Source organism: Camelus dromedarius, chromosome 17 (genome assembly GCF_036321535.1).
Source record: "Camelus dromedarius isolate mCamDro1 chromosome 17, mCamDro1.pat, whole genome shotgun sequence".
In the NCBI taxonomy this organism is placed as follows: domain Eukaryota; kingdom Metazoa; phylum Chordata; class Mammalia; order Artiodactyla; family Camelidae; genus Camelus; species Camelus dromedarius.
The window spans coordinates 14799316-15087673 of NC_087452.1; the positions used below are offsets into that span (position 1 = coordinate 14799316).

At 44.1% G+C, this 288358-nt stretch overlaps 1 protein-coding gene and 1 long non-coding RNA gene across 4 annotated transcripts; one reads left to right on the top strand and one right to left on the bottom strand.

Annotated features, from left to right (window-relative positions):
• The first annotated feature begins 21234 nt into the window (after positions 1 to 21234).
• PDZRN3 (PDZ domain containing ring finger 3) lies at positions 21235 to 238463 on the top strand. 3 transcript variants are annotated; one of them, XM_031470739.2, is made up of 10 exons: positions 21235 to 22075; positions 35515 to 35601; positions 41285 to 41392; positions 219587 to 219834; positions 222617 to 222704; positions 231486 to 231584; positions 232634 to 232696; positions 234324 to 234425; positions 235306 to 235422; positions 236061 to 238463. In XM_031470739.2, the coding sequence occupies exons 1-10, from the start codon at positions 21353 to 21355 to the stop codon at positions 237618 to 237620; spliced, it is 3195 nt and encodes a 1064-aa protein (XP_031326599.2). In that variant the 5' UTR covers positions 21235 to 21352; the 3' UTR covers positions 237621 to 238463. The 3 variants fall into 3 exon arrangements, with proteins under 3 accessions (XP_031326599.2, XP_064352380.1, XP_064352379.1); XM_064496310.1 differs by lacking the exons at positions 21235 to 22075; positions 35515 to 35601; positions 41285 to 41392 and adding an exon at positions 77235 to 77274; XM_064496309.1 differs by lacking the exons at positions 21235 to 22075; positions 35515 to 35601; positions 41285 to 41392 and adding an exon at positions 218941 to 219063.
• On the bottom strand, positions 220162 to 227239 carry LOC105095274 (uncharacterized). Its single transcript, XR_837737.3, has 3 exons — positions 227175 to 227239; positions 226087 to 226270; positions 220162 to 220383 (listed from the first exon to the last, which is right to left on the bottom strand). It is a non-coding gene; the product is annotated as an uncharacterized LOC105095274 (long non-coding RNA).
• Positions 238464 to 288358: the final 49895 nt, after the last annotated feature.

Here is a 288358-nt window from a genome sequence, read left to right on the forward strand (position 1 = left end):
TTTTTTTCCTCTTTCATTTCTTTCCCCAGCTTTGCCAACTCACTTTTGTCGTCTTCAATTGCCTTATAGCCTCTTCTTTGAATCTTTGTATCTTTTATGTAAAATATTTTCTTAGTGAGATGGTATTGTATATAATTCCTTTGAGATGGTTTCTGTCATATTTTGTGTATTTCTTCTTGTTACCTTGAGAAAGAGAGAGAGAGATAATATATAACTTTGTTGCCTGTATTTTTATACATAAGCTTCATGTTGATGCTTTTCTTATTCATATCTTTGAATAAGTCCCACCACCTGCCGAAGGCAGTGGGGAGGGATGTAATTGCATTAGTGCTGAAACATCCCATAGCCTCCACTCAGGTTTATGGCCTATCATACTCTTACATCGAATCTATATATTTTTTTTAATTTCCCAAGGATACATCTCCCTCATTTTTGTAAAATCCAAAATTAGAATTTCTCAGCCTGAAGACCCTAATAAGGACCAATTTTTAACATTAAAAGAGGGGTAGGGGGAATACTAGGGGATAGGCCTGAACAAATTACCAGTGCCTGGTAGTCAGGAGGTGGAACTGGGGGAAATACCATGTAAAGAAAGCCTGGATTAAGAAAATACCTAAAGACAAAAAGAAAACATGAATTCATTAATGTTGTAAACGAACTTGTGTTTTGGTACACACGATAGCATCTGCAAACATTTTACAAAGAGCCTGTGTATGGGCAACATATGTTATTTATTCTGTCCGTGGAAAATGCCTTGTCTGCACATGGACTCACAGAACTCCTTTTCCTTCAATTCTGTTTATCAGGTGCTCACCACGTGCCCCCATGGAGTTTGGTCTAGTGGCGAGACAGATAGTAAACAGGTAAACCAATAAATATGTGGCTTCACGATGTGGAAGTATGTGAAGGAAATGAAAGGAGTTTCAGATGGAGAATGACCTGCACAGAGAGTCTCCTGAAGGACAAAAAGTCACATTCAGGGGAAGAGCTGGCAGCGAAGGGCGAGCATGCTTAGTAGAGGGGACAACACCTGGAGCTGACCCTGCAGATGTCCTCATCAGTGAGAAGAGCCTTGCGGGGCTGGTACATGGTAAACGAGTTGGTACAAAATGATGTCAGAGCTGCAGGTGGAGTCAGAGTACACAGAGCTGCTTTAGGCCATGGTGAGAAGTTAATCCTACCTGCACCGTGAAGTACCGTGCTTTAGGCAGGGGTACGCCATGATACAATGAAATCTATTTTGAATGACTGTCATGTGGAGAATGGATTTGAAAGTGACTGTACAAGAATCTGAAAACAGACTTAGGCTGTAACCCTGGGGAGAGCTGGTGATCCTTGAACTGGAGCGGAGATAGTAAGGATGGAGCGAAGTCTGCAGACTGGAGATAGATTCAGGAGGTAGATCACACAGGACATGCTGATGGCTTGCAGGTGGGAGATGATGGAGAGGGAGGAATCAAAGCTGTGTCTCCAGTTTCTGCCCTGGACAACTGAATAGACGGCGATGGCCCTTACTGATGTGAGAGCCACCAAGGGAAGAGTGTGTCTGGGAGGAGAAATCAAGAGTTCAGAAACGTAACATTTGAGGGGATTCTGAGTGTCCTGGTAAACACATTAAAAAACAATTTAGATAAACTGGGGCACCAAGGAGAAATGTGGGCAGCACATATAAATGTTGGAGTCAGTACAGTATGAAAGATACTTCAAGTCAAGTGAGCAAGTGAGGCAACATAGAAAGACTTGAGAAAGGAGACTTAGCAATTTGAAGTCTCTCCATAGCCACATGTTGACACTTATTGAATATAGTTACATTGGCTTTATAATAATCAACTCTTTTGGTGACCCGTGACAGAAACGCCCATCAAGTCATATTAAGCAAGAAAGGTTCAAATTTGTTCAACCCTAGTATTCCAGTTTGCCTTCAGGCACAGTTGGATCCAGGAGATCATATACATCACCAAGACTTAGTCACTTATTATTTCTTGGCTCTCTTTTTCTCTGTGTTGGCTTCATTCCAGGCCAGATCTCTCTTCATGGTGTGCCACGGGGCCAGACTTGAGTTCTTCTATTAGCAAACCAAAGTTAAAGAGAGCTTTCTATTCTAATAGTTCTAGAAAAATGTGTGGATTTCTTCTGATTGTACTACCTTGATGTCTTAGTCCATTTGGGTTGCTACAACAAAATACCACAAACTGTGTGGCTTATAAACAACAAACATTTACTTCTCACAGTTCCGGAGGCTGAGAAGTCCTAGATCATGGCACTGGCAGATTTGGCGTCTGATGAAGGCCAGCTTCCTAGGCAGCCATCTTTTTGCTATAACCTCATATGGCACAAGGGACAAGGGTGCTCTCTTGGGCCTTTTTACTAATCCCATTCATGAGGGCTCTGCCCTTCTGACCTCTTCACCTTCCAAAGGCCCCAGCTCCTAATTCTGTCACACTGGATATAAGTATTTAACATGGATTTAGTGGGGGACACGAACATTTGGTCTGTGGTATTTGGGTCATGTGTCCAATCTCATGGCGAATCACTGTGCCCAGAAGATGCTGTTTGGCCAAACTAGGTCCCCTGCCCACATCTAGATCCAAGAGATGTGGGCAACAACCTGGCCTGAAAACAGGAGGTGTAGGTGTAATACCTCAAAGGAAAACTCAGAGTGTCACTTCCAGAAGAAAAGAATACTGATTCTGGGCCAGGAAAAACAGCCATGCTTAGAGATCACTTCTGTCTCTCAAATACACTGACGACATGGAAGCATCTGAAAATTTCTGTTTGTTCCAACAGGCAATTGACATAAAAGTCGCCTGACCTTTAGTGCGTGGCCGTTATGTGCCAAACTCTGGAGGTAGCTGGGGGTAGGTTTGGGATGGGCTGTTACAAGATGATTCCAAAATTAAGAGGTCAAAATAAAAAGGTCACATTCCTACCCTCAAAAATAAGAATCCAAATGGACAGATACAGGGGAAGTCACAGAAATGAAGGTGGCTGTTTGTGGAAGTGGCCAGATTCAGGAGTCCAACAGGAACTGGGTGACATCATGTTAGGTAAAGCCACCTTTCCGTGTTTCCCTTACCCCGAGGCTGATAGCTGGGAATTCTATCAGGGTCAGGGGCCAGGGACCTAATAAGAAACTTTTGTATGTGAGGAAGGTACCTTAGGGGTAAGGTTACAAGACAAAGCTTCCAGACCCATTTCTAAACTTGGCGGGAGAGGGTGTGAAGCCAGGTGAAATATTTGTAGCTCTTAGACGTGGAGCCTGACCCGAGCTTTCTGCGTGGGTGTGTGACAGCTTGGAAACCACAAAGGCGGTGATGAGCCTGAGCCGTCCCCTCAGTGTTCTATTCAGAAACTCTAAATCAGACCCAGGTCCCGACTGCAGCTTGCAAGTTGCGCACACAAAGTAATTAGGCTTATGAACCAGCTATTGTCTCTGTTCCGAGCCTGTCGTCTAAAAGCAGAAAGCCAGACCACAGGGGGTTGTAACTGGGGACCACGTCTGCCTTTTAATTCCAGGCGCTTTCCCTTTTTCCATGAAAGCACCAAGTACAGAGCAGAGAGAAAAGCGGAGAGTTGGTCTCCAATTGTCTGGGAATATCCATCAGGCACCAACGTCAGCAAAGATAGTTCTAAATTTTTATGGTTTCCAGATTTGGCATCTCAAATATGACTTCCCAAACATAAAATGCACTGGTTTAGAAATGGTAAGTAGGTAAGTTCATTTTAAGGTGAAAAGAGGCTTTTATGGCCCTTTCTTAAGAAAAGCAACTCATTTCTGTTTGGTTTTGGGCATGGAGATGGGAAGAAAGATGCCGAGGAGGGTTGCTAGAGGTGAGGGAAGCAGGCTACAGATCTGACAGCTCTTTGTAACCTTGCAGAAGTCACTTAATTACTCAAGGTTTCAAAGCACCTGGAAAATTCATAAAAGACAAGCTGGCTCAGAAAGCCAGACACTCAACTGAATCAAGTGTGACTGAAGAAAATGAGGAGAGACAATTCCAGGCCAAAGGAAAAAGAAGCTAATACTTAAAAAAGAAAAAAAAAAGAAAGAAAGAAAGAAATTGCTTTCTCCTTTATTCTCTTCTCCTGTTATTAATTTGAAATAATTTAATAGTCAGAACACTTTTCAGAGTGTGAAATATTATTAGCATTGCCTTTTCCCATTTTGTCTATCAAACTGCTGTCTTGCTTTACTTGAAAGGGAGGAGATAGGATATAAACAGTTTTAAATAATAATTATGTCAAATAAGTCATGTTTGAATTAATTTTGTCTCCAAATTATGGAGATGTTTATTTTATGGAGTTGCAATTCATTTTCCACTTGTGCTGTTGGGGGCGGGGGTGGTGGGGGCGTCCTTTTAGCTGGCTAGACAAGTAAGGCACCATTTTTGTTCCTTAAAGCAGAGAGGGAAGTTGTATCAGTTAGGGTAGCCTGATGGCTGTAACAGAGAAGACCTAAAAATGATGATGGCATCATCCCAATCACAGTTCATGTCTTCCTCGTGCAAGTGTCCCCACAGAGTGTTGCTAATGAGCCTTACTCACTTCTGCACATTAATTCAGAGACCCAGGTTCCTTTCATCTCCAAGTTCAATTGTAGTTTAGTTCTTGGTGGTCTTGTGAATCCAGCCAGTGGAAAGGGAAAACCAACTTGGGAGAGGCCTGCCTGCCTCTTAAAAGCATCGGGTCTGCAGTGGCACCTGCTCCATGCTCCATCAGTGAATGTGAGTTACAGGGTACACCTCCCTGCAAGGAGGGGGACACGTGCTGTCCCTGCCCAGGCAGCTGTGGCAAAGGAGCATCATCATGCTGTAGGTGGGGAGAATGGACTTGGGGTGGCCACCTGCATCCTCCACCCCAGAAATCTTCATCCTTCCCACTATGTGGAATCCCAGGGACCCCACTCTGTGGCACAGTGAGTTAAGGTCTGGCATCAAGCACCCAGGAGCTTGAAATTCTGGCTGGGTCACTCGCAAGTCTGCAGGAATTCTTGGCAAATCAGGGCCTCATTTTCCTCATCTGTCAAATGCAGGTGAGAGTAGCTACCACAGTAGGATGCTTGTGAGCATTAAATGAAGTCATTCATATCTTCTTTGTTAAGCTTTTGTCCTAGAGTAAGTGCAAAGTGAGTGACAGCTCTTATTATTATGATCCAAGTGAGGAGAAAATTTCTGGATGCTTAGTTCTACTTAGCTTGATAACTTAAGTTTGATCTGTCTTGACACTGTCTTCTTCTTCTTGTCTTCCCAGACCATCCTCACTCATGGGACATCATACTCTGTCCTGCCCTCTTCTTATTCAAGGCTCTCCTAAGCAATTATGGACACCTTGCAACCACAGATCCATGATGCTACACACCTTAGGGGAGGGATGAGGAGCGGGGGGTGGGGAGAGGGAGAGAAAGAGGAGCCCAAATGTGAAGCTGGGCAGATCTTTTAAAAACTGATAGAGCTTAGCACAGTGTTTTCCCCAGAAAAGTCACAAGGTAAAGGTTAGTTGAGTAGGACACGAAGGTTCTGGGGTGGGATGGTGCAGGTGGTATTTTGTGTGCACACAAGCATGGACATGAGCTTGCCCACATGTACTTGTGGACACACACATGCGTCCAGTGAAGCTCTGCCCCAGTGCAAGTGTCAGGACAGGAGGGTCTTGCTCACCTCATGTGTCCTGGAATTAAAATGAGAAAGATATTCTGTCCTTTGTAATGTCTTCCAGAAGCTATGTCACAGGTCGGGCTGGGTCAAAGAGAATTGGTGAAGTCCCCTTTGGATGATTAGCAGAACATGGTCACTGTCTGTCCCGTGCATCCGCTGGTCATCTCAGGAAGGTCTGTGACCTGTCGTGGGGGTCCTAGGAAAGACTAGGTAAATGGATCACAGAAACATTCATCAAATGGCTGTTATCTGCAAGGTTTTGTGTTTGTATTACTCAGTCCACACAACGTCACCCTGAGTAAGCGTTATTAGTCCTTTTATAAAGGGGAACAAACTAAGGCTCAGAGAGATGATGCAGTTGCTCACAGTCATCACAGCATCCTAGTAATTGGTTGAACTAAGTCTTAACACCGTATCTGACAGCAGAGTACATGCTCTTGGTCTGTTAGTAAAATATCTCTTGCAGCCATTACGCACGTGCACACGCGTGCACACACCTCGTGTATGATTGACTATGGGAGGGTATGAAGGGTGCCTTTATCAGAAACATACCTAGGTTCACTTGCTGAATGCTATGAATCTTGAGGAGATTTTGGCTTTCAAGGTATAGAAATGTAAAGAGAGGGACTGAAGAGAAGACAGACTCATCAGAGAGAAAACTAGAGGAATTAAGTAGACCACACACATCTCCCTTTATGGCCTTGCACGAAGGAAGCATCTAGACGGGTCTGAATGTTTAGCCTCTTAGTTCAGATCATGGTGGGGCTGGACAGCGGAGGGAGCACAGAGTTATGTGTGTATGAATTTAAAATGTGATCCGAGGGATTATTTTTACCTTTACTTCAAAGAGGGTAGTGCAGGGTTAGTAAATCCTATCACATCCAACTTAGCCTGAAAAGTACAGAGTTAAAATGCAACCAATTTCAAAACCAAAGACAAAGTACAAATCCATATGTTGCTCTGAAGTACAGAAAAGCGCCCACTTTAGCAGATGTTTTGGCTGCTGTGGAAGGAAGGTAGGTTTCTTGGTTTACAGGAATTGGTTACGAGGTCGGGAGGTAAGGAGTCCTCAATTCTTGCTGGCTGCTTCTCCATCCTTCTATAATCAGCCATATGGACCCCTCTGCCCCATCAGGACCATAGCAAGACCCATGTTTGCCTTCTTTAGCATCACAAGTCTCTTGCTTTCCCCTCAAAATTCCAACGTCACATTACTAAGCCAGTCAGGAACTATTTTTTGAGTCTCTGAATGGTGAACAACGATCAATAATCACACTATTGCTGCTCAGGAAAACTACAGGTGACTATCAGAGCATTTATTTTGCAGGAGGATTAGTGGAGGTTTCCTTGCGGAGGTGGTGCAGAAGTTGGCACGTGAAAGTTAAATACGGGTAACAAAGTGAGGACGGGTAAGAGCAAGAAGAAACAGCACGTGCATGTCCCTAGCAATGAGGGAGAGGTCCTGACACATTGAAGAGGAGAGAAATGCTTAGCGTAGATGCGTAAGCTGCCCAAACACAGTGGTTCTCAACCGGGAGTAATTCTGTCCCCCAGGAGATAGTTGGCAATGTCCACAGATATTTTTACCCATCACTGCTTGGCGGGTGGAGGCTACTGACATCTAATGAGCAGATTGCCAGGGATACGGTTTACCATCCTCCGATGCACAGCACAGCCCCCACGAACAAAAACTTAACTCACCCCAAACGTCATAAATGTCAAGGTTGAGAAACCATTCAATGGAAGGTCCAAACACAGGTTTAAACCAGATAGGTTTATTTTTTAATATTTAACAGCCCGAATGGACCAGGGCGGCTGATCTCAGCAGCTCTAGAGTGCCATGAACCCAGGCTCCTTCTCCCTTGTTGTCCTGTGTCCTCTAGGGCACAAGTTGGCAAACTTCTCCATGAAGGACCAGACTGGCAATATGTTGGCTTTGCAGGTCCCGTGGTGTCTGTTACAACTTTTCAACTCTGACACTGTATAAAAGCAGCCACAGATAATGCCTTAGTGAATGGGTGGCCGTGCTCCGGTCAAACTTTATTGACATAAACGTGATGAACTGTGTTTAGCCTGTGGTATGGAGCTTTGGCCCCTGCCTGGTCACTTGTGTTTGGTCTGCATGCTGACCAGGGGGAAGGGGGGTGTTTATTTCCTTTCGAGGGACTGCATGACTTCTGATCACATCCTATTGTCCAGAACTCGAAAGGCTAGAAGTGCAGTTCTTGGCTGTGTAATCATGGACCTGGGGGAGCCTCAGGGTTTTTTTGTAAACTCAAGGGAGAATGGATACCGGAGGACAATTGGCAGTTCTTCCATTGCTGAAGCAGAGAGCTAAGAGAGAAGCACAAAGTGAGGCTGGCAAGAGAGTCAGAGCGAGCTCACGCCAGCCGTAGAGGTTAAGTGAAGTGTAAGATTACCGTTCTTCTCTGAAGAGAAACAGGAAGCTATTGAATGTTTTTAAGTAGCAGTGGTTCAGCACCTTCTTTCTATTTTAAAAAGATCATTCTGGCAGCATTGTGGAAATGGAAGCGGTACGCAGGGATGTGGGGAAAGGACTGTGGAAAATATTGCTATCATCCGGGTCAGAGAGATGGTGGCTTGAATGTGGATGGTGATGAAGACGTGAAGTAAATGGATGGGAGAGAGTTTAGAGAAGAGAGATTAAACCTAGAGATTAAACTCCCTTTTTAGGAATTAAGAAAAAGCAGTTTCATTGTTAATAAGTTTTTAAAACAGAAAAGAAGACTCGGTCACCATTGTGCACTGTGGGCATCTGACCCAGCCCCAGCTGGTCCTTGTCTGCTACTTTCCTTTTTCCTTTGGGACCCTCATGCCCATTGTTCATCATCTTTTCTGGAAAAAAGCCATCCTGGTTCTCCCAAGTATGAGACTCTGGGCTGAAATCACTCAGGATGTGGACACAGCGTTCACAAGCCCCAAATACAGTGAGTGGGCAACCCGAGAGCTTGACATAAGCAAAGCAAGGAAACAGCATGTCTTTTGAGACTGGCTGGCACCAAAGGAGACAAAAGCCCACAGTATAATTATGCCAAGCATATAATATGATGCAATCAGTTTCTGTCTCCAGTGCCCTGCGGTGCAGTGCAAGGGCTTTGAATAGGAGAATGTTCCAGACCTGTGAACCTTTGCCATCGGAAGCCTGAGAAAGCCATGGTACACTTCTTCCAGTCAGCAATGCTATGGGCATCTACTTAGCACCTACTGTATGCCAAGGACCATGCTCAATCCTGGGGAAATAGAGGTGAATACGAAATAACCTTGTGACTTCCTCAACTCAACAACTCTCCAGTTTCTGCTTCCAGTCCCTGTAAACAAAGGATGAGTAAATATTTCCCTCATTTGTTTAAAATGGGTTTCCAGTGATGAAGGCATCTTTACTGGCCATCTAAACTATAGAACTCCTGAAAAAAATCCTTTGGTTTTTACACTTAGCTTGGTGGACACATTTGACTTCAAATGACAGAGTCACTCAGTAGTTCACTTTCAAGGAATTCTGTGAATGACTGCCAGCATCATTTTTTTTTCCCCTAAATAGACAGGACATCCCATTCTTCCTGTCTTGCTTTGCGTTTTTGATTTGTCAGCATTGTTACGGTGACTAACCAGCTAATTCGCAGAATAATAAATAACTTCAAAAGAAGGAGATGATTCATGGGTGGTTCCAGTGCAGTCTCTTCTTCCTCTAACTCCTTTCTGATGATGTTGGCTGGCAAATTGCTTCTTAGTGTCACTTCATCTGTCGCCCTATATCCATAGTCTGTCTACAAATGCATTAGGATCCTGGAATTCCAGGGCTCTAGGGCGGAGAGCCTGGGCTCCGTCCATAGGTGATAACTTCAAGCATAAGCCACGCCAGGCCACTACAGCGCTCACCCCGCTTGTGGCCATTAATTCAGATGGAATGTCGTTTGGTTCACTGTACACCTGGCCCTGTGCCAAGCACTTCACTTCATGTGGGTTTCCTAATTTAAATGTTATCCTATTTAATCTACATCAATTATGAAGTAGGCACTAATAACCTCTCCCTTTTACAGGTGAGGGAACTTGCAAATGTCATACAGCCAATACGTGGGAGACCCAGGATTTGAAATTGGTTTCTCTGACTCCCAAGTTCATGATACTCCACTATCTCCTTTGTTCACATTATTATTCATCGAGCAGGTGTGTATCATAACCTCCACATCACTCTGAGGATATGGGTGTCTCACCACAATGGTCTTGATGGTCTCCAGTTCAGCTGATTTTGTCTCATCAAAAAGGAAGTGTATTCGTATACGACAGCGGTCGGCAAACGAAGGCCCATGGGCCCAGTCCAGCCCCTTTGAAAGCACAGCTGTATCAAAACACAGCTGTAGTCATTCATTCACATGTTGTCTAGGGCTGCTTTTGTGCCCCAGTGTTAGAGATGAATAGTTGTGACAGAGATAATGTGGCCCACAAAGCTGAAATATTTACTATGTGGTTCTTGACAAAAAAAATTTTGCCAAACCCTGATTCAGAGCACAATCACGGATATTGTTTCTTTGAATAAATTCTTTCTAACAGACTGGTGGTATTCAATGGCTTAGGGTCAGTTTAACTGGTAAATTCGCATGTATATATTATTTGTTCAATTCAGTACATTTTTATCAAATGCCCTCCCCCGCAACAAAAAAGATCAGAAGTCCCATTCATGGAGGACTTCTGTATGGAGAAGAAAATGCACCATTCCCAATTAGGCTGTGAAATGTGGAACATCTTTTGATTTTTCCCAAAAGGCACTCCTAAGTTTTTGCTGCTGTCTGGAATGGTGTGCACTTCTGAGACCATCACCCCACGATTCCATTGACAAACTGGGTAGCGCCCATCCTGGCTGATCGATTGCCGCCCTTCTGGAAAACAAAAATAAAAACAAAGCACGTCATACAGAAGTTAGAAGCACATTTTGACTTGTCTGCTACAATTTACAGAACAATCAGACACCCAGCAGTTCTGGAATAGAAAGAAAACCAGTATGAGCTCTTTGCCTCCAGCTTTATCTTCATCTTCAAGCTTGCACAACCCACAGAGAAATTATACATTATGACAAAGATTCCCACCAATGGCAAACTGACTCACTGTCCTCCAAGTCCTTTCATCTGTCTGGATTCCACTTCTAAGCCTCTTTATATTCTGTCAAAACGGAGCGTGCTGTTTGCCAACATGACAGAGAGTCCGCCAGGATTGGGACATATTTTCCATTTTACCTGTATCAAAAAATGTTACCATTGCTGAGGTTTTTTCCATGATTGCTTTTTGCCCCTGTAAAAAGCAGCCCAGGGCCAGCTTTGTGAAATGCTTCGTGTCTATTCCTGTGCAGTGACAAAAAAATGAAATGAAAGGTTAACGTGACTTTTGATTGTTAAAATATAAGAAATGATTATCCTAGAAACACCATACTATCATAGGACTACTTTCCTTCTTGTTTTGTTTTAGCTTTTTCATTGCCAAGTGCCCGCTTGATCTGGGTACCAAAACCACAGTTTCAGGACAAGAGTTCAAAGAACAGTGATGTCATATTTCTCTTGGTTGACTGACATCTCAGAAATGTTTTGCGTGAAGCCCTCCCAGAAGAAAAGAAGTTATTCTTTGGTTGTAAAAATTATAAAAAGAAAAGACAAGGAAAAAAAAAATCCCCAAACCATGGGCAAGCCTCTTTGTTAATGTAATCGAATGGTATTTAAATGAAAGCGATTGCTTGTTACACGTTATGGGGGAGAGGGGACTAGTAGATTTCTAATCTACTAGTTTGAGAGCTGCTTCTCTGCATCATTTGAGCTCAGACCTCTGTTGATTGCTGCCATTCCCAAAGTGGTTTATATTTTGCTGCAAAGAGGCCCCCACTAATGAAACACCAAGCACAGCTCTGGCTATTTGAGGTCCTCTGTGACGAGAGAAAGGAATATCAGGCGGCAGGGTTTTGCTTGTCAAATTCATCAGCCACGGACGACACATGGAAGCAGCTGATGGTAGTCCACCCCTGCGGGGTGGACAGCCTTCTTGACAACAGAAAGCCCTGTCTTCTCCCTCAGCCTAAAATAATAATGCTTAACACCTGTATAAATTCTTCACAGGTTTCTATATATAAAAATTAGTTAATTAGCAATTATTACCGCATGTTAGGTAAGCATGGATTATTATTATCATAATTTTACAGACAGTGTAGGTGAGATTATTGGAGGTGCCAGGAGAAAAATTAAAATTAATGAGTTCCTAGATCACAGGCCTGAGCTGCAAGGACTATAAAGAGCCTGCTCATTTTAAAGAACACTCCTTAAAGTGAAACTTAAATCATTGGAGAAGATTGTCCACATTTTTTAAGCAGTCCTATTTCTCAATAAAACCAGTGCTGGGGTTCTGTTTTTTTTTCCTGGGTATTTCTTTTATGATTTTATATCTCCCCATACATTGGTTCGTGATCTTATTTTTGATGGGGGATTCCATGTAATTGTAGGTCTCATTCTTCAAATTGCATTCCTTGATTTTTCACTCTTTAGGAATAATCAAGATTTTAGAAACCAGAAAAAAATGTTTGGACCAGTAAATATCTGAGCAAGTTACAGAGGCAATCAACATGTGAAGAGAGTGTCGACTGTGAGCTGAACGCCGCCCCGGAGCCCAGGGATCCAGCACTGGCTGATGAGACAGGTAGCTTTTAAACTTTAAGAGTTTAAATTTGACTGTAGAAACTCGGTCTTCATGTGATTTTAGCTGAAGGAAAGGGTTTACTGTTGAAAAAAAAAAAACACCTCATTTTGAATGTACTTGAATGTATTAAAAAGAACATGACGTTGCCTTATTACGTGTATCAGCCTTCCCTTCCCAGATGATTGCTTCAAATCAGGGTGTTAGGGAGGCCGATGGTGTTTTTAAATTTCATTCCTAGACAACAGGTATACATATATTTTACAGGAAATGCTTCTTGCCCCTTTAGGGCTGGTGATGACTTCTGTAATAAGACTGTAGTGTACATACATTTTTTGCCTTTCCAGCATCTCTCTGGGAAACCACTCCCTCTCCTACCTTCATTTCTTGTGGTCTGAGTATGATTCTCCCCACTCACTGATTCAGGAATGAGCACGTGTCCTGAGGCAGGCCAAGAATCATGCCTAGGACATTTACTGGAACTATTAGGAAAAGGATGCTCCTTCTGCTGGGGTTGATAAGCTTGTGAGATGCAAACCTGGACTGCAGGGGCTGTCTGTATAACCACGTGGGAAGAGCCTGCCTGAAAAGCAAGCCAACCCAGAGGAATGCAGGGCAGATTCGTCATGTGTTCATGTGAACACCTGGATTCAGCCATGCCTGAAGCCATTTTTACCTCCTGGACTTTTCAGTGATGTGGCCTAATGGTTTTTTTTATTATTGTCTTTTTGTTTTTGTTTTTCCAAATGCCAGAGTCACTTTAAATTTGATGTCAGAAACTTGCAGGCAAAAAGAGTTCTAATGCAATTCAAATCAATTATTTTTTAAAATATAGCCTTTGGCATGAACAAGAAAAGAAACCCTAGTTTAATAGATGTAATTTTGAAAAAGAGAGCTCATATGTTTGATGGATACAAGCAGAATGCTATCTGTGTATCTAATACCCATCATTCCCTTCCCCCTTATTAACAGAACTCTATTAATATTTTTGTGTTTTTATAATAGCTTTATTGAGATATTATTCAGATACCTGAAATTCAGCCTTCTAAATTATACAACTCAGTACCTTTTAGTATAGTCATAGTTACATAACCATCAGCATGATTAATTTTAGAACATTTTCATCACCTCAAAGAGAAATCCCGTATCTATTACAGAAACTCCCCCTTCTTCCTCTGGCTTATGACAAGCACTAATCTAATTTCTGTCTTCATAGATATCATATAAATGGAATCATACAATATGTGGCCTTTTGTGTTTGGCTTCTTTCACTTAGAATAATGTTTTCATTGTCAATCCATATGATAGCATGAATCAATACTTCATTCCTCTGCCTGGCAAAGGATATTCTATCGTATGGATATACCATAGTTTGTTTATATGTTTATCAGTTGATGGATATTTGGGTTGTTTAAACATTTTGCCTATCACAGGATGCTGCTGTGAACATTCGTGTGTAAGTTTTTGTGTTGACATATGTTTTCAGTTCTCTTGGGTATATACCTAGGAGTGGAATTGCTAGGTCACATGGTCACTCAATGTTTGACATTTTCAGAAACTGTCCAACTTTTCCAAAGTGGCTGTCCCATTTTACAATCGCACTAGCAATATATGAGGGTTGCACTTTCTCCATATCCTTGCAAACCCTTGTTATGATCTGTCTTTTTGACATTAGCCATCCTACTGAGTGTGACTTGATATCTTGTGGTAGAACCTGATTAACATTCCATGATTAAAAATTCCAATGTGCCCTCATAAAACACTCTCACAAATTCCCTTCCTTGCATTTAGGGGTTGCTGTTAAGCTGTAAGAGAAAGTAGTTGGATGGGGCTTCCAGAAAAGCTCTTAAAGAAGGCTAAGTTTAGAGCCAGTAAGTTTTGGCCTTTCCTTCCTTCCTCCATTTTCTGCCTTGAATTGTTGGCTCTGCCGCAGGTATCCTGGTCCATGAAGTCAGTGTAGAGACCAGGTCCTATAGATGGCAGAGCAGGAAGATAAATGAGTCCTGAGTCCTTGTGCCTTCGAAGCCACTGTATCAGCCTTGAGCTGCTAACTATGAACCATATGTTTTTACTTAAGAGAGAAATCCATTTCTAGCTGTTTATTCCATGGTTATTTAGATGTTCTGTTATATTAGCTAAACATTATCTTTTTTCACATACGTATGTATGTGTGTACGTACATATGTGTATATGTACACACGTAACTACATATGTACATACATGGGCGTGCACACATACATACACACACATACAGATATATTGGCTAGATGCTCACCAAGTCTACTTCTTCTTTGTCCTGAGAACAAAGCTAGACCACATCTCCCAGATTCCCTTCTATCAGTGGGGCTCTGTGACTGGACTATAGCCAGAAGAATGTACTGGAAGTAATGTAGGCCATTCCCAGGCCTGGTCAGTGGAACTGTCTTTCATTCTTTTTCCCCATCCACTAACTAAATTGAGATGACTTGAGGAGAGGACTTGAGGAGGGCAGAGCCAGGAGGCAGAAGGAGCCCAGGGCTTGGGGTGACCCCATGGATACCCACACCAGGGGACAAGAGTGAAAAAAACATTCCTTATGGTTAGGTCTCTGCGAAGTTGGAGTTTGCTTCCCCTAATTAAGTTGCATATACATACTCATTCATATTTACATACAATCACATAATTTACCCAAGTTCACTCAGCGAACAGTGTCACACACACCTCCTGACATTTAGTCCAGTCCTTTCTCTACTGTACTGAGTTGCAGGGTATCTGGGTGTACCAATATTATAGGATTTTTCATCATAACTATTTCAAAGGTCATCTCTCTTCTTTGAGCTTCCATTTCCTGATAAGATACTTAACACGTTTGTTTTTGTATTATAACTATTTGTACTTTCACTCAGTCGGCAACTTTGGGAGCCCTGTAAGCTCTCTAAAGGTTAAGAGTTAGGTCTTGTGTCTTTTTTCATATTCTTACTTTCTAAGATGATAGTGGTTCCGTAAGTATTTGTAGAATAAAAGAGAAGTCCTCTGTCAGCTCCAAATGTCTACAATGCTATGAGTCTTCAGAAGCACATTTGTCACAAACACACTTTTTTCTGCACAAAGTCTGCCAATTCACAACCAGTGATCTAGCTTTTCCTAAGGGAGTTGGTTGTTTCCAATTCAGAATATATTTTGTTCTGGCAACCATGTTCTAAATGATGGCTTGTACTCCAAATAGGTCGCAGAGGCCTGGTTAACCCCTACTGTGACATAGATAAGCCATGCTCTAAGCATTTGACCTGTGCTTAGGATCCTAGAAGCAGGAACTTCCCTGGAGCAGAGAGAGGGAACACTTTTTTGTCCAACATGCATTAGGTCTCTACCAAGTTCAACATAAATTAGGTCTCTACCAAGTGTTACACTTGAGATATAATGTGGACATGAGGCCCTGACTCTCTAATAGATTGTTGGGTGAGAACTAGACACTGATTCCCCTTCACTGCCCAAAACCCTTCAGTGCCATCCATTCAGCACTCGCAAAAGCAGTTCACACTCCTTACAATCTATGTCCTGCAAGGCCCTGGATGTCTCACTGCTGCATATTTTTCTACTCTTGTTTGATTCTGTTCTCCTCATTTTTCACCCAGCTGTAAGTTCTAGGCATACTCTGTCCAACTGACATAAACCAAGCACTGGACTGCCTCCAGCCCGCTGCACTGTCTGCTGCTTCTCTGCCTGGAATCCTCTCCTGCTGACTATTGCTGGCCCATTCTCATCCTTCCAGCAACCACTCATTTCTTCTCATCTAACTCCCCTCTGTGGTATGGGCTCCTCTAATTTCTCTGCAGCACATCAGCTTGGTTTATAGTCTTTATAGCAGTGCTTATCAGGCTTTAACTGCACACCAATCCCTTGGGGATATTGTTAAAATGCAGGTCCTGACTCAGTCGGTCCAGGGTGAGGCCTGAGGTTGTGTATTTCCAACAAGCTCCCAGGTTATACCCGTGACTCTGACTATACTTGGAGCAGCCCTGCTTTAGAGAACTTATCCCATGCCACATTGTCTCCTGACTGTTTGTTTCTGGATGCTTGTCTCTCCTCACCCTGGAAGGAGGGCTCAGTAAGGCAGCATCGCCCATCGTGTTCCCCTCTGTAGTCCCAGTGCTAGAATGGCACCTTCCTAGCATACATGTCTACTCTATAAATACTTACTGGGTAAATGTAGACATCTCAAGTGCGATGAGTGTTACACAAGGGTCCATGCGTGGTGCAGTAGAAGCTAATCCCACCTGGAGAGACAGGGATGGAGGCCTTGCCCACATGGAACACCACACTTTTGCATAAACTTGTAAGAAGCATTTTCCCACCTCTTGCTGTTCTCATCCAGTGCTCCCACTGGGGGAGCTCCTCCTGACTTACCCAAGTCTTCCAGGGTGAAAAAGGCCCTATTCTTCTCCCCATCCAAGGCCAAATGGATCTCCCTGGCCCCAGGACAGCTGACACGAGTTATGGTAGGAGGCAAGCAATCTGACTGAGACATTTCACACTTGTTTGTGGATGACAGCTATGCCTTATTACTCTCTGGCACTATTTCTTTCTTTTTTATTGAACTATAGTTGATTTACAGTGTTGTGTTAGTTGTAGGTGTATAGCAAAGTGATTCAGTGATATGTATACAAAGCAATTCAATTACACATATTATTTTTCAGATTCTTTTCCATTATAGGTTATTACAAGATACTGCATATAGTTCCCTGTGCTATACAGTAGGTCTTTGTTGGTTTTATGTATAGTAGTGTATATATATTTATCCCAAACTGCTAGTTTATCCCTCCCCCACCCCGTTCCCCTTTGGTAACCAGTTTATTCTCTATGTCTGTGAGTCTATTTCTAGTTTATAAATAAGTTTATTTGTATCATTTTTTTAGATTCCACATATAAGAGATATCAAATGATACTTATCTTTGTCTCTGACTTAGTTCACTTAATATGATAATCTCTAGGGCCATCCATGTGGCTTCAAATGGCATTATTTCATTCTTTTTTATGGCGAAGTAATATTCCATTGTATATGTATATCACAACCTCTTTATCCAGTCATCTGTCAATGGACATTTAGGTTGCTTCCATGTCTTGGCTATTGTAAATAGTGCTGCTATGAACATTGGGGTGCATGTATCTTTTCGAGTTAGCATTTCCTTTGGATATATGCCCAGGGGTGGGATTGCTGCATCATATAGTAACTCTTAAGGAACCTCCATATTGTTCTCCTTAGGGGCTGTACCAACTCACATTCCTACCAACAGTGTAGGAGGATTCCCTTTTCTCCACATCCTTGCCAACATTTATAGACTTTTTAATGATGGCCATTCTGACTGCTGTGAGGTGATATTTCTATTTGGTTTTAAAAAAAAAAAAAAGCTTGTTAATCTTACTGTCTGGGGCTATTTCAGCTAGCAAAGTACAAATATTTAAGGGAAGCCACCAAAAACAAGAAAAATCTTGGTTTTGTTTGTTTGTTTTGCTTTCTCCAGTACAAAACCCACAGATTATCTAAAGCCTAGGGGAAGCTGAGGACTGATAGAGGGAAAGCAATGTTGGAGGTGTGGAGTGATGACAGCATTTGTAAGGTCATAACTCCTGAGTTAGGGGTTGTGGAGGAGGAAGTATATGCTCATAGAGGTTAAGAGTGGGTGTTGTGGAATCCTCCTATCTACATTCTTGACTGCCATCTTGATAACTGATATAACCTCTGTAAACCTCGGTTTCTTCATCTGTAAAATGGGGCTAACAACATATCTACATTTTGATGTGCTTTGAGGATTCATGAAATAATGAAAATCAACTGGTGAACACAATGCTTGGCACTGAGTAGCAGCTCAAAAGCGGTAGATAATTATTGTCATCCTCATCTGATTAAACATGTTGATGGAAAGGACAATAAGAACAGAATCTAAATCAAAGTGATGGTGAATATCGCATTTCTCTTAGGCTTCGATTAGAAATGCAGAATCAGATTCTTAGGTTTCGATTAGAAAGTGCAAAATCAGACTGTAAAAGGAAGGAGTGATGGCAGAGATGGTGGAAGCCGTAAGAATTGTTTGCAAAGTGACCAGTGTTCCTGTCTACAAGGAATCCACCCTTCAAACATTCAGATGCTTCCAAGATGCTTAAGTATCTAATCCATGTTGGAACAACCAGAGACTTTTCTCAGATGACTTGTCTGCCAAACATTCACCTTCCTAGTTTGTACTCGTGTTTACTAACGTGGTACCTCAGCTTTTCAACTGAATACCTTTCTCTCGCTCGGCTGCATTCTCTAGGTCATTCCACAGCCAGCATTGGATGCGGGCTGCCAGCACTGCCTGATGTTAGCAATGAATGAAAGGTTGCCCTAAACCAGTGTCTCTCAATCTCCTCCCCCATCCCACCAGGACACTTGCAATGTCTGGTTGTCACAACTGGGTGGGGAGAGTCCCACTGGCATCTAGTGGGTAGTAACCAGAGATGCTGCTATAAACCCCACAACGCACAGGGCAAGCTCCCACAACAAAAAAATTATTTGACTGGAAATAGAAATTGAGAAACCCTGCCCTAAACTCTTTTCTTTTTTTAACCTTTCTGGTTCTCAACGCCCCTGTCTGTTAAATTCAGTTGCTAAATAATATGCATGATCCGTCAACTGTGACATTCTAGGAGGGTTTTTTGTTTTTTTCCTGACCTCCAAGAATTTTGATTGTAAAATTAAGCTAGGAATGGCTCAAACTTTTCTTTTGCCTACAGAGACTGACCCACGGTCGGCTAGAGCTTCTGTGTGGCCTCAGCTGTAGCATTTCATCAGCAATTTCTCAGTCGGCAGTGGGGTGGGGGTGGGACAGCTTTTGAGAGAAGCATACACCCAAAGTAAGCCCTCCTTTCCCGTTTATGGCATATGACGAGCTCTATTTCTCAAAACCAGTTTGGTTTGAAGATTATCATCACCCTGTTGACACTAGCCCACCCTGTGAAACTGACAAGCCTACACACCTTTGTTGAAAGACTGTGTTTCTTGCCCATTATCTGAGAACCTGTGAGCAGCTTAATATACTGATGGAGGATTTCTGGCACATGCTTATCTGAACAAAGGCCAATTATATTCCACCCCACGTACTAGGAAAGAAATGCATTAATTGATTAAAGCAATTAAAAGAAAGTCCCTACCACAAACAGACAACAAATGCCACCAACACTGATGAAAGAACACTGTCCAGTGACCCCAACAAGGCACTGAAAAATCTAGGCAGTGACAGCTTTCTAAAGGTCAGTTCAAAACAAGTAATCCTTGTGGACATCAAGGCAACCCTTTCACTGGTGAAGCAGTTAAGCACTGAAGGTCACAGGGCTTTCGCAGCCACAAAAAGGAGAGAAGTAAAAGCAATTAGACAAAATGGATGTTGTAATCCCAATTTCCAGGCCTCAGAGCCACACTCAACACAGAGATCCAACTTTTCCTCTTTACTATTCAGGAACCGGCAGCATATTCCAAAGGAGAATTCCATAGCTTGGGTTGTTGTTGTTGTTGTTGTTTTTCCTACCAATACTGGCTATTGTGTTTCTTAGCAATGTCTATAGTTTGGGGAGAAAAAAAGAGAAATAATCACCAAATCCATGGATGATGCTATGAATTGATCACTTAGACTGGAATCTCAAAGTACTCCTTCAACAATCAGAAGTTTTGCTGAAAAGTGCCCTACTTGAAAATCTGCCCCTCAGCAGAAGAAAAAAGTCCAGATTCATGGATGGCCACTTCCGAGTCAAGTGGAAACTCATGGACCAGTGGCATCAGCAGGCACCACTCGGAGGCTCTTTCAACATGGAGATTCTCAGGTTCCACCCTAGACCTACCGGATTAGAATCTGCACCCACATGAAAATTTGAGAAAAATTGCTCTACAGGGCCTTGCAAGAGTATTTTATTTCATTTTTTGTCTCCTCTCAGCCTGAGTTTCCTCAATTGGAAAATGGAAATATAACAGAGTGCACACATATGGAAAAACAAAACTGAAGGATCGCAATTCACATGATTGCAGGGGATTATGGGGAACTTCTCCAACGTCTATACCTGTGCAGTTTTTTTTTTTTTTATGTAACACTGTACGACCAGCGTTACTTCTTTTGTAATGGGGGCAAATAATTTTAAAATACAGCTAACACTCTCTCACAATATCTTACTGATGGTTTTTAAAGGGACCGATTTGGCAGGGCCCAGCACAACGTATGCCACACCGCACTGCAGCCACTTCAGAGGTGTTAGGTGAAGTGGACGGAGCCAGCCCGGCAGTCTCCCGCCTCGGCAGCCAGCGAGCAGTTCTTGTCCCCGCAAATTCTCCCCCGGGACCTGGAAACCTTGTCCTGGCAAACCTCGGGGTCCGCGGAACCTCTGGTCGGAACTGTAGTTGCAGGAGAGTCCCGAAGGCTCTGTAACTTTCCCTGCAAAATTAAATAAATAAACGAAGGCCGTAAGTGCTGAGATAGCGGACCCCAAGATATTTTTCGCTCTCAACAATCTGCCAGGAAAAGAGGTGGCAGAATTGGAGAGTGAAAACTGTAACAGGCTCCAGGAAAACCCGTTTGGGCGACAGCAGCAGCTTCAGCTCCTAATTTAGCTTTTCTCGGCTGGCGTTTATCTCTTACAGCGAAAACTGCAAGGGAGCGGAGAGGAGTTTCCGGAGTGCAAGACTCAGGCTGCCATCCTGGGCGAGCCAGTCCCCTCGGCGAGCCTCTGGGTCTCCCCACCCGCCTCTGCCTCTCGACCTCCTCTTTTTGGCAGGGGACCAGCGGGAAGCAACCGAGTTAGGATGTTGGTGCGCACGCGCTCGCGCAAATACGGCAGGAGGAGTTCTGTTCCTCGGGCTTTTTCCGAGGAAGTCTGGAGCAATTAGGCTCAGTCCGGGGAGAGCCAGCCAGCGAGCGAGCGGGCGGCGCAGCCGGCGCGTCTGGGCAGCCTCGCTGGGAGGGAGGGGGCGGCCGGCCGCCCGGCGGCGACTCCGGGCCCCGGCCGCCACCATGGGCTTCGAGCTGGACCGCTTCGACGGGGACGTGGACCCGGACCTGAAGTGCGCGCTGTGCCACAAGGTCCTGGAGGACCCTCTGACCACGCCGTGCGGCCACGTCTTCTGCGCCGGCTGCGTGCTGCCCTGGGTGGTACAGGAGGGCAGTTGCCCCGCGCGTTGCCGCGGTCGCCTCTCGGCCAAGGAGCTCAACCACGTCCTGCCGCTCAAACGCCTGATTCTCAAGCTGGACATCAAGTGCGCTCACGCGGCGCGCGGCTGCGGCCAGGTGGTCAAGCTGCAGCAGCTGCCCGAGCATCTCGAGCGCTGCGAGTTCGCGCCCGCGCGCTGCCGCCACGCGGGCTGCGGCCAGGTGCTGCTGCGGCGCGACGTGGAGGCGCACATGCGCGATGCGTGCGATGCGCGGCCGGTGGGCCGCTGCCAGGAAGGCTGCGGGCTGCCCCTGACGCACGGCGAGCAGCGGGCGGGCGGCCACAGCTGCGCGCGAGCCCTGCGGGCGCACAACGGCGCGCTGCAGGCCCGCCTGGGCGCGCTGCACAAGGCGCTCAAGAAGGAGGCGCTGCGCGCGGGCAAGCGCGAAAAGTCGCTGGTGGCGCAGCTGGCCGCCGCACAGCTAGAGCTGCAGATGACCGCTCTGCGCTACCAGAAGAAGTTCACCGAGTACAGCGCGCGCCTCGACTCGCTCAGCCGCTGCGTGGCCACGCCGCCCGGCGGCAAGGTAGGCGCCCGTCGCCCGCCCCGACCCCCTGCCGGGCCCCAGGGTACCCAGGGCACCTCCCAGTCCCATGGGGCCCAGGGATACCGGGAGCTTGCCAGGAGCATCCCTGCCTCTTTCTTCTGACACTGCTTTCCAGATATATCACCGTGAGCAGGTCGGGGAATCAGTCTAAACTTGGAAAACGTGATCCCTACAGATTAGACTCAGGGTGGAATATAGCTCTAGCAGCCTCAGGGGTTCTGGAAAGGCTAAAGGGAATCTGCGATCCACTGAGTAAAAATGAGTGTGACTGTGGAGTCAGAACTACCGAGGCTTTGCTGCAGACCAGCTGTGTGATCTTGGGGAATCGCTTAACCTCTCTGAAGGTTGGGAAACATGGTCCCTATACACGTGACACAGGAGCAGATACTAACACACGTTGTGGACTAGAGCCACGCACCCTCAGGAGCTCCAGAAAGAATAAAAAGAACCCACAGTCAGTGTAGAGTAAGCGAAGACAGTTGCCAGAGGAGAGGCCTCTGGAGTAAAAACTGGATTCAAATGTGGGCTTTGCTGCCAACTATCTTGCTGACCTTGAGCAAGCCGCTTAAGCTCTAAAGTTGGAAAGTATGGCCCTGGAGACGTGACACAGGGGATAGAACACAGGAGGCCCCCTCTGTGGTATTCCACCCGGGATTGAAAGAATTCCAGAAAGAATTCAAGGAACCGCCATCAAATATAACAATAACTGAAAGAGAGTTCTCTGGAATTAGAACTGTTCGAGAATCTGGGCTTTTGGCTCACCACTTCGTGGCTTAACTGACCTCCAGGTGCCTTGGTTTCCCTCAATGTAAAATAGGTTATCACCCTTCAGGGAGAGAATATGTGAAAATCACCTGGCACGGTGCCTGGTGGAGAGTAGATGCTCGTTGGCTGCAGTTATCTTTAACATCCTCCCCTTGTAAGCCAGCCCCTGGTCCTGATTGTTTATGTCATTCTAACAGCTACTTCAGGAGGCTTCCTTTGCTCTAGGCCCTATTCTCAGCACTTCTCAGTTGTTTCCCTTTTAATCTAGTAAGGGAGGTGTGATGCTTCTCATTTTGTAGATGAAGAAAACAGGCCCAGCAAGGGGCAGTCATGTGCCTGAATCACGGCTTTTAGTGCCTGAGTTGGTTCACATGTGTTGGTCTCTCCAGCCCAAGCTCTTAACCACTGTTGTGTTGCCGCTCAGTGTAACCGCAAGTGCCACTTACTGAGGGTTTATTAGGTGCCAGCAACTGTGGCAAGCACTACAGATGCAGTATCTATTTGATCCTCCGAGATGAGGAAGCGGGCTCAGGTCACAGAACTTGTCCCAAGTCAAACAGTGACTTGGGACAGAGCTGGGATTCAGGGTCTGCCTCAGTTGTCCACCTTGGGATGTTGTGACATTTTGGGCCCCCAAATTCTTGGTTATGGGAGGCTATCGTGTGCATTGGACGATGTTCAGCAACATCTCTGGCCTCTCCCCCTGGATGCCCGTAGCAAGCACTCCCCCAGTGACTTCACATTTTGTCAAGTGTTCCCTGAGTGGGCAAAATCACTCTCAGGGAACCAGGGTTTCCCTGGTTGCAAAGGCCACATTTTCAACAACTGGGGAGGGCACTGGCCACGCTACCACCGCTCTGTGGTTCAGCACTGCGCAGCAGAGGCGCATATGTGTGCCTGAGGGGCCCCCAGGGGCCTGTGTCTGCTTGCCTGCCTTGCCGCTCCCTGCCCTCTCCCAGCCCCCTCTTCCACAGTGCACGCCAGACCTGCAAGTTTTCCGACTCCCCCTCCCCGCCTCCACCCCATCCTGGCCTCCCGGCCTGTCTGTCAGCTGCAGCCTCAGCAGCTGGCCGGCTCTGGGCGAAGGGCAAATATTTACAGCTCTGAGGCTCACCCGGGACCGCACAGGCGTACAAAAGCCTGGCGTGAGCCTGCGAGTCACCAGAGTAGAAAGAGGGCAGAGCTTGGTCTGCTAGCAGGCGCCGGGATTGGGGGCAAAGGAGTTCCCGGCGCTTCTCCCATGTATGCTGTCATCTGGACTTCCTGCGTAGTTTTAAGTGATGCTTATTTATAAATAAGCCACTCAGTCCCCCAGAGTTTATATATCATTCATTGTTAAGCTAGTTTATTATTTCTTCTTGCCTTTCTGTTTTCTTTCTGGAGTGTTTGGGTAAACTCTCTCTCAGAATCAAAAATATGATACTTGAATCAAAACTGTGGATGTTTTTGAAGCTCTTTTGGGTGAGTCAGTAGGATAATCAGGGGTATTAAGCTTAGGAACAAGATGTTGCTTTTTGAGCTTACAGAAAAAGTTTCCTTCTGGAGTTGGAGCCCTGCTCGGGACTTTTATGGACCTCAGAGCTGAGCTTGAGGACAGCCAAGAATGGCCTGGCCTGAAAGCTGCACTAGTTCATTTCTCTGGCCTCAGACCCTGGCTGGCCTCAGCGCAGGCCTTAGGGAAGCTCCCTACTTTTTTCTCGAATTTAACCCTCAGTTGCCCTTGCAGAAAGCTTTTGCTGCTCCTGCATCTGCCAGACAGGCCCCTCCCACTGCAAGCTGTTTAAGAACTTGTTTATTTCATTGGATGGACTCTCTGCTCCCGCTGGGTACTGTTTATTCTACAAGGCAGAAGGATTTACATTGCTTGGAAACTCATAGGCACAACACTTTTATTACTTTTTAAAAAAAAACCCTAACGTTTACCTCTCTGTTACTGGCTAAAGTAGATAGGAAACATTCAGGAGATTTTCGATACCCCGTCTTCAAGTCCTAGACCTTGTTCCATACAGTGATGTGGCCTTATTTAAATAATCTTGGAATTTGACACAACATTGTAGAATGGCTATAACTCAATAAAAAACTGTTTAAAATAGAAAAAAATTAAAATTAAAAAAAAAATCTTAGGTTTCGGGTTTTTGATACCAACTGAGCATTCAGGGCTTGTACCTACACAGGCATTGTTAATCTTGTTCTAAAATGGGAGCTGGAACAGGTCTTTTCACACATGATTGGAATCACCTGGAGAGCTTGTTAAACCACGGATTCCTGACTCTTACCCTTACGGATTCTGACCTTTTGGGGGCTGGTGTGGGGCGTGAGAGTCTGCATTTCTAACAAGCTCCAGGTGATGCTGGGCCGCCTGTCACATTTTGGGTAGCTCCTCAGCTAGACAAAGAGTTTAGGCTCAAGCACAGACGTAGACAAACACGTGTTGGTCTTCTCCACACAGTTACGATTTTACTGACTGTTGTCTAAACATCCCTTCCTGAACATTTTAGGAAAGCCCAGGGCAAAGTTCTAAAACCAGCCTGCCCAGCAGTCATGTTATAGGTAACTACAGCCCAGAAAGGCCATCTTTAACCCATCTGAAGCCCCACCCAGGCTACAGCACACTTGGTGACGCTATTTTGAATATGTTAAAGAGTTTTCCTTCCAGCCTCAGTTTCCCATCCTGACTTTTCCACCTGATTCTGAGAACAAAAGCATTTCATAGCAAAAAACTTACCTGGCTTTCTGGGAAAGGGAAAGTTCTGGGCAGAACTTTCCTTGGAATTGTTGAGAAATTTGCGACCCAGCCTTGATCGCTTCTGCTCTTTTATCCCTACATCTAGTCTGTCATTAAATCTTGTTGATTTTACCTCCTGAACACTTCCTGAATCTGTTCACTGCTTGCTCTCCAGCCCCATCAGATGATCACCTTGGTCCAAACCAGGGTTTCCTGACCACAGCACTGTTAACATTTTGGACTGGGTAATTCTTGGTTGTGTATGTGTGTGTTGTGGGGAGGATGTTGTGTGCATTATGGGATGTTTGGCAGCATCCCTAACCTCTACCTATTGGATGCCAGAAGCGCCTCCCATGATGTGACAGTCACAGAAATCTCCACACTGCCACTGTCACCTGCAGGACGAAATCAGCCTTGATCCAAACCTCCGTCATCTCTTGCCTAGACCACAGCTGCTCCCTCCACATATTTTCTTGCTCCCCTCCAATTACTTAGTGCTGGGAATAACCTCTTAGAAATGTAAATCTGATACCACTCTTCCTTAAACCCTGCTATGCCTTGAATTTCTCTTGGGTGGATATAAGGTCACTCTGGATCCTGCTGGCCTCCACCTGCCTATACTCTTCCCCTCTTTAGTCTCTATTCCCAGGGTCTCTGATCTCTGGCAGTTCTGTGTCTATGCCTCTGAGCTCCTTCCTGCCCCTGGGCCTTTGCACTTGTTCTTTTTTCTAGTTGGAGTAGTCTTTCTGGTTACTCATAGCTAAGTAACCAACAAGTTTTCCAGTTCTCCCCTACTTCCTCCTGCCTTTCTGTCAGCACTTAGGGTTTGCTCATTACTAGATAACCTTTCTATCCTTTCCACCCCAGCTCTCTAGCATCACTGCCTCCAGGAAGCCCTCTCTGACCTCGACTAGGTCTGATGTCCAGGACACTCACTTTGGTGCTCGGCCTGCATGGCCTTCATCACAGCTGTAACTGAATCATGGGAAGGGCTGTTTTTTGTCTGTCTCCCCAGGAGGGACCATGTGTGTTCTTCCAGGCTGTGTCCCAGCACCAGTGTGATTATCAGGTGCCCTATAAACTCTTCGATGTGTATTTGTTCAGTGAATAAATTCAGAATTGAAAGGGCTGTCTTGTCAGCCATGGAAACTTTTCAGATTGCTAACCAAGAGTGAGTTCGTTAGTTCACTCTTTAAAAAGAATGAATTTTTCCTTGACCTGCAAGTTAACAAAATTGTTCCCAGGTTTGTGGGGAGGTGGTTTTTTGGTCCAGGAGATCCACCCGATCAAATTGTATAAAACTCCAAATCCCAGAAATGATTTCGTCTGTTTTAGAACTCCTGGAAATGAGTGAATCTAATAGACAGTTGTATCAAAAGATGCTGCAGATGTCCAGGCACTTTGAGATGTGTCTGTCAGTGTTCACTGTTCCATGTATTCTGTTTCTGAAAAGCTTCGACAGATAGCCTTTCCATAGTGTATTTAACAGAACAGCCCAGTTCAGCTAAAGGAAATTTGGGCTGCTAACACCCATTTCATTTCAGTAATTTGTAAAGAAAATTAGGATTTGTCTTAAAAAGATGTTACCCAGCTACACTGGCTTAAATGATCATAAGTGAATAGCTTGAATTGGGAATTCAGTTGCCATTTATGTGTAAGTGGTTCTTTTCTGAGTTCAGAAATGATGCTAGCCTCTCTGTAAAAATATTTAATAAGAGGGAGCCTATTCATAAGGTGGTTGTGTGTTGGTTGTGGACCAAGGAGCTTGAAAGGAAATAATACTGAGTTTTACTGGGTGGTGTATACTTAGGGCACATTATGTGTGTGCACACATTAGCTTCTGCATCCTTTTCATTAGGAAGACCCTCTTTTTTTGGTAAGAGAGGCAGATTCTGAAAAAAAAATTGTAAAACAGCTTGGTTAAGGCCAAAAGTTACATGGATTCTAAGTGTAGAGCTGAGATTTGAACCCAGCACCTGACTCCAGGCTGTTACCAAAATAAAAGTATTTTCTCCTGAGGCAGTGTCCCCTCCAAAGTCTTACACAGGTTTCCAATGGATGATTACTATACCTGGAAGCACTATGTGGATTAGAGACGTAGGTGCATCTTCAGAAAGATCCTGGGAGGTAGGTACCCACAACCCATTACCCTTCCTGTTACAGATGGGAAAACAGAGACTTGGAAGGTTAAATAACTTCCCCAGCATCATCTTCTGGCTCCATGTAGTCAATGTGATGGCTTCTGGTCCATGGCAGTGAGGTCTGTTCATCCCATGCTGTAATGCCCAGTTTCAGAGGTCTGGCGTGGGGCACATGGCATATAAAACAGAACGGGTCCTGGTTGTAAAAGAGAGTTACACAAAATAAATATAAAGAAAAGAAAGAGATGGTGTCCTGGATGGAATGGTGCCTTCTCCCCCGATTCTGTATGTCTGTTTACAGGGACTTGGGTAGAGCCATGGTGCAGACTGTGTGTGCCTGAGCCCTGTAGCAGCCCTTTCTCTGGGAGTGGATTGGGGGATAAGCTTTTCCCCTGGCAGAGGGCAGCAGGCATGCAGAAATGAGTCCTGGACAGAGAGGTCACCCGCAGAATTTTGCTAGAAGCTGTTTTCAAGTGCCCCGTGTCTTTGCTGTACATTGATCAGGAAAGGGTACAGTGTCTTTCATGTTGTGGGTCAAGGTTGGATGCAGGACTATGTCACCAGCATCTCCAGGGTACCCTGAATTGAGCTGTTGTATGATGTGTATCAGACCCTGGAATCGGAGGTACCCAGGGTCATGTGCTCCTTCTGCCTCATTGCTGAGGGTCTCTGGGAAGGTTTTCTAACCTCCTCTAAGCCTTAGTAGCCTCATCTCCACAATGAGATAATGATATGCTTGCTGATAGGATGGGCATTAGGATTAAAGGATGTGATGTACATAAAGGGCACAGGAAGGCTTACCAAGCATTTACTGAACATATGTTAAGTGAACATTTATTAAGTGCCTGTAGGTTTTAAGATCTTTTTCAAATCAACGGCTGGAGAAGCACTAGAAATTCGAAATGGTTTAATGGAGAAGAAGGAAACGATTTTTACTCAAAAGGGTCACAGGTGTATTGTGAGCCTGGGGCTGCCCCTGAGTGACACGGTCTCTGGATTTCTGTTCTCTGCTTGTCAGGGGTGGAAACTTTGTGAAATAGGGATGTTCAAGTCAGTTTCACTGCATCTGGGTGGCAGCTCTGGGCTGCGATGTAAATGACGAGGCTAAAGCTGTGAATGAGAGGAGGTTACTGGGTTGTGGGGTATATTTGTATCTGGCCCACTGAAATTAACAAAGCCAGGCAAAGCTCCTCCCCTCCTATAAGTGAGAATTTAGGGACTTACAGCAGGGTAGCCTTTGCTTTCTTTCTGATTTGGAGAGGGAAATTCTCCAGACTGGGTAATTGGATGTGCACATTTCAAAAACCTTGTAATCCAACAAGTGGAAATGTAAAAACACTGTAGAAGTTTAAATAAGTTTGTTGTTGTTTGTTGGTGAAAGCGTTGCTTGTGGATGTTCACCAGAAAAGCAGATGGCTGTATGATAAAAATTAGAGGTACAGACTTGAAATCAAACTCACGAAAATACAGACGTAGACATTTAGGGATTTCGTGTGTTATTTAAATATAGCAACAGACTAAATATATATAAATATTTTGGCTTAGGGTAACACTGACAGTCTTTACCTAATTCATTATGTTATGTCATTTTTCAGAAGCATCTTATTTGGCTAATGGATGAATATATACTACCCTCTGGATATTATGGGTCTGGAAATGCTACATCTTTGCTTCTTTCCACCTGTTTTCCCATGCCCTTTGTCTCTTTTCATCCTCTCTACATCTGTTTTGGTGACAGATACACGCTGCTAATACTTCCGTTGACGGTCTCATCCATTTCCAATCCATGTTCAAGCATCACCCCCACAACTGTCTTCAGTCTTTGCCTTGATCAGTTTCCCCTTCCGTTCTTCCTCCAAGAATCCCTTCTTTAGAACTGAAGGGGGAATTACAGGAAGGGGTTGATCCAAGCTGCCTCTCCATTAAAAACATAGTTTGACTGACGAAAAGGACAGAAACATCTTGGTGCAGGGAGTGAAGACATCCTCATGTCTTTACTACATGATTTCTGGCAGCCAGCTCTGCCTCCTGGCCCCCTCCCCCGCAGCCCCCACCCCTCCACATTTTTTTTGCGCTTTCTTGTCACTAGTCAACAGACAGAGCTGTTTCCCAGCTGTGTGAGTCTCTGGGAGCTTTGCATAATCTGAGGCTGAGAGGTGTTGTGTCACCCCAGACTAGCGGTCAGTCAATTACAGTTCTCAAAACCCACTGGGCAGCTTGCCAGTCTAGCCAGTTCTCGGCTGCCAGTCCCACAACAGCGATAATCAAGGAACACCCGTCATTGAGCGGAAAGGGGTTTGTAGAAAGAATCCACATTGACAGTGGTATGGATGGACTTCGGGGGCCGTCACGGTGATTAAGAGATGGCCGGCATCCAAGCTTCTGAGGCCAGACTGTTTGGAGGAGAACAATTACAGAGTAATGCTACGAGGAAGAGGGACTCTGTCCGAAGAGGACAGTTTGCATTCTTTCCTAGACACTCACACCATGAGGTGTCTTTTTGAAAAAGTACATTTGACTTTTGGTTTTTCGCTGTGACTTTTATTTCCTCCCCCAGATTCTTGTCCAGTTAGCCCTTGAGTTGAACAGATGATGAGTCGAGGCGGGGGATGATGGTAACATTGATCCTGTAGTTACACATTCGAATACGGATGCCAAGCCTATTTTAGGCAGAACGGACTGTCTGTTCCTGAACACAGAGCTTCCATTGCTGATGATGACTTCCTGGCTGTGGATGGCTCATGCCTGCTCCCTCCTCCAGGGTTACTGTATCTCTGCCCTTCCTCAATCCTAAAGACCTAAGCACCTCCCGAGTAGACCCTCCACTGCACTAGGGGCCAAGCTCCCCACCTGAGGTGGGTTCCAGGGGGGAGAAAGGGTGCTGAGCATCTGATAGTGCTTCACGCCCCACCCCCAGGGAGTCAGTGCCATCCCTAAGTCCCGAAGCTGCAGGCGTCTTCCTCCTCCATCCCCCACCCCAGCTCTTGGTGAGAGCTCCTCCCCTCCTGAGTCCTGGCTGGGGAAGGTAGGGGACCCTGCCATTGAGAAAGAGTGACAGAATGGGGGCAGCTCGAGGTAAGGCTGTCAGGGAGGTATCATCTCATTTCCACTTTTGTTGTTGGTTTTCCCGCTCTTCTTCACCTTTCTTTTCTTCCCAGGCGGTCACTACTCACTCCTCTGACAGAAGTTGGAACGGTCCCAGGTCTCAGCAATCCCCAAGCAGCCTGTATGCCCAGCTCCTCCCTCCACTGTCTGTATCCAACTCAAGTCCACACTTACTTGGACTTGCCGTTTCTCCCATCCTGTTGTGAGCCAACATATGCTCCCTGCTCCCCCGTCTCCCGCCAAGCCTGGGATGTCATATGTCTGATTTCTCCTCCTCGTGCCTCGCAGCCCCCTAGTCGGTACCATTTGCCCATCCCATCTCTGGGATGCTGCAGGTCCAGGCCAAGCTTCTCCCCTTGTTTCTTTCGTGTCTCTCCCACCACCTCCAGGATCAGAACTGTCTCCTGGGACTTCAGCAGTCCTTCCAGAAAATGCCAGTCTTTCTCTAGACTTGGGAAGAGGAGAAACATGCACGCAGAAGTAGCTCCCATCAGATGGCCAGGTGTCATGATGAACACGTCACGATCTTTCTGTGCTTAGTAACTGCAGGCCTCTGCTCTCCCAAACTTGCTTTAGATTGAGGATTCGACATTCTCCATTTCTTGGATTTTGCAGCAGAGTCATTTACGTGGTGGAAGAGTTCCATGGCCTCCATGCTGAGCTGTGCTGGTGTCCATCGCACCCTGTGCTCTGCTTGTATTGGGAGCCCTTGCTCTTGGCCAGGCACAGTGTGGAGACGCAGGGCAGTGATTGTTCATCTCATTCATGCTTCATAGTAACTGTGACGTAAGAGGAACCCAGTGTTATCCCTGTTCTACAAACGAGGAGACTGAACTCAGGTTCTGACTCTGAAGTCCCAGATCTTCGCCATTACCCTACTCCTATCAAGGTCATAGTATCCTTATGACATTCTTCGGGATACAACAGACAGGATTAATCTTTGCCACTATTGCTACATAGTCTAAAAAGCCTTGCTTAAAACTCTAATTACAAAACTAATTAGATGTCTAATCCCTCATGACATTTTCATGTGGAGGCTCCTCTTTTGAGGCAGAGGGGTGTAGGGTAGGGTGCACGAGTTTACCAGTGTAGCACAAAGAGCATGGGTGTTGGAGTCCCGTGGACCTGGGTTCCAGTCCTGCCCCCCCCACCCTCGCAGCTATGTGATCTTAAGCCAGTGGAAGAATTTCTCAGAGCCTCGGTTTCTCAGGTATAAGGATTGATAGCATACCTGCTTCAAAAGGCTGATGTTTTGGTTATTCACTTGTTTATGTGAAACAGAGCTCTTTCCCTTCTTTGTTTTATTATACCAAGCCATTGAGAAAACTTCCATCCATGAGTTATGATAAACTACCAAACAGACCGATATTGGTTAAGTTTTTCTTAAGATGAACAACGTCGCTTGTTAACACTGTCTGTGAACAGCCAGGATTGCAGCACTAATGGGAGCCTTTGCCTTTATTCCATTCATATATCTCTTCACCTGGTGGAAAATGATTGAATGAGAATCATTTAAATGACCTCTATCCAGATGAATTTTAAGACCAGAAACAAGTTACATGGTTAAGCAGAAATTAGGGTGGTTAACATGTTAGACGTGCTGTGTGAAGGTGAAGCCGAGTGTTTAAATTCTGTATTAGTATTTCTCCTGAGAATGAAAAATTAAAGGAAAGAGTTAAGTTTGCTTGAGGGGAGGAGAGTGGAAAGGAAAAATCAGAATCAAGCTCAGGGTGTCAGAGAAAAAGAGATGACCCTTGGTAGTTAGATGGGGAAATGAAAGGAATTCAGCCTAGAAAGAGCTTTTGTCTTCTCTTACACCATCACTCCCAGTGTTTTGTGTTGAATCTTCCATCTGGTGTCTCAGTCCTGTAAATAGTCCTAAAATAGGCACTGCCACCTGAAGCCAACATCTAGACCTTCTGGATAAGACTAGGTCCCAGTGCTTCCAGAAAATGAGAACACCCTTTCTTTCTCCCCTGTGATTGAGTGCATCTGGCAAGGAGGTGTAGACAGTCAACTTGATTGTTCCAAAGCGTTCTTTGTAAATTGCTCTTTGGCTGAGGAATGTTGTTTCGGGTGTTGGCCCAGTTTGTCTCATTGTCACTTGAAGGAGATCGCTGAGTTTGGGACCAGACCTACGTGTCTTTGGGCATCTCAGGTTGGGTCTTTTGGAGATAAGTAGTTCAGTAAACAGTTTGGAGTTTTGTTCTAACACTGGTTTCCTGGGTAAGACCTCCTATGATAAGTTCCTTTATGGAACTTTTTGCAGCTCTAGCAAGTGAACCATCTTCGGAGGGACCTAAGATTCTGGGCTACACAGCACCCGTTTCTACGTTCCACACTGAAAAAGAGGAGTAATAGAGAGTCATTAAGGTCTAGAATTGGAGATCACGGGTTTAAATCCCAGCTTGAGCTCTTACTAGCTCCTTGAAATGGGACAACTTTCTTAAACATTCTCTCCCAGTCTTCCCACCTGTGTCTTGAGGATGGTAATAGTGCCAGTTGATAAGATTGGTTGGATTGTCGTATCAAATAAAGCACTTAAATGCTCAGTATAATTTCTGGCACGATAAATGTTAGCTGTCATCATTGTTAATGCAGTAAGAGTTCTTTATTTTTCTTTCATTTTTGAAAGAATAAATGGTTATCACACAGTAGATTTAAAACTAGTCTATTTTAATCATTTGGCTGTGCATTCTCCTTTACGCATCATTTGAGATTGTCAAACCAGAGCCATCTGCCTTGGATGTCTATGTAAGTGTGCAGTTTCCAACACTGATAAGTTATGAAAGCCAGAAATGTAAGACATGTGTGATGACTTGCTCCAATTCCCATGTATCTCTAATTTTTTCACCTTTCTAAGATAACAAAGCAAGAAATGGACTTAACCAGTGTTTCCCATTTCCAAGGCAGAAAGATATACACTGTTTCAGTTTGCACATCATTGTGTTTATATCTCAAAACAATGTGGTAAATTCTGAATTTTTATTCTCTTACATCCGTGAAAGCTGTTGCCTGTTAGTTTCTTGCAGGTGAGATTAATGATAAAGGTTGATAGCATGGATAGATGCTATGAATTGGACATTATTTTTTTAATGTTGATAAATTGTCATTCACCAGAGTCTACTGTTTTTTGTTAAGCACAGTAGCTTGATAGAGATTTGCTTCCCGTTTATATTTAAATACTCTGTCTTCTGTATCAAGTAAGTGACCCTGTAGGAATGAAGACTTTGATGTGGTGTTCTTAGAGGATGCCTAATTCTTTCATCAGAAACTGCTTTCTTCTAATGACAGATTATCATTTTTGCTTTTCTAGGGTCTTAGTAATTGATACTAAGGATTACATGAAATTTTTGAAAGTATTTTGAATTCTACTGTATACTAACTGGTCAAGAGAAACAGCTGTGGTTACTAAGAACTTTAAGCATGGAGATAATTTTATACATTGAGACCTATTAGTCTTTAACATATGTGTGTGTGTGTGACTCTGTTCCTGGCCAAATATGAAACAGCATTTTACATCAACAACACTAGCCGTAAATGAAAGCAGTGCTTCCAAAAAACCACTGGGCACTGCAGGTCCGAAAGATTGGTTTTCTTTGCCAGTGTGGTCCAGTCAGATAATTTGCATTTGTATCAGTGAAATGTTGCCATTTATTTCCCCAGAAAAAGTAGAAGGTGTCAATGCTTTTTTTGAGAAAGCTGGTAATGAAGTATTTCATATTTTTTAAAAATACCACATTAGGATGATACCATGTTTGAACGGAAAACGTGAGTAAAGCACTAGCAAATTTGTGGCCAGAACACGTGAGGTGGTGCATACCATCCCTGTAGTTGGAACCATTTCAGAGATGCATCAGCAAGTTTCATATTTATGTCAGAGCCTATTAAGTGATAGTTTGCACATAAGGTTAAAGCTATTTTTATTCATTGTCTGTTACTTGAGAGTGTTACTTGAGGTGCCCTGGCACCCGCAGCCCGTTTGACTGTTGAACATCACGCCTCTCAGTCCTGCCTGGGTGACTTCTACTTGTTTAATTTAAAGGAATTCACAGGGACCCACCTACCTTAGACAGAGTGTTTTCTGTGGAACAGCTCTGCATCTCCTCAAGACTGGACAGTAATTACTTTGTGAAAATGCCCCCGCCGCCTCCTGTCAGTAAAATTCAGGATTTTTCTTTTTCCCACCCGTGTTTGCATCTGACTTTTCAAGTGCTGCTTTTCCCCGAGTCTCACAAACACAGATGACCACTGACAGACCGTACGGCATCCATTCAGACTTCCGACAGTTTTGCTGTTTGAACTTTCCTTGACATAACGTGAAGTCTGCTGTTTGGAATGGTTGAGAAACAGACAGAGAGTAGCTGTCTAGACAGCCGGCCTTCGATGGGTTGGGCAGAGGAAAGATGCATTTGCAGACCACATTATCACTGAGAGAAAATGTTCATTAAGCCTGTCTGGACATCTCTGAACATTCTTATGTGGTCACTCCAGGGTAAGATGGTATCTTGAAACATCTGTAACCTCCTCAACACATGACAGAGTTTCCTGGGTTAAACTTCCCCGAGAGACATGGAATTTTTAATGTTCAGCTCAGCAGGCCAGGAGTCCACAGAAAGAAAATTTCTCCCATCTTTTTTCGTGTTTATAAATAAAATTTCGAACTCATTTGTTCCCTACAGGGTGAAGAAACAAAAAGCTTGACTCTTGTCCTGCACCGAGACTCTGGCTCACTGGGATTCAATATTATTGGTGGCCGGCCATGTGTGGTACGTTCATTGCTGAAATGTGTTTTTTTGTCCCTAATAGAGCCAGAAGAGGGGTCAGGGTTTGGGGGGTGAAGGGTAGGAACCCTTGTTCACCTTATCCTGCTCTGATTAAAGAGTTTGTTGTGTGTCTAATGTCTTCACACTGGGATTTTTATTTAGCTGTGGTCTCCTAATACATTATTGCCTAGTAATACAACAGCTAATCCAAGCCATTTCACTTTGAGGGTGCATGTCTGGCTGTGGAGCAGCTGAGCTGAAGAGAGTCACGTAAGATGTGTGCATCTTACGTGAGCTGAGTGATTGTGCAGTCACATGGGCTCCGAGACTGGCGGTCTGATCTAGAGTTCTGCCCCGTACGCCGTGCATCAGTCAGGGGCGAGTCCCTTATTCGTGGGGCTGGTGCAGCCTTTGCTTTTTCCTCCCACTGCAGCTCTTGGTCCACCCCATTCATCATGATCCCCCACCTCCAGAAAAGAAAGGCCGACTTCACATCTGTCAGTTTAACTGCGAGGAAACAGTCTGCTGATAGGGCTCTGGGGATCTGGCAGAAGATGGTGGTGGGGTCTCACCTTTCAAGCAGGATTACCTGAATATGTATCATCTCTTGCTGTTTTCTTCTGCTGACTCTTTCCTTATCTGTTAGCTTAAAAGGAAAATCGTCAAAGAAAAAGGAGAATCAAATTCACTCATTCAACAAATAAGTGCTGAACACAGGCTGTTGGCTGGGGGTCGGGAGATATGGTGTAGGCCAGGGAGACTGAGTCCTTGTGGTCACTGAGTTTATGTCCTGGGGACCATCAGACAAGAAACAAGAGAGTGTAATAATTACAGGTTGGGAGAACTGTGACGAAGGAAAAAAAGTGGGAGGATGGCATATGGTAGGACCAAGAAGCAAGGGTCATCATTGGCTAGCATAATCAGGAAAGAGAGAAGGAGCTATTGAGCTGAATCCCAAAGGATAAGATGTCAGCCATCCAGATGTGGCTAATGTTTGCCCTGCATCCATGGAGCTCACGGAGTGATGGGGAGACGCACAGGTTAGGAGAGGAAAGCCCTGTTCTCATTGATATTCTGTGCCTGGGTCCAGCTGAAGATGCTTTGGGAGGCAGTTAACCCTAGGGAAAGAGGCGTCCTGGGGGCAGGTACATTGGAGTTGGGTTATGAAGGATGTGTAGGAGTTTGCTAGATCAGAGGCCCATATAGAACATATTTAGTTGAGCACTCTTAACTGGAAAAAAACAATTGAGCATTTTTAGATATAAATTATAATGTATATATACTACTGAACTAATGTTACCTGTCTTACAAAAGTTACATGCAAAGAGACATTTTAAATGATGAAATTAAAATATGAGTAAGTGTCTAATGTGCTCTTTCATAATTCCAGTGCATTGCATTGCGTGTACCCATCTGTGAAGACCTCTGAGCTAAAAGAAAGTGGACAGGCCCAGGAAAGCCCAGATAAGGCCAAGGACAGGGACAGAATTGGGTATTGGGGAACTGCAAGTTGCAGACTATGGCTTAAGTTGAGAGGTGGGCAGGAAGTGGCCAGAAAGAGGTTGGAGAAGAAGACAGGGACGTAACGTGAGGAGGGTTATGATTAAAATTCCCTTTGCTTTTGGCCAAAGCTGCAGTTTCCAAAACAGATGAACATGGTTTATTGCAAGAAGTGACAGCTTAGTTGTAGGTGATACGTCGTCATGAAAATGATGAACTAGTGCATTATCTGCCTTACAAAACATACATAAAAAAGAGCACTTGGAGACGATGAGGTGAAAGTAGGAGAGTGAAGGTGAGTGGGGGCAAGGGGCCCGCCCGCCTGGCCGAGCTGCGGGGATGTGCTGTGTTTCTCCCGTTGCCCCAGTGGGATTCTCAAGAAACTCAGATTAGGTCAGGTTGGTACTTTTTTTTTGCTTTTCCTGGAGATCCTGGACTGCATGTCATCGTGCTGCTCTGATTTAGTCCTTGCCGCCGGAGTCAGTGCTCTCCAGCTCTGGGAGGGAGCCAGCTAGGGCTTGACGGTCTCAGTCATTGTCCCAGGAAACACCAGGACTGGACCGACCCAAATTCTCTAATTTCCCTTGGAGAACGCGTTTTGCCGTTCGTCACAAATAATGGAGTTAGCCGCACTTGGTTTACAGTCATGATTATTATTCCTCCCCTCCCTACCCATCCTTACCAGTTTCAAGCAACAGCTACAGTAAAGGAAGACACACTTTGCTGTTAGATGTTCTAGAAGCTTCTACAGCCCATAGAGCCCAAACTGGGAAGATCTGTTCTCTGCACACCTACGCGTACATAGGAAAAGGGAACCTAATGTTTGAAAAAGGCCTGAAACAGAGAGGCGTGCTATGGCTTAGCAGTTGTTGGGCCACCAGCAAAGATGGTGTTTAGATTCTGTAGCCCCCCAGGGCTGAAAGGATACTTGCAGCCTCACTAGAATACAGTTTTGTTCTTATACTTATCAAAGAACTTGTTTTAGGTTATTTTCTTTTTCCTTAAAAAAAAAATGGCTTAAGCACAAACTGGACTGAATTTTGTAGCGTTCACAGGCATTCTCAGTGCATGTGGTCTTTTTGCAAGAACTACATGCATGTCCCTGGGGAGGAAACTTAAATTCCATATGCCTGTGTTTGCTATGGTGTTTTCAAAGCCTTGTCCTGCTGAGCAGAAGTAGCATAATGAAACCTAAAGATTCTACACTGTTGCCTGGAAATTTGGCAGGTCGTTGAGAACACACTAAAAAGCCAAGATGAGCAACAGTGCACACTCATTGTTAGTTACTGAAAGTGGAGCGCAGTGCAAATGACGTGTGTGTTTCCCACGGAGTTCCTGTGTTGGTTGCTTGCTTGGGTTATGACATAAGCCCAGCCAGGGGCCTCTGACATAAGGCCTTTCATTGCATGATGCAGTTCGTAATGCTCTCAGCAGAATCACATCTCCCATTCATCAGTGCTCATCAACTTAAAGAAACAGCAGCCAGTTTCGTGTATCAGACCTTTCACTTCAGCCTTTGGCAAGTGTAGTTCATTGTCAGGCACCCCTGGGATGAAAATAATCCCTTTCATTTTTCTGTTTCTTAAGCTGGCAAAACAAGACAAATCCTAAGTCATGTTGGTTCACCTTGATTAATAGCTCTACCTTAAAATGTGTTAGGAGATGAGCCAGCAAAGAAGAAAGAGATGTCTTTTAAGAGAAGAGTCTAGCTATCAGAGATGGACTTGATTTGGGTTTCTTTGACCTTGTGCTGTCGTTTTGGCATTCTGTTCCCATCACCTACCACTGTCCTCAGGTAACCTAAACAGTGGTATTTGCTCTTGCCTTCTCCTCTCTGATTTTTGCTTGGACTGTCTGATGTTCCTTAAGAAAAACTACTTGCATACGATGTGTTATTCTGAAACATGAACCAAAATCCAAATCCCAGCCCTCATTTACCCCTTCCTCCCCAGCCAAGAAATGCAAAGCAATTAAGTCAGAGTAAACACAGATTTCTTTTCATTCAATATGTTGACATCACCTTTTAGGGAACTCAGGCCTGTCCATAAATGCTTTATGGTCCATTGAGAGTCTTTAAGTTAATATTCTATAGAATGGAATGTTCGATTTATAAATTATTGTATATTTTTGAGATTGTTTCAGTGGGAGACAACATTGCACTAGAGCTTGTATAAGAGACAACCTATCCTTAGTTTGAAACTGACCTATGCCACTTTTTGGCTGTGTGACCTTGAGTAAGGTACTTAACCTCTCTGTCTCAGGTTTTTCATCAACGAAATGGATACTAATAGTACTTACCACTTGTGGTTATTTGAAGATTAAATGGTGGGCAAAGAGCACTTGCTGCATACGTGGTACCCAGTATGTGTTCAGTACGTGGAAGCTGTCACACTGCTTTGTACTTACACCTGGGATAAGGGAACTACACGGATGCGCTGGGGTTAGTGCATTATTAGTATGGTGGCCGGGAGAGAGAAAGGAGGCATAGAGACATTCAGGCGGGAAAGGATTGGTGTGCAGTCGGCCTGAGCAGAGTGCTGGGGAGCTGGGCAGAGGTGCCTTTGGGGGACAGCTGATGTAGCCCAGCACCCACAGCCCTGCTGACCATTTTCTCTTGGAAGAGTGTTGATAGAATCCAGATGACATTTAGAGACCCAGCTTTGTCATGTGGTGATAAACGTTGGGAAGAACACTTAATGCTTGTTTTAGATTATGATCTTGGTTTCTTTTGAATCATACTTACAACGCTACATAGTGTGGGTGTGTCTTTGTGAGAAGGGGCGGGGGGAGAGAGGGAGAAGTGATGGGGAGTGTGCATTGTCCCCCGACCATGGTCACTGCAGTTGTGCTTCAAGGGATAGGTTGAACCGCGTTCAATCATGTTTCCCTCTTTAGAATTCGGAGGGAGGGTGGTTGCAGTTTAAAGAGGAAAATGTTTTTTTCCTAGTTATTTTTTAACAAGTGGAACTCTGATGTATTTGTATGTAGAAAAATTATTATTGAAACAGATCTTACGGCATTATGGCAGGGTAATTACCACGATGGTAGATTCTGGAGTTTTTGTGGAACATCCTGAACCTACTTTTCAAATGCTTTTGTTTAGAAACAACACATGCTTTTGCCATTTCATTTATAAATCCATCTGTTAATCACGAGAAATTTAATCCACACACTTGGAAAGCATTCATCCCAGCGCTGTTTGGAAAGAAGTTCATGAACAAGCAGTGAGGGTTTTTTATGAGCTTGTTGGAGCCTTTTGATTTTAAATAAAGGAAGGAGTTTGAGCAGTGAGCTGCCTTCCTTTCTAGAAAGTTTCAGTCTAGACTTTGAAAGATCTGAAGGGATTCAAGGAGATTGGAGATCAGAATTTATTAGGATTGTGGTGGGGGCGGTCATGGTGGGCTTTTCTGATGCAAATCAGAACAAAAATAAAATGCCTATTTTTATCATCAGATTATGGCATGTTTAAAAGTTTGATAATACTCTGTGCTTCTGAGGATGTGAGAAAACACTCTGTCTAAAGAGCTGTTAGTGGAAACTCTCTGAAGGGTAATTTGGCAATACCAATCAATTATGTGTACCCTTTGACCCAACAGTTTCATTGCTAGGGATTTGCCCCCATATATACTAGCAAAGATACTTCAAAATATAGATAGGAAGGTATTAGAAGCAACACCATTTCTAGTAAAAACAGCTGGAAACAGTGCTGATTATCCCTTTGCGGGGATGCCATCCAGGCACTTAAGGAAGTGAAGCAGGCAGTGGGCTGGGTGGTAAAACATCTCCACAATTGTTAAAGTTAAGTGAAAGGGGCAAGGTACCCAAGAACGCGGGAAGCATAATTTCACTTCTGTGTGTAAAAAGGAAGAGATACATGCTTAGGAAGGGGATGCACTAAAACGTTTTGGAAAGGATGCCTGTGCGGCAGATAAGTGCTACCAAGGGGTGGAAGGAGAGTGGATTAGAGGTGGCAGGGGCTTAGCATTGTATACCTTTTGACAGGCCTTGCATTATTTTACCACATGTTAATTTTAGTTTAAAACAGAAATTAGGGGAAGCAGCTGGCTTTTAGCCTGTTGCCACTTGTGACCCCAGCAAGAGTCCATTACTGTTTTAAGAGTGTGGGCTTTATTTTCATGACCAACTTAATGCCTAGCATTCACGCATGTGTTTTTTTAACCCAAAGGACAACCAAGATGGATCGTCCAGTGAAGGAATCTTTGTGTCCAAAATAGTTGACAGTGGGCCGGCAGCCAAGGATGGAGGCCTGCAGATTCATGACAGGATTATTGAGGTATGTGAACACTGCCAGTGTCTTGTGCGGGCTGAATGCCGTCCCGTTTTCATCCGGCTCAAGGCAAGATGCTTGGTGGGGGAGGGAGGCCTCAACTGGTGGGTATTTGGGCAGGAGGCAGAATTCGCCGACTGTATGCGACCAGATTGGATGTTGATTGACTTGGTGTTAAGTTTTTGTTTATATTAAATATAGAGAAGCCAAATTATGAGTGATTTGTTCACGATTTGGCTCTTTCCATGCGGCCCTGCATCTGTTTTGTATGCTTTAGTCATAGCTTTGTGTGAGAACCATTGGTGAGTTGTACACTAGTTAGAACCAGATGAGTGGTCCCTGGTGTGCAAATGGTGAGTCTGTTCAGACTGGGGACCAGTGTAGAAGTGTGTCAGCCTTGGAAGCATTCTAATGTCCTTGGAGCTCACAGCACACAATTATTTCTGCAAATGTGTTGTTCCCTCTTTTATGTCTGTCTTCGCCTGTGGTCAGTAGGACCAGTGGACTGTCCAGGGATGTGCTGGCAAAGGTCGATATTCAGGATGGTCACTCATCTCATCGCCGACTTCAGTTTCAGTTCTTCACTCGTCATTTAAAATTTCCATCTAGGAGGTTTACTGATTTCCGCTGGGGGAGGTAGCGCCCTCAGCCTCACCCTAGGACTCTTTGGGACAGGGTCACACAGTGTCCTAGCAGGCTCCCAGATGCTGAAAGAGAAAGAATTGTTCCTGACTTCCTTGTATGGGCTCTTGTTGCAAAGTTTGATACAAATGACTCTTTTTTGCTGGCCGTCTTGACCATTTTAATGGCTTTTAATGGGTAAATACATGGGCTCAATTTGTTAGATCTCTTAGGAGGAAAAACATTAAACGTGATATCCAATGTGATATGTTGAATCCCACAGGAAACAGCCATGGGCTGTTACCATGATAGAGCACGTTAAATGGGAAACTGGAAAAATGGCGCTGTTACCTCTGGATGTTTTTTGCTCCAAACGCATTTGCAATAGCGTCTGTATTTCTTGAGTATATTCATGGCCTATTTCAAACCCTGGACCAAGGGGGAACTCTGACCGTGAGATGAGCCACGAGGAAGTTCGCATAACCCACTCGAATGTGGCCATGTGCTTCTGGGGAAAGGAGCTTTGGGAAGACGGAGGACAAAATCTTGCTTTTCTAGTCTCGTTTGGATGAATTCTGCAATGTGCAAAGCAGTACACTTCAGGTTAATTTACATCCTCGGGAAGATAGACGGTTCTGTCTCCCCAGGAAAACACACTGAGCGAGTTAGGGTGTCAGAGTGACTTTCCTGAAGAAATGGGGGCAGGATGGCTACTTACCTATGAAAAGGATGCTTGATTTTGTTTTAAGGACATTATTAATGTTGTTACATTCCCCCTTCAGTTTTTGAAGGGTTCTTAAACTGGGAGCTCTTTTTTGCTTCATATTTTAGGGTCACTCTTTGTACTTCCCAGGTCAGGGGAGTGGATTTTCCCTACCAGGAATTTGCTTGGGCAAGAGCACATTTTCAAGGGCTCAAATGCATACTTGCCTTTTTTTTAAGAGAGGGAGAAGACACTTTCTGAGACTATTGTTCAAAAAGATAAGTAGAGCTTCCGTTGCCAAGGGTTTGGTGGAACAGCCAGTTTCTCTCAGTAATGGAATTTCATCGCTCTTATGTTTTGCAAATGAGAAATGTACAGCTGGGCAGGATTTTCTCTTGGCAAAGAGTGATCTGTATTTGAAACATTCAGTACGGTTTCTGGTAAGTCACATTCCCCTTTGGACAGTGTGTAAAATATTAATCATGTCCCAGGGTTGAGATGGAATGAAGGATGCTCAGAATAGAAAACAATACATGTGTGATTACAATTGACACCCCGTGCCCTTCTCAGTCAAATTCTAATCTCTTTTGACATAATACAGTGATTCCCTCGACTGGGAACTGTATTCTCCAGTTCACCTCGTCTGTGTCTGAGTTTATTACCAGGCATGAATTTGATTATTTTAAGTGGCGTGTGGGTTTCATCACCAAGAGGAGTCAGGGGCTTTCTAGTTTTCCCCCAGATTTCTCCCTTTCCAGAGGAGTGGGCCAACTACCCCCAGACTTTCACCAGAAGAACTTGAATTCTGGCAGAAGGATGCTTCTGTTAAATCCATAGCAGCTGAGCAAGTCCTGTCCTCAGTGCAGAATCTGCATCAGTAACTCAGTTCCTACTGCTCTTTGTTCCCTGAGACCTGAGCCGTAGCTCCCACCAATATCAGAATCAGGCCCCCTTGCCTCGTTTTTGTAACAGATATTTTGAAATGTCATCAATAGTGTCGTGAAACGAAATTCATAAATATTTATGTATGTACACCCCTAATTGTAAGATCTATATACTAGAAAGTAGTAGAAAGATAAAAGGAAGAGAATTTGGAATAAACTATCGGTATGTAAATGCTTGGGCACAGGGACATTAGAAGATGCCTTGGTGCCTTGATGTTTATTGCCAGGTACTTGTACCTCCCTGTGGACCAGCTGCAGGTGCTGCCAGGCACAGGAGGGTGGTGCTGTGGACTCAGGCACTGTGAATAGCATCATCGTCCATGATTGGATTTTCCGCGGTGGTGAACAGATTGTGATTAAGCTATGACACAGCAGAGTCCAGTCTTCCTTTGATTTACACATGTCTGTGTGCGTGTGTATTTTTAATTGTGGTGAAACATACATAGCATAAGATTTACCATTTTAACCATTTTGAGTGTACTTTTTTTGTGGCGTGAAGTCCACGTACATTGCTGTGCAACCATCCCCACTATCTGTCTACAAACACTGTTCATCTTCCCAAACTGAAACTGAAGCCATTAAACAAGCTCCCTTCCTGCTCCCCCTCCTCCTCTTCCAGCTCCTGGCTGTCACTCTTCTACTTTCTGTCTCTGTGAGTTTGACTACTCCAGGTACCCCATCTAAGTGATATTTACCTTTTTTTGTCTGGCTCATTTCATTTAACGCGCCATCCTCCGGGATCATATGTTGTAGCATGTGTCAGAATTCCTTCCTTTTTATTTTTTATTTTGGGGGAAGGTAATTATGTTCATTTACTTATTACTGTTTTTATTTTTTAATGGAGGTACCGGGGATTGAACCCAGGACCTTGTGCATGCTAAGCACTGCACTCTACCACTGAGCTGTGCCCTCTCTGCAGAATTCCTTCCTTTTTAAAGCTGAATACTAGTCCCATGTATGTATAGAGGTATGTACCACACTTTGTTTATCCATTCATCCATTGATGAATGCTTGAGTTACTTCCACTTTTAGGCTGTGGTGAATAATGCTGCTGTGAACATGGGTGTGTAATCTGTATAAATTTAAACCGCCCCCTCAAATCCTTAGTGTTTATATATAAAATAGAATTAGGGTCTATAGTTAGGTAATTATAAAAAAAAAAGTTTGTTATTTCACCTTTACTCATGTCTGGCAGTGTCTATGAAAGTTGTGCTGGGTGCAGAATAATTCTTTTTTTTCTTGGAGGGGTGCATAATTAGATTTATTTATTTTTAGGGGAGGTACTAGGGATTGAACCCAGGACCTCATGCATGCTAAGCATGTGCTCTACCACTGAGCTACACCCTCCTCCCAGAATAATTCTTTATTGCATGGGACTCTGCATTGCAGGACTTCTGGCACCCCTGGTCCCCACCACAGCCCTTGTGACAATGAAGAATGCTCCTGTAGATTTCCAGCACTACCTCGGCATGTAACAGGGACCCCAGGGAGAACTACTGGGGTCGAGATTGGTCTTATTCCCAAACCGATGCTGCAGGGTGGCTGGTTCAGAAACGGAGTTGTCAACACTTCCCCTTCCAGCTTGACTGGAAGAGAGAGAGCTGGCTTCCCGGCCACGGGCTCCAAGGGCTTGATAAGAAGCCCGAGCGGCCCCTCCTGGCGCTGGGCCTGGGAGTCCTGGACCCTCCTAGGTCACGTGCCCTGCCAGCCCACGTGGCTGCAGCTTTGCTGCCCAGCTGACCCTGGAGGCCACGCTCTCCTCTGGCCTCTCGTGTCCCCCACCTGCCCGGATTGGGACATAAAGACTGTCTTGCCCGTCCTCCCTCATCTGGTGCTGAGACGTAGTGTCCACCCCTGAGTTTTCCTGTCTCCTCCCTGCCCTTTCTTACAGGCATCCCCAGGCTCTTTGCTCTGATCCCACCTCTGGCTGATTAGACTCAGCTCCTTTGTAGAAAACAAAATTCGATTTCTCTCCCCAGTACCTTTTCTATTCATTCTAAACCATAAATACCCCAGCGGTTTTAGTTTTTCTGCCTCAGAACCTGCTTTCTAATCTCCCTCGTGAACAGAGCACAAGGCTCCTAGACCTTCACACTCACCACCAGATTTTTAAAGGAACTGTGCTGTGTTCTTCCTGACAGTTTGAAATCTTTGGAAAGATCTTCCCAGTGTCCCCAGGGTGTGGAGTCACCCACAGAAGCAGGTTTCATCACAAATATAACACCTTTTCCTGTGAACTTTAGAGTCTCTTTTGGACAAATCACATTCTGCTCTGTTCTACTGTAAGTCATTTAAGAGAGAACCAAAGGTGAAAAATCACATACGGTCACTATTACCCTGAAAGATCCCTTTGGGAGGTGCCATGTGGGGACCATAGCATCTCTCCTCCTGTCCAGCCAGCTGGCTCCCCAGCACTGGAGCCCCTCACTGGCGCCTCTGCTCACTGCCCCAGGAGCTATAGGACTTGTCATGCAAATACCTCACTTGGCAAAATACAAGGAGAGCACAGGGAAACCAAGGCCTACTAAGAAACCAAAATCCTGTTGAGACATGTGCTAACCGTATGTTAATTTCTCTCTTGAACCTTGGTTTTTTTTTTTTTTTTTTTTAACTCACATGGCTTGCATATAACTTGAACGACCATGTGATACCACTGCACTGAGGTTCGTTGTCAAAGACTTCTAGAGGCCATCCACACTTACGTTTTTGCCAGGCTTCAAGTTTCCTGGGTTGGTGTTGAGCTCTGTAGTGCTTTGTGTCTCCTGCTTGGCGGTAAGGGAATTTCTGTAACAGTCGCCTGAGTTAAATGCAACATCCTGTTCTGCTTTGAGGTAGTAAACGTGATTCTCCAAGTGCAGTGAGAGTGGGGGACTTAAGCCCTCTGTTGGCAATCACTGTTATTTTGGGCAGTCTTCTGTAAATACGTGTTCATCTTGGGAGTGTTAGGATTTGAAGACCCAAGGATGTGGTCACAGAAGCTGTGTAACCTCGGCGGCTTTTGTGTAAATCATTCTCTGTTTTGTTTGCTCTAGGTTTAGTTGATCTGTCATTGCTGAAAAGACTGAGTTACAGGGTTGGCTAGAGTAGATTAACAGTGCCTTCCCTTCCAGAGCCAGGCTGCCTGGTCAAGTGAGATTTCACTATTTCTTAGTGTTAGGCAGGAAGAGAAATGTTCTCAGACCAATTAAAATCGCAGAATAGCATGTGAATTCTCCTGGAAAAGGATTTATTTTTTAGAAAAAAGAAGGCTCTTTTTTCCTAACTTTTCATTTTGACACAATTTCAGAGTTAATGAATTTCTGCAGTCTTTACCTAGATTCCCCCAATATTAACATCTACTTTGTTTACTTTATTCTTGCCTCTCTGTACTCCCTTTTCCCAAATCTATCAGGGTTTTTTTTTAAGAATAAGACATTCTTCCATAACTACAGTCCAGTTGATCTAAACCAGGATATTAACATCAGTAGGGCACCATTATCTCATGTACAGAAATTATTCAGATTTCTAATAATCCCTGTAATATCTTTGATAGCAAGGGAAAATCCCAGACCATAGGTTTTATTTAGTTGTCATATTTCTTTAGTTTCCTTTCCTTTAGAGCAAGTCTTCAGGTTTTGTCTCACAGGCTCCTGAAATTTTTGAAGAGTACAAACCAAGTCTTTTGTATCACATCTTTCAATTTGAGTTTGTCTGATGTTTCCTCGAGTGTGGGTTCAGGTCCCACATTTTGGGCAGGAATACCAGAGGAAAGATAGTGTGTCCTTCTCAGTGTACCCTGTTGGGCGTCACATGATGTCCCTTTGTCCCCTTATTGATGATTTGGACCCCTTGGTCGAAGTCCTGTCTGCCAGGTTTCTCTGCTATAATAAAGTGACTGTTTTCTTCTTTGTCTTGTATCTTGTAGGGGACATGCTTTGAGGCTGTGTAAATATCCTACTGGGACTCAAACTTTCATCCACTGGTTTTAGCGTCCACTTACAGATTTTACTTGAATTGATTATTATGGTGAGGGTTGACAAATGGTGATTTACTAACTACATTCCTTCTCTGTTTATTAGTTGCCTATAAGGAAAAGTGTTCCTTTCCTTCCTGTTTTTTCTACTTAGCAGTCTGTCTGTCCCTTTCAGTAGGGACTCTTGGATTCTTATAATTTGGTGGTCACACTGGCCAGTGTTCACCAGAAGCAGCTCTTGCAAACTGGTGCCTCTGTCTTTTTTACATGTTTCCATCACTTTTTGAGCACTTTCTTTCTGGCAACACAATATGGTCCAGGCTCATCTTGTTCATTCCTTGCCCCCAGGCCTAGAATCAGCTGTTTTTCCAAGTAGCTCTAACTCCATTTAGTGAAGCACAGAGCACCTCCCTTCTGTTCTCTGCCCATCTTAGCAGAGTTCACTTCTGTTGACACTGTGTACTTTTGTGGGCGTTCTGGCTCCACAGAGGTTTTTAAACTATCCCTTGTGGTCATCCCTTCATAAAAAGGGTTAATTAGATCATCCACAGAGAGTTTTAAAATCAAGAATAAATCAGAAGGGACTCGTGTCCCCATTAATTTTTTTCAAATAAAGATTAGGGCCAAAAAATGTAATCTTTGGCAATTTCCTGAGAACAACAAAACTGCAAATCCTGGACAACAGTACAGAAAAGATGCATTTTATATTGAGTTATCTTCTTTATACGTCTTATCTAGACATTTATCTTTGAGTATGGAGGTTTTGAGAACCATAACCCATAGCAACTTATTTTAAAAATTGTTTTTGTCTTTCAGTCTATTAGGAGAAGACACAAAGCTAGGTGCACTTTTAGCGAATTTGGAAGGTGCATTTGTGATGGACTGGCTTAAGTGATCTACCCTGAAGTGTATGTGGAATCAGCTTTGTGGGAAGGGCCCTGGGGGAAGCCTTCAAAGCAGTATGTCAACATCATTTTGGAAACAAAAACTCAGCCCAGGGCATGTGGCTGAGGGTGCTGTGAGCAGGGGGAGGGGAATGAGGAATTTCAGTGCACGCTGCCCATGGAAGACTCAGGGCAGATTGGTGGCTGCAAGCACTGATTTGCAGTTATGCCACTTTGACTGAAAACTCTGAGTCCCCCCAGGTGAGCAGGTGTAGCAGCAAGACTTCGTGTAAGTACGATGCCCTCCCAGGAGGGCAGCGGGAATGGAGTTCCCTGCCACACCCAGCACCACGCTCCTCCAGGAAGACCTTGAGCTTTTCTCTTTGTTGGTCTTTGCAGGTCAAATGACTATCAACATAGAGAGTCTGGGTCCTGCCCCTTTTCTCCTGTAGGGGGCACTCCCCACTTCCTTTTTGGCTCTTTTGATTCTCTTAATTTCCATGTTTCATCACTTCCTGTTCTCCTGCTAGTCCGTGGGTCATTTGACAGCTCTTGGGGAACGAAAGAACCAGAAGCCTAGCAGTGTTTGGTTTCTTAGCCACTCCCCCACTTCCCAAAAGAGACATGCCAGACGGTTTTTTTTTAAAATGAGGTGAATATATTTATTTTTTAAATATCTGTAGAAACTCTGGGGTTGAATGGAAGATACTAGCAGTCAGTAATCAAAGGAGACAGGTTTTGTTCTTGACCTGGAATGACTGTTGCTAAGACATTCATGTTTCCAGACACGTGCAACTCATTATTAGGTGTTGATTTTAAAAATTGGGAGGGGGGTGAATTACAGAGAATGATCTCCGGTCATGGCTTGTTGAAAATCTTTGCATTGTGTGAGTTTTTAGACCAGCAGTGGAAGAGAGACCATCAGCAGGCATATGTTCACTTGTTGGAGGTGCGCTATGTAGCCCCTCATGTGGGATAGATAGCTCAGGTTGCTTAGCTAACACGTGGTCCCAGCTCTGGGGAGTTTCCATGTAAGATCTATGTACAGAGGCACGTAACTGATCCTGGGGTCCTCAGAAAGGCAGTCAGAGTATAGAGTTGTTGAGAGTCATGGACTCTGGAGTCAGACCAGATATTGAAGTCTGATTCTGTCATTGCTAGCCTTGCGACCTTGGAGAAGCCTCTTCTCATCTCTGAGCATTGCTTTCTTCTGTAAAATATGGTCCCCATTTAGACATACCTTGGAGATAACTGCGGGTCCAGTTTCAGACCACTGCAGTAAAGCAAATATTGCAATAAAGCGAGCCACGTGAATTTTTTTGATTTCCCAGTGCATATGAATGTTATGTTTATCCTGTACTGTAGTCTATTAAGTGTGCAATAGCATTATGTCTAAAAAACCAGTGGACATACCTTAATCAAAAAATACTTCATTACTAAAATAAATGCCAAACATCACTGATTACAGATCACCATGACAAATACAATATTCATGAAAAAATTCGAAAAATTGAGAGGATTATCAAAATGTGACACAGAAACACAAAGCTAGCAAATGCTGTTGAAGATGGGGCTGATAGACTTCCCCGACACGGGGTTGCCACGAACCTTCCATTTGTGAAAAAATGCAATAGTCCTCAAAGCGCAATAGAGCGAGGCCTGCCTGTACGGATACCATGAGGTTGCTGCAATAAACAGTATAATGCATGTGTCTGAAAACTGTAACTTTGGCTCCAGAATAAACACTCCCCCGGTGGTTAGCTTTGCTGTGTTGTTTCCTGTAGTTCTGTAGAGGATGGGCAGGAGGGACCTTCCAGCAAGCCAGTGCTTTGATAACGTTTGTATGACTCAGCTTCATAAACCTGAAATTACAGTTCTGAATAGATCATTTTAATTTGGTTTAGTTTTTTTTTTAATTAGTGACCCTTTGAATCTGGATTAAGAAAGAACTGTCCCTTCCTAATGCCATATAAATCACAGTAATTGATCAATCAGGAATAATTATTAGTTTACATCTTAGTGTGAACAGCCTGGTAATTCATTGCATATGTGCTGACTTCCGTGTTCTAAAAATAAAGTAAAACAATTGCATGTTCACTATCAGCTATTTTGAAAGTGCCTGAACAGATGAAGATTTCCCTTTTTTTTATTGACTCATGAGGAGTGTTGGGATTTTCTTTAAATTGTGGAGTTTGTATTTCTTTGAACAAAATCTTCCCTTAAGATTGCAAGTTACATTGAATTCTTTGCAAGGTAACATTTTTATATCTAGATATGCATGCAGTACACCAATGTAGAAAAATTGGAAAAAAATCCAAAAAGGAGTAAAGATGAAAATAGAAAACCTTACTGATCGTAAACATTATTTTGCCAAAAAAATTTAATCAGTTTGCTCAGTCACTGGGTACAGTGGCCTGTGTGCTGGAATCTGATGAGGTGTGGAAATTGCATGTGGAAGACGTCGTCTTTTCATCACTTGTTCTAAACTCTAGCTGAAATGAAATGGGAGGAGCACAAGAGAAATAGGATGAAGTATGATTTTTGCAACCATGTTACTGGGTTCTAATACTTTGTATCACTCTCTGAAATATCTGAGAGTCAGATACGCTTATAGGAACCATGGGTGAGGTGATACTAACATATGTCAGAGAGTTGGAATCGAACTGCTCATGATAAAGGAATTTTAGATGAGAGGGAATCAAGAAAAAAATATGTCATGTTTTTATTGAAAGCTCGACACTTATACTATCAGTGGAGCAACGTCCTAATTTTCTTTGGTGGCTAAAAGGTAAGATTGAAAAACCAGAATAGAGAACTACTTTCCCCTTTCTTTTTAAAGGACTAATGATAATGGTAACAAAGTTGGTGAGGTTTACAATTTCTTCGTTCAGCTGTCCACATCAGCATCTTGGTATCTGAAGGGCTAATTGCCTTTGGTGTAGGAAACAGCAGAGGGAAACATGATCAGAGGCAGGACATTAAATGCCACATTTGGCTGAATCCTTTACAGAGAAATGTTCCCTTGACCTTGGTATCTGCATTTTAATCAAGTTTTAAACCACATTTTAACTTTTATTAGCCACAGACCTTTCATTTTCTGTGTTTTGACATACAAGATTTTTTTTAGGATTGCCTAAAGAGCTTGTAAAAACTACATATATGTATGACTCAATGTATAAATATACCTATATATGAACATGAGAGTGAATGTATATGCCTGAATGCATAAGCCCCTCAATGACTGCACATTAGTAACTTGTGAGATTTTGCTTTTATTTTGTATGAGTTGCTCATTGGAAACTGAAGACAAATTAGATGAAGTGTTAAGCTGTTTTGAACATAGTCCCTGTTTAATAACCTCTATTTATAAGTTGTGAGAGATGAAAGGAGACTCCTTTGGGCAGGTGGTGTTATGTAAAGTGCAGGCAGGGAAATCTTTGTTTTGACAAGGTTACTTAATTGCCTGCAAAGCCTATTCATAGGTGAGTTTAGATAATTTGCTTGTTATGTTAAGTACATCTTAGAAGTGAAATGTGGAGTCTCATCTGCTAAACTTCCTAGATTTAACAGACCATACAGGGAATTACACTAATTCAGAGAGAGTAAGACAAGGAAGGAAGTTACTAATTCTATTGAAGTGATATTTTTCTTTCTCCTTCAGTTTGATTGAAAGTTAAGGCCAAGTAAGGGTTTGTTGTTTTTTTGCCACAGTTAGAACATTAAAGGCATTCAGTATGATCTGTTTGTAACCTTCTGTTAAAATTGATCCCAGTTCTAAGTGATCTTTTAAAACTTAAAATAGTAGAGATTTAAGAAGAGAAAGAGGGATGTGTTTTTCATTCGGAATCAGCTTGTTCCAATCTTTTTATTTTTTAATGTATATATATTTTTATTGAAGTATAGTCCGTTTACAACATTGTGTCAATTTCTGGTGTACAGCATAATGCTTCAGTCATCATGAACATACATATATTCATTTTCATATTCTTTTTCACCATAGGTCACTACAAGATATTGACTATAGTTCCTTGTGCTATACAGTAGAAAGTTGTTTATCTATTTTATATAGATTAGTTAGTATCTGCAAATTTCTCGGACTCCCAGTGTATCCCTTCCCACCCCCTTCCCCCATAACCACAAGTTTGTTTTCTATGTCTGTGAATCTGTTTCTGTTTTGTAAGTAAGTTCATCTGTCTTTTTTTAGATTCCACATATAAGTGATATCATATGATATTTTTCTTTCTCTTTCTGGCTTGCTTCACTTAGAATGACATTCTCCGGGTCCATCCATGTTGCTGCAAATGGGACTATTTTATTCTTTTTTTTTTTTTTACAGCTGAGTAGTATTCCACTGTATAAATATACCATAGCTTCTTTATCCAGTCATCTGTTGGTGGACATTTAGGTAGTTTCCATGTGTTGGCTACTGTAAATAGTGCTTCTGTGAACATTGGGGTGCAGGTGTCTTTTGTTGTTGAAGCATGATGCCTGTGAGAATTATCAGCCAGAAAGACATGAAAATAGCAAGAGAGGAAATGAGTCCTTCTGACACACACTGGGGCAGGAGAGAGGGTCCACCATCATCCTTGGAAAATCAGAGTGCAGGATAGTCAGTTAAGCCAGTTTAGCATTTCAGGCTGATGTGCCAACATAAACACGCGCTTCTCAAACCAGTCCGTCGTATGCGACCTGCTCAGTTTCTGCCTTATGTACACCACCTGTTTGGTTAAACAGTTAACATTTTTTTCTTGAAGCAGCAGTGTTTTGTTTCACCTAGATTTACTTTAGAAGGAAATTGTATGCCATGCTTGCAAGTAGAAAGCCATTTTCACTTGCTGTAAGTGGAAAGTAACAGTGAAAATCAACACAGTGGAAGTATAGAGTTGGCAAAAACCATCCAGATGCTGTTGCTCGCTGAAGACTCCCATCCTGAGCCTTGTTTTCTCTTTGTTTAAGAGCAAAATTATTCTGCAGGATTAGAAGTAAGGATGGTGACTGGGAGCCCTAGGCCCTTGGAGAGCTTCTGGAATGCTGGTCCCCTTCTGTTCTTAATGGCCAGCCAGTGTGCTGCTGCTGTGAAAATGCATCAAGATGCATGCTGAAGATTTAGTCCCTTCCTATACATATGTTACATGTAGACAGCATTTCTCTTACAAAACCATGTTGCACACTCTTAGGCCTGAATTGACTCTGCCCCCCAGATGCAGTCAGACAGGTTGGAGAGTCACAGTGGAGTGACTTGCTCATCATGTCATCCAGGTCCTTTGCCAGCATAGCCCAGAACCACCGCCAGTAAGTCACGTGCCCGGACTTCATCTTGCCCGCTGCTGCCCTGTGCCAGTCTGAACTAAGCATTTTGTGAGGGCACTTGAGTTGGGTTGATGGAGGAATGAATGTGCTTTTAGAGAGTAGAATCCACCAAAGAGAGGAAAGATTCCATCACTGTTAACGAATTTCAGAGACAAAAAGGTGACTCTTAGCGTAATAGGCGAGACATCAGAGAATCCATCTTTGATAAGGTTTTGTTTTCATAAATTTTTGAAAAACTCTGCTATCTTTATGCATGCCAGTTGTAGCTGTTTATAGTGTGCGTATTTGCTAATTGATGCAGCCCAAACATAGATATGTAAGTGCCATTCCAATAGCTCCTCCTGCTACACTGCCCTTTGAAACAGCACTTTGCAAACTTTTTTTGGTAAGAAATATGTTTTATATGCAGCCCAGTGCAGCACTCACTGATGTGAGCGGGCCCTGGTATATATATATAAAACTTGAAAAAAAAATGGTTCATGAGAGATATTTTCTTACTACATGCAGAGCATTCTAGTCTTTCTGTTTTATTCATTTTCTTTCAATGCTGTTTGCCACCCACTGAGTTGACTTCATGGCTCACTAAAAGGCGGTGGCCAACAGTTTGGAAACATTCTGCTTTGAAGGAAAGAGCTGTACCTTCCCATGTTGACAGCAGATGTCTGTTTCTGATATTACACCACGGAGTCTGTTGGATCTGCTGATGGTACACCGAAGTCCCAGCCTCTTGCCAAAGAATCAAGTCAGATGCATCAGAATATATGAGCGTATTTACAAAAACTGAGCTCCACTACCTGTCACCTTTCCACTTAGGAACTTCTTGCCTGAGGTGAAGTTCATGGACTCTGCAGGCCACCAGCAGATGGGAGGGCATTAGTTAGCAGTCATGTGTATCATAACGGACTAGCTACAGAGGGAAACTGTGTCCAGCCTTTGGAAGCTGAACTTGTTTCTATGCGTAAAACTTTGGTGTGCAGGAAGAGCTCTTCTCTCGTTGAGGAAATGTGTGTCTGCCTGATGTTTGGTGTGGGTGCTGTGTGCGCCCTGTGTTGTGACTGACTTCCAGAGTCTTTGGGAGAGCTTGTGAGTTAGATCCACACAGGCTTCTGAGTTCAACATCTGTTGGACCCTGCAGGGGAGGAGGTCTCCCTGTGGAATTGGCAGTTCGCTAAGGCAGGACTAATGAGGGGCCTGCTTGAGCGTAAGCTCCTGAGAGCAGGGGTGCCTTGGCTGAGCTCTGTATTTGCAGTGTTCTCAGGACCTGGCATGGCGCCCGATGACTGGGGGAAAGATGTTCAAATCACATGACCAGCTTCTGAGTGTGAAACGGCAGGAAGTCTAACATTAGAAGTCGTACAGGCAGGTGACAGTGTGTCATGAGGTCTTGGGGACATTTGATCCTTTGACAACACCTCCTGGAGACAGGTGGAATCTGCCAGCTGTCCATACAGGAATAGCATCGGCTTAAAATAGACCTGTCTCCCAGTGCCGAGGGATTCAGGAGTGGAGTTCCTTTATTTGGAAGCAAGGGAGTAAATGGGTCTATCAGAAATCACTGTGTGAGGAAGCCTCATTTTTGCTTTTTTTTGCTTTTTAAAAAAAGATAAATATAATAGTTTCATAAGAAAATCTGGAGCTCAGTTTTTGGTATACCACTTTGGGTGTTATGAACTAAACTTTAAAAAGGAACAAAAAGTCTGCTACATTTATAAATTCCAGGCTTTATATTTTAAGTAAATATTATTCTTAGTCATGTTTAGCAATACTATATAGGAAATTGTGTGCTCTCTGGTTAACTCTGTTTATGGGAGATAGAGTATGAATTTCCTTTCGCAGTTGTGTTCTTTGCTCAGGAAGCTACAGGCTTTGCCACCATATTTGGAAAATATTTAGCATTGGTCACCTCTGTCCTCCCACTGACTTCAATCTTAGCACCTGTAGGCCCAGTTTTAGCAACGTTAAATCAATGACAGCTGAGTTCTGGGAGATGCCTTCACTCCTTTTTATTTTGAACATGTCATTTTTTTAGATGTAAGTTTAGCCACTGTTGTTGCCATGGAGCTTTTATACATGTTCCAGGAAAGAATTCTGTTGCCTCCATTGCTTTATCAAACCCAGTTGTCAGTGAAGCCATAAACCTTGGTAGAACTTTCTGAGGGCTTCTTTGGAGAGGGGACGCAAATTAGAGCATTAAACAGTGGCCTTGGGGAAAGGTCTTCACTGCCTCCTGCCCCCCAGATCACACCCCAGATGATGCGTGGGATGATGTTTACAGCCTAACATAGTAAACAGATTCATTTTACCTTTTTACTGTTAACTTTCTGCTCAGATGTTTGAGAGTCTCTGCTGTCTTAGAAAAGGTGACAAGCTGAAAAGAGATGAATGTCGTCATAGAATTAATATTAAGCTAAAAGCAATGCAGATGTGAATAAAAAGGAAGCAGTCAGGTAGAAATAACCCCACAGGCAATTCCTGCTCTGTTTTCTAATACCGTTTGCTAACACAAACTTTGAAACTAGAATTCCTAAGCTCTCAAATGGGAAGACTGATAAACAACCAGTATCTTGATTTTTCCTTTAAACACTTGAGCCAAGAAAGGAAAAGAAAATGATTCAGAGTTGGGCATTGGCTTCTGTGTTCTCTGTGGCAGCCCGCTCCAAACTGGAGTGTTTCTTTCTTTAAAAGAAGTTTCTTTTGAAAAAAAAAAAATTATTTTGTTTAAGTTGTCAAAAGGATGAGATAAAACAAAAACAGTGCATTTTCTCTCGCCTTTCAATTTGTGGGATAGCGGAATTCATTCAGTGGACATTTGAAAAAATCAGTGCTCTTTCTGTTACAGAAGTTGAAAGGATGGTGGGAAGCTTAAGCATAATTCGCTGCTTTTGTTAACATGTGTCAGTGATTTTGAATGCGGTTAGTGTGACATTCTGCTTAGCTCAGTACCCAGACAAGAATAAACAATATTAATAAAAATGCAATACAATGTTTGCATTTACTTTAAAGAAATGGCGGTGACATGCTTTTCTTCAAAAGGACATCCCATAAGTAACACTAGAATCCAAACCAAAATAACTCTAGTGGAACCAAAATAGGTGTTTCAAGGAACTGTAAGAAGATATTTTTTAAAACGAGGTTGTTTTCTTAGTAATAGTTTTTTCTATTCCTAAACCAATTTTCATTTATTTCCTTACAAATACACACACACACAACAGACACACACTATTCAATGGAGCATCCAAGTAAGAAATCAAAATTGGTAACTTCTGCTGCTAAAAGTGTAGCTGTTGTCTTAATAGAGCAAAACATGTTGTTAGCACTCAAGTTCAACTCCAAACTGGAAAGAGTCTGTCTGCCATTATCTTGTTCCCTGGGCAGAAGTGGCTCTTTTTCTCTGTTCCTTCTTTTTTCCCTCCTTCCTCGCTTCACCCCACAGCATGTGAGGATCAGTAGCCATCACAGAAGATGCTTCTGTATCAAGGATGCGGATTCTGCCCATTAACAGCTTTGAAGCAAACTCTTGGGTTATAAATGGCCTGCTCTTTTCTTTTTCTTTCTTTCTTCTCTCATTTGCCACATCAGACAGAGGGAATGTCCCGGCCTTGTCAGAGAGAGAAAAGAGCTACTGTGGCATTGGAAGTGAAAGCATAAAGCTAATTGTTAATGGTCGTAATGTTGCAGACCACCTTTGAGACGAAGCTCGAGCTTTTGAAGGCTTTTTGACCTTTAAGGAGCAGAAATGCCATTTTGATTTAATTTAGGAGAGTACTAGAAGTGGTAGACACACTGCTAAATGTCTCTGGTTTCTGTAAATTGGGAATAAGTTATTTCTGCATGACATTAGGGTCACCTGTGTGTTTAATAAGCCAACCATGGGATTCCCCTGATTAGAGCCTCGCGGGACCCTTCACTCCATCATCAGCTGATGAGATAGATGTTCACAGTCCTGGGCTGCCTGCTTGAGGTGCAGGCTTCTGGGGTGACCCAGTGAAGGACCACGTTTTGGGTGGGTGCAGACTTGAGGCCACTTTGTCCTTTTTACCATGTGCCATTTTTCCCTTCCTTTGGTTAAATTTCTTTGGGGTGCTGGAGTACCAGTGGGGGAGAGAGAATCTCCTGGGTGATGAGTTTCCTTTGCAGAGTGTAACCGGACAGACACATGGCAGGGAGAGACAGGGAGAGGGTGCTAAACATCTTAGGTGGGCTACTTTGGGATGTCAGGGTGAGTGTGCACATATGTCCCCAAATGGGAAAGTCGGGGAAGCAGTGCTGAGGAAATCACCTGCAAGCCTGAGGCTGTTTTAGCTTGTATGTTTCATCTGTTGTGACATGGTCCACAAACATGCTCCCAGAGAAGAACTAACTTCCATCAGCTCCCGCCACGGTCACAGTACTGAGCAGCAGTGTGTGGAGTGAATAAGAGGAAGCCAGCTGCTGGGGTTGGAATCCCAGCTCTGATACTGTTAGCTGTGCAGCCTTGGGCTAGTTACCTAGCTTCTCTGGACCTTTGTTTTCTCGTCTGAACAATGAGGATGATAGCATCTCTCATAAGTCGTGTGCAGATTAAATGAGTTAATATGTCTCAAGATTTTAGAAGCTATTAGGAGAGTTTTTAGTGCATAGCAAGTATTCAGTGACATTTTTAATACTGCATCATTCTTAGTGGTGATTTCTATTTGTTGAGTAGCTACTGTGTGTCAAGCAGGGACCTACATTATCCAGATGTGTTATTTCATAAAATTCTTGCCACAACCCTGCAATAGCTGGTAGCTTTGTTCCCCCTGGAGAACTGACACCATTGAGACTCGGGTTAAGGGCCTGGTCTGGGGTCTCACAGCTGGAAATTGAGGATGACATGGTACAAGTCCCTATCTGCCTCTCTGCGTGCTCTCCTTCATACCAGGTCACGTTTCTATCCAGCCAGACCCGTGCCCCTGGAAAGAGGGTAGAAGCCTTAAGATGTGAACAAGCACACTACGAAACTGTTTGTGTGTGTGTGTGTGTGTGTGTGTGTGTGTGTGTGTGTTATATATACATGTACAATACTTATATTTTACTTTGAAAAGTTATTTTAGGTAATGTAGGTATAGGAAATAATAGGAATTTGCACACAGCAAGTTGCCAACAGTGACCTTACTTGAAGGGTGGGAGGGATTGTGTTCTGAGACCTTTAAATTTATTATAACATACAGTTATCTCTCTCTCTTTTTTTTTTTTAAGCATCTTTTGTTTCTTGTACCGCCGCCCAGGTTGTAAAGTTCTGTGTAGTTGCCACAATCATTGAAACAGAAGTTTTAAAACAAAAAAGGCAGATTTCCACCTACTATCCTCCCCGTTCCCTCCTGTGTTTGGAGGTAAGCAGTGTTTCCGCCTAGAATGCATCCTTCAGAATGTGAGTAGTTGGACGTAGAAACACATGCACACGTGTGGGACGTCAGACGTGTTGTCTTTACACAGTGGGACGATACTGGAGTCATTCTCTGACTTGCTTTCTTTAACTGTGTGTTATACGTGTGCTTCTGGCAGGTAAAGATACAACTCACCGGTTTTAGTAAGTGCATACTAGTTCCATCACATGGGTGTGACCCCAGCTTATTTGATGCCACAGCCTCCAGTCATTTTGCATTTTTGACATTGCTGTCGTAACATCCCTGTGAAGATTCCCTTTGGACCTGATCCTTGGACTCCAAGAAGCTGAGTGTGTATTGTCCGTTCATACAATTTTTCAAATTTTATTTTCCACAATGAGCAAATGTTTCTCTGTAATCAGAGGTAAAATTTCACATGAAGTATGTGGAACCAGCTGTGACACATTCACACACTTCATGGCTGGTGTGGGAAGATGTAGCTTCCAAAAGCCGAGTCACATTAATTCAAAGACTGATGTAACGTAGTTGGGTGTTCACTGGTGATATTGTGGGGTCCTGTAGTAAAAGATAATATTTAAGGACATGGTCCTGGCACGGGGAGTTTTTTTTTTTAATTTAAAATAGGGGGAAAACAGTAAACACACTGAGCAAACCATCAGTTCTCTTTGCCTCCTCCACTGCCTGGGAGACAGTCTCAGTCTCTCTCTCTCTCTCTCTCTCTCTCTCTCTCTCTCTCTCACTCACTCACTCATACTCAGGAGCATATACATGTGGTTCTTTCTATGAAGAAGAACCCAGAAGGAACGTTGCTTATGTTTTTGCATAGGTCTGTTCTTCTGTAGACATTGAACCTTGACATTTTATACTTGAGTAAACCTCAACTGCAGAATTCATCACCTTTCCACACACACAAAAAAAGGCATTTTACTAAAATCAAAACAGTCACTGGTTGTTTCTGGTGGATTACGTGGAAGTTGTTGACTGGATGCTGTAAAGGTGGATGTATTGTATTTCAGAATTCATTTGAGGTAAATTTTACTGTTATGAGGCAGAGTATAATTCAAGCCAGTCTCTGGAAAAATAACAACCGTAACAGAACATAGTCATTTATGGAGAATTACCAAACCACAGAGATGGGATTCGAGGAGGTCCATGTGCATTTTTGGTCATCAGACTGAGGTCTGGATGAAAGAAAAGCCCTATTTGGAGTCTCAGGCTGAATGTCAAGAAACTGCCTCCCAGGTGAACAGCCACAGGAGAGACCTCGGTGTTACTTGAGTCACTCCACCCTCTGGATGGGGTCCAGTCCAGCCATCTCCTCTTTGCTCGAATTGCACTCCGCAGGAACTGGTGACGTCAGAGGCTCCCGCTGAGCCACGGTCAGGAAGGCCGAGTCCACAGCGATGGACAGCGGCGCCGTAGGCTCCGAGGAGAGGAACAAGCTGATGCTGCCCCGCCTGCCTCTGCCTGAGCCCCTGTGGCTGTGAGAGCCAAGGGCGTGAAGAGGAGGGGCCCGCCTTAGTCCTCATCTCCGCGGTTCTTTGTGGTTTGGGGAGATGAGCCCCGCTCTCCGCAAGGATCTGATGAGAATTCTGGGTCTTGCCAAAAAACCCATCCTCTCATCTTCTCTCATTCCCTCTCCCTCCCCTACATGTGCACACATGCAGTTTCACGGGACGGGACGCAGAGGCTCCTTGGGACCCGTACACGGACCTCCTGTTGGGGATTCTTAAGTTTGCAGGATTCAAGACAGGCTCTGAAAATCATTCTCCATCAACCAAAATCACCTCAATCCTCAAAAGATCTTTCCATTTTCCAGCTGGAGAAATGAACATGCACAAGAGCCCTTCCCAAAATGTGGGCTTGGGGGTATTGAGGGGCCACTTCGCATGCAGTGTGGTAGATGGTGACTTAGAGCGAAGGAAAAGACCTTCCTTTCTTGGAATGAGTTCATCATTGCTCCTCTGGTGGGGTCTGACACGTAACATTTTTTGTGTGGGTCCGAAGGAACTTAGTCTAATATGATGATGTAAACATGCCCACCCCCACACACACACTTTCCACCTAATAGCATAGATCCCATGAGCCAAACATCCTACCTGTCCATTTAGGGCTGAGACCACAGTAATAGTTTCAAAACACCAGGAGCACCAAGAGCAGTGGTGCAGCGATTGATGAAATAACATTTGAGTTGTGCTCTGATTGGAGTCAGAACGTCAGTGGCAGGTAGCTTATTTCTGAGGAGTGACAGTTACTCTCATGCTGCCCTGGGGCAGTCTTCTGCGTGCCTCATTCAGGAAGGCGGGTGAGAGTTTAGGCTCTGTATAAATTTGGGGCAGTTTTCAATCCCTGTTCACCTTCATTTTCTCATCCAAAAAAATAAAGTTACAGTAGTGCTTTTAAAAATAAGTTTGTTGGAGTCAGTAAATAGGGAGAAAAAAAAAAGAACCAAAATTCTTGGCATAGATCTTGGCACATCTAACTGACAACTGGAATTGATGATCATTTTATTATTATCTGGTAGTAGCTGTTGATTGGTCTCAGACCCCACAGAATGGGACCTTACAGAATCAGTGTGCCTCGGAGGATTTTGGTCTTCAGAGGTGACTCAGATATTCCTCAGTTAATTTGCAAGATCCAGGAAGCAGAGACTGGCTAAGAGGAACTGTGTTTAACTGTGCGTTCTCTGTTTGCCCTGCAGCTGTTTCCCACCGTTCATGGGTGAAGGCAGAATTCTGAGCAGACTCTTCCCTTTTCCTCGCTGCAGTGCTCACAGTTCTCTCCAAGTAGAAAGCGCAAAAGATGGCAGGGGAGGCGGGCTTCTCATCAGTCGCCACAGCAGCTTGGATTCTTGGCTACTATTATGTTGTCTTTTAAATAAGAGAGAAAAATCCTCCAGATCCTTAAAGAATTGACATCTTTTTCCCACTTTACCAATCAGTCAGTCACTCTCTCTCTCTCTGTGAACTTCTTTTTGGCTTGCTTTGTTTGTTTGTTCGTTCATTTTTGTCTTTTTTTGGCAAGTCATTCTCTCTTTTCACCTAGATATTCCCTCCTAAGGGAATCTTACGTTCCCTTGTCCTCTCTGAAATGGGAATGATGGTAGTGACCAAAGGTACTTCCTAGGAGCAGTTGAGGACTGTGTCATTCAGGGTCCCAGAAGTGAACAGTGGCACACCTGCAGGAGGATTAATAGGAGAGGTTAGTAAAAGAAATCTTTTCAAGGGTTTGGGAAGAGTGTAGGGCAGGGGTGAGCAAACTTTTTCCATAAAGGGCCAGGTAGTATGTATTTTCAGCTTTGGGGCCACTTGGCCTCTGTTTTAGGTGCTTAACTCTGCTGTGCTAGTGTGAAAGCAGCCGTGGAGATCACATACATGAACAGACGTGGCTTCCAATAAAACTTTATTAACAGAAACAGGCTTTGGGCTGGGTCTGGCTCATGGGCTATGGTTCGTCCACCCCTAGTGTAGTGCTGGGGTGGTAACCTGGACTAGGAGCAGTGCTATGACCGCTTTTGGCTTGAAGGGTAAGAAGGAGTTACCAGGAGGGGGCGCTGTGGAGCGGAGTGCCCAGACTGGAGCCATGGTTTCTGGAAGGACTCTGGTGTCACTAAGCCAGTGCACAAGGAGGGAGCTGGGGGAGAAATATCCAGGTCTCGTTTCTCCTCTGTCTTTTGCTTCTCCTCTGGTGTACCCCTGTGACTGAAACCAGCTAGAAGCCAGCCAAGTAAGGGAGCCCATTGGCCTGTTCGGTAAAGCGTGTCCTCTCTGGGAGCAAAGAGCAGGGTGGGAAAAGGCAGCTCTGGCAGGTGGAGTTAATGGAATATGGCACCCACCGCACTTGGCCTGGATGCCTCCAGCACCAAGGGCTCTGTAAACATTGTTTTCCTGTTGTTGTTTATCAATCCAGGTCATCATAGACATCGGCATCTCTGATGACATGTAGGGTTTACATGAATCCTTTCACTTGACAGTCTAAAGAGTGAGTAAAGAGAGAATGAGCAAAATGCTCCACAGAGACCTACTCAGTGCAGAGGTTTGTCATGTAATGGCTTCTAACCCCTTGGGCCCACCACGTGTTCCTCCAGAATTTTCTTTCGGCAAGGATGTTTTTGGAAAGATGTTATACTAAGCTCTCAGTTGGGATTTGAAAGCAGGGAAACCGTGTTTGCCAGAATGAATGAATGAAAATTGGCCTTTTATAGAATGAAGCCTCACCAGCGCGTGAGCAAGTACTTCCATTTAAGGGATGTGTTGAGTCACGTCCCAAAGCATCACATCATACTTTAAAGTGAGGCCAGCAAAATGAATGTCTTGATAACCTTGCAATCCTCACACATAGATGCATTGAATATAGGTGCCTTGAGAATGTATGTTGTGTTTGGTTCTCTTTTTAACATTTTTAATTTATTTTTATTGAGGTATAGTTGATGTACAATATTATATAAATTACAGGTATACAAGTGATTCATAATTTTAAAGGTTATACTCCATTTATAGTTATTATAAAACTTTGGGTCTGTTCCCTGGGTTGTACAATATATCCTTTTAGCTTATTTTATACATAACAGTTTGTACCTTTTCCCCCACTACTCTTATATTGCCCCTCTCCCTCCTGATTTTTGTTTTTATTCACAATTCAGTTCCATGATTGCTTCTCTAGAAATTTTACTTATCTCTAGGACCTTGACTTCTTTATTTATGGTGCTGAAAGCTATCACTCTAAATGCATAGTAACCCGCACCAACAAGATGGCAATTTTGTTAAGTCCCCTTTTGCAGGAACCAGAATAAACAGGTATTGGTTTCTATTAACAAGTCATTGAGTTTAATCAAGCAAAACAGTAAAATGCTAAAGGTTGATGATTTCAGCAGGCTTTTCAGGGAACCTGTGTTTGGTGTCAGTGCTTGTCTTCTGACAAATCATCTTCAAAAAATTAATTTTCTTAGTGTTTGGTGGGGGGAGCCTTAGAATTCTCCTTGTATCACCCTGAAAACTTGTTTCTCTGCATTTTTGTAGTTTAGATCATTTATTCATTTTTACATCCAGAGAAAGGCACATGAGAAGTCTGCACCAGAAGTCGGGGCTGTGGCATCCTTGTTGGGCTCACTGCAGCTGGAAAAAAAAATGCAGCTGTCTTTTCTGGCTGCGGTGGGATGGGGGCAGAATGCAGCTCAGATCTTGAGTTTGGTTCAGCCTCTGTCGCTTACTTAGGCAGGTGACTGTCTTTTTAGATTGGCTTTATTTTTCATTGGCTCTGGTAACACCTCTTGTCAGGCATGTTAACTGCATTATTTTAATCATTTTGTTTGGACTCTGTTCACCCATCCATATCACCCAATAAAGCTCAGTGCCTAGTTTGGAGTGGAGAAGGCTAGAGGAAAGATTTTGGCAGGAAATAGGCAGCCCCCTACTTCAATGTATATCCTTGTGTTTATGTGTATGCGGTTGTGCACACACGCATTTTCTCTCCTTTTCTTCCCTCCCTTCTTTTCTTCCTCCTCCTGCTGCCCCTCTTGGCAGTCAAATGTAGATTTGCTTAACAGGGTTACTGCTGAATTATAATACAAAAATTGATTTTGATCAACATAAGTGGAGAATTGTGGAAGCAGTTGCATGATCTTTAGAGATCAGTTCGCTCTGTCTCCTGCTGATGTGGTGAGAAAGCAGGGACACGTCGCGCTGGAGACCTGTTCCCGCCCTGTCATCTGATGGCTGGCAGAGCTGGGACAGAATCAGGCTTCACGGCCAAGGTGCACACCTACGACACAGTGTGTATTTTGTCAAGAGCTTATGTGTTTCTTCTTTCTGAACTTCTTATGAAGTTCTTATGCTTCTCTAGGCATTTTGTCTTTTAAACGCACGTCCCATTTTTGGTTCCACTGTCAACATTGTCAAGTTTGAGCATTAGTTTTCCATTTGACCTGACTGCCATTTCTCAGGTTTCTGCTTGAGAAAGTCACTCGGTTAGATTTCTGGGAGAAAAAGGTAAGATGAACATTCTAGGAGCCACTTTCTCTTGCGTGGCATTTCCCTGAGCTTGTCACAGATGTTAGTTTGGAAAGACAGCTTGCCTTAGAGATGGGATCTCCAAGCTGTCTTAGAACTGTAAGGTCTTGCAGGGATGGCTTTTCCAGAAGGTTCCAGGCACCTTTGTGATCTGTGAGCAGCAGACATGTTGTGTTTGCCCTGTAGTGGTTTGTGAGCTAGCTCAAGAATTAGCTGCGTAATTATAAACCCCTGTTCTTCCTTGTAAGTAGAGTGCAGTGCTGTTGGTGATCATTGTTTTTAGAGGCGATCATGTTGAATTGCAGGAGTACTAGTTTGTGCAAACAAGATGAAATCCTCCAGAGCTTGGAGATTTTCTGTATTAACTTAATAATGTTTTCTCTTTTAAAAACCGTCACTTTGCTTTTGTGTACCCCACTTCAAAGGAGTGAGAACTTATCACAGCTTTTTGGGAAGCTGAGAGGTGGGAAACTCAGTTGTGTTTGACAGTCTGCCCTAGTCGGACTTGTGTTGTAGATGAAGCGACTGTTCAGCCCAGGACAGAACTGCCAGAGATAGAAACGGGCTCCATGAGGAGGAAAAACCTGAATTTGTTTTAAAAATCACCTTCCTGTCTTTCATGTTGAGTTGATGTTGGTTTTTCCCTTTTGGCTGTTTTGCAGCAATAAGTGTGCTTTTTTAACTGAAACCACTGATTTCATTTCTGTTCTTAGAGAAGTGCTGGGGAAGGAGGCTGAGCTAAGAAGGATTTGTCAGCTCCCCAGGCTCCCACTGCCTCATTCTCACGGTCAAGTACATGCTCAGTTGGGTTTTAGAAGCAGCTTTATGCAGCCTTGGCCGAGAAGGCGCTTCTCCCCTGGGGCGGGTTTTCTTGATGGTGAGATTAGCAGTCAAGAGGCTCCGAGTGCAGGGGGTTAGAATGTACTTAGAGGGCAGCCCCTAAGCCCAGAACGTAATTAATGTTGGACATTTTTTCCTTTACGGGCTGAGTGTCAAGTATCGGACAGGGTTAGGGCCAGCCCATTAATCCTGACAACTGTTACTTCTCTGTGATATTAGAGTAAAGGGTATTCGCCCTTTTAATTTCAGGCCTTCCTGCCTGTCATTGCACCCTCATGTCTGGAGGATGTGCTAAGAGTCCAGCTACATACTCTTCTGGGCAGCTGAAAATTTGCATTTGTGGCAAAGCAGAAGTGAACAGCTTGTCTTGAGTGGGGTGGAAACACCCTTCGATGTTTCCCGTGATGTTCTGAACGTGTTACAGCACAGGTTAATTTTAGGACCTACTGTGGTAACAGCCCTCAGGGGAGGAAGGGGTAAATTAGACATATATTTTTGGCTCTTTTTAAAGCCTTATAAAAGGTGTTTTTGGAGGGCTTATGTAGATTTGGAAGTGAAAATGGCCAATAACACTGACATTTCACCATTGAACAGGGGTTTACACTCTGTGAAGGGCCAGATAGTAAATATTTTCAGCTTTGGGGGCTATCTAGTGTCTGTTGCAACTAATCAGTACTGCCATTGTAGTGTTTAAACAGCCATCAACAGTATGTAAACCAATGAGCATGGCTATGTTTCAATAAAACTTTATTTATAAAAAAACGAAACAGATGATGGGCCAAATTTGGCTTGCAGGCTGTGGTTTGCCAAACTCTGCTAGAAAGTACTTCTGATTTATAGGTCTGGCTTAGGGGCTCAATTTCATCTCAGAAGCCAGTCTGTCCCTTAAATGCTCTCCGGTCCTCCAGGGCACCGACTTTCCAGATTGTCATTTGCTGCACCTTGTAATAAAAGCAGTCAGTCCTGGGGTGCATGGTACACACTCTGTCCTTCCCTGGCAACTGAAGGCCGTGGAGATCATGCCTAGTTGTCTGCTCTGGGCCCTTGTACTGCCAGAGGTGGTCACCTTTGAACCTCAGAGAGGCCTTTGGGGCAAGTGAGACAGCTCAGCGTTTGTACAAGCCACCGCTGGTTTCCAGCCAACTATCAGCAAGCCCCGTATCTTACTGCAGGCTTTGAGATAAGCCACAGTCCCAGGGCACACTGTGGGATGCCAAAGGAGAGCTGAAACATCTCCCTTTTGCTTGGTTGATACAAGGTCTCCAGGATGACCAGTATCTGTCTTTCTAAAACTCCAGAAGTTTTTTCCAAGTTTCTCCTTAAACTATTGAAATCCAGTAGTGAAATATCCATATTGTTTCCTCAAATGCAGGGAGGAAAGTGTGTTTTGTATTAGAAAGCTGGGGAGGGGGTCTTTTGCAAAATCAAGCTTCTCCCTCTTTGCCCAGCCCCCTCGGATTGGTGTGATTGTTTTCATTACACCCGGCTAGTGGTTCCATTTAGTACTGGTGTCCCACCGCTTACAGTGACTCAGGTGTGCCTGTAACTGGGACTTAGCCAGCTGTGGTTGAGTTAAATGCACTGTGACAGCTGGAATGTACAGCATGATTTATAGGGGTTGTTCACACAGAGATCACCAGATAGCTTGATTCCCTGACATCCATGCAAAGTCTTGAGGCCCTGGAAGAGGAACACACTCCAAGGAACAGAGGAACGCTTGTGGTATTTCTCCCTATTGTGATGAATTGATCCAGGGCTTCATTTCTTTTCTCTAATAACCAGTCTCCTAGAATAGAACATAGCATTGGATTCCCACCCAGCAGAGTTAGGAGTTAGCAAAACTAGCAGTTTGACCACGTGAACTTTGATTCCTGGGAAGAACTGATTAAAATCTTTGAAGGTGGGGTAAGAGGTCGAGGAAGGTAAGCCACGTGACCCTTTAAACTGGGTCACAACAGTTAGAAGACGCACAGCTGTGAGCAAACAGATTTGGTGTTTCGTTTATTTATTTTATTATTGGGTTTGGAAAGAATGACTTGAGAGGCCCAAACCCTAGCTCAGCACCCCAGCTCGCTTCCCTGCAGAAGGAAGACACTAAATGAGGTGATTTTCGAGATCACTTTTTGGTATGAGTCCAAATTCTGTTGACAGAAACCTGATTAATTTTCTGAAAGCCATCTGGCTGTCCCTTGCTCACTTTAGGCACCATACTGCCTGGGACACTTTCCTCCAGCCTAACGCCCTGTGCTGTTCTTTGTCTCAGTCCAGGACGGTCCATTACTGTCTTTCTGGGAAGCCTGTGTGACCCTCTCAGCTTTCCCAGCGCTCCCCCTGCTCTCTGGGTCCTGAGCAGAGATGAACTCTGGGGGCAGAGTCTTTGATGAGGTGAGGCCCGCCTGCTCGTGGAGAGAGGCTTCTCGGGGCCCTTCTCCCAGGGCAGGGCTCTCGCTCCGGCACCTGTGGCTTTGATTGAAAAGGTATGCAGCCCTCCAGAGCTGACTTCAGCCAAATGGCAGTGGTCTTTGAAAAATGCACTTGGGCACAGCCCCTGCGGAACGTGTTTACTCAGGGATCCTGCCCTCGCTCAGAAGTGAGAAGGCTGCTTCAGCTGGCTTGCCCCTCACCGAAGGCATTTGCTCCGAGTGAGTCTTCTACTAATATGTTTAAGGCTTTAGAAGGAAAACAGAGTTGTTCTTAAATATAAGGACATTGACACCGAAAGCAGTAATGGTTGATGCTATCTGTTTTTGAAGATAAGGGTTTTGTCCCAAAGGTACAATTTATGGTGGGAATGCTGAATAGTTACCGTGGCAGGTGATAAATCACTTTTCTCACCATTGGATATTAAGAAAGGGATACAGAGACCTTTTAAAAATGGGAGAAGTAAAAGCACTCCAGAGTATTTTAGTTTACACATGATGTAGTGTAGAAAGTTTGCGGGAGAACTGAGATTGTGTGTATGCACGTTGTTAAGTGAAACGTGAGGAAAGGGATAGTTAGGATCCACTTTTATCACATGGTATCTTGGAGAACTCAGTGCTGGATGGAGGCAATGATGCTTTTTAATTTAGGGCTTTCGTGCAAGTTGAACAGGTAACTGTGATGATGATAAAAATCAGGACCTTTGTCTTGATCTTCTGCATAAGTTTTCTGACTGCCCACAGCCACACGGATCTGGAAAAACAGGCACGTGGGCATTTATAAGATGTTGAAGGTGAGAATGAAGCAAAGATCTTGAAAGACTTTTTAGGAACGTCTTGGCAGGTGTGAGTCTAGAGAGGGGTTCTGGAGCTTGCGGTCCTCTTTCCTGGGCATCCTCAGCCCCTGTCCTTCCTCTTGCTCATCCTCCTCCATTCTCGGTGCTGGTGGAGCCTGATCCCATGGCCCCTGGGGTGGAGGGAGGCTCCTGCTGGGCCCCAGTGGTGCTTCCTTGTGGGCAGAAAGGATCTGGTCATTCAAAGACTAGCCTCTGAGGAAACCTGAGTGTAAGCAGGTGGCCTCCCGGAGCGGGAGGTTTTCTGACAGAGGACTCATTCTTTCCCGAGTGCTTTGTTAAAGCATCATTCTGTTGGAAATGAGTGTGTGGGTTCATGCAGCATTCGTTATATAATGGAGAGTCCAGGACAGGTGAGGTACAGGTGTGAGGTCTCCTGTGCCACGTCACATAAAATCAACCATCGGTTCATTTCTAAGAATTTAATGCGTGTGCAGCCTTTACTTTGTGACTAACACAAAGGCGGAAATAGCCCTGTAATTATTGCCATAAAATATCGCTTCAGTCTCTTCCCATTGTGTTAACGTTCCTCGTCTCTTTTAGACAGTATATGCTCCATGAGCTGGTTAGTTAGTATTTGTCTAGTCTTTCATTCAGCTGTTCATTTGCTCATTCATTCAAGAAATACTTGAGTCCTTCTACCTGTCTCTCCTGTCCTTGGTGCCCAGTGGAGAAGACAACCGGAGTCCTGTCCTCCAGGGGCTTCCATCCTCGTCAGGCGGAGCCTGGCAGTGGGCAGAGCCAGACAAATAACATGTCCGCTGGGTCTTAAGTGCCTGGAAGTAAATGAAGCAAGGTGGGTAGGGGGACAGAAAGTGACAGGAGGCTAAGATAGTGTCCGTTATATCCTCAGCCCCTCCAGGAGACAGTGACTCCCAACCTTCTCTGCTTGTCACCCTGACTGCAGCTCTGTCATCCCTTTTCCAGATGAGGAAACCAGGGCACAGTGTTGAAGAGATGAGTGAGGTGACCCAGAGGGTAGATGTCAGTTCACCCAGAGACACTTCTCTCAATCTCTCAGAGTCCCTCATCTGCATCACTGCCACCCCCAGCCGTCTCTGGGCCCACTTGGCAGGTGACGGCTCAATGAGTATCAGTTGGAACTTGGTGCTCAAGGGCACCATGCTCAGTGGTAGGCAGGAAAAGAAAGGGAAACTCAGGTCTTGCCTGGAGACGTCCCAGCCCAGTGAGGATGGCCGCTGGGACACTGCCACCATGCTGTGAGGGTCCTAGCCTGAGCACTGCGGGCCCCAGGCTGCAGTGCTGGGTGGGGTCTGTTCCCGAGTATGGTGGCCCCTGGGGGAGCGGGGGCACTTAGAAGGCTTCACTGAAGAGGGACCAGTCTTGGTAGAAAGCAGAGAAGAGAAGAGTAAATCGCCCAAGGTGTAAAGCCAGCAAGTAGCACTAGGGGAAAACCTTGCGAACTTGTCTTTAGAAGACCCGCACTTGAAACACCAGAGGCAGGAAGCCATGGATCTCTGACATGGATAAGGTCAAGTGGTTACCTGTTCAGTACAACTATAACTGTTTGGCATCTGTTTTGGTTAATAGGCACATGCTCATAAAATTTCTCTGCTGTCTTCCAAAAAGTTGTATTTACAAAGCACTGTATTTTGAGCAGCAGGACTTGTCAGGGTAGAAGCCAAGAGGCTTGAAAAAGTGTGACATCCAAGAGGCAGGCATATGTCCCATCAGACAGGTATGAGGTGCTCACACAGCCCCTCCCTCTGCACGAAGAACCACTAACCTGCTTGTTCTGATGTTAACCAGAGGCTGTTTTGAGAGAAACTCAGCCTTCATAAAACGTTCTCCAGGTTCCTCTTGTTCATCTTGAGGGACTGAAATTTTTATGAAGGACCTGCAAAAAAACTTCTTACTCCTGATTAATCAAGGAATAAAGAAAACTTGAACACAATTTACCAGGTGAGGAAACGTGACAGTGAAAAATGGCCCGTGATTTGGAATCAGAAATGAGCTTGACTCAGCCACAGCACATACCTTGGGCAAATTCTTTTACTTCGCAGGATCTCACGTTTTCATCTGGAAGTGGGAATAATGATACCTACATCCTCAGGGATCTGGGGGCTGAACAGGAATTCCAGCAGTGCTCTCTAATTGCCGTTACCTTTCCCCCGTGGCAGTGCAAATCTCTTTTTCTTTGTTTTGTTTTATTGGAGTATAGTCAGTTACAGTGTGTCAGTTTCTGGTGTACAGCATAATGCTTCAGTGATACATATATATACATATATTCCTTTTCCTATTCTTTTCCATTATAGATTAAAATCTTTTAAAAACTGCAGGTCTAGCTTACCCTAATCAAATAGGAACAGTCTCAGCATAATGCTCTGTGCTTGTTAATAGTTTTGTCACTCATTTTAATCATAGGATTTTACTTCCACTCAGCGCTGTGGCTGATGATTTAATTTTTATGTAATTGCATGGCAAACATCATGCGTTAGGAGGCAGGGCTATAAAGAGAGTACGCCGCACACAGGGTCTGGTCTTCCGCCAGCAAATTCCAAGCTGCCTTTGCTGCCACATGTTACTACATCCAGTGAGTTGCCCAGGGACGCACCGCCTGCCGTTGATGGCTCTCGCTCACTTGGGTGACTGTGTGGAAGGCAGCTCTGCAGTGTAATGGTGTTGCTCATTATAGTAATGATGTGCATTTACCAGAGTTCTGTAGGAGAGTGATTCGTATCTCAGCATGCAGGGAGCCCTGTGGATGCTTGGGTATCTCAGAAGCTATAAAACTTCTCAGGTCAAAACTGGTTTAAATGTGATGCTTTCAGAGATGCACTGTGAAACTTAAGACAGCAATGAGTGTATTTTAGAGCAAAAAAAACCTCATGCCTTTCCAGGGAAAGATTAATATTAAGGATGCTTTATTGCTTGTAAGACTTTTAACCCAGAATTTAAAAGGAAGACTTTTTTTTTTCCAGTACTCACAATCAGCTCCCAGGAGATAGGCAGGTTACTGATGATCTGTACCATTTTACAGATGAGATCACTGAGGTCTGTGGCTTTAGGACCAGCGTCCATTTCTCTTGGATGCCTGGCTTCGCTTGGCTCTTTCCTTGGATGGTTTCTTCTCTCTAAGATCTCAGCCTGGATGTTGCCTGTCCAAGAGACCTTGTTTAATTCTCATTGCAAGTAATATTGCCTTCCCACTCCTTGTCTCCTTTCGCCTCTTCTTCCTTCACTGGCATCAGTCACGAGCATGAATTTTATTTCTTTCTTTTAGTTTGTTTTTAGCGTTTATGATTTAATTGAGTTTATTAGTCTGTCTCCACCATAAAAACATGCATTCTGTAAAGGCCAGGCTTCCATCTTTGTACTTGCTGCCCCAGTCCAGTGCCTGACACCTGTGAGGGAGGCCCTTTGTTAATATTTAATTGAGGAGGGAAATAGCTGAGGTTTTTAAAGGCTAAGCTGTTCGTTGAATGTTTATGTTCAAAAGGCAGAAAGCAGACTGATGGAAGGTTGAGTGAAGTGTGAAAATTGTTATGAAAGCATATTTTCACAAATGAACCAGGTTTAGATTTTAATATGTGTAGGTTTCTGAATAATGTCTGGTAGATACATAAGACTTGCTTCGGGGGATTTTTTTTTTTTTTAATACAACGGACTTCAAGTTAGAAGAAGTTGCAATGCTTGCTATACTTGAGTAGAATTGATAAAATCTGTTAATCATCAGTTTTGCTTTAAACACCTGAGGAATTTTTAAACGTTGGAAACCCAGGCCATGATCTTGAACTTATATTTCTAATAGCAATTGTACCTGGCAATTTTTTACAGATTATATAGTTACTGATTGGTTTTTGACCCTTAGCATATCTGCATGTAGTTTAGAAGGCTTATTCATAAATATTTGTCTTAAAGATCGAAGAGTCCAGCACATGATTCAGGCATTGTTCATCCGATATGGAAGGATCCAGGTAAGCTGAGGAAAACTCCCTCCTCAATGATAGGTGTCCACGTTGTTCTAACTACCTGATTCTTAAAACTTGTTCCTTTTACATCTTGCCATTTGGGTGAGGCAGAACAATCCAGTTCTGGATGACTGGTGGAGAATGTGTCTAATGAACAACTAGATTTTTGTCTCATATTTTTCCACTAGTCCAACTGTATTACTTTAGGTATTTTCAGCTATAGCTGAACTTTGTGGAACTTTCAAATCAAAACAGCTTAAACATATCGTCTTAGATATGAGGACTGGGTAATTCCCAGGCCAGTGAGTTGAGCAGCTCAGTGATCTTGTCAAGGTCCTGGGTTCTTCTTGGCCATCCTTAGCATGTTAGCCTGGTCTCTTCATGGTCACAAGATGGCTGCCAAAGATCCTGGCATCACATCTAGACATGACAGCCTCCAGAGACAGCAGCAAGACAAAATTTCCTTGTCTCTCTGTATAAGTGTGAAAGATGCTTTCCTCGAAGCTCAAGAGGAGACTGCACCTTGACAGTGGCTTGTTGGACAAAATGGGTCACACCCCTAACCCAGTTCTGAGACTTGAATTAGGTGTGATCTATTCACTTTCTCTGAGGGTGATTAAAACATGGACTGTTTTGTCAAAGAAAAGGTGAGAAAGAGATGAACAGGCAGTGAGTGGTCACTGCCATTCCAGATTTATCCTGGAAGCTCCCTGCATGGGTGTGTTTATTGCTCTCTGATAATAAACATTTTACAGATGGGAAACAAAGTGGCAGTTCTTTGGGTGGAGCATTCCTACCTTCACATTGGAGTTTCCTCCTGGGAATTCTGCAGTGAAAGCTACTCTTGCATTATTTTCTCTTGTGAGATGAATGCTGTGCTCACAGGTCATGTGACTCTTCCAGTGAGATTTTAAAATAGCATTTTCATCCAGATGTGTTCGGTGAGCATGCTGTTTACCAACGGAGGTTTTACTGCATTCCTTGTCCTAGAAAAGATTTCATTTTGTGTAAACCAGAAAAGGAAGTTGGATCGAGTAAGTCTGACTGCAGAGTTGCAGAGTTAAACCCTCCCTTCGTCTCTCTCTTACAATAAAAAATTATAATACAGCTCACAGTTGTCGAACAGTCATCATGTGGTCTCTGGAAATTTCAGGCTTGTACTCCCTTCCTTGCCTTTTCCCCTAATTGTGTTAATACTTGGAACATTTAGGCTTTCAAATGTTTGACTATTCTGAAGTTGAGGAAAGGTATCGAGTTTATTTTTCATTTTCTCAGATGTCGCTTACTTCTTTGACATAAAAATCCTTATCTCACAGGGTAAGCTTCAGGAAATGGGTTGAGGAGTGAAGACAAACCTGGCTTTTATGAGAACAGGGATGCTTTTCACTGGAAACATAGTTTTCAACAAACAGCGCCAGTTCGGAAACCTGTGGGATTGGTCCTGTCTTCATGGGGCATTGTGGGAGTTGAAATCAGCATACAGGTTTATCAGCCTTATTCTTAGAGACACCATTCACAAACATGAACTGTCAGTGCATCCAGCTTTTCTCCTTTCCAGTTGAGGAAATAAGGCTTAACGAGATTAACTGACTTGTTCACCCCTGTTAATTTTGAGGGATACATTATTTCCTTCTAGCCCCAGAGAACACAGAGCACATACGATACTGTATCAGGCTGTATATACAGTTACTTTAACAATTCTTTACTTGGGTAACTTTGATATTTGTTGTAAAATGAGCAATTGGGAGTGGCAGTAGTAGTGATGATGAGAATAATAAAACCAAGGTGGCACCTACTTAATGGTTATTGAGCACTTACTGTGTACTAGGCAGCGTGCATACAGCTCTACTGGTGTGATCTCAGTCCAGTCTCACAATAAGCATGTTATTCCCATTTACAAATGAAAAGCATGCAGTTTGTAGGTTAGACTAGCCCAGTGTCACACAGCTGGTAAGTAGCAGAGGTAGGAGTCCAGCCCATATTTGGCTGGTTTTAGAGTGTGGGTTCTTAATGAAGAGGTTTACCATGAATCATGGCAGGGAACGGGGTGATGGTTATGACTCTGAGAAAGGTTCTGCATGACTTCAGGCATGACCAGCCCTAGGAAAGACCAGATCACCCAGTGGGCACAGGGTGCTGTTCAGATCAGGTTGAAACTAGAACTCCTTTTCACCCCACCAGAGGAAGGGCAGGGTAGAGGGGAAACTTCAACCAGGGGTTCAAGCTTTGACATGAGAAGTCGGCTGCAGGGGCTCGGGGGAGCTGATGGAGTGTAGACGGGGCTGGGGTTGGGGTCCAGCTCCCTGTGGCACACACCCCATAGTCTGTGTAAATGTGATAGAAAGCATGTTCTTTCTGCAGGTCTCTTCAGCTTTCTCCTAAACACTGCTTTTGGTTTATCCGGCTCATCTACCTTTTTTAAATAGAAATATAATTTGGCACATTGCTGCCTTTGGCTAAGTAAGGATAAGCATAAAAGTCTAAAAACATGTTTTCCATTTATAGAAAAAGGAATTCAGCTTCCTTGGAAATGTTGTATGCTAACAGTGCCACTTAAAGGAGATGACACTTCATTCTGAAGGTGAGAGGTGTATCTAGCAACCTTTGCCAAAGAATTTTCTTCCCCTCTTCAAGTTAAAAAGAGGAGAAAAGTTTTTTAAAAAGCACAAAAAGCTGTTTCATGGTGCTGTCTATTTGAGCTCTGATTTGGGGGAGGGAAAAAAAGGCCCATGTGTATCCATTCTGCCCCCAGATGGATTTTGTACATTTTAGTTGCTATTGCACTAAATGGAGGCCAGAAAAGGTACACAGAGCACCTGGGATGGGGCTGACCTGGGTGCACACGGGCTTGTGGGGCTGGAGGATGGTTTTGTAACATGGTTCTCCAAAAGCAAATTGAGGTCTGAGTAATGACACGTTTTGTCTGTAGTTGACAAGGAATGGGGCCTTTTTTGTTTACTTTTTCAAAGAGACTCTGGAAACCATGGCTAATTTCAATCTAATGAAACACCTCCTAACATCAGGGCTTTCTGGGGTCGGTGTTTTATAAGAATCGCATCTCATAATCTTCCTGTAACAGGGTGTCCTATGTTCACATACACCCTGCATTACATCACCTGTTAGACTTATTTTATTAGTTTAACCCTGAGTGTTATAATGAAGTTCTCTTGCCATTTTGTGTCAGTTTGACATTAATTTATTAAGTGTCAGTCAGCTCCTACTCTGCGCACCGTCCAGAGACAGGAGGGACCGTGTATCACTGTGATTGTTCGAGTCACAAGGATGCAGGCTTTCCTGTGCTGCTTTGGGATTAGAGATCCACTCAGATCAGAAGGGTTGTTTTGTTTGTTTGTTTGTTTGTTTTTTACCAAAATTTATAATTCTCCCAGAGGATATTGGCAGTGGAGTTGGGCAAGCAGAGTATATCTTCTAGAAATCCAGCAGGCTCAGATGGATTCCTAATGAGAAAAAAAAAAAAAGAGTTTTTCTGTTTTTCCAACATAAAAGATAATTTGGGTTGCTGTGAGCTATTAACTGTACCAAGTTATGGTTATTTGTTTACAATCACACCAAGAAATGAGGAAAGAGAACTCTTTTTAAAAGTTTGTCTAGGAATGGAGACACAGGCCTTGAGTTCGGGGTGACATTTCCCAAACGCAGCCCTCCCACGTGGTAGCTAACATGTGCACCAGGCTCTGCGTGTGAAGACTGACCACAGCTGCCTCCCCCGGGTCCGGGATGGGAACAGCAGTGGTTTTCAGCACCCGTTCAATTCAGTGCTTCTCAAAGAACACTGGTGTCCTGGCAAGGGAGCAGGATAGTCATGTCAGACGCGGAGAAAGGAAGCTTTCAGCCTCAGCACCCACACATTTAAGGACACACGTGGTGGGGGGTGGTCTCTGTCAGTGAATAGAAGCAGTGTCTGTTGTCTGGGAAGCCCTTGCCTCTGGTGTGTGCAGCAGCCTTTCCTTCTGGGAAGGCTGAGTGATCAGAGCCAGGACACTCCCTCTGTCGCAGCCACTGGACAGAGGGCCACCCGCACCGGTCACAGCAGGTAAGAAGCTGAGAGAAGGTGTAGGAGCTTGTCTATATGGGGATTAACCCTCCTAGTTCAAAGGTGGACCACTTTCAGAATGTTTGCCACTTTTGAAACAGCTCCGAGAGAGTAGTTGAGCAGATGTAAAAACTAAACGTGATCCTGCTTGCAGAGAAGTCAGTTGTCAGACAAAATCCATGTTTTATACAAGTATCCTGTTTCTCAATATGTGTGTATAAACCAGACTCTGGAGATTGTATTCTCAAACACATCCTTGTATGGAAGGGGTTGGGGAGAAGGAGAATACTCAGCTTCAAGATTATTCTAGTTATTCCATCTTTGTTATCTCTGTTTTTTCATCTGTAAAATGGGTACATTACTAATGATAAGTAATAGGATCCTTGTGATAATCAAATTAGGAAGTTATGTATAAATTGCGTAGCATAGCACTGGGCACATAAAAGAGGCTTTCTTGAGGCCTTAAGGGAAAACATCTCAAAGCTTCAAGGAACAAGATTTTAAGCCTTCTTGGATTAAAGCCATGTAAATATCTACAGTGTGTTAGTTATCTTGACTGTCTCGTGCAGACTCTGGGGAGATGCCCCATGCACAGAGAAGTTTTAACATTGCCCGTGCTAATTAGATCATATTAGGGACTGCGGGCAGTGCTGCTGCCTCTGCCCTCGACAGAAAATATTATCTGTGATTTCTAAATGAACTGGATGCTCATGTACTCTCTGTAAGTATAAATATTGATTCTAAGGAAGGACTAAAATAATATTGTGCCGGGGTAATTTTCTAGTTGTTTAGGGTTTTGTTTTGTTTTATTTAATTGCATGCACATTGAAACTGAACCCCAGCCTTGGCGAGACTTCAGTCATCCGGATACCACCATCAGTTCTTCTGTGATCCATGTTGTTATTTATTTAATATTTTTATTTAAGTTCACTCTTTAAAAATGTGAATTTATTTTAAAAGGAAACAGTCTTCTTACATAAGTGGACAACTACCACATGCAGTCACTAGAATGTGCTTTAATGTGCAGGGGAAAACAGTGTCTTCAGATCAGCCGAAGGCACCAAGTTTAAGGCCTGTGACCCTGATGCAAAAGGAAATTAACAAGTGGGTGAGAGAGATGTTTCAGATGTGTTAGCGTCAGAGAGTTTCTCCTTAATGTGAACTCCTCAGACAAGTTCTGAGGGTTTTTTGTTTGGATTCCTGTGTCAACGTATTTTGTAGATTAGACCCCATTTAATGCTGTCCCTTCTTCTTTTGTTAACTCCATTATCATGAGGGGTTCCCTTTCCTTCCTCCCCTGGAATCAAAGTTCAGCATGTTGCTGGGCTGCACCTGTCCTTTTAAGAAACACAGATCTGAGTAGCTCTTCCTCCGTTACGCCTCAGATTGGAAAGGATCTTGTCAACCAGGCAGAATGTAGCAAATCCAAATCCACTGAAAGACATGAGCCGGAAAACTGCCCTATACAGAGGTCACCTGGGTGTCCTGATGGCTGGGGGTACCTGGGCACTTCCTGAGGACAGGAGCCCTGTCTCGACACAACTGTAGCTTTTCTTTTGTATTCTACACCTGGTGCCGTGCATACTGTGGACTCCGTGGTCAGTAGTTGGGTAAACTGGGAGCATCTGGCAGCCTGCCGAGCATATCAGACCCCTGTCCTTGGAAGCTTTAGTGTTCCTCTGGCAGAGGCTGCAAACAGTAGGGATCTCAGGTATTCCTGGCTTGAGGGAGCAGGGATGCAACTCAAGGCTCACAGCATGCACGATGTAAGAGGCTAATGGAAAGCTGCCACCATGATTACAAGTTAAGCCTACCCCTCCCTGCCATTTACAGGGGTCGTGGAATGGAAACTCTGCAGGCTTGGAGCCACCTACCTCTCACCCCATCTTATCAGTCCTGGGGTGGCAGCCCCTGACCAAGAGGGAGGTTGGACAGGAAAAGCAACAGTAAGGAGAGTCTGCATGTTCACAGTTCTGAGCCTGGGTGCTGGATGTGCCTCAGACTGGGCAAAGGCCAATGAGGGATGAAGCATTTCGTTTATTTTTGCCTATTTTTCTGTTTTGATTGAGTCAATACTCTAAGTGTATTATATTTGGGGGGTGGGGGGTTTTCGTGTGTTAGAGTGAAAAAAAAATTAGTTTTCAGAATAAAATAATGCCATTTGCAGGAACATGGTTGGATCTGGAGATTGTCATACTAAGTAAAGGAAGCCAGAAAGAGAAAGAAAAATACCGTATGATATCACTTATATGTGGAATCTTAAAAAATGACAAATGATCTTATTTATAAAACAGAAACAGACTCACAGACATAGAAAACAAACATGGTTACCAGTGGGGAAACAGGGTGGGGAGGGATACATTGGGAGTTCAAGATTTGCAGATACTAATATATATAAAATAGATAAACAAGTTCATACTGTATAGCACAAGGAGCGCTATATTCAATATCTTGTAACCCATAATGAAAAAGAATATAAAAGGGAATATATGTATGTGTGTGTATGACGGAAACATTACACTGTACACCAGAAACTGACACAGCATTGTAAACTGAGAATCCTACAGTAAAAACATTCGTTTTCAAAATAATAACATTTTTGAAGTGTTGTGCTGTGATGCTTATATCTTAGAAAGATCTGTCATACTGTGAAAAAATTAGGGCATTTAAACTAATATTTCGTAGTTACTTTTTAAAATAATCTGCCTCCTAGCTTTCCAGATACGCTCGTGGAGGGTTTCTTGGTTGGTTGATTGGGTTTTTACCCATGGAGCTTTCCTCTATTACACAGCTAGCCATGGATTTTATTTTTATTATATAAAAATCATGGTTACATTGCAGAGGGCTATTTTTGGAAGCAGTCTCTGTATTTGACTTCTTCAGTCCTAAAGACAAAAAACACATGAAAAATAGAGACTTCTTTTTTCAAATTATGAAAGAAATATCTTTTCATTTTATAGAACATACGGAAAAATATGTGACAGGGTGAAATCCCGCCAACTAGAGATAAACACTGTTAACATTTTGGTGCTTCCTCTACTCTTTATTTTTATGCATTTAAAAAGCTGAGATTAAACCAGTAACTTACTGAGTTTTCTTATTTTTGTTCCTGCTTGTGTGCAGGACACAAGTTGAAGTAAGTGGTGCTCATGTTCTACAACTCAGTACTTAGAGAGTTAATTAAATGATTGGAAATGATGTTTTAAAACCTTATTAAATTGCCTGCCATTTGAATCATTGTGACAGCATAGTCCCTTGTATCTTTAAATATTCTTCAGAAGTATAATGTTAATCTTTAGACATAAGATGTGACATTTAAATGTTAAATAGAAGAAAATAGCCAAAGAGATTGATTAACAATGCTGAGATACATTCCAGATTTGTAATTACTTTCATTTACCACCACTAGTTTGATTGCATAGTTTCTAATATGAGGCCTTAGACGTAAAATGTATCATTATGAACCTAAATTAAGAATAAAGGATCACCACACATTCGATTTTATTACCACCACAAGAACGAAGGACTCAAATCACAAGATGAGAAACAGTCACAGAAATCTAGCTTCCTAACTGAAAACTAGTGATGAGTTTCCAAGCAAAGATAATTCAGATTTTATTAACTTGAAGCAGCTGTTGTCTTTAATATGCTCCTTTTATTCCCCCCGGAAATGGAAAAGATCTTGTAAAACAAAGAATACTTGTGTTGTTTCTTTTTAAAAGCAGCTGGCCTCCCATCGTTGAGCTGTTTTTGAGTTCAGAAACCCCAGGCTCTGGATGTTTTCCTGGTGAAAGAGCTGGGAGGAAGGGAGGGGAGAGGGAGCAGGCATCCACCGTCCTGTCCAGGGTCCCCCCCCCCCCCCCCCGCAGCAAGGGGACCAGAGGGAAGAGGGGCAGACAAGCCCTCCTTCCCTCTGTCCAGTTCTCACCTTGCCAACACCAGCCCCCTTTCTGGGTCTCACCACCATCAGCCGTGCCCCACACATCTGTGTGTGAGGAGCAGCATGGAGAGCAGCCCGGCAGGCCCTTGGGGAAGAGAAGCAGGGGGCAGAGTCCGAGGGGAGGAGGGCGCGGGTCCTTGGGCAGCTAGTCATCACACACGTCCACAGTGCGGTCCACACGTGGCACTTGAATCCCTGCCCCCAGCATCCTCCATGGGGTCGAGTGGGGAAGACCCTTGGGGCTGGACGTTTCCCCAGTTTCTGGGCTGCTTCCACAAACCTGCCTTGTGACCTCAGCATTCCTTGGAGAGCCTCTCAGATCTCATTTCTTCAGGGTTGCCTTTGATTCCTGGCACAAAATTGTCTCCAAGCGCAGTTTGTAGTTCTATCAGGGTTATTTGATTACCGTCATCTTCTCCCTATTTTGACAACTGGTTTATCCCCAGCACCAGGAACCATCCCTGGTCCACCAGAAGCCTGGTGTAAATATTTGTCATAGGGGAAGAAAAAAAAAAAGACCTTTTGACTGATCATTTACCTCTCTGCTTAATTTAAATACCTAAAATCTCTTGATGAAAATATTTATGTAAATTTTGAAAGCTCTTTTTCGGTGGCATAGCATTACATTCACCAACAGGAAAAGGACAAAATTATAGTATTCCTTATATTAGATATTTATTATATTTTCATATAATTTTACATTATTCTAAAATAATGCTATGTTATTTTATGTTTTATATTATTAATGTCTGAAATGATGTTTAGCAAAGTCTTACCTTTTTATTCAGATTTTTTTGACATGATAAACATAGATTGTGACTGATTATTTCTTATTATATCTGAGATTTCCTTGATGTCATTATAAAAATTTCAAATAGTAAAGAGTGAGTTTATAATGATTATGATCTTTTTAAGATAAGGATTTTGAAAGCTGAAAGAATTTCTCAAATCAGTGGTAGACTTGAGAAAGAAAATTGGGCAGTTGGGGGCATTTTGAGAAAATTTCTCTTATGAATCCTTTTTTGTAAATATGGTCTTTGCAGAATCTCTTTGCCCTCTTCAGTAATTAGCACAGCTCCCTGCATGTGTTAAGTATCAGGTTTATGTTTGAATTTATGTATGTGTTTAGTTATGGGTAAGGACATGAAAGGAAAACATAGATCCAGCTAGAACCAGTCTTGAGTTTAAGCCTATTCTTTTTGCCTTTATACGTTTTAAACAATAGTTGCTTTACATTCAGAAATGGAGAACCAGAGTTACCATCACCCCCTCCCTATCATCTCTCCACATCCTGAACCTTGTTCTTTTCATACAGTTTCCCCTTCTCCTAGGATGTAAACTCACTGTGTCTATTTTCTGTCAGTCTTATCTTTCCAAAGTTTAGGACTTTGAGATGTGGCACTGATTCAGACTCATGTAATATGGGACTGGAGGTCATCATGCCAAAGCCAGTCTGAAGACACCTCTTATTTTTCATAAGCAAAGGCAATGCCAAGGAGAACAATCATTTTTACAAAATGTCAGTGGGAAAATTTTAATTACTTTAGAGAATTGAATTGTTTCTAAATATCCTGGACTGTAGGAATCTCTGCAAATTAGTCTTCTCTCTGTGGGTTTGTGGATCCAGAGTTTGGCTCTGCCTTTCAGTAACCATTGCAGCTGTTTTGTTGTTTTACTCTGAGAACAAAGGTGCTCCTTCTAAGAGCTTTTCCAAAATCTCATACTCAGAAATATGCTTCATTGTCCCAAGGGACATGGCTAGGTTTTAGTAACTAGTGCTCATTCTAGGGGAATAAAGTGGTGACTCTAAAATGTTCCTTTAAAATGTCAATGATTATGGTACAGTCATCTTCCTTGAAAGAAAAAAAAATCATTGGCTGTGATCCAAAAAATTACAACACTTTGGCTATAAATCCCTAATTGTGTCTAAGAAGCAAAAACAGACATGCTTAATTTTTCTGTCCCCTGTGCAACTTATCTGCTTCGTCTGGTGATTCAAGCGGGAGACAGCCAGTCAGGCTTGTTGGAATCTCGTTCTTTCCCTGCCACTGAGGGCTTTGGCTCAGGCGTCACAGTGGTGTGCTTGGCCCTGCTAAATGCATCTGTATAGAAGACTGCTCTCCCCACCACACAGGTCTGCAAAGAGTGTACTGAAAAATTACTGAGATATTTGTACGACAGACATCATGATCACTGCCTTATCACAGTTAGTGAATGTGGATGGGAAGTGTGGAATCTGGCTTACTTATTTCTGTTACTTTACATCCTGAAGGCCTTTCCAGGTTGGGATATACAGAACTGTTCTCCAGTTTTTAAACTGCTGCCTGGTATTTCATGGGGCAGCCATTTCTCAGTGAATGTGCATTAAGGTTGTTTCTGCTTTCTCCATATAATTCGCAATGCTACAGACCATGCTTGTCTGAACAGTGATGATGATGACAACAGTAACAACAACAATGAGCAGACACTTAGGAACTACTTACTATGTGCCCACCCTTGTTATTTGTCACTGGGTGTGTGTGTGTGTCCTCACAACAATCCTGTGAGATAAGTACTTACTATTCTCATTTTATGTTTGAGTAAAATTAGGCCCAGAGAAGTTTTCTAACTTGACCAAGGTAACAGAGCTAGTAAGTTTCCTAGCTGGGATTTGATACAGGTAGAACCTTACGGGCGTACATAAACCCGTTAAAATACGTGTTCCTCTTCCCTGATTTTTTCTCCCGCCCTAACGATGCCATTACTCAGACCCAGACGTTGACGCTGTTCTTCCGTCTCAAACCTCCGTATGCTCTAGGCAGCAGCTCTGTGCCTGTGCTGCCCAGGTTTCTGGGCTTCATTAGCCTCTGCTTTGCATCTCCAGCTGCCAGTGAGGCACCTGCGTACAGTTGTAGGCTGCTTGCCCTCCAACTCCATTCTTTCTCCTTGTCATTTTCCTTATACCCCTGGTACAGGCTGTGGTCGGAATGAGCTCCCATCACGTGTGTGCCTTGCATATTTCTGCATCGCTCCTCACCCTGGTCCACACCCTTCTCATTTGCCCGCGTTCTGCCTGTCCTCTGCCAGACTGAAGATGGTCTCCTCCATCTTCAGTGTCACCTTTGCCAGCCAGCCACTCCAGCCTGTACAGACGTTTCTCATTCTGTGTCCTAAAAGCATATGCTGGAAAGCTTTAGTGTGAGAACTGTGAAATCAGAGGGCCTGGATTCAAATACTGGATCTGGGTAACTTAGGTTTGCTGATCTTTAGCTTCCTCATCTATAAAGTGGGGAGAGTATCTTACTACTTCAGTCGTTAAGAATAAATGAGATACTATCGTAAAGAATGCCGAATGTCTTCTCACCACCATTTACATTCTCTGAATGCCTTCCTCTGTTTGTAGCCTCTGCCTTAGTCCTAAGTTATCCTACTTTGCATGTTAGTTTTGCCTCTTTAGATTACTCGGGTAGGGTCACCGGATACTTCTCTTTCCACCAGAGTGGTGAACAGTGAGGAGAGTTTGTTTATTCCTGAGTAGCGCGTTGCTCAGAATGCGTGAATCGTGCTGAGCGACTGTGCTCTGCAGGACTGCGCTGTGTTTATCCAAGAACAGAAACATTTACCTTAATTCTGAAGCGCTGGTTTCCAGCTACCATAGCTGAGTATCTTCAGATTCCAAACAGTTTATCAGTCAGACTTCTTCCAGGCAATTGCACCTATTTTCTCTGGGCAGATAGTCCACAGGAACACATCTAGATCAGCCCAATTAGAATTTGCCAGACGACACAAATAGTGATGTCTTGGCAGTAATCTTTTATATAATCTTTCTCTTAGTTTCTGCAGAATCTAGTTGATAACAAAGTGAGCTGTCCTTTTGAAAACCATCATGCATGCACATACACGCACACACACCAAAAATACCTGCTCTTTAGAGTTCATATTTTAACCTGGGAAGAAAATACCCTAACTTTATAGGAGCATGAGGAATAAGTGAGATAACTGTAAATTTCTCAATAAGCCTCCTATCTAGATACAGTTATTATCCAATTAAAGTTAGTCATTAAGATACCTCATGGGGGGGGAATTTTGAATGGTGGGAAGTTACTGGGGCAACTAGTACCTCGTCGTGAATATAATAGTGATTATATAGCACTTCCTATGTTCAAGGACTGCGCTGCGGCTTGTAGGTATATATGCACACATTTACTCCTTTAATTCCTTCAAGAAGTCCAAGAGGCAGTGTTTATTTAGATAAGGACACCGAAGTCTAGAGTATATGGGTGGCTATGGGAACAGAAGAGGAGGCGTGAGAAGGAAGTCAGAAAGTGACTGTGCTCCGGGGACTGGAGTGCTTCCCTTTGCGACATTGTCCCTGAACTGAAGTAGAGGGGACAGTCCGCAGGAAGGGGTGGCAGGGAAGGGGCCTGGAAGACCACAGGCATCAGGAGTCTCTCAGACATGGATGGGTTTTCAGCTCAGCTTCCTGCTAGCAGTTGGCCTTCAGCGAGTTACTAACCAACCATCTCTGGGCCTCAGGTTCTTCCCCGGTGCATCCAGGTAAAGAGAATGGCCATTGTGTCGCCGTGAAAAATAAGAATATAATGCATAACAGAAAAATTTTTAGTCTACAGCTTCATGGTTGCAGCACCCCAAAAATATGTTCCTTTACCACTTTCAGGATTTTATCTGTGGGTTTCTAATATTAGAGTTAGGAAAAATAATGATGTAAGTTTCAAATGTAGCCAAAGGAACACTGCACAACTGTAAGAACAGCTGGAACTGTTACTTACATCCAGCACAGACTGTGGTTTTTGCAACATTTGCTTTTCTTTACTTCCTTCTTCCTTCCCTCCCTCCTTCCCTCTTTTTTCTTTCTCTTCTGAAATGTATACTTGAATACCCATCTCTAGGGACACATAAACATTTCCTCACCTAGCCACAATGCAAGTGACAGAATTAAACCTAAGCTGAAAATTGGCAATACCGCCAGTTTGGAAAATAATTAAAAACATAATTTCTGTATATTTTATGAGTTAGTGGTTTTGTGTGTGTGTGTTCAAATATAAAGGATTTGTGCATGCTTTGGGGTTTGCTTGCTTTCCTTAAATTTATTTTTCATCAGATTTTATACTCAAGATTTAAATATACTCAAATTCAGTGAAGAGTGACTGAAGTATCATTGTGGGCATAATCTAATAATTGCTGACACTTTACCTTAGTGCCTTGGAGGTTTTTTTGAGGGGTAAATACTGTGGAGGAAGATAACACTCAATTTCCAGTTCTGGTTGATCCCAGCCCTTCCCTCCCCAGGTATATAAGGACTCTTGTAAAGTTGGTGTTTGACTTTGAATTTTAGATACTACTCCTGGAATTAAGACAGATGTTTTCTTAGATGAAGAATCAGATGTGAAAAACAGATTCTTTAATTCCTTAGAATTACCCTCAGGTAGGGAACATTACTTTCCCCATTTACAGATGCAGGAACTGAGACTTCAAGTCAGAATGGTCTTGAGTAAGGTTACAAAGCTTGTAAGTGGAGTGTGGGGCCCTGTGGGTCTGACTGAAGAGTCTGTGTTCCAGGTACAGTGCGGTGCTATTTCTCCCCCTTGGGAACTGTCACGTTGGGATGAACATTATACTGGAACTCAGGCTGAAGAGTGCATAGTGGCAAGTTTACTATCTGCAATCTAGAAAATACAGTATGTTTATGGGAGTGGAATATTCAGCATGGAGCCGGGGGCATTGGTAAAGAGCAATATTGAGAAATAAGGGAAGGAGCTGTCATGCGGAAGTGCATACTTGAACCTTTTTCATTTTGAAACAATTTGAAGATGAAAACTTTACTGCATGGAGCAGGGCTTCCCATGCATGATCTTCTTGAAGGGAGCGTGAAATGAGGTGGACATCCCAGTGTACAGACGAGGAGGCAGAGTCAGACTGGAGCACTTCCTTCCTGGGTTGTGACCGGCGTGGGTTGTAACTAACGTGCAGCCCGCTGCACCAGGGACACTCCCGCTGTGCGCCCCTGAGCAGGTGGGGCGTGGCTGGAGCCCTGTCTGCTCTCAGCTGCCCGAGACTCAGCATGAACCAACCTCTCTGAAAGTGGCAGCCGGATGGAAACGCCGCACACTCAGTGATGTCTGACCGGCTTAGTCGTCCCAAGTCATCTGCTTTCACTTGAACTTAAGTGAATGACGTTACCATTTGTCACTTTCAACATGAACCGGGATGGTGACAGATGCAGAGAAATAAAATGTATTTCCTTGAGAGCATCCAGAACTGTTTTCTGACCTATTCAGCCTTCACTAGTTTTCTTTCTGATACTCTCATTATAAACATTAAAAAGAACATTCTGTAACATTCTGCTTCCCCAGGGCAGGGACAGTTGGGAGCATCACTGTGCGTATGACTGTTGTCCTGACAAGTCTTTGCACTTCTAATGGAGGCCCAGAGGTCATTTATTTTCCTGAACATTCGTTCATCCATCCCCTCCTTGCCCTGATCCCTGGTGCTTGTATTTTGTTCTGATGCACAAACTTGATATTAGAGAAAGATATGTTTGGGTAGGAGTCAAAGTACATAAATGGGCCTTAATTTATAGAAGGCAGTACTTAATCCACAAAAATAAAGTTGCGTTGGTGTCACTGAAATGTCTGCTGCAGTGAGATTTACCTTGAAACTGCACGGGGCACATGTGCTCACCAGCAATGGTGGGTTTTGCTTTTGACCGTGCACTGAATTAGCTGGGGAACTTTTGAAGACTAAAGCTCAGGCCCCATCTTCATAGATTTCTGGTTTAATTGATCTGGGGTGGGATCAAGTATTGATGGTTTTAAAAGCACTCTGGGTGTTTATAATGCACAGCCAGGATGGAGACCAGCACCCCAGAGCAGCGATTCTCAAACTTGAATGCACAGCAGAATGTCCTGAACAGCTTGTGAAAACAGCCAGGACACACCCCCAGAATTTCTCGTGCAGTAGGTCTGAGGTGGGGCCCGAGAGTCTGCATTTCTTACAGGTTCCTGGACATTGCTGATGTGTTGGTTCTAGGAACCCACTTTGAGAACCTCTGGCCTAGAGGGCTCTTTCCAAGAGCTTTATATGATTCTGTTACAGAAAAAAAGAGGAGGGATGCCAACCCACATACCCAGCATTGCTTTAGTTAAAACTGCCGCTCTAGGCACAACCATTAAAATATATTTCCCTGTTCTTAGGGGAGCTGGGCCATTCGATTTTTTTCTTTAAACCAGTATGCTCACTAGCAGGCAACTTGAGACCCAGGATCTAAAAGGAGCTGGATTAGAGGAAGAGTCCAAGTTTTTTTTTTAATAGAAAAGGTTGCAGGCGTCTGTAGAATCATTGCACAGGCTGGCAAATTCCCCAGCTTTACTGAGACATAGAGCTTGGGAAAAGATGAAATGCAAACAATTCTAATGTTCTGTCGACAGTGTGAAATGGCACAGAAGGGCAGAGCTGAATAAAAGCATGGTACTTGGCCCCCAAAAGAGGACATTTTAGCTGCAGAATGTACCGTCTATGGCTAGACATGTGTATTTCTGATTTAGGTGGACATCGTAAGTTTCTCTTCATCCAGTTTTTAGGACTTCCCCTGTTTCCTTTTTCCAAACACTGCCCTCAGTCTGTAGTGAACAGCCTGCAATGAAACGTCCGGTGTTCTAGGTGTTCAGGTCTCTACCCTGTCCCCGGAGTGCGCTGGCTGCATCGCCTCCCATTTGTCTTCACCGGACCTTGATGGAAGAGCGAACCTGTTAAAGCAGCTGATCCGTGTCTGTCTCCTTGGCCTGGTGGAATTGACTGGGCTTTGAACCCAAGCGATGGTGGGGCCTGACTCACCCTCCCTCCCTGCCGTGCAGCTTCTCTCAGGGAAAGTGCTATGCCGGCCGAGAGAGAAGAAAAGAGCCCATTCTGTCCCTTGGACAGACCCTTAATTAATAGTAATCATGCAATTGGAAGTTGTGCGCCGCCGTGGCATTCACCATTGTTGTGGGAGCAGTTCCTGGACGGCACGAACAGAGCGCCCCTTATTCTGTGATTAAATGAAAAATAATGGCATCACTTCAGCCTCGAGGAAGGAAATGTCCAAGTGCAACCTCTGTGTAATTAAGCTGAACATTATTATCAACAGAAAGTGATTGTACTTGTGTTCAGAGGCGAGAAGAGATAAGCCACCAGGCATGTGACCTCCGCAAGTGAATGGTTCTAGGGACGTCTGCTGCACCCCCAGACAGCCAGCTCTGGGCCTGCCGCGGGGAGGGGGTGGGGGAGGGCAGGTGCTATTTTCCATCCCATTTTTCTCTCTTTTCCAGATGTTTTGAAGTTTTTTCTCATCGGTTCTCGGGACTGTCTCTAACATCTGCCTGTATGTCCTCCTTCACCTGCATCTGCTTTCCTGCTTTTTTTGTTTTACTTACTTACTTTTCTTCTTTAGCGAGGCTCACTTTTCTCCACTTGGACGCACCACTAGGGTTCTGACAGGTAAAATTAAAACAGTCCATTGAATTTTTAGCCAAAACAGGTGTTGAGTGATTGACCCTATCAAGTGGCTCCCTCCAGAAACCTCATTTACTCCTGGCTTCTTTATGACCCCCTCATAATTCATTAGCTTCATAAAACGCACGTGTGAAAGGCAGCGGCGGGAAGCCTGGCTCTGCAGTGTGGATGTCAGCCCACCCCCTCCCCTGCCTCCATCCCGGGGATTTGAGGGGTTCGAGCTCCCTGCAGGATAGCCAAGATGTGGTGCCGTGAAGAGCCTCAGGTTGGAATTGGTGAGTGTTCAAAAGTAGGATTCCTTCTCTGCCGCGGTACCTTGATGATACACCTCTTAGGGAATCACCGCCTGCATTCCCCTTAGTGGGCTCCTAGGGACATAAAACGTTTCTCTGTTCTGCTTCAAGATTCCCAGCAATCCCAAAATATCCAGTGTTTTTCAGCTGGTTACAAAACCCTTCCAAGTCCCCGCCATCATCAGAGAGTGCCCCAGACCCCAGTGCTTGTCACTTTGGGGTGTGCAGTCCTTTTCCTCTCTCACTAGCATCTAAGGTTGTCTGGTGGGTACCAAAGGCCCACAGAGGAAGGGGTGGGGTGATTGTCGCTCTAGTCTTAATTTAGGTTTAGCGAATGTCTGAAGCCCCCCTTTCTGTAACAGTTCGCCAGAGCCCGGACTCATCTTGCCAAGTACTCCCCCACCTCTTCATTCCCAAACCCCTGTGTATTATGAAGGAAATGAAATCCATATGTTTCTGATTCATTTACGTGTAGCTCATCAAAATGTAGTTTTGTAAGAGCTCTTTGGTGTCCAAGAAGCATTTGGAGCCTTTTTATGAGACTTTTAACTCCCCGCCCCGCCCCCACCCCTTTATCCCCTTAGAACCAGGAAGTTGGGACTTGCCAAGAATAAATAAAACCAAGCTTGAGGGTTGACTCTGTCTCTGGTCTGACCCACCAGACTTTAGCACAGCTTCAGCAACAACAGAAAAGCCTCTCCCCCCGTTTCTAGGGTGCCAGGGCAGTGGCCGTCATCCCACTGACACCCCACGTGGCAGTGAGTTTGGTCTCACCCCCAGCTTCTCGTGGAGGCAGCTGATTGTCTATTCACAGTTGTTCTGCAGCCGAGCCCCTTCCCTCCAGCCCCGGGGCGGGGAAGGGCAGAGAGGAGAGCTGATGGCCGCTGTGTGGACCAGCAGCACTGTGCAGTTTCTGTCAGCGATTCCCCACCTCCATCCACTCACCACTCCCCAAGTTACAGCTCTCAGACTCTTCTGGACTACAGATTCTTACCAGGCGGTTTACTCTGCACCAGGGACTGCTGTCTTTTTGCCGGGATGGTGGCAGAAGCACCCACAGCTGTAAACCAGGCTGCAGGGCAGCCGTGCTGTCATTTTATGACAGTTTCGAGTGTTTCACTTTTCCTCATCAAGAAAGGCTTATAAGCTTTAAGGACAAAACTCCTCACTGCCATGAAGACTCCAGAGCTTTTACTCTAAAACCACAGAAGTGAAATGAGTCAACCTGTTTCCAGAGTTTGGTTAGTGTGAGGCGGTGGGGAATTTTTCTCTTCAACCCTGAAGATGATGAATTACTGGAAAGCTGTTCAAGAGCTCAGGATTCCTCACCTGGGCTGTTGTCGTGAGAGGGGTGGAAGGAATTCTGCCCTTGTCTGTGCACATCCCGGCTTGTTTCCCTGATTCAGGATGGCGCCGGGCCTTTCCGGGGCCAAAACCCAGGCGCTTGGAAATGCAGAGGCAGGGAGTGGGGAGCAGAGCTGGGCCCGGGTGTTCTCACCCCGCCTTCCAGCTGCTGCACTCAGGCTCTTTCCAAAGTGTGTTTATTTCTTCATGTGGACGCATGCAGTGTGATCACAGTCATCCACTCATGCGTAAATGACATCGAGTCCAAAGATACGCACCTGCGGAAGGATGCTTCGTCTCCCAGTTTGTAGAATTTGATCACGTCCCTGCTTCGCTCCAACACAGAGACAATCTAATTAAATATATACGTATCCATTTGGTGTGTGCATATGTGGAAGAACCATTCTCAGAAGAATTTTTAAAATATTTAACAGCAGTTGTAGAATGTTTTAGGCAAGTGGGAAAAAGAGTCAGAATTCCAGCTTGTGGAAACCTTGAAATTGGAGCTTCACCTGAAATCCCACAGTGGGGAAAACCATGACCAAGAATGCTTGTGCCGGAGCTGTTTCCTCAAGGGTGGAAGGACAGGGTACAAGTATGTTGGGTTTACCTGGTTAGTTATTTCTCAAAGTGAATAAGCCAGCACCTTTGTGATCCGAGGACAGGCAACTGTCAGTCCATTGCGAGGGTACCTTCCACTGGCTTGAAATTTGCTCGATAGTTGGGACCACCAGTTACATGAGCGTGGATGTGATGTGCTTCATTCTGCTCTACCTCCAGCTGGTCCTTATTCCCCAGTAATAGGTCCGACCTCAGGTTTACAGTTAAAGGAGCACTATACACATTGTCCCTTTAATTCCCCTGGATCTCTCAGTAGTGTCATTTCACATGGAGAAATAAAAGTTCACGCTCATCCGATGAATTTTGCCCAGTGTCATCCATTCACTGATTTGCTCATTAGTTCAGCAGGTGTGAGTGCCTTCTCTGTGTAAAATGGTAACACACATCGAGGTGGGTGGTGAGAACAGCAGTTTGGAGGAGCACATGGTTAACTGCTGGTCGGAGGTTGCGGTGGGTGAGCGTAGGAAATGGACTCGTTCATTATACATGCTTTATTCTTCCAATTTTAAGATAATAAATGTGTGTGTTTTGATAATAACAACCAAAAGTACGGAGTCTGAGTTGGTCAGATGAATGCTCTTTCCTTTCTGTGTGCTCGTTGGTCTCCAGGTTTGAATAGTCTCTTTTAGAAGTGAAAGTGTCAGAAATCCTGTGTTACAGCCACAAGGACTGACTATACTGAGCCCGCTCCCTACAGTCAACTTCATTTCTAAGTTGAATAGTGGATCTGCTTTTATGAAATACACAGGTGGCATCTCCCAGTGCCAGCTGCTTTGAGAGCTTCCCCTGGAAATAACTGTGGAGGAAGCAAAAAGCTGGAAGGTAAGACTATATCTGTTATCTGTCAGAAATGCCTCCATTTCAGTGAAGACTGAAAAAAAAATGTGTGTGTGTATATATATATATATGTAAATATAGCCAAACAGCATCTGGAAGGTTGTGAGAAAAATCTTCAGTCTGGATGAGATGCGTCTTTTCTTTTCAATGCAGGATTCAGTTTTGCCTAGTTTGTGGCAGAAGAAACTCTCTCCCTTCTTAGACTCTGCACCCGTCTCACTGCAAAAGCTGCCCTTCTGGGCCTACGAGGGGCTCCTGGGAGATGCCACAGGCTGGGTGCTGGCCTCCCAGGTGTGGGGCTGTGAACTTGCTTGTGCACTGAAGTCAGATGCCTGGTCCCCCCTCAGCTCTGGACGCTGTTTGTTCCGGCACACCGCTGCTAGAGATGGCTGGAAGTGGAAAGCAGCTCTGAGCCTTTGGAGATTCTTTCCGGATGGCCTCTTTCCCTCCTGACAGCTGTCCATGACTATGAACTGTGCATATTTGCATTTATTACAGGTAGAATAGGAATCCCCAGAGAGAACTCGGTGTGGCCAAAAGTGCTAGACACTTGTAGGGCACAGAGCAGGAAGGCATCATTTTCTGTGGCTGACTTCAGTTTTGTTTGGCAAGTCACGTGAGTGTGTGGGGTTCATGAAGTACCAGTTTTGATGACGTTGCACATAACGGTACTAAGTTAGTATGTTTGTGTGTTTTTACATAGTGGTCATCAGCAAGGAAATCTTAGGTCCTTTTACTGTGCCTTGATCTAATGAAAGATTGGTTTACATTTAAGTCACAAATCTGCTAGAAAAATTGGTTGCTGGAGATTGACTTATACGGTGTGATTGGGCTGGGACTGAAACCCAGGCAGTGATGGTGTGATGGCGGGGCTGTTGCTGTTAGCAACACAAACACACCAGTGTGTTCCTGCCCAGACACTACTGACCCACTGCTATCTGGTCATCCAGAGAGACCTGGACAATATTTTTGCTGATGTCTCTCTTGCTTTGCATTTCTCTGTTCATAATTATTTAATAATGCTATCAAGGTGGGAATTTTATTTGTACTTGTTTCCTCAGGTCATTTATAAAACTTGGAAGACTTGTTCTGACACTGACCCCATTGTTAATAGTTCCTGCTCCAGAGAAACTGTAGATTATTCTTATCTTCTATTTGTTTTTCCCTCAACTTAAGTTTCTGATGGCATCTCTTTCATCAGTAGCTTAGGATCTAGAATATTTCCAAAGGGGTTTTGAAAATTATTTCCTCAAATACTACCCTTCTGGGATACCTCTCTGCCGGAAATATGTCGAGCACCCAAGTGTTTCTAGCATTTACATAATTTTAGATGGTATCAAAGAGTTGGGAGATGAGAATACAGTAAGATGTGGTCCCTGCACTCACTGACCTGCGGGACGCATTGAACTAAATGCCACGAAAATACTAGCTGGGTGAAATAGCTTCATTAGCCACGGAGGAGAAATCAGTGTGGGTTTGGAGACACCTGGAAAGCCTCTGCTGCAAAAGGGACTTTGTATGATGTTTATTGGGTGTCTCAACAACAACAAAAATCTCGATACAAGTCCAGTGCGTGTACATCATAGAAAAAATGTAGGACAGAGACTGAAAGTAGTAGAATGACAGCCCAGCGGCAAGAGCGCATGTGCTGGTTCAGAGCCTCAGTCTTGAGCCAGAACACCCAGGTCTTCCTTTTACTGGCTCTCGGACCACGTGCCTAAAGCTTCTTAACCTCTGTCTCTGCCTCAGTTTCCTCTTTTGTAAAAAGGGGATCATTCTGGTACATAACTCAAAGGCGTAGGCAGACAAATAAATTAATGTATGTAACGAATTTAGACCACTGACCTACAGTGATCATTCAGCTGATTGTTTAGCTAGTATTAGCTAATTGGGCATATTAGAATGATGAGATTATGATTGTATTTCGTTCTTATTCAGTGAACACGTGTGCCTTTCATAGAAGAAAAATGTATTTAAAGTAGGGCCTCTTGGTAGGGTTTTAAACATGTATACCACAGGTGAGTCATATTTAGATGACTAAAAAGCCATTTAGAGCATATTTTCATTAGGGTAGGCAACAGTTTTTGCTAACATTCAACTCACATTCCTTTTTAACCTCCATAAATGGAATTAAAAGTTTCCCACAAGTTCCCAGAACCTCTTTCTTCTCAGGAAGTCTTCGTGTACATCAGGATAAACTGTTTCATTCCATTTATCACTTGTAATGGTAAAGTCTATTTTCAGAGTTGGATACAAAGGCATCTCAGTCAGTAATTTAATTAGCTGCAATTTTTTCCAGAAAATATACATAGTTTTTGTACCTCCTCAAAGTAGCTTTTGCCACAGTGTCGTCTCCAGTCATTTATTAGACTTTTGTGCTTTATCATTTTATTAAATACCATATGCACCCACGTATAGGACGAGTCCCTCATTTCCCCAATGAGAAAATTCAAAAACCTGTTTTGTGTTGCTTTGGATGAGGCCAACAGCAATATGTAAACTTTTATAGATGCAGTTGAAATAGTCAAATGTCAACTAATAATACACATTTTTTCTGCTATATATATTTAGGATTTGGGGTGAATCTCAAATATAAAGCAGTGTGCTAAATTAGAAATACTGCGTTTTTACTGTCATATTTCCTAAAGCAGTTTTATTAAAGCTTCACTTGCATATTTAATGCCAGTTTTTTTCATCCAGCAGTTTTTCAAAGCACACCATCCTCACTTTTACTGGAGGCACAGCATTTCCTGTATGATGAGTGTGTCCCAGGAAGTTTCTTCCCAAGGCATAAATCCTCAACCCCGCAGCATTTCAGCTTATTTTCCCATTCCTCCTATAACAGTATATTTGTGCTCTCCACAGTTAACCCTTTGTTGATCACTTTCAAATTAATCTTTACAAGACTTCTTTCCAGTGACATCTGACACTTGGAATTTATATAGATACAGTATATTCCACCAGGAATAAATAAAAAGTCTGTCCATTTTTTTCCCTTTGATTTCATTTATCTGTTGCTGTGTATCAAACCATCTCCAGATTCGTTGTTAGAGCAATGATTCATAATTCCTCGTGGTTCTTTCAATTAAGTGGCCTATTCTTCGGCTAGGTCTCACTTGCAGTCACTCACATGACAGCTGGGTTGTCTAAGATGTTCCCACCCACGTGTCCAGCCCTTTGTGCTGGGCGTTGGTTGGGCCCCTCTCTCCATGTAGGCTCTCCTGCTCCACGAGGCTAACGCAGGCTTCTTGGTATGTTAGACTTGGAGCAGCGGGAGGGAAGAGTAGAAGGCAAGAGGTCCAGGAGACCTCGCTCAGAAGTTGCCCCGTGTCATCTCCCCAGCTTTCGACTGGTCAGAATTAGGCAGAAAGCCAGCCCAGATTTGAAGGGAAGAAGTCGGTTCCACTTCTTGGGGAATGTGTGACCATTTTATTTTTAACCCACCACATCCTCATTTTGGAGGGGGGGTTGGTTTACCTTTTATCGAAGTGTGAGACGCATACGGAAAAGTGCACGCCTAATAACTATACCGCCTGCTGTATTTTCACGAACTGAACAGACTCATGTAAATGGCACCCAGATAAAGAGACAGAACATGGTCAACATTGTGTGTTTTCTTCCTGTTGCCAACACTTCCACAAGGATGACCGCCACCCCTACTTGCAGCCGCACTGACAATGTTTCGCCTGTGCTTGTGCTATAATAGGATAGAGTCAGAGAGGATAAACCCTTTTGAATATGGCTTGTATCACTCAACATTCTGTTTGTGAGAATCACTTCTATTGCCATATGTAGTTATAAATGATTCCTGATCATTACTATATAGAATCCCATTCTTAAATATGGAACAATTTATTTATGAATTTTAGTGACAGTCTGATGCACACCCTCATTTTTCTCTCTAGTGACCCTGTGGTCGTCCCACAGTTCCTTTGATCAAAAATGTTTCAAGCCAGTGTATCTTCCCTAAACTTTGTTTTGTGGCTCAAAACTAAGTAGTTGAGAGAGTGACCTATAATAGGACAACCTGTCTGAGGACCCAAATGTGATGAGACTGCTCATCTGAGGAATAAGTCCCTTATGTTTTATTTTACTCAGTATGGTAGTCAGTGAAGCCGACACTTAGCCAAATACAAGTCCATTCTTAGCCTTGAAGGATGGGGCAGATTTGGGGACATGGTGGTGTTCCCATAGAAGAAAAAAGCTGTATACTATTATTGTCAAAGCCCATGGAAATATTTTATAAAAATAGCATCTCTTTGAGAATATGCTTTGTTACTAGGGAGCAGTTTGGCCATTGTGTGTCTTTGTGGAAGTAACAAGATAAGGAACTTTGCACAGATCTTAAGAAACACGGTGAGCCCTTCAGAGGAGTAAAGCCATTGTGTCCCTCCAGCTAGCGAACATCTCCTGGGCATCTGCTGGGCCGCCGTGAGGGCCTAATTACCAGGTCTTGGAGTTTGCCTCTACCTACATCGGTGTATGAGATTAAAACCAGATGAAAAAGCAAATGTTCCATGCAAGAGAAAAATGGATGCAAAACAAGGCTTGTAAAACCCTTAAGTGCTTTATATTGCTGGAGATTAACTGCATTGCCTCATCACATAAGGAAAGACCAGGAAACTGCTCTGAATGAGTGGTAGCATCAAGAAACCACAAAAGAAAGGGCTCGACATCATAAGTACATTTTTAAAATGCATAGAACAGAGTGTAAAAGGCAGGCTGCAATTTTTGAATTATGTTTCCTGTAAAAGAACATCAGGTAAATATATGTAATTGGAGTCCCTGGTGTTCTGACTAAGCTCATTTTGAGGACCTTAAGAAAACTAGATTGCTTTTCTTAGGAGTATTATTTTGATTTGAAAACGCCCTTCGTTGCCATGAGATGAAGCACTGTATTTACTGAAAAGGAGACACCCCACATTGTGCTAGAAGCATGTGTGATACATGCGCATTCTCTGCAAGGAAATTAAAAGTCTCCGCTTTTCACTCAGAAGTAGTTAGAGGATGTCTTTTGTGGCCAGTGGAAAACAGATGCAAGACTCCTGGAAGTCTGAAGAGTAACATGACACTGGAAAATTAAAGTTGGTAGCATCACTGCCTGTCGTAGATGTTCAGGTAACGGCCCAGGCCTGGGACATCTGACAGTGTGCGCATTTCCACCTGTGTGCTTCATGGATCCCATGCTCCCTTGAGATGTGTTGGAACGTTAGGAAGTCATTCTGGTCCAGAAGCCCTGGTTAGAAGAGTGAATTGGGTGCTGATGTTGAACACATTAAGAGACAAAGTTTCCTTAAACCAAGTCACTCCACAAGGAGAACATGAAAGAAGGGCCTCCTGACATCTCTGGGAGAAGGGAAGAGTTGGGTACTGTTGGCCATCCTTTGACTAGTCCTGTCCAGATTCCACAGTGCTCTAGAAGATGGAAAGTCAAGACCAGCACCGAGGTGTGTTGGTGCCAAGTACCAACACATTTCCAAATATTAGCCAGTTCAGCATTGTTGGTTTAAGCCATCTGGCCAATTAAAGCAAATTTATCACTGTATTCACATAGATGGCTGTTGAAACAGACCACACCAAAACTTTAGAGGGTCCACACAATAATTATGTATTACTTACTCAAGTGAGGGGCCAGATGCAGCTTGGCAGGGACTAGGGACTCTGTTCTTTGCAGTGGTTCAGGGGCTCAAGCTTCTCCTGTCTTGTAGCCCCACCTTCTTTAGGACCCACGAATCTCTCCCCTGGGAAAGCGGGTGAGGATGGGACAGGGTGGGTGTCAATGGGCCAGACTCAGGAGGTGATGCTCATGACTTCTCACACTCTGCTGCCCAGGCCTCTGTTACATGACCTCAGGTAACTGCAGGAGAGGGTGCCAGGAGTGGTGAGCTGAGGGCATGGGCGACGTCAGGGAGCACTGGCAGCCCTGGCCCTGCCTTTCCAGCTGTGGACTAGGGGGAGGGTCATTGCACCAGAGGCTTTCAGATGTAGTTACCAGTCTTAGCACCAACAACGGGGGGCCTCTCCAATGGTCCTGGGAGGATATGCAATGAAAATGACTCTTACAATACAGGAGAAAGTCTCTGTAAGCATAATATGTTTCCTGGAGCGATCCAGACCCCCACGTCCACTACCCTTGCCACCCAGCAGAAGCAGGGCCACATGGTCCTGTTTCCCTCCGAATACATTCCCTTTCTTGTCTCCGATGCAGTGGTTCTTGAGTGTGGAAAACATGTTTTCCTTGTATAGAGACCTGCCATTGCGAGGGATTTAAGGACAGGGACAGCTGAAGAACACATGTGACATTCTAGACACAGACCTCCTTCCTGTCTCTAAATTATGGATATTGGCTTAAAGAAACCTTTGTCTCTGAAAATAAGTTCTCAGTGCTCAGGATTAGAAGCAGCTGGAAATCTTTGTAAAAGGGCAGAGGTTTCAGATGTGTCTGAGTATTTTTTCAGCGGGCATGGCAGATGAGCCGAAATGACACACATGTCTGTCATATCGGCAAAGCCACATCCTCAGGGTGTCTGTCCCAGCAGCAGTGATGCCCGGCTGTCCCAGCGGCTCTGGACCACCAGAGTTCACTTCTGTGGTCCCGTCGTGGAAACTGCTCCTCCATTTCCATCCAGTCAGCTGTGCTTGCAAGCACAGCAAAAGGACTCCAGCAGAATTTGACAGGGTGCACTGGATCCTGAGATTGTATTAACCAGTTCGCTTTAACGAAACTTTCAACATCCACAGGACACACACTCGGTGCCTGTGAGTCGTTAAAAATAGAAGATGCCGTGATCTGTCAGAAGTGGCTTACTGTGAAGTGCAGTGATGGATACATTTATATTGGTTACCGTGAGCAAAAGTTGTGAACCCCAAGAAAGAAATTACATTGACTTTCCTTGCATGTTTTTCAAGTCAAATTAGCATCAGAAATTTTTAGCTTTTATTTCTCAGTCACATTTATTAAATTGTGTGTGTGTTTAAAGGAGTCTGTCTAGATCATATAATTTTTCCTTTTACATTGATGTTACATAATACACAATTATGGAGAACCCCCCTGTCCATATCCTTGTAAATTCTCCCTGTACCTACAGTTAAGTCCTAAACGGAGTTACTCCAGGGCGTAGCTGGAGTCTGCTTTGCTTGTTTGTGCCCTGCCCCACACATGTGGGTGCACAGTAAATACTCTTCCGTAATCACCTTCAAGGTGTCCATTAGGTGTGAGGGCTTCACCGCATGTAACAGATGACAGTTTAGGAAATACAGATTATGAGCGTGCAATTACTCTAATTGTGGACTGACCTGGAACCGTCTGCCCATGTGAATTGGCAAGTGAAACTTTCACAAGACACTCTCTCCCACAAAGCCAGCTGTATGGATGTGTGCCTGTTGTTATTTTTCTGAGCACACTTATTTTAAGCACTGGGAGTGGAGTTGGGACACAGAGAGTCTGTGACTATGTGGGTCTTTGCTGTTACTGGGCATGTGCGTTACTGATGCTTCTGTTGGTCTTGCTTCCATGTAGAGAGAGAACCTGGTTACTGTTAAGGCATTACCGAGTCCTTATTTACGTGTCATAATAAGGGATTGGAGTGCGAGGAAATGAATTATTACTGTGAAACCCTTAAATGTACATCCTTCTGCTTAGGCTGAGTTCTGCTACATAACGACCTTTGAGAATCTCAGTCGCTTATAGCAGCAGTGGTTTATTTCATACTCTTGTTGCATGTCCTCTCGGGCCCCCAACCACTCTGTGTCCGTTTCATCAGCCTTCCAGAAAGCCGGCTGAAGGAGTGGCCGCCAACCTGGGACACGGCCGCCCTCAAGGGAGAAGGGAAAGACCCCAGGGCAGAACGTGGTGATGGTCCTTAGTCTTCTGCTTAGAAGAGGCACGCTCGCTCTCAGCCACACGACAGGAAGTGACAGGAGCAAGTCTGCCATCACCAGGACAGGGAAGTGTAATCCTGCCACAAGCAAGGGCAGCAGAAATTCTGAGCAATAATAGAGCCTACTCCACTGGGCAAGGCAAACTCGATTTTCTCAGTGCTGCCCTTTGTCTCGTACTGGCCAGTGGGACTGACTGACATGGGAAAGACAGAGATGGAATCATCGCTCTTTGCTGATCCTCACTGCCGTAAGGCGACTAAGAATCTCCGCTCTCTAAAGTTGTTCCCTCTAAGAAGTGAGAGAACAATAGCAGACAACTGAGAGGTGTGGTGGGTGGGAGCTTACAAGAGAGGGCCTCAGAGCGCCTGCTTGGTGGTTCACAGACTCCCTGTAAATCTGGACCCAGATTTTCTGAACCACCTGCGTCTGTCGTTTCTCCTTGGTTCCCATAAACATATACCTTTCCCAAAGCATCCCTTCTCGTGAGGCCATGGGAGTCAGTTTGATCCTTTTACCAGTGCTCTTTGAAGAGTTAAAATAATAAAAATGAGTCCATAAGAGATCAGATTAACTAGCTGCAGAATTCACCGCCAGGAATCCAAAAAAGGAGAAACAGACCTTGAACCTCCACTGGAGACTTGGCTGAACTTGGAAGAATATGGCAGCCTGGCCTGTGAGACTGGCTTAGCTGCACAATGAACTAAGGAGTGCCATTCATCCATGCCCTGATTCAGGCATTGGCTACTATGTGCCAGACATTGCTGTAGGTATTGGGGAAGCTGCTGCTAGGGGGACAAAGACAAACAGGAGCACTGCTTTGGGAGCATTTACATTTTAGTGGGTGTGATTGGGGTTTTTTAATTTTTAATTGAAGTATAGTTGAGTTACAATATTGTGTTAGTTCTGGTGTATAGTAATTCAGTTATGCATGTATATATTCTTTCTCATATTCTTTTTCAGTATAAGTTATTTCAATTTACTGAATATAGTTCCCTGTGCTATACAGTAGTACCTTGTTGTTAATCTGTTTTATATAGAGTAGAGTCTATCTGCTAACCCCATACTCGCAATGTATCCTTCCCCTTCCCCCTTTGGTAACCAGTTTGTTTTCTGTGTTTGTAAGTCTGTTTCTGTTTTGTAAATAAGTTCATTTGTGGCATATTTTTACATTCTGTGTATTAGTGATATAGGATGTTAGCCTTTCTCTGTCTACTGCTTCACTTAGTGTGATAATCTCTAGGTCCATCCATGTTGCTACAAATGGCATTATTTCATTTTTTATGGTTGAGTAATATTCCTTTGTATTTGTATACAAACAACTTTATATAATTGTCTGCAGTGGACATTTAGGTTGCTTCCATGTCTTGGCTATTGTAAATAGTGCTGCTGTGAACAGTGAATGTATCTTTTCTAGTTAGCATTTCCTCTGGATGTATGTCCTGGAATAGGATTCCTGGATCATATGTTAAGTCTATTTTCAGTTTTTTTAAGGAACTTGCATGCTGTTTTCCATAGTGGCTGCACCAAATTACATTCTAGTGAGTGTGGTTGTTAATGATCTATCACTTGTATATTAATTACCTTATTTGAAAAGATATCTATTAAGGCTTAGACACTGTGGACTCACCAGTATATGAGACAGGCAGAGGCCCAGCCATCATGGCCATCCTATTCTCCTGGAGGTAACAGTACATAAACTGTGAATTGATACATAAAATACGAGGTGGTGCTAAGTGCTATGACAGACATGAAGGTGAGTGGGGTCAGGGGATTGGGAGTGGGGGTTTGAAACAGGGCAGGCAGGTTAGGCCACCTCCATGAGGTAACATGGAGCAGAGAGCTGGGGGAAATAAATGAAGGTGATATTTGATGATGGGTGTTCCAGGGCGAGGGAACAGAAAGTACGGAGTGGAACACCCAGCAGTACCTTCCATCCATAGCTGGTTTCCTTGGCTGTCTCTAGCCTGGGGTTCTCACTTTGTGTCTTACACCTTTATCAGGACTTCCATCCTCTCGTGCAGAGGCAGCCATGCCTCTCATGGAGAAAGCTGTGGTCCCCGTGGATGTTTCTTGCCTGTTCTCTCTGCTACTTGGTGTATGTCACCTCGACAGTTCCGGTCAGCCACTCCTGTTACAGACATGCAGAAATGTAGCCCATGCAATTCCAGGTTCTGTTTTTTTAAGTGAAAAATTGCCCTTTAAGGTTATACTCTCATGGATAGATGTTTTGTCATTTAATTTTGGGGGGTTTGGAGTTGCAGATAGGTAATGGATTGAAATAGCCATGCAGCCCTATGTAAATAATTAGAAGTGTGTTCTGAGAATGCTTAGAGTTGGAGGGTGTAGGTGGAAGACTTGTGAGGAAGCTGCAGCCTTCACAATAGCTCTGTTGTCAAGTCACATTAAGGTGAATAAAAATCACAACTGGCCTGTGCAGTAACTTTGGATTTGGTTGCTTTTGCTTTTGCTTTAATTTTTGCCAAAAATAAGTATCAAGGATTATGGAAACTTGATTAAGTTAACTTAATTAGGAAGGAGTGCTGGATGAAGTTATTGGAACGGTTTTGTAAAATACTGCATTTCTGATCCATTTGATCTTGAACCTTTTTTCTCTCTCTTTGATGTTGAAATAAGAAGATTAAAATCAACTTGTTAAATGTGAAACCTATAGATGTAGGGAAAATGCATTGAGTCAAGGCTTCTAAAAAAAGTTTCCAGTTTGCCCTTTTAAAAGTTACCATTGTTCTTGTTGCTCTTGTTATTTTTGAGAGCAATGTCACTTACAAATACAGTTAGTGGCCTGATCTCTGGCCTCTCCTGGCAGGTAGCACACCAGCTAGCAGTCATCAAACTGAAGGGCTGAATCATAAATTTGAAACGTGGTCAGATACACTGTTATTTCTCACTATATAGTGACCGCGTGAAACTACTGACCCCAAATGGCAGGTATACCCAACAAATAACAGGAGATTGTGTGCCACCTCAGCTCTTTTCCCAGGATGTAACAAGCCCCTCCTGCAAGGTCTGCTTTCTCCTCCTCTTGTTTCTAGGTGGGTCCTGTGGGTTAGTGGCAAACAGGTGGGATTGAAAGTCAGACAGAGGTGGGACTGAAAGTCAGTCAGACAAGTTCAAATCCTGCTGCGACCTGGCTATCCAAACTCAGACAAGGTCTGGACTCTCCGGAGAGCCTGTCTTTATCTCTTCAACCTGGGTAACGATATTACAGTCCGTTCGTAATGAGGATCAAAATGAGATGACTCACAGAAAGCAGTTAGCACGGTGCCTGGCCTGGGGTAGGTGCTCATTATTGGTCTTTTGCAAACACCATGCAGATGGAAAGCATTACTTAGGCTGCCTGACCTTTCAGGGGAGTCATCTCCATAATTGGCAGCCTGTAGGCGCGACGTGGCTAAAACAAGCGTTTGGTTGAATGACCACTGTGTTTTAAAATGTTTGGAATTTGTTGCCAATGTTGAAAAATCAAGATATTTTTATAGAGAAGTCTGGCTTTCTGCTTTACTTGAAAATCGAGACTGTCTGGCAACAGGGTACTCCGCCCGCTCTTCCCTGCCTGGGCAGCAATGAGCGGGAGCTGAGGGGTGGTCGCTTCCCTCAGGGAGAGTGTGTGCACCGACCTCCCTTCTCTCCTTCTTGTTTCTGTCTGCTCCCCGAGGGGCCCTTGAGTGTTAACATCACCCAGTCTAGACATTAGGCTGATTGGACTCAGTGAGCCAGTGTGTGTATTTTCTGTGTGTGGCTTTGAGAAGTTTGGAGGCTAGATATGGGCCTTGAGATGTGTTTGGCTCCAGCAAGGAATGGTGATCCCTGGCACACTCCTGACTGAGGAAGAGAGGTACCTCCTTCCAGGGAGGCTATCTGACTGACAGTGCAGCTTTGCCTCAGCTAATCAGAATAGCTTTCAGGAAGGGGGCTGGCACACTCGGTCAGGCAACCAGCCATTAGGTGGGTGATAGATACCCACCCAAGTCATCCTCAGTATAACAGAGGCACTCGTAGTAATGGTAGAGATCATGGGTGGGGGAAATTATAGCAATACCATGAAGAGAATAGGGAATACGACTTAGAATGAAGACACCAGGAGAAATGGCAGGATTCAGTTGATCCAAAACAAACAGGATAGTTCATTAACAAACGTATTCTGGGACAGAATCAGCACTCTTGAGCAAGTTAGGATAACTAAAAATTATAGTCCAGGAATGAAAACTTGCATTTCCCTGGCTTGTTTCTCTTCGAAGCTATATCCCTTATCTGGTCTTCATCACAACCTGCCAAATTTTTCACAATAAGGTGACGAAAGAGTTGTCAGTTGATGCACCATCCAGTCAGTAAATTTGTGACATTTCTTCCTTGAAATTCCAAAGTTTTGATTGATTACATTTTGAGGTACATAAGAAATAAATATAAACCAACGATATTGATGATTTTTTTCCCCAAGAAATAAATTCAAAACTTCTGGCTGAAATTCATTTAAAATAACATCTAATCTGTATTGTTCTCACTACAATTTAAGGGGCTATATTCTGCTCTGAATGACAGCTACAAGTTTGTAGCCCATTTGATTCTTGCATTTGACCCAGATTTTGCGGAACTTGGTATATTGGGACATTCTACACGATCCCTTTGACGATTACTTTGCTTTTTTTTTTTTTTTTTAATTCTTAAGGAACCTAGAATTACCTTGGTTTTCATAAAAACATGAATATGTTGGCGTTCATCTGGAGGTTATTGATCTTAGTAACTAGTTCTCAATTAAAGCATCCACTTCTCTGAAGGATTTTTTTTTTAACAAAAATGTGACAATGAGTGTGTATATGTCCATGAATAACTGAAAAATTGTGCTGAACACTGGAATTTGACACAACATTCTCTGAAGGATTTTGTAGTGAACCAATACATCATCGTGTTTTTGTCATTTGGTAGTGGTCTTATGTAACCACTTAATTTTTACTGCGTGAGTATTAAGTCGTAAAAAGTGTCTACACTGTGCCCGGTAAAAGAACCAGACCTCTCTAGACATCTTTGTGGTCATTGTTCCAGCATTCCCAAGTTGACTTCAAGCTGGTAGGGAGGGGGTGTGGTTGAGCAGAACCACTGCATTGAGGCCAAAATTTGACCCCCAGAGCGTAAAGAGAAGCTGTGTTTGGCGGCTTTGCATTAGGCTTTTACAGTAGTTATCAGACATTTAAGGAATTATGGTTAAGTGAATGGGTAAGAGGTAAAATCACACTAATAATGACGATGGTGATGTTGACAGCTAACATTTACACAGTGCCTGCATGTGCCAGACTTTGGTGTAAGGGCTTTCTGGGCATGAATTCACTTAGTTTCTACAACAGTCCTATGAGGAGGATATCATTACTCTCTCCTGTTTACACATAAGAGCCCGAGGCACAGGCAGATGAAGTGCATTTAGTGAAGCAGCAGAATTTACACAACCCAGCCTGGCTGGTGTTCTTAACTCCTGTGTCTCCTGTTAAGAGCAGCTGGAGAAAAGCAACACATGAAGGGAAACATTTCTTTTTACCTGTTGGTTAATTTACTCTGGCCTGATGGTTCTTGGGGCAGTATGGCCATTATTGTACTGTCAGCAAATTAACGGAAACTTCCTCCCAGAGTACATTGAAACCTGACAGTTTGATGAAGCTCTTTACATAGTATGTTAGCACTTCCTGTTGTCTTGAAGAGCAGAGAGCAGGTATAACGCACACCTTTCTCGAGGACTGCAAGCCCCCGGGAAGGACAGTGGCGATGCTGTTCTTCTGCCGGAGTTTATGCATCAGGCGCTTCTCTTTGACACTTTAGAGCCCCACCCTGTACTTGGGAGCTCCCAGGTCTACGGTTTTCTGTTTTGTGTCTTTTTCAGTCTTCTCCCTACTGTTGGATTTTGAGTGCAAATCTCCCTCTTCCCTTCCTCTCTCTTCCTGCTTCTGATTTTTCCCTTGACACAGACAGGAAGGCAGACCAGCTGCCTCAAGAAAAGAGTGAAGTGATCACCAGGAAGCAGCCCAGGTTTCCTAAGGAAAGGCTAAGGCAGGCCCCATTTATTCGTTTATTTCATTTCTTGCTTTTTCCTTTCCACTTTTCTCCCTCCTTTTCTTTTTCTTTCTTTCTTTCTTTTTTTTTTTTTTTTGTTTGAGAATGAATAAGACCATCAGGATGATACAGTCAGACCCAGGCATTTTTAAAAAGAAAGGTTTCTTATTTTCCTGGCTAACACCTTGCCATCCCCTTGAGGACAGGCTCTGTCTTACTGTTTCTGTATCTTCCTCTCCCACTGCCCACCCTGAAGCCCTCTTGCTTATTAACAAAGTGCTTTGCAGATGACAGAGTCGGCATTTGCTGGCTTGAATTGGAAATGGACAATCTGGGCCATACTGGGTGAAGGAAGAGCGGACGGGCACCAGAGGTGGCAGTGCAGGTGACCAGGGTGTGAAATAACAGGGAGAGGTGGGGACCCGGTGTCGTGAAGAGCATGAAGCAGAGACCACGAGCCAGCTGTCTGCATCCCCGGCCGCGGATCCGTTTCACCTTCGTGTCTTGGCTGAGCACTTTGACCTGCTGATGGTGAGGGCCAGAGGGACCATCAGAGCACTTCCAAGGTCTCTGCCTTACAGATCCTGAACAAGGAGTCAGAGCTCGCAGCCGCCTGCCCTGTCAGGTCATGTGTTTGAGGTTCCCACGTCCTCCTTTCATACGTCCTCCTTTCATAAGGTAATGAATGAAGCCCAGCTTACGTAAAGAGGCCAAGGGTGTAAAATTCATCCCAGCAGAGGTGCTTGATTTGTGTTTGCACTCACAGACCCCAGCTCCATATCCTCATTCCTCAGCCCTAGCCATAGGGTCATAAAACAAAACAAAAACCTCTTACATATTTATAAGTGTATGTTACTCTTCCCAGAGCTCTTTTAGTGAACATAGGTTGGTCACCAACTTTGATCTCCCTTTGCTATTTCGTTCTTTCAAGGTTTTAAAGCAGTTTCTATTAGCTATTTTTTTTCCTCAAAGTTTCTTGAGTCTAAAAATACCCACTCTTTCTAGTGGCCATCCCCCTTCTCTCTCCCAGGACGCACCAATGCACAGACCTCAACGTTAGATCATGTGCAAGACAAAATCCTTTTACGGTCCCCAGTCCCGTGTGAAATCCTCCTTCTGTTTCATGCTGTTTCACTAGCCTGTGACAGTGGGTTCGTTCTGTTACTTTTTCTGTTTTGATTCTTGCTACATGGCCCTCTTATGCTATGAATATAAGCCAGAAAGAGAGTGAGGAATGGCATGTAATGTTTAAGTCAGCAGGATTTGCAGTCATCCACATTACTTCATAATTACATGTAAAAGATAGTCAGCTTTCGGAGTCATCTGTTTATTCCTGACTCCAAGAGCTTCTGCTCTTCTTTGGGTGAAAATGGGGTGACGCTGTCTCTTTGTGGTGTTCATCTGACTGTAACAGAGCTCCGCTGCATATTTTATTTCTCTCATCCTCATTGGTAATTGGTTGCTTTTGGCCAATACTCCCATTGAAATATTTTTCTGTACAGCAGTAGTCTTAAAACTTCCAACAAGTTTCCCTGACCTTCAGAAGGGAGGTCATTTAGTTTAACCTTCTCAACACACTGGAGAAAGACAGGAATGGGCATTTGCAGAATTAACCAGCAGGGTTTTAAACCAGCTGCAAGGGAATACTCGACTGTCAGGCAAGTCCAAACCAAGAGGGATCCAAGGCGACATCACTAATAAGGAGTGATCTTGCTCCTCAGCCTCTCTCATCTGTGGTGGGTGGCTCTTGACCCCAGAGCCCGCTGCCCTTTGACCTTGACCTTCAGAGCTCTGAGCGTCAGCATGAGTGATTTGTCCAAGTCCATTGTGTGTGGACATCAGCCTGTGGGCTTTGGACCCTGCCTGCAGGGAGGGCTCAGGAGTGGAGGCTTAGCCATCCGCTCATCATGGGGGAAGAGTTCTTAGTGGTTTGCCCAGCCCATGGCAACAGGAGTTAATTTCCCTCATTTGGTTTTTAGGTCAGGTGGTCTTTTTGGATGGTCTGGAAGCTGACCGGAAACATGTTTTTTTAGGATTTCCCTTGTCCTTTTTGCACCAGTGCTGAGGCCTCACTAACTAGCATTCTGGTAAATGAATCTTTCTAATATTAGGAGTGGGCAGATTCTTTAAATAGCTCAAAGAAAGACAGCCACCTTCCCTGGATCAACTTCATTCATGAGTCTGAGAATTCTAGGACTGTCTCAGAATGTTTGATTTTTTTGTCATGGCCTAGAGGTGGGGTTTTTGATTCTTCATATTGTGTCTGAAGAGAATTTAGAAGCTTATAGGAAGAGTGGCCAATCATCATATAGCATCTGTTGCAATTTGCAAATTCAAGGACCTCAGCATTCTAGCTGCCCTGTGCTTTGAAAGGAAAATAGCTAATGGTTTCTCAACATTGAATTAATGAGATCCAAGAAAAAAGTGTAACTTAACAGCCTTAAAAATAATTTCCCGGTTCACATTCTCTGGAAAGGAGAAGGAAGTGAGTAACAGAAGCTGCCCCCTTTTGAACACCTGTTTACTACCAAGCCCTATGCAAGGCCTTCTGCATATATTACCTCTTTTCATCTTCATTATCCCCATTTCACAGAAGGTTCAAACTGAGACTCAAAGGATTCATAGGACTGGGCAGGAGAACATCCACGTCACACCGTATTTATGCTCAAATCAGCCTTGTGTCATGAGCATAGATGTGTTCTTACTGGAGTAACTGTATATGGACTTTGTTTCCGACCACTCCTGCCCACAGCAAGTTGACGTGAACCCCGCTCAGGAGAAAGGTAGTGGAAATCATGTCCTCAGTTTATGCTGGTTGGGCTGGGGCTCAGGGAACTGAAGTTTCCGAGTGCTGTGAGACTTCGAGGAAGGCATTAGCAATCTCTGCAGTCCCTCATCTGTGAAGTAGGTCTAGAAAAACTTCATGGGTTGTTGTGAGAATACTCTGATATGATTATATTAAAGTATATCAATTTGGGAGGTATTTCTTCAGCATCTTTTAGTGTGAGAGCTGTGTTTGGCATTTGTAAAGTGCTTATTGTGTGCGAGGAGTCATTTTAAGAGCTTTACAGTCACATTTGATTTTAACCATCGGAAACATGCAGTAGGTCCTCTTAACCCTACCTCCACATAAGAGGAAGAAAGCATCGCCCAGAGAGGCGAAGTAACTTGGTGAGGTTGCACAGCTAGTGCATGGTGGAGTTGGGATTGTAACCCAACAGTCCATGTCTAAAAGCTGCATTGTAACCATGACATAATAATATTTGTGCTCTCCTGGCATAGAGGGTCTCTGCCCTCAGGAAGCCCAGAGTCCCATAGAGAAAGGATGAAATTAAGTGAACATAAAGGCAACACACTCTGCTCAGCACCATGAAGAAATAGCCTGAGAGGAAGGAGATTTGCAGGGGAGCTAAGTGAGATGGGCAAATCTGGGAAGGTCTCTCTGAGGGGGTGTCGTTTAAGTCTAAATCTCGAAGTGAATTGCAGTTAGCCAAGTGACAAGTAGGGAGCAGAGGAGGGAACATCATGCTTAAGTCTAGAAGTGGGAAAACTCTGGATACCAAGGGCTCACACAGAGAAGCAGCTCAAAGTGAGTTACCGATGTTATTGGTAAAGAATACTTGGAGGTTAAAATCTATTTGCAATCTGTTGAAAAAAGATCCTGCAGCTGCCTCTGTGGCTTTAGTATTTTCTCTCTTTTTATTATGTATGTTCGATTTTATAAACATGAAAGAGATTCGACCTTTTCATGAATGCCTATAACTGACCACATTTCACAGTCCCCTCCCTTCTTCCAAATGTGGGGAAACAGAAGGAAGAAGTTTTGAAGTTAGGCCTCCAAATATTTCCTTAGTGGTCTTTTATGGGGTCTGGTTCCTTAGAACCTGACGTGTGTTCATAAAACATGATGTTCCTCTGCCTTTATATACATTCTTTTTCTTAAAAAACAAAAAAGATTTAACAGAGTCATAACTCTGAGCCAGGAAGTCCTCGAAAGAACATAGTAATTGTAAATGCTTAAATATGCTATGCATAAAATTAATGAATGCTAATTTATTTGCTCTGCTTTTAACAGAGTGACATCATGCAGACCACCAAAAAGGTTTCACGAAAAACCTTTCTGCTAGTGCCTACCCATACCTTTTGATATTGCCTCAGGAGGCAACATTTGTTTAAAAAATTTTTTTTAATTGAACAAAAATCACATTATCTCTTGTCCCTCTGTGGTACGTTTCACCTCCCAAGACACGCTGGCCATTTTCCCAAAATGTAAACTAGGATTATGTTCACTTTCAATTTGCATGCCTGGGTAACAGGATCGCTCACCTCTGCTATTCCTTTATAAATTGAAATTAATTAAACTAGAGCTTGCCAGTGAAAACATACCCTTCTAAATATAGATTTCGGTTCTGTAGATCTATCCGGGGAAAAAAAATACTTTTTATTAGAAATTGCTGATCTCACATCAAAGCAGCAAGAAAAGACCAAGTTCTGTTTCATTTTTAATGAAGAGGTTTTCTGATCTCCCAGGGCAAACCTGACCACACTGCTTCCAGCACTGGCAGCCTGCGATGAGTGGCCCGTGGAGGTCATAGTAGCCTACTTTCAAAGGTCACTGCTTTCTCTGAACTTGATGTGTTTAGAGGGGCTAATTTGTTAATCAGAGAAAACTTGAAATCTCCTTCTGATTTCTTTTAGGCTACTGGCGGTGCTATGCATCACTGCAGCTTTTAAGCTTTTTTGAAAGAGTGATTTTGAATACCCGTAGAAGGAAGTTCTATTTTCCAAGAAGTTAAAATATATACATACTTCTACTTTTACTGAAATTAAATTTCCATTTTTTTAGGTCACCCAACTTGACTGTTTTCTACTTTCCAAATTTTTTGATACATTTGCATCCTTGTCTATAAGAAAGGTTGGTGGTATCCAGCCCTGTCTTCCTTCTGCAGTATTTTATGTTAAAGTAAAAATCAGCCCTTCTAGTCCAAAAATGTTTCCCAGACACCCAAAATACAAGTGTCTGGTGAACCAGGAGGTGCCAGGGAAGGGTAAGCATGCCCTCTGGTATCTGCATGTAAGAACTGTTCCACAATACTGAAATTCCTTCCTGATTTGTAAATCCAGTGAATCAACTCACAGGCTCCAAACTCATCTTACAGAACACGTTGGATCCTTTGCCAGAATCTCAGGGAATGTGTTCCCTGCTTGTTCATTTCCTGCTGCTTTTTGAAAAGCCTCCTGCTTCCCTTCTGCCAGTTGCATCTGCTCACTCCTAAATGAAAGCAGCTTCAAGGAAGCACTGGCCAACATCTGAGCAATGGGAGGGCTGTGTGTTGTCCCGCTGTGTAATCCTGAGGTTGAGGTTTGTTTTAAGCCCGATTTATCCCTGTAGATATGCCACCAGATTTCACTTTGGACCTTTAACCAACTGTTCTGTTTCTTGTGGTCTTATTTTTCACTTGTTTCAAGTGTTATAATCCATATTCTTCCATAACATTCTTTTGTCTGCCTCAGGAAAACATTGTGTTTTTTGTTTTTGCAGAGAATTACTACACATCTTTCGTCTTTCGCTGTTTGATATTTTATAATGTTTCTATGTGTGTAAGTATGCATATCTGTATGCATGTCTATACATATGCATATGTATCCACATATACAGACATAATAGCATTTGTTTATGTAGCATACTATATAAAACTATTTATATAGTATTATAGTTTATTCTAAGGCTTTTTTGAGATCATCTACCATGTCATCTCTAAATAATGAAAATCCTTTCTCTCTTTCAAAGAATCTATTGCCTTTTATTGCTTTTTTCTTGTCATATTTCATTGGCTAGAACATCTTACCCTGTCATAAGAATCTTTTTATTTAGGCACATGAGGTTTTTGTGAACTCAGTTAGCAACTAAGTCCTAGAGTAGTAATTAACATTTTTATCATTAAACATAAAAGTGCAGTCTGATATAAATAATTCACTTCAGAGATGAATATCAAAGAGCATATCTTCCACAAAGTGAAACATTCCTCCAGAGACAATGAGGAGAATTATTATAGTTCCTTTTATCAGATGCTTACTAAATGTTAGATACCAGGTCAACAGATAAGAATATGCTGCATTAGATTCTTCAACAACTTTCTGAGAAAAGGTCTTATTGTGCCTGTTCTGCTGTGGAGGAGACTGAGATTTAGAAAGAAGGTAACCTGTTAAACATTCTCATAACATAGTGTTTAAGTGCAGGCCCTTCCGAGTCCAGAGGCTAATGCCTCACACTGCTAAGCTATTTTGATGTTCAGGCCCGATATTAAAGGTCTTTTTTTTTTTTTTCATACCAGCGACTGGAAAGTCCCAAAGTAAAAAGAACTCTACTTGTGAAGAAGATCATATTCTGATGAATATATTATGTTTATCTCTTCATTTAGTGTTACTTGATATCTGAGGTCAGCAAACTTTTTCTATGAAGAGCCAGAGAGTAAATATTTCAGGCCTTTTGGGCCATGCCGTTTCTGTAGCAACTATTTAATGATACTGAAATAGCCCCACAGCAGCTGTTGACAGTACAAAAGGCTGTTATACCAATAAAATTTTATTGATGGCCCAAAAATTTCAATTACATGTAATTTCATACATCACAAAAAGTTTTTTTCCCCAATCATTTAAAAGCTTGAAAGCTTTACAAAAATAACACATGGGCCGAAGTTGGCTCATAGGCTATATAATCTGTCAGCCCTGCTCTATACACTTCAGTCTTAAAACCTTGGATAAATGAAGGGGTGTACATTCGCTCAGCGCTTCTCCAAAGCGTTCTTCCTGTCACCTTTATTTAGCAGACCTTTTTGAGGGTCGACTACTGCATAGCAGCCAGGACTTGGGCAGTAAGGATACAAAGATGAATAAGACGATCTTTGTTTCCAAAGAGTTTATAGTCTGGTTGGAGAGAAGGGTAGGGCAGCAGGGTAGAAGTGGTAAAATGTGAACAGTGGCAACGCAATATGCAGACTACTTCTGACTTAACAACAGAGTATGCACATGATCATGGATTCCAGCAAGCTCCTGGTGAACCGTGGGCTTTAGAGAATCCCAGACCCTCTGGAACTGCTCAACTTCCCCCTCGGTGCCTTGTAGGGCACGTGAAGTCTTTTTGGAGAGACATGCATGTTTTTAGGTCATATGCTAGAGTTCCTGATTCCACACCGCTGTGCTGGGGGCCATTTGGAGACTGCAGAGCAGTGAGTGAACGCAGTGTCTTTCTAATCCAGTGCCATCTGCCCTCCACCCTTCTCAGATGCACATTTTGATGCTCTGAAGCCTGGCGAAGCTTTCCTCAGCTGATCTGGCTCCTCAAAAATGAGAATTAATGGAGAATGAAGGGTATGCATGGGCCCCAGAAGAGATGGTCCAAAAGCACGAAGTCTTCCTGGAGACTGAACAGGGCTGAGGGGGCCTGTTGGAGTTGCATGCACACTGACGGGTTTGAGATTCCACTGTGGCAGAATGCTCCGAAGGGACAAAGTATGTGGACACTACTGCCCTGCGTTTGTCTCCTCCTTTGTATTCTTGTTGACACGTCTCATTTGAATTAAGTTCTTGACTTTTCCATATCAGAAGTCCTTTGGTTGTGTCCCTGCTGACTTTTTCCAGTCCCCTAGCTTCCAGGCCAAGTGCAACACGCTCCTTCACCAGCCCCTATTCTTCTTAAGTGTAGAGGGTCTCCAGGGCTCCATCCCCAGCACAGCTTTTCCAGTGTTCACAGATGCCCTGCGAGTGATCGATCTTTGCTTGGAGTTTCACTTCCATCTGGGTGCTGATGGCTTTCAGATCAATATCTCCAGCTAGACCTGCCCCCCAAACCCCTGCCCTGCACCCCAGCTTCTGGCTTCTTCCCGAAACTGCCTATCCAATAGCTCATGTCTTCCTCACCAAGACCCATTTGCCTCTTCTCTACCCCTATTTCTTTCTCTCTCTCCCTCATTCTTCCTTCCTTTCCCTCTTTCCCCTCCTTCCCCTAACTCTCTCCACCCATTTTTCACCCCTGCATGTCTCTCTCTCTCTCTCTCTGCTAAATTAACCTGCAAGTCTTTCATAGTCTTCCTCTTTCCTTCCCGTCTCCCTCTGCTAATCTAGACCCAAGTACCTGGTAGTCTGATTTTGAGGTTTGGCTATAAAGGCAAGTTGAATTCCATTTAAGGGGTCATTTACTTTAGTTCACTCTTAATGCAGCTCATGAACAGCCCTAATGATATACACGGGACCAAGTGGCTAAATGTAGCTCCCCCACTGCCTGTCTCCTGTACAACTCCAGTTCCAGTAGTAGTACCTCTTCAAATGTACACCTGATCGTGTCTTCCCTCTGTTTAAAACCCTTCTGTGGGGTTTCCACCTTTCTGAGGATTGCCACACATGGCATGCAGGTTTCTTACTGCACAGCCCAAGGAGGCACCACTCTCATCCTAGTCTGTGTGAATAGCATCTCCTTCAGTTGTGCAGTGTACAGCTCATACTACTGTACATGGCAGCTCTGGTTCACAGGGTCCAGCAGCGTCTATTCCTGAACTCCTGTCTTACCACATGCCATACAAGTCTCTCCCTGAAACCCAACCCCAAAGTTTCTGATGCAGTAGGTCTGGGGTCAAGTCTGAAAAGTCTTTCTGTTAGGTTCCTAGGTAACATGATGCTACTTGTCCAGGAACCACACTTTGAGAACCACTGATACAGACACAGCTTAACCTGACTCAGAACTTTTTCTCTTATAACACTTCACTCACTCAGGGCTTCAAGGACATGCCTGGGTATGGGCTGCCTAGTTCAGTTTTGTAAGAGCTAGAGGTATCTCCATTTTATAAAATCAAGTTAAATGATGACATTTACCTACTTTCATATTAGTGTTGAACTGTACCAGTAGCACATGCTCCCATTCTTTCTGAATATTTTGGAAACAATACGCATCAGTCTAAAGTCCCTTTGACTGCCCCTCATCTCCACCCCAGATGTCTCTTATCAACCCTTCTCCCCCCATCCCAACCCCCCTCTCTGATCAGGGACCGCTTTCAATAGTTCCAGTGCTCCCTGGATTCTAGGTGGGTTTGGTCATGGGGAGCTCTGCGGGATGTCAGAGTGAGGAAGGAAAATGGGGTAGGGGACTCATTCCTCACCCTCCCTGTGCGAGGTGATCAGGCTGGCTACAGCTGTAGAGGGCAGCTCCCTGCATCTCTCCAGGCATGCTCTGTCCCATAGGATGTGCTCTCCTTTGGACCGAGTCACTGCTGTTGGTCCTTTGGTCCCTCATACCTACTCTTCAGGTCAACCTGGTTTGTCTTAAGTATGTCATCCTTTTTCTGCTGGGAACCTTACTGCACACGTAGACCTCACTTTATTTTTCTTTTAATTGTGGCAAAATTTACATAGCGTAAGATTTACCATCTTAACCATTTTTAAGTGCAATTCAATGGCATTAAGTGAGTTTCATGCTGTTTTACAGCTATCACCACTGTCCATCTCCAGAAGTTTTTCATCATCCCAAACTGAAACTCATTAAACATCAATTTCCTGTCCCTCCACACCCAAGCCACTGGCAGCCACCGTTCTACTTTCTGTCTCTGTGATTTTGACTACTCTAGATACTTTATAGAAGTGGAATCATACCGTATTATTTGTCCTTTTCTGACTGGCTTCTTTCACTTAGCATCATGTCCTCAGGGTTCATCCATGTTGTAGGACATGTCAGAATTTCCTTCTTTTTTCAGGCTGAGTAATATTCCATTGTACTTACATACTGCATTCCATTTATCCATTCATCCACCAGTGGACACTAGGGTTGCTTCCACCTTTTGGCTATTGTGAATAATGCTGCTATGAACATGGATCTACGAGAATCTTTTCAAGACTGTGCTTTCAGTTCTTTTGGTTGTGTAGCCAGAAGTAGGATTGCCAGATCATATGGCAATTCTATTTCTAATTTTTTGAGGATCCACTCTACTATTTTCATCTTCACTTATTTATTTTATTTGCTTTGACCTGAAAAGCTGACTCTTATAGTTTCTGTATCTATATGGTATCCCACATCAAAGAAACTTATTTTAGTCACGTCTTTGAGGTCAACTGCTTTTGTCATAACCCATTTATCATTTTGATGCTGGCAAATATTTTGGTCCACAGAAAGTTTTAGCAAAGTGCATTGCAGAAACTTTACATCATCTTGCTTGTGAAATGTGAAGCCAATTTTCAAAGCAGATGTGTAAATTACAGATATGGATTCAATTATATGGCATATTGAGTATTTTGATTGCCATGGCTACAGATTTGACAAATATTCTCTAAGTTTCCTCCCTGTCGATTTGGGAGTATCCTCTTGTATTCTCCTCAATCGTCCAACCTGTCCAGTCTTATACAGAGTCTCTCAGCATCCTCTTGCACCTAAATTTAGCTGTGATATTAAGTTTGGGTTTTTGTTTTTTTTTTGATTATCTATCTAATATCTATTATTTAATAACTAAATTTTAGGTACCTGTAATAGCATGTTATATAGTGGTCAGGTTAAGAGTTCTTTTCATGTAGGAAAGATACCTATTTGGAAAATCCTTGGTACACCAAGATTATAAATTTATTATAAATTTAACAGAAGCTGTGATTTGTTTGGAATTGTATTATACCTCTGCCAAAAGTTAGTCACAAGTGAATTATTTTATATAATGATAGCAGGTAACACTTATTAAGAACTTACCTTAGCCCAAGCAGTTAGCAATTAAACCTGCATTTCAGATGTTTTTATTGCTTTCATAACCCTGAAAGATAATAGAATTATCATCTTCATTTACTAGATAAGGAAATTGAGATTCAGAGAGGTTAAAACCTAAGTTACCTGAAGTCACAGCTAATAAATGGAGGTTACAGATCTTAAATCTGGTCTCTTCCCTACATCCACATTTTCTGTTTTTCCACAAATACCACCTGTGATAGAAGACAAACACATAACCCCTCCCCTCAGACATCTGGACTCCTTCAGCACCTCCTTTGCGGCAGCCAATGAATATTGCTCACAAATATTAAATAAAATAAGTCCTTGGTATCTTTCCCATGGGGATGGAATTTGAGGAACCAGGATGGATGGAAGAACTACAAGAACCCCAGCACAGCTGCAGCAACAGCTCAGCTCAGCAACCTGAGCCCAGTTACCTATAGTTTGTGGTGTTTGCTTTGACCTGAAAGAATCTTCAAAGTCTGTAGGCAAATGAGCACAACCAGCAGCAGGTCAAGACCATAAATGGATTTTTAGAGCTCTGCTCTGGAAGGGTTGGGCAGGTGTCCAGAACTCTTCGTACTGTAACAAGTGTAGACCTCTTTCTGGAGTGTTTGTTTTAAATGTCAGAACTCAAGGATAATTTTGGCCAGGCTTGGTTTTACATTTTTCACGGGTACCTATTTATAGGTCTGAATCTAAATCTGTTTTTTTTAACCCAGAAGCCATAAAGAAAAAGACTGATAATTTGACTGTATAAAACATAGAGCTTACATACGGTGGCAGAAATAGAATAAAAACTAACCTGGCAGGAGCAGATGACGGGCTGATTTCCTGTTTCCCTGATGTGCTCCTACATGTCCATAGGACCAAGACAGACTATACTCAGTGGAAAAGTGAGCCAACAGTGCCATCAATAAACGTATGAAAAGGGGCTCAACTTCATTCACAATTAAGAAAACGCAAAACGAGATGATGTTGGCAGAGATGGAATGGTCTGATAACATGCAGCATTGATGAGGGTGTTGACATCAGCACTCATAAACTGTTGGTGGGAGTTTAAATTGGTGCAGATTTTGGCAATATCTATTAAACTATGCATTCCAGCTGGCTCGTAAATTCCGTTATTAGGCATCTATACTGTGGATACAATCACAAGAGTATGCCAAGATTTGTGTGCATGCGCACACGTGCATACTCACATAGGCAGAGATGCTGCTTGTAACATTATGAAATGGAAAAGCAACACCACAAACAAGATATGCCTTCCTCCCAAACTACAGACAAGCTGGATATTACATTAATGACAATCACTATTAAAAAGAATGAAGTAGATTTGCAAGTGTTCAATCTGACAGATTTTCAAGCTTTGTCATCAAGTGAAACATCAAGTATTTGTACAGATCATTTCTTAAAATGGTACCTACATACTGGTACAGTGTCCCCAAGGGGATTGGTTCCAGGATTCCCCTCGGATACCAACATCCACAGGTGCTCGAGGCCCTTATGAAAGCGGCATGGTACAATGAATCCAGTAGGCACTTCATATCTGCTGGCCAAAATTGCGTGGTTGAAAATCCATAATCGGTTGAATCTGCAGATGTGAAACTGGCGGATATGGAAGGCCTGCTGTTTGTACATATATGCTTTTACCTAAAAGGATACCCGAGAAATTATTACCAGCAGTTAAAGTTTGGGGACTACTGTTTTAGGGATGTGGGTAAGCTTTTGGGTTTTCATTTTATATTTTGTAAAAAAAAAAAAAAAAGTTTTCCGCAATATAGTCTGTTTATTTTTAAAAAAATAAAATTTGATTGAAATCCATTTGAAAATGGTTCTAACACATAGATAACCAAAATTAGCTTTGTCTTGATCTAATCAATGCAATACAATTGTCCAGAGCTATTCTTTGGGGAGAAAAAAATACAAGGATATCTATTTGGGGGCTGAGCTATTTTCCAAAGTAGACTATGATCTGCATATATCCTGGGCTCTGCTCTTCTGTGAAAATCCATTTTTTAAAAATCTTGGATGGAGTTACATTGGAAACAGAATGTAGAGGTGAGGTCATTTCCTTATAGAAACTTTTCTAGGGTGGGAGGAAAGCACATTTGCTCTAGGCTTTAAGCAGGGCTGATTTTTGGTAGAAAAAGAGGCTCACTAGATTGCCCAAACAGAAAAGAACACCAAGGCTGTTGTATCTTTCTGTGCCAGACCACTAATGAGCATGTAGGGGTAGACTCTGTTCTGAGGGGTTGATTTTTCATGTTGGGAAACATATGGGGGGATTTTGCTTTACAGGCAGATACACCAGATGTAAATGGGCTTCCATTGCTTTCTCACTTTGTAACCGAGCAGAGCTTGTCTCCTCATCTGTAAAATGGGTTTGTGAGTGATGACTGGCTTGCGGAATTGTTAAGCATTCAGCAGGGTAATAGAGGTGAAATGCTGCATGTGGCCGCATCCAGCTAGCCTTTGTTGGTTCCTGTCATTACTGGAGAACCAGAGCTCTACAATCTTAACTCAAGAGTTTGTACAGTTCTGCCCAAATGGGTTCAGAGAGGTCATTGGCTTGGGAGTCTGACAGTTTGTTAATTGGATTGCAGACCAGCCCCGATAACCAGGAGAGCAGGTCAGAGGACCAGAACTGAGAACTGTTGGCTAGTTACAGATGTGAAGTGCAGAATATACCCAGTCCAGACCTGTTGGTTGACATTTTTTAGGTCAGAGACTTAGCGGAAGTGTAGGAATGCCAGTATAATGTGTCTTCATGACCCTCATACCCCAAATCAAGACCAGAGAATTTGCCCAGATACAAACGGCCTAAGTAAACTCCTAAGTACCATCACCCCCTTCTCCCCAGCCACACCAGTCTTCCAGCCTCCCCCTTTGGTCCTGTCTTTTTTCAGCCAGAATCTTGAAAGGACCATATTTCATTGTTACACGCTTACCCAGATTTTCATTATTGTTTATTTGCCTAAATCAACCGCTCGCCTCAGGCCTGCCCAGAGGAAGAGTAGTTCAGGGTCATCCCAAACCTTTCAGTGCATTAATTCCAACTTGAACTAAGTCAGACAGACAGACCCCAGACCTCCAACCCTGGAGACCTGAGCTCTTCAGTCTTTTTTTCAGTCTGCCTTTCAACATGATCAAAGCGCATTCCCTGCCCCAGAAGACAGCACCCGTCTTCTAAGAATCCTTTGTTTGTCCTGCTTATCCCCAGCCAACAGTGATTTTTCATTTGCATCACTAATCACCCTCTTCAGATGCGTTATTCCTAAAATTAGATTAAATGTCCCTAAATAGTTCCCTTGTGTTGACAGAGGCAATCTGACCCTTCAGTATGGGTTGGCCTCTGTGAAAGTACCAACAAGGTCAGGGAAGTTTTGTATGTAGAAACAAAGGGGATTCTTCTTTGCCATCCTTTATCTTAAATATAATCTCACCCACATGCCTAAATTTTGTGGGTGTCCATTTTTAGGAGTAATACAGATTAGTTCATTGAAGAACAACAATTAAGCTGTTACCAGTTACCATTCAACTGTGGGTCAGAATAATTTTTAAGGGGAGACCAAGACTTCAGTGGATTTTTTTCAGTCAAGGTGTAGGGATCCTAGAAAACTGCAGATGCCTCCTTCTCGGGTCTTAGTTCAGGACCTGGATGCTAAATGTCCTGGTTAGAGGCAGGGAAACGTGAAAACTCCCTTTCAGTTCAGCTCTGTGTAGATGGAGGGAAAAAATAGTGGCTGTCGTTAATGGACACGTGAATGTTTCTCAGGGGCGCTGGTTAAACAACTTCTTAACTGGCCAGAGTCCAGCATGTTAATGGTTAACCTGGGCCTGAGCGTCTGCTGCCCCCTGCATTCAGAATTAGTTTATCATTACCTCTAACTACTGCCTTTTATGGTTCCGAAGAGCTTCTATGAAATCTCTTATCACCACCAAGCCTAATCTTCATTAACTGAGGGGCAGCGCGCTGATATTTCTGAGTTGGACCCGAGTAAGCAGTTTATGGCCTCCTGAAGAATTTTTAATCACAACTGCTTAGAGAAAAAAGAAAGAGAGAAAGAAAAGAAAAAGAAAGAACAGCAGCTCACTCATTGCAGTCCTTGGACCATGCTTAGAAGTTCATATTCTCATGACCTACTTTTCCACTTAACTCTTCATAACCCTGGGTCTCTCCTTTTTCTTTTGGACTTTGGAGGACTGTGTTAGTGGGAAAAGTCAGGGTGCCCTGGCAAGCCGGCTGGGTTCGAGGCTCAGGCTGGTGCCTCATCGGAGCCGCATCTCACACCCCTCTGCTCCAAGCGTTGGCTGTGCTCCTGGCAGAGTCCCTGCTGGAACCAGCCCTGGTCATTTTCACAGGCGATCTCAGCACTCCAGCCTCCCTCAGGGGACACACAGCCTGCCAAAGCTGCTCTGAACAAGTCCCATCTTTTTTCTTTTCTCCTTCCTCCTTCCCTCTTTGTGTGTCGAAATGTGTGTGTGACATTTTCATTTTTCTGACTATCAAAGTATCTGTTTTAATAAATGAAAGTAATACGTGTCCATGTACTTGGTGGAAAATCAGGAAGAGTCTAAAAATATGAAGAAAATAGTTTTCAAAGATCTAATTTTCAACAAGAAAGCTGAGCTAATTTTCATTTCAGTGTCTAAAAGCAGCTTTTTAAAACCCTTTAAAGGGTTCAACATGTCCAGGTATGTGCAGGAATGAATTTGGCTACAGGGCCTTTGGTATGACTACCCTATAGCTGGAGGTTTAATGATCAATTATATTAAAGCTTTTCTAAGTCTCTAGAAAAGTTTCCCTGGGTCTTATTTACTATAATAGGCAAGTTAGGGAAACTTGGGTTTAATTTATGTTTCAATTCCGTATTTTTGAATCTTGTTAGAAAACAAGCATGATTTGGGCTTTATCTATGGGGGGAGTTGTCCCCCCCCAAAAAAAAAACCCTGAAATTCCCTTATGACACTATTAAATGCCTTCCTTTGGGTTTTATGGTTCCAGGATATTGTCCACATAAATATATGCAATGTTAAAGGAATGTGGATGGCTGGTAGCGTGTACGTTTTAGCCTCCTGAACCAAGGGTTTATGCAACTGGTTGAAGAGTGTTTTATTGAAACAAGACAAATATTTATGAACAATTCAGAATCCTCTGTTTTGAAATGTAAAGTGCGGGCCGAGTGGCGCAGAGAGTTCCAGGTGTTTCCTGTCTGCATTTGGAGTGGTTAGCTGCTGCTCTGGGCTGGCCAAGGGGCTGTGCTTTCCTAGCTTTTTAATAAGAAACTCAGCATCACACAGCTTCCCTGCTAATGCCCGGATGGCTAAAAGCGCTCCCAGGAACAGACTTGATTTAATGAGCGTAAAGCCGTCTTTAGACATGCATGTATGGGTGTATTCTGATCTATTCCATTTGTCACTTGATTTAAATCAACAACAACAACAAACTTGTTTACAAGAGGAGTGTGTTAACTCCTGCAGGTATGTAAGGTCTGGTTCTTACACACATTCTTACTAATCAGAGGTTTACTTTATGGCCGCTCCAGCTTCTGTGTTGTTAACCATCCCTGGTTTCTGTGAAATAGAAATATTATGTATTCGCTCAGACAGTTGGAAGCCGTTTGTGTAAATACCGGCCGTTGTGATTTAACTGTCAGCCCGAAAGGCCCCTGCTTCGGAAGGGCTCCTTTTAAAACCGAGCACAATGAGATGTCTGTTTTAGATGCAGCCGCCAAGCCTTGGTCCAAATACTCCATGGATTTGTTTTCCCTGTGCCAGGAGAACTGCTTTTTTACAACATGCCCTGCTTTGTGTGCCGAAGCGGCAGACGGGCCTTCAGGGTGCTGCGAACGCCTGCCATTCTGCCCTTCCAACCCTGAGCTGCCCCGGGCCGGCAGCAAAGCCGTTGCCTCTTGGAGCACTAGGAACGTGAGAATGGAGAATTTGCCCCACAAAGAATGTCCAGAGACAGAAGCAAGACGGAGTTTGGAATCCAACCAGATTACCCAACTGAAAGCCAGCTCTAGGGGCCCCTGGCTGCGGAAGGGGGTACAGGGAATCCAGGGTGGGGATGGGTGGGGTTTGGAAAGCAGGACCATTTTTCTGGCACAAACCACAAGGAATGAGAGTGGTACCTGCTTCCTGCTTTGGCCCTGCGTTTTTGCACTGCAGACATTATTCTCCCTAATGGTGGCGTCCAGGAGGCCACAGAAGGAGAAAGGCCTGTTTGTTTTTTATCGAGGGCAGTGAATGGGGGAAAAATCGAGAAAAGCACAAAGGAGAAATTGAGTCACCTGTACTCTGGCCACCTCCAAGCAGCCCCATTCGCCACACCAGCTTTCAGAGGTTTTTTTCCTTCTTGTTTATATATGGGGAATACTGGAATATAGCTTCCTTCGTATTCTCACGTTAGAGTTGTAGGATGTTACCTATACAGCTAAAGCCCTCTTTAGGTCTAACCACCCCCCTCCCAAGCTGGACCCCTCCTCAGTGCAGATGGCAGTCCCCAATGTGAATTTAATATGTGTTCTTTCCAGCTGTATTTTCTACTTCTGGGCCTTTTAGATTTCCCTTTGGTTCAAGCCTCTTCACTAGCCTAGAGCACACACTTTATCTATTCCCCTATTACTGGATGTTGTATTTTTGCTTTTCTCAGCAATGCTGCCGTGGGCTTTCTTGCACATTTTTCCTAGGGCACACATGCTGGCATTTCTTCTGTGGTGGAGTCCTAGGAATGGAGTTGTGGTTCCTGAGCAAACCAGACTTTCAACATTGTGGGCGAGACGCTAACTTTATGTCCCACTCAGTCCACTTATTGTCGCGCTTGATTTTCAGCCAGTGCATTAAGCAACAAGAAAATGGACAGAGGCAGGAGATGGAAAAAATGCAGGAGGGATGCTATGGAATCCTCAGGTTCAGGTTACCAGGCTGCTTCCACATCTACCTGGTGTTTTCCTTACAGTTTAAATAGTTGCCTCTGGTAGGAAACGTGGTGGCGGGCCTCTCCTCCCCACCCATACCCCCCATTGTACAACAGATGAATCTGTCCCGGTGGAAGAAACAAATGGCTTTTTGTTGCTGCTGCTGCTTCTTTCAAGATCATGTGTCGTTTTCAAAACATTTTCAACTATTGCTTTCAAGGAACAGGAGGCAGGAGGCCCCGGCCCGTCGTTCCCCCAGGTGGAAACGTTTGCAGCCGTTTGCCGTGACGTCATAGACTAGCGCCGCCTTGCGTCACAACTCAGCGCCGGAAGTTGTCTGTTTGCTATTTATTCGGGCATCTTCCGGCGCATTGGTTATTCAGCCAGAGCCAAAAGTGGCTGGTTGCAGTTGCTTAGGCGTTGAGGGAAGACGTCGATTTTCCTCCGAAGGCCTCAAATCCTGAGACACCAATTAAAAAGAATTTTGCGGTGACTCTCCCGATGAGATATTCAAAGCCCGGTTTATCAGCAAGTTTATTGACAGATGCCGTTAGCTTTGGGGGAGCCAGAAGGGACATGAGGTGTCATCTAGTTCAACCACTTGGATATGACAGAGGAGGAAACTGAGGCACAGGGAGTGAAATGACCAGCCTGGTTCACACACGTTGGAGGAGTCAGGAGACAGACAATGCAGAGGGCCAGCTCCTCCGCTTTCCGAGGACGGGGACCACCCCACCGGGACCTGTGTCCTGCTGGACCCACCTCCAGCACCCATCCAGCGCCTCTCACGAGGTAGGTGTTCAGTGTCCGTTTCATCCTCGCGTCATGCAGGGGGTGGCTGGTTGCTGACGTGCAGATGAAGGCGAAGTCACTTCCTCACTTCTCAAGTCTTGGAGAAAAAGAAAAAGTCAAACGCATAAAAAATGTAAACGGCGGAGTAAGCCCGCCTGTTCTTAAAATTACTATTTATACCCTGCCTCCTTCCACAAAGGATTTGAAGCAGCTTACGAGCGTTAAACGCTAGTAGCAGGGCCGCTTGAGGCTCACAGATCACACGTGCTGAGGGCGGGGGTAGAGTTATCTTTACTGCCAAAGAATGTTTGCAAGTCTGTATAAACCACAGTCGTTATATAGAAATAGAACCTCAAAGGGACACTAGAGGCTCCGTTGCCAGAGGCTTATTTATTTGTTTTGTCTTTTGGAAGAGGAAGCTTTGGGTATGGCTTACGGAAGTAGACAGGGGAGAGGAAAAAAAATAACTTATTTCTGAACTTACCAATTTTGTGTGCCGTTCGCTCTGCTTTCCTCCAGTCTCTAGCACAAAGCCCTTTATGCTTACATTTCCAGAGACGTTAAGAAGAAAGACTTTGCTTGTATTTATAATTAAAATTTAAAACCAGCCTCACCTGGGAGCTAATTCCCTTCAAGAGACTCATGGTTGGAAATTAGAGGCTCTCTTGCTGGTCTGTCCTAAGGATGGAAAACTGTTCGCTCCTCGATCGCCCCCTAGTGGTTCCATGGATCATGGATGGTCTCGTTCAAAAGAAGCTGGGAGATGGGGTGGGTCACTGTTGGAAGCACCATCAGCCTCTTGGGTTGCTCAGAGGTGAAATTGGCCACCACAGTGACAGACTTCTGCACGGAGAGGCTGGTTGCCTTTTCTGCTTTCATTCCCATGGTTTTTCCTTTCCTTCTGTGCTGCTGTCCTCTGAGCCCTAGAGATGATGCAAGGCTGGTTTTATGCTCAAGGCTCTGATAACCAGTGAGAGGGAAGCCTTCCTGGGCAGTTACTCTGTCCAAGGCCTTACCTGTCAGAGGCTGCGTGATGAGAGGCCTTGTTTGGAGGTGACTGCTGCTCAGCTGGAGTGTCCAGCATGCAGGGGAAGAGAGGTTTTTTCAAGCAAGTGTCTAATTGATAGCCACACGCGTTCAGAATGAAGAATGGGACAAGCAATAGCTGCAATTTAATTACAAAATTCTGTTAAAGTCTGACTTACATTGCAAATGCCTGAGCCCTCCTTCCCGTATAGTTTTCGAAATTGGTTAAAGCTTCCTTCAAATCCATCTTTCCTTTGCCAAGGGTTCGTCCGTCAGTAGTGGTTTCTCATTTGGCTGATTCTGTTTAGACCTGACATTATCAAACTCCGTAATGTCTCCTAGTTACTGAGGTAATACAAACTTGCTTCTAAAAAGCACCGAAAAACCAAGAGTAAGAAGAAGTCACCTGTTGTCTAATAATGCAGGAAAAAAAGCTGTTACTCTTTTACTTTATGCCTTCTTTATACCTGATGGTGTAGGTGTGTATGTGTAAGTATGTTAGAAAGGGAGGCTAAAAATGTGTGTTTATATACACACACAGAATTTTTAAGAGATGGTCTTTTTCCTGGAGGACTGTAGCCTGTTTTTACTTAGCAGCGTACCATAAACAATATCCTTTATCATTGGATAGTTTTTGGCCTCTGTGCTTTCAATGGCTGTGTAGTTTTCAACATGTGGCTGTACTGTAATTTCCTTTACATGTTGTTATTGTCATTTTTACCATTATGAACAGTGCTATATTGAAGATGCTTATATATATATTTTTAAAAAGTTTCCAGAATTTGGAGTGTTTGTGCCATTGTAGAGATTTCCTTAGAAATATGGAGACTGCTATTTCCTCACAGGTGGTGTCTGAGCAGGTCTTTTCCCAGTCCTTTTCGCTAGTACTGGGTCTTTTATCCCCTCCTTAATGGAGGCACTAGGGGTTGAACCCAGGACCTTGTGCATGCCAAGAGCATGGTCTCCCTGTGAGCTGTACCCCCCAGTACTGGGTCATTTTTAACTTTTGCTATGGGACACGTGAAAAAGAACACCTTGTTGTTTAAATTAGTATTTGTTTTACATCTAATTGGGTTGGACCTTGTTCCATTTCTTCATTAGCCAGTTGTATTTCATCTTTGGTGCAAGGTTTGTTGCCTTCCGTGGGTTCTGGTTGGAATGGTCATCTTTTATCCTGTTGATGTAGAATCAAGCTTCATTCATAGGAGAGATGGCAACATTTGTATCTGGGTTGCAAACTTTTATTCCCATTTGGTGTGCCTTTTCCTGAGATTTGAGAGTTACAACTAAACAGCCTTTAGTTAATAAACAAGTTGTTTATTTAATAAATAATATGTTAAATAATACATAAAGTTCCAAGCTTCAATTATTTGATCAGTTTTATAGACTATCTTTCACAAGATGGACAATTTGAAAACTCTGATTGTTAGGCTGTTAGGTCTCCTGGTGTGGCCAATATGATATGTGTTTCTAATCTGGTTAATCGGTGTTCTGAAATTTTTGTTTGGTTGGTTTTTGTGTGATGCTGTTGCTACCCAGTGCATCATTGTCCAATTCTATTAAAACCAACAACAGCTTGCCTGAAACAGAGATGGCAGTTACATGGATTAAATTCTGTAACTTTTAATTCTGAGCCAAAATCTATGCCTTGAATCCTGAATCAAAGGCTATAATTTTAAGGGACCTGGGTTTATTAGAAAAGAGCTGTCAGAGAGGAACTTCCTACCCAAAGTGCCCAAAATGATGACTTACAGACAACTAGGTACATAAAACGACATTGTGGCCCTTAATGAAAAGAGTAAACTTCTGGCTCTCAGTTCTATAATCTGAAACTCTTCTACCTCCATAGTGTGTGGGGCTGTTTTAGAATAGGAATGAGATTTGGCTGAAAATAAAAAACTTAAGAGATTGGCATTTCCAGAGAGCCACGAGTGCTCATTGGAGTTGCTGCAAAAACTGGCCTTTTTGCATCACAAGCACAGTCCTATAAGAACATGGTGGTTTTGATTTTTACTGTACTTGCTTTGAAAGAATTTCCCAAAAAGCCTTTTTGTGTATTCCCACCCACCCACATATCAGCCAGTCATGTTAATTACTGTCTGAACAATTAACTTACATGCATGCACGTAAGTGATACTAACACAGTGATCTTTATATTTGAAACCTAATGACTTACATGGGTATAGAACTACCTAATACTAAGTGGGCATACTCTGTGGAGATGGGAAAGTGGTTTGTAGTTCCAGTGGAGTTGTTGGGTCAGAGCATTACTTCATTCCTTGACAATGAGGTACTCAGAAAATCGTAAAACAGGAGTCATTATAAAACAGGTCAGCTCTGTAATCACCCACCGATAATGATTTGGCAGAAGCAGCCCCAGTTCGTAATGGCTGCCCAAGAAAGAGGGTTCAAATGCACTCCAGTCCCAAACTGTGTCCTCTAGCATGGCTGAGATGTTGACTCCACAAACAACGTTCTCTGTTTGGAACCAGGAAAGTCGTCATGGAGATGGAAATCTTCCTGGTACCGTAAAAACTCGGCTTGTCATCTGCCTTGAGCCCTATATTTGTACAGGTGGTTCTCTTAGCTGAGAAGGCTGAGTAAAAACAAACCTATTCTTCCTGAATGGCGCCTTTATGTGTCCAAAAGAATATGTTTCCTTTCTTTGGCCCTCCAATTAATGACCCATTATCAGCTAATTAAATCCCATGTAAATTTTATGTGAATTCATTTGTTACACAGCACTTGCTAAGTACTGGCATATTCCTGTGTTGAACCATATAACTGTTTAAATTAATGGTGAGAATGAGGGGCATTGGGTGGTCATCTGGAGAGAATAATAATGTACCCACGAAAGAGAGATTCATGTACACAGCCAGTAGTGTAATATTAATTTCCATGTAATAAGGCTACTGTAAATTACGCTCCTGTGAACGCTGAGGTGCGTATATCTTTCCAATGCGTGAGTAAGTGAACATCTAGCCTATGTGCTATGACTTGGGGATACCGTGTTTGCATCTCCATTCTTCTTGGAAGAGGAATAACACAGCTGGGGTTTCTTTTCACTGAGTTCTGCTTCAGATGTGGGGGTTGTCTACATAATACAAAAACGCATCTGTCCAGGCTCTCTTGCTACTCGCCTTGCTTTTTTGCTTGTGTGTCAGAGAGCAAAACTTGATCTACATATAAATTTTGTAGAAAAGCTTTAATTGAAGGTTTTTAATTTCAGTCTGGGATGCCTTTCTGCCCCAAAGAAGTTCAAAGCTTTTTGACCAAGTTTCTCGAGACACATTGAGGGTTGCACAGAGACAGTTGAGTTCAGACACAATAAATGTTGCGTTATATTTTTGGACATGTATTCTGTCATTTAAGACTTTGCAAAGTGTGTGGGGGGAAAGCATTAGATGATGTCCTCTATAATCAAAAACTACCAAACTAAGCAAAAGAAGGATTTTTCATTGTTCATTGGCTGGGGCTGAGTAGACCACAGTGGGAATAATATTTAGAATAAAGTGTTATGGATAAAAGATTGACTTAAAATGAAGAAACTGCTTTTTTGGTTCTTTTCAAGTCTGGTATTTAACCTATGAAATCATACTTCCTTGAGGTTTAAGAATAAAGAATTATCCATGTGCAATGTTAGAATTTGGTTATGCAGTCCCACATGTTTAACGTGTCTGTCACTTGTAAATGGAACTAACATCAGATTTATGACCTCGGTGGAATCTTTTAGGTAAATAATAGACTACTTGCACATTTGCTTGTAAAAGTAGCACCTACTAGAAAAATATTTGAAGGAAACATTAAAATAAGTTTAGATTTAGCCTAGGAAGGAAACACAGCTATGTAAAACTTGTTCAGTTTCTTTTTAATAAGACTGAGTTACCAAAGTTCTTCATAGTGATAGTCTATGTTTATAATAAAATGGTAAAGTTTTAAAGTTGAGATCAAGAAAACATTGGAATAAAATTGCCTTACCTGAAATGACAGAACAGGTAGCCCTGGTAGTGTAATATTCTCTGACCGATAACAGCCATACACCCAGCCCCGATAATGCTAAAACCACAGTTGTGTTTTTGTGTCTGCCTCCTCTGCTCATAGGAAGAGTTTCTTTTTTTCTTCTTTTAAAATTTTAAACAGGATGAATATGACTGTCCTTTAGGAAATGTTGTGTGCGAAACATTGGCACAGCTCTGCCAGAAGGTGGCGCTATGATACCACACCTCTGCAGGCATCCTTTCCTCTGAGGACTCGCCGTCAATATATACACACCACACTTCAGGATTTTCTGTAAGATGCCACATAGCTTATCTTTAGAAATACCTGGATCCCTAAGGGATTTTCCTTCCCTCTGACCACTCCTTGACCAAGCTGCCTTCTCTGTAGCTGTACATTGAAAGTTGTCATTTCTTACGTTTTCCTGGTTTCACGATGTCAGTTCCAGACCGTAATATACCACAGAATAGGAACTCTGATCAAGCAGCCTTACATATATGTATGTGTGGAGGGAGATAAAAGAACGTTCAGAAAGATGAATATTAATAGAACTGATAAATATTGAAGAAAATAATTTTATTCATTGGGGGCCTCAACTTAGGAAGAACAAAGCACCATCTTTTTCTCATTTTTGATCCATCTGACATTCTCTCTTATGGGAAGCCATTTATTTAGACACTAAAGAGCACCATTATGGAAATGGAATCTTCTCTGTAAAAACCTATCATTTGGGCCACAACCAAGTTGTAATTTTGACTGAAAATATAGTAATTACCACAGACAAAAGGTTTTACACTTGATTCTCTGCATTCATGGGCCAATTAAGTCAAGACCCCTGCGCAGTTGCCCCTTATTTCTCTCATATTGCCGGCTGTTGTGTTTTTCTCTTTGCTTAATATCACAGCTCTAAGAAAAGGGTCTCATTTATTCTAAGAGCTGGAGACAATTCAAAGAACTTCATTTTCTGAAGGCTTGTTTTGCAGTTTAGAGGACAGTGTCACCCACTTTGTTCCCAGTAAATGTGGAACCCAAGGGTCAAATTTAACAAGGCTTCCTTTTGACACCCTGCAAGCCTAGGGCCGTAGCCTTCTCTGTTTCCGCTGTCATTGTTTCTGCTCTTTATATAAGAGGCACAAAATGGATAGGTTTGAATGAATTACTGCTGGAATAGAAGTGGATGAGACGAGGTAGAGGGGATAGTCGAGAGTCTTCTGCAGTCATCAAGGGAGCAATGATGATGGCCTGTATGGAGAATTGTTGGGGAAGCTGGAGACAGGATGGATGAGCCCTGTTTGGGAGGCAGATTGCATACAGCCCAGAAACAAAGGAGAGAAATATATTTATTAAGAATAGATGGTGGGGGAGGGGCTAACTCAGCGGCAGGGTGGGTGCCTAGCATGCACAAGGTCCTGGGTTCAATCCTCAGTACCTCCCTTAAGGATAAGTAAATAAAATCCTAATTACCTCCCCCACAAAATAAAATAAATAAATTAAAAAAAAAAAAGAGTAGGTGGGACCTTGAGAGAGGGCATCACCTCCGAAATCCACTTCCCAGTTGAGAGTGGAAAGGACTTGGAAAGATACCCTTAGCTCAGGACAGGAATTGGCATGATTTCAATCAGAGATGGAAATCAAGTGGAGAAATGAGTCCGCTTATGAAAAGCCCCAAGGGAAACTAAGGCAGCTGTGGTTTTGTGTTTGGATTTTGCAACTCGAATCAGGTTCATGAAGTCATAGCAGAGTTTCAATGGGAGTTTGTAATGAGAACCCGTTCAGATAGTTTCAAGGATTACAAGATTTCTGAATCACCTGCCTGGACTTTTGTGGGAATACAAAAAGAATGCATGACACCAAGCTTGTTCTGGCGAAATTTAGTCTGTCTTGGGAGACCAGACTTGCATCGAGGAGGCAAAACCCAACTACACTCAGCCGAAAAAGAAATGACACACTCAAAATGAGCAGAAGAGACGATGGGGAGATTCTCAAGGGCTACGTGGGTAGGTGAGATGTCAGGAAGAAAGCAAAGCATGAGGATAGACTTAGAGGAGGAGAAATGGAGAAGCTGTGGCTGTGGCGGATAGAGGTAGGTGTGGCCTGGGACACACGTAGGTGATGTAAAGGGAGTGGCCCACTGTGGGTGCAGGTGGGAGCTGGCAGGTGGGCTGGGCAGGGTTAGTAAGATGTCGGAATAAAAGGCTGAGGAGCCAGCCCTTAATCCAGGCTACAACAGGGAACTATTGTGGGCTGGGAAGAGCAGGTCAAGGCTGTGTTTTAGGAGGATTACTCCAGCAGTGGCACTGGGAGAGGCTGGAGCCACGGTGATTAACGTTCCGCAGTCCTAGTAATCCAGCTCAGAGGTATTCAGGGACCAAACTGAAGGGTGGCACACCTTCTGTGGAAATGTGGAGGGGATAGAAACAAATTTACCCAGCCAAGTGCAAGTTCAGTCTTAGTAACAGGCTTGGGAAAAAGCTAGGGCTTCCCCTGGTATTGTTTGTAACTCCACACCCTATGGAGACTGGGTTTTCCAAACAGGAAAAGAAATCTCTGATAGTTAATAACAGTCACAACATGTTAGTTGATACCCATCCAGCTTGCTATGTGGCTGAGTCTGTCTAGGCACCGAACATGTATTAATTCATTTAAGCATCACAACAACATAGAGGTAGATGTTGTCATGATGTTCATTTTACAGGCAAAGAAATCTGTGATATTGAAGGTTCTGTAATTTGCCCAAGAAGATGCAGCTAATAAGTAGCGAACCCAAATATGAGTGAGGCAGCCTTCCCAGATCCCCTGCTTCATTTTGTAATTGAACAGAAGATCTCTGCCCTTCATCCTACCCCATCCCAGGCACAGGCGTTTTGAAGGAGGTCACTTGGACGCCACGATGTTGAAATTTCAGTGGTTTCTTACCATCCATAGTCGTTGGAATTAGGATACATCCAGAAAATCTAACACTTGTCATTCATATCTCGGGCACCCACCCCAGAGCCTTAAGCTAATAGTAATAGATGCCTCCGGAATGTGTTAGGGGAAGAGTTGGCATGAGGATGCAGCAGGGAGGCTGTGACTGCAGGTCAGGCCTGGGCCCGGGAGGATGGTGGCTTGTGGCTCAGCTTCCAGGTGGAAACAGTAGCCTATGGAGGGGGGCAGCCCCAGCATCTCTTGGGCGGTCCTGGGCTGGGTAGGTCCATGCCTTGGTTGTGGTTATGAGTGGTACCTCATCAGACTCTGGAGGTTTTGAAGGCAAGTTCCATGAGATCAGGGAGCATCAGTCTTCTCCACGGCTCTCTTCCAGTGCCTGGAACAGCGCCTGGGACCTGGGAGATGTTGAAGCGAGTAAGGCAGCACGTGTGCCATTGGCGGGTTACTTAAAGGGGTCCAGAAAGCTCAGTCTTACTGAGCATAAGAGTCAGCCATGTGGTCATTCATCCCCTTCATGTGGTGTCAAGGGCCCCTAGGAGTTGCCTGCTTGTGGCCCCTCCTCCTCATACAGGAGCAGGCAGGGTTTCCGTGATGTCAGAGGCAGCGCTTTTGCCTCAGAAAAGAGCAAGCCTGACTGGTGAGTCACATGACCAGCATCTGGCCCTACCCAGTATGTACTGTCAAAAAAAAAAAAAAAAGTTGTTTGAATCATGACAGTTTGGGAGCATTTGACCCACTCCCTTTCTACTGCTGATGTGGAAAGGTAGAGAGTTGGGTTCAAGTTAAGAGCAGATCATTCATTGTTTGAGATGTAGCAATTAGGAAAAAGTACTCACACATTCTCACCCACTTCTCCAACAGCTAGGTTTTGTTATTTAAGTTTTGAGTGAGAACAGTGTTTAAACTCCTGTGTTCTCAGTTGATACCTTGATGCCAGTAAGAAGTCTGGAACAGTGTCCTCCCAGCTGCCCTGGCCAAACTAAGCCCAGCCACAAAGATGAGGCTCTTTTCAAGCTAGGCTACAGATGGAGTCACCCATTGATGGACCCGAAAGAAAGAAATAGTGGGGTCAGGGGGATAGAGATAGGGGGACGGGTCTAGGAGGTACAGGTGACCCCTGAACAATACGGGTTTGAGCTCGTGGGTCCACACAGACACAGATTTCTTTTTAGTAAATACAGTCGGCGGCCCCCACATCCACAGGTTTATAAAATATTTTTTGTAACATGAGTAATCACCCACCCTCTTGCGCCTTTTGGCTTTTGAGTTTTCTTAAATCAAGATGCATGTATAATATCAGGAGTGAAAACGAAACATTTGCTTTAGAAAAATAGCTGAATGTACAAAATTCTGTCATTCAGTTTAAAGATGGATTTTCATGTATTTCCTCATTGTTGATAAATACACCAAAGAAGGCAGGACCCAAACCCCACAGAAGCAGTTTCAACATTTCCCCTGACAGTTTTCTTGTCAAATGCATGTATGTGACTGCTTTCCAAACATACTTTTTTGTTGTTTTGCATACAAAGAGCCAACAGAACAGGGAAGCAAATGTTTCTGAATAGCCATGTTTAAATTAATCATATGCTGCCTTAAAGGAAGCAAAATAAACAAGCTCCTGACCCAAATACTCTGTGGTATCTACCCAATTATTTTTAAGCTTGGAAAATAAGGCCCAGAGTGTATAATGGTCACACTGTAACACTGTAGTCACCATATAATTTAGTCATTTGTTACCCGCATCAATACACTTGTGAATCTTAAAACTCTACCAACTGCTTGGCCCTTACGTTAATGATTCTGCAGCGTACTGGGGCGGATATGGGCCAGGGGCGCAGGGAGGGCGATCTCCTTGCTTTGCTTCCTTGAATATACTCGGTGATGCGCACTGAGTTGTTGATTATACAGTAAGACCTCATTGTTGCATGTTAATTTGAAGGAAAGATTGGCCATTTAGTTAGTTGCTTGAAGTAAAATGTTTACGAGTGATGGGGAGTGTTATTTCATTTGGATCCTAACTTTTTTACTAAGATACCTTTGTGTGTTGAGAAAGTGTGAATATGGGTGGATGTTCGATAAAATTAGGAAAGTACTGTTGTGTTGGGTGTGATATTGGCACGGTAGTTTTTATTTTAGTTACTCTTTATTTAGAGATGGCATTATGAAGTATTTATGTATGAAATAACTTGTTCTCTGGGATCTGCTTTAAAAATTCCCAGGAAATTTAAAAAAAAAAAATGGGGCAGGAGGAGTTGAATAGAGGAAACAGAAGTGTCAAAAAGTTGATAATCATTCAAGTTGTCTTGGATACATGAGGGTTCGTTAAGTTAGTCTCTTTCAATTTGCATTTATTTAAAGATTTCCACAATAAAAAGTTAATAACAAAACAAGGGAAGGATAAACAGAAAAAAAATCAGAATAATGTTTACCCTAGGAAGAAGTAGAATAGGGAAATTGGTTTGGAATCCTCAGGAGGCATCAACGGTTGGGAGAATGTTGTTTAGATGAATGGTGGGGACCCGGCTATTTAATTGACTACCGTTTGGACTACATACACTGTGCACATTACCTTGTATGTATTATACAATCCGTCTTTAAAATGGAGTTGATCTGTGTGGAAAAGTTTTCTTTTTTCAAATACGTATCTTGACTGTGACTTAGTGAAAGCCTTGAGGACTGTATTTTGATGAAACAACAGTCCTTACAATTAACACGTCCACTAAAAGTGGATATACAGTCCTGAAATTCTTGGGAGGGGACAGAACAGGGTATTTGATCACGAAAACAACTGCTTTTGAGTACCGGCTGTGGTTTCTGTCTGAATTGGGCAGTTTTTCTTAAAGCTACAACAGTTTTTGAAAAGCAAAAGAAAGTGATCTGATCCTTAAAAACTAGGGGGAAAAATCTGAACTTTGGTTCATGATAGTCTTTCTTTAGAGCTGGTTTTTGTTGGTTGTCAATACTTTCGCAAAGTCTGTCTTGTTTGACGTAACAGCCTCCACTTGAAGAAGTGAGTGCAGCAGCCCGAGAGAAGCCCTTGCCTTGTGTTCAGAGATTCATACCTGGCTGTGCGTTGCGGTGTTGTAGGTAATAGGGCAAAAACACAGAGACATCTTGAATGTCCACGAACAACAGAATTGTTAAAGTATGGAGTTAAAAATAATGAAATAAACATATGTGTGCTAACAGGGAAAGATCTCGAAGAAATACTAATGAGAGAGAAAAATGAAGTTACAAAATACTACACAATGCTTGATAGCGTTTATGGAAAGGAGCATATGTACCAATATAGATCTGTAAGTAAGATACTCAGGGAGGGCATACCCAGCCAGGTGACTGTGGTTCCTTCTTGGAAATGATCAGAGGAATTTTAGCTATATTGGGCATGCTTTAGTTCTTTTACAAGTCTAATTGTGTATTACTTCTACAATTAAAAATTATGTGAAAGGCAGGCCGCTTGCTAAGTGCATCTCGCATTGAAAAGATTTCTCTGAGGCAGGAGTGTGTATAAATCAGTGGTAGAATGCATGCTTAGCATGCATGAGGTCCTGGGTTCAGTCCCCAGTCCTGCCATTTAAATCAGTCAACCAGTCAATCAATCAATGTAATTACCTCCCCCGTCTAAAGGGATTGATTTTCTTTGCTTGTTTCATAATACTGGATTTTTGTTTGACTTTAGAAAAGTAAGCTGTATCTTCTATATTGTGGCATACTAAGGAACCAGAAATCGTGTTCTTCATTAAAAAAAAAATCTATTGTACGCTTTAGATGTTGCCTTTGGGCACTGAATGGTGCATAGAACTAAGTAAATACATGAGGTTACATAAGTGTTCTTAAAAATGGTCCAGAAGAAAAGGTCATGGACAGGCAAAAGTTACTTTATAAATTAAGCTTCTTAAAGAAGCTAAAGAATTATGTCCAAAACCAACAGCTTTTAAATACTGCATTTCAGTAGTACAACTTACAGTTGCCATGAAACTTTTTGCAAATACTGTTTCATAGGTTATAAATATTTCCATGGAAAAGTGTTCCATGAGGTATTTGAGTTCCTTTGTTGGTGTCTAGATGAGAGCGAATGACTTTGCATAAGGCAGACATGGATTTTACTGACACATCTTCCCACGAGTAGCTTTAAGTCATTGTGTCAGGACTATCCTGTTCTCAGCCTCAGAGTTAACCAAGGAAAGTATGTTATTTTAGGGAAGGGTTGGATTTGGACATCTGGTCAAAATTAGTTTTCTTGTAAGTAATGTTAGAGATAACAAGAATAGCCTTATACTGTTTACTTCTCTGATTTGATCTTTTGGTTTTACTGTAAGGAAGCCTTGGTGTGCATTTAAGGTATTAACATAGCTTAAAGTACAGTGGTGGTCAGTGATGAAAGCGTATACTGGTCAGGATTCTTGGGAATGCACATGTCAGAACCCCAGCCCAAGCTGGCCATAGCAGTAAGCAAAACAAAACCAAGAACAAAGGGCAGGTCATTGACTCAAGCGATGGAAAAATACAAGCACCTTTAGCTCTCAGCTAAGCTCCATCTGGCTGTTCCAATCTTGTCACCCAACATGGACCTCTTTGCATTTCTTAGCTGTGCCTAACTCCGTTGGCTTCATTTTGGGCTGTGTGTTTCCCACACGTGGTCAGAGTGGCCCTCCGCATCGCCAACATCAGTCCTAGCAACCCAGCAACCCAGCATGTTCTTTTCTTGAGAATTCCCGTAAGAATCCTAGGGTAGTTTCTCATTGCCCCAGGTTAGGTCAAGTGCCATCCCTGAACCAGTCACTGATGCCCAAGGTTTGCAGGCCTCAGGCACATGCTCATCACTGAAATGAGTGATAGAGTCCACTTCAGCTGAACCGTGTTGAGAAAAGGAGGAGAGATAGTTGCCTGAGGGAAAACGAGGAGCTCTTACCAAGAGTGGACACGTGTGTACAGAGAGAGATGTGTGTTCCAGAGATGCTAGCTCCTGGTTCTGCAGTCGGCATCTATTTCTCCAAGGGCTCATATTCTTGTGTGTACATGTGTCTCTGTGTATGTGCGCACACACACACGCACACACACCCTTCATCTAGCAGGGTGCTGTTTTTGAGTGGTGTCCTGAGTCCCACTCCACCAGGTTTGGAGGCGCTGCTGAGATGGTACTTGACCTTTCATGTTACAGGTTCAGGGTCACGTGCTCTGTGTATGCGAGGTCATGAGTGCTGTCACTGTCTCTCTTCCCAGTTAGTTTCTTCCATCACGTTCTTGGGAATTCTCCCATGTCACTCTCACCCGTGCACTTCCGTGGGGCTTCAGTGAAAGACCAGCAGAACCGGAGGCTGTGGAGAGACCCCAGGCATTATGCAGGCATTGAGGCCCAACCTGGGCTTTCAGGAGCCTTGAATTCCAGTATCGAGATCCCTCTAAGGTCAAGGAGAAGTACAAAGGAAAGGCCAAGGTGATGGGGGCCCCAGACATACCCTCACCCATTCCTTTCAGCTTTCATCCTGTGTATAATTTGGCATGAGAAGTTTGTTTCAAAATTTAAGTTAAAAAGAAAGGGAAATGCTCAGTGTTAAGGAGACTGAGAAAGGCCAGGTGGCTGGCTGAGTGTGGGCAGCAGAGTCTCAGGCCCACACTGCATCCTCAGTGCTCTGTTCTTAAGTCCATTCATCCTTTCACCTTGCTCTAAGCCCCTTGGAGGGGAGCTTCCTTCAACACTTCTGCAGTCTCAGATCACTAAGAACGGTGTATATAGGGGCTCAGTGAGGATCCTTCACTCGGGGTCTGGACACACGGTAAATCCACATTTGTCAGATTAGACAAGGTCCATAAACATACATGCCTCCTACCTGGGAGGCACAGGGCAGTGGTGAGGGCAGAAGGGTGCTGGTGACAGGGAGGGTGCTGGTGGGCACACAGCCCGGCCTCGGACAGAAGCCACTGTTCAGAGCTGGCCAGTGACCACCACGAGGAGATGTGAGTCTGGCTGCATGTGCTTCTAGGCTTTTGCAAGAGAAAAGAGAAAACTGGACTTTTCTGCTGAGATATTTTGGTGATACAGTGTTAGAAACCAATTTTTAAAATTGGTATAGGGGCCTGACAGGGCCTGGGATGGGGATTCTAGGAGTCGTGAGTGTGAGAAACGCCGGCTGAAGGTTTCTACACTGCAGTCTTGAAGACTGTTCTTTTCAGTGGTTTGTGTAGGTTTCTTTGGTGGGCAGGATTCTGGAGAAGCGCAGAGTGGATGCAGGGGTCCTCAGATTCCTTTGCTGCTAGAGTGGCAGTGCCTCTTGCGAGACACTTGGAACACTGGACCTCTGGTCCATTCAAGAATCTTCCATGTGAGACTCTTCTTTCGTTCTTTCCAGTGACTGGAAAGTCTCCTCATCTGAATTAACACACACACCCTGACACAGACACACACACATACCACACTTCCCTCATGACCTCACACTCACACTTTAAATCTGTGTTGGAGCAACTAGTGTCAAGCCCAACCGGCAGTATCACCTTGCATCCTCGTGAACAGGCTCCGAGAAGCAAGTGTGTGGCAGGGAGAAGCAGCTCTGCACTGGGCATGGGGTGAAAGGCGTTCAGACATCACCATCCCTCTCCCTGCTGCTCGTTCCATGGGGGAGCCTGGGAGAGAGGCCCCTGTGAACCATTGAGTCATTTATAGGCTAATCTTAGTAGAGAATGGCATGGACTGCAGGAATTTCCTCCTAAGCACCTCAGAGAGCATTTCACTGCTTGAAATTATGAGTTTCTGTATGAGCAGGAGCCCGCATGGCGCACCAGCGGATGCAGCCTGCCTGCCAGGAGGCCAGAGGGTCATCGTATGTGAGCATGAGCAAAACGGGCTGTTGGGAATCCCAGCCGCCTCCTTGAGCTTTCCTGGAGTTTGCTGAACTTACTCTGAACTTGGAAGGTTTCCCTGGCAGGTTTTTATTGACTCCTGATACTGCAGTTTCAGCCTAAGAGGGGCAGGAAAGAGAGATCCTGTGCATTTAAGGACTGCCGTACCCGCAGTTACCTCTGGCAAGAGGTCCTCAGACACTGTTTTCTTTGGCAGCCAGCTGGGGCATGTGACTTGGATTCCTTTAAAGTTCAGGGGTCCAGAGAACAGCAGCCACCGCCTGCATCCCTTCCTCAGGGAGGCAGACCTGGGCTCTGCGGTGGCTTGCCTGCCAGGGAGCTCGTCCTTCACTGGAAGGTCATTTTGGTCTGAATGTAGCGTCACATCCCCCTTTCCCCGCTTAAGTGGTATTTCATGGTGATTCAGCAATAAAGACGCGTCCCCAGTTTTTGCTGGTTCTGCTCACAGGGTGAAGGGAAAACACCTTGTTCAGCCAGTGGTGCAAATGTGACAATGAGGGTTTTCCCACACCTGCCTCTTTGGAGGACCCAGGTGCTCAGGCCCAAAGAAGCAAGAGCCAGTCTTGCAGTAATGGGAGAGGCTTGGAGTCTCTTAGCCGAGCCTAGCGGGGAACTGAAAACCTTCGAGATATGACGGTTGTCCCTGAACAGCAAGAATCCAGCAGGGCCTGGTGTTTTCTCTCTCCTGAGTGGGTTGGAGGGCCTGGGGAGTGTGTGTGCAGTGGTGAGAGTGGCCCTGAGATGGGTTACTTCAGCCACACAGCGCCTTCCGTGGGCCTCTCCCTTCAAGCCCAGGGGAGGAAGACAGGCTTTGCTGCCTGTGCATCCTCCGGGAAGGGGGGCTTTGCCCCCCTAGGGCTGCAGGTGTGCTGGGGCAGGAAGTTGAAATTAGTTGTTTGGGAAAAAAAATAGTCTGTAAGGTTCTGCAGGGCAGACAGTGCCAATTAAAATCTGTTCATCAAACAATTTTTAGTCAGTCCCTAGGTTCACATATGAGGAGATGTGATTATGAGTAACGTGGCTGATTCCACACGCTGCTCAGGAAGTCGGATCATTACCTTGTAATCAGATTTGTGTGTTTAGATACTGGGGACACAGTCTGAACCATTGCCGCCTCAGGTGCCAGTAGGAATATTGGAAACTGCCCCAAGCCCAGCTGGAGTAACCTCAGATGCTGTATTTACAACCTCAGACACTGTATTTGCTCTTATGTAGTAAACCTCCATGAAAGTCCTCTCACCCCCTGAAACAGAATGGGGTAGAGTTTTATTCAATAGAAGTTGAGGATTTCCTCTGGGCTAGAGGACTGGGAGACTGTGGTAAACAGGATCAGCCTCATAATTTGCAGAGACCAGTGCAGAGTGAAAATGTGGGGCCCCACTGTTCAGGGGGAATAAAGGGTCACTAGAAATAGTAAAACATGAAGCTTTGTCTTTTCTTCCACGGTCTCTGTCAGCCTGTCCTGATGTTTTTATTTGCTGTTTAATGCTGTACTCCCTCTTATGTGGAGCTACTGGTGGGCCAAGTGCAGTGCAGACCCTCTCAAGCCTCTTGAGGCCTTGCCCTGCCACATGGCACATGCACAGTCACCAGCTGGGTCCCCTCCCTGCAGTCACCTGCCCGGTACACTTTCTCTGCTGGGGGCGGGAGAATGGGAGGGGATGAGCCAAGCATCCTCCCCATCACATAAACCTGCAGCCCAAATCCACACTGAGGTGGGTGAGCCCTACGAGTATTACAACAAACATGCCATGGCGTGCTTGGCCCCCTAAACATACCGTGGAGCCTGAGGCAGAGACAGCCACCAGCATGCTCTGCCCCAAGATGTCACAGGCACACATGCCTGACTCCACCCGTCCTTTTGCTCAGTCCCTACCAAGGATGGAGGTGAGCAGCAGAGGCAGGGAGGAGTAGTATCTGCTGTGTATCTGATGGGGTTTTTTCTATGCACTGCTGTCAGATAAGAAAATGATTTCTAGGGTTTTCATTAGGTGATATTTCTGGGGGAGCCTTACCCTATTGTGAAATGGCCTCAAAGGTGAATGTTTTAAGTAGTGAGCAGTAAAAAGCCCCACTGCTGGCCATAAAGGAGAGTCAGATGATTTCCAAAAATGGTCTGCACTTGCCTCAAACAGCGACACAGAAAGGACTCTGCTTACACAAGAGCTGTTTTTAGACACTTGCAGAATTCAGGATAGCGAATGTTTTGGCTATTTATTGGGACACATTTGTTCTGGATTTGCACCCAAAAAAAAAAAAACTTTTGTTTTCATTCAGAAAGCTTATGTCACAGGAGAGCAGGGCTCTGAAATGGCCCAGACAGAATGAGCAGTAATTAGCTGAGATCAGGTCATTGTGATGTCTTCATCCTGTGTCTTATAATGAACTGATTAGCTCACCTCTCAGAAAACATAGAAAGAGAAGACAGCCTCCTCCTGGGAGTTGTACAGAGAATTCATAAAATGACAATTTTGGTTCCTCTACTGCAATTTATTATTTAAGTATTTATTGTATTGGCAATATTTTCCCAGTGGTTTAAAAAAAAAATCATTTCCTTTTTTAGGAAGAACATGACCTTCTAATAATAAGAGAATTAAACACTACTTAAATTCAGTTAAAAAATTAAATTGCTTTCATTTTTAAAATCTGAAACTTAGGAAAGATCTCTATAAATTTAGAGATACTGAAGTTATTGGGGGAAAAGCATAGCAAGTTGACATGTAGATTTCTAGCTTTTGAAAGTCAATTACTATTGTAGAATTTGTGTATTATATTCAGTATGAAAATCCATTTGATTCCCCTCTAGAAAGAAAATTTTTAAATTTGTATGTTTTGACCAATTTATGGGGAGGGGGCCATAGTATAAAAAACAACGGCCACCAACTGTGGAGCAAAAATCATTTTAACCAGGCAAGGCACATTTAGCTTATAATAGATTTAAGGCTATTTCTTAGGTTGGTTTATTCCTATCTTTCCTTCAGAATATTTAATTTGCCTGTTATGAAATGAAGCAGCAGCCCTCGGACATGTCGCATCATCATGCTTAGATGTTACCCCTGTCACAGTCTGCTTCTGGCAACCTGACAGATAGTCACAAAACAAAGTATCTCCCAGATCTGCCCCCCAACTGAGCCAGTGCTACACTGAGGAAACTTCCAAGGACTAGACAAATAAAATGTGTGGCTTTTTCTTCTTTTTTTATTGTGGCCAAATACAACTTAAGGCTTACCATTTTAACCATGTTTAAATGTACAATTCAGTGACCTAAATTAGACTCCCAGTGTTGTACAAGTATCATCACTATTTCCCACTCCCATTACCCCAAATAGAAACTCTGTAACCAATAAGTAAATGGATGGCTTTATTTGTTGTTTGGTTTAATAGGGTTGTTTGTGGATTTTGAAACAATGTATCGATTGGCCCAGTGATCTTTTGTCTCTTACCTCATGCTCCTCCCCAGTCTGCGTGCCTTGCCAACTCTCAAGCCCTGGAAATTCCCAGCTGTGTACTTGCGCCTGGATTGTAATCCCACCTCTCGCATCCACGAGCCCTTACACAGGCCATAGAATTTGGAGTTATTGCTCACCAGAGTCAGATTCAAGCTGTTGACCTAAAAGCAAGCCATTCCCAGCCACTGGCATCTCCCAGACCCCACCGTCTGGTGATGTGCGTATTATTTTTCCGTTTCCCTTGCCGTGCTCGTCTGTCCTTGTGGTGTGCTGTTTCCCAGCTTCCTGTCAGCTTGATCCACTTACCTTCCGCTGATGAAGATAAAGTTTTTTTGCACAAAAGCTGCTCGGCCACATCGCATGCTGTGTGTTGGCAAGGGCATTGGTAATAGCCTTAAAATTCACTTAAAGAAATTGGAAACAGTGAGTCATGGGCAATCATTGCCAGACATGTTGTTAATTACCTGACAGAGATGCTACAGGGGCTGCCTTTTGGTTGTAATTACAGTGTTTTTTTTTTATCATCCCTGCCTTGCCTGTAAGTTTTTCCACATTTCTTTCTGAAGAGTACAAGTGGAGACAGATAGGTTAATAACACACATCGGATTATGTGCTAATTTCCCTGAAATTGACTTAACTTATTTAATTGTCATCCTTTGCACACTAGCTATGTTTCTTTGAGTGGCTGCCTTGGAAAAAAAAACATTTTTCATGGGCTTATACCTAAAATGAACAAACATTTCCTGCTTGTAAGTTTGGACTTGATAAAGATCTTATTCAGGAAGTTGGTGGAAGATTTAAAATACTACCACCTATCCTAAAATTAGAGTCTAATTCTTTGTGGTGCAGTCAAACTATATTTGACTTTGAAGCTGCCAGATGGTTAGTAGGTAATAGTGGTAGGAAAATGACTTCTCCTATGAAGGATCTGAGTCATGAGCAGCATCTGAACCACTGAGACATCCTTCTGACATTGGTTTAAATTCCATAAGAGTCTGATTCTGCAAAGAGGTTGAGAGTTTGAGAAAAGTGTTTCTCATTCCATGATGATGTTCAAAATTTGATCATTAGATTAAATAATTCTTCATCGTCCTTGTTTTATAAGTCACAGGGAAAAGCTTATCTTCACCTCTCATGTGTATTTGTTGGAAACTGAGAAAAGGAAGAAAGGTTAGAATATATGCCCCTTCTGGCTTCATTTTAAGGTTAAAATTCACTCCTACTCCTACAGCCTTATCTCCATTCCTCTAAGAGAACGTTTGTGCTCCCTCTTCCCAGGTACCTCCCATTCTGCTCACAAAGAAAGCCCAAGCTTCCTTTATATTCACTTCTTAGTCTTTAATATGCCAACATGTCAACCAAGGATCTTGCTGAAGTGCTGATTCCAATTCACTTTGGAGAGGGGCCTGAGATGCTGCGTTTCTAAGAAGCTCATGGTGGCTGCTGCTGCCGCTGCTGCAGGGACCATACCTCACACAGCAGGGCTCTGAGCTTCACTCCCTTGCCGGCCACACCTTCCTCCCCTGGGAGGCCCTGCCTCCTCTCCCCCTCGCTCTCTCTGTTTACTTCCCAGCCATCTTGAGAGGACAGTCGATCCCCACCTGCCTTCCTGACTTTCTGTGTCACAACCTGGGTCTTCCTCCAGCAATCTGTGGAAGTTTTTCTGGCAAAGGACATTGCTAGGCCTTTCTGGCATCATACCCAGCAAGTCCTGTCACTTCTTACCATACGCTGGGCCCTCTGGGGCATCTGACCAACCGTTCTCCTTCATTGGAAGATGATCCTCTGACCTCACCTCTCTTGTGGGTGCTCTGGGCAGTCATGACTAAGACAGCTTAGATCAACCGAGCCCTGTCTCCAGAACCCATGTCTCGATTTCCACTTGTCTCTGGGACATCTCTGCTCAAATGTCCATGTACCTTGAACTTCAAGTATATAAATCCAGACCCTTCTGCTCTCTCCTCCTCCTCCTCCTCCTCCTCCTCCTCCTCTTCCTCCTCCTCCTCCTCCTCGCCTCCCCAGTCTTACATAACATCACCATCGTCCACCCAGCTGCTAAAGGTAGAAATTTGGGAGATATTCTGGGCTCTCTTTGCTCACCCGCTTGTCAGTTCCTGCCAGTTCTAACTTCACATTATGTCTCATCTCTGTCTCCTCCTCTCAATGTTCAGTCCAGCACCCCCCCATCACCTTTGTGGGGTCTGCTATACCTCTTTCCTTTTTTCCTCCCTCCCCTCTCTCTTCTCCTTCCTCCAGTTCTTTTTTTTTTTTTAATGTGCTACCTCCAAGTGTTAAAAATTTTTCTAAAAGCCTTATGTGACGTATCTTTTCCTTTTGAAAAAAAAGTTTTACTGGCTGCCATGGAGATCCAGTTACTTAGTCTGCCCTCCAGGGCCCTCCCCCTGCCTCTCTCAGCCCCTACGTACCTCTCTAGCTGCTCCAACCAAACCTTCCACACCTGCCGTCCTGTGTCTCCAGAATGTCCTGCTTCCCTGCCTTTGTATCCACTGTCTTCTCCATCTAGGTATCCAGCTCGTCTTTCAGCCGATGGGGTTGCACTTTGCATTTCTAGAAAAGGGACTAAGAGATTTGACTCTCTGTCCATTCTCCAAAAACAAATCAGGGAAAAGCAGCAACGGAGAGTTGTTTCACTGATAACTGAAGCATTCGTGGGTCATAGTTTGCAAATAGCATTTGCTGTTACCTTTTCCACCAGATTATTGATTAGGCCATTGTTCTGAGTCAGCAGACCCCAGTGGTTAGTAAACAGTTAGATTTGTAGCTTCCTCCTAAATCCTCCCACATGGTTCTTTTAAATGGCTCTGTGTTGTGAATAACATGATCAACCAGATTATCACCCTTAGTTTATAGCATATGCATTTAACTTACATCAGCTCCACATTTGCCTGTTAGAGAATAGGTACATATTGGCTTCATTACACAGCACCTGCACTGTCTGGTCAAGAGACAGTGGCAGGAACCTTGAAATAGCATCGTGATAGCTAGCATGATAGCATCTGGTGAAGTAAAAGTCAATTTCTCCTACTCTATAAACACTTCAGCATCGTTAACCCGGGGCATATTTCTTCCCTAGGACAACTGACAGCGTGGTGAAGACACGGTTGACAGAGCATGCTGCTTGCAAACATGCACCTAGCTGAAATGCTTTATGTTAACTGCTCTTTTTCGCATCTTCACTGTGTTGACTGTCCATGCAGGGAAGAAGTGAGTTCAAGAAGACACAACATCTCTGGTTTCTCAGGACCGCTTCCAAATGAGGCTCTTCCCTTATTCATAGTAGATTTTTCCTGGTGACATTCTATCTTCAGAGGGCTCTGAGCAGTCTCTCAGTTGCCAGATGTCTCTGTGACAGAGTCATCTTTTCTTCTTTCATTGGCCTGCTCTCAAGTCAAGAGAGAGTTTCATCTTCCACTCTGAGTTATGGTGAGAAGGCAAGGTGTGCATGTTTGGTCTGTTCTCTGATGCAGCAGAGCTTAATTTACTATAAAACAAGAAACCATCAATGGCAATTCTCTAGGCCCTGTGGTGTCCAGAGAAAAATCATGCAGGTGTAATGAGGAAAGTTGAAGAATGGTGCTTATTTTGAATTGACCCAGGGTATGTAGGATAGCTTCTGAATCTATCCTGTAAAGAGACAGGATATAGTCTGTCCTTAGAAACTGTGTAAATTCAAGACCCCTTAAATGCTGGATTACTATGTAATGATATCTGGTGGCAACCCAGGGTCCTTTATTCTTACTGTTGAAGGGCTTCCCAGACTAGCCCTGTGGGTATCTCAGTGTACTGCCCCACTCCCTGGGGTGTTTGTAGGTACTTAATTGAACTTGCCTGAGGCAATCCCAAAATTGACAAGTCTTCTCTTAGCATGTTCCATGAGTACTTCAGGATGCATGATGTTTTTTAAAAAGGAGTCAAAAAGTGACAGAGATGTTATTAAAGAAATTTCAAATGCTTTAAAGAACTAGCTGGTAAGTGTGTTATTTGGCCATTATAACACAGCCTAGATGAGTGTTGGCCAGCCCTGTAGCCACATGGGAAAGGGTGTATCTATCTAAAGTAGTCACCTTTTTTTTTTTTTTAAGAGAATGAGGAGTTGATACTCTCCAGTGGATTAATCTCCAGTGAGTTTCAGCTTCATCTCCCTTTCTGATGGCTTGCCTCTAAGAATGGCTCTGGGAGTCTGGATTGCAACTCAGTAAATGTATTCTCTTGGAAGCAGAGTTGTAACAATCTAGTGAACTAGACTTGTGATGGTATTAGTACAATAGCTCTTGAGATAAATTATGAATTTACTGCAATTAAATAGAGACATGTCTTTGACAAATGAACTTGAGAAGTGAACAGCCTCCTCTTCTGTGTCCTTAGCCCATACCTGCATCAGGCATGACTAGTCAATCACCACCTTATCCTCAGAGCCCATTGTAGCCACTGCCAGTCAGGCAGCGATGCCCTTATGTTGAAAACATTTTTGCCATGCTTGGAGGTTAGAATGAACACTGGGCTGGGATTCAGGACACCTGTGTATGTCCCTGAGGCTCCCACTAGCTAGCTTTATGGTTTTGGTCATCTTTTATACTTTTCTTGGGCGTTTCTGTTCTCTATATAGTGAGTGAGGTGGGTTGGATAATCTCTAATATCCTATATATTTTAAAAATTATACTCTAAATTTTATGAACAATCTGTTCATAAATTTGAATATTTTACTCCCTTTTTTCCAAGGATGAGAAATAGGAAGCAGTTTGCTGCTCCCGAGCTCAGTGGGTGTCCATGTGTCTTTTAGGAGATAGACTCCTATCAATCAGACCTTTTTGTTAAGTTTAATTAATTGTATTCTCTTTGTCCTTTGTTATTTTAAGGAAAGAGGAGAAGGTTATTCCCCAAAGTGACAAACTCCTGGGTGGGCACCATGATTTGCTTAACCTCTGGCACGTCTAATCACCACACGCAGTCAGTGTCAGAGGGTTCGGAAGCTGGGAAGAAGCCCTGTACAAACAACAGCTCTGTCGACATAGTGGTGAATGGGACAGGTTTCAAGGTCGGGACAGACTGGGGCCAAATCCCAGCTCCGCCATTACTAGACTGTTGTGACCTTAGGCAGGTCACTTACCCACAACCTGTTACCCAGCTGTAAATCAATAAGAATACAAGTACCTGATCCCCAGGCGTGTTAGAGGTGAGTGAGCTGGTACGTGTAGATAAGCAATCAGTGACCCCGAGAAAGTGAGGTGCCGGAGCTGCTTGTCATCGTGATGGGGAGAAAAATGCCTGTGAGGTTAAGAAAGCAGTGTGTGTCCAGGGGAAGCAGCCACTAGACACACCTGAGCTAGGGGCAGGGGCGTGCCCTCGGACAGGGGTCCTGCAGGCTGATCCTCGGTCTGGGTGCCCTGCTGTGCAGGGTGCAGGGCGTGCAGATGGATGAAGGAAGAATGCCCACTCTAAAGGACCACACAGTGCAGAGGGGAAAGAAGTGGAAATAGCACCTTCCTTCACAGGGAACCCAGTGCTCTTACAGAAGCCACCTTGCATAACAGGGTGGCAAGGAGGTCTAGGGAGAGCTTTCCCATCAGACTTGAAAAGTTGACTAGAAACAGGTTCCTGGAGAGAACAGAGAGGATGCTTTATTTGTGGTTCAGAAGGGAGCTGGACAAAGAAGTCGCACTGACATCGGGAAGCCTTTTGGAGCAGAGAGCCCCACACATGCCGAGGACCGAAGCCTGTAGCCTGCTTTGCCTGCAGCTCAGCTCGACACCATTCTGACAGAGGCAGAAGAGGGAGGGCCAAGTGGGGTGCGGGCTGCTAGTAAACACCAGGTCACCAAGGGCTCACCCACTGCTCAGCTCCGGGAGGTTGAGATGCTTCCAGACCTGAGAGCCGGTTGGCCACGGTTTTGGCAGCAGTGGCTGCAGTCCTGCCAGACCTCAGGCTGGCCTTCATGCCCCAGTGATTTCAAGGACAGGACACTCTCTGATGGGCAGTCATAGTGGCCAAGGGCAGACACGGTTTGGTGAGGAGGAGTATTAATAGGGTTATTAATACTTAGACACTGGCCTCAGGTCTCACCCCAAGGATGGTAGTTTGAACTTCTCAGTAATTGGATTGCCCCCAGTAAAATCACATTACAAACAAAGGGTTTACTGGAACACCTGGTGCCAGCATCGCTGTTGAAAATTGTATTGCACGCTCTGCGCTGTCCCTCGCACCTAACCTGATTTCCTTCGCTTCAGCCCCTCACTCTCCCCCTCCTGCTCAGGAAGTCCCTCAAGAGTGGCCCAGTAATGCCGCGCACAGCCAGGTATGAATCTCAGCTCTGGTTTTTGAGCGAATATGTGAGAGTCCGCAACATTTGTGAATCTTGAGTTGAGCTCGCCACATAATGACCCAGGAGCTTGGGTGCAGGGCAGATTGAGGGAGGGGAGACAGGGTTGCTTTGGGTGGTGCCACCCGGTGATGCTGGGTGAGGAGGGGAAAGGGAAAGGGCTGGCCCTGCTGGTCCAAGTTCTCATCAAAAAGAGAGTTTCAGAGCACTCCCTGGTGGCCACACAGATGGGGATCCGCTTCTCCAAAGGAGCCCATGCACGGATCTCAGATCTAGGGTTTGAACGGTTCCAACAGGTGTCTGTCTACCCTGGGCTGTGGCAGGCTGAGCGATGACTCTCCTGCGGTGGTTGCAGAGAGCCCCTGCATTTGGCTGAGCTGTGGATTCGCAGTGGAAAGGGAGCTCAGGCGTCAGCTGTGGGGAAGTGTCTGCTGGCAGAAAGGAGTCCCTCCGCGAAGGAGAGGCTCTCACTTGTCTTTGGGTTCTGCTAATTGCTCCCTCCCCAAGTTGAAATCATTGGTAAACAGAAGGACTTGAGCTCCTCCTTGGGGGCCCGAAAGAGCTCTGGTGCTCTCTGAGCAGCGGTTTTATTTGAATTTGCTGGGTGACTTCCTTGAGGATGATCATTTCATAAAGAAATGAGATCTTAAAAAGCCAGGGCCTTTTTCAAGCTGCCTGAGCTCCAAGGAGCAGAGAATTCTTGAAGGTTGAGTAGGATTCAGGCTACATTTCTTTTTTGACTCCACAAATGCTGATGACAAGTAAGTCTCCATAATAAACAGATGCTCATCCAGTGGTGAATTATACAGAATCTAATGTTTTGCTGTAAGGATACACACTGTCCATTGATTAGTCAGTTCTGGAAGACTTTGTCCAAGTGAGATTATGAAACAAAATCAGCAGCAGTTTCTCTTAATTCTGTTAATCTGTAGTGATTATAACCCCACCTGGGATGCACTGAAGGAAAAAGGCAACACTGATCAGAGGGCTGGACCTGTCTTTGGCCATTTAAAATTCTGCCTCTCCTGCTGAACCCGGTAACAGAAGCTCTGCAGGTTTCAGTTTCTCTGCAGGTTCGGGATGTGGCCAGAGTACTGAGTGTCCAACTCTCTGTGCTTTGATTCATCTTAAAGAGAGCCTTAATTTAGTGACTCACAGCAGCCTTCAGCCAGTTCCATGCACTGAATATCATGGGTTTTCAATCAATTTTTACACCAAATAAAAACGTTCGTTTGTTACAGGCTTTTTTTCTTTTTTTGGTGTGTCCTTGTTTTCATAGTTTTCTTACTGTTTGAGAATACTTTTGGAGCATTAGGAAAACTATTGGCTCCGTCAGTGGCCTCCATGAAGGGGGTTTTAGTGTGAATAATCCAAGACTGTAGACAGTCCAGGAATTGCTTACTTTGGCTTTTAGTACGCATTTTATTTTGTTTATCAAAGACTGCTCAGTTAGCAGCAGCAACCTGGGTTAAGAATACAGGCCTTGGAATGAGAGAGATTTGAAATCTAACCATGTTTGCTGCCTCTCAGCTGTATGGCCTAGAACAGAGCACTTTCTCTTGCCAGGCCTTGATTTCCTCCTCTGTCTAATGGGAATAATAACAATCTTGATAGCTAACATTGAGTAAGTGCTTGCTATGTGCCAGGCACTGTTCTGAGCGCTTTACTGAATCCTCACGGCAACTCCACGAGGTATACCTGTGAATAATAAAATGGGACCTGCATCTTAGGGTGTGATGTACTGTTGAGTCAGATGGCTCATGGAAAACCTTTCACATACTGCCTGGTACCTTACGACAATTCAAATACATGATGTCGCTGGTGGTTGTAATAGTTATCTTCTGCTCTATAACAAATTGCCCCCAAATTTACTGCTTAAATAAGAAACAAAAACATTATCTCACATAGTTTCTGAGGGTCAAGAATCTGGGGGAAACTTAGCCAGGTGTTTCAGGTTCAGGGTCTCCCGCGAGGTTGTAGTCCAGATGTCAACATGGACAGTGGTCATCTGAAGGCTCAACTAAGGGTCCATGTCCACAGTGGTTCTCTTATGGGGCTGTTGGTGAGGCTTCCTTAGGTCTTAACCGGCTGTGGGCAGGAGGCCTCATTCCCTCAGCAGCATCTGGGCTTCCCCAGAAGACTACTCCAGACAGGCCAGGTGGCTCCCTCTAGAGCAAATGTTGAGAAAGAGAACGAGAGAGAGTGAACAAAAAAGTAAGTGCGATGTCTTTTCTCACCCAGTCTTGGAATTGACAAACCATCACTTCTAGCATATTCTGTTAGTCACACAAAACAAGTCTGGCATGATGTGGGAGGGGGACGCTCCAGGGGTGTGAATACCACAAGGCAGGGATGATTCGGGCCACCGTGCAGGGTGACTGCCACAGTGATGCTTGTGTATTTTTAAGTACCATAGTAAATCACTTGCCAAACTGTGAAGGTGGAAAGTTGACCAGAGACCCGAGGAAAACTTCCCTGGAATTCAGCATTGGCCACTGAAGGACAACAAGCCTGACCATTTGGTATATGGGTAGCTTTTATAGGTTCAGTGCAAACCCCATGCGTGTGCAGGGAGTATTTTCTGTAACTTGTTATTTGCATACCCAAAGATAGTGCCAGACACTTGTGTTTGTCCCTGTGCCATTCGTTCACCCTAGCTTTTATTTTAATATTCTGGTACGGTTTTTTTTTTTTTTTTATCTCCATCCTCTGCAGGCACAGCTCATCTTACAGTCAGTTCTAAAAGTATATAGCAACCCCTAGCTAAAGGTTCATTTCATTACAAACTGGCTGAAGGCAGTGAATTTATATTCAATCACCGGTCAGAGTGTTTCACCCCAGTTTTCTGAGGATGGATTCACTGCAGTATTCCCTTAAATGGATTTTTTGGCCTTTCTCTCAGGCCTGCATTTGACATTTTCTCAAGAATGTTTATTTTTTAATTTACAACTTTGAGAGGTTTATTTTATGAGATGGGTTTTATGCAACAAAATATAATGGGTTCAGAGCGGGGGAAAAACCCTGTGAATTTGAAATTGACTGCCATGAGGAGGAATTATTCATTTCATTTGTAGGAGAAAAATGACAGCTCACATGAAAGTAGAAAGGTTTCAGGTCTCAATTCACAGATGGAACAAATCGCCTTTCATAAGTCAGCACACTCGGTGTTGTGTATTTGCAATAAATATCTATTTGGGAGGCTTTGGAAGGACATGATGAGGGTGTGAGCTCCAGTAGTGGGTTTTCACAGGATCCGCTGGGCTGAAGGGGCCTTTTGAGTTAAAACAATAGGGAAAGCCTCTTGCCTCATCAGAACATCAGGGCTTGGAATCAGACGGGCTTGTCTTTATTCTCTTTCTTCTTTCTAGGGCTAGTGCTCCCTTCTGTCGTTCAAAAAGAAGATGCTTGGATGCTCGAAGCCTGGGCGTGTTCATTCTGATAGCATAATGGTGAAATATTAACTTACCAAAGTGCTGGAAGCTTTAATAACCATTCCGCCCTGACTCTTTGAGCAGAAAGGACTGGAAAAATCGCCATGCTCCCATCTTCACCCTCACACCCGACATCACTCCGTTAATTTCCAGGCATGGTGCTTCATTAGCGACCCCACGGCTGCAGGACTGTATTACGAGGCTTCAGGGTCATGAACCGCACCGTCTACCCTTGGTTCATTTCACAGCTTGCTCCTTTCTTCATGCCTTACAGCTCATTTTCCCCCCTTCACTTGGCGAGAGGGATCTTTTCCAGGGCTTGAAATGGATGGGTCTCCTGCTGGTCCTCTTTTGTTTAATGCCCCTCTATTCTCTGAGCTTAAAAGTGGACATCGTCACCATAATAGTAGCATTTGCTCTGTGCTCTCACCATAATGAAGTTTAGATTGCAAAGAAATTATGGACCTGTGGTGTTTTAATGTAGGCAGAATTTAAATGAAGATGGAACACAAGAGGATGACCTTATTATTCTGTAAATTTACTCTCGTCTAAACTCCATGGCGGAAGGTGATATTTGGTGACTGTAATCTGTTCCACCTTTTTTCATAAATAAGGTAATTATGAGATGCGATTATATTTTCCCATTGAACACCATGGATAGCAGTCTGCCTTAGAAATCCGGTGTGTACAAAATAAACTTGCAAAGCTGATAGAACCAGGGACAGGGCACACCTGCAAAGCACTGGGATTTCTCCCATCTGACTGGATGACAAGCTGTTACCTTTGACCTTTTTCTTTGGTGACTGGCAGGCTGGGGTAGACCATAGCTACATCTTAAAAGTGCCTTCTAAGGTGGCAGCAAAAGCGGAAGTGAAGTTTGTTTTCCCCTAAAAGAGGTACTTGGTGCATAAACATATGATTTAGAAGCTCTGAGGAGACAGGGTAGCATCGTGGTGAAGAGCTGGAGCTTGAGAGCCAGGCAGGCTTGGGTTTGAATGTGGGCTCGGCTGCTTAGTAGGTATGTGACCGGGCAGTACTAAATTGCCCCCACGCCTAGCAGCTTCAACCAACAAACTTTGTTATGTCACACAGTTTCTGAACGTCAGGAACAGTGGCTTAGGTCTGAGTGGCTCTGGTTCGAGCTGGAGTCAGTTGGTTGGCAAGAGCAGCAGACATCTGAGACTTGGCTGGGGCTGGAGGTTCCACCTCTGAGTTCACACCCGTGGCTTCTGGCAAGAAGCCTCAGTTCCTTATCACTGGGTCTGCTCGTGATGTTACAGCCGGCTTCCTGGAGAGCAGGTAACCCAAGAAAGAGAGAGAGAGACAGAGTGCCTAAGACAGATGCCTTGGTATCTTTTATGCCCTCATCTTGCAGGGACATCCAATCACTTCTGCCATATTCTGTTGATCACACAGACCAGCCCTGGTACTTGACAGGAGAGGACTACAGGACTGAATACCAGACAGCCCACTGGGGCCCCTGGCCAGTGTCCTAACTTCTCTGAGCCTCCATTTCTTCATCAGTAAAATGAAAAGTAAGATTTACTTCCAAGGATTATAGTAAAGATTGAATTTTAATGAAAATGTTTAGTCCATCATCGAACTGCCAGTAAACTCTCATTATTACTTATCTTTTTCATCATCATCATCGTCAATTTCTACCCTATGAATTTCTCCAGGGTTTAAATGGGCCCATATATCTCCAATTTCTGGCGGTTTCTTGTTTTTTTGTTTGTTTGTTTGTTTTAATTCTTTGCCATGAATAATCCTCCCACTTCCTTAAATTTCACACTCTTTCTTGGCTGGTCATGGTGAGAACCCACCAGAACATCAGTCCCTAAAGTCTGATGAGTCTTTGCCAGCTATCAGAACCTGGAGGGCATGGTTAACGGAGTAATCTGCAGAGAACCTATATAGAACATTGGCCATGTTGTTAAAATAATGAGAAGAAATTTTCTGCCAAAGAGTTTTTGTCAGAAAACTAATCCTGGAGTTTGCGAAAAAGAGGACAAGGGACATAGAAGGGAAGTAACAGTGAAAAACTAGAACATGCCTCTCCTTACTCGCAGAGACCATCTCCATTCATGGGTCCCTTTAAGGATCTGATAAGATCTTTGGACCTTCTTCCTGGAATAAAGCTCACGTGCACACATGCAGCTTGGCGTAGGATTCTGTGACGTTCCCGCCTCCCACCCATTCACTCCAGGTATATCAACTCAAACTATATAAAAAGAGCAAGACTGCAGTAAAGGCCAATGTCGTATGTCCCATTTTAATGCATATTTTTATCTAGAGCGAATAGCAGTTTGGTGTTCCTTGCACACATCAAACCATTGCTTATGTACCCACATGTAGCAGACATTTGGTGTTTTTGACAATTTTCTTGCTACTGCAGCTTTCTGAATGATGCCAGCTACCCATAATTTGTTTTTCTCTGCCGTGATGTAATCATTAAGTTGCCGTAATGAAGATTGAAGGTTTAATAATGGGAAGTGTTACAAATTCCAATTTAATCATTGCTAAATTGATTAGTGACTTTCCCCCAAATGCCTGGCCGTGGAAAACCAGAGGGCTAAGAGAGACAAAATGCTGTGGTCCGAGTTTGATAAATGGTGCTTTGGTGTAGCTGTAATTGCGTTATTGAATTTACTCATCTTCCAAATGATGTTTGCATTGTCTCAGCCATATGTGTTGAGGGCCAGAGCAAGGTCATTAGAAGCTTCAGACCGAGGGCATGTGTGGGTTACAGCAGTTTTGAGCCACACCACTGAGGTGAGTCAATTAAAAGAAACGCCCAGCTCCAGGCATCCCAAAGCCGCAGGCTACAGAGTGGTCAGCGGCAACATCCCAAAGGCCTATTTAGAGGAGTCTGAAGATGCTGTAAGTAAATGTCTACTCCTGGCCTCGGGCTGTTTAGCCCCTGACAAATGATGTGAGTGAGCCCCTGCGGGCAGATTTGAAGAAAAGGCCACCTATAAACAAAGCCAGTGCTGGCAGCCCCGACAAAGCTGGAACCAAAATAATTCAATAACCGCCCCGGCCTCACCCACCACAGCGAGGAGCTGTGTTGCTTTCTGCATCGCTCACTAATGCCAGATGTGAGCTTCTTAACTTTCCCCATAGTTTTCCCTCCCCAACACTCTCAGAGACAACAGATTTGTGTTATGCTCCAGTTCAAGAAAACCTGAGAAAAGCTTTTTTGGTTTTTTCCTTCCCTGTAGCCCGTATAATGATCCCTGTTTTTGCCCACGTGCCCACAGATGCCCCTTGTGTTTCCGTCTTTATTAAATAGGCTTCCTTTTTCTCTGAACCTATTTATATAGCTGCCACATAATAGAAGTTTTACTGTAAGATGTTATTTTTACAGATCCCTTAGAGTTCATTTTTCTAAACCTTTGGGGCTAAAGCCAGAAGACCATTTTGCCTGGGACTTAGAAGACACATCTTGAGGATGTGGGCAGAAGATGTCAGGAAGCCAGTGATAGAGGGAGTCCCCCCCTCCTCGGGAGTAAAACCCAAGGGGAAGGCTGATGGGGCCCAGCTGCTGCCTGGCACGGGGAGGGCCCTGTGACCACAGGGCAGGGGGCCAACACGTGCATATGGCGAGCACAACTCAGTGACAAGCCACCTCAGAAAACTCAGTCTATTTTACTTTCATTAGGAATACAGTATTCTAGAACCGCCACCCCCCCAAACCCGCCATAGGCATTTCCCCACGTCTGTCGGTGGATTAATTTGTGAAACATAAACACTCTGTTATAAAGTTTCCAACGGCTGCTAAAGCATCTGTGCCCTTTTCCTGTCAAGTCACATACCAGGTGACTTAAAAAAGAAATTGATGGACTCAAAGTTCTGGAGGCTGTTAGTCAGAAATCAAAGTGCTGGCAGGGCCGTGCTCCCTCTGAGAAAGCTGTAGGCGACTCCTCCTTGCCTCTTTCTGGTTTCTGGTGGTCTGCCTGCCGTCTTTGGCTTTCCATGACTCGTAGAAGCATCCTTCCAATCCTCTGTCTTCGCCAGGTGTCCTCCCTGTGTCTCTCCACACCGTCTTCCCTCTCTGTCCAAATTTCCCCTTGTCATAAAGACACCAGTCATATTGGAATAGGGCCCACTCCGGTGACCTCATTTTAACTTGATTATCTGTGAAAAGACCCTCTTTCCCAGTAAGGTCACAGTCTCAGGGACTTGGAATTAGGAGTTCAACATAATCTTTTTTAGAGAACACATTGCAGCCTGTTATCAGTACTAAGTGTATAAATTGCAAGACAGAATCTAGATTCATCTTGTTATCTAGGCCAGTTTGGAATTTATTTCTCCTAGGTATTTCCACTGAAGCTGAATTTTTCTGGATATTTAAGGGAGAAAGAACGAATAGCAAGTTTAACAATTGACCCTCAAAATGTCAGTTTGTGACAAATCGGTTTGGATGATTGGCTCACAGAGTCTTGGGTCCTGAATTTAACCCAAAGTTAAGCAGTTCAGATGGCTTTAGCTCCGGGTTACACATTCACTCTGTGCTGCTGAGTTCCCTAGAATCAGGTGCCTTGCTTCCAGAAAGGCTTGTCAGAGAGCACATGAGTATCTCCCTCCTGTTTCTGAGTGGCATCCACAATGTACAGCAGGCGGTTGGTGGCATAGGAGTGCGTGAGTCTGGGGAGTTACAGACCTATATTCACTTCCTGCCTCCACTCTTATCAGCTGAGTGACCTTGGTCCTATTATTGCTGAATGACTTTGGCCATGTTCCCTCATCCATAAAAAACAGAGAATGCAGCTCAGATGAGATGGTATGAGCAGAGCACTTAGCACATAGCACAGGCTTAATTAATACAGAGTTAGTTCCTCAAGCAGCCCATCCTTTGTTGAGTCCCAAGGCACACCAAGATGACAGTAATAATCACTGACACTATACAGTATATTTATAATGCAGTTTTATGTATTATTACATTTAATTTCTATTTATTAAATGGATGGACACTATTAAAAATACAAAAATGCTTCTTTTAAATGATTCACAACTGGTAGCGATAATTGACTCTTCCGACGTTAAATATTTTAGTTATCTTTTTAGCCAACAGGAGCAGTTAGGAATCTCAGCGCTGATATCATACTGCAATACAGTGGTTCTCAGCTGAAGGGGATTTTTGCCACCAGGGGCCATTTAGCCCTGTCTGGGGACATTTTGGGTTGTCAAAGCCAGGGGTGCAGTACGACAGGCATTTCATAGGTAGAGGCAAAAGGTGCTGCTAAGCATCCTGCAAAGTGCAGGACGGCCCCTCCCACATAGAATTGTCTGGCCCAAGATGCCTGTAGTGCCAAGCCTGAGAAACCCTGCCTTAAGCCCCCGACGAATTTTCATAAGTAAGTGCTCACCTTCAATCAGCACCTCCAGTCAGAACATGGGTGCTATGTAATAGCACTTTGTTTTTTGTTTCCATCCAGCGAAGAAAACTATTTAAATCAGAAGCAATATTTTCTAATGTTATGAAAGGAAGAAAAATAAAAAAACCCTGCAGCTCAAGTCAATAAGCATTTGATGAATACATACCCCTGGGGGTATTGTGGTGCTGATAAATGACAGCAGTGGGTGAACCTGGCGCTCAGGCCAGGCTTTTCACACTAAATGGCTAAGGCTTTGGGGCTGGCCCCTGCATTCTCTGCGATTGCACTGTAAGCAAGCAGACAGCAGTGGTGAGTTTCACTCAGAGCCCACCAAACTGTAGAGCCATCCCTGAGAACACACCTGCCCCAACGTGCTGGAGGAATCCAAGGACACCATGCCTCCAAATACCATGACCTTCACAATATCAGAAGGCTGGAGTTGCTCAGACTTAATTTATATAAAAGGGCTGAATCCTATTTTTTTTCCAGAAAGATAATATTTGGTAGAATCATAACAGCTGGTAATGACAATCATAATAGGAATCTGGCCTCAGCCAAGAGTTGACATGCCTCCTTATTTGATTCTCACAGCACCTCTTGAGGGAAGTACTTATTATCCCATTTTATAGTTGCAGAAACTGAGGCTCTGAGATGAGGTGACAAGTTCAAGTTTATGCAGTGTCAAAGCCAGAGTTGAATCTAGGATTGCTGCCTCCAGATCACCAGCTTAACTCCGGGTTCATATTTGCATCAATCACCGCAGTAATAGAGTTTGGGAAGGGGTGGCTGTAAATAATTCAAGACCTCTGCCTGCCATTGAGTTGTATGTCAGGAATGTTAGACACCTGTTTTCAATCCATTTCGACGGTCATGATGCCTGTTATGTATAATAAGTCTTGGGAAAGTCGGTTCGCCTTTTACAGCCCAGAGGATAGGGGATGCTTTCACCAAATACCAGGTGTTCACATTGCCATCTTCATGGTTTTCCCATAAGCATGTACCTCATCACCATCATTTCCAAATGTTTTCATTGATTTCAAGTAAGAAACATTGAGTAGTGGTATTTTTCATGGTGATGGGGAGAGAAGGGGCCCTTAAAGCAACGCACATTTATTATCTTACAGTTCTGGTAGCCAGAAGTCTAAACTGTGTCTTGCTGGGTTATAATCCAGGTGTTGGCAGAGCTGCATTCCTTTCTGGAGGCTCTAGAGGAGAATCTGTTTCCCTGCCTTTTCCTGCTGCTACAGGCTGCCTGCTCCCCTTGGCTCATGGCCCCTTGTTCCATGTTCATAGCCAGCAGTGTTACATCTCTCTTCTGTAGCCAATTCTTCCTCTACCTCTGTCTTCCACTTTTTATTCTGTTGCAATAAAATACACATAACAGAAAATTTACCATTTCAACCATTTTTACAAGTGCGGTTCAGTAGTGTGAAATATACTCACATGGTTGTGCAACCAGTCTTCAGGACCCTTTCATCGTGCAAAACTGAAACTCTGTACTCGTTAGCTAACTCCTCATTCCCACAGCTGCTGGCATCCACCATTCTAGTTTCTATTTTGACTAGTTTAGATACTTCATATAAGTACAGTCATACAATAGTTGTCTTTTTGTGCCTGGCTTATTTCACTTAATTGTATTTTAAATGAAAATTTTCTCTAACTTCTATGGTCATGGAAAATCAGTAACAGTTGTGATAAAAGAAGGAATAACCCTAAAGTGAATACAGTGAAAACAGCCCATTATTTTTAATCATTATTGGCCTGGGCCATTTCTTTCATTGATTTTTTTTTTGATTTTTTAACTTAAGTATAGTTGGTTCATAATGTTGTGTCACTCTGTGGTGTACAGCATAGAGATTCTTTTTCATTATAGGCTATAACAAGGTATTAAATATATTCAGTGTCTTAAGCAGTAGGTCCTTGAAATAGCCCATTATTAGATGTTAACTGGGTTCTGCTCTGTGTTAGACACTGTGATATTCTTGTCTCTGAGATTAGCAGGCATTAGTGAGATACAGGATGTATTGGCACCAAGCCGAGACTCTCACATTTTCGTAATCTGGGGGTATAGCAAAGCATTTGGGAAAGCAAAACTTTCTCGTTACGTGATTCAGTGTTAATTCCAGGCTTGTCCCTGGACTGCTTAAAAATAGTTCAGGTACTAGGAATCACCACTGTAGAACATCCAGGGAGGGGAGAAGAAATGGGCAGATGATCTCAGTGAAGAAGCAAATACTATTGTTGGCGTATTTGGAGTGTCTGTGCCATTGGGTACACTGAAGCCAAAGAGGGGCCCTCCCATCCCACCTTCCTTCACCTGGGCACATCCTGGTTGATTGTCAATTACGTGTCACTGGGAGGTAAGAAAAGGCAGTTTAATTCCCCATGAAAATTAGGGCTTGGCCTGACTCTGTGCCTTTTCTCCAAGTACCTGGTGCTTGGAAGCTGCTCATTAATCCCTTCGTGTAATCCCCTTGCGCTCACCAGCCTTAAAATGAATCTGCAGTCTGTGTACCCTCTCTGCAGCTGGGGTCAGATGGAACATCAGATGGGGTCTGGCTGTAGGCAATAAACTGTGGGTACGTTAGTGAATCCAGGATAACTTCTTGGGGACCCATTTCTGCCCTTCTTTAGAATCTACCCAATGTCCTACCAAGAAAGAATGAAATGATGCATCACTTAACAGGCTCGAGAGGAAAGGGAAAAATTCTTGTTCCTCTTTTCCTGGAAAGTCTACATACATTTCTGCCTATTTTTTTCTATTGTACTAGAATATTCTTTCTTCCATTTCTTTGTTAGTTAAAACAAAAACAAAGTACAGAGACTTCATTGGAGGTGTATGATTTTAAATAAGAATTAATGTTGTGACTAAGTTTTTGGAGTCACATCAGAGCAATTTGACCCTCCCTAAAAGTTTATTCCAATATTTCTGTATGTTTAGGACGGGGATGAAAATAAGACAAGAGCTGTTGCTAGGCCTGGTGCATCTTTTAGAACCTGCTCTTACTCACTTGGTGGACCAGTCCTGCTCAACCCCGCCGTAATGGCCTCCCTAAGGATTCTGTCCTGGGTCCAGATCCTTTTCTTGAGTGCCTTAGGCATGATCAGATGTCATTAATGAATCCAGGTGAGGTTTTCACTGTCATGTCATCTCCCACTCTCAGAGACACAGCCACCCTGAGTGTCTCGCCTTTTGTTATTAATTGGCCTTTTTCTTGCGATACTGTCCCCCCTAAAAGAACTCCAGGGGCCTTTACTTCCTTTCATCACACAGTCTCTTGTAATCCTAACCAGCGATAACCATTTGCTTAGGGAGAGAAGGAGCTTTTGTTGGTCATTGCAGATAAGATACCATATGTCAAATTTGTAAAATCTTGTTAACATTGTGTTTTCTTCACTAGAGAATTACCGTCTAGTAGGAGGAAACAGAGCTGCCAATTAACAGCAGGTTCCTGCTGTGAATAAACTGGTGCTATGTTCCCAGCCATCAGGCTGTGCAGGCAGAGAGCCCCCAGTTGCCTTTTCCTTTCTTGCCTGATAGACAAAGCTTCGGAGTAGGGCGTAATTAGCTTGACTGACAATCAGGAAGATACAGACTTCAGTATCTGTTTTTATTTGAAGGTCTTCTTGCTTTGGAGACATGTTCCAGCCCCATTTCTACCATTTATTCCTCCATATAAAATTCAGTCAATTTGCGGGCCAGAATGTGCTTTAAAGGTTCAAAAGAAAGATAAATGAATCTACCTCGTGACCCAAGAAACTTATGGCATATCAGACTGTAACTGTTAAAAAAGAAACCATCAATCTCTGTGGCAGTAGGGCTAGTAAATTTTTGCCTGCTGACTCCTTTGGGGGGAATTTGGATCCAGCACTAAGTTCTTAATTTTACTGGGACAAAGATATTGCAAAAGGAAAATCGTTTCTCTGGCACTGAACACAAATAATGTGTGACAATATCCGTGACTTCCCAGGGAGCCATTCCCTAATCCTCAGTGCTTTGCTTCCTCCTCATATAGAGGTGTGGTCTTGTTCATCAACTCCAGGCCCTTTAGAGGTTTCCCTTAAGGAATCAGAAAGGGATATTTTGTTTTATTTTGGGTTTGGTTTTCCAAATCTCCTTGCATTTTGCAGCCTGGAAACAAGTCACTCAGTGAGTGTTGGGACCACATCTTCAACCATCACACCTAAGGAAGGCGATTTGTTTTAGAAGGAGGATGAGTGATCTGAAGTGAAGGAAGGGAAATAGAAGGAAAAAGAGGAGAAGATCAGATTCAAAATGCAAAAACGAAAAAACAAGAGAAAGTGCACTTCATCATTCATCAGATACTCAGTGAGTACCTAGTATGTACCAGGTGCCAGGCTAGGCTTGGGGGTGAAGCAGTGAAGACTGCAGCAACCCGTCCAGTGAGCATCTCTGTTCCACCAGGGAAAGCGGGGAGGTGTGCTCTGTCCTAGGATAATTAAACTCATTACATTATAGGCAATCAACCCAGGAACAGCTTAGCCACAAGTGTCTAAAATCTAGTAGAGCAGAATCTGGTTCCATAGTTTAAAAAAAAACAAAAACAAAACCACCACCTATTTCTAAGTTCAAAATCCTCTTAGCGTAAACGTCTGTGTAGAAAGTTTCCAAGAATGAGGACTATCTGTAGTAAGTAGAATCCCATGGATGAGAACACGGCTTCCCATGCTTCTAGTCTCCTGGAGTGTCTTGACACAGTAACTGCCCAGCTCCCAAATGTGATAGGAATCATCCTCTGCCGTCTGAGGGTCTCAGCTGTCTGCTTCCTGATTTGGCTAGTCCTTTCCTTCCCAAGTCTGACAGGGTAAGGCTGGGCTCTGCTTGAGGTCACAGGGCGGGGAGTCCCAGGGGAGCAGGGATTCTGCCCGCGGCTCCCCCAGTAGGATGACCACCTCTTTTTGCTGTTTGCCTTCTCCTCTCATGTGTGCAGAGCTTCCTTGCAAGGCTAAAACTTCATCCTCACACCTCTCTTGGCCTTTTCCTTTCCGTCGTTGGTGTTCTCAACAGTGAGTAGTCTCAGAGCAAGCAGAGCAACTAAAGGCGATGGAGTATTTCGGTGGTCGGGAACACAGGCTAGGAAGCAGGACAGACCTGGATGTGAATCCTGATTTGGGGCATAATGTTTAGTCCCTTTGAACCTCGTGTTCTTGTTTGTATAAGCGTGACCAGCATTGCTTATCAGAAGTTTGCAATGAAGTGTGCAAAGTGCTTAGCACGGGACCTGGTATCTGGTGGTGGCCACTGAAAACATCTGTGGCTGCTGCCCTGAGAGAATGGGGCTTCCCCTGATGGCACATGCAGAGGGGCACATACAAGAGCTCGGTTTTCCCTTGACATGCATTATACCCAAACTGAAATGCTTGACTTCTCCCTACATTACACAATAGGTGGAAAACTTCTACATCTTAAATGGAATCAGGTTCCTTTTTAAAGGTTCACAAGCCAGATGACACTTTAGTGACGGAATTATGATTTTCCACCTCTCGAGCAAATGTACCCTTCAGATTGTTCTGAGCTAATTACCCTTGCCTTCCAACGACAGACCTTCACAATAAAAAATGCAAGGATAAAGACAGCATCATTTCAAGTGCATCATCTATTTTGACACCTTGCTTTTTATGTAATTGAAAGAACACACATCCTGGTTTACGCTCGAGCAAAAATGATATACGGTATCGATGTGAAACGTGAAAGATGAACTCTAATTTTTTTTCCTTGTTAATGAATATTGAGCAAATAAATAAAGCATTGCAGGATCCTGCAATATATTGGATCCTGTGTTTTTATTTTCTTCATTACTCTAGCCACAATGTCACCCAAGAGTATCTCAGAGATGACAACCAGGCAATTAAAGACAGCTCTGTCCAGGCCCTGGCCCTGCCAGCATGAATCATGGCCCTTTCTCTGGCCAACCCAGGGCTGAACCCCTGTCCTTGGGGAACCTCGGGCTGTCGATGGCTTGGCAGCTGCGGTGACATGTACTTTCTCACGCTTGTGTGACATGGCCGTGACAGGATATGTCCACTGGCTTCACAACCATCCAGATGACTTAATACCATCTCCAGATCTCTCTTTGAAAATGCAAATCAGTAATCTAAGTGAAAAGTTTGGGGTTTCTTTTCCAGTTTAGCATAGAAACTTTATGCTTGGGGGTGCCAAGGTGGGGCAAGGAGCCAATGTCTCTAAACAGATGAATGAAGAAAACCACCGATTTTTAACATAAACACACTTGTTGTGATCAAGGCTTCACATATTCCTAAGATGGGTTCCACTCACAAGGATCTTTTTGGTGTTTATTCAGTTAAATGGTGGAGGGGAGAGTGTCCAAAGGATTCCCTTTAAGATTTCTGGGGTCTCCAGATTCATGCAACTATACCCTAAGATTATACAGCTTCCTGCATTGTCTGCAAAATTGGCTGAGAGTGGGTGTAAGATATTAAAAATAAAAGCATACACACATGCCATAGGCCTGATGGAACAGTTAGCTCTTTTTAAGCCTGGCTTTTTTCACTGAAATAAATTACAGGGTTTAGATTTTCAACCATTTGCTAACATGATCGGGTGAGACCCAGTGCTGGTGTCTGTTGATTCATTCATTCTGAGACCAGTGGACACAAATTATAACAAGTAAGAGGAAATACAACTTGAATCCTTGTATTCATGTCTAATCCATGGACGAGCTGTGCTAACCCCATTTCCTGGATGAAAATAAGCTTTGTTAATTTATTTCTTTGTTCTTGATAGATTACGAAAGCTTACTAGGAGTACCCTCATATCCCATCCAGGGCTAAAACTCTTCATGTAGAAAGTGTGGCATCATAAACAGAACAATTGGGCTATACTTGCCAGATTTCTAATATGCTCCTGGAAGAGAATTAAAAAATTTAATTCATAAGAAACCTAGTTTCCAGTGGATTGTCAGGATAAATCAGAATTTGAGGCCTCAGACTGTTGGTCCCATTTATTTCGGTCTTAATGACTCTGACAGATGAGGGGCTAGTTGGCTTGCTGACTGGGTCTTTCATGACCTTCAACCACTCAGGATGGAAATTTCAAAAAGCTCCTTCCTGTGGTGAACACAACGCAAAAGGCAGAGAACCGAGGCTCACAGGAGAGAATGTTAGCTTGCTCATTATTGTCCCAGTCATTGTTCTCTCACCAATTGGTATTGTTTCCTGTGACAAGATTCTTTTGCTATAAATTCTCAAAACCAGCAAACTTTCAGTTGTATAAAACAACCTCAAAAGCCCCACAAAGTATGTATGAGGATTTTAATAATAGATTTTACCATCTTCCATAAACATTGTCATTTCCTTCTGTCACTTGAAATAGGAGATGTGGGAGCTCCGGGAGAAAAGGCAGGGATGGACTTCACAGACAGACATCTGGACATGACTCCTGACCACCCCATACTGGCAGGGTGGCCTTGGGCAAGTTACTTCACTGCTTCGAGCCCCAGGTTCCCCATCTATGAACTTGAAATAGCAGAGAGTACTTAAGTCATAAAGTTATTATGAGGACTGAGTGCGGTCACATAGCCAAGAGTCTAACACTGTGCTCGGGTATGATGGGTGTCCAGGACATCCTAGGTTTATATTCAAACCTCACATATGCACAAAAGGTGGAGGAGAATTACTTTAAATGGAAAAAAGATTTCAAAGTATCAGCACCGAGGCATAGGGAGTTACCTGACCCTGTAAGATAAACTCATTTGAATTTTCTCAAAGCGGTGAATGAAACTAACCCTTCGAGGTGGCCATCTCTGAAGGAGAGGTGTTCACCTCTGATTTGGGAGCCATCAGGTAACAGCAGTTATGGACACCCAGTGGGCACAGGGGTGAATCCACCTGCTAGGACCAGCTGGTGCCTCCTGTTTTCTGATTATGTTGATAAAGCAAAGCCCCTCCACCGAGGTAAACAGCAGCTGGTGGATGAGGGCTACATCAGGAGTATCCGCTGTGTGGGGAGACCTTCAACCAAGAAAAAGGATAAAAAGCAAGGGCGCAATGTGATCTTCCACGTTGGTACCCAAACCCCAGGTCTCTGCACCTGAGTTGCCTCCCCGGTGTTCATGGCACGTCCCTGGGCCGGCAGGCGCTGGCTTAGCAGGATGAAGGGTCATGGTGCCCACAGGACAGGGGCCTGACGTGGAAGACGAGGTCAGCAGACCCCAAGGGGACGCACGGGAAGAGCAGGCGCTCTGACGGCATGACTGTCCCCACACCCCTGAGTTGCTTCTGGTTTGAGCCAGGCAGGCCTGGCTGGGGGCTTTCACCAGCACCGTTTCTCCACTTGGGAGCCCTGGCGATCTCTGAATATGAGCTAAAGCTGACATTTCTGCCCACCACCCTCCTCCCCAGAGCCTTCTTCAAGATAAGCACTTTTAGTGTGCTATTGTGATGCATATAACTTAAACGTTAGTATATAATTACCATTATTTCCTTTTTCATTTCTCAAAAATGATCATCTTCTCAATCAACAAAAGAAATTCATGGCATAGAAACCAAGTCCTTTATTTTCTCATCTCTGTGACTAAATTTTACGTCTGCTGGGTGGTAGTAGTTTGATGGACATAACAGTCTTGAAAGCAATCAGCCTAACCTATCAAAGGCTGGATAAATGGATGCCCTTTCTCTTAACTTCATGTATACATGAGAGCATTATTTTGGTTGAAAGTCTGTCTCTTTACTGCCTGTCAGTATTCTTCCAGAGGAAAAGGTCACTATCATTTGCTTCAAATTCAAAATCAAAAACATTTGTTTACAGTGTTAGCAGTAATTAAGGCAGATATTTTTAAAAATCTAATTATCTTTTTTTTTTTAACCAATAGACATCATTTTGCTTTACCTGGGTCAAATATTTATTCAACTATAAATGTAAACCTGTTCACTTAGGACTCTGTTAGGATGAACAAAGCTAAAATGAAAGCTGCTCAGATACCAGGGTGAAGTAAATATTTGCTACCTTTAGGCAAATCTCACTATCTGACCAGCACCAGTGGCGAGGGTATCACCATGATACCAAGGGAAACACACACACACTCAGAGATTTCTTCCTCTTAGGTTAACAAGGAAGCCAATGTTTATGCTGCCTTTATGGACACTGTATTGAATTTTTGACCTAACACTGTTCCAATAAAGCAAAGACCATCTTCTGACTACTGACAGTGGAGTTTTAAATGTTCTTCTCACTACTGTCCTTACTCCTGCTTTTTAAGAAGCTCAGAAGAAATGGTTATTATTTATTCAGGCTTTGTGCTCCCTCTGCTGGTTCTGTAATTAACTAATAAGTCTAATTCCCATAACTATGCTGATGTCATCGATTAATTTTGAGCACAGACATGGAGTTACCCAAATCAGCCTGCTCTGTTCAGACATCATCAGGAAAATTAGCAGAGGGTCAGAGGAGGACAGTTGGCCGTGTGAAGAGGATGTACGTTTTGACTTGTCTGAATCTGTGTTTGAAAAACCTAAATGCAGTTTTATGCTTTTGTTTACTCAATACTGGAAAAAAACGATCCATCATTGTTTAAACTGGCATAATGCATCCCACCCTCTCAGAGGATTTTTGGAAACAAATAAGGCTTTTTCATCTTTAGGACAAGATTTATTATAATACCTGTTTTGCAGGTGAGAAAAATAGAAGCTGAGAAATGATACATGCCTTGCTGCTGAAAGTCTCTCCAGGCTAAGAAAGCAGATTTCTGTAGATGGCATGTGGTAGCCTATGGCTTGACTTCTTGGATCTGAAATGTCTTTTTCTGCAACTGTGGGGATAAGAATGTAGCTGTTTCTTAATGTCAGCACAGCATCGTGTCATCATTAAGAACAAAAGTTCTATGGTTGGATCAACCGAAGTGTAATTGTGGTTCCAGCACTTACTGTGTGATTCTGAATAAGTTACCTAACCTTCCTGACCTCACCTTTTTTGTCCACAAACTAGAAAGAATATTCTAGGCAAGAGTCTCTACGTTGTGGAGTTACTCTAAGGATTCAATAAAATAACACCGTGGTACAGAGTAATTCTTAAAGTGTATCGATGATGTTGGTGATTTGAGAAGTCTTTGGTCATTACTCATGGTGATTGTTTCTCTAATATGAAAACAGCTTTTCTCCCAATTATAAAAACTTTAAACTTACTGTGAAAAGTTAGAGGGGTACTCGCAAAGGATAAGGGTTCAAGCCAGTAGGAGTATGCGCACATACCTAAACAACAGCTTGAAACAGGAAGTGCAAAATTGGATGGAACTCCTGGAGAAACCAGCCACTGCACAAGAACGTGTAGGAATTCAGACATATCTCCTAGGGATAAGTCAGTCAGACTGAAAAAACATCAATGCACCAATAAATAACACTATCATTATCATCATAGTAGTAATGAAAAGACTTAACGTCAGCTGTTACTCCAGGACACAGAGATGAGATTTGAATAAACATATAAACATCCTCTAGATGTTATATATTCATTTACTTATTCGAGCACTTTTTGTAACATTTTTTATTGATTTATAATCATTTTACAATGTTGTGTCAAATTCCAGTGTTCAGCACAATTTTTCAGTCATTCATCGACATATACACACTCATTGTCACATTTTTTTCTCTGTGAGTTATCATAACATTTTGTGTATATTTCCCTGTGCTATACAGTGTAATCTTGTTTATCTATTCTACAATTTTGAAATCCCAGTCTATCCCTTCCCACCCTCCACCCCCCTGGTAACCACAAGTCTGTATTCTCTGTCTGTGAGTCTATTTCTGTCCTGTATTTACGCTTTGTTTTTGTTTGTTTTTGTTTTTGTTTTTTAGATTCCACATATGAGCAATCTCATATGGTATTTTTCTTTCTCTTTCTGGCTTACTTCACTTAGAATGACATTCTCCAGGAGCATCCATGTTGCTGCAATTGGCATTATGTTGTCGGTTTTTATGGCTGAGTAGTATTCCATTGTATAAATATACCACCTCTTCTTTATCCAGTCACCTGTTGATGGACATTTAGGCTGTTTCCATGTTTTGGCTATTGTAAATAGTGCTTCTGTGAACATTGGGGTGCAGGTGTCATCCTGAAGTAGGGTTCCTTCTGGATACAAGCCCAGGAGTGGGATTCCTGGGTCATATGGTAAGTCTATTCCTAGTCTTTTGAGGAATCTCCACACTGTTTTCCATAGTGGCTGCACCAAACTGCATTCCCACCAGCAGTGTAGGAGGGTTCCCCTTTCTCCACAGCCTCTCCAGCATTTGTCATTTGTGGATTTTTGAATGACGGCCATTCTGACTGGTGTGAGGTGATACCTCATTGTAGTTTTGATTTGCATTTCTCTGATAATTAGTGATATTGAGCATTTTTTCATGTGCTTTTTGATCATTTGTATGTCTTCCTTGGAGAATTGCTTGTTTAGGTCTTCTGCCCATTTTTGGATTGGGTTGTTTATTTTTTTCTTATTGAGTCGTATGAGCTGCTTATATATTCTGGAGATCAAGCCTTTGTCGGTTTCACTTGCAAAAATTTTCTCCCATTCCGTAGGTTTTCTTCTTCTTTTACTTTTGGTTTCCCTTGCTGTGCAGAAGCTTGTAAGTTTCATTAGGTCCCATTTGTTTATTCTTGCTTTTATTTCTAGGAGAAAATTTTTGAAATGTATGTCAGATAATGTTTTGCTTATGTTTTCCTCTAGGAGGTTTATTGTATCTTGTCTTATGTTTAAGTCTTTAATCCATTTTGAGTTGATTTTTGTATATGGTGTAAGGGAGTGTTCTAGCTTCATTGTTTTACATGCTGCTGTCCAGTTTTCCCAACACCATTTGCTGAATAGACTGTCTTTATTCCATTGTATATTCTTGCCTCCTTTGTCGAAGATGAGTTGACCAAAAGTTTGCGGGTTCATTTCTGGGCTCTCTATTCTGTTCCATTGGTCCATATGTCTGTTTTGGTACCAATACCATGCTGTCTTGATGACTGTAGCTCTATAATATTGTCTGAAGTCTGGGAGAGTTATTCCTCCAGCCTCTTTCTTTCTCTTCAGTAATGCTTTGGCAATTCTAGGTCTTTAATGGTTCCATATAAATTTTATTATGATTTGTTCTAGTTCTGTGAAATATGTCCTGGGTAATTGGATAGGGATTGCATTAAATCTGTAGATTGCCTTGGGCAGTGTGACCATTTTAACAATATTGATTCTTCCAATCCAAGAGCATGGAATATCTTTCCATTTTTTAAAGTCTTCTTTAATTTCCTTCATCAGTGGTTTATAGTTTTCTGTGTATAATTCTTTCACCTCCTTGGTTAGATTTATTCCCAGATATTTTATTACTTTGGGTGCTATTTTAAAGGGGATTGTTTCCTTACTTTCTTCTTCTGTTGATTTATCGATAGTGTAAAGAAATGCAACTGATTTTTGAACGTTGATTTTGTAACCTGCTACCTTGCTGAATTCTTCAATCAGCTCTAGTAGTTTTTGTGTGGACCTTTTAGGGTTTTCTATATATAGTAACATGTCATCAGCATATAATGACACTTTTACCTCTTCTTTTCCAATTTGGATCCCTCGAGCATTTTTTAATCCACCTATTTAGTTCGATGTAAAATAATTCCACAGCATTCATGCACCATTCTAGAACCTCCTGTTTCTCAGTCAGCACCATAGTCTAGCCATCTCTCTATGGCAATAAACGTAGCTCTTCAGCCTGGTCATGGTTACTATTACTCTTGGCCTGCTTGGTCTTCAGTGTTTATAGATACTACTCCACCAAGCTTAATGACTGTGTTCTTAGGTAAGGCATGTAATTCCAATAACAACCTAGGGAAAGCGGACAGAATCAGGATGGAGTCAGGATGCACGCAGTGCTTTCCAAAGCCATAAAGCAATGACTCTTGGACTATTCACATCAGCGCCTTTCTTTCACCTCTTTCTAAGGAGAGTTTGGTACCACATTGATATTGGAATGCGTCACCTTGCTCAGGTGTGTGTGTTGGGAGGGTCTTTGCTAATGGGTGTTGCAGGGGCACACGAAAGAGGCAGGTAGAGACTAAAAGACTCACTGTCTCTCCCTGCTCTGAGTTGTCTGGGCTCTAATTAACTGGCTCTTAATAGGTTTGGCTGAGACCCCTTGTGTTTATGTGTGTGGCGGGCATTTCAGCCAGGTGCATGAAACTCTCCTGAAACATACCTACCTGTGGTGCAGAGCCCAGGCTTATAGTCCTGCCCAAGGGGCACTGTCATCTACATGTGTTTTCAAGCTGGTTTAAAAATAGGGAAGCTTGTCCTAGAATAGCTCGCTGAGTACTGATGACTTAACTATAATCTGTACCTGTCCTTTTCACAGGCCTTGGCTATGCTCTGCCATGGAAATATTTGGAATTTATTCTTTAAACAGTGTAGGCCACTTTGGATGTTGACTTAAAGCATGCTAGAGGTTTTATAATGGTTATTTATATTGGCCAACTCTGACCGCTCTGTGATATGACCTGTTGATGTTGGACAGGGATAAGAGACACTGAATACAATGCAGGAAATGGAAAGAGATCAAAAAGAATGAATGTTAGCTTAGTAACAATGCTTCGTAGGTTAACAGGGAGATCCGTTGTCTGCGCACATGAGGTTTTTCAGAGTTGCAGTACTGGGCCCACTTGGTGGAATTGGGCATTCTCGTCTGAGAAATTTAAGAGGGTTTTTCAAACTGTTTTTCATTATAACATCAAGATTGTTAACTTTAGAAAATCATTGTACAAAATTATAAGATTATATAAAGCTATGTGTATAGAGATTTATATGTACTTAAAATGGGGAGAAAATAGCTTTATATGTATTGAAATTACTATGCTTTAAAAAAAAAAAGCCATTGTGAAATAAATGCTTCTCTGAAGGTGAAGTCCCTTTCCGTGGACTCTTCCAGAATCACAGTGAAGGTGGCCACAGGCCTGCCCTGCTGCAGAAGGAAGTAGCATACTTTCTCCCAACTGTTTTCTCTCATCATGACACTGATTTTCTTTCTCCTTTAGTCAATCTCAGAGTGTCCTTTTGTTTGTCACCCGGTTCCAATGTCATTCCTCTCCGTACAAATGTCAGATATGAGACGAGAGAACATGTATGTTTGACAGCTGCCCGATAAATTACGCAGAGGCACAAGTTAAGGACAACTGCAGTGGACTTTCAAGAAAACAACTATGGGGCAGTGTAAAAGAATTTCCTGTGGAAAGCGTGCTTGGTCGACACCAGTTGTGACTTCATGAATAACAGAAATTGATCCCACTGTGTCCTTTTAGTAAAGTGTTCCACATGGTGTTGGGGATGGCATTGGAGGAACTCAAAACTTGAAACCAGATAAAATATGATGCCCTCAAAAGAGAGTGTGCTCTGGAATTCCAAGTATTAAATCAATGCATGAATAACAGCACCAAATGGGGGTGGCGGTGAGATGGTCCTAGAAGCCTGGCCCAGATTCTTACATTTTGTTCCCAGTGAGCATGGAGCTCCTGCCACATGGCCCTGCCTTCCGTGAAGTTAGAGGGGAGAAAATTTAAATAGAATTACCCAAAGTGTATATTCCTGTATCAATTTTGGAGAACTCTCTGTGGCAGACATTTAGTGGTCTTTTGGGGAGAAAAATAACAAATGATGTCATCATGTTGGTAGCACAGAAAAGAAATGTGTTTGTTGCTCAAATCTAAATCTACCCCCCACCTCCTGCCACTCCTCTACTTGAGACCCCACCACTAATCTCCCCGTTGGCTTTGTTTTAGTCGTGTTCATCACCCCCACCCCAAGAGTGTATGTTTGTGGGATGATGGGTGGAGTTGGAGGATTCATTCTGTAGCCGTAAGGACATTTGTCCTTGTCACATGGGATTCAGAGCTCATCCCTGTGACCTCAGCTGCATCCGTGTTCCAACCAGCCCTGCAACCTGGCGCATAAAAACATGGCAGCTTATTTCTTAGACGAACTGGGAGAGCCCCAGTCGGGTTAGGCTCTCACAACTTTCTGTGTTCACTGCTCATCCTTGGATGGATTCCTTGTTACTTATGAGAACTGACTTCCCAGTAAAGAATGTGAGCAGAGTTATCTTGAAATCTATGTTGACAGGGCTGTGTGTAGGATGAGAGAGAAGCTCGCGTGTGGGGGATTCAGCAGGGAAGGCGGATGACCTAATGTGATAGTAAATGACTAGGGCATGAGCGAGGCTTACCTGGCATCGTCCAGCTGGTTGTTGTTTTCAGGGGATTATTGTAGCCTTTGTTATGTCTGAGTCGTATTCCATTGTATATACGTGGAATCTTTAAAAAAAAAAAAAAAAGGACACATGAACTTATCCACAAAACAGAAACAGACTCACAGACGTAGAGAACAAACTTACGGTTACCAGGGGTGTAAAGGGAGTGGGAAGGGATAAATTGGGAATTCGAAATTTGCACCTCTTGGGGAGTGATGGAGATGTTAGCTTTCTAGATTTTGGTGGTGGTTTCATGGGTGTATACATCTATCAAAATTCATCAAGTTGTACATCTGAAATGTGTAGTTTTCTGCACAGGAATCATGCCACAAAAAAGGTGTTAAAACAGCACTTTCCCTTCTTTATTTCTAACAGAAGTGGGCAGGTGTGCTAGGGCAGGAAAGAGGTTTGCCTAATCAAGTCGCATGTAGACAGGTAGTAGGCAGTTCAGCCCTCTTTGAACCCAGTTTTGCTTTGGTATTTTTCGCCCATTCGTTAACTCCCTTTAGTGACCCTGTTTGGTGCCTCTTTGTATCATGACCAAAGTGACAGGCTTTGGTCTCTGTTGGATTAATCAATGTGTTCTTTGATCCGTGCCACACGTTCCCCATAGACGTCTGAAGTCAACATATTCAGCATTCGCGGTCTGGTGGTTCAGCGTGGTTACTCAGGCTGATGAACTGGTTTGGGCATTCGCCTCCAAGACATTCCTTTCCTCCTGGGGTCCTCTCTCTCACGTCTCCACTCCCAACAACACAAATATTGACTGTCCCAATCACTCATTAGCAGTAAAAATTTGAGAGCAATTATTTTTTACTGCGCTTGCCCCGAAAGACACCACTAATTACTTTACTGCCTGTGGATTGGAGCCAGTTTCGGTGTCCGTCACGCCGGCTCCCCACCCGAAGGAGTATTTGCAACTCCGAGGGACACCACTCAGGATGTTGCCTGGCAGTCCAAGCGCGACGCTGTGCATTGGCTTTCGAAGTGAGACGTTAAGACTCTCCCTGCCTCGATGTTGGGCTTCTCCAACACAGGACGCACAGGTCAGGCTTGGCGGTGGTGGTGGGTTTCCCCAGTGGTCCAGATGCCACCTAGAGGTGAGCGTGTGTGAATCGGGAGTGTCTCAGCTTTTTTTTTTATTCCCAAGAGCATGAGAAATGTTCCAAGTCATCCTAGAAACAATAATCAAGAGGAAGAAGGTTGTTGACCATTAATTTTGATGATCTTATCCAGAGGGGCCAAAAGAACTGAGGCTCCTGGTGGGCCAAACTTTTTCCTCTTTAGCTTTTTAGTTTCCATCTTTCACAGGTGGGCCTGACCCAGCTTGGTGCCGGGAGATGGTTTCCATCCTTCTCCTACTCTCACAGGAATACGACTGCCTCCTGGAATGTGAACTTGTACCTTGAACCAGCTTGACCATGAGTTTCTTCTCAGTCTGGAAAACCCTACAAGTCATTTGGAATGTCTACTTTTATTTACTAAGAGGAGGCTATTCCTCTATTAAAACTGTATTGATTGTATACATGACATGTCCTCTTCCCTCTCCCCCAAAAAGGAGCTGGATTGTGACGTGTTAATGTGTCTGATGACATGGTAGGCCTCAGTGTCTGTTGGTTGAATTGATCTGCTTGTATTCCATATGCATGGGAATTCTGATCCCAATTTCTGCATTCATTAGCAGTGTCACCCATCTTTAATATGAGTGGAAATAGCTCAGTAGTAGGTTTAGCAAGGGCTAAAGAATATTTAATGAGCTCCACAGGATAAAGACAAATGGCCATGGGGGGAAGGCTGATGGGATATGTGGCATCTCAGTCCACGTTAGGGTAACGTGGGGCAGATTACACCGTGAGAGCTGAGGCTCAAATTATAAATCGGGAAATACTTTCTAAAAGCCAGTGCTGTTAGAACTTGCATGGAACTGGATTGAATTCTGTTCTTCCCTTGGAGGTCTTTAACTCATAAATTGTGAATTGAAAGTAAAGGGAAACGCCTGGTCCGTCCAGTGCTTCTGAAGGACTCTTCCTCAAGTCACCATCTTCCAGAGGACCAAACCATGGGTGTCCTCCCGGCTGTTGGTGGCTGAACACAGGCACTGGACTCAGACACCATCTGGGCTGCTGGTTTTATTTTTTTTTTTTTTAAACCAACTGCCTTTTCCACAAAAAGCATGTGATTAGAACAGGCACTTCTCATACCCTAGACTGAAATATCTTCTAATCAAGAGCCGTCAGTGTCCAAGGGAGGGACTCTGTTCTTCTGCAGCCTGTGCCTTAAGCATAAAAGTCCAGGTTGCCACTTACTGTAGTTTAGTGTAGACTGAAATGATCGAGTCTAGCTTGCTATGATTAAATTACATATTCAATTATTTTTGTTTGAAATTAAATGCCTGATTATATTACCAAATGCCGTGTAATTTTACACATGTTGTTCCCTTACCTACCAGTGAGACAGAGAGTGTGATTAACAATGTGGCTGCCAGGAGGAAGAAGCAAAATAATTATTTTTTCAATATACAAGTCCTCATCATGATTCAGAAATCAATGTGCATCCGTGGAGGACTGGTGCTCGTTGGGGATTACAGGCACCGGGGTGGCCTCCCCTCATTTCCCTGTGAATGTGAGACCTGGAGACTTTGGCTGGCCAGGCAGGTTTTTATTCCTCTCATTTTCTTTTTTAGAAAGACTGATGTTTAACTACAACCACTGGGACCTAAATCAGAGCATCCAGTGCCCAAATATGAATATTAATCAGACGCCAAGCCAGGGAGTTCCTCTCTGAGTTTGACAGTTTAAAGTATCAGTTAGTTAATTAGAAGATGACATGGCCCGCCGGGTCCCAGGGCTCTGACCTGCCTTCTGTCTCCTCTTTTCATTTCCCTTTTTGACAAGTCAGATTACATCATTACTGGTAGTTTCACTTGTTAGCCTCACCACGAAGTGAGAATATTTTAAGCTTTAATTATCCATGATTTCTTCCCCCGATCTCTCACAGACCAGGCTCTAAATGAAACTCAAAGAAACACACAAGAATTGGAGGTTCAAAGGCCCATGAAAATCAGCCTTATGACCCCAACAACACTACCCACCACAATGCAGCGAGAAAACGAAGGGTCTTAACAGCATTGGAAACTGCGTTGTGGTAGTCATGGTGACTGGTTTTGAATATAAAGACCCTGTTCTGATTTTGGTGCTGCAGGTGTGGATCTGTCCTTCCAAGTGATTCCATGGTTTCTCTGGCTTGAAGTGTTAGTTACTGTGAATGCCCCCAGGGGGTGGCCGTGAATTATACTGGCCTGTGTTTTCTGCCCAACGCTGGCAGCTAAAATGAAGCAGGAAATTGTAAACTGGTTTCCTTCTGAAGAAGAGACCAGGGACTGGAAGGCCACAGGGTTTCCTCCCACTTCCCAAACCATTACATGGGATGAACCATCAAACTAGTTTGCTGTTTACTAAACCGTGACATTTGCGAAATTCAGCTTTTTCCTTCTGAAAAAGGAATGCGTGTTTGCCACCCAAGCCACAGAGCTCACTCCTCCAAAGAGACCAAAGTAGGTAATGATTCTCAGAAGTGACTCTGGTTCATGTCTCTCATTGCTTCCACTCTTCCCAACGATCAGCACGCTCAGCATATGATTTAGGACCACCAGCACCTCACCTCCCAAGAGGGAGGATTCTGATGCACCCCAAAGCCTGAGTAATTCTGCTCTAAATGCTTTGGAGGTGTTTCCTTGCCATGATATTATTTCTCTTTTGCAAAGCTTCCTTTCTTATGACATCTGTATGTGGTCCACAAAGGAGCTTAATTCCCAGCATAGAAAACAAGATTCGGATTAGTGCTCAAGTGTTCGAGTGAAGCTTTTTCTGATGCCCTCAGTAGAATTAACTTTTCTCCCTTGTCCCCACACCGCCTCTGCACACACCTGTCATAGCATATCTGAATGGATCGCACCATTTAGTTGACGCATCTGTAGGCCTTAAAAGACACTGAGCTACTGGAGAGAAGGAACTCAGGTTTAGCATCGTCTCTGGCAGACATTACTAATGAAAATTCAAATAAAAAGGAGAAAACAAAATCTACTGAGAACTTAACCATGAATGCTGTGAGCCAGCCACTCTACTGAGTAAATCAAAAAAAGTTTTATTGTTAGTCTTCACAACAATCCTGTGTGTCAGTCAAGGAAATGGAGGCTTAGGAAGAAATTTGCCAAGTCCCTATGTCTGTGCAAAGTTAAAGGCTGAGCTGGGATTACAAATGTGGCGGTCTGAGCCCTGAGCCCTGACTCTACACTCCTCTCTGCTGAACCTCATTCGGTCCATGCATGCTTACAAGTGATGAGAGGGAAGGATATTTGTAGATGTAAGAGGAAATGAGTGTCTGTGCTCGATGTTCTGCTTACCCCTGGAGAGGCCATGACTTTCAAATGTATCTACATTTATTTATGAGATTGGAGGAGGAAGAGGAACCAGCACAAGTCACCAGAGGGCTCCATGGAGACCAGGAATATGTACTGTCGGGAGGACTAAGGAGGAGTTAAGAAAGAGTGGCTGGTCTGCAGGGTCAGACCTTACTAGAGAAGACCGGGCAGGTGGTGGTCTTTAGGAAAAAACAATACTAACATGGCCGAAAGGCTGAGGTCACGTCCCAGTTCTACCACTAAGTAGCTGGGTGACCTTGGCCTCAGGTCCCCAGTCTTTTTGGACAGCAACTTAAGTATCTTTAAAGTTGGTGGAGGTGAAACTTGGACTGTGGCTCTCTGAGTCCTCCTGCTCAGATAGTAGGAATCTAGGACTTGCAAAAGGTTCTCAGCTGTGACAGTTGAGAAGTCATTGTGACCCAAGATGGGACAGTTTTAGTAGAATGTGCTGGCTGTGGGAGGAAGAGTAGGGAGGGCAAACCAAACCACCCAGTGTTGAGGTGAGAAGAGGCGATCCGTGTAGCCTATTGCTGTCAAGAAATGTGGCAGCGAACAGGAGAAGGAGATGAAGTGTGGCAGATTTAAAGGTCTTTAGAGAGGGGAGACTTCTGCAGGCCTAGAGAGGGGAGAGGCAGGGTAGCAGGCGCTGGACTAGACAGCACAGTGGCAGGAATCACAGTCTGGGACACTGTGGCTGTAAGCACGGAGAGCCTGAGCTCAGAGGGAGAGAGGCCTCCGTTTCCTGTACCAGCGATGGGAGAGGAACAGCAGAAGGGTGGGTAGGGCAAAGATGTGCATTTAGAGAAGATGCAAAAAGTTTGTTTCTCCCCCAGTGGAAATGATTGGGGGAAGGGAGGTAACAGATAAATACATGGATTGCTAAATACGTGTATTTTAAGGAGTTAGAAAGAAGCAGGGAAGAGTCTGCCCACATCAGTCTGATTTGGTCAGGAATCCTTCTGTGCTGTTCTCAGACTGGCCGCAGAGGGTGGAGCAGTCTGGGAGCGGGAGCAGGAGCAGTGGGAGTCAGCCCGCCGGACACTGGGGAGGTGGGGGACGCTAGATGCCCCAGTCCAGACGGCAGGACAGATGACACTGACAGGCGTGGCGCATTACAGTTCAGTATTTGAAAGAAGGACTTGAGCAGAAAATGTGCTCCATCCTCTGTCCTTTTGTGCGCCCTTGTTAACCCTTCTTCCTAAAGTCAGGGAAATTCCCTGTCACCAGAAGCAGCCTGATTTCCGTGTTCTTCTGCAGCGTCCCTGGAATGTAGGCTGTCTGTGCCTTCCATGACCAAATACCTGTCATCAAGAGAGTCATCTGTGACAGTGTGGTCTTTTGGAAATACAAATGTATTCTATTTTTAAAATTCTTATATTAAGTCCGATGATTCTTTGGGGTTTTTTTCCCCAATTAAAGTACTAACAAATGAATTTTTTTTAAAGGTCCTTACAAGACAATATGTATTTGGCCGCTCTCTTGGGCCTTAGATATTTTGCTCCTTTAATTTTACTGGTCCCTGCACTCTCAGTGTTGGAGAAGTGTTGGTCTGTGGTGTACACTGTACAATTAAGGATGAGCTGGTGTGCAGAGTGAGACCAAAGTGTGGCTAGGTCAAGCAAAGCTTTGAAAGAACGCTCAGTGTCTACGTTACCATGTATTTGTTCCTTTTCTGTAATAAATGCCTCGCCTCAAGGTAGGTTATGGTGGATGGACACAAAAACAAGATGGGCAGAACTCAGAATGCTGACGGGGACACCTCTGCACTGAAAGGTGCAAAGCAAAAGAAGTGGTTAGCGCTTCTCGCTTATTCCCATAAAATAAATCGTCATTTCAGAGCACCCACTTACCGGCTTTCTCGCTGCTATGACCTAGCACAAGGCTGCCTATCCCGTGGGCGGATCCCCTGAAAGATGTGGTGGTCCAGCCATCAAAACATACGGACGCACATTAATGGGTTTTACGCCTGTGCCTTTCTCTGCTATTACTGTTGCGCTTCAGCAAACCCACTAATATCAGATATATCCTATCGGGGACTATTTTAAATCACTTCAATTTTCCCTGCCCTTGGGCTCTGCCCATAAGACCAGACTCCGAAGCATGAGTGCTGCCTGTGATCTAGTGTTTTACTCTCCCCCAATTTATATTAGAGGGAACTTTATTAGCTTTTGGACACACATACATCAGTTTTAAAGATTAAGTACAACGTCAATAGTTCTTACCCAGTTCTCAAGTATATCGAGTTGTTATATTTTCCTTGAGAATGTTAAAAAAAAATTAGTATTGCCATTGGTGAGAGCATTCTTCTCTTAAAACCAACCATTGGTCATAATAGTGTTTACTTACTTATTCTCCGAAGTGCTGTTTTATAAAGAAAGTAAATCCGGAATAGAAGCTTGGTAAGTAATTTCAGACTTGATGGCACATGAACCTTACAGGTTCACGTGAATTATGAAGCCTCACTTTGCAATGCTTTTTTTCCCCCTCCAGTAAGTATCTTGGTCACAACTCCTTGTTTATCTTCTGAGTGATTTTAAAATATGGAGCAAGCTTCTGCTTAGTGCCCAAGTCATCCATCCAGGCCATGTTTCTGCTGTCCTCCACGTTCCTTCCGATGTGAATAGTCGGGTAGCCTGTAACTCAATTACAGGCTGTCAGAACAGTCTATGACAGGGGCATGTCCTGAGTCCTAGGATTTGGCTGGGAGTGAACAGGAGAAGCTGCGTTACTCAAATCCGCTTCGGGCTGGGGTTCATGCTGACATCTGCCAGGCAAAGTACGAAGTAACTGGCCAGTTGGGACCCTAGTTCTGAGTTCAGACGTGAGCTTCTTCTCTTGGCTCCCTGCTCTCCCCTAGTGTTATACCCTTGTGCCATCTTATACTGTCCCCCCTTCACACCAATGTGCACACCATCCCTGGCCACGTTCTCAGATGTCACTTGTGTCCCAGGATTCCATTGCCTACAAGTCCACCATTCCTATCGGCTTACCTTTCCCGGGCACCCAGTTTCACAGCCAGCAAGACGTGCTCCCCATGTGCGCACACTCCGGCCTGGATTGTTCACGTCCACATTCCCCTGTCCTACAGCAGCCAGCTCAGATCGCAGCTGCTCCGCCGAGAGGCCACAGTGATCGAAGCCAACCTGGAAGCACAGTCCCGGGGGTCTTCGTTGTAGTTGTCTCAGTGGATCCTCAGCAGAAATGTTCTTCAGTCTCTTGTCTGCAGCCCTGATTTCCCCTTTCCCCCACTTCACAGTTCAGTCCTGTCTTCCAGAGGCGGCTGTAGCTCCCTAAGTAGAGAGACAAGGTTGACAGTTTTTCTGTGTCCCCTCAGCTGATGCAAGGTGGGGCACAGATGCTCAGTAAATGCTTGCTTATTGATTAATCACTGTAATGAAGCTATTCATTGGTCATAAAACACAGAGGCGTTTATGTCTCCAGGAGTTTGTAGCTTTCCTCTTAGGAGGGAGAAGGTGGTCACGATTACCATTCTGCTCCAGACACTTAGCATAACATTTGCCAGTTTGAATGAAGCGCTGGGGAAAACAGACAGCTGTGGCCCCAAGAAGCCAGCACAGTGCGGAATGCAGCAGATGCTCTGGGCAGAGCACCCAGGAGCTAGAGAGGACTTTGGATGGGGAAATTGGAGTTGGCCTCTAATGTGAATGGAATTTGAAGGATGGAGTTCAAAATCGACCAGCAAAGGATTGTGCAGAGGGTATTCTAGTTGGAGCAACCAGGCATAATGAAAGCATAATGGAGTGGAAAGACTGGGGGTTAAGAGGAGGTAGAGAAGGCTGGCAAGATAGGAGTGGGAAAGGGCGCAGTGAGGCTGAAATTGAGCACCAAATGGATGTACATTCCAGACAATGTGGTAAACGTGGTGGGGTAACAGAAGAATTTGTGGCATGGGAATGAACCCCTTTTTAATTTTGAAATTTATGTGACAGTTTTTATTGTAAATTTTTTTTACATAGCCAATGATAATGGTTCCCCATTTACAATCAGCATTAGATTTCACTTTAAAATGCGTGTATGTAAATAAGACCAAGTGAGTCGCTTTAAAAAAGTTTCAAGTAAATAGTGTTGAGGCTTATAGCTCTGAATCATGGCAGCTCCCTTCCAGCTCCCTGGAATTTTGGAACGTGCAGATACAGACACGGGAAGATGCCCAAGTGGAAAGTTACTGCAGAAAGGTTACCCAGGCCAGGGACTAAGGGATGGTTGCAGTTTGGCAGCCGGGAAGCCGTCAGTGAACTCGAAGCAGCTGTAGTCCTGGGGAGGCCACAGTCAAGTGCAAGATGGCTGTTCCACGAGGGCAGGGATTTTGTGTTTTGTTTATTACTCAAGGGCAGTGCCAGCTCCCAGGAGGCGGTTAATAAGGAGGTAATGAATCAGTAGGTGGAAGATAAGAAGTGAGACTTTTATTTCCACTCATGGCAGTGACTCCTGCCTCTACTGTCCTCCCACCACCACTGGGCTGGAGCTGCTGAGCTGGGAGCAGCCCGATTCCCACGCCCACTCCTGGAGTGAGCGTGGGGAGAGCCAGCCTTGGTCAGCACGGCCTCTCCAGATGGAGGAGAGGGTGGGCCAAGCGGCCAGGCCTGCAGTATCCGCCTGTGGTCCTCCACCGAGACACTTAGGTTTTATAGTTTGAGCCAACACCCCAGGGACCAGGGCGCCTTGTGCACTCCCGCTTAAACTGCTGGTGAGGAGGCCCAGGAGAGACACAGGGGCCACACCGCCCGTCTCAAGGCCACAGCCTTGACTCTTCACCTGCTTGTGTTTGTCACATGGGGATGCAAGGCCCTGTGTGTCACATCTAGGAAATTTATCTAAAGATGTAGGAAAAGAAACAAAAGCTCTCCACATTTAGGTGAAAGCTCGTGATAGACTGAATGAGACCTGATCCAAAATGTTGGAGAAGCCACACTGGTCCAGCAGGCAAGTGGCAAACTCCAACTTAATTTAGAAATTTTTAACTCTATGAGATCATATCTCCTCCCCTGTTCCTCCAAGGTTTTGTAATGTTCAGTTTTCCCTTTCTGTGCAGTTTTTTCCAGCCTGTGATTCTAGTCATTTCTCTGAATCCAGAATGGCACTAGGAAGGCTATTTTCACGTGTCCCTCGGCTCCAGTTCCAAATATCTCCCCTTTTCCTCCCCCCGAGTTGCCTTGGTCCTGGCTGTTATCTACTGTCACTTCCTTTCCTTCTCTCTTGTCCGAGTCTCTCTCCTCGCAGCTAAGCGAGGGTTTAAGCCATCCAGACTGAAGGATGTGCGTGATTCCATCCTCATTCCCCTACTTTTGTCCTGACACCCTTTCTGGGCATTGTCCCTTCCCCTCCATCTCCGTGTCCACACATCTCTGTCACATCTCCTTCTCTTCCATCTCTCCTGCCTGGACTCCTGGCCTCAAATCTTCTTTGCTGCTGTCAGGTGGGGTCTCACATGCAGTGGCTGGAGCAGACCCACAAGGGTCCTGGCAGGACAGAGGTAACCCCCAGGGTCGCTGGGAGTCTGGTCAGGGTCACAGGGCTACAACATTCATCACTTCCACACGCCTTTCAGAGTGAAGCCTTTGATGCATCCATCGCATTCATATGAGCAAAGAGATTACTGTGTGGGTGAGACACTTAGTGACCCCCAGGCTCAGCAAGGACCCCTGGGTCAGGCTGCTGGATGACTGTAAATATGAAAAGGGAAAATAATATTCAGAAGGAAATAGGAACACAGCAGAGTATCAGCAAGCCCCACCTTGTCCTGGTCAGCAGATGAATTATTTGGAGATTGAACATCTTGACCAAGAGTATCATGAGTACGTGGTGTTTTCTTAGGTGGTTTTCTTTTGCACCCCCTGCCATTTCTCAATAGGAGCAGCTTTTAAAGCCTGTTTTCAGGCACCAGTGTCCCGAGTGCGAGTGTAAGGTGTTAGGAAGCAAATAGATACGCGGCCGTTGACTTGCTTTGCGGTCGCCGGCTCTGAATTCTGATCGCATCTCTGACGTTTGCTGGCTGTGTGCTCCTAGGTGAATCCGTTCTGCAGCCCGAGCCTCAGTCCCCCGGCATAAAACAGGGATAAGAGAGGCCACTGCCTCATCGTCTTGGAGCATCAAGGACCTCGTTGAGTCTGTTACAGTCTGGTCAGCAAACTCCGATCTAAAGGCCAGATCCGGCCCATACCCTATTTTTGGTACAGTCTGCAAACTTAAGAATTTTTTTTTTTACATTTTTAATGGCTTTATATAAGTTCCTATGTGGTATTCTGGATTTTTGCCTCTGGGCCCACAAAAGGTAAAATACTTACTCTCTGGCCCTGTATGATGTAAGTTTGCCAACCCCCGCACTGGGACCTGCTGGAAGGGCCTTTGGGTCCCTCTAGTTTGTCACTTGCTTTTGGTTTATTGCACACCTCATGCAGGCTGCGTTCCAAGAACTTCTACAGGCTTTACCGCTGTTAATAATCCCTCCCCGAGAAGTCTAAGGGACACCACCCTGTACAGTGGGGAAGTCGGGTCCCAGGAGGCTGTGAACTTTCCAGAGTCAGAGGGTGGTTCTGCTGGGCTGGACCGAGTTGCCCTGCTGCCCTTCCCTGTCCCGCTCAGATCCCAAGCCAGGGCCCTGGTGCTCCCTTCTCTCTGGGAGGAGCTCACCCTGGCTGATCCCAAATGCTAAGAGAAAGCCTCCCGGAGGTCAGTGTCATTCTAGGCATTTGAGGGGGTCCCAGAGATGACGCATTCAGGAATCCATTCTCCAGGAATTACAAAACGAGTTGGATAAATGGAGACAGTGGCACTCCCAGAAACACACAGCGTGCAGTGGGGCCTCCAGGGAATAAGAGCATCCCCAGGGGCATCTCTGGGGCTTCAGGCTCATCAGAATAATTGAGTTTTCTGCTGCCTTCAACCTCAATGCCTGTGTGCCGGCCTCCCCGTGGCCGGTCCCTGTTGCTTTTGTTGCACTCGTGTCCGGCAGCTTGTTTTGTGGTTCATTGAGCAACTCTCAGAGATCATGACCACTGCCCTCCTCCACCCACCTCCTCCACTCCCCCCGCGGGGCTCGGCGGGCACCTTCCCCTCCATCCCCTCCATCGCTCTGAGTGGAACAGTGAGCTCTCCGTCTGCAGCAGCCAGGGTGCTCATCAGGTACCTGGAACCCAGACAGAGTGCCCTCAGGACAGCAGCACCTCACCAGCTTACCAAGGGAATCATACCCTTTCATCGTGAAAAATAAGATTTGAGGTCCTGAGCAGATGTTCTGAGCTTCTGTCACTGTTCAGAAATGAAACAGCACTCCGAGCAGCTGTATTTTTTCAACTCATCTGACATTTTTTGTGTGTGTGTTCTGACATCTTTGAAGTTGCTTTTTCTCTTTGCTGCAGTGGTGCGGTTTTCACCCGCAGTTGGCTTTCTAGCAAGTCTTACTCTCTGTTCAGTTGGAGAACTCACTAAACGCGGTTCAGACAAGCTTGGAAGAGTCACGTTGACAAAGATGAGGGTTACCTGGAAGGTACTAACCCATTTTCTCAACAGATTGAGGTTTTGAACCTCTGGCCATGCCTAGAAGGGTTGCTGTCTTAGTCTCTTCAGGCTCTTGTGTCAGGGCAGCCTAGACTCTGTGGCTTATAAGCAGCAGACATTTTTTGCTCATAGTCCTGGAGACTGGAAGTCCAAGATCAGGGAACTAGCATGATGGGTGAGGGCTTGCTTCTGGGTCACAGACTTCGAGTTGCATCATCCCTTGGTGGAGGGGACTGGGAGCTCTGTGGGGTCACTTTTATAAGGGCACTAATCCCATTCAGGAGGGCTCCACCCTCATGACCTCAGCACCTCCCCAAGGCTCCACCTTCTAACACCTGTGGCATTAGGATTTCAACATGTGAATTTGGGGGGAAGACAGACACTCAGACCCTAGCAAGCATGAAAAGTGCTTTTTCCAGGTTTATGGCCTTGATCTTTTTTCAGGTGAGAGCAGACTTCTTTGTCCGCTTGGGTCACTGTTACATTCTCAGAAGACAGGAGACTGTCAGGCACACAGCAGGCTCTCGGTAAAGATCAGATACTGAATTTATTCATCAGGTATTTGTTGAGCATCTATGTTTGGGGGAGGGAGATGGGCACACATCGCTGGGTAGGCCTGGTCCTTGCCCTGGAAGAGCCTTCTCCAGTGAGGACGAGAGGGACACAGACACAAAAGGACCACATAGTGTGACACCTGCCGTTGGGAGGCAGCAGAAGCACAGTGCGGGCTGAGGAGGGTCCCTGTGGCTGGGGACACAGGTGGGGAGATGTAAGGAGCACATTGAAGGCAGTGGAGTGGGCAGTCCAGGCCAAGGGCCCAGCATATGCAGACACGGAGATGTGCAGGGACATCGTGCAGGAAGTGTGCCGGACAGCAGAGAGGGGACAGAGGAGGTCGAGGACAGATCCACACTCGGGGCTTGGACTGCGTCTTGAGGGGGGTGAGTATATGAGCTGTGTGTGGAGAATTATTCTAGCTGCCGTGTACGGTAGGGATGAGTTTCAAACCAGGAAGAAGCCAAGCTGGTGAATCAGTGTGATGCGGGAAAAACGCTGCTAAAAGCTCAAGACAAGGCAGAGCCAGTGGGCAGTTCTCTCAGAGACCTGGGGGAGACGGGCTTCATCCCCTGACTGGCTGGTGCTGGTCCTGCAGGGACTTCTTTGCTCCATGTGGACTTGTTTCCTCCTTGGCCCCACCGACCTTCCTCTTTGTCACCATGGCTCTTCCCAGGAGAACACAGAGTTCTGCTGAGCGTCTAGTTGGATGAGACCTGTGCTTATCACACACGGGGAAAGACGAGAAGGTCATATTCCAGGTGTCAGATAGACACCCAGCCTGTGTGCTGAAAATAATAGGCTTGAATTAGATAGACGATTCCACAGCTGAGTGCACATGAGCTGGAGTCTGCATCTGCTGACTTGTGGCATCCCGGGTGACTTACGGAAGTTGAGAGGATGGTTGTAAAGGATGTGCCCCGGGCACCTTCAGCCCCCACTCTCTGTGCCCCTTCTATCCTCCGTCTCAGGGTGTATTCCTCGGTGACCCTGTTTTGCACTGTCGTGTTCACTTCCACGAAGGCAGGGGCCTGACACACACGGAAGTGAGTGCCGTGGGCTCTGGCTTTGGTGAGCTTCTGAAGGACGTCCCAATGATGTGATAACTAACTTGAAAAGGACGTTCGGTGTCTTCCGGAAACGGTGTGCAGCCAGTGGTTTTCATTTTTCCTGGGATAGCTGTTGTCTGAAAAACAGTTCTGTTGTAAATAACTTGTGTCTTCTTGCATCTGCGGCGTGGAGTGCCTCGTGTAGAGCCCAAGTTGGGTGAACCTCATTTTACACAGCTGTGTTTCGTACGTACTCTGTGAAAGCAACCCTTTCAAAGTGGGACTGTATTCTAGATGCACCAGGTGATTTTCCAAAGAGTAGTTTTCAGGCAGATAATCACTTTGGAAAGTCTTGTTTTGGATGTAATGCGTACATGAGGATTTTGCATTGTTGATTCCAAATGCTACATCATCACAAGAGCAAGTGGAAAACTAACCAGGAATTGAACCTGAATGAGTATCCTCCTTTTTTTTTTTTTTTTTTTTTTGAAGTACAAGGAGTTTAAATTTATTGGTCAGGGCTTTTTAAAGGAGAGTATATTTATGTTTTAATTGTGTCATGGAAATTTTTAATTTTTTTCAGATAGAGCTATAAAAGCATATTGAATGAATTTTAGATGAGAGCCAGTAATACCCCAAAATGTGGAGAATTCAACTTTAAAGGACCTGACCTGTTTTGTTTTGTTTTCTTTTTCTTTTTTTTTTCCTTCTTTGCTCTTCCCTCCCAGCAGGAGGCTGACACCCAACTCACGGGTGCATCTTTCTAGAGCAGCAGTTCCCAGAATGACCCGGCCCCAGAGAGGGTCCTTGACACTGTCTCAGGGCATCTGCGAGTTCAAAACTATTTTCATAAAAATACCAAGATGTTATCTTCCTCTTTCTTTCACTCTCATTCTTCTATGCGTGTATAGTATGGTGGAATTTTCTAGAATCTCCTCTATGGGTATCACAAAGGATTGAATGCAGACGCCACTGTGGCAGCCACAGCTGTCTCCAATCAAGCGAGACATGAGTTTTGCAAAAATATAAAACAGGGCCATTCTTCTTGAAAACTTTTGTTTTGGAAAATACGGTCACTTTTCATTAAAAAATTATTCATATTAACATGCAGTGGGTTTGTTACTGCTATTTTTAATGAATTAGGGAATAAACATTTCTGAATTTCTGGTTACTTGTAACATGATAAATACCAGTAGACATAATCCACGTATAATGGCCCTTTGAGGGGGGTTCTGGGTGATTTTTAAGAGTGTGAAGGGCTCGTAAGCCTCCAAGTTTGAGAAACCACTGCTCTGCAGTACAGGACAATATGCAGTAAAACTCTCGTGGGTTGTGGTTGAGATTTGAAAGTTTTCTAGCAAAGAGGAGAAGGACGGGTTTAAGTTCCCTCTCCATTTCATCAGGGCCCATTTCTACACTGATTTGGCGATGTGCAGGGAAAAGGTGAGAAAAGCTAACTGTTAAACACAAAACCTTGCTGGGGAAAAAAAAAAACTTAAAGGCCCACAACACTGGGGGGAGGAAAACCAACCATGATGCCCTTGTGGGGACCCAGGCGCACTTAGGTATCTCTTCCTGTGTGCACTGTGACTGATGAGTGGTGAGACTGCCGGGCCAGCTTTATCTATTCATTCAGTCCCAAGGATATGTGTTTCCCGAGCACCTTCACGGGGCTGGACCGTGGAGGAAATTCAGAGCCAGTACCTGCCCTCTAGATGATGAAATTCCTAGACAAGGAGACAGGCAGTAAACAAAAAACCATGGAGGGACAGGCTCATTACTCATTTTGAAGACTGATGCCGAGGAAATGAATGGGTTGAAATGACATAGCAATTTGGAAGACTGAGAAATAAATTCAGACAAGGTGCCTAGCCAAAGCTTTTCTAAGGAGTCTTCATTTGAGATGAGATGGGTGCTGAGTGGGGAGGAAGGACAAGGGAAGGGGCAGCTCTGACAGAGGGGACCGCAGAGGCCCCAAGGAAGGATGTGGCTTGAGGGGAGTGAAGGGGGTAGTGATGGGTGTGGGGGAATCGTTGGTTGAGGAACAGACTTTACAGGACATTGGAGGCTCTGGTGGAGATGGTGAGTTTAATCCAATTGTGACGAGATGTCATTGGAGGGTCTTTAAGCAAGTCAAAGGAGTTATCTGATTTCTGCTTGGTAAAGAACAGCCTGGCTCGAGGACGAGGGGGAGTGGGAGTCAGTGGGTAGACGAGAGGAGGTGCAGTACAGAGAGTGTCAGGAGGCTCCTGACGTCGTCCAGGTGAGAGCCAGTGGCCCCAGAGCAGCGAGCAGATCTGAGATCTCGTCTGGAGTAGGAGAGAGCAGTCTTACCGACCGAAGGCTCCGGGACTGAGGCTTGGCGAGCTGACAAACTCAGCCTCTGGTTTTGGCTTGAACCACCTGTTTCCTCACATCATGGCGACAAAACTCTGCAAGGTAGTTAGCATCATACCCATTTGAAGATGAGGAAACTGAGGTCTCAGTAACTCACTCATGGGTCCACTGGGCCCTTTCCAGCATCACAGCAAGTCAGAGGTCACTGCCTCTACTAGACTCCCTGTGTGTCTTCCTTTCCCCCGTGGCACATGTCAGCACTCTGCTCCAGCCCAGGTGGTGATTCCAGGTGAGGGCCTGAGACAGTGGCTCCCTTCCTCCCCCTCTAAGGAGCCAGGACCATTAGCTGACCCCAGCCCCGCCACCATGCCTCCTCTTTTAGGTCCAAGAAATGGGACCAGCTGTGGCCTCTGGCCGCCAGCCCACACCCAAGTTTATTGGGACAGGTTTACTCATGGTGCAGGTGTGTCTTGGTTCCCAGAGAAAGGGAGCATTATTCTTCAGGCCCGTGATGCCCCTTGACAGGAGACGTGGGAGTCCTACTGAGAAACAGTTCAACCTTTATAAAATGGAGCCAAGGCTGTGGAAGCAGTTGGGAGAATTCTAAACATCAACCATTTGGGTTGAGAAGATGGTACCTGTGCATTTTGTTCTAGCGGTGGGGTTTTAAGCCATCAAACTTACTTGGCAGTACAGAGGCTGAATGAAGGGGAGGCCAGAAGCAATGCAGCACAGACCAGAATTCTTCAGTCCTGTCTGCGCTCACCTTCTGTGGCTAATTGCAACTCCCTGCTTCTTTGACACTCAACACAGGGTAAAGCTAGGAAGGTCTTGGCAGGTACAGAATATTGGGAATAGATGTGTAGGAGCCAGTGACACGTCGCTCAGTGGCCTGGGCTCTGAGATGGGCTGCGAGGCTGCCTGCTGCTCTTCCTTCCAGAGAGCCCAGCAGCCCTTTCACAAATCACTTTGTGCTTTGGGAATTGAAAATGCACCTTAGCGATGATTATCTGCTTGCTTACCTTTAGGGCAGCCTCTCTCCTTACACCCCCTGGTTATTTTACATATGCACACATATATCTTGCAATTTAAATTTTTATATTTTATTCATATGTGGAGGATTTTTCCTGCAGCTTAGTAAAGCACTAAATATTATATGAACGTTATTCAAAACATGTCCATTCCATAAAACCCGTTTATATGCCGTCATTATCTGCAGCATTAAATACATTTTATGTCATCAGGAATTTTATGATATATTAAAAAATGAATTTCTGCTTAGCTTAAATGCATTAGGGATTATCCTAAGAGAGCTGGCTGAAAATGCAGTCATATTTACTTGTAACTGCCAGAAAATGGCTTGCAAAATTGTCAGTGTCTTTTATTATTCCCTACCACTGGAGAACTTGCTTGTTAATTAGAGAAATTTCAACTGTCATAGTTGGCAATTATAGCTTCTGTATCATTGTCTGGTATGAATAGTCAATGAGAGCTGATTAATATGCATGAGCGGCAGTATATATAGCGTGTGCATTGGACCACAATCCAGCTGCCAGAGTCACTCAGAGGAGGGAGCGGTGTGTGTGTATGTGTGTCTGTGTGCTCGCGCATGCATGCTGCGAGGGAAGGAAGGGGAGCGTGGAAGGAAGCGGGAGAGTTGTTTGCAGCCTCTGGGAGCAGCGCCGGAGTGAAGTGTCGCAGCACCTGGGGCGCTTTGAGGACACCTTCATGCCGGCACACTGAGGGCGCTGCTCCTCTTGGGCGCTGGCGAGTCCGCAGCCTTTCTCTGCCGGCTCTCCAAACATGGGATGCAGTCTGTGCAGCCTGCAGAAGCAAGAGGAGCAGTACAAATTACTCTACGAAGTTTGTCAGGTAACGAGCCGCGTTTTATCCTGGGGGAGTGGCCGGGCACTCACCTGGCTGAGCTTAACTACTGGCAAAGGCAGTGGGGATTTCTGTGCATATTTTATGTGGAATGAGACAACCTTTCTGACATTTCTGTACATGTCCTTTTAAGCCTCTTAGGTGATTTCCCTTACAGTGGCACTTAGGTGCCTGTGTTTGAATATTTCAACAGAAGGTGAGGATCATAAAGTGCATTTCAAGCAGTAACGTCACAAAGCTCCTTTACATAACCTGCCCACTCTCCCCAGAGTAGCTGATGAGTGTCCTAGGCAGGGTCAGCTTCTGGTCACACAGCCTTTGAACAAGTTGGAGAAGACATGGACGATGATTAATGCTGGCATGGTTTTGTCTCTGTTTACAAGTAGTTGTAAGGCGCTCCTTTCAGGAGAGCACAGTGTCCAGTACAGACTTCAGTCTCTCAGCAACTTCTTGTAACAGGACATGTGGTTCAGATTTAGGCTTCGCACTTGCCATTTCTGTGCTTCCCCCTGAGAAAATGTTAAGAACTTCCAGAGCAAGAGGCTTGATCTCAGGTTCTGTCACCCACAGTTGATGACTTCTCTAAACTTCTGCAGCATTACTAACAGGAAATTTCACTGGAGGTGAAATGGGTTTTTTTTAAGGTATGACCCAGAAAACTTAATCATACATTTGTGTGGGGCATTTTATTTTTAAATATTCAAGACTTATCCTGAACTAGAACATGTCCACACTGCTGTTTCTGGCAGTTAAAGATTTTCCCCTTAGATCATTCAAACTCCTTCAAATTTTTCTCCAGTAATCAAAAAATTGTAATCCTGTCAAAAAAGGAATTTTAACATTAGCAAACTAGAAGAAGGTTGTTACAGTGAAGGAAAAAAAGGTGTTTCTTCCTTAATTTATCACTATAAATGGTATATTAATACATTCTTTAAAGGGGCTACACTTGGCTTAAAAAGGAATTTGAGTAGCTGTCAGTTGGGTGCCATTTTCGCACAAGCCAGCAGAGGGCGTTTAGCATTAAAAATACAGTGAGGCAGCTGTGCTGGTGAGTTTGCCTCTGTGGACAATCTAATGATAGAGTGCCTGGGTGAATAAAAGGGGCTGTGTGTGTGTGTGTCGGCCATAAGGCACAGAGAGGGTCAAAACAAATATGTTGGGGCCTAGGTACCCCCACCGTCCTCCTTGTGCAGATGGCACATACCTTACAGAAAACAAGCATCTTAAATAGGTATTAGAAATAACACTTCTGACTTATGACTTCACGCTCAGGACTCTGCTAGACTCCTCATCCTTTCACAGCATCTGTGGGCACATTGGAGGTCTGGGCAGAAGTGCCATTGCCACCGGAGATCTGGCCTCTATCCCTTACGTGACCATATGGTGACGTTGTAATCCTAAATTTGCCAAGTTATCGTGTGCATCAAGCCCCACTTCTCAGTGGGTCAGGCACTCAGAAGTGAAGGAAGCAATACCACAAAGCCAGCACCACGGCAGGTGTACACAGACTCTCACCACTGCGTATAAAATAAACACTGTGCGTAAAAGTGTTTTAATAACTTGCTGGCAGGTTTTCCTTTTAACTATGCATGCATGGAAATATTATTTCGCATTCACTGCTGTAGTTGTAATAATTAAACTGTCATCCTCCAAAAGGTGACCCTACCACATTGCCTGGAAATCTGCGTTAACTTGGGCTTTATCCAGCTGTATTATTTAGGCTCCTCCCCACCTCAGCTCCCCAAAAAGAGGAAATCTCAGTTTTGTTTGTTTGTTTTTTACTACGCAAATTTATGTGGAAATATTTCTGGCCAAAGCATCGTACAGTAAATAGCTGATAAATGACTTCCATCTGGAATATACTTTTGTCAGCAATTTAGAAAGCCATGCAGATTTATTTTCAGGGAACTCAGACTACTTTTCAGACCCATTACCCTTGTGCCAACTAAGTAAAATCCCCCTTTCTCCTATTCTTCGAGAGTCCTGAACCGTAACATAAAGGAATTCACAAAACACTTGGAGGAATTAATCATTGCACTCCCGCTCTTATTATGCAAAGCCTTATTAGAGCAGAGAAATTAAGGTTTCCATAAATTACAGTTCCAGAAGGTCCGGTGTGTCTGGCTTCAGTAAGCCCTTGTACCCGCAGCACAAAGAGGATCAAATATTCTGGGGCTCAGACTTGATCCGTCCCTCATCCAAAGATAATTCAAAGCGATGCTCTTCATTAGGGCCTTTGGCAAGCTGCCTGCAGTTTCTTTTGGGGGGCTGCTGGGAGCTTAATGATGCAGAACAATGGCTTTGCCTCTTGTTGCACACATACCTTATTGTACCTTTAATCACAATGGAAAAACACCGACAGCACACAAGGTGCCTGGTCGTTACGGGACTCTGCGGAGAGTGCGCACATCCCAGTGATGTGCGCCGTCTGTTCCAGGGTGCGCTGAGCTCTTGGGGGATAAATGGAATCCTTCTAGGGAGAGCATAAGATTGTCTTCCTGCCCACCCTGGGGTTGAGTTACAGTAGTTCTTGGTGCTTTTCTGGTGACTGTAGTGGCCTGCGGAGCATGACGACAGGGCCGGTGCCTGTAAGAGGTTTAATATTTAACTTAGCAGCTGCTTCATACTTTGGAAAGCTTTCTGTCATCTCGGGTGACTTAGACTATTCAGGAGCACTGTTAAAATGAAAGGATGGGGACGTAGGAAATGAAGATGCTTTCAGCTTATCAAGGGCCGCAGTCTTCTACTTGGCTAAAGTCATCGGCCCGGGAGATCTCATATTCCCAGGGCAATTAGAGAGGGAGCCGAACTGCTCTAGAGCTGTGGCTGGAATCCAGCTTCCAGCTGGTCACCTCTGTGGGGGAGGGGAGGGGACGTGTGCGGGGAGGGGGAGGTCGGTGGCTCAGCTGGATTGCTGCCGGTGACCCCATCGTAGGCCCAGGACCAGCCCTGCACCCAGTTATGTCCCTTCAAAACCAGGGGACAGCCAGCCTGTGGATACTTTGAGAAGGGTCTCTCATGGATGGAAGCCCTGGCGGAGGGTCAAGGAGTGAGTGACACAGTGGGCAGTCTCATTCATTCCTTCCACCTCCTCTGAGGTCGGCCAGAGACTCTTGGTAGAACAGTAACCTTTGCTGATTTGATTATGCAACGGAACTAATTCTGGATGGGACGCAGGCTTCAAACAAGAAATTACAACAACTAACACATTCACGAAAATCTGCATGCTTTTCAACAACTACAGTATTATTTATTGAGCAGTTACTATGTGACGGTGCATTTCCGTATCACATCCCCCCAGCAGCACCAAGAGACAGGTGATGTTAGTATCCCCATTTCAGAGATGTAGGAACTGAAACACAAAGGGATTACCAATCTGGCTGGGAGCCACACCAGCGCTGTAATTCCACAGTTGGTGAATTTTTCTCCTGTGTAAATGACTTACATCTATGTCAGTGACTAGATCACCATGTTATATGGAACACTTGGGTTGGTTTTTCAAATTTGCCCTTGCCTTTGTGAGAGTAACATGCAGACGCCACATTCTCAAACAGGGCCACGTGCCTCTTGGCTCCTCTGTTAGTCTGCTGTTACTTGTCTCGGTTCTCTTACAAATGAGTGGGGTTTCTGGAGAGCCTCTGGTGCCTGCTGTCTGTTCTGGGGAGACAAATGGGCTGGAGAGGTGTACAGAGTTCCCATTAACCTCACAGGCAGCTGTGAGAATGGATGATTTGAGAAAGCTCATGTTCTTTTGCCTCTGAATAACAAAAAAAAAATCAACCAAGAGAAACTTGTGCCTTTTTATGCCCTTTAGTGTTTTAAGTTTTGCTTTTGTTTTAGGCATTTTTTTCTTAATGGAGGTGCTAGGGATTGAACCACTGAGCAGTACCCACCCCCGCAACGTTGTTGGTTTTGAAAAGCAAAAACGTCACCCAGTAACTGTAATTTGCCAGAAAACTGGAGAGAATTGAATTTGTGACCCTTTCTACATCAACCTATTAATTAGACAGTGGGCTAGAAAAATACAGATTTCTACAATAAATGCTAATCAGAATCAACAAGTTTAAGGAATATCCTGGAAACCTGACAGTACACAATCTTATTTTCATATTGAGTTAGCTACATGCAAAACTCAATTAGATGAGTTTACTTCTTTAGAGCAAAGCAACTATGAGTCCGCTGAGAATCAGTGCAGTCATGGTACAGTTACATATGGACAGAGTTAATGGTGGTTAATTAGATGAACACAAACTTGACCTCTACACAGCAGTGTTGAGCCTGGCATCCTTCTGCGAGTGGGATTGTGTTTACTTAATCTATCGATAGATTCTAAAAGCTTTGTTTTAGTCACTGTTTTCAACATGAACATTTACTGTCATCACTGTTGATTTCTCTTCAATTGATGATGGTTCATAAGCCACTTTTATGTTAAGAAATGAGAAGGAATAGCTTAGGGTTAGACCAAGGCTTACTCCCCCTTTTCTACCTGTCTCTTTAGGTACAAAGCTTTTGGGGGAGGGTGTCCAAAAAATTTACCTGCTTTTCCCAGGACTGAGGCCAGTTAGCTACCACCCAAGTTAGATGCCCTTCTGAGCCTTCCCATGATGCCCTACACGCCCCTGGACCCCTGCACTGAGCCTTCCTTTAATACCGTGCACATCCCTGTGTCCCTGTAGTTTCTCCTACCTCATTTCCATGTCCTCTGTTCACTCCGCCTCCTCTATTACACTGACCGCCTGAGAGGTCTCTTCACCACACTCACCCTCAGCACATGGCTGGTAGAACATGTTGGATTTTGTATGTGTCTTTGGGGGGTGACGAGCAAGAAAAGAAACCAGTTAGGAACCCCAACAGAGAACTAGCTGCTGGATTAGATGACCGTGATTTGAACCAAGGAGGTGAGGGAGGGAGAACAGAGGATTTACGAGACATTTATTTTTCCTTCATGCACCTAGCACGTTCAGCCAGCCAACTACAGCTGAGACCTGAGCATCTCAGCACCTGGCTCACTGGCTCCCCCGTGCCCTTAGAATAAAAGGAACCGTTTAACTCTAGCTGCAGGGCCCTGTGTGATCTGGCCTCCTCGTACCTCTCCATGGCCCCATGCTGCACATTTCCCTCCTCCTCATCTGCCCTGGTCCCTCAGGGCTTCTTTCGGTACCCAGAACCTACCTGACTCCTTCCCTCCAAAGACTTCCACACTACCGTTCCCCTGCACTAACTCAGTTTGGAGAACTCAGCTTCAACATCCTGCTCCCTAGAGAGCCCCCCAATCTTAGAGTTCCCCCACCCCCACAAGCAGTGACCTCTCTGTGCAGCTTATTCCTTCCTTGCTCTTATCACAAATCAAGCACTTACTACCTTGCTTGCCGTCTGTCTCCAGCCCCCAACCCCCAGGAAAACGTGAAGGTGGGCACTTCGCCTTGTTCTCTGTGGCGCCGCTGGTCCTGACGCATAACCAGTAACTAATCAGGACATGCTTACTAAAGTAACTTCCGCATGACGAATGGACCACGTGGGCCCCACTTTGGTCTGGGAGGGTTTACATGATGACAGATGAGCCTGGGTCCCAGGACTCCCATGGCTCCCACAGATACAGATGCATGTCGCCGTGAGGCAGGCGGGACGGAGTCACAGGGAGGGGACCACCCCGTCTCTGAGCTCCTGTCACTTGCCTGCCACAGCAGGCAGAAACAAACACACAGAACAGTGGAAAAAATATAGCTTTAATAAATGACTTTTCTTATGCACATCAATAACACGGGGAGAGGCCATGGCTAAAATGAGGAGGGGGAGGCACAAAAGAATACTGTCAGCAGCTCCGGGAGCACACCCAGCAGAGCCAAAATAGTGCCCCTGCAGTCTCGGCGGTGTGGGAAGCAGCGGAAGACACAGCATCCACTCTCAGGGGCCCAAAAAGCCGTGTTCCTGGCAGCGTCACCTGCGGTGCGATGGCCAGTGTCGTCATATCAGTGAGATGCCGCCAGGCCGAGAGGCAGGCACGAAATGGTCAAGAGTGACTTTGTCTGCTCTGAATGGCTGGCTTTCCTGTTTCTTCACCAAGGGCATATTGTGTGTGTCTGTTGGGGAACTTTGGAGAAGGGGTCCCTTTCCCAGTCTTCTGGTCCCCTGCCTGGCAAGATCATGTTTTTTTCCAATCCGTTTGACAAGACTCATCAGCTTGTAATAAAGAATAATTTGAAATAGTGGAGAAGTGAAAGAAAGTTAGTGGCACCGATGTTCAGTTGTGGAGAACACGGGTCTTGACCTGAGTGGCAGGAGGGATCAAGGAGAGATTCTCTGACAATTGAAGCATCTCCCGAAGTTTCTTCTAAGTCATTTGTTCTCGGAGTGTGGGCCTGGTCCAGCACCATCCCCACCAGCTGGGAGCTAGTTAGAAGGGCATTTCCTCCAGCCCTGCTGAGCCAGAATCTAAGTGGTGCCTGCAGTCTGTGTTTAACAAGCTCTCTGGATGAGTGTGGTACACATTCAAGTTTGAGAACCTCTTTTCTAGTTTAAACTGAAAATCCTGGAAGAGGGAGGACCCACAGGCTACCTAAACTTTCTGGCAGGTTTTCTTAAGTCTTCCTTTAGATGAGTAGGTGGCAAAACAGGCTCTTATTTCAGACACTTATATGCAGATCAGAAACTCACCATCTGTTAGTTAATACCAAAGACATTATTTTATTTTGCTTAAGCAGAGTTTTCAAGTAAACTGTTGTGTGCTGTCTAGTTTGCAAGTGAAAAACTGTAGGTTAGTAAAGTTTTGTCTGTAGAAGATACACCGCGGGGGTGTGTGTGTGTATGTGTGTATCTTTTACAGATAAAACTGCACTGACCATCAGTTTTGTTTTTTTTTTTCCAACGGCTGTCCTTCTCAGAATCACCCCAGATTCCAAAACTATCCTGTGTCCTCCTAAACTACTTACTGTCCTGTTCTACAGACACTCGCACTCCCTTCTCAACAGTAAATGGGAAAATAATCTAATAAAAGTAATTCTGAATAATGTGAACCTCCTGCCAGAAGAGAATGTGTTTTTAGAAAGGACCTTGTCACCCAAGCGAATCCTAATGTTCAGGATTTTCAGGAAGTTGGATCAGAGACGTCTTTGGGATGAGCCATGTAACTGTCACCGTAATGACAGCTCATGCCATGCAGGCCTTGGTTTTGAGGGACGTCACGGTGGCAGGGCTCCATCTGACTGTTCTGTCTGTTATACAACATCACTGGCCATTTGATAATACTTAAACAATTCTTTCAGGATACATCTCTCTTTGTTTGTCAGAGGATCAGCATTTGTAGAGTTCTCACTAAGTCTTGCAAAATTACCCCCCAAATAAGCCTCTCTGTGTAATACTCAACATATATACTCCTCGTATTTGAGTTTCTTTTTGTGCGTGTGAAGTGCCTGTTGAGGGTTTGCCCAGTTCTGTATCGGATTTTTCTTCTTCTTTTCTTGGTTTGTAGGATTTTTAAAATGATAGTCTGCATACAAGTTCCTCATCAGTTACGAGTTACATTTTCTTCCAGCTGGTGACTTCCCTTTCCCTCTTCTTTACAGTGTCTTGATGAGCCAGATCCCTTAACTGAATGTCATTGAGCATATCAGTCTTTTATTATGGTTTGTGCTTTTAGTCTTTGCTGGGGAGTATGATCTTTACCTTCAAGTCATAGAGCTTCTCTCCTGTGTTTTCTTCTAAAAGTTTTATGTAGGCTTTGCCTTTCACAGTTACCTTTTTTATATATGGTGTAAGGCTGGAGTCCAACTTCATTTTGTCATATGGATTTTCCAGTACCACTTGCAGAAAAGCCCATCTCTTCCCCAAGCAGGGGCAGGGCCAGTTTTCCTGTGTGGTTGGGACTGTTCCTGGCTGTTCTGTTCTCGTCCATTTATTCTCCCAGCACCAGAATGGCACTGAGGGCGTCTAATATCTCTTGCTCTAGTGTGCAGTAATTCTCGGTCCCTGGCAGAGCAGGGCCCTTCCCAGAGCCTCCTTGGTGCATTCTTCTTGGCTGTCTATGGTGCTCTGGTCACTCATGGACATGGATGTTCAGCTTGTCAAGGTGACATGTTGGTGGTGGTCTTCTCAAAGTGGGTGGTGAATTCACACGTGTTCATTGTAGCATTGTTTGTAACTACATATATCTTACATATTTTTAAATTCAATATTTAATAAAAATTAAAATATTAATAGAAGACCCAAGAAGAAATATTTTAAAGCCTCTCCCTTCCCCCAATTTGGAAGGAAAGGAAGTCACAAATAGTAATGGGGGAGAAGCAGTTGATAAGCTATAAAGATCTTTATAAAGTGTAGAATACTGCTTTATTTTTTTCTTAACATTAAACATTCTGCATCCACAGAAGAATCTTCTTAACTCGTAACATTTGTTGTAACAGAAGAGAAAATATCTGTAAGACTAGAGTTAGCGCTAGCGTCTTTATAAACACGTTTCCTGACAGTGTGCACGTCTGCATGTTTCTGTATAAAGAAGTCTTCAGCAAAAATGTTGGCCCTTTTTGTGAACAAACAGTGCATAAACCAAATAATGCAGACACTTACTATTCAAAGCATTAAACCAATGAAAAAAGAGTTAATGTGCCAGACATCTGGGAAGATGACAATTTCCTTACCGTGTGTTAAGCAATTTACCATAAAATTACCAGATACATTCCTGTTTTGCCATACGTGGCAATTAATTATTCCCCTCACCTGCTCAAAGTGTCAGTGGTTGGGGCCCATGACATTAAAAGTGACGTGCATTTTAATAAAAAATTCTAAAGGATAGGGACCGATTTTCTGTTATCAGGGGGCTGTTTACTATTTGGGGAGTCGGAAAAACCTCAAGGGAAATTACCATCCTTCATAACAGTATAGCATTTGGCATCAGGAGGTGAAAAGCACATCCTTTCCACCTTAGATACCAGCTACCCCAGGCTGCACTTACCTGTGTGTACTGACGTGGTCCCGGATGGAGTAGTTCCTTAGCCGGAGGTACCTGTCTTCCCCCAGCCTGGCATTTTCCCCTCTCTAGTTCTCACTCTAGCAACTTCCTCAGCCTAAGATTTGTCGTTTAGGGCTAGGTATCTGGAGACTTCACAGGAATTAAAGTTGAGGTTGTTTGGCCTGTCTGATCTGTCCCACTCCGATGAAGTTTCTGTGCAAGAGTGGGGCCTGGGAGCCAGTGGTTGTCACCCTAAGAGTGAAGGGAGGGAGGCAGGCACCGTGGGGAAATCAATGTGAAGAGTTAGTGCATCTTTTTTCGCACTCGGCCATGAAGTTTGAGAAGCAACTCTATTCCGTATCCAGCCACAGTGAAGTAATGTCCAGACAAAGGAGGAGGCATTCCAGCATTGTATTATTTATCCTTGAGTTAGCAGTAAAGGCCCAGGGTTAATCTATTCCAGTGATTTGGAGCTGTATGTTTATTAGCATAAGCTAAGCTAAGAATAGCAGTGACGACTACCTTATTGAGTGTATTTCCTGTGCTCGTGGTCTCTGTCCATGTGTTATACACGTGGAACTCTCACATCGCCCCTTATAGTCCAGGTACTACTGCTGTTTCCACTTTCCAGGTGAGAGAACTGAGGGTTCGTTGGAGGTGCTCACTGACTTGCCTGGCATCAGTCAGGTGGTAAGGGGGAGCACGGCCGGTTATCCCAACGCAGGACTGTCTGACTCAGGCACAGGCCTGACAGTGGGCAGGTCCCGCTCTCATTCCTGCCACACACACTTAGACGTCCCTCTGTGGTCCAGGTATCGTGCTGAGTATCTGGCATCTCGCCACGATGGAAGCAGAGTCCCTGCCCTGTGGGGCTGGCATGCGTGAGGAAGAGAGGGAAGGGGAGTCGGAAACTAAATCTTACACCAGTGAGCTTACGGTTACAGTGTAAGGTAAACTGCAAAGGAACGTGGGTCTCGTACAACAGCATCATAGAAAGACCTGACCGGGAAACCGTGCTTGCTTTTCTCCTCTGTCAAGTGAGGTAGGTCTACAGAGGTAGAGGTGACAAGATGTAGCATGTGTTCCCCAGGTGGGAGTTCACCTTGTTTTATTAAGGTAGGAGAGAGATTCCATCTGCACGTTATCCCACATGAGAGTCACCCTCTGGTTGTCCTGAGGCCAGCATTTATTGAGTGCCGACTGTGTTCTCTGGGCCACAGGCTGAAAGACTGAAAACAGCCCCTGTGCTCACAGCGTTCATTTGAGGAGACAAAGCGGAGACCTCCTTTTCCTCAGGGTCAGTGTATGAAAGGGGGAGGCTCATGGCTGTGCCGCAAGTAGCTTTGTGATGTGGAAAGTTCTCTGAGCCTCTCTGAGCCTTAGACTCATCCTCTGAAGCACAGGAATGCAAACTCCTCCTCTTCCTAGGGTGTTGGGAGTGTGCTGGTGAGCTCTGAGATGTCAGAGTGCATGCCTGGAACACAAATGGCACGATACTGCACTGAATGCTGTTACACGTTGTCAAGCGAGCCAATGAAAGGTAGTAAGGGACCAAGGGAGAAAGCTGGCATTTCTAGAGGAGCTGGGGGCAGCCAGGTCTCCAGAGTTGGGTCAAAGAGGATTGTCATTATGAGTCGTAGGTCTCCGGGGGAATGGAGCCAGAAAAGCCAACTTCCCTAGACATCCTTGGGTACCGTTGTTGCTACGAAATGTCTGTTAAAGGAACAGTGGAGATTGAGGTTTTTAAAAGATACATGTAAAGTCAAGGCTTCCCCAGAATAATACACAGAAGTGGAACTACACAGTATGTTTGGAGGAGATGCTCAGATTCGGTCCTTTGTTCCATAGGGGTTTTTTTGGTTTTTTTTTTACATTTTTTATTGAGTTTTAGCTATTTTACAGTGTTGTGTCAAATTCCAGTGTAGAGCACAGTTTTTCAGTTATGCATGAACATAACATATATTCATTGTCACATTTTTTTTTTTGCTGTGAGCTACCCCAAGATCTTGTATATATTTCCCTGTGCTATACAGTATAATCTTGTTTATCTATTCTGCATATGCCTGTCAGTATCTACAAATTTTGAAATCCCAGTCTGTCCCTTCCCACCCACCTTGGCAACCACAAGTTTGTAATTCTGTGTCTATGAGTCTGTTTCTATTTTGTATTTATGTTCATTTTTTTTCTTTTTTTTAGATTCCACATATGAGTGATCTCATATGGTATTTTTCTTTCTCTTTCTGGCTTACTTCACATAGAATGACATTCTCCAGGGACATCAGTGTTGCTGCAAATGGTGTTATGTTGTCTTTTCTATGGCTGAATAGTATTTCATTGTATAAATATACCACTTCTTCTTTATCCAGTCACCTGTTGATGGACATTTAGGCTGTTTCCATGTTTTGGCTATAGTAAATAGTGCTGCTATGAACATTGGGGTGCAGGTGTCATCCTGAAGTAGGGTTCCTTCTGGATATATGCCCAGGAGCGGGATTCCTGGGTCATATGGTAAGTCTATTCCTAGTCTTTTGAGGAATCTCCATCCTGTTTTCCACAGTGGCTGCACCAAACTGCATTCCCACCAGCAGTGTAGGAGGGTCCCCTTTTCTCCATAGCCTCTCCAGCATTTGTCATTTGTGGACTTTTGAATGATGGCCATTCTGGCTGGTGTGAGGTGATACCTCATTGTAGTTTTGATTTGCATTTCTCTGATAATTAGTGATGTTGAGCATTTTTTCATGTGCCTATTGATCATTTGTATTTCTTCCTTGAAGAATTGCTTGTTTAGGTCTTCTGCACATTTTTGGATTGGGTTGTTTGGTTTTTTTTTCTTATTATGAGCTGCTTATATATTCTGGAGATCAAGCCTTTGTCGGTTTCATCGTTTGCAAAAATTTTCTCCCACTGCATTGTAGTTTTGTTTTACTTATGATTTCCTTTGCTGTGCAGAAGCTTGTAAGTTTTAGGTCCCACTTGTTTATTCTTGCTTTTATTTCTATTGCTTGGGTAGACTGCCCTAGGAGAACATTTTTGAGATGTATGTGAGATAATGTTTTGCCTATATTTTCTTCTAGAAGGTTTACTGTATCTTGTCTCATGTTTAAGTCTTTGATCCATTTTGTTTATTTTTCTGTATGGTGTAAGGGAGTGCTCTAGCTTCATTGCTTTACATGCTGCTGTCCAGTTTTCCCAACACCATTTGTATGTTCTTGCCTCCTTTGTCGAAGATTAGTTGACCGAAAGTTTGTGGGTTCATTTCGGGGCTCTCTGCTCTGTTCCATTGGTCCATATGTCTGTTTTTGTACCAATACCATGCTGTCTTGATGACTGTAGCTCTATAGTATTGTCTGAAGTCTGGGAGAGTTATTCCTCCAGCCTATTTCTTTTTCTTCAGTAATGCTTTGGCAATTCTAGGTCTTTTGAGGTTCCATATAAATTTTACTGTGATTTGTTCTAGTTCTGTGAAATATGTCCTGGGTAATCTGATAGGGATTGCATTTAAGCTGTAAATTGCCTTGGGCAGTGTGACCATTTTAACAGTATTGATTCTTCCAATCCAGGAGCATGGGATGTCTTTCCACTTTTTAAAGTCTTCTTTAATTTCCTTCATCAATGGTTTATAGTTTTCCATGTATAAGTCTTTCACCTCCTTGGTTAGATTTATTCCTAGGTATTTTATTACTTTGGGTGCTATTTTAAAGGGGATTGTTTCTTTATTTTCTTTTCTGTTGATTCATCATTAGTGTAAAGAAATGCAACTGACTTTTGAACGTTAATCTTGTAACCTGCTACGTTGCTGAATTCTTCGATTACTTCTAGTAGTTTTTGTGCAGACCTTTTAGGGTTTTCTATATATGGTATCATGTCATCTGCATATAGTGACACTTTTAACTCTTCTTTTCCAATTTGGATCTCTTTTATTTCTCTCTTGCCTGATTGCTGTGGCTAGGACTTCCAAGACTATGTTGAATACAAGTGGTGATAGTGGGCAGCCTTGTCTTGTCCCAGATTTTAGTGGGAAGCTTTTGAGTTTTTCACCGTTGAGTACTATGCTGGCTGTATGTTTGTCATATATAGCTTTTATTATGTTGAGATATGTTCCCTCTATACCCACTTTGGTGAGACTTTTTTTATCATAAATGGGTGTTGAACTTTATCAGATGCTTTTTCTGCATCTTTTGAGATGATCATGTGGTTTTTGTCCTTTCTCTTGTTGACATGATGTATTACATTGATTGATTTGCGTATGTTGAACCACCCTTGTGTCCCTGGGATGAACCCCACTTGATCGTGATATATAATCTTTGTATGTACTGTTGGATTCTATTTGCTAATATTTTGGTTAGGATTTTTGCATCTATGTTCATCAGTGATAGTGGTCTGTAATTCTCTTTTTTGGTGGTGTCTTTGCCTGGTTTTGGTATCAGGGTGATGGTGGCTTCATAGAATGGGTTTGGGAGTATTCCCTCATTTTCAATCTTCTGGAAGAGTTTGAGAAGGACTGATAAGAGTTCTTCTTTGTATGTTTGGTAGAATTCCCCAGTGAAGCCGTCTGGTCCTGGACTTTTATTTGTAGGGAGGTTTTTTATTGCTAATTCGATTTCATTTCTGGTGATCTGTTTGTTCAAGTGGTCAGTTTCTTCTTGATTCAGTCTTGGTGGACTGTATGTTTCCAGAAACTTGTCCATCTCCTCTAGGTTATCCATTTTGCTTCCATATAGTTTTTCATAATCTTCTCATATGATATTCTGTATTTCTATGTTATTTGTTATAATTTCTCCATTTTTCCTTTCTTATTTTGCTTATTTGTGCTCTTTTTTCTTCTTTGTGACAGAGGCTTGTCGATTTTATTTGCTTTTTTAAAAAAACAGCTTTTGGTTTGATTGATTTTTTTTTCTGTTTTTTTGGGTTTTTTTTAATCTCTATTTTATTTCCTCCCTGATCTTTATTATTTCTTTCCTTCTGCTGACTTTTTGGGGTTTTTTGCTCTTCTTTTTCTAATTCTTTTAGCTGGTGGGTTAGATTGTTTGAGATTGTTCTTCTTTTTTGAGGAAGGCCTGTAGCACTATAAACTTCCCTCTTAGTACTGCCTTTGCTGCGTCCCATAAATTTTTCTGTGGTTGTGTTTTCATTTTCATTTGTCTCAAGGTATTTTTTAATTTCAGTTTTGATTTCATCATTGACCCATTGGTTTTTTAATAGCATGTCATTTAATCTCCATGCTTTCCTTTTTTTCTCCTTTGTTTCTCTATAGTTGATTTCTAGTTTCATGGCATTGTGGTCAGTAAGATGCTTGAGATAATTTCTTTCTTCCTAAAATTGTTCAGGCTTCTTTTGTGCCCAAGTACATGATCAATCCTAGAAAATGTTCCAGTGCACTTGAAAAGAATGTATATCTTATTCTAGGGGGGTGTAATGCTCTGAAAATATCCACCAAATCTAATTTTTCTATTGTATCATTTAATTTCTCTGTTGCCTTATTTATTTTCTTTCTGGAAGATCTGTCTAGTGATGTTAATGTGGTGTTAAAATCTCCAACAGTGATTGTATTCCCATCAATATCCCCCTGTATCTCTGTTAGTAATTCTTTTATGTACTTAGGTGCTTCTATATTGGGTGCATATATATTAACAAGTGTAATATCCTCATCTTGTATTATTCCTTTAATCACTATAAAATGTCCTTCTTTATCTTTCTTTATGGCCTTTGTTTTTTAAAGTCTATTTTGTCTGAAATCAGTACTGCTAAACCTGCTTTTTTGGCTTTTCCATTTGCATGGAATATCCTTTTCCATCCTTTCACTCTCAATCTATATGTGTCCTTCTCCCTAAAGTGGGTCTTTTGTATGCAGCATATTGAAGGTTCTTGCTTTATTATCCAGTCTGCCACTCTATGTCTTTTGATTGGAGCATTTAGTGTATTAACATTGACAGTAATTAATGATATATATGTGTTTATTGCCATTTTAAACTTATTTTTGCAGTTGATTTGGTATTTCCTCTTTGTTCCTTTCTTCTTCCTTTCGTGGTTTGGTACTTTTCCTTTGTATTATCTTGGATTTTATTTAGTTTTTGTGACTCACTTCTAAGTTTTTGGCTTTAAGGTACCGTCGAGTATGTTTTGAACACCTACAGGGTGCCAAGTGAGGACAGCCACTGGCCGTGCTGCAGTGGTTGCAAATTAAAATGTTCCTGGTCCTCACAGTTCTTACCACCCAGAGATGGAGGAGGATGTCACCAGGTTGCTGCTCGGGTGAAAGCGCCCCTGTGGCCAGCACTGTGGTGGCCGGTTGCAAGCACTAGGGGCCCTGGGTTAGGACCCAGTCACGGGGCGGCCAGGCCGAGCCTCCTGGTCATGGGAGCGTGGGGCCATCGGCAGAAGCCAGGCAGAGGCTCTGGGGCAGGAGGATCCCGGGGTTTCTAGGAAAAGCCTTTCATTAGTAATACTTGTGTGTGCATGCGTCCCATATGCTCTCGTACCCGGAGAGGGCTTTGTTTCCAGGGTGCTGTGTCAAGTTGGAGACATGCTCGTTGAACTGCAGCCAGTGAAAACACTTTCAAAAGCATAAAAGTGCTGTTTCGGTGGTGGTGTGATTCTACAACATGTGTTTGAAAGAAGAAATGTTCAGGGAAGGCATTAAAAATGTTAGCCATATCCCTGCCAAACTAAAAAGCTAATGCCAGGAGTGAGGGGATATGTGTTTTGTAATTACAGATTTTTTAAAAGGCTTTTAGAGTTACACACTCGTATCAATAAATAGGAGCCCATATTATTACTTCCAGCTCTAATTTGACATAATCAAAATCATGTACACAGACTGGCCTTTCTCTCTCTCTGGAAAAACCCTACATTTCCTCCTATTCTCATTGCATTATCAAGTGTTTTGTTTGCTTCATTAATTCCTTCCCAAGTGATTTGCTCCTAGTAGGTTTCTAGCAAGTTCCGCCCACGTCTCATAAATCATCTTAGAAAATGCTGCACGTTCTTCTCCGTCCTGGGGACTAGAGTCCTCACACCAATTCCTGTGCCCCTGCAAATAGTTGTATTCGCCCTCCTCTCAGAAAATTACCATCTTCTGTTTCGTTATTAAAACTCTCTACCGATGTAACAGCAGAGGAGAGATTTCAGAAGGGGGCGCTGGCCAGCCCCTCGCTGGAGAACTCCACTGCTCTCTGTTCTGGAACATACTCAAGGTCATTTTGTCATCTAAACAGTTTCTCCAGGTGGCCGTAGGCAGAGGAGTTCATCTCCTCTCTGCCCCCTGCTGGACCTGAGAGTTGGGGGGGATGTTTGAAAGGACCTGCTACCCTGATGGGATAGTTCTGTGTAATCAAAACAGACAGCAGGAAAATGAAATCAAGAGGTTTTAACTGAGTATCCAGAGGATGTGAAAGTATTTGGGGGCACAAGTCTTGCTCCCGGGATGTGACAGGATTGTTGGAGCAGGGGACAGTGGAACTGTGTCTAGAGAGGCAGGCAGGCACCCAGCCAGGTGATGGGCAATCTGAAATGATCAAGGAGGACCTCAGGGTCCCGTGAGATTCACCCAGCAGTATAAATCATCATCAGTCTAGAGTAAGCCCCCCTTTTAAGCCCCCCTTTTACAGTTGAGGAAACTGAAGCCCAGAAAGGACTCATGGTTTCTTTTGAAAAAAGTATTATATTTTGTCTACTTTATCTTACTGTCCCATCATCTACCAGTTACAAAATTCATGTGTTTGTGATTTAGTGTTTTTAATCCATTCATAGTTTCTATGATTATCTTGAATTTTATTTTTTATTTCTCTTCGGTTCCACAAACTTATCACAGGCCTCCTATAAGCTAGGTGTCCTGTGCAGCTGACATACACGATTATTTGGCCATTCTTATTTCCCAGAGTTTAATCACCAAAAAAGCGAGGATCAATTATTATAATGTGGTCATATTTTAAGCCCTTCGGTGCCTGTGAAGTCAAGAGGGTGAGTCATTTTATTTCCTATTTTAGAGCTGATTAATATCCAAGGATGTCATCATTATTCTTTTTGTGCCATTTATAAATCACAGTTATAAATCTTTGAGAAAGAAGTCCCAACATAAGTTTATTTTTGATTCATAAAGGTTCTAAATCTTCCCGGTTTCTGTTTCTTCCACCGTAGATGCCTCCAGAGTCAGTTATTCTCACTTATTTTCATTGGTTCTTCTTTCAAACCCAGCATTTTCAGAAGTCTGCATTAATTCCTCACAGCCACTGTCAGGTAACTGCATATCCGAGTGGCAAGAACTTAGAATTTATACAATCTATTGATGTAAAGTTGTTCCTGGTCTCCAGTTGTAAGAGAGGGTCTCAGCAAAGTATGAACATTTTGTCAATCCAGTAAAGTTAGGTCTGGATTCATTATTGCTTGAAAGCACTCCTAGAGGGGATATTTATGTGTCTTACAGATGGAACATGAGCTGGTGGGGTGAAGGTTGGCTTTTTTTTTTTAACATTTTTTTATTGATTTATAATAATTTTACAATGTTGTGTCAAATTCCAGTATAGAGCACAATTTGTCAGTTATACATGAACATATATATATTCATTGTCACATTTTTTTCTCTGTGGGCTACCATAAGATCTTATATATAGAAGGTTGGCTTTTTTTGGACATTTGATTCAAATTTAGAAATAGATTTCAGCCCCACAGAAAAGAGGCAACTATTTTCTCCTCTAACCTACATTTCTGCAACAAGCTGAGCAACAGTTTGCAATTAAAAATTTAGAATTTTGTCAAGGCTCAGGATGAATACAAGGTTAGTTTCTATGCTTTAATTATGTCAACTAGATAAGCAGTGAAATGGTGCCTGTCCCCAGCCACACAGCATCACTGTCCACAGTGATGATGTCAGAATGAAATATGGAGACCTGCTCCCACTCTGAGCACATCTGAGCAACAAGGGCTGCCCTGCTAACCGCAGGCTCCAATTCTGCAATTTTTCTTTTCCTTCCTAGTTCTGATCATGAGCAGATTAGAGAAAATTTCATAATGTAAATGCCAACAATTACCCAGCATAATACCACTTGGAACTCCTGATGCCCAAGAAGGGTCAAAACTAAGAATCCAGGAAATCTGTAAGTGGACATGGTTTGGGTTTTTAATACAGTTCTTAAACACCAATAATGTGGGATACTTTATGCGAAGAACAGAGTTTCAGGAGCCAGTGGGTGGAGCTGCCCTCTTTGAAGGTGAGGAACGTGTCACATTTCGCAGGGGACTGTTGGGATAGGAGACTGAGTAGCTTTATTAATCAGCCATCACAATAAACCATTCTTCCTCCTGTAATCTAACCTTGTTGTGGTTTTCCAGCAAAGGGGTGGAGATGTAGGATTCCAGAGTCTTAGGAAGCAAAGTGTCCAGCAATGATGGGTAGCTGAGGTCCGGGCAAGGACAGCAAGTAGTGAACATCCACAGGAACTTGTGAGGAAAGCCCCCAAGAAGGAGTGGGGACTTAGGGCCCTGGCCATTACAGGGAGCCTGTGTTTAGGGAGGAATCCAGCAGCAGAACCGCACAAGTTCTCTAGAAACCCAGAACCTGCCTAGGTCCTTACTCATTTCAAGTTTTTGAAATGAGTTAATAGCTCTGGAACCCTGAGGCAAGTCCCTTAGAGTCTCAGCTTCCTGTCAAAATGGAAATAACATGGGGGTGGGGAGGGCTCCATTCCTAAGTATCTCTTTGGTCTGCTTGGGCCACTTCCGCCACTTTCTTCCTAGCCTCTTCCAGTCCATTCTTCACACAGCAGCCAGTGCTGTGACTGTGTCTCTCAGATGCAAATCTGAACACGTATCCTTTCCTGTCAATTCTCTACCCCCTCTTAACTCATCTCAAAACCAAAGTCCTACCTATAGCCTCTGAGAGTCAGCATGGTCTGTGCCTGCCCACCCCTCCAGTCTCATCACATAAGCATCTCTGTTCCTCCTGTCCTGACCCTCATGTGGACCAGGTTTCTTCCTGCCACAGGGCCTTTGCACATGATGCTCCCTCTGTCTGGAATACTCTCTCCTCTCTTCCTCCCCACATAAATCCTGATTTATCTTTAACATGTCTTCTGATTTGTCTTCAACATGTCTTCCTCAGTGGAGCTCCCTCTTCCTAACACCTGCCCCTCTATCTCTGCCAGGTTCTATTTCCTTCCCTGAGTTAGGGGATTGTCAGCATGTCTCTTTAACCAGACTAGGAACTTCCTGGGGGCAGCTCCCATTACTGGTTTTGCTCACTAATGCAGTGAGGTTTCAATAATGGTATTGGGCAACATAGTCATTCTCAGTATTTATTATTCATGTGCTGAATGCACACAAATGAGTGATTGAATGTACATTGCCTACCCATGGTGTGTGGTCCAGAGAAAATAATCAGAAGTATTAGACATTTATCGCTCAAAGAAGTAAAAGGATGTGTACTGTCAAGTAGCTGTGGTCTTTGTTTTTTTGTTGTTTTTGTTGTTGGGGGTGATTAGGTTTACTTATGTATTTATTTACTTTAGAGGAGGTACTGGGGATTGAACCCAGGACCTCGTGCATGCTAAGCATATGCTCTACCACTTGAGCTAGACCCTCCCCCCTAGCTGTGGTCTTTGCATGACACTTTGAATTCCAGCCATACTTTCTAGTTTTCCGCCAATGTAGAACTTCTAAATATGCTTCTTTGGAAATTGGAGGTATTTGAGAAGATAGATCATAATTTATTTAGAAGGGTGATTGTGGACAAGTCAACTAATAATTACTACAGTAGGGAGACAAAAGAAAAACTAGCCATTCTCTCCACATTCGGTGGTAGTTTTATTTTTATTCTGACACCAGGCCCTTTCCAGTTGATTTTTTTTAAACCCCTAAGACTACATTTAATCTTTATGTCGTTTTATTCGAGGAGCCTGTCACTGTCACTTTAATGGAAATTTTACTAATCTGTCTGAAACTCACTAGATGAACTATAGCTGGCGATGCAGGAGTCAGAATTAGTTTTCGTCTAAGTGATACACATCATAATTTTATGTCTTTGGATAGAAAATGGAAAACAAAAAAAGAACAAAGAGAGATTCCCAACCACTATTTGAGGCTACACAGGTCCATGAGCGCCAGGAAATTCTATTTGAAGTGAAATCAACTTTAGCTTTAATTTTCTTTCTGACGTTCACTAGTTTGTTACCTGACCTTTGTGTTGTGTAGAGATAGTCAGGAAATTTCACAATCCTGTTAAGAGAAGCAAATAAAGGGGCGGCCATTAAGGCCAGTAAGCATTTTTCAAAATTAGCTTTCTTGGCCTGACTCCTCTTTAAGATTCAAAAGCTTCCAAAAGCCTGATGCTACAGATTTCATTACTGCTCGAGTTTTCTCTTTTAACAAAAGACTCCTTTTGCCCTAATTGGACTATTTCAAATAGTGTTCCACTGCCAGGACTTCACAAAATGCCCTGGGACGTGGATGTTCATGTTCGTAGGACGAGATGTGCTAAAATTTGATGAGACATGTTAGTAAGAAAGGGATTAAGAGAAGAAATAGGTTCCCCTCTGCTTTCAGCTTCTCTGCAAGTAATTAGGAAGGGGGTGGGTTAGTGAACATCTAAAACTAGTGTTCTTTCCTCTCTGCTCATTAAGCATGGTCCCAACACCACGGTGAGCTCCTGGGTAAGCTCAGCTGACGGAGGCCCACCCCTCCAGCAGCGCCATACCCCCAGGGCACGTCCAGTGAGTGTCCTCCTCTGGGGAGGATCTGTGTTCTTCCCACTGGAGACTCACTGTCCTTGTCTGGGGTCCACCCCACTCTTGCTGATGACGCTTTTTCACCCCACCCTCCCTTCTTGGGATCAGCGTAATCAGCTGTTCACACTTCCTCTGCTGTGGGGCTGAGGCCAGGTCAGAGCACGCCAGCTGTGCTGCCCAGGGGTGAGAGCGCGCATGCGCAGGTGGGCAGACCTGGTTCCAGTCCCACCTCTCCTGCTCGTGAGCTGCACAACTTGTAGGAAGCTGCTTAAACTCCTCACCGGGCTTTTATTTCTTTGTCTGTAAAAGGAGAGGTAATACCACTTACCTCACCAGTGACCTTCTTATTGTGAAATGGGATGAGACTGTCCATATAAAATACTTAGCATATATAAAATATTTAAATAACAAGGTTCTACTGTATAGCACAGGGACCTTTATTCAATATCTTGTAATAACCTGGAATGAAAAAGAATATTAAAATGAAGATATACACATAAATGAATCACTATGCTGTACACCAGAAGTTAACAAAACATTTTAAACTGACTATACTTCAATTTAAAAAAAAAAAAAAGTACTGAGCACAGTGCCTGGCCCAGCGCTGACACCCAGTACTTAGAGTTCAGTGTGTGACATCCTTGAGATGGATGCCGGGGTCCTGAAAAGGCCTCCTTTTCCCCATAAATGAGTAGACTATAGAATCTTTTTTATGGGTATTCTTATGTGATTTATTTGCAGTAAAGTTTTTATGGAAATTTGGCAGCTGGGATTTTTAGGAGCCACACGTGGGCCAGCATCTCCTGGAAAAGTGGTGACTATGAACCCAACTCCTTTCTAAGTCCTTTCAACCCGTCTTCACACCTCCACTTATAGATGAGAGACAAGGCGAGGTGGGTAGCTGGTCCAGGTTCATAGGGCTGTAACCACAGCTAACACTGGGCCCTGTGCTAAGATCTTTAATTGTCACAAAAGGAGGTAATTCCTTTAATATCCCCCATTTCCAGCGGAGGACACTGGGGCACACAGGGTAGAATAATTTACCTGAAGTCACATACCTGGTAAATTGGTGGAGCAGGGATTCAGACCCCTGTGTGTCTCACCCCACCAGAAGTGGTTCAAATATACTGTAATTTGATGGATGTCTGCACTCTCGTTTACAGTGGGATTTGAGGGTGATGCTATCAAGGCTTCCGACATAGATAAGCAAGATTTTGTTGATAAAGGTAGGATTTTTACCTTAAGCATCTTACAATATTTCATGACTAGTATTTTTTAATCTGAATACATACATGATTTTTAGCCTCTGTCTTTAAGACATGTCGTCTCTTTCATCACTGGGACACCAGGATTTAGGGAAAATAAGTAAAGGACTTTAAAACCTGACTGGTTTCAGTTAGACACAAGGAAGACTTCTCTAATACGACAATTTCCCAGGCTCTAAATTCATCCGTGCAGGATGCTCAGAGTGTAATTAGGGGGGAATCTTCCAGTTAAAGAAACACTAAACCTAGGGACATAACATCAGGACCTGTTTAGAAATGACTGTGGACAAACCCCACCGCGGTCCCTACTGCAAACCAAGCGCACCCGTACAGATGGAAGTTTTACCACGTAGGATTTCAGGTCTATGTGAGCAGAGTCTGTTTATCCATACAGATCTCTACAGTGAGCGCTTTCTGCAGAAGGACATTAATTTGAGATACATTCATTCATTAAGACTCATATTCCTTCCTAAGTGCCATAATACCTGCATTTTAGGCAGGCTGGCCTTCCCTTTATAAGGCCCAGAGCAGACTATGAATTTGAGATAAATTAAGACAGACAGGAGTTCCCTGAATGAAAAAAGATCTTTTTAAAATCCAGCCTAAGTCAGGGCTTGAAACCTTTCACTTTTCCGTATGTGGTTTAGTATCGTCTATTGCTTCCAGTGGAATCTAAGTTTTAATTAGTTTGAAAACAGAGGTGTGATATTTTACAGAATGAAATCACTGCCCCTGTATTTAATTAAATGAACCCTATAAAAGTTGGGTTTTAGCCTGGGGCATAATTTATAGTAGGCTGGTTTTAAAATTGCATTAGCACTTCATACCGAGGTCATTTGCACATGTAATAGAAATCGAGGTGATGGTGGTACGCTGATCCTCGTCTTCCCATAAACAGAAACTTGCTTTCTAATACGGAGAGAGTATGGTATGACTTTTCCAACTATATTTTAAAATATCCTGAACTGCTTACAATTATGTTGTAGGGAATTTTAAAAGCTTTCTGGCTTTTGTTCCGAAAGGAGATTTTTTTTTAAGTGTATGACAATAGTTTTATCAATGGAATTTATTGGTAGACAGTGAAAACCAAGACTGTTTCTAGGTCATGGGCTCAATTAGTGCTCCAGTGTGCACAGTCTCAGATCAACCTGGCCTCCTTGACCAGATCAAATCCCTCAGTAAGGTGCCCCAGTGAAGTGCTACCCACAGTGCGCTCCATCTGACCATTTCTTAAGTGGCTCCCACGTGCTATGGCCTAATTTTTTCCCCAAGAAATGTTTCCAAGTGGCATCTCATCAGCCAGGAGGGGAATAAGTCTCACTAAATAACCTCAGTAAATGGTGAATGAGTGAAAGATGGACAGATGGATGTTCAATGAAATCTACCCCAAAGTGGAAAAACACACAAGCTTTGCTTAGTTCTCAGGACTGTGGAAAACGTCGTCATGAGCACTTCATACAAAGAGCCACAGTCCTGGTACCCAGGCTTAAAGACAACCAGGAAGGAATCAGTCCACGCCCTCAGCATCACGGTCTGTCTTGTCACTGCAGACCTTACACTAAAGGACTTCTTTAGTGTCCAGTCATATTTGCAGCAGCGATGTGTGCCCTGAGACAAACTGGTTGGATTTTCCACCCTAATTGCACCTACGTCCCAGGGGACCATCCAGAGCCTTAGGTGAATAACTAAAGCATTTAATTTATAATAAAGTTTGCAATCAGCATTTCTTCTTCCAAAACATTCCATTTACTTGGTTTTAGAGCTGCATAAACTGTTTTAAAAGCAATCTGCTCAATTGGGCGAGTTAATGATATTTAATTTGACTGGGCCAAACGTCACGGGATGAACATCCCTCCTGTAATTGCAGCCATCATCAGCGCCGTTTTGTGTAATGTACATGTAATGCTAATCCCGGGAATAAAGGTTGTCATTCTCGGCTGGCTGACGGCGTGCACCGGAGTCATCACCTCGCTAACTCTCTCAGTGATGTGATTCCAGGATGACAGTGTAATAAGTGTTATGTGCACAAGGTAATTCAAAACAAATTTGGCTGCAAAAATGGATTGTCTGGATAGTAAACTCCTTGCTTTGTCTCATCATCTTTTAAGAGAATGTAATGATGCCTAAAATACCTTGTCAAGAAGCTTGTGTGGCAGGGGTCAAGTCCCGGAAAATTTATCTATTGCACCCCCCTCGGAGAATCCCAACCTGCGGGCTGAAAATAGTAATGTATATGTTGGTAGGTCGCCCAGGAACATTTGGGCTGGGAACCTCCCTGAGAAATAAAAGACACCTTTCAGTGCGCAAATGTCTCTTAAGACCACATAACTAGGCTGCATTTTGCTTCTTTGATGTGGAGACTGTCTTCTCCTGGGAAAATGTGACTATTTTGGGGTAGGAGCCCCAGTGGCACTGGTATCTTAGTAAATCCTTATTATTTGCATGCTAGGCTATAAAGTAGATTATCTCATTAAACTTTATAATAACCCTAAGAGGCCTGACACTATAATTACATTTATTTTGCACATGAGGAAACTTGAGACTCGGAGAATAAATGGCCCAAAACAACAGTGGTCTGATCACTGTAGCAGCCCCTGGGCACTCCACTCCTGAGCTGTAAGAAAGGAGGAGGTCACCTGGCCCGTGGAGGGGCATGTCTGAACGGGTCTGATTAACATGCATGTGGCACTGGGCTTCTGAAATTGCTCCCTCGGGCCCAACAGTCAGATATGCCTTCCTGTGGAACCTTAAGCAGGGTTGATGTTCTGGTGGGGGTTTGGCGGGCATTTCACAGCCTCCCTGAAGTCTCGGGCCTCCTCTTGGGTTTCCCTCTACTCTGTCTCTGCATCTGAGGCCATAGGGATGTTATGGATATTGCCGCGTTGACGTCTTTTAGTAACAGTTCCCACAGTTGGACTGATTCAGAAAAGCAGTCCTGCGTTCGTAATTGTGTGCACCAAGACACAGGGGAGCCTCTGCCCTTGAGAATCATCTCAGCTTAGACTGATGCAGGCAGGTCCTTGCTGTTTAATTTTCTAGGTACCATATGAGCATCTCAGTGGTTCTAGCATTGGTTGTAACACCTTTACAAGTAAAGCAATAGGTAAGATATACTCCTAGTCAAAAAAGCATTTTCACTCGTTTTTTTACAGATCAGTGTCTATAGGAACAAATAACACATTCCTGCCTAACTTTACATCTGTGTGATGCCTACACCTGTCAGGATGTTTTGGGCTACAGGCAGTTAAGATCCAAGTTACAGTGGCCTAAAGTATTGCAGATTGTATTACCAAATGTGACAAGAAGTTTGGGGTTAAGAGGTTCTAAGCATAGTCAGTTCATCTGCTCAATGATAATCATCAAGAGACCCCAGTTCTCCAGTTTTCTGCCCCGCATCCCTCTGTGTATTAACCTGGCCTCAGAGACCCGGCTCCCAGCATGGTACCAAGATGCTCCTGTGAGTCCAAGCAACACACGCAGACAGCTTGCCCAGAGGCAGAGAAGGGCCAGTCGTATCTCGTGTCCTGTTAAGAATGAACAAATCTGACATATGCCCCTTCCTGTCCACCAGAAGTACGGCGCACAGCCACGCCTAAACTGATCGCTGAGTGATAGAAACCAGACCGCCGTGAGAGGCGAAAGCCAGTTAAATCCATACCTCGGGTCTCCCCCAGAGGGAACGCTCTCTGGTTTGGTGGAAAGAAAACAAAATCCAAGCTCTCTTACTTAGCAGAGAGGAAGCAGGAGGAACGAGGAGGGAAGCTTTTTATCCGGCAGCTGACCTTTCTGCTGTGATATTTCCAAGACCTAATTGTGTGGATAAAAGGAGAGACTCCTAGGATGGATTTTTTTTTTTTTTAGACACAATTGTTAAAAGACTCCTAGAGGAAAATCCCATGTTCACTCCCTTTTTGCAAAAGGCCTTGTATTTATAGAAAGAAAACACAGATTTGACACAACCGATTCAAAAGTCTTCGTGTCTGAGTTCACTGTGGGTAAACCTACCTTTAGTGCAAGCCATTCCGAGAGTGATGACCTGGCATTGGCCAAACTGACATCCCCTAAGGATGCTATCTGTAGCATTAATTTAATCCAGGGAGAAATTTACTGTTGCATCATGAATTCCTATAGGGTATGACTCTTGGGGAGACGCAGTAATAGAAAGTCAGGCTCAGGTAGCTCGGCCGCAGCGTGAACTCACTGCGCTCCATCTTGTGCTCCGTTGCCTTGTCCCCACCTCATTCTCAAGCCCTCAGCGCTCTAGGCTCTGGGCAGGGAAGAAGTCAGGATGCTCAGCTGATTTGGACAGCTAGAAAAGAATTCCTTTGTGTCCTTTCATTCTTTCCTCAATGGAAGGAAAGGGAAGACAGCGGTGGTGTTGAATCCTGGTGTTCCCAGTCCTCCTGGGTGAGCAATTTTAAGAGTTTGATGGTTCAGCCACTCACTTATTAACTGGCACACTTGAGTCGGTTTGCAGCCCAGAGTTCTTGTTCTGCCTAACTCCTTCATGATGACAGTAAATTACTTAAGTGGATGGAATCCAGATCATTAATAATCTCCGCTGGCATGATTCATTCAGGCCTCCTTACAAGGAAAGAATCTGACATCTATTCCTCAACCCGACAGTAGTTTACAAGGCACTCCAACCTGAGAGTGCTTGTCCCTGTAGGGCCAGAGTGAAAGGGTTTAGAAAAAATAGAGATACAGCTGCATAATCAGTACTTGGGTTCTGCTTGGACAGAAGTGCCCTACCTCAGTGGATGGACCAAATCATCAGTGTGCTTCAAAGTACACGATGCTAAGGCGGGAAATGTAGATGCCAGACAGGAAAAGGGTCAGTATTCGCTTTGGCATTTATAAGCAAATGACATGATTTTGTCATTGTGCCTGTCCAGAGAAGATTTGAGAAGCTGAGGAACTTCAGCAAACATACATTGTGCAGAATATGATTCCTATACCATCATTTTGTATTTGACTTTAAAAAGTAGACCCACCACGTGGGGAATAATATGAAAATATTTCACAGCCTGGTAACTCTCAAGCAAGTGCAATCATTAGACACCATCAAGCTATTGGAACACCATGTCATGTTCCTTTGCTGTGGGAGATGGGACAGGAAAGGTAAATTATATAGTTGGGCTTCCGTGTTGCTTGGAATGACTTCCTTGTCTAGAAATAAGGTTCTGCCTTCTATTTCCTCTTGTGTAAGCCATTCTAAAGATAGCTGTGTTCAGTTAGCTTGGAGTCTACCATTGGAAAGAATCCTGGATGCAGCATCCAATATTCTGACCCACCAGTAACTAGCAGGGTGATCTCATGTGGTTTATTTGTGGCTGGGAGGGGAGGGAGATGAATGCGCTCGTGGCCCCGCTGACTTCCCAGGACTGTGATGAGAGAACTCTTAAGAGGTATCATGATTTAAGTCACGAGTGGGCAGTGGGCAGTCAGTACAGGCACCGGGGGCACAGCAGTGGCAAGGAACTCACCACACGCGGTGGGAAACAGCACAGCAGTGAAGCTAGAGGTTGTTTCCCAAACAGCGGCCAACATGGCGGGCATGTGAGTTCCTCCTGTCCGCCTGCCCTGTCCACCTATGGCCTGTGTGATCATTTACTTCGTGTTTTCCACTGACTTATTTAACGAAAAGCAAAGGCATTCATTTTAGAAGGAAACATCATGTCTCTTCCATAGAAGGAAAACTAATGTCACCTGACACGAACCAGGAAAATACACACCATTAAAGCACAGCAACGTCATTAAGTTCTGGCCAGCACTTACTGCCTGATGAAGGCTTTGAGCCTGAGGCTGCTCTGTTCTCTCGCAGACAAGATGAGGGGGTGATGAAGTTGTTTCAGACATTCCAGTAGGAAGCCAAGACTTCCCCACCATGATTTATTATTTCATGTCAGATCTGCTCCCCCAGACTCACCCACTCCCCACCAGGCAATCCTTGGGAAACCTCAGAGAAAGAAGTGAAATTCTCTGACACCCCCAAGTTTTCCTTTCTGCTACTTGCACACGAAAACTTCTTTCCACTTCTGCTTAACTATAATCCTCTGTCACTCTAAATATTTTTGCACAGGTCAACGGCAAAGACTTATCCAGAGCAACTCATGACCAGGCTGTGGAAGCTTTCAAGACGGCCAAAGAACCCATCGTGGTACAGGTGTTGAGGAGAACGCCTCGAACCAAAATGTTCACGGCTCCATCAGAGTCACAGATGGTGGACACGGGAACCCAGACCGACATCACCTTTGAGCACATCATGGCTCTTACTAAGATGTCGTCGCCCACCCCGCCTGTGCTGGACCCCTACCTCCTGCCTGAGGAGTAAGTAACAGTCTGGTGCGTGGGGAATGTCTTAAGTGGGGCACAGAAGTACGGGGAAGTTGGCTTTTTTCCCGTTCCACGTGGTGAAAACAAAATGAACACATCTTACAATTTCCCTCCAAGTTGCCCGTGTTCCACTTTATTGTTTATGGAGGCAATAAATTGAATCCTGCTCAAAACCGCTCCGACATATTAATTACTTTATTACAACCCTGGAGCGGAGTTTCTCAAATTATATTCTAAGAACAAAATTACTTACAAATGTCGTAAAAGTTGTTTCAGAATGAAATTTAATCACCACAAATGGCAGTGGGGAGGTTGGGTGGTTATGACGCGAGGGAACACTGATGGTTCTTTTAAACAGACAACAAGGTAAGTTGTGAGGAAAGAGCCCTGGAGGTTGAGCGCCGGCTTTCTTTGGTCTTGTTTCGCAGCCTAGCTCCGTGCAGTTAAGTCCACGCTTGCCTCCTAAGTACAGCACTTCCCGAGTCAGTAGCAGCCTGATCCCGTGCACCACGTCCCCTGCTTCACACGCGACTCTCCTCTCACCTGTGTGATCGAGCGGAGACATCGAGTAGTTCAGAGCCTTCAAGGTGGACAAACCTGACTCTCAAACTAATCTCTAGCTGTGCAGCTTGGGTCATTTACTTTATTTCTCTGAGCTTACTTTTCCATATATTAAAATAGGGCTAGCCATAGTAAGAATACTTATCTCGCTGGGTTGTTGAAGGACTGAATGAAATGCATATGGAAAGTTCTCAGCCTGGCATATGGCAAGCACTTGAAAATGACAGCAGTAACCATCATTAGCTTAGTGCCTGATGTAAAATATGTAGGGGAAAACAATGAAGAGCAAGAAATTTTCTAAGGCGGACCAGTGGCTTAAAAGATGTCCAGCTGAACGTGGCTGTTGGCAGGTGATTTTGCACATCTGTGGGCAGGGGGTCTGCTTCCCCAGCTTAGCCTCTCTAGCTGACGTTAGAGTCCCTCCTGTCTCTTCCTGTCTTGCTCCTGGTTCAGATCATTGCCCTGATACCTTATTTCAGTGGGCTTCTCACCTCTTCTAGAGAAAAGCTGGGTGATACCTGTCGGATTTCTATTAGTAACTCAGTAGCTGGAGTGAGTGCACATTTCCCATTGTTCTGTCAGACTCCAGACAGAGGCTGGCCTTTCATCCCATGGTTTGATGGATTGATGGTTTGCTGTTAGCAGAACCCGGGGCAAACCCCCAGGCTTGACAAAGTGAATTTGGCTGCAGATGACAGCGTGTAACAGTAGAGGAAGGGTACCCGTCTGACACTCAGAAGGCACAAGGCTGTGTGCAGGCTCTGTCCTCTTAGCCATTTCTCACGACTATCCCTTCTGTGCAACCAGGACCTGCAGGCTCAGCGGCGCTGCTCAGCACAGGTTGGCAGCTGGACTGAATGCAGGTCTGCCTCATCTCAACTCACAGATCCTCACTGCAGTACTCTGTAGCATCCCAGTCGCTACAAAACCACCAGACAGTTCACTGGCTACGGTCATTCAAACCAGTTACTTGACGTTGTAGACCCAAACTGCGGCTCATATAGATGAGGCCTTTAAAGCTACTCCTGACTCTAAAATGTTGAACTGTCATGGTGACAGGCTTTTTAGAAGCCAAACCCTTCCATTTCCTCTTCAGTCTAGTTAATATGACATGACTCAGCCCCAGGGGGCGATTTGAGAAATGTCAGAAGACCCCAGAGGTCAGCCCCGTCTGGGTCCTGGCTGCAGGGTCAGAGGATCGCAGGGGCGCACATCCAGACTGAACGTAGAGTGTTACCGTGAGCCCAGGCCTTCCAGCAGCCTCTGCTGTGCTCACAGCCCCTTAAGTGCAGGCTGTGTGTTTGCCCAATGGGTCCAGTAAATTGAAAGCCATCCCCCGTTTCAGTGACCACTCATATACGGTCTGCTGTTTCAAAATTAAGTGCCTGGCTGGGAAGACCAGGGCCTGTGGATTGCTGCACTGAGCTTTGAGAACGTGAAGGTTTGGGTCCCCAGCCAACAGTCAGGCTGAAGTTTTCCGTCTGCATCTGGCACCTTTCAGAGCTGCTGACCTGACCAAGCGTGTTACATTCCCACTGCCTTTGCTCCTAGGGATTCCATTAATGGTGTTTCCAAAGAGGTGGTGGGTTCTGTGAACTGTGTTTTACACATGTTAACCTAGAGAAATGGCAGGCTTCTATTCTCCTAGCAATGTGTCTGTGTGTGGTGTGCCATACACACAAACACACGCATTTTATGCACGTATGCACATATGTTACCTACACATACATGCATACTGGGTTGTGATGTCAGACATATTTCTTGCTAAGAGACAAAAAATTCAGGAAAGACACTCTCCTACATGATAGCATACCAGTGGCAGTCACAGCCCTCTGAACCTGTCTCAGAGGCCAGCACCCATCTTTACGTGTTGCCTAAAGTAGAGCCTTTTTCTCCCCAGAGAGAACAATCTAACACTCAAGGCATGCGTAGTAACAGGAGTCTGTCTCCTTCCTAGAGACTGAGCTAGAAATTAGTCATATAGACTCGAAGAACTAGCCCCATTCTCACCCGGCATCTTAACTCCTTCTTCCAGGGAAAGGACTTTGGTGAAAATGATGGAACTGTTAGAAGGGAGGTCTGACTGTGCCGGGAAGCACCACTGGAGAGAAGAGAACTTAGAACCTTAGGCTCTAAAAGCAGGCCTTGTGATGGGTGATGAGAAGAGGTATTTTTCACTGGAAGCTGGGCCTTAAAGATCTTTCATCTCTCGCAGGCATCCCTCAGCCCACGAGTACTACGATCCAAATGACTACATGGGAGGCATCCATCAGGAGATGGACAGGGAGGAACTGGAGCTGGAGGTACGAGGACCGTCCTGGTCTCTTTCTAACAGTCATTATTAAGATTCGTAAGTTCTCTGGAACACTGCTTTGCAAGGAGAATGGCTATTTAATAATGTTTATAGGACAACGGTGCTATTTATGTATGTATTTTTAATTTTTTAATTGAAGTATAGTCACTTAGCAGTGTGTCAGTTTCTGGTGTACAGCACAATGCTTCAGTCATACATGAACATACATATATTTGTTTTCATATTCTTTTTAACCATACGTTACTACGAGATACTAAATACTATACAGTATGAACTTGTTTATCTATTTTACATATATTAGGTAGTATCTGTGAATCTTGAACTCCCAATGTATTCTTTCCCACCCCCTTCCCCTGCTGGTAACTGTAAGTTTGTTGTCTATGTCTGTGAGTCTGTTTCTGTTTTGTAAGCAAGTTTGTCTTTTTTTTGTTTTTTTAGATTCCACATATAAGTGATATCATATGGTATTTTTCTTTCTCTTTCTGGCTTACTTCACTTAGAATGGCAATCTCCAGGTCCATCCATGTGGCTGCAAATGGCATTATTTCATTATTTTTTATGGCTGAGTAGTATTCCAATGTATAAATACACCATAGCTTCTTTATCCGGTCATCTGTCCATGGACATTTAGGTTGTTTACCTGTGCTGGCTATTACAAATAGTGCTGCTGTGAACATTGGGGTGCATGTATCTTTTTAAATGAAGGTTCCCTCTGGAAATATACCCAGGAGTGGGATTGCTGGATCATAAGGTAAGTCTATTTTCAGTCTTTTGAGGAATCTCCATACTGTTTTCCATAACGGCTGCACCAAACTCCATTCCCACCAACAGTGTAGGAGGGCTCCCTTTTCTCCACACCCTCTCCAGCATTTATCATTTGTGGACTTTTGAATGATGACCGTTCTGACTGGTGTGAGGTGATACCTCATTGTAATTCTGATTTGCCTTTCTCTGATAATTGGTGATAATGAGCATTTTTTTCCTGTGCCTGTTAGCCATTTGTATGTTTTCATTGGAGAATTGCTTGTTGAGGTCTTCTGCCCATTTTTGGATTGGGTGGTTTTTTTCTTGTTAAGTTGTATGAGCTGTTTATATATTCTGGAAATTAAGTCCTTGTTAGTCTCATCTTTTACAAATATTTTCTCCCATTTCATAGGTTGTCTTTTTGCTTATGGTTTCCTTTGCTTTGCAGACGCTTATAAGCTTAATTAGGTCCCATTTGTTTACTTTTGCTTTTATTTCTATTGCCTGGGCAGACTGCCCTAGGGGAACATTGCTGAGATTTATGTCAGAGAACGTTTTGCCTGTGTTTTCTCGTAAGAGGTTTATAGTGGCTTATCTTATGTTGAAGCCATTTTGAGTTCATGTTCCTGTGTGGTGTGAGGGATTCTAAGGACACTACCACTTGTTGATGATCATTGTAACCGTGACAAAGTAGAGGTCTTGAAAAAGCTATCAAGTATGTCAGGAGCTAGATTTAGGGAGTAGGGTGTCAACAAGTCTTTGGTATTTAGTTAAACTTAACTTTATGGGAGTGGACCTTAGTTCTATCTTAGTGTCTGACACCTCTGAGAATCTGATGGAAGTTGTGGTCTCTCCCTGGAAAAATGCTCCACTGTCTTAAGAGCTTCCATATAATTTCTGGAAGGTCATGGGCTCCCAGAATATCTGCCCAGTTATTTCTTACATCTGAACACTACCCAAAACATTATTACTTTCCCTTTAACTCATCCAAATTACGGTAAATTTATTTTAAAGGAAATGCTGTTCCAGTGGCTTGGGCAGAAAGCAGCATCAATCGCCATGGACAGACAGTGCCACACAGTAAATGCAGAGGACACAAGGCCGTGTTACTAGGTCCCAGTGCTTGTCCATGTTGCCTGCTGAGGGCTAGGGGCCCACTCCTTCCACTACCTCCTGCTCCCTCTTTCTCTGAGGAGATGGGCTAGTGTTTAAGAAGTGTTAGACTAGCCCAAACTGAGTCTTCCTTCCTAAAGGAAGTCCCTTTCTCCTTGTGACCCATCTAAGAGCATCTTGCTTTTGGTAGAAGCGCGTCACTCTGAAAGGCTTTCCTAGAACCTTGTTATTCAAGGCGCAGTACCAGGACTGAAGCAGCATCCCCTGGGAGATGGTGAGAATGCAGCCCCCAGATCTACAAAGCCAGAATCTGCATTTTACCCAGACCCCTGGGTGCTTCAGTGCACACACTAAAGTCCTAGAAGCCCCAACCTGGAGGCCACAAGCCCAGGTAAGGAAGTCCAAGCTTCCATCAGTTCTCATCCTGCGTCCCCTTCGCTGGAGTGTGGAGCTGTGACTCTGAGCCTCCGGTATCACCCCCACTGTCCGTGCAGAGTGAAGTCACACGGACTAGGAATGATTAAGCCCTTTGTGGGGCTTCAAGACTCTGTTTAGACATCTTCCCTTTCACAAATAGAAATCAGAGACTCTCTACCTGCATGCTTATATTCACGTCTACCCCCTTGCTTTTCCTGAGCATCTGTTACAGTAAAAATCCTGTTAAGCACTAGAAATACAAAATCAGGAAGTCAGCACCCTGCCTGCCCCCTTAAGGAGCCCATATTCCTTTTGGTTCATAAGCCATCAGCTTAGACATGAGCTTCTCAGCCCCTAGAAAACCAAACTGTGGCCATTCTCCACCTGTAGCTCCTTTGGGCGGTTATCACGAAGTACGGTGGGTGCACACCAGTCAGGAAGGCTGCTTTACCTTTGGACTTCTGTTCACAGCAGCTGAGATGTCACCAGGGTATTTCTGTTAACTGTTCCTAAAGTGAACCTGGTGTTTTTGGATGAATGGCTTCTCCTAAGTCGGGCAGATTCTTCCCAGTGCTGCCCGCGGCCACTCACCAGGAGGGATCTCCCTGGGGAGACCAGTGTGAGCACCTCCAGGAATGCCCGGTTTTGGTCAGTTCGAGAAGCTTAATGAACAGTGGCCCTGCCAAGAGCTGGGTTTCCTAAGGCAGCCCCGGTTTTGGGGGGGAATGGCACGTCCCCATCTTCCCTGCCTCCTCCCAAGATTTCTTAGAATAGTCAACAGCCTGTCTCTGCGAGGCCCCGTCAGCGTGTTTTGTGTAAGGGGGCCCGTCTCAGCACACCGCTCATCAGCTGAGCAGATCAACGTCTGCACCTTTTGAAAAATCGCTAGTTCCGGGGATATTACATAGGAGGAAAGTACAGGAGTGTTTGGGGATATTATGGAAGCAAACGCACAGAGAAAAACAGATGTTCTCTCCTTTAAAGCACACAAAATGATCATATTTAGGTAAGTGTCAAATCCCTGTTATTGTGAAACTGCTTAGAGTTAAAAGGATTACACCCAAGCATACCCAAGGGTTGAGCCGCCAAATAATTACCCGTAGATTTTCAGGTACTGAACACCTGCTCTAGATCCTCCTGTAGGCAATTATGAAAGACAACAGACGTCTGAAGACGGCTTTTTTTCTTAGTCTGTTTCCTTAATTTCCCAGTTGATTCATCAGTAGTATCCTCCCCAGGCTGTCACGCTGCTGTCACCTGTGTTGTGTCCTGATGATGTAACTGAGACCAGAAAGGAAAGGAAAGCCACAGTTTGCACAGGGAGACTGGAATGATCCCCACACCTGGCTTCGTAGCGTGACCTCGGTAGACACTAGGGAACTGAGACTGTCCTGGAGATGCTGCCGGCTGCCCCCACCAGCCTTTACATTTTTCTTAGCCTTTAAGCCACAGCCCCAGGGCTCCTCTTGGGAGCCTTCCTGGGTCCGCCGCGCCCTCACTGAGTCAGCCTCCTCACACTCGCCCTGTTTCACCAGCACTTGACGTCTTGTCCTTCCCTCTGCTCTTCTCCTGGCCTGTACAGCACTCGCCCAGATCCCAGCCTAGCTCAATCCTTTGTCCACTGGTCCTCAGCAGAGAAGCTCCCCTCCCACTCTGTCTAAAGCACCCTGACGCCAGCGGGGCCATTTCCTACTTACACTCCTGCCCAGACGGTGCCTGGCATACAGTAGTGAACCATGAAACACTTGTTGAATGAAGGAATAAATGCCTTGTCACCCAATCTCAAATGTAAGGTCCCTGAAGGAAAATGCCGTCATTTTAGAGGCATCTCTCCCTCCCCCACCCACAGCACCAGGCACAGACAAATGCGCCCAGCACTTCTGGATCGACCAGGTCTTAAGAGTTATGCTTCAGTGACCAGTCTTGCTAGAGGTGAATAAGCCTCTGAATTAGTCTTTGGGATCCCCTCTGATTAAAGTGGCTGTCATTGAAACAGAAAGCTCGACTCACCACGGTGGAGCGGCCCCCTTAATTCTGTTAATTGAGCTTGCATTTCAGTCTCATCTACAATGTCAGACCGCGTGGTTCATTTTTATCCCGCAGTCCATCTAGATAGACGAGTAAGCAACAGGACACCAGCGGTGGGGGAGCCGTCATCCAGATAATGCTAGTACATTATTCCTACCAGTCTGATGAATGGTCTTCTCTGCAGTCCTGTGTCCCTCGTCACAGGCAGCTATGTGCTGGTAACTTCTATACTTCCGGTGACGGGCGCCAGCGTGTAAGGCTCTACCTGTAGCTCAGGGTCAGAATGAAATATTGAGAATTTACAAACCACCCCAGTAAGTTAGAGGAACTGCAGTTTCCACTGAGCCCCCAAACTGTCTCTGGTTATAAAACTGTAGAACAACTGAGAAGTTTCAGAGAAGTGAAGTGAGTTTCCCAGGGCAACCTGGCTGGTCATTGGCAGAGCCAAGCTTATCTGTCCTTTGGATCTTTAGTCGGCCTTGGAATCTCACACTAATTCAGTCCATTTTATTGAGTGCCTACCGTGCACAGTATATATGGCTAGATGCTGCTTTCGCTGCACAATTCAGTATTCAGCTACCGCTGCGTTACTGTAATCTTCCTTCTGAGCAGCCAAGGTAAAACCCACATCTATGCAGATCCCAAGACAGTTGCAGCTCTTACACTGTTGTGTTTCAAGAACTGAAAACCTCTCATGGTTCAGTCTGCTTAACTGTTAGCAACGGGGCTCTTCTCTGTGATGTCGAACCACCCCCTGGAGATGGAGTGACCACAGCTAAGTCTATCATGTGCTTTTCTAAATCACAATTTTTCCAGCTTTTGTTTAGTGTTCCTAAGAAAATCCAGGTAACAAGGAAGTATTACCGCCCACGCCATCCCATCCAACAGCAATGTCCAGGACACACCTAGAGTCAACCCCAGAATGCCCTGGGCTTTCTCATTACTTGCAGTATGCTTTGCCAGCATGTGTTCATTCAGTACTACTCATCCTTTTTAGAAGCAGACCGTTTCCAGGATAGGAAGTGACCCCCAGAGGACTGCCCTTAAAGTAGAATCACACCCTCCTTCTTGAGTCTGTTTTAAAAGATCAAGTCCTGAAGTTGTGCTTCATAACCAGCTGGAATTGGAGGTGGAGGAGAGAGCTCTGACCTCCTCAGGCAAGTGTTCCAGATGGGAGTCCGCTCCTCCCGTGCCCTGACACAGTGTGCAGCCAGGCCTGGGCTTCTCAGATCAAGGACAGAACTTGGCCTTTGTAGTTTTTAAATCTAGTCTAGCCAAAGTGAGAATGACAGCCTGTTGTGGGAAATTTTTCAGTGGCTCAGTGCCGCGCTGGGCTCTGTAGCATTCCGCTACAGTGAGGAAGCATCATTCTCAGAATCTTAGTAACAGAACCTCTCCTCGACCAAGCAAAAACATCTGTTCGCCATCATGTGTTGTATGTAACGTAATTCCAAGCAATATGGGGAATCTCTGACTAATTTGCTAACCACATGTGGGTTGATGGCAGTATCTAAAGTGGTTAAGTATGGAAGTGTAAGATATGGTCCTAGATTAATTATCAGTGATTCCGGTGAAAATATTTTGAAGCAACAAATGCCAACCTGTCATTTTGTTCTCAGAAAGTTTTCTCCCTAGTTGTAAAAAGTAACAGATCCATTGGAAGAAATTAGAAAATTCAGAAGGGAAAAAGTACAGGGGAAGAAAAATCATCCCACATGAACTAATGTCTACTTTAATCGCTGAGTAGTTCTCCACATACCTGTTAGTCAGAATAGTGACCCCCAAATACAGTAGAAATGCTTTAAATCATGTTGATTGGAGATACCGGACTACTTACATTTTTGGTACAAGGCCAAATCAGTGTAATCTTTTTTTTTATACATCAGCCCTTCAGCCACCACATTCCTGTGAACCCTCCTCTTTCCTACCTGAATAGCATGATTTCCAGACCTTTCACTTCCCTGGGTACTTAAATGTAGTCCTCAGCTCTAGGTGTGTATTACAGGGTCACACTTCTCACTCTGAAAGACCATGGAGACCAGGTGGGCCAGTTGGTGTAATATTTAACATGGCACTGACCAGTACAAGATTGTCCTCTGCACAGTGACGCTATAGCACACCCCTGGCCACTTCAGTTCCGTACTGCCTCAGCCCGTCCACGCCTCGGCCAGTTAGACAGGTCTGCTCATCGTGTTGGTTAGTTAGCACAGCACTGTCTAATTACTGTACAAGTTTCTCAACACACCTGTCAGTTTCTGCACTTACCTCATCGTGACCTTGAAGCAGGCTTTGGTGTTAGAATGAAGCCCAGTGGAGCTGTGACAGCTTCTGAACTTTTTAAAGAGATACTCACCTTGGCGGCCACTCATGCAGAGAAAACTGACCTGTGTTACTATTTCTCTTCTGGGAAAAGTCATCTCACAACATTTACTGTCGTCTCCTTTTTTCTCCCAACAACCTCTCCAGTTATCCTTTTCTCTGCTTTGGATGCATGTGAATCTGATCTAGAACCAGCCGGCTTCCCCCCTAAAGCCAGGGCATTAGACCCAAACAAGTAATCACAAAATCCCAGAGTCACACTTCCTGTGAGGAAGTGCCGAACCCCAGAGAGTCTTCCCTTCCGCCCGTGCCCAGGTGACGTGGCACCTGAGACAGAGACTTGCGGCTGTGTGTGACACAGGGTGATGTGGGACTAGTATACCGGTGGTCTGCAAATGGGTTATTCCCAAGTGTTTGGAAAGCATCTGCCCTCGTGGGTAAACTGCTCCCTCCGTTATAGGAGATGAGAAATTTTCATCCAACTCAACTAAATTGTCAGCAATTCATGGGATTTGATTGAAGAAAAATATGCCAGATTGCTAAAGCTATCATTAGGAAGTCACTGAATTAATTAACATATCAATGTTCAGAAAATTAAGTTATCTTCTGGGGAGGAAGGGAGGTGTGAAAGAGAGACACGCATTTGGCTACAAACAACTTCTGTGACTTCAGGCAAGTAACCGTACCTGCACATAGTTAGGACAGTACCATTTGTAGTGGCCTTTTCCGGGGCCCGGCGCAGTGCTGGGAGCTCTGCAGGCCTCATCTCAGGGACTGTTCAGCCTGTCCAAGCGGTGAGGAAACAGGCTGAGACTTAGTAACGAGCCCATGAAACCCCATGTGGAAGCTGCTAGAAAGAGCTGGGGTTGGGGTCTGCCTGTCCTCCAAGCCCAAACTCTTCCCCACCACCTTATCCTCCACATCAGCCAGAGAGACTGCTGAAGCCATCAACCAGATCACGGCAGTCCTCTCTTGAAAGTTTCCCAAAGGTTCCCATGAAGTTGAAATAAAATCCGAACTCCCCATGCTGGCCTGTGGGCCCCACGGCCTGGCCACGCTCAGCCCACCTCTCTTTTCCTTGCTCATAGGGCTTGGGCCCTGTTGGCCCAGGACCTTTTGCGCCTGCTGTTCTTCTGCCTAAAGTGTCCATGGTGTTAGGTGCTCTGCTGCTCCCAGGGGAGGGGTCACAAAGTATCTGCTCCAGTATTGCTCTGAGCTTCACCACAGAAACACTTGTCCTCACCACCATCCAAGAAGAGCCAGAAGAGGGGGAATGGTCCCAGAGACAGATCCCATCTCAGAGCCCCTCTGCCCTCCGGGTTGGCAAGCAGATAACACTAACCACCAGACCAGGGGACCTGCCTGAGAACTCACCCTCAGGGGACCCGTCAATCAGACCAGTAGTTCACTGCGGCAGAGTCTCATGTGGGTGGTGGGCAGTGTGGGTAGAAGGGGAGACTTGACGCAAGGGCACTTCCAGAGACACACACCTCTTCCTCCCAAGGCTCCAACAATTTTCAAAGTTCTGACTTCATTCCGAAACGCAGACTCACTGGCAAATACAGTGTGGTGTTCTCTGTGCTCATGTGTCTCACATTTGGACTCACTTTGCTTTTATCTTATTTACTTTGCTGTAATAGCGGCTGAAACTAACTTCTCGACTGTAAATATCACAGCTGTTGTGGAAAGCATTAACTGTGTGCTATCACGTTACCCTCTGTTCTTGGATCCATTTCTGTGTAATCTGTTTGCATGTTCTCTTACTGTGCATATTAAGGGAACACAACGTGAAATAATCTCACCCAGCACATTGGAAACATTTGTACTGAAATGGCTGGATGGTTTGGGGTTTGGAAATATTCTTGTTTGTGGCAGACACTGGAAAGAATACTTTTTAAAAGCCCTACCCCAGAAGTCTTGATGCCGAGTGAAATATGGGTCATTTTTCTTTGGGGAGGAATCAATAAAATAACTATTTTCTAAATGACTTTATATTGACTGAAAGGTCAGAAATGCCCTGAGCATTGATCCCATGTCCATCATCACTTTTTGTTTAGTAAGTTAACCTCTCTGCACAGCCAGATGCAAAGCAGTCCAGTTCATCATTTAAAGAAAACGTTTTCACTGGGACTGCCCCTTCTCTGTCTAGGAGGTGGACCTCTACAGGGTCAACAGCCAGGACAAGCTGGGCCTCACGGTGTGCTACCGGACGGACGACGAGGAGGACATTGGGATTTACATAAGCGAGGTACTGAGGTTCATTTTTTGGTAACAGCCAAAGCAAGACCCAGAGTCTCTTCTCTTGCTTCTGTGTGTTAACCAACCTTACCTCTGGCTCACTGAGATGTCTTTGGAAAGACACAAGCTTCTTGGTCCCCTTTATCACACACCGTGGAGTTCTGTCTTTACACAGGGGTTAAGTTCTAATGTGAGCACAAAAGGCAAAATTACCCTTCAGAAGCCTGCAAATCGGCCATAAAAGGGAGCCGTTTACATGGTTCTGTGTGTTCAACCCCCAGGGAAGAGCAGACACATTTCCCAGCTCGTGTCACTGAACGGCATGGTGGAGGGAGTCATTTACACTTTCTGATTTTTTTGCTTTTTCCTTTCGGTGGAATGTGCAATTCCAAGATGGACGCTAGTTTGATCTTCCCAGAGAAGACGGTGCAGAGGGCTGAGTTCAGTGTGGATACTTTACCTTGCTCTCCCATCTTTGCAAGCACAGAAACCCAATTTGGTCAGGAAATAAAACCTACTACTTTGCTGGGATAAACCAAGGGCTGTGCCTGCTAGACTTAATGATTATCCCTTTGGGTGTACGTCGTCCACCAACCTTCAGTTGGTCCATCATTACTCTCTCATATTCAGTCCCATTTATCTCAAGGGCATTTCACTTTTAAAGTTATTTTCCAAAATGTAATATACACATTTGGTAAAATAATTGAGACATGGTTGCTAGTCAACATGACGAAGGGTACCTCTTAACCTGTTGTACATCACACTGGATTTTCACTCCTGTGTGTGGAGCACACTTCAGCTGTGCCTCCCCATCCCCTCAGGTCAGCAGGGTTGCCACGTAGGATCCAGGAACACGGCCTGGAAAGGGCTTGGAAACAGATGAGTCTACATTTGTCTCTCCGTGCATGAAAGTCAGTCTTGTTTATTTCTGTGCAAAATGAAAAACAGAGGCGTGAGCACGACTGAATGTTAGAGACAGACTTGGGACAGGGCGGTTGTTTACTTTCACGCATATCTGAGTTACCAACTCAGAGCCGAGGTGTCTGCTATGTGTTTCAGATCGACCCCAACAGCATCGCGGCCAAAGATGGGCGCATCCGTGAAGGAGACCGCATTATCCAGGTAGGTCGCCTCCCCACCAGCAGCCTCCTTCTCTGCCTGTCACTGAAGAACAGGCTGGTGCTAACAATAGCTCTAGGGCTGAAAAGGCAGAGGTTTACGATCCGGGATTACAAACTCAGATATGCAGCGAGACCAGATGAGTTCAATTAATGACTGAAGCGCACACTAGGAAAATAGCAGGTGACAGGGAGTCGTGAGGACTGTGACAAACTGGAGAGAGGACGCCCCATCCAAAGAGAACAGCTGCCCAGCACCTGCCAGGAGGTGAGTCAGCTCGCCTCATTTCCCTTCAGTTTCCTTTCATTCTCTTTGGGCCACAGACGCAGAGACGACACGTCAGTGGGCCAAATCAGACCAGGTCTTGTGAAATAATAATGCTCCTTTTAGCTTTCTCTGACAGATTCACTTCAGACCGAGCGTTTCAAGTTAAGAAAAGTCTTTTACACTTCAGGGCTCATCATTTAACTACTAGGCACAGAATGGCTCTTAGAAGTAGTCAGTTTATCTTTACTGCTTGTTGCTCTTTCGAGTCAAGATGAGACCACTGGGTTCTCTCTGGGCTGCCGTCTTTCTTAGTCTCACAGAAGCTGAGATTGTTTGGTTCGTGGGTAAACGGCTTACCGACCTCGTCTCATTGGTGTCTTCTCATTCCTAGTCTGCTGTGTTTACAGCTACCCTTACAACCTCCCCATGAGTACTGTTCATTTTCCACTGCTGGTTCTGCACCTCCCCAGCCCTCAGCCCCCACCTTCATCCCCACAGGGTCTGCCTGCCCAGCAGTAGTGCCCCTTTTGTTGCTTCAGTTTTCCAGGAGCACCTACCATTGTGCACGCAAGTCCTGGGTTCCTTGCCTGGCCCTCACTGTGTCGTGGGAACCCCACTTCCCCGAGGTAACCCAGCCCCATCACCCGGGCGAGGAGCACCACCCCCTTTGCTGCCTGTTGCTCCACTGACATAGAGAGTCAGACGGAAGACTCACCTTCCAGCTTGGCGGGGGTCACTGCTGTGTCCCCAGAGCAGAGACCTCCAGACCAGCAAAGCTTGAAGCCGCCAAGGCGGGGAGCAAAAATCCTGACAGTTACCAGGTGTGACAGGGAGCGAGTCGGTCCCATTTGACATTCTGTCCCACCTAAAGAAATTATACAGTGTCAAACTGGGGACGAAGAACACCCTGTCTAGTTCCATAATCTTCACATCAGACCCACACTGCCTCTTTTTCTCCCCTGTTATTCAAAAATACCTAGAGTAATGCTTCAGTATATTCCCCCTATGCTCCCGCCTCAATATACTGAGTTATGTCTGCTTGGATTGCTTCTGTTTTCCCTCTTCACACCACTGTGGTGGTTCTCAGTGCCACCTGCTGGAGTCCCAGCCACTGCAGCTCACATAGCTTCATCTTGTGCACCACACCCACGGAGGCTGGCTCCTAGACCGAGACGTTGCATCAGCTGGAGCAAGGCCTTTCCTTCTGAAAGTCAGAGTTCTTTTCAAGCTGTACGTAAGGCCTGTTTTCCAGGTGTAAGTGGGTGACAGGTGCCAACCAGAAGCAGTGGAGGATGATTGTCCACCCTCTAATCATGCTGTTGCCCACCCCTCCACCACGTCCTTTCCTTTTTTTTCTTTTAAGATTAATGGGATAGAGGTACAGAACCGCGAGGAGGCTGTGGCTCTTCTAACCAGTGAAGAAAACAAGAACTTTTCTTTGCTAATTGCAAGGCCGGAACTCCAGGTGAGTCAGCACCCTGTGAAGCTGGGTCCGTAGGTCTGAGTCAGTGACCGAGTCACTCGCCCTGCAGAACACTGCCTAGGCGTGGACTCTGAACATGAAGGCCAGTGTACCCTGAGAAGTTCATCTGATTTGCTGTGACTTCGAATCTATTGAATTTTTGGTCCTTTCAGGATGCTGCTGCCATCCACCCGGGCAGTTACACTGCAGGGATCATCATGAAGGAAAAGAGGAGTAAACACGACCAGGGTTATGCCCAGCAAGATGTGTGACTTCCTAAGGCCTGACAAATATTCCGGCCTAGATCTGTGTGGGTCTCATTTATAAATGCAAGGCCTGCACAGCGCACAGACTGTATTAATGATACCATATTGACTACTCTATTGGAAATGTGCTAGAAGTAAATTTACGGTGCTCTCATCAACCAAAAAAATAGTAACTCTGTGTGGAGATGGCATGTTAGCTTGACTAACCACTTCACTGTGTATATGTACATCATCATCATGATGCACATCTTACACACAATACACTTTCTCTTTGGGGCATGCTGAACTTGCGGGTGGGGGGACAAGGAAGAGGCAGGGCTTAGTGTCCCTGACCCCCTACTCAGTAGCCTCCTTCACTGAAAGCCGCTATCATGGCTCAAATTGCTTCACCCTGCAAAAACCAGACAACACAACACGTCCCCAGAAGTGTGGTGTAGGCTGGGCTTGTGGTTACTGCAAGGATTACAGCCAAACAATGGGCAGGTTGCATTTTGATGGCTCCTAGAAGGAACCCTAGAAATCTTTTCCTCCAAGATACTGTCCTTTCTTAGAAATAAATGAAACGAAAACAAAAGCAAACCGTTACGAAACATGTGTTGGTGGCTTTCTCTTCCCAGCTGGACGAGGGCTGGATGGATGACGACAGAAATGACTTTCTGGACGACCTGCACATGGACATGCTGGAGGAGCAACACCACCAGGCCATGCAGTTCACAGCCTGCGTGCTGCAGCAGGTAATGCCGTGGCCCCTCTGAGCGGTGGGGCCATCCGCTCCCTGCCTCTCCCATCATGATGCTAGACCGTGAGAAACCTCCCCTCCTGGAAGACGGCAGGGAAAATGAGCTACGTGTTTTTTTCTCTTTGCCCACGAGTGAAACGCACGCTGATATTCTCCCAGGCCAAGAGAGTGCGCCTTGACCTACTAAACAGCAGTAATGCCGAGGTCCCACTGACCAACCACCTGATGCCTGTTTGGAAAACACACGTGCCAGGAGTAATGTAGATCAGAGAAAATACAGCCCTGTTTCCAAAAGTAAACCAAGTCCTTCTGTCTAACCTGAGCTGCCTGGCACCCTTTTGCTCCCCTCCATGACCCACTGTTGAGTTCTTTATGAGCTAAAGGAAGCCCTCTGTGCCTCCTGCTTCCCCTGCATGGGGTCCTGGAACACCTAGACCCATCCACTGAGGGAAGGTGACTGTTACCCTCATTTCTTACATGGGGACACAGGATGAGAACGAGGTTAAGCGGCTGCCCAGGTAGCTGGCTGGGAGCTGATTCCCAGACCCTGGTCCTAGAGGAAGGGTCACTCCTGGGAGCTACCCCTCCAGCCTCCCTCACTCTGCGCGTCTGTTCTTGTTTCCTGTCGTCTAGAAGAAGCACGAGGAAGACGGGGGAACGACGGACACGGCCACCATCCTGTCCAACCAGCATGAGAAGGACAGCGGCGTGGGGCGGACGGACGAGAGCACGCGCAACGACGAGAGCTCGGAGCAGGAGAACAACGGCGACGACGCGCCCGCGGCGCCCCCGCCGCTGGCGGGGCAGCGGAAGCTCACGTGCAGCCAGGACACGCTGGGCAGCGGGGACCTGCCCTTCAGCAACGAGTCCTTCATCTCGGCCGACTGCGCCGACGCCGACTACCTGGGCATCCCGGCGGACGAGTGCGAGCGCTTCCGGGAGCTGCTGGAGCTCAAGTGCCAGGTGAAGAGCGCGGGCCCCTACGGCCTGTGCTACCCCAGCGGGCCCCTGGACGCCGGCAAGAGCGACCCCGAGAGCGTGGACAAGGAGCTGGAGCTGCTGAACGAGGAGCTGCGCAGCATCGAGCTGGAGTGCCTGAGCATCGTGCGCGCGCACAAGATGCAGCAGCTCAGGGAGCAGTACCGCGAGTCCTGGATGCTGCACAACAGCGGCTTCCGCAACTACAACACCAGCGTGGACGTGCGCAGGCACGAGCTCTCCGACATCACCGAGCTGCCCGAGAAGTCCGACAAGGACAGCTCGAGCGCCTACAACACCGGGGAGAGCTGCCGGAGCACCCCGCTCACCTTGGAGCTGTCCCCCGATAACTCCCTGAGGAGAGCGGCCGAGGGCGGCGGTCCTGGCGGCGAAGGCGCCACGGGGCCCGCGGAAGCTTATGGGCCATCCCCAAAGAATCTGCTCGCCATCACGGAAGATCCCGAAGTGGGCGCCCCGAACTACAGTCCTTCTAAAGAGCCGGACCCCAGCCAGGCCCCGGAGAGCAAGGAGCGGAGAGCCAGCGACGGCGGCGGCAGCCCCACGGCCAGCCCGAAGCCGGGCGGCTCCTACCTGGCGCCCTTCCCGCACTCGCCCTACAAGCACGCCCACATCCCGGCGCACGCGCAGCACTACCAGAGCTACATGCAGCTGATCCAGCAGAAGTCGGCCGTGGAGTACGCGCAGAGCCAGATGAGCCTGGTGAGCATGTGCAAGGACCTGACCTCGGCCAACCAGGCGGAGCCCCGAATGGAGTGGAAAGTGAAGATCCGGAGCGACGGGACGCGCTACATCACCAAGCGGCCGGTGCGGGACCGCCTGCTGCGGGAGCGCGCGCTCAAGATCCGCGAGGAGCGCAGCGGCATGACCACGGACGACGACGCGGTCAGCGAGCTGAAGCTGGGCCGGTACTGGAGCAAGGAGGAGAGGAAGCAGCACGTGGTGAAGGCCAAGGAGCAGAGGCGGAGGCGCGAGTTCATGATGCAGAGCCGGCTCGACTGCCTGAAGGAGCAGCAGGGGGCCGACGACAGGAAGGAGATGAACATCCTCGAACTCAGCCACAAAAAGATGATGAAGAAGAGGAATAAAAAGATCTTCGATAACTGGATGACCATCCAAGAACTCTTAACCCACGGCACGAAATCCCCCGACGGCACTAGAGTATACAATTCGTTCCTCTCGGTGACTACTGTATAATTTTCACTTGTGCGTTATGTACAGAAAAGAGACCACCACTACCATTGGGGTAGAAATTCCTGCCTCGTTCAATGCGGCAAGTTTTTGTATATAAGATAAATACCGTCTTCATGTTCATAGTCGAAATTGGCGACCCTTACAACTCTGTTATTTGGAGGTGGACGTTGGGGAGGTATTTTAAGTGGGGAAAAAACCCACCCTTAAACTATCTTGGAAGGCAATATTAACAGAGCTTTTTTTTCAGATAGCAATGGTACTTTTTTACTCGTTACCTTTTACATAAAGTGTTTTTAAGCATACTTTCACAGAATAATTTGTTTAAACTATATTCATATATGAGAGTTACACACGCTTTTCTTTTCCTGCCGAAAACAGATACAACTGCCAGTGTGCATTTTTAATGGAACCCTATTTTATAATGTTACTTTGCTAAATGTGTTTCATACTTAGGTCAAAGTTTCAACTCAAAACCACCAAACTCAGTGGTTAACGACTTAATACACCTAACCAAACCAGCAGTTTTTAGAACTGGGATACACATTTAAACATTTTTTTTCTGGTTAAAGTTCCCCAGAGTGGAAGGGTTTTAACAGAAAGCAAAATATCATGCAGCTTTGTGGAAGTTTAAAGCATGTTTGCAGATACTGCAACCTGTTGGAAGAATTTGCATGTACAGGAAAGTTGTGGATGGAGACGGTTTGTGGAGTTTTAAGTGCTCATTGTAGTAAACCTTTGCTTTGTAGATTTGAGGGGACAGACTTTTACAAGCAGATTCATGAAATCATGATTAGTTGCATACATGAAGTAAAATGAAGTTAAAATAAATTATTATTTTCTATTTGATATGTTTTGAAGTGATTCCTCTTTTTGCAGTGCCTATAAAATAAAAGCCTTTTGCAGTGTATTTTTTCCTTCATTGTATTACCTGCCACCTTAGAAGAATTTGAGTCTTTCACATCATCCAGTGCCTTCATTCTGCCAGGAACCCAAAGAGAGCTGTAAAACCACAGTCTATTGGGGGGAAAAAAAACTGAACTCACCGTTTAATCTTGGATTCTGACTCTGTCTTGCAGAAAGCCTCAACTTGGCCCAACATCCTATACGCTAGAATAACTGAGCAAGTGTATCAACCAACATCATGTTTGCAATGAGACCTCTTTGGTTCATTGCAACCATTCCTATCAGTAATACCTAGCATCTCTGAGTGGCCCGGCCCAATTTTCCATGTCTAAGATGCACCTCGAGACTCCACAGTATTTTCATAGAATAACAAGGATCACCAAAGTGGAAGAGCTTCAAAACTGGTATCTTTCAGACTCCAACAACCCGCAGAATCCTACATAATGAATTTGCTGCAGATTGTTCCCTGATCACACAAATCTCGGCTTTAACATCTACTGAAACACCTCATACCCACATAAGTGAATGAATGATCAGGAAGGACATCATTTTCATTTGCCATGATCCTAGATGTCTGGTTTCTCACTGAAATCTTGATTGAAATGACCAGGTGTTTTGGCACCTTAGACATACATTCCTCCCACTCAACCTATTCAAACCAGAATTCCTCCCTTGTGGCCCAAATCTTGAGCCTAACTAGCAGTCATGCTGCCAATGCGACAACTTAATGAAGACACTGGTATAGTTATTCCTCACTACTAATATTTCTGTTCATTACCTCTTCCAGACCAGGCATTGCAAAGATAATTAAACCTGCTACATTCATTTTTACAAAAGGTGGACTATTAGCGCCACGGTTTTCCAATTCTCTCCAAGGTCACCATCCAACAGAATTGGATCCTTGGCTTCCAGGAGCAGCTCCCCATCTCCAGCTCTCTCACCTCACAGCCCTTCTTGTTAATGTGTCACCGAGAACAAACACCACTCACATGAAATACAAATTGCTGCAAGACATACACAGGTTCCATGTAAGTATGTGGGTTTCTTTGGCGAAATAGCTCACCTACCTTGTGTTCTCATGAAAGGCCAGAGGGGTGCACGTGGCCACAAGAACAAACAACTCCAACCTAAACAGTCGAGGTGACATCAGAGTTAAGCTGAGAAGTTTCTAATCAGCGCTCCCCGGGCACCTGTGAATTTAGGGGTCAGCCTGTGCCATGTGTGAAAAAGTGGAGGGGAATTTAAACAGTAACATACGTTCAAATCCAATTCCAGATCCGTCAATTACAACTTATTTTTTAGATCACTTTTCCATATGGATACACTTAGTCATAATGTGCAATGTAATACAAGATTTCCCAAATCAAATTTGGCAGATCAACTCCTAAAAGGTATTGCAAGAGACCTTGGAAATCATCCATTTGTCAATGAGCAGGAGACTCAAGGAGACAAATTTGTCTCATTAATAAACAAACTAGGATATGAATTTAGAACCTGCTCTCCACAGCTCTCATCACCACATCCACAGAGGAGAGAGGTCACTGTCATGTACACACTTAACTCAGGCGCACTCAGTCCTGTGCCCTCAACCGAAACATAAACACATTTCACCAGTGGATGCCCTGGAGTGAACACAAGCTAGGAGACATGAATTTCCCATTTTTCATTGAGCCTGAGCTCCCGAGTGCCTCTGAGTGCAGGCATTTTCCAGCCGGCGGCCGAGCTGGAGAATTTTCCTGGGCAATGGTGACAGGAGACAATTTATAACTTCTGTTCTCCCAGATGTGAAACCCTAGTTCCCCTGTAAACAGAAAGACCCCTGTACCCAACAGGCCTTTCTGCTGCCACAGCTGCTTGCACATTTTTAATTTTTGGGTCCATTTAAGATTCTGATGGAAGCTATGGATTCTCTCCACAGGAAAACATATGTATAATAAACAACACAAATACATGGCATATAATTTTGGAGACTTTCTGTGCCTCCCAAGTCTATTCATGGATCTCCCCTAAAGGTGCAAAGAAATACAAGCTTAGACCAGCTGAATTGAACAGTGCTCTTATTTTTCAAACTATTTTTCCAGTTGCATTTTCTAGCACTCTTTGATTTCAGTGATTATTTTAAATATCAAAGAATACATTTTTCCCCATTAGAACCCTAATAAAGCCACTGAAATTGAACAAACCACTGACACTTACACTCTTCCAGTCATTATGCTAATGGTTGTTTCTCCCATAACTAAATAAATTTTGGAACTACGAGGACTGATTTCTGATTCTCCATAACAGCCCCTCTGCTGGATGGATGACAGCACCATATTCCAAAAACATAAAGGAAAAGAAATGAGAATATACTGACCATCCAGGCTACACTGTCCAATACAGTAGCCACCAGCCACATCTGGCTGTTAAACAGTTTGTTAGTCTAAACTGAAGTGTTCTGAGAAAATAGATCTCAAAGACTTGGTACTTAAAAAAAAGGAAAGTGCATGTCTTGGATTAAGTAAACCAGTTACAATAAATTTCACCTTTTTACTTTTTAATGTAGCTACTAGAAACATTTAAATCACACATGTGATGCACACTTTATTCCTACTGGGTAGCACGAATACAGAGACTGTCAGGCATGTATGTGTGAAACATTTGACCTCATGATCTCACCAAATCTAATAGGCAGTTCTGCTGGGCAGATGGCCTCATAGACAGTTCAGATTCAGATGAAGGACCTAGTCCAGATGAGTGCAGAGATGTGATCTGAATTTGCATCAACTTGACACCAAGCCCTTTACCTCTCACCACTATGCCTGCACGGACTTCTGAAGAAGTAATGCTAACTCTGTTCACGTTACGCTACTATTTGTAACCTAGTCATGACTATGACAAAATAAACTGCTTCAAAGTGACAGGTATTTCACTCAGTTCCCTTTGAGTTTTAAATGACAGAGTACTGTAACTCTCCTGGCAAAAACATGACAACGTATAAAAATACAGGAATTTGGGGCACAAATTAAGCTTTACATCTTTTAAATGAAAACAGAAACAACCCAATCTGAAAATGGGCAGAAGACCTAAACAAGCAATTCTCCAGTGAAGACAAATGGCCAATAGGCATGTGAAAAAATGCTCAATATCACTAATGATCAGAGAAATGCAAATCAAAACTACAATGCGGTATCACCTCACACCAGTCAGGATGGCCGTCATTCAGAAGTCCATGAACAATAAATGCTGGAGAGGCTGTGGAAAAACAGGAACCCTCCTGCACTGCTGGTGGGAATGTAGTTTGGTGCAGCTGTTAGGGAAAACAGTATGGAGATTCCTCAAAACTAAAAATATACTTACCATATGATCCAGCAAACCCACTACTGGGCATATATCCAGAGGGAACCTTAATTGAAAAAGATATATGCACCCCTATGTTCATAGTGGCACTGTTTACAACAGCCAACACATAGAAACAAACTAAATGTCCACTGACAGATGACTGGATAAAGAAGATGCAAATATATGTATACATACACACAATGGAATACTACTCAGCCATACAAAACACTACAATAACGCCATTTGCAGCCATATGGATGGATCTGGAGAATGTCATTCTAAGTAAAGTAACCCAGTAAGAGAAAGAAAAATACCACATGATACCACTTATATGTGGAATCAAAAAAAAAAAAAAAAAAGATAAACTTATTTACAAAAGAGAAACAGAATGACAGACGTAGAAAACAAACTTAAGGTTACCAGGAGAGAAAGTGGGTGGGAAGGGATAAATTGGGAGGTCAAAATTTGCAGATACTGACTACTATATATAAAATAGGTAAACAAGTTTATACTGTACAGCACAGGGAAGAATATTCAATATCTTGTAGTAACTTATGGTTAAAAGGAATATGAAAATGAATATATGTATGTTCCTATATGACTGAAATATTGTGCCATACACCAGAAATTGACACAGTATTGTAAATGGACTATATTCCTATAAAAATATATTTTAAAAAATGAAAACAGGAGATTGAAAACCAAGAATCACACTTGTGAAGTTGGACTACACATCGCCTAGGGAATACTAGTTGGAGAACTAATTTGGATTATAAACTAAAATGAAAACTAACCAAATAATTATCTAGTTGTAGCCTGCGAAGATTACAGGTTACTTGTTAGCCAGATAGCTCAAAACCAAGGAAGCAAACAAATTTATTCCAGAAGCAACTGCAATTCCCACTGTCATTTCTATTTTCTGGCCGTATTAGGCATGTTAGGATTTCTGCAGAGCATCAACTAATCAAAAAGAAATCACTGAAATGGAGATAAGATGTGAGAATTCTCATGGAAAATGCTGAACTCTTCTATTGTGATTAAATGTGAATTCCCTAAAGCAGTTACAAAACAAAGTGAGGTTCTTTGGGTTTCATTCAGATGAGTTTTTCTGCTTAAATGATCCATTTTTCTTCAGCTCCCAGTTTCAACTAATCCTGAAAGGACACAGTCCATGGGGGCATGTGATTTGTTGTTAACACGGTTTTGCCTTTCAATGGTGGAGCGCTGACCTGAGTGCACTCAGCATCTTTTTAAAATGAAAAATGAGGAATTAATGATCCTTACTTCAGTGCGGCTATTGCAAAGTTAAACTTGCTTACCGATTCAGTGGTTCTTGTCAAAATCCTCAAAAGCCAAATGAAACTCCCTAGACATCAGGGTCTCTCAAAAATATATTACGTTGACTCATGCATTCATTCCTCCTCCTTAACTGCCATCCCAGACACTATGGGTTTGATTTAGCACTTCCAGGTCTGAGGAATCATTACCACTTCTATGCTCTAAGAGCTGTGTCAGAAGGCAGACTGCATTTGTTCAGCCAGAGGCTTTTGTGCCTACTGGGTTTAGGGCCATAATGAATTCTCATGGAGCTTACAGTCTAGTGGGAAAGACAATTAAAATCCAGTCTTCACACAAATACTTTTAAAATGTCAACAAGGTTAGAGTCAGGGGTGGACAGGAGAGCTAGTGCCACCAATTTCAAGGAGGGTCTCTCAAAACAGTTCTGGCTGAGAGCCAACGGATGAATGTAACTAGGCACAGACAGGAGTTTTACTCCAGGCAGAGGAAACAGTACATGCAAAGGCCCTGAGTTGGGAGAGACATGGTTTACTTAAAACGAACTGAAAAGATAACCAGTGTGGCTTGAGCTCATAAAGCAATGGAAGAGAGGATGGTGTGTGGTAAGAGTAGGGAGACAGGAAGGAGCCAAATACTGGACCATAAATCCACATTCAATATGGCAAACATTTACTGAGCACCCAATAATTATGCTAGAAACTATGCTAAATATTTTACATGTACTAACTTGCTTAACCGTAAATAGCCTATGAGATGGGTGGATTCAGTATCCTTATTTTGCAGGTAAGAAAACAAAGATGACTTAGGGAAGCAATTCACTCCAAGTGAAAGGGCTGGACAGGCCAAAAAGCAAAGAGAGACCTGCTTCTTCCACCCACACTTAACCACTGTGCTGGGGAGCAGTGTCTCCAGGACCAGGGGGCTGCGTCCTGGCTCAAGCTACCATAACAAAAGCACGTCGACTGAGGGGTTTAAGCAACATCAACTGCCTTCTCACACTCCTGGAGACGAAGTCCAAGGTCAGGGTGCTGGCCCGGCTGGGTGGTGGTGACAACGCTCTGGCTTGTAGGTGGCTCTCTTGTTCACAGGGCAGAGAGAGAGAAAGCTCTGGTCTCTCTCTTCTTTCAACTATACTAATCCCATTCTGGGGGCCCCACCCCCATGACTGCATCTAAACCTAACAACCTCCCAATTGTCCCACCTCCAGATACGATCACATTTGAGCGTTAGGGCTTCAACATAGGAATTTGGGGGAACACAACACTTAGTCATTACGAGTCTAGGTAACCTGCCCCCCATTTCATGCCCTGCCTTTTTCCAGCTCAGCGATAAACCTGTTTATAACCTTGTCGCTACCCACTTCTATGACTCCGCAGATGATCAACTTAAGAAGCTCGGTCAATTCACTTCCACAAAGTGGACAGTGACCTCTGGCTAGAACACATCTCTCTCTCCAAGGCTCCATCTTCCATCACCCATCATGAATACCCGGATGAGGAGCTTAAGTGAGTTTCCTCCTCCCTTCCCTTCCAGCTAGAGCTTTTCCTACCAGTTTTTACCACCATCCAGAGGAGTACCTGATCTGATGAAACAGTCCCAGCAAATGCATATTGAAGAAGGCAGTTTACTTTTAGGGCCACACCGCTTCTCTAATTAGCCAGCCTTCTGAAACACCTCTCCTGAGTGGCCCCCTGCTGTGTAAACTAATGTCGGTGACTCCAGTGCAAGAGGGAGGTTTTCCAACCCCTGCTGCCACCCAATCAGCTCTTCCGTAAACGATCTCCAAAGTGTTGTGAGGAGAGGACACAAGGTTCCAAAGGCAACTAAACATCCACTTCCATAAAGAAGTGTCCTGGTGCCGATGGACTGGAAGCACACAGGAGCTAAATAAACCCTAATTAAATATGATTTAAGCTTTTCCATTTTCTAAGAAGCATAGCATTTAAGACAAGGAATGTGGACTTTGCAAATGCCTAACATTTACCCACAATGGACAAACAAAACCTGCACATATGGTTTTACAGCTGCGTCTTAGAGACGAGTGGTACTGGGTGCTGACAGAAAAATGAGTTTCTAAGAACCACTTTTGGTAGGACTTGAGCCCTGTTGCCAGTCTTTATGGACTTTGTTACCTTAAGTAGATGGACACAGCCACTCACTGAGTTCCAAGCCAACAATTTAGGTGGTACTTTCGAGGGAGACTTATATCTGGCCAATTTTTAACTGACTTTTACATCTTCCATCTCTTTTTAACCCAGTCTTTTCAGGAATGTGACCTGCTTCTGTTCGCTACTCCCCTGACCCTTTTGCTTTTGCCTTCTTCCTTATCAGTCACTTCTTTAATACCTGCCTAAGGCACCATGATCTGATTTTCCTTAGGAACAACAAGGACAACTTGTAAACCAAGCCTGGAATTCATTCCTTCAGGTAGCATCAAGCATAATTCCAAAAGAAGAATACACGTTGGTGTGTAATTTTATGTTTCGAAACAAGACCAAATATTAAATGTTTCCTAAAACCCATGAGAGCTCAGGGACTACTCAGCCTATATAAGGAGAAAAGACCTGCCAGGATGAGCGATCCACTAGCCGGCTCAGTGAGCACGTTCAAGACCTCGCCACGTGGTCAGCCAGGACACCTGCCTCTCAAGGTAATGCTTGGGAAGATGTCAGCAGTCGAACCAACACAGCAATCAGCATGTGACTCATGTTATACCAAAATGCTTCCTTGTTCTTTCTTTTTTTTTTTAAACAAAGAAACACCTGTACAGTGCCAGAGAACAGCACAAAATTTTGCGTATAGTCAATGCACGACGGCCAGCTGACTGGCTTGCCCCTTGTTGCCTTTATGGGGAGATATAGCATAGAGTCCTCTCTAATCTAAAAAACAGAGGCATGAAGATAGCCCTCAACAAGAGTTATCTCACTGCCCAAATTCTGGGAACTCTGAACAAACTGGTTACTTAAACATCTGATTGCAGTGGCCTCCCTCATCCTGCCCCGCCCGCCCCGCCCAGCCGTGCGGACACCCTCCAGGATGGACTCTCTCTCACTCGCATGCTCTCTTCTGTTCGCTCGCCTGCTCCAGTCTTACCCTCTCATGGCTTAATGCCTTGTTTTCGCTTTGGTAATCTGATTGAATACGAGAGGTTTTCACTGGGGATAAGAAGCAAATCCAGGTTCTCCTTGTAGCAAAGAGATGCTCCTCACTGCTGTCTGCTAGCCCTCACCCCTTCTTGGCCGTCAGGTATCTACTATGTGCTGATCACTCTGCAGGGACCAAGGACACACTGGAGACCAGGCAGACAATCGCCCCTCAAAGAGTACCCATTCTGATAGGGGGAGAAAGAAAAAGAAGGACAAGTAAACAAAGAAGACTTGCAAATCACGTTCAGGAAACAAGCACAGGTCTGAGAGGCATGACCCACCAAACCAGAGGTTCTCAAACTGGGGTCCCTCGACCAGCAACTCCAGCATCATCTGGGATATTGTTGGAAATGCAAATTTCTTGGACCCCACCCCACCCCAGACCAACTGATTCAGACACTCAGGACTCAAGCAGTATGTGTTACCACGCCCTCCAGATGACTTAGATGCATGCCAAAGTTTGAGAAATACTGCAAATAAACAAACTTTGACTGTTTTGGTTGTGAGTGTTTGTTTTGACCCCTAATTCTTACAACAGTTCCTAGACATAATAGGCGCTTTATAAAATATGTTGAATGAACAGTCAATTGGGCTACTGTAAATTAAACTGGGTTATCAGCAAAGACCACTCTAAATATCTAAGCTGACATCTAGTTTGAGAAAGAGATAGCCATGCAGAGTTGTGGGGAAGAACGTTCCAAGCCAACTAGAAGTACAAGTGCAAAAGCCCTGGGGTAGGAAAAAACTTTCTTGGCATCAGACTGACTGACCGGCCATGCTTTGCAGCTTTCCCATCTCTGACACTGGGATCCAAAGTCTTATATTCTCAAGGAACACAAAGGTAGGTCTCCTCTTAGCTTAACTAGCAGGTGAAAAACCTACCCTCTCTGTGAGCACAGCTGCCTTTCTTGTTTGGCTGTGCATGTAAAACCACCAATGCAGCTGAGACCATCATTTACAGAGCCTGGCTGGCTCTCCCATCAGGATGAACTCTCGGTGATCTTAGACAAAGGGGCTCCCAGGTGCACCCAGTGAGCAAGGCAGGAGACCCCTGGGTCGTGTGACTTTCTGTGATGTATTCTGAAGTGAGCCTAGTCCTCATCATTTCAAGGCAATAAACAAAGAATGCTCCAGGACAAATTCAAGATGGCTTCATAAAAAGGAGATGAACAGCAGCAAATGAAAGAAGGCAATGACAAAGACAAGCGCAGTGACTCAGGGCGCCTGCAGCCAGAGGCGGGGGTGGAGGCCAAGTCTAGGCTGATACTCACGACACTGTGAAGAGCAGGTTCTGGCCCGCAGAGCGCACAAAGCCAGCTGGCCAGAGGGGCTGTCCTCCTCCCCTGCCTCTAGCCTCATCCAGAAAAAAAGATGCAGTCTTTGCTCTAATTACATCCACTGGGAAATTTTCCTTTTGTCTTTTAATGTCAAAAAATACCTGCAGAATATTAACACAGATATTTTTTAAAATCATAAAAGGGGAAAAATGTGCTGTACATGTCTTTAAGACACCCACAATATTTTTTTCACTAAGAGCAGACAGTCAGAACTTAAATGACAGGCCAACAAACTTTACAGTAAGTATTTTAGGATGTTAGGTACTTGTACAAGAAGAGACAGAAAAAAATTTCCACAGCTCTTCTTTTTATGAATTTCTAAGTCCTTGAGTACAATTTTTAGTAATAATAGTGTACTAATGAGAAGACTAGAATCTAGGGGTGGGTAACAGTTTGCTTACTTGGGAATCAAAGTTAAATTTTCCTATCATCAAACTGATTACATACATTCATCAGTAAAAGCCATTCTTTGCTCATAGGCTGTACAAAACCAGGTGGCAGACTGGATTTAACTCATGGGCCTGGGTTGGCTAACTTCTAGCTTAGACCCTGTATTAGTCAAGATTCTCTAGAGAAAGAGAACCACTCTGTGTGTGTGTGTGTGTGTGTACACATGCATATGTATGTATGATTGTATGTATGTAGACAGAAGGGCATTTATAACAAGGAACTGGCTCTCACACAGTTATGGAGGGAGGCAAGTCCCAAGATGTGCCAGTGAGTCAGCAAGCTGGAGACCCATGAGAGCCAATGGTGTTGTTCCAGTCTGAAGGCCAGCAGGACCCAGGAATCACTGTTTCCATTCGAGTCCAAAGGCAGGAAGAAAGCTGATGTGCCGGTCCAAAGGCCATCAGGCAGAAAGAACTTGCTCTTACTTGGAAAGCATAGCAATCTTTTTGTTCTCTTCAGGACATCAACTGATTAGACAAGGCCCACCCACACTGGGGAGAGCAATTTGCTTTACTCAGTCTATTGATTTCAATGTTTATCTCATCCAAAAACACCTTCACAGGAATACCCAGTATAAGGTTTGAACAAATAACTGGGCACCCCATGGCCAGGCAAGTTAGCACATAAAGTTGACCATCACAGACCATCACCATCCAAATTTTAGGACTCCTCATGGGACCACAGTTTCAAAATATCAAGCCTCCCTCTCCCTCCCTGCAGCCCCAGCTGCCAACAAGCATTCTGGAAAAGTGCCATGAATACAACACAACCTGCTTTCTTTTCTAAGACTCTGAGAGTGTGTGTGGCCGGGTATAGTATCTGGGCAGTTACAGCTCCATAATGCAGGTGGAGGGGCTGGCTTTGTCCAACAGGGACCCAAAATGTCCCTAGTGATGCCACAGTTGCCTGCATCCAAGCCATCCTCAGGCACACGTGTGTCTCCTAGAATCCCTAAGGGGCATTCCCCTTCCCCAAAGCCCCCTTCCTTCAATCCCTGGTTGGAAAACAACTTTCTGAGTGGAGAGTACATACAGAAATGTCTTCAGGCTTTCTCTCTGACTTTTGCCCAGTACAAGCCCTTCTGTATTTCCTACCCTAATTGCTCTGAGGAGCTCCCTCAACAATCCATCAGCTCCCAGCACATGGCATGCCCTGACTTTGATGTGTAAGAGCTTCTGCTTAAGAGGCAGCAGATGCATTTGCCCTTGATTTTTCTATCGGCCTCTGCCTGCCTTCCCGACACTGGATTCCTCTTAAGTAAACAACACCTGCAGGCTGGAACAGGAAAACTAGAGGGAAATGACTGGAGATTTGGTCAGAGAGGTGAAGAGAGGCATCTGGGAGGAGCCTTGCAGGTGTCTACAGGGAAGTGGGATTTGATGAGATGATTTAAGCAAACCTGACTGATGCTCTGTAAGCATTAAATGAATGCTAGGTCCAAAGTATGTGAGGCTGCTGGTGCTATGTATACCACAGTGTCCCACAGGTCACAGCAAGGCATTGCCAACAGCCCCCTTCCTCCAGCTCTCCACCTGGAGTGGCAGATGCTGTAACATCGTCACCATCCTGATGTTCCCTAACATTCAAAGTTATGGTTGCACTGCGCCCCCCAAATTCATACGTGGAAGAACTAAACCCCAGTACCTCAGAATGCGATCTTATTTGGAGAGGGGGGTCTTTAAAGAGGTCAGCAATTTAAAATGAGATCCTTAGGTTGGGCTCTGATCCAATATGACTGATGCCCTTATAAAAAGGGGGAATCTGGAGACACACACACACAGGAAAAAGACTGTGTGAAGATGAAGGCAGAGAGGGAGCTGATGCTTACAGAAGCTGAGAGATGCCCAAGATTGCCAGCAAACCACCGGAAGCCAGGAGATGGGCCTAGAACAGATCCTCCCTCACAGGCCCTGGAAGGAGCCCAATCTGCCAGCACCCTCAGCTCCCAGCCCAGTGCGGTGGGAGAGAGAGTGTCTGTCTGGAGGCCGCCGGCTGCGCTGCTGCACTGTAGGGGCCAACGGGCCCCTCGAGCACAGAACAGGGCAAAAGGTCCGCCTCGGCCTCCCTTAGAGTCAAGGTTCCCAGCGCCCTTCTTGATTTTCTCTCAAATAGGGTCACTGCCCGGTTTCTGAGTGCCCATTTAAAAGGTAAAGTAAAATCAGAGCTAGTCTCCAAAGAGCCGGGTAGAGGCATCACCCCTGGGTCAACATGCGGCAGGAGGATGGGGTGGAGACTGGTCGTGTCAGGCCTCCAGACAAGCAGCAGACACCCCTGCAGAGAGAGGAAGAGTCTGTCTCTGCCGGTTTCCCCTCGTAAGTCCCTACTTCGGGCAGAAAGAGCTGGAGTTTGTAAGAACCATCCTCCGTTTCTCCTGCACTAATGAGTCAAACTATCATTTAAAGATCTGCTAGGCAGAAAAAGCCAGCAATCACTCCAAGCAGAAAAACTCAAAAAGCTTAAAATGTGATTAGCTTTGCTGATAAGGGCAAGGCTCTGAGGTGACCATACACCGTTGATAACAGCCGCCTGCAGGCGTCAGAAAGCAACCACGCTGAATTCTTTGCTGTTGGTCTGCGAGAGGCCCCTTCTAGCCCGGGGCACACTGATAGCTGCCTCCACCTGGAAGCCTCAACAAGCCAGTCAAACAGGTCTTATCTGCAGGCTACACGGTCACAGAATTAGAGAACTGGAAGCTTTCTCAGTCTAACCTTCTCACTTTAAACGTAAAGAAACTTAGCTCAGTGGGACTGAGTGGTACCAAAGGTCCCCTACTGGGTTCCTGGAAACCCAAGAGTAGAAAACCTCAGGCTTCGTGTTTACACTTCAGCACCTTTATCACTAGATCATCTGCTTTTTACTGTGTCCCCAAGAACCGCAGAATTCAAGTAACATTGAGGAGAGCCTGTCAGGTGTCTGGGAGCAGGCAGGTGCTATCAAAGAGCAGCAGTAACAAGTTCCTAATATTTATTGAGCACCTACTGTGTGCCAGGTGCTGAGCTAAGCTCTTAAATCTCAATTGGCTCTTAGAAAAACCCCTGAAATATGTGCCTTTGTATCGGTGAGGATGCCAGCCTTCCACAAGGCGCAGTGATCTGTTCAAAGCCATGCTTGCGGCAAGCAGCAGGGGCACCCTCAGGGCTCACTCCAGGGCCAGCACTCTTAACCGCTGCACATGGCCCTCTGAGTGCTCATGAAATCCACAGCACCACTCTACATAAACAAGAATATGTTTTCAGGATGTCTTGTAAAGTGCAAGGACAGTCATAAAACCAGTAGCCTGAATGACAGTGACCCCCCCGAGGTCACTTTGGCTCTGTCCACATGTCTCCACAAGTGACCACCAAAACCCTTCCCCAGTCTTTTCTTTTTCTCATGTCTGAGTGAGAGCAAGCCTGCAGAGTTTTGCACAAGAAAATACTCAAAGAGGCTTTTCCACACTGCTGGAGCACACTTGTCTGCGTATTTACAAAAGCAGGATAATTTCTGTAACCTTCTTTTTTCCCTTAAAAAGACACTGTAGACATGTTCCCATGTCAATGAATAACCACCTGCATCTTTGCTTTCATAAGTGCATGGTGGGCCATCACATGGGTACACACACACGTCTTCAATCAGGCCATGAGACGGGACTTTCACACTGTCACCAACATCTAACTCTCCGAACCAGCTCTGCAGTACACTTGCTAGCGGAACCATCTCTGCACCTCTGTTCCACTGTTTCATTATTCAGCAATCCCACAAGTGCAACTGCAATATCCTTTTTCATTCTGAGAGACACTGCTTCCAGGAAGGCTGTGCCAGCGCCCCCACTGCCCAGCTGTGTGGAGTGTGGTAGCCGATCCCCTCGCTATATGACCAGAGAAATGGCATCCCCACAAACGGCCACCAGTATTTGTCATCAGGGTCATGACTATCGTCTTTTAACTGGTCTCCCCAATGCAGTCCTGCCCGCCCCACGTGTGCTTCTGCAACATAGTCAAAATGATCTCTTTTAAATACAAATTTGATCACGTCTCCCCTTCGCCTATCTCCTACACTTCTCAATGATCTTATGAAAAGCCCCTGGATCCTGAGCATGACCCCCCCAGCCTCCCTCTCCAGCCTGACTGGTGTTCCAGCCACACTTGCCTTCTTTTGTTTCTTCCAGGGCAGAGCATTCTTTCCCAATCAGGACCTTGGCACACACTGTTTTGTTTTCTAGAATCCTTGCCTCTCTCCCTGGTCGCTCCTCCTCTCCAGGACAACTTTGGGCTGAAGAAGCCTGTAACACAGGTAAGTAGTGAAGAATGAGGGTTTGTTTGTTTGTTTGTTTGTTTGTTTGTTTGTTTGAGTAATTGACTATCTTGGTTTAATTAATCATATTTCATAGAAGCTCAAAATACTCAAACATTTCCCCTTTCCATGAATGAACGAAAGCCCTATAGCTGACCATGTGCAAGACATATATCAAAGAATTCCCCTAAAAAATCACATTAGGATCTTTTCCATCACCAGGGCAACGGCTGTGGCTCCCTCTGACTTACAGAGCCTCTGCCTGAAGGCATGTTCTTCTTTGTGATGAGCTCAATTTAAATTTAGGTAAGTACACATCACAGCGAAAATTAAAGTTTTCATATTTAATGAAATGACTTTGGAAATAATGTCCATTTCCACGACACCAATAGACTAACACTTCCGACAAGGGGGTCAGAGAAGGCCTCTCGGAGGAGGTGACGTGTGAGGAGCTGGCAACAAGAACAGAGGCCAGGGCAAAGCAGAGGTGGTCTGAATAAAAATGAGATGGAGTCAACCTACTCTAGCGATGAGATAAACCCTTCCAACTGGCTGAAATCAAACGACATCCTTGGTATGTGGACTAGTTTCCCAGGGCCATTATAATAACGTACCACAAACTTGAGTGGCATAAAACAAGTCATTTTGTGTCTTATAGTTGTGGAGACTGGAAGCTTGAATTCCAGGAGAGGGCACACCTTGCTCCCTGCGAAGGCTCCAGGGAAGACGTTTCATGCCTCTCCTGGAAGCCCCAGGTGTTTCCTGGCTTGGAGATGCATCACCCCCATCGACACCAGTGTCACATGAGCATCTTCACATGGCGTTCCCTGTGTGCATGTCTGTCTCTCTGTCCTAATTTCCCAATGAGGGAAAGGACACCAGTTGTATAGGCTGAGAGCCCACCCCAGTGACCTCAGTTTGCCTTGATTACCTCTGTAAAGACCCTCTCTCCAGATAAGGTCACATTCTGATATACTGGGAGTTAGGACTTCAGCCTGTCTTTTGTGGGGGACACAATTCAACCCATGACAGTATTCATGAGTCCAATACAGCCTCGTGATGTACAGAAGCCAATCAGATATAACTTTAATATGGGTAACGATTTGACTCAACAAACCAGAAAAATATGTATGATTTTAAGTGCAGAGCTGTACTAAGTTCAAATATCTTTACGATCAGAGAACTGCAAAATCCAGGAGTCACTGGGCTGAGTTACAGAGACCCTCATATAGTCTAACAGGTAAGCAGATGGTGCCCACCAGAGGCATGACATGAGTCTCACCTACATTCCAGCTGGTAACCTGGGTCATTAGGAAACTAGCAATCTGAGAAAATGGATTCAAATCTACATGGAAAAAGGTAGTCCCCAAGTTTTGGAAATGACATGTATCCTGGGTAAGAATCTTCTACATAAAGATCTAGAAGTAAAAGAATGTTTGTGACAACAAACCCATACCATCTTTTTTCATTAGAGAATCTGTGCTCATTTCTTTTCTTATATATTTTTACGAGAAATTGGTATGATGGAGTTAATCATCCTTACAAATTCCCATTTGAGATATATTCTTGAGTACCTGACATAAGCTTGCAATCATTAAGCTACAATCTACTTTTAAAAAAATATTGCAGCACTTAAGCGACTTTAAGACTCACCACATTTACATAAGTTTAATTTATTAGAATTATCTGAATAACTTAAGTACTTGCTAAGTTTTGGAAACACACAATTGAATAGACTTAAGTCCTTAAAAAGGAAATTAAATACGGTCAGCTAATAAATGTAAAATATTTTAAAAGGCTTAATTAACTAAGTTTAATAATGATTTGTCTCAAATAATAAACAGAATCTCCTTTAATGAGATTGCTGAAATGTGAAATTTATAAATAAGATAATGAGATTTAGAAACTGGAATCAAAAGTTTGAGGAAAAATTAGAGTATGACTGTAACAAACTGAATGTTTCTAAGAACTACTAGTTTTTATATCATCCACGATATCACAAAACTCACATTCACACAAAGAAACAACCTCCTGCCCCCAAGCCAAAGATTGGTATTGAAAGGATAAAAGATTACTCCTCCTTTTGCTGTGTCAGGATTTCCTCACTAGAACTGGATGTTTGCTTGGTATTGTGTGCGTGCGTACACATTTTGATTTCTTTTGAGTGATTTCTTATGCATTTTGCGTCACATCAGTCCAAATAGTTGAAGGATGCTTTCCATGGCTGGATTCTCTGCAAAGCTACAAAATCTGACCAGCAGAGCATAAGAAACTCCCTCTTCATATGCTCAGCAGCAAAGATTATTATAATTTTAAAATATTAGTTATCCAGTTACCTTAATTTCCATTTCTTTGACCACTAGTAAAGGAAGTTTAAAAAAAAAAAATAGGCTACAGTAGGGAGGGTATAGCTCAGTGGTAGAGTGTGTGCTTAGCATGCACGAGGTCCTGGGTTCACATCCCAGTACCTCCATCAATAAATAAATTAACAAACAAACCTAACTACCTCCCCTCTAAAAACAAACAAAAATCCCTGCAAATTAAATTAATTAGTTAAAAAGAAGTTTTTTTAAAAAGCTACAAAAATCACAACTGCCACGCTCCGGATTGGGGATGTGGCATTCACACCACCGCCTGCCACCGGCCCTGCTCTCCCCCGGGTTGACGCAGCACCCCCTCACCCCCTCGGCTTGGGGGGTTAAGCGGCCTGGCTCACATGGCACCGGCAGCCCATAGCTAGGGCAGCGAGAAAGCACATCCCCTCCCGGGCTCCCGGGAGTGCGTGGCTGTGTTGGCAGCATCATAGGTCTGGATGCCGCAGAAGCGCCGCCGCTCTAGCTGGTGGGTCAAAGCAGCAAAAACTTCAGACGCTAAGTTATGTGCCCTTTATGTGCCCTCGAGAAAGGTCAGTGCACAACCTGTGTTTTACACACATCCACTGTAACATCTGAGCATCCTAGCGACCGTCAGGGGAGAGCTAAACGCTGGTTGACTTTAAGCCTTAAAAAGAGGGGATTCGTCCTAAGAAATGTGGTGGTGGGGAGGGGGGCCCTGTCGATGACGGGGCGGCATTAACGGTTGTCTCTGCACACGGAGGCACCATCTTTATGGCTGTGCTCGGCCGGGATAAACCACAGGCCCATAACAGCTCCCTCCAAAGGGCTATGATAATCCCCACTGTTGTCTGAGCTGAGCGGGTAACAGTGAAAATGGATGAAAAGTATATGTTTATGTCCTTTCTATTAAATTCAAAGCTATAAACACAGAGGGCACTAAAGTTGATGGCGGCGCTGACAAACGCCTCCTTTTGAAGAGTGCCAAGAAGGTTACAACAGCAAAGAGAAAGGCAGCCCGCTCCTGGCCCTGGAAGTCGTCAGCCAGCCTTCCCCCTGCTGTGGCCCTTCCCTCCCCTCTCCCTCCACCCACACATTTAGTTTAATCTCAAAAATATCTTCTGTGGGCAGAAGGAAAATATGCAAAATCAGATTTTTTTTCTTCTTTCTGGATCTGCAGTTCAACCTTAAGGTGACCTCAGCGCAGTTCCTACAGCCTCACTCCACTGCAAAGTGCCTGCCACACACCTGTCATCAATTAATTGTCTGCAGCGTCCAGCCAAGTGGGGGGATCTCCCATTTGGCACTGAGAGCTCTGAGGTCAGTGCAAGATGTAGAATTTCCCTGAGAGTCTCTGAGGAAAATCCAGATTTGGGACCAGGGTGAGGCACTGACCTTGGGTGCAAAATTTAAGGGGGGGGGTCAAAACCCTCAATAATAAGGATAAATACGATTTTAATGCAGTCTTTCCAAAAAAAAAAAAAAGAAAAGATCTAGGAGTCAACCTCTGGCCCCGATTTTTATAGATGAAGTTTTAACTTAAGTCCAGGGCCAGGGTTACAGTAAGGGAAGCGAGTCAGGAGGGAACAACTGCAGGGTCACATCCTGTCTTTATTTTTTAATTTTGATTTTTTTTTTAATCATGGATTTTGATGTTCTAAAAATATTACACCACAGTACTATTTACATCGTGGTTGCTGAGCTTTGGGCACTCCTAAAATTTTATACGGCAAGTGATGCCTTCACACTCCACAACCTCGTCTGAGCCTCGTGGAGCCCACATCCCAACTTTTCCAGAGCTCTGCTCTGTTATAACTTGATATTACCAAGCACTGCTCAAAGGACTTTGTTAATACATACATTGGCTCATTGAATTCCCCATTGTGTGTGTCAACGGAGACACAGAGAAGCCAAGTAACTGGCCCCTGGTCACACAGCTGGTAGAGGAGCTGTGATTTGAACGCAGGCAATCCAGCTCTGCAGCTTGGCTTAGCCACCAGGTCCATTCTTCCTCCCTGATTTTTTCTTTCTGGTTCTCCTCTTTTTCCATTTCTAAATTTATTCTGTCCACTGTCTCAGCACACAGTGATTTCTTAATCCAATTTACCCAGCCTTTATGCTGATAAGTTATTTCTACTGTCAGACACAGATGGCTTTATAGGAGACCAGCCAGCTAAGTGCACTGCCTAAGAATGCAATAAAACTTGTTTTTCTAACCAGCTAGATTGGTTTACGTGGTGAGATAAATATTGTGCTAAGAGCAACCCCAGCACATTGGCAGGGTAGAGTGGCTGTCCCTACTCGGGCTGGCTGGTAAGGCACCCAGCACCCCCTTTCCGGGATGCTCAGGGTCCAATGGCACACACTACTGACTCTTTTCCTTTGTTTAAACCCCAGTGTTCTTGTCTCGCCCACAGACACTGAACCATGGGAACTGGCTGCCCAGGGTCACGCAGGTATCCCCTCTCTCCTTGAGTGGATGCCACAGACACTACCTGCTCTTCCAATTCCTGTCCCTTTTCTGAGTAAGGAAGGTTGTCGGCAATGGGCTCAGCACAGTAATTACTAGTGGCGCCTGAGGAACAATTATTATAAGCCCTCATTATCATCCTCACCACTAACACTGACTGAGGTGTTAGTAGGTGGCAAATCAGGTTCTCCGGGTCTCCCCGCACCCTGGGCGCTGCATGTGCTCAAAGTGCAGTGGGTGAGGAACCCGCACCAGGAGCCCTGGGGATGCGGAAATCACGAGGGCCCCTCCTCAGGTTAAAAACCCCAAAGCACCCAACTTGAGGAAGTCCCCATTTCCCCTCCCCTCTTGCCGTCTGTGTCCACACCCTGACAGTGGCTCTGCAGGACAGAGCGACACCACGTAGAGAGTCAGAGAGGCTCCGGCTCCAGCACTGACAAGCTGTCGTCAATGGGCAGCTCACCTCACCCCTTGTGGGGTTGTTGCAGGACGAAGTGATGGCACTGATGGCGCACCACCCCTAGTCCATGCTGGCACCTCAACATTTTAATGTGGTAGCAGGAAATAAAGTTTCCACAGGGCTGGCTGACCACATCTGCGATTCACGCTCACGAATCTCAGAAGGCACTGAGAATTTCCAGACCAACTGCACCCCTCTGCTGAGTTTACTTCCCCGGATGCTCGATGACACGCATCTTCTTCAGTTTCCTCTGACTCCCGTACTTGTCTCCTCACTGCCCTTTCTAGGATCTCCTTCCCTGATGTGGCAGCAGGAAACTGGGAGCAGCAGTATGGGGAGAAATCCACCATGATGTCTACCGCCTGACCTGCAAGGACACGCCCTTTTCTGCTTGCCATTTCTGTTCTAATCAGGGAAATACTGTTATTCCTCAAATAAACTATCTTCTGGACACTTTCCATTCCTTAGAGCTTAGACTCGCTCTTTCCTGTGCCATCATTATTTCTCTGCTACTGCATCGTTCCCAAGAGCACATATCTTCAAAAAAAACAAAACCATCTCTCGTCTTAAAAGAAAAATCCTCCTGCTTCATCCTGGGACCCCCTGCAGACACCACAGCATCTCACTGTTTCCCTCCACATCAGTGATCTCATTCTGTGTCCACGTGCTGTTTCTACTTCCTCAAAGCCTGTTTCCTTCTGCACTGACTCCAGCTGGACATCCGTCCCCATGAGTGAAACTAGCCCTCAGCATCACAGGGGCCCCCCTCATGCTAACCAGAGCAGAGAACTCACGTCGGACCTCATTTTCCCCAATCTCTCAGCACCTTTCCGTGTATCCGACTGTGCACTCCGTTAGACCGTCTCCTGACATCCAGCCCATCATGGTCCCCTGTCTGTCCTACCTGACAGCTGCTCAGTGTCCCAAGGTCATCCCACACCTGGGGCTCCCAGTCTGAGCCCACACGACCCATGCTGTGGCAGCAGAAAGACCTTCTGTATCCTCCCATACTCTCTTCTAGTTCATGTCATCCACTTCCATGGATTTAAGTCTCATTTGTACACCAGTGGCTCCCAGACTTTTACCTGTACCCTTACTTAATCTCACTGCTTGTGCATGGAAGACATCCAAATCGCAGCACACCGGGAAGGGGTGAGAAGGCTCTGTCTTGATCTCCACGGTGCTTACGTGAATGTACTCATGTGGTAAAACTTCTTCCCGGATGACGGTTTTGTTTTTCTGTATGGAGCTTATACAGAAGTAAAAAGTGTCTTCTCTGACAGAAAACAAGCTTATGGCTACCGGATGGTGGGAGGATGGGGGAAGGGGGTGGGAAGGGATAAATTGGGAGTTGGAGATTAACAGATACTACCTACTATGTATAAAATAAACAAGTTTCTACTGTAGAGCACAGGGAACTATATTCAGTATCTTGTGGTAACTATGATGAAAAAGAATGTGAAAAGGAATATATGTATGTATATGTATGACTGCAACATTATGCTGCACTCCAGAAATTGACACAACATTGTAAACTGATTATAATTCAATTAAAAAAAATTAACAGGGGGAGGGTATAGCTCAAGTGGTAGAGCACATGCTTAGCATGCACAAGGTCCTGGGTTCAATCCCTAGTACTGCCTCTAAAAATAAATAAACCTAACTACCTCGCCCCCCTGCCAAAATAAAAGTAATTAAATAATACAATAATAAATATTTTTTAAATAAAATAAATAAATAATTTTTTAATTAAGTGTTTTCTTCTCAAATTAACATCCTGGAGCCATGCTCTCAGCTGCTCGTTTCCTTTAACTTGCTCCACAGACTCTCCCACAGAAACCCCAAGCCCTGACATCATCCTTCATTATTTCCTTCCCACATCCAGTTCAGCTGCACGGCCTGCCGCCTCAGCTGCCAGAACACAGCCCCTCTCAGCCCCGTCCCGCCATGTGACATCAGCATCTGGGGGTTTCCAGCAGGCTCTGTGGCCCCATCCTATCTTTCCTTCCACCCCAGAATGAACATCCAGAGTGGGCGGACAAAGCTGTCAGCAGATCATGCCGCCCCCGCCTACTCCCCCCTCGCAGAGATAAAACCTGGCCAAAGGCTCCCCACGGCACCTAGGATAAGACTCTGCCACCTCACCTGACCCGGAGGACCCCACAGTCCCATCCCGCTGAGTCTCCAACCTCTTCCAAACTGCTCGCCCGTCACTCATGGGGCCCCAACCATCCATCCTTCCTTATGCTGCCTGGTGACATCAGTTTTCACCTCGAGCTTCTGCTCCAGCTGCTCCCCATGTTTCTGCTGCCCCCTCCCTGGCCGCGGCAGAGCTGGCTCCCTCTGGTCACGCAGAGGTCACTTCAAATGTCTTATTACCACCCCGTCTAAACTAGGCCCCTCGTACCTTTCCCGCACTCACCTCTCTCTCTTAAGACCAGCTGACAATGCTGACTTTGCCCATTTTTCGTAGCCTGACTCCTACTGCCACCTAGAAGACAAGTTTCCCCAGAGATGTCTGTTGGCCTGTGCGTCCCCACCCACCCACCACTGCCTGGCCAGATGGATTTGTACAGCATAATGCACAGAACCTATCCTGGGAAACATGTACATATAGATGTAAATATATGTGTGTCTGTGTGTGTCACTCCCACTTTCCATCACACTGCTCATAGATGTAGGGACCTTATGATACGCCAGCAAAAAGACCTGAAATTCCTGGAAAGCCCTGACTGACGGAACACATGGAGTTGGCTCTGCTTCTTTCCAAAAATCCCACTAAATACTATAAAGGTACAAAAAGGCATCAACTCACAAAGAAACAAAGAGAATAGCATGTAAGATGCCAATAGTTGAAAGACATCAGCACAGTCTTTCTAAACAAAGAAAGCTGGCCCCTAAGTGCGCGTGGGTGGGGGGAAGGTGAAGAGGATGCCAACTTGTGCTACTGAACAAACCACAGAAAGATCTGGGAATCAGAGGCACCAGGTATCTTTAAAGGGAGGGGGCAACGGATACGGCTAAAAAGAGAAGAGGCTCAAAGTCCATGACAGGGGTATTTAAACCACCAGGAGCCCTCCCCTAACACCACACAGCTAGGTCAGAACCTTTCCTGACCCTAAGAGTTGGTGAGATTTTTAAAGCTGGAGATATCAAACCAGACACGTTTGCCAAACATGAAAATTCAAGGCAGAGTAAAGATTCAAGTGAGGCATCAAACTGAAAATGGGGATGTGGTAAAAGTCTGTATACCAAAGTGAGAACCTGGCCCCTTCTGTCTGTTGTAACTCCTAGCACCATCCTGGGAGGCAAGAGATGAAAGATTCTAGCTTGTGAAACTGATTTATCCAGTATCCAGATACTGCCATTTAAGGAATATCATGACAAAATGGCTGGAATGCACCTGCTTATCTGACAGCTGAAGCCATCAATCTCCTCCCACCGAACTTACCCACTCCAAACAGAAAAGCATGTATGCACACACATACACGCACACACATACACACACTCCAGACACATATACTCCATGCAAATACTTGACCCCACACACGTATCCCAAAGACTTATATACACGTATCTCAGACACACACATACACACCCCAGAGATATATATACATACATGTCCCAAATACATACAAACCCACATCCCAAACACACTTACACGCATATCATACACACACACCACAGACACCTAACACTACACAAGTATCTCAGACAAGCGCATTTCAAACATTCACACTCAACTTTCAAGCAGCTTTCCACCTGATTCTTAAAGTATAAATGGGCAAAGACAACCAGATAGTTAAATAAATCTTCTGAAGTAAAAGACCAAATAAATAAATAAATAAATAAATAAATAAATAAATAAATAATAGATTGGGCTGAGTTTGGGCAAGGAGGAGAGTTCAGAATTGAAAAAAAAAAATAAGATAATACAGAAAACAGAATAAAATTTCTAAACTGCATAATCACAATTATTAGAGAGATAAAAAGATATTGCATCCATGAAATAAAATTAAACTTCCACAAAAGGAAACATCTGGAAAGTAAGAAAGAGCATCTAGAAGTTTAAAAGATGATACTGGAAAAAAATCTGTTCAAGTAACAGTAGAAATAGTTGAATAAATCTATCTTCTGTATAACAAAAAGACAAAACACATGGGAAGTACAAGAGAACTAGACAAAATTATAGGCCTAATCCTGAGTCCAAAATGGAAGGCTCAGAAGTGCCAGAGCCCCAGAAAATGAATTTCTAGAATGAAACGACCCAGCAGATGTCCAGCAGAGGCAACTGTTAAAAGTCTACTGTGATCCTTAGAACATGTCAGAACTCTATGAACAGAGAGCTAAGGGCTTCCTGAGAGGCAAATCTACACAGCACACCACCTTGAAAAGATCAGGAATGAGCATTAGATTCCTTAACAGCAAACCTGAAAACTAGAAGCCAATAGAGCCTTCTATTCTGAGAAATGTTCTGAGAAATAATTACTTCCAACTCAGAATTACACGTCCAAATAAATTAGTCAGATGTAATAATAAAATGTCTTTCTATTTTCAGACATGTACAATCTTCTTTTTTTTTTCAGGATTCCATGTATCCTTTCTCAGCAAGTTACTAGGGATTTGTGTCAGTTAAATGACTGAGCAGACCAAGAATAATTCCTGAGAGATGCAGCAAAACAGAACACCAGTCACAAGAAAAGGAAAGTCTGTTTGATGGTGAAGGGAAATCCTAGGAAGACAGTGGTGCAGCTGGCCTACAGGACAACCAGCTCAGGGTAATACAGAAGGAATGCCACGCAGGAAATGAAACTATGACTTACCTGAGGTGCTAGTCTATACTCAGAAGAGACTTACAATTTTATCAGAATATTTGAGAAAAAATGAGTGACAAGTATATAGAAAATTAAGCAAACTGAAATAATCAAAGCAATTATTAACTCTGGGAAAAACGAAAGTCGGTGTAGGGAAGGAAAAATTAACTACATAGTATACTTCATGGTTCAGTAGTGAACAATATTTATATAATAAAAATAGTATGATTAGAGAACACTAATTTAACCAAAACTTACGACAGCAATAATGGAAGAATGTGCAAAGGGGAAATCTGTATAGGGGTTTGTGTCTCTGCAGGAGAGTACATGAGAAAGTGAATAGATCATCTTCCATTTTAGGAAGACTATAAATCATCTAAAATACATAAGTCAAGAAATAGCAATATAAACATATTTCTTAAAAACATAAAAGTAACCAGCATAAGAGAGAGCTAAAAGAGATGGACGTGGTTTGCCTGCAGAGAAAGAGACCCAGGAATGGGAAAGTGACTTCTGGTGTACACGTATTACTTGAGTAAGACCAAAAATTAAATTAAAAATAGAAAAAAGGCAAAACATAGAGGAGTTACTGAACAAGTGAGGGGCTATTATCACAAAGAGGTGGAAAGCAGGACTCACCGTTGCTAAGTTTCACTGGGAAGAGACCAAGCGTAAATAATTGTGAAAAGGCGAGATGCATTTAAGAGGATAAAGCTCTAAGTGTCCTCTCTCTTCATGCCTGCCTCCTGCCATACTGTAACAGTAAAAGTAGCAGCTAACATTTATCAATGGCTAACTGTGAACAGAAAACAGTGCTAAGCAGTTTCCAAACATTAGCTAATTCCATTCTCAAACAACCCCTGAGGTAGAACAAGATTCTATCATTTTCCCATTTTCCAGTAAGTTACCAAGGCTCAAAAAAGATAAGTAATCCAAGGTCAGGGCAATGCTCTCTGGTGCCTGAATAGAAGAGCAGGAGGAGAAGAAACTACTTGTACCTGGTGGCCTCCCTTGCCAAAAATTAGATGAGCAAAGACGGGCCAGTTTTCAATGCTGGGAAAACTTGGTGAAAGATAAAGCTGCCTTAGACTGAAGTCGACTCAGAATGGGAGTGGTAGGTAGTGGGTGTCGGGCAGTGGGAGACAAGCTAAAACAACAAAAAACCAAGGCTGCTTAAAGCCAGACACAAATCTGTCCGGCCATTAAGGAGGAAATTGCCAGGCTTGAAGCATTTATAAATCACCTCAAACTAATCAGCCATTTAAGGACAATCCCATAAAAAAAATAAAAGGGACCACAGCAGGCTGCTCTCGAGAGATAAATGGCTTTGCAGCCTCAGCTGGGGTATGCAAATTTGAGGACAGCAGCAGGCCTCCTCTGAATGATAGCTTGGTTCATTTTGGAGGCACGGACCTGCCTGGGACACAGCTGAAAAACCTGAGGAGGATTCTCAGGCTGTGGGGTGAGCCATGTGTCAGAGCAGTTCCAGGGTGGCTTTCCTAAGAAACTCTTGTCCCCTGGCCACAAAAGGCAGGCGGGCTGTCCGGTGACTTGGCTTGGGGACCGTCCCTAAATGTAGTCAGGGAAAGTGCATGACTGTTAAAGCCACGACTGAGACAGGTTCTTTCCTACATGTTGGGGTCTCTCAGATTTCTTTCTCTCCCACCTTTCCCACTGCCACCACTTCACTACAGGGCAGAGGGTTGCAACATCTCAGGACTGACTGGAATCCTCCGTGTTGTTGAGTTTCTTCCTTTTCCAATGGGGAGACAGGGACCCGGTGGGGTGGGGTGAAAGGTAGGCCCCTCAAAAATGTATCCGTGTCCAACCCTCCAAACCAGTGATTGTGACCTTACCTAGAAAAAGAGTCCTCAAGGTTGTCATTAAGGGTCTCAAGACGAGGTCATTATAAATTATCCAGGAAGGCCCTAAATCCAATAAGCAACCTTATTAGAGACAGAAAGAAGAACAGAGAGACGAGGAGAAGGCCATGTGATGATGGAGACAGAGACTGGACAGGGAATGCCTTGGAGCCATGAGAAGCGACAAGAAGCAACACAGGGTTTGCCCCTAGAGCGTGTGGAGGGAGTGTGGCCCCGCTGACACCTTGAGTTTGGGCTTCGAGCCTCCAGAACTGTGAAAGATTACACATCTGCTGTTTTAGGCCACCCAGTTTGTGGTAGAGTTTTACAGCTCAAAACAGCTGCTCTAGTTGCCTGTTTTTAGAAATGAGGGGAAAGAGGAACAGGAAGTGTGGCCTCCTAAAGGTCACACAGCTTCTTGGTGGTGGAGAATGGACCTTTTTGACTTTAGGTGAATTAGTTAACCTACAAGGTTCTCATCTAGGTAACACCTGCTTAATACAGTTGTCATCATGATCAAAAGACAGAAAAGACATAAAACCATATCGTGGTGCCTGGCCCAGAGTACATGATGGTATCATCACCTGATCTATATACACAGTTGTGTGTGTGTGTGTGTGTGTGTGTGTGTGTGTGTGTGTTTGTGTGTGGTGAGAACTTTTAAGATCCACCCTCTTAGCAACTTTCAAATATACAATACAGTGATGTTAATTATAGTCACCACCCTGCACATTAGATCCCCAGAACTCATTCATCTTATAACTGGAAGTTTGTACCTTTTGATCACCTTCACCCATTTCTCCCACCCTTCCACCCCTAGCAACCACCAATTTATTCTCTGTTTCTATGAGTTGATTTTTTTTCTTAGATTAAAAATTAATGAAAGAGAGGTCCCATTTCATTCTTTTACATGTGGCTACCCAATTTTCCTAACACCATTTCTGGAAAACACTATCTTTTCCCCATTGAGTATTCATGGTACCTTATCAAATATTAGTTGACTGTAAATACGTGGGTTTATTTTGGGCTCTCAATTCTGTTCCATTGGTTTGTGTGTCTGTTTTGATGCTGGTCTCATGTTGTCTTCATTGCTCTAGCTTTTTAGTATAGTTTGAAATCAGGAAGTGTGATACCTTTGGGGGATTTCTTCGTTAGAATTGTTTCAGCTACTCAGGGTCCTTTGTGGGTTTGTGAATTCTAAGATTTTTCTATTTCCGTGACAAATATTAGAATTTTGATAGGAGCTGCATTTAACCTATAGATGGCTTTAGATAGCATAGACATTTTAACAATATTAATTCTTCCAATCCATGGCCATGAGATAACTTTCCATTTATTCATGTCTTCTTCAGTTTCTTCCATCAATATCTTACAGTTTTCAGTGTAGCAATCTTTAACTTCCTTAAATTTATCCCTAAGTATTTTATTATGTTTGATGATACTATGAATGGCATTTTAAAAATTTCTTTTTCAGATAGTTTGCTGTTAGTGTATAGAAATGCAACTAATTTTTATATGTTACTTTTGTGCCCTGCAATGTTACTGAATTTGTTAATCAGTTTTAACTGTTTTCGGTGGAGTCTTTAAGGTTTTCTATGTATCAAATTATGTCATCTGAAAACAAAGAGTATTTTACTTCTTTCTTTCCAAATCAGATGCCTTTTCTTTTTCTTTCATGGTTGCTCTGGCTAGGAATTCCAGTACTATGCTGATTAGAAGCAGTGTAAGTGGGCACCCCTGTCTTATTTCTGGTTAGAGAAGAACTTTTCAAACTTTCACCACTGCATATGATGTCATCTGTGAGCTTGTCACATAATGGCCTTTCTCATATTGAGGTATGTTTTTTCTACACCCAGTTTATTTAGAGTTTTCATCATGAAAGTATATTGAATGTTGTCAAAACTTTTTATGCATTTATTAAGACGATCACGTGATTTTTTATCTTTCATTCTATTAACGCGATATATCATATATATTGATTGGCATATGCTGAACGATGCTTGCATCTCAGTGATGAATCCCACTTGATCGTGGTGTATGATGTTTTCAGTGCCCTGTTGAACTTAGTTTGCTAGTATTTTCTTGAACACTTTTGCATCTGTATTCATCAGGGATATTGGCCTGCCATTTGCTTTTCTTGTAGTGTCCTTATGTGGCTTTGGTCAGTGTAATACTGGCCTCATAAAGTGAGTTTGGTGGTGGTTTCTCTTCTTCAATTTTTTGAAGGAGTTTGAGAAGAAATGATGTTAATTCTTCTTTAAGTATTTGGTAGCATTCACCAGTGAAACCGTCTTTTCTTTGGGCATTTCTGTGCTGGGGAAGTTTTGGTTACTGATGTAGCCTCCTTACTCATTACTGATCTTTTCAGATTTTTGGTCTTAATGATTCAGTCCCAGTGGCTGTACGTTTCTAGAAATGTATCCATTCCTTCTAGATTGACCAACATGCTGGCATAGAATTGCTTGTGGTTGGCTCTTACTATTCTTTGTATCTCTGTGATGTCGCTTAATGTTTCCTCTTTAATTCATAATTTTATTGGAGTCCATTCTCTTTCTTCCCGTGGTGGGTGACTACAGCTAGAGATTTGTCATTCGTTTATCGTCTCAAAGAACTCTCACTTTCGTTAATCTTTTCTACTGTCTCCCTATTCTCTATTTTATTTATTTCTACTCTAATCTTAATTATTTCCTTTCTTCTGCTACATTTGGGCTTAGTTTGTCTTTTTCTAGTTTCTTGAGGTGTAATGTTAGGTTGTTTAAGATCATTCTTTTTCCTTGATGTATGTGTTTTTGCTTTTGCTACTTTTCATAAGTGTTGATATGTTTCTACGTTCACCTGTCTGAAGATATTTTATTTCCCTTCTGATTTCTTCTTTGTTCAGAAGTCTGTTTAATTTCCACATGTTTGTGAACTTTCTTTCTTCCTCTTACTCATTTCCAGTTTCATATCATTCTGACCCAAAAAGGTACTTGATATAATTTCTCTCTTCTTGAATTTGAGGCTTGTTTTGTGGCTTAACATACGATCTATCCTAGAAAGTGTTGCATGTTGTGCTTTAGAAACATTCAGCTGCTGATGGATGAAATGCTCTGTACGCGTCTGTAAGATCTGCTTGGTCTCAAGTGTTCCAATTCACTGTCTCCTTGTCGGCTGTCTGCCTGGGTGATCTATCCGTCGTTGAGAGCGGGGTGTTAAAGTCCCCAACTATTAGTTCTGTTAGTATTTGCTTATATATTTACATGTTCTGATGGTGGATGCTTAAATATTTACAAATATCATATCTTCTTGATGAATTGACCGCTTTATCACTATATAATGATCTCTGTCTCTTGTAACCATTTTAAAGTCCATTTTGTCTGATGTATGTATAGCTACCTCTGCTTTCTTTGATAACTGTTTACTTAGAAAATCTTTTTCCATCCCTTCACTCTAAGATATGTGTGTCTTTAAAGCTAAAGTGTCTCTTGTAGACAACATGACATTGGATCTTTAAAACCACTAATGTCCTGAGTACCAAAAATGGTTCTTGCAGCCTGTCAGACCCGTTCATCCCACAAGCAGAGTGCGATTATCAGCCATGGGCTACGTCATGTGCTGGAGTTTCAGAGCAACACCACACCGTGTCTCCTCACCAGCCATCACCCACTCCCCCACAGTGCCCATCCAGCAGCTAGGTAGTGTTAGAGGGGACTGGAAACATCTGAATGGGGAGAACACCAAGGAGGTGTTGAGTCCCTCAGTGCTTGGTCTGTTTATATCCCAAAGTGTACCAAGAAATTCTATGCCTTTAAGCCAGTGATTCTCAACAGGGGTAGGCGGTGGGTTTTGCCCCCTAAGGAATATTGGGCAACGTCTAGAGATATTTTTGGTGTCACAGAGGATGGGAAGGGGGAGGTGCTACTGTCACCTAGTGGGAAGGAAACCAAGAATGCTGCTGAACATCCTACAATACACAAGACAGCCCCGTAACACACACATAAACACAAAAGAATCATCCCACCTAAAATGTCAATCATGGCTGATGCTGAGAAACCCTGCTGCAGAACAACAGAACTCCCTGCTTCAGCACAGGAAGGCAGTGGGGAAGCAGTCCAGGCAACTATGGTGACAAAGCCACGGGAACCAGTCCCATAAACAACCACAACTCTGTCGTGCTGTTTCCTCATCAAACAACGTGCTCCTGGGGGACCTGGCAGCTGACTGCTTGTACCTGTGGGGCTGATTGTGAGGCTGTGCTCGGCTCCATCCCAGGGATACGCACGGAGACTGATGAAGGCAAAGGACTGCCTCGGTAATGAGCAGCCCCACCCCCAACCATGCCAGCTGCCTCTTCAAGACCCACTCAAATCAGGCTCTGGAAATAACAACGGAAGTAGGTGATGAAATGTGGGAAGCGCTCATCCACATGTCGTGGGGATGAGTTGGCTGGAATAAACCGTTTCCTCCCATCCTGTGAAATGAACTTCCTCTCTAATCCCATGGAAACAGATACCTCATCCCTCTGATTTCCTTCATAGGACAAGGGAGGTTGGAACACGGTCCCTCTGTCTGGGGCTTCAAGTAACATAAGATTTTAAAAAACAGAGAGAAAGCTATTTCCTCTTAGATTTTCTTTCACTTCTTCTTAAGAGAACACCTCATATTGGTAAAACGGGTCTGTAAAACTTCTGTAATATTTACTTCTTCTGCGACTGGCAGAGGAGAGGCCTTGCGCTCAGAGCCGTCAAGGCAACAGTATTTAAATGGAACTGAAGATCAGTGTTTGCTTTCCATGACACAGTACTTCCCTTCACAATCACCTCCTGTTCGTGGCACTTAACTTCTACTGTCTAGTTACAGTTTCAAATTGAAGTTTTCTTGTTGTGTATGCTCCTTGAAGTTTTTAAAGTGAAATTTCAAAAATAGGAAGTAAATCATGGCAGCGGTGGCAAGCGGATACAGGAAAAAAGACAAACCCTAACACTCTAGTCGGTAGCCCTGCTGAGGGCGACCGACATTCATTTCATTGAGCGGAAGTCTCATGAATGGAGGGAACACAGGAAGACCAAGCCACCAGACTGCGCATGAGCTCAGCACAGCCGGAGCAGGTACTCGGTTTATGGTCTTATAAACTGTCGTCCGTCTAAATAACATTGCTTAGGACACTATTGTGCTTAGGGCTGAAATGGCCAATGTGTATACTCTCAGAATGCACATGAATTGGCAAAGCTATTTGAAACTCTTCTTCAGATCTGTGGGACCACACCTGTGTTTAGGGCTCCGAGTGACTGGTTACGTCTGCCCTGGGCATGGGACTACAGAGGGGCAGCATCTGGGCTGTGGACCCACAGGAGGCTGAAGCTCTGAGACTCAAAAAGAAGGGGTTTTTGCTGGAAGAGGATCCCAGACCGGCCAGGAGTTTCCCTCCGTCCCCTCCTCACTCCCATTCCTGGGAAGCTCTGTGCTTCACCCAAACATTAGCGCCTCCACAAGGTTTCCGGACTCCCTCAGACAGGTAATCTCCCCTCTCCCTGCTGCCACCACCCAGGGCACATCACATGGGACTGCCGTAGGTGAACTTCCGTCCCGACCCTGGTCTCAGCTTTTAACCTGGGTCCTTAGGAGAGAACTCAACTGTCCCTGAACTTCCACAAGGAAAAAAACCCACACCTCCATTTTCACTGACATCTCCCTGAAACTGTGCTTATCCTTCAATTATAAAGGCGACAAGTACCCATGAGTTTGCCGTTCATAGAAAACGCAAATATTTCCAAATCACGTCATAGTTATTATTCTACTTCAGATTCCCAGCTATAAGTTTCTTATTAGACCCACTGCCAGCTGTGGTTACATAATGCACTCACAAAGAGCCATATTTAGAACTATATTACAGATATTTAAAAATATTTTTATTAACTCAGTATCACTGATGTCCTTTGTGATCCTATATTACTTATTCACTGAATTTAAAAACAATATTTTGAGAAGGGAGCCTGAAGTTTCACCAGATGGGTAAAAGGGGTCACAGCCTACAACTGCTTAAGAAGTACCCCTAAGGCCCAGACTCTGAGCTCCTTGACTCCAGGGCACAGCCCTGGCCTCATGCACCTTTAAGATCCCACCCACTGCCCCGACACCCAAACACAGCAGAGCGCACACAACAGATGCTCAGTAAACAGCCCCTAGTAAAATGCTCCTTGAGTCTCTGCTAGCATCATACAATGAGGTTTTGGCCACTGAGGCCGGAGAATAAGGCTGCGTTTTGAAGACAGACCCAAGTGGGGTTTTTAAGCTATTCTCATGCTTGAGAGAACCAAATGCCTCTACCTTCACCCCAACCCTGGAGGCTCCAAGGTCACCCCTCCTTGCCCATCTGGGCCTGTGCTGCACCAGTTTTGGCATGTCAGGTAGCACGTGCTCGCCCTCCAACAGCAAGACACGAGGTCTCCCGTGAGATCCCTTTCCACAACCTACACCGCGGACTCCACCCGGCTGTGATTATGATGGTGATGACTGGACAAGTGACATGTTCCATTCCCTCCAGAAAGCCCGAGAACTGCCACTGCCCCCCACCCCCCCAGCTGTCAGGGTGCAAATATCCCCTCACCTATAGCAGTCTTCAAGTGACTTTCAACCCCCAATTATTTAGCTCCAAATCTCTCAGAGCATAAAAAATGACCCATACCTCATGGCTTAGGAAATACTGAGAGGGCCAGTGAGACGCCTAAATTTGCTTGTGGGAGGGGAGGATCTGCGTGCTTCTCCTGCGTGGGGTGAGCAGTGTGGCTGCCATTTGCAGCAGGGAGAGTGACAGCCTCGTGCTCCAAGTGCTCTGCCTCGCTCTACCAGTTCCCTTCTTATTTCAGCATGACTTTGATTGGCTAATGAGATGTCAAAAGCATGAGATTTATCAGTTCGAATCTTAACCACAGCTGTGCTTACGGCGCAACAGCCTTTACTGCCGGCACGGAAAATATAGGCTTTCTCCACAATAAACACTTTTTATAATACCAATAAGACCACTCCAGGGAGCGTTGTTGTCATGAAATAATCATGGCCCCGTGGGGCTCAGGGAGCCTGGCTGTGTTTCAGGGCTCATAATGCTGGAGGTGGGGGTGGGGAGCAAGCAAGGACAGAGGAAAGAGGTGATTATATCAAAACAGGGACACCCCCTACTGTGCCTTTGCGCTTAACGCTTTAAACACCTCGGCTGAGAGCACGTGCATGTGACTCGCGCTGGGCTGAACAGCTGTGACTTTCCTGCGTACAGCCATCTGCATTCATGTATTTTTAATGGACTGTTGGAGACCGTCAACCTGCACACAAAACTCAGGTTAGGTTTTGAATCCTGGTCAACAATACTGAATTCTCACCCTTTGTCAGTTCTCCTGATCAGTGTACTACTCCAGCAAGAATTATTAAAGAAATGATAAGTTGTATGCAAAACAAGAGAAACACTGAATCTTACAGCTTATTTCACAAAAGCGGCCGTGATCGTGGATGGATGGGTGAGGGTCTCAGGGGTTTGTGGTTCAGCTCATGAATGGAGGCTTTGGGCTGGTTTTGATGACATGTGACTTTCCCTCCCTGACTGCCGTGTGTAGTTTTGGACGCTGCGGCAAATTAATCAGGTTGACATGGCAGATAGTGACACGGGTAGTTCATATCTGTCTGTGAAACAGGCAAAATGACAGCCAAAAGCAAAGAGGGACCCTTGTGGGAACTGCTGACAGGGAGTGTGGTTGTCAAAAGAATGTGGCAGCCGGAGTGTCATCTTCTGTGAATGATGACTTAGTGAATGAGAGGCACTGTTAACAAAAATGATATTTGAACTTCCACATATTTTATCTATAAACTCTCTTATTGAGGGAGCAAAAAATAACACATTTCTTTTCAGAGCACTCTAACTTTGGATGTGTATATTCATACAACAGGGAAGTTTAAAAACTGAAAGCAATTTTATAACTTAAATAGACTGCAGTCTTTGCTTTCTCTCCTAAAAAATCTATCCAACAATTTAAGAGGTTAGGCCAATGGTTTATTTTTCTGGTGGTGCTTGTTTAACATTAGTGTGACTATAAAGATGTCCAAATATGGCTTAGGTGCAAGAAGATCATGTCCATTTATCCTCCATTCAAAAATGAAGTGCACAGTGGGGACGGTACGGCTCAGTGGTAGAGTGCCTGCTTAGCATGCATGAAGTCCTCGGTTCAATCCCCAGTACTTCCACTAAATAAAATTTAAAAAGAAATTTTTTTTTAAATAAAGCACATGTACACACAAATCCCAAAGAAATAAATGGAAACCAAATTTAACTGGCTGAGGCACTTTTGCTTTCTCTATTCTTTAACATTAAATTTTGAGTGGCATTTGTCTATGTAGCCAACATTTTATAATAACTGTGTAAGTTGAGTATAACCTTGAAAGACTGTGAATCACTATATTGTGCTGTAACTTATGCAATATCGTACAGTAACTGTATATATTTCAACGAAAAGAAATAAGATGGCATTTGTCATCCTCAGCTCTTACCTATTATAAGACCAATTTCACAGAAGTCAAAGCAGACACCCAGATATCCAATAGAAAATAATTTTTCAAGAATATATAAACACCCAGTTGACAGGGAAGTAGTGAGACCATCACGTGCTCCCATCCCAAGCCCCCAGGTCTCCTCCTAAAAAATACCACCACCACTTCTGTCTTCCCAGGACAGCAGTCGTCCTCGCCCAGCAAATCTCTCTCTTCTTTAAAGCCCCACTGGATGAGTTCTGTGTACTGAAGGGAGAGGAGGGCGGCTGTTGTGATCTTCCAACAACAACCATATGAGCAATTCAGCATCTGGTGGAGACTGAATGGTCCCCATTTTTTAATTTCATCAGACTGAAATTGTTATAAAACGTCCTCCTGTGAAAGAATATTCTGTTTTAATCATGATTTCTCCTAAGAAAAAGAAATGTAAACATGTCAACATGACACTCAAGGACCACAATGTGTCTTCCTAACACAATAATAGCCATCGGTTTATGAACCATTCGATGAAACAGCCAAAGGAGAAATTAGATCATTTGGCTCTGGTTGTGGAATGTAATAGATCTCCCCTCGGTTAAGAAAGCTGGGAACAGGCCCGAAATGATTAATGGAAGAGCTCAATGGTATAAAAACTGCTTAATGTAAGAGCACAATATGGCATGCAAACGAAACTAAAACAACCATAAATATTTTAGGCATCTTATGAAGATTCAAGAATATTTATTCCACATGTAAATCCTTCATGTGGTATCAGCAAAAACCCAGCGTCCAAAGGTCTGGCAGCCTGAAACACAATGCGGTGGGTGAGGGCTACGTGCCTTCCCCTTTCTGTTTGTGTTTTCCTGTGATGATTACACCAGAGCCATTGGCTAACTGCTTCCAAAATGTGGTGAAACTCCCGCGTGCCGGTCCTTTTATAGCTTTCCCAGCACTCACTGCTCCAAGAAACCTCATCTCCCACACGTTGTAACACAGCGGGGGTTGGGGCCAGAGGGTCCCCTCGGTGGTTTTACCTCCCTTCTCAAGTCTTCCACACCCACACTCATCACAGTGGGATCTGGGGCTAGACCCAGTGGCACAGCCTGGATGCTTTAGAAATGCAGATTCCAGGGCCCCAGTCCAGACCTCCTGAATCAGCAGTTACATTTTACCAAAATCTGCATGTGATTTGCATGCCCACTAAAGCTGGAGAATCCCTGGGTTACACCCTCCGCACTCTCCCCTCTCCCGTTCCTGCCTCTATCTCTGGACAGCTCCTCGGAGTGCAGCCAAAAGTGTAGCTACTTAGACTTTGCCACTGAGAAGCTGTGTGATCTTAGTAACCTTACTTACCCTCGCTGACCCTCAGTTTTCTCATTTGAAAATAAGGGGAAATAATAAAACCCATTTCAAGGGAATGATGAAAGGGTTAAATAAGAGAATGTAGGCAAAGCTCACGGTGAGATGCCAACACCTGGTAAGTGCTCCATCAATGGTAAAAATGGAGGGGGGATAAAAAGGCATCAGTGGGACCAATTTCAGGAGAGGGAAGGGATAAATTAGGAGTATGGGATTAACTAATACAAACTACTACACACAAAATAGATAAGCAACAAGGATTTACTGTACAGCACACGGGAACTATATTTCATATTTTATGATAACCTGTAACGGAAAACTATCTATCTATCTATCTATCTATCTATCTATCTATCTATCTATCTATCTATCTGAATCACTTTGCTATAAACCTGAAACTAACACAATATTGCAAATCAACTATACTTAAAAAAAAAAAAAAAAAGCACAGCCATGAAGATCTCTATGGGAAGGATGTTCAAGAAGGCAGAAACAGCCAGTACAACAGTGAAGGTGGGCACCTGCTTGGCATGTGCAAGGAACATAGAGAGCCCACGTGCTGGCCTGGAATGAAGCAGGACAGGTGATGAGGTTAGAGAGGTACAGGTGGAGGGAGAAGATCACGACGACCCAGCAGACCACTGGAGCCATCGGAGAGTCTGACCAGGGGACGCAGGATCAGATGCAGGTGTCCTCAACAGCCACCTGGCCACTGTGGGAAGAGGGGTCTGTGGGGAGCAAGTGTGGACACAGAACATGACTGAAATTCAGCCCATTCTGTTAGAGACTAAGAGGGACAGAAGATGATGCTGCCTTTGATGGAGCCTCTCCAGGGCAAAGAAGCAGGGACGTAAATGACTAAAACATGGCTAAGCAATGGTACAAACAAGAGCCATCAGCTCCAACCAAGCAACAAAAATAACTGCCATTTATCAGCCACGGATGACAGGCTTCACGTTCTGGTTTATTCCACGAAAGCTTCCTACGGGCAGGACGCTTGATCCACAGACTATCAGTCAGCAATTGCCACTCTCTTTCCCAGCAACCCTGGTTGTCAACAGCATAAAAAGACAAACTGAGGCCCCAGGAAGTTAAGCAACGTGCTGAAATTCCAGCTCGCTGTCAGTGGCAGAGCTGGGATTTGAACCCAGGCAGCCTGGCTCCAGAGTAGGGCTCTGAATCAGGTCATGACGTTGGCTTCAAATGTCTCCTATGAAGGCCGTGAAGCTCTGGCCTCTGGTTCGGGGAGACAGAAAAACCACCAAGGAAAATACAAAGACCTCTCAAACTGACAAAGTGCAGATTTATGATGCAAAGATGGTTGTAAAAGCAGCAATAGGCTTTAATAAACTAAGAATTCTTTCAGCCTAAGAGAGTGATTTGTATCCTTCCCTGCTCTACACGCCCAAATTACAAAAATTACAATCCCCAGCCTCCAACAAATTGCTCTATCTTACTTATCTTGTGCTCCATACAAACACAGGAGACATTTTTCTTCTTAAAATTCAGGTCTAGTCCTGCTTAAAGTTCCTCCTCTTTCATTTTGGTTTTGTTTTTCGAAGGATTGTTTATTTCGGTTTTGCTGATTGGAAGGACAGTGTGACAGACATCCGCTAACCCCAGAGACAGCAAATGCCTGGCCGTTAAGCCATCTCTCTCCCCTCCTATGTCCACAGCGGACATCCCTGATTGATTCCAGTGCTCTCTGCCGGTGCTTCGCGAGACTTCACAGTGCTCTTCACCTCGCTCCACTCTTAGGCATTACAAACAGATCAAATTTAAACTCATTTGCAATTGCTGAGGTTATAGTGTTTTCCAAGGCCCTGGTTAGGAAAATCAGCAATCACCTCACTCGGGGACCCTCTTAGAAATGCCCACCGGGGTTCTTAGCTTGGTCGTGGTGGGCAATGCAGGCATCTGGGTGAGAGCAGCACACGAGCAGTGAGGGTCAAAGTGCTGGGCGGGGTGGGTTCTCTGGAAGGGGGAGGCCAAGAAGCACGGAGAGCACCTGGGAGGCTCCTGCTCCTGACGGTCCAGACTAAAGAGGCAGGTGAGCAGACAGAGGAATGGCCTTGGAAATGGGAGGAGCTTAGGCACTGTTTTTCAAACTGTGGTTCATGAAAACAATTTGCTGGGCTGTGCTCCACTTTCTTAATACTGAAGTAAAAGAAATGAATGTGTCAGTACTGTGGGTGAAATTCATCTCCGCTCTCTATAACGTGTATATGCTGGGGTGCAGAGTAAAAGGTATGTTTTATTATGGGTTACAGTCTGTGGTTGGCTGAATAATGCCCACCCCCAAAGATTCCAGGCCCTAACCCCCTAAATTTGTGAATAGGTGACATTACAAGGCAAAAGAATTTTACAGATGGAATTTAAATTACTACTCAGTGGCTCTTAAAATTAGGAGATTTTCCCAGATTATGGGGCCCAGTAATTTCAGACTTGTGGGACCTGGAACCGAGAAACCAGCCAAGCCCACTGGACTTCAGACCTATAGAACTGTGAGGTCAAAAGTGAGTGTAGCTTCAAGCCCCTAAATTTGTGGTAATTTTTTATGATAGCAATAGAAAACTAAGAATATGAAAATGAATACATGTATATTCAGGTATGATGGAAGAATTATGCTGTACACCAGAAATTGACACAACATTGTAAACTGATTATATCTCAATTGGAAAAAAAAAAAAGAAACTGAAAAAAAGATGTACAAAAGTTTGAAGCAGATAGCTGTGTTCTACCAGTTCTCCTTTTACTGAGTATCCTGTGACCTTGGACGAGTTATCCAGCACTTCTTCCTATGTACAACTGTGGTATAAAAGAGCCAACTCATTGGGTTTATTAATGGCAGTAACGCACATAAACTGCTCACAGTAAGAACAGTAGCCATTATTATTGTGACCTTAATATAATAGAAAGGCAAACTTTCTGAACTTTAATTTCTTATCTGAAAAAATGGAGGTAATTCCACTTCCTTCATTTGGCTGGGAGCAAGGACTAATCAGGTGTTATAAAATAGAATCCACAAAACTCTTTAAGGATTATTAAATGAAAGATGATAAGCGAATACAGGTTCTTTACCTCAATTCTTCTCTCCCCTTCTTCCTTATTAATAAAACTAATTTTTACCAGGGACACGGTGGCTCAGAATCCAGACAGGATCGCCCATTCTCCCTGGCAGCAAGTGACTAAGTATTGGCCAATCTTATGTAAGCAGAAGTGTTATGTGTAACTTGTAGAAATCCATCTTAAAAGGCTATGTGTGGACCCTTTTATTCATCCTTTTCTGCTGAGTGGCAGGTGGGCATGATGGCAGGAGTCCGAGTGGCCATTCTGGACAATGAGGTGGAGAATGGCAGAGCAGCAGGATAGAAGGATGCTGAGTCCCTGGGAATTTGGAAGGTCACACTAGCAGCCCTGGATGCCTAATTCAAGTCTTTGTTTACATAGGAGAGAAATAAACTTTAATCTTATTTAAATCACTGTTATTTTGAGTCATCCCTCATTTGTAGCTGAACCTGAAGTTCAATAATCAAGATGATTAAGGAGACCTAGAATCCCTTTCTGGACAGAACGGTTGCCTAAGCAATGAGGCAGGCTAACAAGGATCATGGGAGATTAGAAGCTCAGGAAAACCCTCAGTATGATGCCTGGTGTATATCAGAACCCAGCAGCGCAGGCTGCTGATGGTGGCGATGGTACAGGGAATGTCAGTCACAGTGCCTCAACCCCGGATCTTTTATCTGCTTCCACGAGGCTGGATCCAATCTCCACTCTTCTAACCCAGGGCTTGCTGATAGAAATAAGGAGAAACCCTTTTTGGAAATTAGCATGAGGTCCACAAAGAAGCATGATGCCTGACACTTCGGTCATAAAGCGTCAAGTTTCCAGCTTCATAATTTGCTATTCACAGCACCGAGCAACTCATCACAAGGCTCTTTGATCAACAGGTCCATAATACTAATGAAGCTTTAAAACTATTGCAGATGGCTATACAAATGTGCAAAAGACTCTCAAAAGGATTCCAGATATTTGTAAAACAAATATATATATATAAGTTACTTTGAATATCTAACTAAAATATAGGAAAGTCTTTTTATAAAAATGTTTAAACCAGTAATACTAGTATTTTTCCAATGACTCAACCTGTCTCATGGCTAAGCCATCAGGATAAATACACTAACCTGGCTTCTTTGAGCAGATTGATGAATGAAATTAATTTGTAGCCCACAGGGAATTTGCTTTTCATACCCCTCAAATGTACTGTATCAAAAGAATCAATAAAGATGAATGATTTCAAGATGAACATCCCAATATAATCCATTAGAGTGCCCAGGCCATCTGCATTTTCTAAAGAGATGAATAATGAAATCTGGGTGAACAGTAATCCAAGACAATTCTCCACCCTCCAGAGAAGCCAAAGCATGCAAACAGAAGGAGAAGGCCTCGCTCATGTTACGGAGAGCAAAACTTTGGCCCAACCAGTTCATCTCGCTCATTATTCCAAGGTTCCAAATTCTAGAAGCACTTGGAAGTTATGACATTAACTGCCCCACCCTCACCAAGAAAATATGAGCAAGTTGTAATGCACAAGGAAGCCTCTAAAAAGATACCCTGTTGAGAAAGGCAGAAGAGAGAAGGCGGCCATTTACTATGTTCACTATCTTACTTGGTCCTCATAACACCCTCGATAGACAGATGTTCTCCCTGTTTACAGATGGGAAGTATCAGAAATGAAGCAACTTCTACAAGGTCTCACCGGAGGACCCTGGCAGAGCTAGTATAGAAACCAAGGTCTGTCTCACTCCATAACCTAGAGCAGAGGTGTCTGTAAAAAGCTAACGTGACGCACACGCAATTTCAAAATCTTTAGTAGTAGCCACATTAAAAAAGTAGAAAGAAAAAAAATTAATTAACAAAATAAAATAAAAAGAGGCAAATTTAATGCTACAGCTATATTTGATTCTAACCCAACAGATTCAGAACATTATCATTTCAATATGTAATCAATACTAAAAAAAAAAAACTAAGATTCTTCACATTCTTTTGTACTGTTTTTGAAATCAGTGTGTAGGTCACACTTCTACCACATCTTAATTCAGATTAGCCACATTTCAAGTATTCAGTAGCTACATGTAGCTAGTGGCCATTGTATTAGACAGCATAAACCTACAGTAATAGTCAAATTTGCTACCTACCATTTTATTTTAACATACAGCAACGAGGTCCAGATGCTTGAAGTTCAAAGACATAAAATTTTAAACACATGGTGAGTCCCTAAGGGATGACTATGTTTAATTTTGGCAAGTGTATTTGTTTGCTTAGGCAAAGTCATGCTACAGTAACAAGCAGCCCCAAATCTCTGTGGCTCGAGCAACAAAGTTTTATTTCCTCCCCATTCAACATGCCCAGTATGAACTGCCTGCCACCCTGCTCCATGTCACCTTCACCCTGAGACCCAGGAAGATGGAGGAGATCATACATTATAGAAGAAGGAGAATAATGGAGAAGCATACACTGTCTCTCTCAGATTCTGGTAGGAAATGACACAGCTGGCCAGTGGAATAGCCAAAGCAAGTCACGTGGCCAAGTCTGCTGTCTCGGGGCCAGAGTGGGAGACTATATATTTATAGTTCCTGTATAGCAAATACAAAATTAACAACCCAATCTATAACTTCGAGAAAGAACTTAAGAAAGTAATGTTAACTAACATCTATTACTATTGCACTAGTGATACTTAAACATCACAAAAAAGTAGGAGGACTAGAACTTACCTAATTCTTATTTCCCATCTCATTAGAAATTGGTGATACCTCCTCCTCAGATGGGCAACAGGGTATGACTGGGCATCTCTGTCATGGCCACATTTCCTCTGCTTTGCCTCGTTTCCTATGCTTGCCGTCTTTTAGAGCCTATGTAATTTATGCACCAAGTAATAGTTATTTCTAAAAGTGGTTTACCCAGAGACTTGCACTGTCTGCTTCTTCTATTTCTGTATTATTTGATTTTGTACGTGTGTATGTTTCAGTACTATTTGGCCACAAGAGAAAAGAGACATAAATACTTAGCTTAGTTTTCAGGGGACCAGTGATGGGGACCAGGGATAGGGGGCAGCTTTTCCCTCCATGTAGGTGAAGCAGACAGCCTCCCATGTGCCACAGGAGTGCTGAGAAACCCATGCTGCTACCTCTTTAGGTTTTGCTTCAGAATGTGGTTTAGGACTTTGGGATTTCACTGGTTTAAATTTCGCAAAAAATGCAAGTTGACCCAGAGGAATCATTCCAATATCCCACTGAGGGGAATGAAAAATCTGCCGTCTCCTTCCAAAGCAAACGTTTGCCAGGAATAAAACACCCCGCAGATATACCAGTAACAAAGAGATGGCCGTTTCTCTTAGATAAATTACAAAGCCTCATACTTCCACTTACAGTTCAATAAAGTCCCCCTGAAATCATAAGGCATTTTCATCTCTCAAAGGAATGAAAAAAAAAAAAAAAGCAAAGAAAGAAAGGTAAGTATGACCAAAAGTCATAGTACCTTGTATAGCCCCAGGAAACCGGCAGAACTTTATTAATCTTTAGATTAATATATGGTCACCTTATTAAAAAAAAAAAGTGGCTACCCTGGGTCTCTCAAGCAGACTTATTAGATCTTTAAAGAAAAGAAAACTATTTTAAGTAATAAATAAATATCTAAATAAATAAACGCCACAGACCCAAAGCCCCACAATTCACAGGAACAATTTTATTGCCCTTTTTACTGCTCCTGGTATCATGAAAGTTCACAATTAATAGCCACCAACATGAAAGAAGGGAAAAAGAGAGAGAAAATGTTTATTGCTTTAGAAACAGTGGTGCTCCCCTCGCAGCTTGGTAACGATCCTCCTTTCTCAGCGTCAGTGACTAAGGGAGGCAGAATAAAACATGTTCTTAATGTGGGTGCCATGCATTTCGACAGAGATAAGCTGATGTGTGGCGGGAGGTACAGCCCCAAGCAGGGGGCTGGAGGGAGGCGTGTGTTGATGAGGCTCCCTAAAGCAATTACTGCCCGTGACAGACAGCGTAAATTTCATATTGCCTCTGAGCTGGGTAAAAAATGTGCCGAGGGGCATCTGAGTTTGAATTAAGACAATCAACATGCCAAAGGGGAAAGGATATCTAAAGTTAAAATAAAAAATTAAGCTTGAAAACCAAGAATTCTTTTCAGTTTTTTTTTTCCGTATGCATTTAATTTCAGATGTATCTGTTGTTCATTCATTCATTTATTCATTCATTCAACAAAGACATGCCAGGAACTGGAAACACTCAGAGTAGTAAAAAATAATAATAATACCTTTTTTAAAAGTCCAAATCACTCGATATTCATTCAGATGGTGTATATTCTAGTCTTATCACATATTCATAGTATTATAAACAACTTGTGACTAGGATTCTCGTTAACGTGATGCTGTTGATAATTGGACTGGGGCAGGATTAAAGGCGGTTTTATGCCATCCACAATAAAACACACACATGAACACAGGATACTGCAGTGCTGTTTCTGACTTAACCCAGAAAATAAACAGCTTTTGCCGTGTGTCAAAAAACATTTCATAAAGTATTTTTCCTTAATGATAATTTTGTTTTTCTTTTTAATTCCCCTGCAGTTCCTTCACCACTGAGGCTTGGCCAGGAAGCTTACTGGGAAAGGAAAAGGCAGTCTACCCCCCAAAAATTAAATCCACAGAGCAGGGAGGACGTAAGAAAAGAGAAAAACAGTACAAAGACCTAAGACCTCAGAGCCTCCTATTTTCTCCGTCCTCCACCAGCAGGGTTGGGCCTTGAGAGAAGGAGATGGTAGAAATCTGGGGGTTGGCATCCTCCTTCCCTAGAAGAGCTGTGGGGAGGCCGCACCCATTTTGAGATAAGCATGTGAGGTAAGATGACATTTCAGGTAAAAGACATGGGCCTGACCCCCTGGCCCAGGCTCCCCTCTGCCTCGTGTACTAAGATGGAAAGCTCCCGGGTGCTCCAGGACATGGCTGTGGAGGTTCTGAGAGATCAGGAGAGGCCAGGAGAGACCTCGTGAACAGAACATATGACCATGTCTGTGGTCAGCAGCGACAGGGGGCCAGTGCAACCCCCCCCGAGACAGAACAAGACCCAGCACAGGGTAGCACTTGCCGGCCTGATGTCCTGGGCCATACTGCCACACACAGCAGGAGCCATTCAGGCCCAGAGGGTCAGCACAAACAGGAGTCCCCTCTTTCCACCCTACTGTCCTCCTGCGAGGCGGTGAAACTTCTCAACCCAGGGAGAAGAGAAGGAGAAACAGGAGAGAGAGCTTAAACAGGGAAAGTCCTAACTCCTTTTAGTCGGCAAGACTAAGTTTCTCTCTCCTAGCAGAATGAACGTGTGGGTTTTTTGTCCAACTTTCTCAGTAGGAGGATCCTGATTTTCAGCTGTGTACATTGCTAATGGACTAAAAAAATCTATTTCCCACCCTCCCTGCCCCTTCCAAGTAGATGTAACCATGTAATTAAGTTTGGGCTAATAAGATATAAATAGAATGTTGTATGAGATTCCCACAAAGTCTCCTTAAAAGGATGTGAGCAAAGACTTCTCTCCTTCCTCTATTCGGCCGCCTAGAACCTAGCTGTGATGCCTGGTACCCCAGCAACTATTCTGGACCATGAGTCAATGGTCACACTCTAAGGAAGAAGAACAAATGGCCAGAAGCAGTCATCACAACTTATGACATTGGGGTGCTGCCCTAGCAGCCCTCCATCTCCTACCTCCAGACTTGTTTTTATGGGGGGAAAAGGTTAATTTTGTTTAATTCTCTGTCATTTTCCCTTTATCTGCTGTAGTAGTATACAGCTGAAACAGTCTTGATAACAGTGGCTGGTGAGCAATAGACAATAAATAACAGCAAATAAGGAAAGATCATTTTTTATATACCTAAGATACAATGTATCTCCTGCTACACACACACTACTCTAGTTACATTTTTATAACGTGTTTGTAGCAGTTAGTTAGATGTATATAGAGTAGGGGCCAAAATCTATTTCTAAAATAACTATTAAGAACTAGTGAAACAGGTTAATTTATGCATCTGGGAGGAAAAATTGATTTGATCTTATCACTTAATAGGATGACAAACTGTTTGACTGACTGGACCAAAATAATAGAAACATCACTGACTTTGAACAATCCTGTAAATTTTGAGCTGTGAAAGTTTCAAATGGCACCTGAAAGTTTCTGCCCACTCTAAACACATTTCTCTGCCCTTTCCTAAAGTAGAATAAGATAAAGGTGTGAAAAGGGTTCTCAGGAATTTCAAGCAATCACATGACTATTGTTTCAAAACCACATTTTGACATTTTTGTACATACATTAATCAGATGCATAGCACACATTTTAGAATTCGCCCAGGCCTTTCAAAACTCAAATGCAGGCGGTAGAAAAGAGGTTTAATAGTTAGCAAAATAGGAGCTATTTCCCCCAGAGCTACCAAATCAAATTGTGGCCCAGATATTGCTGGTTATTTGGGATTATTTATGTTCCTGTGAGAATAAAGAATCTAAGGTGAGGGTATTTTTTTTTCCTAATGATACATATGGACAGGCCACAAAACTGCCTGTTAGCCGGCAGAGACAATTGCGTTAAAGAGAAACCTTGTAAATTTCGAAAGCCTATGAACATGATGCAGAAAATTGCCCGTGTTTATGGTACCATTTATCAGAAAACTTCCATAACTGTTAGAAACTTATGTCTGTGCTCTTATGGTAAGAATTCACACTGAACCTAAAATGAAACAAAATACTCCTTTTTGGAGAAAAAAAATGACAACCTCAAGTCGAGCCCATTACAAGGGGGTCTGAATGGACGAGATAAGACGCCTTTTTTTATTAAATGACTCACAAGGACATCAAAACCTCATCATCTAGCCAGGAAGGGAGAGAAGTCAGAAAAAAATTTAACTGATTGGACTTGGAAAAAAAATATTGAGGAGCTACTTTGCAAAACCACATCAAAAATACATATACTTTCTGATCCTGAGCCTTATTTCAATTTCAACTAAAGCCGTGTAGAGTTTAGTTTTAAAAGGTGAATTGCAGTGCTCAGGAATTCACATCTTGGCTGGAATAAAGCTCTTAAACTGAGGCCACTATTAGTAAAATGACATCAGTAATAATAATAGGGAAAAAAGCAAGATGCTAAGGTACCACCTACACGATGAGGTGAGCACCCTGCACTCAATGAGATGCTGCATTTCTGTACATTCTAAACCCCACTAGGCAGGGGTGTGTAGGATTTCATTCACTGCTGTATCCCATCTGGCACCAAGAGTGGTGCTGCCACGTTGCAGGTCCTCCAAAAAATATGTGCTCAACAAATGAAGGAACCAGTCAGAGGCCTTTTCTTCAACAGAAATTGCTCAGCTCAGGTAGGCAATCTGGGTTTCTAGTAAGACCCCACTGCACTTCTCAGGCGACAGAGAACATCACAGCTGAAAATCTAAAAAATACTACAAATCAATGTATATGTAAAACAGAAACAGACTCATAGATATAGAACACAAATTTGTGGTTACAATGAAAGAGATGGAAGAGGGGGGAACAAATTAGGTGTATGGGATTAACAGATACAAACTACTGTGTATAAAATAAATAAGCCACAAGGATATACTGTATAGCACAGGGAATTACAGCCACTATTCTGTAAGAACCTATAATGGCATACACTCTGCAAAAGTACTGAATCACTATGCTGCACACCTGAAACTAACACACTATTGTAAATCAACTGTACGTCAATAAGTAAACAAACCAACCTCAGCTCTGGGCAAAGACATTCCTGCCCTCCAGGGCCCAGACGCTGGGCGCAACATTTAACTTCCCTGCATCTCAGACTCCAACCCTGCAGAACTGGGAGTAAGAGCGACAGTGTACGTGAATCACTCAGCACGGTGGCTCTCCCCGGCGATGCTGTTAGCCTCTCGTGAGGGACCAAGGATGCTGCTACAGGTTCTCTAGTACTCAGGGCAGCCCCACAGCACAGAATGTTCCAGCCCAACTGCCAAGCGTGCCCAGGCTGAGAAATTCTGACTTAGCACCACATCGAAGATCAGAGAAAGAATTCAGTGAGGGCTTAAGATGTTTAGGTTAAAAAAAATGACTAAAATAGACGAGGAAAAAAGAAACTGGTACTTATTTGCAAACGAGCTGTTTCTTTTTTTGAAGCCCAGCTTAGTGTCTTCGTGGCCCTCCCTGGACTAGTCTCAGCAGCCTGTGTCCAGAAGCCAGGTAACTGCTCAGGCCTCAGCAGTGGAAACAGACCTGTCTCTGGGCTCCATGTTGCAGTAAGTCAGTAGCTTCTTGTTAAACATGCCATCCTTGAGGTTTCCCCTGCTGGCTTTGGAAAAAGAAGTGCCTGGGACACAGTGCTCTCACCTGTAGAGCCTCAGGCACGATTTTCCATGAAGACCAACTTCAGAGCAAAAAGTGCCAGGGACGCTGGGCCCTTCTTCCAAAAAGTTTATACAGTTTCCACAGAGGAGCCTTGATGTTCCCCTATTTGGATAAAGAATTTTAAAGTGCAGCTTGTTCTAACTCCTTGGCTGGGATCCTGGTACCCCGACCATAGGCGGCATGGACCTCGGGAGGCCACCGTGCCCACAGGTGGGTAGCCAGGCTCTCTGGAAGGGCCTTTGGCTAGAAGATCTTCACGGCTGACTTGTACTGCCTACCCAAGGTGGAATGGGTCGGATTTTTACTTTCTAAAAACTTGCCGAAAATTCTGATTTCCCATAATGATAACCATCTGTATCGTCCTCCTGTAGCAAGTAAAGTCCTTAACTCTAACTTGGAGTAGACGACCCGCCAAAGTGGTCCTGGCATCCTGCTCACTAGCCGGCCCTGCAGCTTGGGCGAGTCACCCAACCTCTCCAGCTTCACTATACTGTCCCTGTAATGCTGACTTATTCTCAGATTTGATGATGATTTACTGAATCCTAATCATGTGCTTGGTGCTGGGTTAGATACCAGCGACTACCGGAGAACCAGCAGAAAAGGCCCCTTCCCTCATGAAGCTCGGACTCTACTTGCAGAGAGGGGATCGGAACAAAACAGAAGTAAATAGGCAATGTTTCTGGAAATTGTGGGATCATAACTGTATCTACTTCACAGGGTTATTCTAAGGGATTAAAGCATATAATCCATGTCCAGGCCTTAGTGCAACAGCTGGCCCCCAGTCCATGCTCAGTCAACTCAAACTATTATTATAAATAATTATTGTTATCACTTCATCCCAGGAAGGAAAGAACCCTCTTCCCAGTGTTGAAAGGAATTATGTTGCTGATGAGATGACAGCCCCTTCGATTTCATTTATTGTCTCAGAAAACCATTCTCCCCAAAACCAAAAGTTGCACGTGAATTTGTGGGACCATATAGGACTGTGCCTGAGGGCACAGGGGGCTCTGAAATCTGAGAGATGGGGGTGAAATCACAGCTGGGCTGTGCGTTCACTGTGTGATCCTGGGCTCATGATGTAACTTCTCCCAGACTCGGCTTGCCCGTCTGTAAAATGGGCATAATAATAATGCACAGATTGTTTTTATGGGTATTTAATTAAATGAGTCTGTAACATATTCTGCACTGGTGCCTGATGCGTAGTAAGCTCTGGGTATGGATATCATTTATGTTACAGACTATACAATTAGCACAGTCTGATCTCTCCAAACACACCTTGGATGTGCATTTTTAAGAATCTCTGGATTCTCTTCACCTATTTCTCTTATGTCACATCCTATGTCACAAGTTTCCTTAAAAACAAGCTAGCACTTCCTCATCCACCTCAGACCCTGTGTCCAGTGTCTGATGGACCCACATCTCCTTCGGTCCTTCTCCATCACTCCACCGCAGCACTGTCACTGTGGGCCATGGGCTGATGAATAGTTGTTATAAAACAAAACCTGCCAGTAATCGCAATAAAGTCAGGATGAATTACAAGGAGTACAATGCGTGAGCGAGGAGGCAAGTTTTAAAAATGTGTTTTTGTGTGAAGCTTTCAAGAAGCTGTGCAACCATGCCCGGTGGAACTCTCCTGACGCACTAACAGTCTGTGTGTGTGTGGGGGGGGGGGGGTGTCCCCTGCCATCCCTGCAGACTTCCTCGGCAGGCTCCAAAAACCCCAAGACAAACAAGCTGAGAATTAGAGGTCTATAAACATCCCAGGAGACAAAGGCCTACAGGGGACTGTCTCTCAATCCAGATGCCCTCGCGGCCTGATTTTTAACAATCTGTCATGTGCAGGTGCTTTGAAAACAGACTGGCAGTATAATGAGTAACACCAGCTTAAATAAAAGGCCACACAGCAAGCCCTCTGTTTAACCCAGAGGCCTTGAAAATCGGGGGGACACCAAGACGTTTTCCTGGAGAGCAAGGGGCCACTTGACTTGTTTCTGATTGCTGTTTTGTAGGTTCATGGGTGGCGTAAAGGAGGAAACCACCTGGCCACTCCAGTCAACACAACACCCGTCCTCCCCAGCCTCTGTGGCCACAGCAGGCCCACCACCTGCTCTGCTTGGCATCCAGTTTAGGCTCAGCAGGCATCAAGCCATCTCACAGGCAAGATTTCAACCCAGACACAGGAAGAGAAGACATCCACAACGAGATTGTGAATGGAACAGGAAAACTCACCAGCACGCTCTCTGGTGGGAGGGGGCCTGGTCACTGGGTCTCCGCCCGCTGCCGCAGAAGCGAGTCCAGGGCTTGGGGCTGGAAACCGACACATGAGAGCAAAGGAAACCGTGCCCAGTAATGTAAGCAGCCTGATGCAGGCTCCAGCCAAGAGAGAATGCTACCAGGAAAACCACGTCCTCTCAGACACTAGACGCTACTCTGAGGCACATTTTTCTCTAAACGCCTGTGTGTGTTTCAGGAGTCAGGGAGGGCGGTGATTATCAGGCTACTAGCATTCCTGTTCTACCATTTTTCCATCTAAGGCAGAGCACCCCCTCTGACCTGGCAATTCTCCTTCCAGGAATTCATAAAGACATACGGATAAGGATGATCACTAACAGAAATTTGAAAATAACCTAAAATATCCATTAACAGATGGAGTAAACATCTTATGAAATGCTTTGCAGCTATGTGACGAAGCTGCTGTAGGTCCATACAGATCATGGAATGGCACTAACAACATTTTAGTAAAAAAGGTAAATGTATATATACTGCAGTCCCA

Bases quoted from the DNA above. Each gene is read 5' to 3' on its own strand.
- PDZRN3 (XM_031470739.2), top strand. From the start codon at position 21,353: ATGGGCTTCGAGCTGGACCGCTTCGACGGGGACGTGGACCCGGACCTG. The intron at 22,076-35,514 runs GTAGGCGCCCGT...TGTTCCCTACAG, and splicing joins CCACGCCGCCCGGCGGCAAG to GGTGAAGAAACAAAAAGCTT. The intron at 41,393-219,586 runs GTATGTGAACAC...ATTTTTGCACAG, and splicing joins TTCATGACAGGATTATTGAG to GTCAACGGCAAAGACTTATC.